Genomic DNA, 288,358 nt, shown 5'->3' with positions numbered 1-288,358 from the left:
ACTCTGCAATGTATGAGGTAATACAAATCAAAAGGGATAAGCTTATCCCTGTATGATACTCTGCAATGTATGAGGTAATACAAATCAAAAGGGATAAGCTTATACTTGTAGGATACTCTGCAATGTATGAGGTAATACATATCAAAAGGGATAAGCTTATACTTGTAGGATACTCTGCAATGTATGAGGTAATACAAATCAAAAGGGATAAGCTTATACCAGTATGACACTCTGCAATGTATGAGGTAATACAAATCAAAAGGGATAAGCTTATACCTGTACGATACTCTGCAATGTATGATGCAATAGAAATCAAACATGATAAGCTTATACCTGTATGATACTCTGCAATGTATGAGGCAATACAAATCAAACGGGATAAGCTTATACCTGTAGGATACTCTAAAATGCATGAAGTAGTACAAATCAAACGGGATAAGCTTATACTTGCAGGATACTCTGCAATGTATGAAGTAGTACAAATCAAATGGGATAAGCTTATACCTGTATGATACTCAGCAATGTATGAGGTAATACAAATCAAACGGGATAAGCTTATACCTGTATGATACTCTGAAATGTATGAGGTAATACAAGTCAAACGGGATAAGCTTATACCTATATGATACTCAGCAATGTATGAGGTAATACAAATCAAACGGGATAAGCTTATACCTGTAGGATACTCTGTAATGTATGAGGCAATATAAATCAAACGGGATAAGCTTATACTTGTAGGATACTCTGCAATGCATGAAGTAGTACAAATCAAATGGGATAAGCTTATACCTGTATGATACTCAGCAATGTATGAGATAGTACAAATCAAATGGGATAAGCTTATCCCTGTATGATACTCTGCAATGTATGAGGTAATACATATCAAAAGGGATAAGCTTATACCTGTATGATACTCTGCAATGTATGAGGCAATACAAATAAAAAGGGATAAGCTTATACTTGTAGGATACTCTGCAATGTATGAGGTAATACAAATCAAACAGGATAAGCTTATACCTGAAGGATACTCTGCAATGTATGAGGTAATACAAATCAAACGGGATAAGCTTATACCTGTAGGATACTTTGCAATGTATGAGGCAATACAAATCAAAAGGGATAAGCTTATACCTGTATGATACTCTGCAATGTATGAGGCAATACATATCAAAAGGGATAAGCTTATCCCTGTGCGATACTCTGCAATGTATGAGGCAATACAAATCAAACGGGATAAGCTTATCCCTGTTTGATACTCTACAATGTATGAGATAGTACAAATCAAATGGGATAAGCTTATCCCTGTATGATACTCAGCAATGTATGAGGCAATAAAAATCAAACGGGATAAGCTTATACCTGTAGGATACTTTGCAATGTATGAGGTAATACATATCAAAAGGGATAAGCTTATACCTGTATGATACTCTGCAATGTATGAGGTAATACAAATCAAAAGGGATAAGCTTATACCTGTAGGATATTCTGCAATGTATGAGGTAATACAAATCAAAGGGATAAGCTTATACTTGTAGGATACTCTGCAATGTATGAGGCAATACAAATCATAAGGGATAAGCTTATACTTGTAGGATACTCTGCAATGCATGAAGTAGTACAAATCAAATGGGATAAGCTTATACCTGTATGATACTCAGCAATGTATGAGATAGTACAAATCAAATGGGATAAGCTTATCCCTGTATGATACTCTGCAATGTATGAGGTAATACATATCAAAAGGGATAAGCTTATACCTGTATGATACTCTGCAATGTATGAGGCAATACAAATAAAAAGGGATAAGCTTATACTTGTAGGATACTCTGCAATGTATGAGGTAATACAAATCAAACAGGATAAGCTTATACCTGAAGGATACTCTGCAATGTATGAGGTAATACAAATCAAACGGGATAAGCTTATACCTGTAGGATACTTTGCAATGTATGAGGCAATACAAATCAAAAGGGATAAGCTTATACCTGTATGATACTCTGCAATGTATGAGGCAATACATATCAAAAGGGATAAGCTTATCCCTGTGCGATACTCTGCAATGTATGAGGCAATACAAATCAAACGGGATAAGCTTATCCCTGTTTGATACTCTACAATGTATGAGATAGTACAAATCAAATGGGATAAGCTTATCCCTGTATGATACTCAGCAATGTATGAGGCAATAAAAATCAAACGGGATAAGCTTATACCTGTAGGATACTTTGCAATGTATGAGGTAATACATATCAAAAGGGATAAGCTTATACCTGTATGATACTCTGCAATGTATGAGGTAATACAAATCAAAAGGGATAAGCTTATACCTGTAGGATATTCTGCAATGTATGAGGTAATACAAATCAAAGGGATAAGCTTATACTTGTAGGATACTCTGCAATGTATGAGGCAATACAAATCATAAGGGATAAGCTTATACCTGTATGATACTCTGCAATGTATGAGGTACTAATACAAATCAAAAGGGATAAGCTTATACCTGTAGGATACTCTGCAATGTATGAGGCAATACAAATCAAAAGGGATAAGCTTATACCTGTATGATACTCTAAAATGTATGAGGTAATACAAATCAAAAGGGATAAGCTTATCCCTGTGGGATACTCTGCAATGTATGAGGTAACGCAAATCAAACGGGATAAGCTTATACCTGTAGGATACTCTGCAATGTATGAGGCAATATAAATCAAACTGGATAAGCTTATACTTGCAGGATACTCTGCAATGCATGAAGTAGTACAAATCAAATGGGATAAGCTTTTACCTGTAAGATACTCAGCAATGTATGAGGTAATACAAATCAAACGGGATAAGCTTATACCTGTATGATACTTTGCAATGTATGAGGTAATACATATCAAACGGGATAAGCTTATACCTGTATGATACTCTACAATGTATGAGATAATACAAATCAAACGGGATAAGCTTATACCTGTATGATACTCAGCAATGTATGAGGTAATACAAATCAAACGGGATAAGCTTATACCTGTAGGATACTCTGTAATGTATGAGGCAATATAAATCAAACGGGATAAGCTTATACTTGTAGGATAAGGTACTCTGCAATGCATGAAGTAGTACAAATCAAATGGGATAAGCTTATACCTGTATGATACTCAGCAATGTATGAGGTAATACAAATCAAAGGGATAAGCTTATACCTGTAGGATACTCTAAAATATATGAGGTAATACAAATCAAATGGGATAAGCTTATCCCTGTGCGATACTCTGCAATGTATGAGGCAATACAAATCAAACGGGATAAGCTTATCCCTGTTTGATACTCTACAATGTATGAGATAGTACAAATCAAATGGGATAAGCTTATCCCTGTATGATACTCAGCAATGTATGAGGCAATAAAAATCAAACGGGATAAGCTTAAACCTGTAGGATACTTTGCAATGTATGAGGTAATACATATCAAAAGGGATAAGCTTATACCTGTATGATACTCTGCATTGTATGAGGTAATACAAATCAAAAGGGATAAGCTTATACCTGTAGGATATTCTGCAATGTATGAGGTAATACAAATCAAAGGGATAAGCTTATACTTGTAGGATACTCTGCAATGTATGAGGCAATACAAATCATAAGGGATAAGCTTATACCTGTATGATACTCTGCAATGTATGAGGTACTAATACAAATCAAAAGGGATAAGCTTATACCTGTAGGATACTCTGCAATGTATGAGGCAATACAAATCAAAAGGGATAAGCTTATAACCTGTATGATACTCTAAAATGTATGAGGTAATACAAATCAAAAGGGATAAGCTTATCCCTGTAGGATACTCTGCAATGTATGAGGTAATGCAAATCAAACGGGATAAGCTTATACCTGTAGGATACTCTGCAATGTATGAGGCAATATAAATCAAACTGGATAAGCTTATACTTGCAGGATACTCTGCAATGCATGAAGTAGTACAAATCAAATGGGATAAGCTTATACCTGTAAGATACTCAGCAATGTATGAGGTAATACAAATCAAACGGGATAAGCTTATACCTGTATGATACTCAGCAATGTATGAGGTAATACAAATCAAATGGGATAAGCTTATACCTGTAAGATACTCAGCAATGTATGAGGTAATACAAATCAAACGGGATAAGCTTATAACCTGTATGATACTCTAAAATGTATGAGGTAATAAAAATCAAACGGGATAAGCTTAAACCTGTAGGATACTTTGCAATGTATGAGGTAATACATATCAAAAGGGATAAGCTTATACCTGTATGATACTCTGCATTGTATGAGGTAATACAAATCAAAAGGGATAAGCTTATACCTGTAGGATATTCTGCAATGTATGAGGTAATACAAATCAAAGGGATAAGCTTATACTTGTAGGATACTCTGCAATGTATGAGGCAATACAAATCATAAGGGATAAGCTTATACCTGTATGATACTCTGCAATGTATGAGGTACTAATACAAATCAAAAGGGATAAGCTTATACCTGTAGGATACTCTGCAATGTATGAGGCAATACAAATCAAAAGGGATAAGCTTATAACCTGTATGATACTCTAAAATGTATGAGGTAATACAAATCAAAAGGGATAAGCTTATCCCTGTAGGATACTCTGCAATGTATGAGGTAATGCAAATCAAACGGGATAAGCTTATACCTGTAGGATACTCTGCAATGTATGAGGCAATATAAATCAAACTGGATAAGCTTATACTTGCAGGATACTCTGCAATGCATGAAGTAGTACAAATCAAATGGGATAAGCTTATACCTGTAAGATACTCAGCAATGTATGAGGTAATACAAATCAAACGGGATAAGCTTATACCTGTATGATACTCAGCAATGTATGAGGTAATACAAATCAAATGGGATAAGCTTATACCTGTAAGATACTCAGCAATGTATGAGGTAATACAAATCAAACGGGATAAGCTTATACCTGTATGATACTTTGCAATGTATGAGGTAATACATATCAAACGGGATAAGCTTATACCTGTATGATACTCTACAATGTATGAGGTAATACAAATCAAACGGGATAAGCTTATACCTGTAGGATACTCTGTAATGTATGAGGCAATATAAATCAAACGGGATAAGCTTATACTTGTAGGATAAGGTACTCTGCAATGCATGAAGTAGTACAAATCAAATGGGATAAGCTTATACCTGTATGATACTCAGCAATGTATGAGGTAATACAAATCAAAGGGATAAGCTTATACCTGTAGGATACTCTAAAATATATGAGGTAATACAAATCAAATGGGATAAGCTTATCCCTGTGCGATACTCTGCAATGTATGAGGCAATACAAATCAAACGGGATAAGCTTATCCCTGTTTGATACTCTACAATGTATGAGATAGTACAAATCAAATGGGATAAGCTTATCCCTGTATGATACTCAGCAATGTATGAGGCAATAAAAATCAAACGGGATAAGCTTAAACCTGTAGGATACTTTGCAATGTATGAGGTAATACATATCAAAAGGGATAAGCTTATACCTGTATGATACTCTGCAATGTATGAGGTAATACAAATCAAAAGGGATAAGCTTATACCTGTAGGATATTCTGCAATGTATGAGGTAATACAAATCAAAGGGATAAGCTTATACTTGTAGGATACTCTGCAATGTATGAGGCAATACAAATCATAAGGGATAAGCTTATACCTGTATGATACTCTGCAATGTATGAGGTACTAATACAAATCAAAAGGGATAAGCTTATACCTGTAGGATACTCTGCAATGTATGAGGCAATACAAATCAAAAGGGATAAGCTTATACCTGTATGATACTCTAAAATGTATGAGGTAATACAAATCAAAAGGGATAAGCTTATCCCTGTAGGATACTCTGCAATGTATGAGGTAATGCAAATCAAACGGGATAAGCTTATACCTGTAGAATACTCTGCAATGTATGAGGCAATATAAATCAAACTGGATAAGCTTATACTTGCAGGATACTCTGCAATGCATGAAGTAGTACAAATCAAATGGGATAAGCTTATACCTGTAAGATACTCAGCAATGTATGAGGTAATACAAATCAAACGGGATAAGCTTATACCTGTATGATACTCAGCAATGTATGAGGTAATACAAATCAAAGGGATAAGCTTATACCTGTAGGATACTCTAAAATATATGAGGTAATACAAATCAAAAGGGATAAGCTTATACCTGTAGGATACTTTGCAATGTATGAGGCAATACAAATCAAAAGGGATAATCTTATACCTGTATGATACTCTGCAATGTATGAGGCAATACATATCAAAAGGGATAAGCTTATCCCTGTTTGATACTCTACAATGTATGAGGCAGTACAAATCAAACAGGATAAGCTTATACCTGTAAAATACTCTGCAATGTATGAGGCAATACAAATCAAACAGGATAAGCTTATACCTGTAGGATACTCTGCAATGTATGAGGTAATACATATCAAAAGGGATAAGCTTATCCCTGTAGGATACTCTACAATGTATGAGGTAATACAAATCAAACGGGATAAGCTTATACCTGTATGATACTCAGCAATGTATGAGGTAATACATATCAAAAGGGATAAGCTTATCCCTGTGCGATACTCTGCAATGTATGAGGCAGTACAAATCAAACAGGATAAGCTTATACCTGTAAAATACTCTGCAATGTATGAGGCAATACAAATCAAAAAGGATAAGCTTATCCCTGTAGGATACTCTACAATTTATTAGGCAATACAAATCAAAAGGGATATGTTTAACCCTAAAAAGACTGGGGGGATTCAGCCCCCCCCCCTCGACATTTTTCGCGATAAACCCGCCGCGCGAAATTTTTTGACCGCCTCGCTCGCTGACTTTTTACCTTCAAGTCTCGCGCAACTTTTGAGACCAAAATTGTGACCCCCGGGACCGCGGTTCCGAAATTACGCAACATTTCGTAAGTGCATGCAGACCCAAAATTACTCAAAAACGTGAATTTGTGTACAAATCCAATGCAAATAGTGTTTTTAACCAAAATTCATAAATGTATCATTATTTTTCCTTTTACTGCTTAAAATCAATTAATTTTATCTTTTTTATGGTCTAAATAAAGTCCCCGACAATTTGAAAAACAAAGAAATACATAAGAAATTTTGAAAACAATAGAATACATAAGAAAATAAATGTGATGTTGAAATTTTTTTTAAATAAATTTGATCAGATGCCTATCTAGAGTATGTGAAACAAAAATTAGCATTTCAGGGGCATTATTTTATTAATTAGAGCAAACTTATGATTTTTACGCATAAATTAGCATAATTAATGAGACATGAGATTTTTTGCAGAATTTGATGGTATAGTTTTGTAGATAATGCCATGGGTAACACGTGTGCCAATTTTTGTCGCGAGCGCGCGATCGACGGCCGAGATCATAGGGGGGGGGCTGAATCAGCCCCCCCCCCCCCCCAGTCTTCTTAGGCATCGAAATAGCCCAGTCTATTTAGGGTTAAACCTGTATGACATACTCTGGAATGTATGAGGTAATACAAATCAAATCAAATGCACAAGGTTATATCACTATGATAGCTTATATTATATGTCCGATACTAAGATTGTTATCTCTGATTGGTCAAAACTGCATCATGTGACGCGATGCTATTCCATCTATCATCATCTCGGGAGTTTGACTTACTGTACATTTCTTCTATCAACCCCTCTGATAGTACTTGTAACCCCTGAGAGTGTGGCCACAAGTTGTGTTTCTATGCACGCATCTAGCTGGCTCGAGCTAACTGGCTGCGCTGCTGCTTGGACATGTATGCACAGCCAACAGTGCGCTGGCTGACCAACTGGATTTATCGGTTGTCCTGCGGGGATGAAACGCATCTCGGGCATGATAATATACACAGTCATCCTCATGGGCAGTCAATATTTGTATATTGTGATGCACAGCATGAGGTAATTAATATAAATCAAATTGATAAGCTTTCACTTGAATGAAACTTATACCACTAGATAATAAGTTAAAACAATTACATATAGGTTTCCAGTCAAAGCCTATATAATCAGCACCAGTATTTCTGGTACTTTCTTTAAAGAAAGTGATTCACCAAAAAAAGTAAAAACATTTTCATTTAACTCATTAGCTGGATACGTGAATGGGGGAGGGGGTTAATCCTGGGACTCAGGATCGCTGTAATTTCTAGAAACCTGAAAAACATGTAAATTACAATCCTGAGTTGGGTTAATTTTTTTGTTATAGCACTGGCAAACCAGTCTTGTAGGACAGATAGATTATGTACGAGTAAAATAAGCTATGTGTACTATATGGTCTTATCTAAATGATCTGTGACTTTAATATCCATATAAACTTTTCATGATTTTAGAATCGTCACATAAATGAAGCACATTAGTCTGGATAAACCAACTTATTGGGGGATGTGAAGCCCAACTCATAGTGTACTATGCCTATGTCGACAAAAGTATGTCTTGATTATAGCATATGTCAAGGACTAGCAAGCAATATCCAAAATTGGTAAAAAAACCATCCAACTGAATTGACGGTCTGTCCTCAAGATTATTAGAGTGAAAAATGAATCATTCAAAGCACCCACCCATCATGGACTGTCTGAGATTCAATGATCACATGAGGCAATGTTCATGTCAGATCCTGGAATCTCTGACATATGACAAATCTAAACTTTCATTACCCCCCCCCCTCATAAAAATTAGTTGGAAGCTGAGATTTACAGACTACTTTTACCATAATTAATACTCATTCCAGATACAGTGTGGTTGTGCCATTCTAAAGTCTGACAATTCTATTTGATTATATACATGTAGATACAGGACTACTCTTAACCCAGTTTCGAATGGAACCCCAGTATTTCTAGCAGGTGGATGTTATTTCATAAAGCTTGACTTCTCAAAGTCATATCAGTAGATGACAATACTCAGATTCGGACTAGCAAGTATACCTGCTATTTTTCAGTTGTCAGGGAATAATTTCTAGGTGATGAAGTATGTATTCTAGACAAGTTCATTAATGGGAGATGAGGTCAGAACATCTTGCGTGGTTGAGGGCTGTACTTCAGCATCTTGAAATATCAGATTGTGACTAAAGTTGCCAAAATGTAGCTTATTCCTTCTGTTTTTGACGAGCTTACAGAGAAAGGAAGTTCAATTCAGTTCACATTTAAATGCTGATTCAACTGCCATTGGGAAAGGTCTTCTTTCTGCTAGGCAGGGAAGTTGTAACTGATATCCATTGTGTGTATGCTGGACTCATTCAAAATAATCTTCATGTTTCTCTCTTAGAGCATTTGCGATCATCTGAGGAAGTTTCTCTCCAGGAGTTAGCTTGAATGGTGGTAGAATGACAGAATTTGATGGAATGGTATCTATCCAGAGCTTTTTTCTGCCCCGCTGTCCTGGAATAGCAAGTTTGACTTCCTTCCACTTGGATGTCATTGTGCCTGTGTACCATTCAACTCCTATAGTTTCACATTGTACTTTGCATACTCTTCCAACTTGAGGCCAATGGGTAGAGTATTCTTGAAGATATGTTGCTACCATGTCTCCCTCTTGTACATCTACCCTTCGATCCATCTTGCCTTTGGGTCCAATGTGAACCTATTTGTTTGATAAAATACAAATAAAACTCTTAATGTTGAAATGGTATTTGAGCTTTAGATATATAAATATAAACCAAACTACTAAAAAATAAATTCTTAGTTTGAGAGTGAAATGGGATAGATCTGACAATCCTTCAACAAACTTCTTTGTGGATTATTGCAGAAAATAATTCATTAATAATTAAACCTAACTGCACTAAGGAAAGTGGGGAGGGCCTGTTACATAACAGTCAAAAATTTAACAGGGACACATGTCACACCAACGCATAATGTCACAGGGAAATGACATTATGCAATGATCACCCAATGCATAATGTCAAAGGGGACATATACTATGGTACATGTAGCTTGAACTTATGCATAACGTTGCAAGGTTGAACGCAAAATGCAAAAGCGGCATTTGTTTCAGCACTTGAGTTAAAAACAAAGATAAGACATCAAAAATATGTTTTCCCTCGTCATCTAAATGTTATAAGCATGTTTGGTGTGGCAGTATTACATTTGCTATCAGAAAGATGGGTTGGCCTTAAAAATTTTTAATGTGTGGAGTAGTGAAATGCAAGTATCCACATACCGACATCTGAGCATATTGCTCAACATGTAATTAACTTATTTTGCAAGTGGTGAATGTCATCTACTATTAGTTGAGAAACAGCACCTTCCCATGGTCTTTTAAAGACAATTTTAAATACAAATTTAATTGCATTTCATTGTTTTTTATGACATTTCAATAAAAAACAATTATTTTTTGTATTGTTACTAGGAATGTACTACCAATGCATCAAAAATTCAGCACGAGATTCACTCTTGCAATCTATTACATGTATATATGCCGCCAAAATGAATATTACCTTTTTTGGTCTTAATACATAAAATATGCAAAAACTAGAGCTCACACTTTGCGCTCATTTTATTTAGGCCATGTGAGATACCTAATTTTGTTTGTAAGAAGAAATTTAATCAAATTGACTTAAAACTTCAGTCTTTAGTTGGAAATGCTCCCTCTATAGGCTAAACCACCAACAAAAATTAGTTTTATCAGCTGATCGGGAAAACATGAAGAAAAAAATTCTGTAATTTTGCGAAGCATGCAAAAATAAATCGCTTTTAAATGTTTAATCTTCTGGTACATTCCAATTAACAATACAAAATAACATTTCTTTATTAAGATGTCATGAATATTGTATGAACATTTTTTAAAAGTGATAATGGATTTGATTCTGCCTGCCCCTCCCCTGCATTCTCACATACCCCACCAAACACTTTTTTTAAATGTTCAGATGACAGAGCTTGAAAAAAATTACTCGGTAAAAACATATGTTATCTGTATTGAGTCCTGAAGAAAATAACGCTGTGACTTTTCCGTTAGCAGTTCTATGATGATATGCGTTGACTGTGTTTTATGCTTTGGATGATCATCGCATGTTAATTCCTGCAACATTATGCACTGTTGTGTCATGTGTTGCTGCGACATTATCGGTTGTACTAGGGCCTCAGAGGACCCTCACAATAAATCTAGTTTGAGCCGATTTTTTTGTGGGTGACATTTTCCTTCAAGTCTCATTGCTGAAAAAAGATGAAAGTATAAATCGAATGCATATTGTCTAGCCAATATCATTAATGTATCATTTTCACTTTTAATTGTTGTCATCAATTAATTTCATGTTCCTATGGTTGTAATAGCATTACCAATTATTTCCTTTGAAAAAAAAACAAAAAGTGGAAACACAAAGAAAATTTGTAAACAAAACACAGCATACATGACTTACCTGTCTGAAGGGTTCATCTTGTCTTGTATTTGGAGAAACTTCTTCTCTGATGTATCCTGTATGCGATTTCTACGCCAACAACAGATCACAGATTGGCCATCTAAATGTCACATCATTTTCTGTAGCAAAAATGATAATTTGTAAAGTTGCGCAAATGATAATATTAATTCCTTTAACAAAAAAAGATAACATTCAAAATTCATTTGAAACCTAAATGGATTTTCCAGTTAGTTTTCATTGTAAATTCTGATAATAAGTACACCAATAATTTGAAAATTTGTCAAATAAAACTCATGTGACCTGCCAACGACCTTTAGCCATGACTCCTAAATTTTATCAGATCAAGGTCACTCCCAAAACATAAACTGTACACAAACCATAATTCAACGGGGGAGGGGCTTTTAAGTGCAATTTTCACAAAATGTAAAAAAAAAAAAAAAATGATAAATTGTTGTTTCTGGAATTTTTTTTCAGTTACTATTGTAGGAATACTATAAAGAATATTCAACAAAATTAGCTTTTTAGAGCCCTAATTAAATCAAATTGAGCAAAATGTATGAGTTTGCCTTCAACATTTTGCAGTGACTTGGCCCCAGAAAAGGAGAGGCGCTGTGGGTGCTGAAGCACCCACTAGATTTTTCCCTGGAGCAGCTTGTATTATTCTCCATAGGAAGCACCCCTTAGAATTCTGGTAGGTGTTAAAAAATTGAGAAATGGAACCGCAATGAAACCCTTTCATTTTTTCTTTTGCTTGTGAAATTTTTCGGGAACTATAAAGTATAAACCTTAATTTTGGAGTGAAACCCTTTTTTTTTTTTTTGTCAAATTTACATCAGCACCCCCAGTAAAAAAAAAAACATTCCCAGGGCTATACACCTAGCTTGCAGGTTCTAAGGCCAAGATCTTCAGGGGGTGGCTGTAATACCCCCCCCCCCTCCCCCCAACAGGAATGTAAGCTCACAAAATAGCCCAGGTAACTTAGGGTTAGGTGAAATTTGAAGATGACCCTCAAGCAGTTACATATTTTTAGTTAAAAGAGAACAAGATATTTGTGGTTGTTCTACAAATTCTAACAATTTATCTTTATCAGAAACATTTAACTCTCATATATCGAGTACCAAAGTGATAACGTCACAAAAGACTTTTTTCGCATTTCAGAATTTTTTATACCATATTTCAAAAGCGCATGATGAAATACCTCCAGAAATAATTTGACTTCAATGGGGCTAATTATGTATTCACGAGGTCATATCTTAAGCCCCAATGGACTGATACGGTCCACAAAATTTTGGTTGTAGAGGTCTTTCATCATGCTCAACTGAAATATGGTATCAAAAATGGTAAAACACAAAATATGAAAAATGATGACATCACACATTGATATCCTATAAACATACATAGCAAAGGGTGCTATTCACCCCCCCCCCATTCAATATTTTTCACGATAAATCTGTAATGCAAAAAATAGGTGCAGTGGCATTTCGTTATTTTTTTCTTTCAAGACAAAATTGCTCATAAATGTGAGTTTATGAATTTATAAATTAAATCTGTATGTAGCAAAAATTCATGAATTTATGGATCATTATTTTTGCTATTAGTGATTAAAAACAATTGATTGGTGTTAATTATTTAACAAGTGATACAAAAGAATTAAAATAAGATTAAAAATAAGAGATAAAAGTTCAGATTATTTTTTTTAACTTTACATGTAATTCCAATATATTTGATACATAGAATCTTAATAAGAATCCTTAAAAAAAAAGCAAAATGTAGTAATCTTGGATCCTTATTTTCAGATAAATAGCCAAATTCTGATCTAACAAATTAATAGCATGATTAAGATAGATTTGAAAAGTTATAATACATTTAAGAATCAAATCTAGAAGGTTACATGATATGCATCATGAACGTTTTTTTTATTGTTGCAACAGCATGGTCAGTGGTTGAGATCTGAGGGGGTTGGGTTACATCTGTATATGTAGGTTTAAGTGATGGTTTTGATTGATCCTGTACCAGCTCATTGAGTGCAACTTTTTCTTATCTAAGAATGATTCTATTCATTTGAGTTCAAAATATTTGTTTTCCTTAGCCCAGTTCTATCCTTTCATAGTTGCTTAAATAAATTGAAGCATAATCAAATAAAGGGAAAATAGTTATAATACATACCTCCACTGTCATCTTCTTCAAGTATGAGTAGCTCACACAAAGATTTCCATGCTTCAATATCTTCTGGTTCCAGATAGGGTTGTAGTTTGACAGAGAGATGGCTGATATAGATCTACAAATGATTTCTCAACAAGTATGGGTTGCGCATCTGGATGCAATTTCAGGATGTGAGGGCTGCCAGTGGTTTCTCTCAAGTATGGGTTGGTTGACCAGTCTTTGGTTTGCAGGGTGGCCTTATCTTCTTTGTCCATTGTAAACGTAAAAATGTTCGGTTTACTGTGATACTGGCATACTGCATGGTATGTTGATACTGAAGAAGCCATTGACGTACATCGAAGATATGACTGATGTGCTCTGATGTTGTGATGCAGTCTGCTCGTTGGAAAGAAGCTGGGATGGATTGGAAAAGTTTGGGGAGAGTAGTGATGTTCTTTTTCTTTAGATGACTTGATATGCGTGAGAAAAGTTGATCAATATCCTCGTGAGTGTGACCAACCATAAGGAATCCAACCTTGATCTATAAACAGAAAGACATGAATGACAAATATTATCTAAATAACCAAAGTAAATAGACCACAAGAAACCAGCAAAAATATCATCGGGATAAAATCAAACTTACATCCACAATCCAAATGCACACTTTGTCAAACTGGTCTCCTAGCAAATGGGCTCATTCTCAGATTGCTATACTCCACTATGGCCAAAGCCATTTGATACACTATCATTTTTGTGTAATCACTGTTTGTTTAGTCCAACCATAGCTAGTCATTTAGTCTGATGCCCATATGTTCAATTTTTTACTTTGTCTACTCATCACTTTGCACTTTTTCAAATGATACTTTGGTTCATAACTTCATAGACAGTTCATCTAATAAAGTCTTAGTTGTGATATCAGTTGCAGAAAGCCTTGCTGAAAATCACAAAAAATGGTAGATTGAATAGATGAAAATTTGACCAAATTGTTAGTAGCTAACTTCCTACAGATAAATAAGGATTAGACCATGCAGGAAGAGAGTGAGACCAAATGGGAAGCAAAGTATACTCCAAACTTCAATATTAATGTCAATTCATTCTACACTAAAAGGGCAATTTCAGAGTAGGCCTACTTGACAATTCTACAGTTACAGTTAATAAATGTCCATTAACATCACAGTGGCATTTCTTCAACCCTAAATAGACTAGGCTATTCCAACTTTTAGGAGGACTAGGTGGTTCAGCCCCCCCACCTCCCCTATGATCTTTGCCGTCAATTACATAATCGCGCACATATTATAAAATAAGGATTATGATATCATATTTATGTTGATTTATAGAATAAAGCTAAGAAGTGACTTATATGACTACCCCCTTCAAAGAAACAAACACAAAATCATCTTCGAGTGGCCGGTCGGGGAAAAATATTCCCCCCCAAAAAAATTCTGAGGTTGGTATACTAATACTAACTTCGCAATACGTGTGAGTGAGCTACAGTACGCATGCGTAGCCTTGGCTTCAGTTAGGCCCCCACCCCCATACCAGGAAAGGTTGTGCGATGTCTGTTGACATCTCAACTCATCAGTCCTTGGCTTAACCCAGGGAGCTCCCTGGGTTACTCCTTGGCTATACTATAGCCTAGTCTAGGCTAAGACTTCTAATGTTAAGTTAGATCTAGATCTAGTCGTGACTAGACTCTCTCTAGAATAGATCTAAAAGTTATACCTGTCCTGTACTAACTACAGTATACCCAGTAATTGTGTGTCCGGACAGGTTGTGTGTACGGACGATCACTTTTAGAAAGACATTTGGAAAAATTTACAAGCGAAGTTTCATCAATTTATAAGTACAAAATGTTAGGAAATATTATAGAGAACAAAATAGGAGATGATTACTACTAGTATTGAATTCACATTTTTAGTGTAGGGGAAGGTGGGGTAAGTTGAGCCACCACCCCCAGGCTAATAATGAATCAGTCAGACATTATGGTGGTGTCATGTATTGATGACCCAAGGCATTACATTACCCTTAACCCCACCACATTGTTTTGAAACATTTGGAACAAAAAGTCCTTTTAGAGGAAAAAATGCAAATTTCAGCCAAAAAAGTAAAAAAGGATTTGAAATAGATCATTGCTTTTTACACACACAAGTCTTCAAATATAATAAAGAAATAAGAATAATACCGTTAGTCAAGGTATAGATTCTCATTCTTGTCATGGTCATTACAAGATGGATGCATAAAAAATGTGTGAATGTGAAAATATTGCATGAAGTTCGGAATGGGGTAAGTTGAACCAACCAACATTGGGCCACAAAATGAGCCATGGTAATTCTTATGCTATTTGTGTATGAGAAAAACAACAAACCTTAAAAAGCCATTGATATGCAGGCAGAATGGAGCAAATTCACATGACAGTTCTTTTACTTATAGAGGATGTTAGTATTTACAGTGAATTAACAAGTGTAAAGACTTTGAATGAAAAAAAAAATGACATGCTGGTTCTTCTCGCATTGAGTTTGTATAGCATATAGTTTTCGTGGCTCAACTAACACCAGAAGGGGGCACAACTTACCCCACATATGGGGCAAGTTGAGCCATTTGACATCATATTTTTTCAAAGGTTACATTGACTTTAAGTGTTGGGGGTAAAAAGTTACATATAGCCTCATAGGCAAAAAATATTTCCCAAGAATCAAATTTAAAGGCAAGGTACTTATTTCTACAATACTATTGGTCGTTTCATTTAGTAACATGCAAAATGTAAAAATTGTAACAACTTACCCCGCCTTCCCCTACACCGGGGCTCGACATTAGCAGTGGCCCGGTGGCCCAGGGCAACCAAAAATGAGAGTCAGGCCACCAAAATTCTGTAAAAGCCAACACTTGGTGGCCCGGTTTGTCTACCAGAATTTGGATGAATTGTAATGTTTTCTATTACTTTTAGGGCCACTAAATTTGCTTTGCGGGCCATCAAAAATATGAAATTAATGATTTTGGTGTACCGATCGGGCCACCAAGAAAAAAAGTTGGTGTGGAGCCTTGCCTACACGTATTCCAAAGATAAAAAAGAATGCTTAGAATATAAAGTGTCTGGACACCCGACCACCCCCCCCCCCCCATCCTACTAACGTTAGTGTAGACTGTCTGTTGAACTCCGTTGGCTCCACTCCCCGAATACAGTCAGATTAAACGATGAGAAATAAAATTTTAAAAAAAATAAAATGTTAACATTTTAACTAACTTCTCGAAACAGACGGCTGCCACTTTGTGCCAGCTGTCCAGCTAAGGGCAGCTAAGTTAGACCAGAGGTTACTGCGGCAGCCCGAACACGTACTGTCTTAACTTAAGACGTGTCGAGGTCCCCGGGGCAAGACCAGAGGCAGAGCTTCGGTCTCTGGTCATTTCACTAACTATGTTTGCTCCACTCACCACACCAGAAATAAAAAAAATATAGGCCTATTTAAAAAAAATCGAAACAGACGGCTGCCAAAGTTTCTGTCTAAAGAGTACTAAGAAGTAAGATTAAGGCTAGGCATGCACCGCCACCGGGGACACGCAGGCACGGCAAAAGGCCAAAGGCAAAGGCAAAGGCGAGCCGAGCCCCGAGAGCCTGTAATACAGTATGTGCTCGTCTGACTCTGACTGAGCTGACGGCGACGCGTTCATCACTTCAGTACTCTTATTTTGATCAGACAGCGTAACTCAAAAGAGTTAAAGTTGTGACAAAGAACGACCATATAATATAGGCTTATCGTATACATTGGGAAATTATGTAATTCTAGATCTAATCATGATTGATATTGACAAACAAAACAATAATCGATAACTTACCATGTATATCCCTCAGTCTCAGAATTGTGCGTGTATGTGTGCGAACAGCTGATTTTCAAAATACCCGCCGGCGCGGCTCTAGTCTGTAAACACAGACCCAAGTAGTCTTTTTACACCTTATTTTCATAAAGAAATTACTCCAAAGTTCCGAACTTGTTTCAAACTATTTTTATTGTCAAAAATTTTAAAAGAGGTAGTGACAATATATGAATAAATCGATTTTAATTACTTTAGAGTCCTACATCTGTATTAAAATGCGTAAAAAGGTTTATGATTGTAGACTAACAAATCTTGCAATCGATACTGGTATTATAATCCGGCCGAAACAAAGGATCTATTGACCTATAGTATCACTGGGCTCCGTAACACAAAGATTTGCGATGGATTGCAAATATGAAAGAACCGCACTGATTAGTCCCTGGTCAGTATTTTAAACCTAATGCGCGTGTAACATTGATATTGATTGGTCAGTTCATTTAGCGATTGATCTAATCTTTGTGTTACGGAGCCCCGGTCTATTTTACGTTGTCATTGGCCTTGTTTGTTGTGTGTGTATTTGATTCAGAAGTGTATCACAGATGTTGTTGTTGTTGTTGTTTAGCTTAAATATCATTCAGCAGCGAATGTAGGCCTTCTTCTAGAAATTAATGCTGATTCCATATAAGCATATATCATTGCATTCCTTGTTCTTTACCATTTGGCAATTATAATTAAATTATGAGTGTCTCTTTTTGCCACGTACACACACTCTACATAAGATTTAAAAAATCTTCTTTTTATTTTTTAAATTCATTTTTTTTATGACGAAATACTATTCTAATCATGTTAGACCCCACCACCCCCCCCTCAAAAAAAAAAAAATCAACACCAGCACCAACAACAAGCTTACATCATTAGAGGTGGATAACATGCGAAACAAGCACACTGAAGAATATCAGCAAACTATATTCAGGAGCGCTGTAACCCTCATCAGTCTAGATATATCATTATTTTTCCGGGCCTGTAGCCAGCAGAAGGCTTTTATGTATAAGGGGTGCAGGGGCGGCGATCCTACGCGGGGGCTGGGGGCACAGTGTCCCCTCCACTTTTGAAGTACTGGTCGAAAAGTGCCCTTTTTATACACAAGAGAAATGCCCCCTCAGACTTTGAAATGTCCCCCTGTTCCTGAGAAGGCCCCGCTTTACGCCGTTAGCAAGTGCCCTATTTGGCTTCTAACAGGCGCCTTTCATGCCCCTGCTTATGCCCCTCACGAAGTGTTCTGTACCCCTTTTACCTGAGAAGGGCCTGTCTTATGTGTTACAAACGTGTTCCCCTTTATAACAAAAAAAAAAATGAAGGAAAAAATTGTAATAATTCTATGTGCGTAAAGTTTAATTAGTCATGTATCTGTTTCTGTTTCTGTTTGTGGTAACTCCCGTAGGAACTCGGCATGACAGCACTTTGCTGGTAAACGCCAAGCTGGTATATATACCAATTACCTATGTGAAACTTTTTTTCGTCTAGGTTAATCAGTCATAGTGGCTGACATTATAGACGATATATCACTCTCGGGCCTTTTTATCAAAGTGGAGACAATGGCAGAGTCGGGATTCGAACTCACAACCTTGCGATTATGAGTCCAATGCTCTAACCACTGGACCACACGACCCGTCATGTGATTGGGGTAGATAACCAGTAGCGTACACATGAGGGGGCTTGGGGGCTCTTCTCCTCCCCCCCCCCCCCAAAAAAAAAAAAAATAAATAAAATAAAAAATAAAAATTATGATCGATAAAAAAAAAATATAGGAAATGAAAAGAAAGAGGGATGGGTGAAATGTATATTTTTTCTGAATATTATGTCAAAATCTATCAGAAAAATTGGATTTCCTTTATAAAATTGTCAAAAATTTTGCTCGCTCACTCCCTTCACAACTTCTTGTGACGTGATAAGGCATGTCTATCCGCCTCAAATTTTAGCTCATTACACTGTAAATAAATCAATTGCTTTCTTTGTTTTAAGATAGTGCCCTTTCGAAAAAAATGTGCCCTTTTTTCCTGTGCCTCCCCCACTTTTAAGTTCGCTCCGCCGCCCCCGAAGGGGGCGGGGGTTCTGTGGGGTGCTGTACGTGTGTATTAAAATGCAGCACTCCCTGATCAGAAATTTTGGCCGGTACTGGGACAAAATGGAGAAAAAATGTTCTACACTCGGTATAAAATCCCTTTTTGTGTGCTTGTCAAATTTCTCGGGACCAAAATGATCTTAATTTTTTTTTTGGTAGTGATAGGCCCTGGCGGACCCGAGGGGGGTGGGGGGTTCAAATCATGTCCGCACCCACCCTTGCATATTATTTGACAATTAAAATTTGTAATGTAAAAATGTCGTTATACAGAAGTATGCCCCCCCCCCCTTTGAAAGTGAAGACTTTTTTTTCTTGTCAAACTTTTCATCGGAAAAATGTGCCCCCTTTTTTGGAAAATCCTGGATCTGCCCCTGGTGATAGGGGACTGGAGCGGGGCGAGTCCGCCCCATTTTTCACGCTCTTGAATCGTCATTTCTTTGAAGGCAGGAAGGTCGTGCTTTATGATGTACTCTAGGTAATATTTACCTAATATCTTAATTTTCAATTTTCTGCGAGGACATGCATGCGGTTTTGACAAAAAGTGGGCGTTAAGAAAAAATTTCGCTGCAGGGCGAACCTGATTTTTTTTTTCCAAAAGCGGCCTCGAAATAGACAATTGTCGTAGATTTCTGGAATTCCGAGCACATGACCTTGCTACCTTTGGGTAGGTTGACATTACATCATCAACAAAACACCAATCACAGCAAACTTGGGGGAAAATCATGTGCCGGGGTGGACTTGTCCCTGGGGTGCGGATTGACCCCGCTCTCCCCTACCTTTTTTGCTAATAAAATTTCTCGGAATCAAATGACCTTCATTTTTTTAGTTAATCTTTTTTTTTTGCATTTTCTTATGTTTGTCAAATTTCGAGGGAACAAAATAATCTTCTTTTTTTTGTCGTGAAACTGTTTTTTGTGCTTGTCAAATTTATTTTCCCTCCGTTCAGTTGATTTATCTTCAATTATGAATTGTCAGTGAACTTTTTGTATTATTTTGTACCGTTACTTCGATTATATATCATTTTTGAACGAAAATAAATTTAAATCTAAATCTACATCAGCACCCCCAGTTAAATATATAAAATCATTCCAGTGGCCCCGCGCATCGATTTGTTGAGATTGACAGCTCGGGCCTATGTTTAAAAATAATTTAAGCCTACATTTTTCAGATTGGAATATCAAATATTTGCAGCTCCATGCTCGCCTCTCTTAGTAATTTCAATTTTCGGCTTTTTAAAATTTTCTTGCATGCTGGTCGGGTCAGTCAAACCTTTGAACCCATACTTGACACTAACAGTGTTCTTTTAATTCTAGGCCCATTCGTTTTTTTTCCAGATCGTATCAAAAATTATATCTCCGCGCTCGCATTTATTCAGATACCCACCCTAAACTACTGAGAATCAGAATGTCCTGTTTTCAGTCAAAATCGCAAAAAAGGCTGCTCGCACTTCGCGTTGCATAGGTCTTTACTTTGTTCGATATTCAAATTAAACTATCTAGTTTTAGGTGGGAATTTGAAATCTTTTCAGGTCAGTATAGGGCCTATGAAAAAAAGCGAATTGTTAAATCATGCCAATTGTATTTATAGGCATACTTTTAACCGATCGGGCCGGGGAAATATGGATTGAAATATAGGGGGGCTACCCCCTCCTTATTGACGAGAGCAGGATCCGACACTGGAAGTATAAAGGAACCGAAAAAGGCTCTGATCATAAACTAGATTTTGTCAAATTTTTGTTATTAATTCAGAGCCCCCAACCGAAAAAATAATGGCTATACTTGCAAGCCTGTGAATGTAGTCAAAATAGCGCAAGGTAACATCAGCTTTGGATATATAGACTTTTAATTAATAAAGGGACGTTTAAGTGTGCGAACGCGAAGACTTGTGCGAGCTGAAAAAAATCTTATCCAATCTGAAAATAGGTGACCAGAGCCCCGTTACAAAAAACTTAGCAATGATCGTAGAACATTTTTCTACGACTGATTCCATAGACTACAATGTACAATCAATCGTATCAGCATATACGATCAATTGCTAACCTTTGTGTTACGGGACCCATGCAGGTTAATGCACTTTTCTCTTTTTTTTTATAGTTCATATCTTTTTGGAAGAGGGGTGGGGGAGCTACGAATAATTAGTATTAAATGTACTATGATGTACAATGATGAGTAAACTGCAGTCTTCTATGTTACACAGCGATCGTTTCGATGTATTAAGCGCTATATAAAAAGCGGATTATTATTATTATTGATATAGTCAGCGGAGTTTTTTTTGTCAAATTTGCATATGAATTGCTCTCTGAGTTGAGCGCCAGTACATATAATTTGCATGTGAATAAAAGGCAGTCCTAAGCCGCGTGTGTGTGTGTGTGTTGGGGGGGGGGGGGCTGTTCGGAGTCCCCTAGCCCACCCGCCCGCATTCCGCTGTGAACCGTGACTTGCATGACCTGTTTCTGCTTTTTAGCATTAGTCTTGTCAACATCAGTGAATGATTGTGAGATCATTAATTGCAACAAACTTTGCATGCATGATGACAGCAACATATCCTGTTTAATTTAGCCTTTGTTTATACCGCAGACATATTTATCAACATATATTAAACAGACTGAATACTAATTTTGAAGAATAATTTGGTTTATTGTGCTTTGGTTTGTGATTTGCTCTGCTCATTTCGATTATCAACTTTACATTTGTTGTTTTCCTTTAGTTTTTAACGAATCTTCATTTTATTGTTTCCCTCTGTAATAGAAATTGTAATATTAAGCTCCGAAAGCTGTCCCCCCCCCCCAATCTCGGTCACACGGCCCTCTCGTTTAGATTTGAAGAAAAAAAAACTGTTCACGCAGAGCAGGCGAGGCGCGCACAGTGTGTGAGTGAACTGTGAATGAAATTTGCATATAAATAGAAGCGATCAAGCTAATCTGGGCAGTGGATTAGAGGTGGATAATTTGCATAAGAATAGTCTAGACCGAGACAGGCGCAGGCACGAGTTAAGTATAGTATAAATAAATCAGAAATGTTTTCGGTCATTCGTTCTAATTCGTTTGCTTATACTACTACACTCGTGAAAATACATCGTTTGTTTGGTTTAGTTCACAGTTCCATTATTAAGTTTCAATATAATAGTGGAAATATCTACCTCATTAGTCTTATTTACTAGACTAAGCCAAATGTGTACGGCACGCGCTTTATCAGTCGATCTATCTTCAGTCAACATGCATGACGTATAGACGATCAGCTGTTTCTCGTTGTGAATGGGATGGATGGGAGGAGGGTTTTCAGCCGCGCCGGAAACCGGAGCTTCGAATTCTCTACAGTCAAGGCACAAACGGTCCACGCCAGTGGTAGCAGCAGTGACTGGGCAGCAACCAGATAGATGAAAAAGACAGTTTTGGTAACTATTGTTTTCGGTTTTCATTAAAATTTGTCTAGACTCTGGACCAAGTTGTACCTGGTTTCATACGGTATTAAGCCTAATTCTTGATGATGATTGTTAATTGATTGATATCTTGGCGACCCTGCCCGTGCCATGGCCTTCCTAAGTAACAGTCCCAGGGAGCTCCGGCCCGCGAACTCCCTGGGTTATGGTCTTTCTTGCCTTGCCCTTTTGGCTGCACCATACTTCATACTATGCCTTGGCCTGGGCTTTACAGTTTCAGGTTGTTATTTAGGCCATGGGGCTGGCTGATCGGCTGGCGGATTGGGGCTAGATCGGGGACAAGATCTAGGCCAACATGTAGATAGTTCTTGGTCAGTGTATTAAAAAAAAAAAAACTAGAGCTCAATAATGTCTGGGGTGTTGCAAGAAACTTGTTGTGATAAATTACTAGTCAATTTTTTGTCCCTAAATTAATCAGTCAATTAAACAATCAATCATGAATTAATTGATTGCTAATCTGATCCTAACTTCCTAAAGGTCAAGTACAGCTCTGAATGTTGATTTGAATCAATAGAGGAAAATCAAACAAGCATAATGCTGAAAATTTCATCAAAATCAGATGTGAATAAAAGTGTTAAGACATTTTAAAGTTTCGCTTTGATATTTTTTACAAAACAGTTTAGAACTTGCAGAATTATGTAATATGCAAATTAGAGGGTCGATGTCCCTAACTCACTATTTCTTATGTTGGTTATTGTTTGAATTATACAATATTTCAATTTTTACACATTTGACATTAAGGACCAAATTGACTGAAACAGTGTTTAAATGAAATGCTCAGGAAGGAAAAAAAACTTTGTTTCATAGCACGATGAGGAGGAAATAAGAATATTTCAGATTTCAGATTTAAAATACAATATAAATATTGAGTGAGCGATGTCATCAGTCCCCTCATTTGCATACCGACTAGGATGTGCATATAACAGTTTTGTGAAATTAAATGAAAATTTAAAATGTCATAACTTTCTTACTTTTCATCCTGTTTTGATGAAACTTTCAGTGTTATGTACGTTGTATTTTTCTCTTTTTATACAAATCAACTTTTCTTAGGATGGACTTGTCCTTTAAGAACATTCTTTGACTTAAGACTTAAGCCAAAGAGTGTTAGGCCTAACTTAGATCTAGTACTAATTTAATACTAGTACTAATTGCCACAGATAAGTATCAATTGCAAAATTGTAACCGAATAGATCTATTTGCATATGTATTGTAAACTGCAAATTTGCATGACAAAATAAAAAAAAGTATGAAGGCTTCAAATATTTGGAATGCCTTGCCGCATGATATTAAACAATGTACTGTACATCTCTCTATTCTTTCAAAGCTTTGTTGAAAAAATTCTTATTTCTCAGTATACCTAATTTCATTCACCTGCACTCACTCACATGCACACACTTGCACTTCTTTTTTTCATAAATGATTTTCCCAACCGATAGATTTTTTTAAATCTTATATTTCGTGATGATCATTTTGTCAAAATATGATTTATGATGTTTTTCATGTAGCCTCCTCCTCTGGCTGCTATTGCTTTAAGCACTTCTGTGCTTATAATAGCTGGCCCCTGTATTTTACCAAACTGACTTTATCACATGCTTAGGTATGATTTAATTATCGGTCTTTTCTGTATGATTTACAATCTATCCCTACCATTGTCACATTTAAATTGTATTCATTTATATGTTTGGAATTATGTGAACATGTTAATTTATCATTGATTTATGAATGAAATGCAGAAACACCTGCAAAAAAAAAAATCCTAACATTATTGAAAATTTCTGTTTATTCCCATGAAAAGTTTCTTCCGCAAATTTCCCGGAAATTTTGCAACCCTAGGCGAGTGCAAAGCGCAACCAAAAAAATTGTGATTTTCTATAAACCTGAAATGTATTATGTTATACTTCGAAAAGTAATTTTACTTCTGATAAAGGGCACATTTCATTTTGAAAAAAGGGAATATTTTCTACAGGAAAATTTAAAAATCATAACCAGCACAAGCTGTTAAAATGACACACCATCCCCTGAAAATATCCCTTTATCTTGAGGTTATTCATATGTGACAAACACACAGTCTCCAACATTCATACATGCTTTGACTGCAACATACACATGCATCATCCTCTGTTGAAACTATTACTGCATAATATCATGTAATTTTTTTTAATTACAACACCGTTTCTTGTTACAAAAATGAAACTTTGGAATAACAATCCTTATTTAATTTTCGGACTACCAAACCTTCGGATTAACAAACCTTATTTCGTTTTCAGACTAACAAATCTTCCGATAAGCGAACATTATCTTTAGTTTTCGGACTAATGAACCTCGGAATTATGAATCTTATTGCTAAATGGACTAACAAATCTTCAGACTCACAAACCTTTATTTCATTTTTGGATTAAGAAACGTTCGGAATATTCAAAACTTCAGAATTACGAATGTAACCTGATAAACCGATCATGCTCTACATTCAATATTCATATCTAATGGCTTATTTTCATTTTGTCTGTCTCCTAGATAACATTTAGTGATGGCAATCAAACAACTGGCAAGTTCCGTCAAATAGATTTGGAGAAAGTCGCAGATACTTTGGGGAAACCTGAAGAGGGGCTCCAGGACATTTTGTCCACTGTGAAGGCCGTCACAGAGGACCTCGTTTATAATTGTGAGGACAGTGAGGACTCTGAAACTTCTTCGGGTGCCGATAGTTCAACCAGTCTTGAGAGTGAAGCAAGGGAGCCGCGAAAAAAGAAGAGGAAGCTATTAGGGGTAATTGGCCGAATGGGGGAATAAACTATCATAACCTACTTGCTAAGTGGGATAAACTTATACTTCAAACTTTGATTTTAATAGGCGTTATATGTCATAATGGATACCTAATGATGTATAAAATAACTGGTTTCAATGTCCAGGTATAATGTTATACCACAAACTATCTAAGTTAACTTTATATTTCATACTTACAACCGTAAGAAGTACATTACAGAGTATCATACAGCCGTACTTTGGCAAAGGAAACAAGTTACAAAACATTAATTTGTTGAAAATGAGTAATGTGTGTTCATCATATAAATAGGTGTAATTGCAATTTTACAGCAGTTTTTCTTCAGTATCTTTCATTGAACAATCACTTCTTCACCAAATTCAGCCTGAATGTGCCACATACAAAGGGTGTTTCAGAAACAGCAATAACTCAAATTTAAGTGATGTGTCACTTGCTTCCTTTTGCCAAAGTTGGGCAGGTATAAGCTTATCCCTTTTGATTTGTATTACCTCATACATTGCAGAGAATCATTCAGGTATAAGCTTATCCCTTTTGATATGTATTGCCTCATACATTGTAGAGTATCGTACAGGTATAAGCTTATCCCATTTGATTTGTATTACCTCATACATTGCAGAGAATCATTCAGGTATAAGCTTATCCCTTTTGATATGTATTGCCTCATACATTGTAGAGTATCGTACAGGTATTAGCTTATCCCATTTGATTTGAATTACCTCATACACTGCAGAGTATCGTAGTGGTATAAGCTTATCCCTCTTGATTTGTACTACCTCATACATTGCAGAGTATCGTACTGGTATAAGCTTATCCCTTTTGATATGTATTGCCTCATACATTGTAGAGTATCGTACAGGTATAAGCTTATCCTATTTGATTTGTATAACTTGTACATTGCAGAGTATCGTAGTGGTATAAGCTTATCCCATTTGATTTGTATTACCTCATACATTGCAGAGAATCATTCAGGTATAAGCTTATCCCATTTGATTTGAATTACCTCATACATTGCAGAGTATCGTACAGGGATAAGCTTATCCCTTTTGATATGTATTGCCTCATACATTGTAGAGTATCCTACAGGTATAAGCTTATCCCATTTGATTTGTAAAACTCATACATTGCAGAGTATAGTACTGGTATAAGCTTATCCCTTTTGATTAGTATTGCCTTGTCCACTACAGAGTATCATGCAGGTATAAGCTTATCCCTTTTGATTTGTATTGCCTCATACATTGCAGAGTATCCTACAGGTATAAGCTTATCCCTTTTGATATGAATTACCTCATACATCGCAGAGTATTCTACAGGTACAAAATGTATAAGCTTATCCCGTTTGATTTGTATTGCCTCATACATTACAGAGTATCCTACTGGTATAAGCTTATCCCATTTGATTTGTATTACTCGTACATTGCAGAGAATCATTCAGGTATTAGCTTATCCCATTTGATTTGAATTACCGGTACGTCATACATCGCAGAGTTTCATACAGAGATAAGCTTATCCCATTTGATTTGAATTACCTCATACATTGCAGAGTATCGTAAAGGGATAAGCTTATCCCTTTTGGTATGTATTGCCTCATACATTGTAGAGTATCCTACAGGTTTAAGCTTATCCCATTTGATTTGTAAAACTCGTACATTGCAGAGTATAGTACTGGTATAAGCTTATCCCTTTTGATTTGTATTGCCTTGTCCACTACAGAGTATCATGCAGGTATAAGCTTATCCCTTTTGGTTTGTACTACCTCATACATTACAGAGAATCCTACAGGTATAAGCTTATCCCATTTGATTTGTATTACCTCATACATTGCAGAGAATCATTCAGGTATAAGCTTATCCCATTTGATTTGAATTACCTCATACATTGCAGAGTATCGTACAGGGATAAGCTTATCCCTTTTGATATGTATTGCCTCATACATTGTAGAGTATCCTACAGGTATAAGCTTATCCCATTTGATTTGTAAAACTCGTACATTGCAGAGTATAGTACTGGTATAAGCTTATCCCTTTTGATTTGTATTGCCTTGTCCACTACAGAGTATCATGCAGGTATAAGCTTATCCCTTTTGATTTGTATTGCCTCATACATTGCAGAGTATCCTGCAGGGATAAGCTTATCCCATTTGATATGTATAACTTGTACATTGCAGAGTATCGTAGTGGTATAAGCTTATCCCTTTTGATTTGTACTACCTCATACATTGCAGAGTATCGTACTGGTATAAGCTTATCCCATTTGATTTGTATTACTCGTACATTGCAGAGTATCCTACAGGTATAAGCTTATCCCTTTTGATATGAATTACCTCATACATTGCAGAGTATCCTACAGGTACAAAATGTATAAGCTTATCCCATTTGATTTGTATTGCCTCATACATTACAGAGTATCCTACTGGTATAAGCTTATCCCATTTGATTTGTATTACTCGTACATTGCAGAGAATCATTCAGGTATTAGCTTATCCCATTTGATTTGAATTACCGGTACGTCATACATCGCAGAGTTTCATACAGAGATAAGCTTATCCCATTTGATTTGAATTACCTCATACATTGCAGAGTATCGTAAAGGGATAAGCTTATCCCTTTTGGTATGTATTGCCTCATACATTGTAGAGTATCCTACAGGTATAAGCTTATCCCATTTGATTTGTAAAACTCGTACATTGCAGAGTATAGTACTGGTATAAGCTTATCCCTTTTGATTTGTATTGCCTTGTCCACTACAGAGTATCATGCAGGTATAAGCTTATCCCTTTTGGTTTGTACTACCTCATACATTGCAGAGTATCCTGCAGGGATAAGCTTATCCCATTTAATTTGAATTTCTGGTACCTCATACATTGCAAAGTTTCCTACAGGGATAAGCTTATCCCATTTTATTTGAATTACCTCATACATTGCAGAGTTTCGTACAGGGATAAGCTTATCCCTTTTGATTTGTATTGCCTCATACATTGTAGAGTATCGTACAGTTACTTGTACAATGGGGAATGTCATATAGGTATAAGCTTATCCCATTTGATTTGAATTACCGGTACCTCATACATCGCAGAGTGTCATACAGGGAATCTGGATAAGCTTATCCCATTTGATTTGTATTGCCTTGTAAATTGTAGAGTGTCATACAGGTATAAGCTTATCCCTTTTGATTTGTATTGCCTCATACATTGTAGAGTATCATACAGGTATAAGCTTATCCCTTTTGATTTGTATTGCCTCATACATTGTAGAGTATCATACAGGTATAAGCTTATCCCTTTTGATTTGTATAACTTGTACACTGCAGAGTATCGTAGTGGTATAAGCTTATCCCTTTTGATTTGTACTACCTCATACATTGCAGAGTATCGTACTGGTATAAGCTTATCCCATTTGATTTGTATTACTCGTACATTGCAGAGTATCCTACAGGTATAAGCTTATCCCTTTTGATTTGTATTGCCTCATACATTGCAGAGTATCGCACAGGGATAAGCTTATCCCTTTTGATATGTATTGCCTCATACATTCCAGAGTATCAGACAGGGAAAAGCTTATCCCTTTTGATTTGTATTGCCTCATACATTGCAGAGTATCATATAGGTATAAGCTTATCCCATTTGATTTGAATTACCGGTACCTCATACATCCCAGAGTGTCATACAGAGATAGGCTTATCCCATTTGATTTGAATTACCTCATACATTGCAAAGTATCCTACAGGGATAAGCTTATCCCTTTTGATTTGTATTGCCTCATACATTGTAGAGTATCGTGCAGGTATAAGCTTATCCCATTTAATTTGTATAACTCGTACATTGCAGAGTATTGTACTGGTATAAGCTTATCCCTTTTGATTTGAATTGCCTTGTCCACTACGGATTATCGTACTGGTATAAGCTTATCCCTTTTGATTTGTATTGCCTTGTCCACTACGGAGTATCATGCAGGTATAAGCTTATCCCTTTTGGTTTGTACTACCTCATACATCGCAGAGTATCATACAGGTATAAGCTTATCCCATTTGATTTGTATTACCTCATACATTGTAGAGTGTCCTACAGGTATAAGCTTATCCCATTTGATTTTAATTTCTGGTACCTCATACATTACAGAGTATTATACAGGCATTAGCTTGTCCCTTTGATTTGAATTACCTCATACATTGCAGAGTATCCTACAGTTACTTGTACAATGGGGAATGTCATATAGAGATAAGCTTATCCGTTTTTGATTTGTATTGCCTCATACATTGTAGAGTATCGTGCAGGTATAAGCTTATCCCATTTGATTTGTATAACTCGTACATTGCAGAGAATCATACAGGTATAAGCTTATCCCATTTGATTTGAATTACCGGTACCTCATACATCGCAGAGTGTCATACAGAGATAAGCTTATCCCATTTGATTTGAATTACCTCATACATTGCAGAGTTTTGTACAGGGATAAGCTTATCCCTTTTGATTTGTATTGCCTTGTCCACTACGGAGTATCATGCAGGTATAAGCTTATCCCTTTTGGTTTGTACTACCTCATACATCGCAGAGTATCATACAGGTATAAGCTTATCCCATTTGATTTGTATTACCTCATACATTGTAGAGTGTCCTACAGGTATAAGCTTATCCCATTTGATTTTAATTTCTGGTACCTCATACATTACATAGTATTATACAGGCATTAGCTTGTCCCTTTGATTTGTACTACCTCATACATTGTAGAGTGTCCTACAGGTATAAGCTTATCCCATTTGATTTTAATTTCTGGTGCCTCATATATTACAGAGTATTTTACAGGCATTAGCTTGTCCCTTTGATATGAATTACCTCATACATTGCAGAGTATCCTACAGTTACTTGTACAATGGGGAATGTCATATAGAGATAAGCTTATCCCTTTTTTATTTGTATTGCCTCATACATTGTAGAGTATCGTTTAGATATAAGCTTATCCCATTTGATTTGTATAACTCGTACATTGCAGAGTATTGTACTGGTATAAGCTTATCCCTTTTGATTTGAATTGCCTTGTCCACTACGGAGTATCGTACTGGTATAAGCTTATCCCTTTTGATTTGTATTGCCTTGTTCACTACGGAGTATCATGCAGGTATAAGCTTATCCCTTTTTGGTGATTCGTACTACCTCATACATCGCAGAGTATCATACAGGTATAAGCTTATCCCATTTGATTTGTATTACCTCATACATTGTAGAGTGTCCTACAGGTATAAGCTTATCCCCTTTGATTTGTACATTGTAGAGTATTGTACATGGATAAGCTTATCCCATTTGATTTTTATTACTTCATACATTGTAGAATGTCATACAGGTATAAGCTTATCCCATTTGATTTGCATTACCTCATACATGACAGAGTATTGTACAGGGATATGTTCATCCTTCTTGATTTGTATTACTTCATACATTGTAGAGTATCCTACTGGTATAAGCTTATCCCTTTTTGGTGATTCGTACTACCTCATACATCGCAGAGTATCATACAGGTATAAGCTTATCCCATTAGATTTGTATTACCTCATACATTGTAGAGTGTCCTACAGGTATAAGCTTATCCCCTTTGATTTGTACATTGTAGAGTATTGTACATGGATAAGCTTATCCCATTTGATTTGTATTACTTCATACATTGTAGAATGTCATACAGGTATAAGCTTATCCCATTTGATTTGCATTACCTCATACATGACAGAGTATTGTACAGGGATACGTTCATCCTTCTTGATTTGTATTACTTCATACATTGTAGAGTATCCTACTGGTATAAGCTTATCCCTTTTTGGTGATTCGTACTACCTCATGCAGTGCAGAGTATTATACAGATATAAGCTAATCCCTCAAACTGTCTGGCTTTCGTGTCGAGGTATAAGCTTATACCCTAATTATCCAGTTTCAATTATATGAGTTTATATGATATACTGGCTACATGACGAGGTATAAGCTTATCCCTAAAACTATTCTGGTTTTAAAGTCCATGTTTATAACTTATACAAATCCGACCACCTTCAAGATACAAGCTTATACATTTTTTCAAACAATGTTGTTTGCTCAATGATATTCAATTGTATTTATTGTTGAATAATTGTAAAGTTCTCTTTTGGATTTGTTTTGTGAAATAAATTGTATATCTTTAACCGATTTTGCTCTATTCTTTCCCAACTTATTTGATGTTTGAATTGCAAGTGTGAATTGTTAGAGTGATTCTTCATGAGTTGACTCAGTGTGAATGATTGAAATTTAAAATGTCACTTTTTTTTACATGAATGATGTGTTGTAAAATGTTTTTCATTCTTTTTGATATGTCTGAAAAGGAAAAGATATTATTATCCTCGTATTTGTTAAGTAAAATACAATTTGGCATAATATTTTGACAAAATGTGGATTTTTCCAGTCCAGATTGAAATAATTTATTGTTCTTTATGTAAATTCTGACTTTTGAATAATCTCGGCGATTGAATTTTTGTTAATTCCCAAGCTTGTTATCGTAATTTGGAAGGGTATAAAGTCACAATAATATGCGCTCCAAAACCATGGTATCTTCCCTACCTGAACAAAAAATGGACGATTCCGGGGTTCGAGTTTTTAATATCGACTTTTGCACAGTCATCCCGGCTTTGAACTCTTGAAGAGAATTATGGGATGTGAAAAGTTCGTTCGATTGTGCACGTCGTATACTATATACACAAAATATCACTGCTTTCGAAATCATGTTTGCCAATACTTGTGGCATTAGCCGTGGGAAAGAAAAAAAATCTAATTACTACCAATTATACAATTTTATTGAAATGGTAAATGATAAGAATGTCTGCTGTGGTGTTTTTCGGTTTATTAAGATGCAACATAATTATCTCAATAATAATAATCTAATTAAGCTAACATCAAAGGATGTGACATATTCAAAACATTTTCCCCCAACATGAAAATCTCTGTTTATTCCCCAACTCGGCAACTCTGGAAGTTGCGACAAAAGAGAAGAAAGGCAAATCGGAAGAGGCCTTTGGAATGCGAAGTTTGGAATTCGAAACACAAAAGAGAGATTTTGTTGACATAAAGGTTACCTGGTAAATAAAGGTGAGAGCAAGGACAGAACGGGTTATTTTAGGAGTTTGGAATGCCGCTATCACCTTGTGTCGGCCTAAGGGAAGAGTTTCCCACACCAATGCTGCCCTACAAAAAAAAAATACAAATCAGATTGATGATAAAGAAGAAAGAAAAATTGGATTTCGTCCATTTTTGTATCGGGTTCATGTATAAGGCCCCCTTCACAGTGGCAACACTTCGAAGAGGAAAGATGGGGGGGGGGGTAGCTTTGGGGGTATAGCTTGATGGCAAGGTTTCCAGTGGGGTGCAGTGTATAGGCCCATTTGCCCATATGTGCCAATTATTATGAAAATATAGCTTCATGGAACTGATCAAAATAAGGAGAAAATAAAAATCTGGGCGGATCCATAATTAAAGATTGAAAGACAGAAAGATAGCAATAAAATTATTCCATTTTGTATGGGTTTTTATATAATGAGCATCAACAAAAAGAGGGAACATAGCAAAGGGTCCTCACTCTGTACAACATCACAGTGAATGGGTTCAAACGGGGTCGGGCCGGGGCACTTCTTATCGCATATTGCAAGACATGCCCTCTATAAATGTACACCCTGAACAACTGGCGGGTCCAGGGGGGGGGGGGGGGGGCCTTTGAGAGGCACATTTACAAGTTGTAATGTGAAAATGTAAAAAAAATGCCCCCCCCCCCTTGGAAAATCCTGGACCCACCCCTGTTTAGAACGTACATTATAACAAGAGAAACAGACATGCACAGACTGATAGAACAGATATGGAAAAGGCAGTTTCTGTATTAAGGTGAATTTGGCCTTTTGGGCAATAATAGAAAGTGGGGTACAGTGCCCCATCCCTCCCCCACTGCATGTTGCCTCTATACCAGGGTTGAAAAGAAGTTCGCCTAAATTTTTTTTTTTTTTTTTGGGGGGGGGGAATCAGCCTGCGGTTTGGCTAAATTGTGTTAGGAGACACATTGACTTATATTATAGTCCTTTAAACTGGAAAGTGCTCTTATTATAAACAACAAAAAAGAAAAAGAAAATGCTGCCCTGTGACTGTACCTCGAAAAATATAATTATAGCAAATAAAAAGAGCACCAAAATTTACAATTTTGTAAAGAAAGTTAAGAAGTGGGGGCACGATGTCCCCTCACCGGAACGTCGCCAGTTCTGTGTAGAGTCGCACTATACAATACCGAAACAGACTTCAACAATAATGTATATGCGAAAGTATATAAAAATAGATAATCTAGTTCGATTTATTAATAGACTGAGATAAAGGCTTATTGTGACTCGGACTCGAGAGACCAAAAATGGGAAAGTCCCGAAGAACTCCCAACATTCAAAAGAAACTTGACTTTATCTACTTTCGATTAACTCCTTTTATGACCGATGTATTGTTGCTGCAAAACATAATTTTTCTCATTTTGAATTATTAATACCAAGGATTTGAGCCTATGTATTATCCGATAGGATGTCATATAGGGGCTACTTTGTTATTTGCTTTTAAGGGAATACTCTTCTTGGAGATCTTCAAAGGAATGGTTATACAAAAAACAACAAAAAAATAGATAAATAATTTAGTTCTTGGATATGCATGTGCCTTACCAAAATGATGGCAAAAATAATTATATTCTAAATTCCCACTTTCCTGTTGTAACCAATGATTCGATTGATTTCGACCCTTTTTATTTTTTTCTGGGGGTCGAACATCATTTCCACCGTCACATTGGTTAGGCCTATACGTATATACATTCGATTTATTATAATATCTGTTTTATTCCGAATTTCCATAATATAAGCCTACATAACTCCGAAAACAAACAACATTCCCAATGTTTGACAACATAGAAAATTATGATCTTTGTGTTGAAAGTTTTGGAAATGAAAAAATATGTTCTATTTTTGTACCTGGGAAAACCCAAACCCTAAACTGCTAAAGATGTATCGATAGAGCGTGCCGTGTGCAAAAAAATATTGGACCACAACCAGTGCAGCGTGAGAGGAGAAAAGAATGTCGGACGGGTTGAGTGCATGGCCTATGGGGCATAAGTTTTTTTATTTTGTATGTTTTATTAAATCATAAAATCATAATCAAGGTAAAAATACAATGAATGAGGAATTCAAACTAAAATAAAAGAAGAGGGGAAGGTTTCAGGGCCCATGTCAGACAAAAGAATTGTGCTTGTAACTCTTTGGTCAGACGACCAGTTCCATTGAGACCATTTTGTCGAATTTTAACGATAAGCAAACAAGAAGAACCACAATATTCATTGCGATCGGACTTGGCTATACAGTGCGTATCAAAAAAAAGTTTACACTTTGAAAAAGCCCTGGGAATTAAAAAGTATACAACATGTGGGTAATTTTTTCACTTATATTCTTGGGTTTTGGTCTCATCTATCTAATGAAAGTAAAAGTTTTGACAGAATGTTACACTTGAGTGAGCACTGTCCATTCTTGTAAAGCTCGCAGATATTTGTTTGCGCAGAAATGCTCGTTTTCACGCTGTGCCAAGGGGAAAGGGCAAAATCAAACTTACCCTGCGAAACATTTCTCATCTATTTCCCTTGCACTTTTAGTCGATTGAAATAAAACGGATACATTCAAGCATTTTGTAACAAGTTTGTCACCCAACAACACTTAGTAAGCACAACCTTTACCCTTTTTGTGCCAGCTAGCTGGATCTGAGGACAAAACTGAATCTGAAAAAAAGTGTAAATCAGACATCTCCAGCATATTTCACAAAGTTTTATCATTTAAAGTGGGTTAATTTGCATATCATTTTTTCATTTAATACTTGTTTCTCCACACTTTTCACAAGCTTGACAATGATTAACAAAATGGAAATCAAGCCTAAGCCATTTCATTTAAATTACAGCTCCGTGTAAAGCAGATATTGTCACGATAGCCTCGGTGTGTGGGGGAGTGTGGTGGGGTGCAATGTCACTCTTCGAAGTGTTTTGGGCAAGGAAACAAGTTAAAAAAGGTAAAAGATATATTCAAATAAATTTTACTAGCTAAATTCCACGTGTTTTTCATGATTAAGGTCTACTTTTATTTACATAACTAATTGAAAGTTCTGCGCAAATCATTTTTCACTAACTTTTCAAAAGTAAGTGGTGCTCACTTAAGCAGAAATATTTTTTCGACAGTTATATCGTCATTTGCTTAAATGGATCTGTATCAATTTTAAATTTGGAAAAATCTTCAAGATATTACAAATGTATAATTTTACAGGATTTTTTCTAGGTGTAAACTTTTTTTTTGATACGCACTGTATAGGCGTTAATAACCCCCATAATTTCAGGATAATTTTTGATCAATCACACAGTGACCTACTAGCCACTAAAACGAGTTTTCAAAATTATTCAAAGAAATTAATTGATTGGTGTATACAGTTTGCCAATCATAGATGCAATATTGCTCATAACACATACTAGTAGCCGGGTCCGGGGGGGTGCAGACATCGCCCCTCTACCCTAAGTTGGCTGCGTAAAAAATGGGAAAGAAGAGGAAATGAAGAAAAAAAAGTGGGAGAATTGGGAAATGAAACAATTTGACAAATAAACAATCCGCTCGCTCCGCACTTGCCTTGTCAGTTTAATTACATATCAAAATTTCAGCTCTAGTTTTGCGTTCGCACAATTTTGTTTGATTACAGTGGCGGATCTACGAGGGGGGTGTTATGGGGTTTAAACTTTAAACCCCCTCATGTTTGGGCTGCGAAGTAAAAAAAAAATAATGTGCATGATTACCAAAGGTCCAGTTTTCAGGTCGGAAAATCTTTTTTTTTGCTCGCACTTTGCGCTCGCACACCTACACTCTTCATGATTGCAAAACATGCTTTGAATGTCCATCAGTTTTCATGTCTGAAAAAAAATCAGCTCGCTCTTCGCGGTCGCGTCAATTATTTAGAAATATACTCATCCTGTTCATGGTTACATAGCTTTCCATTGTCCTGTTTTAGGATTAAATCTAAGTATAAAAAATCAGCTCACACTTCGCGCTCGAGTTTTTGATACCCATCCTATCTATGATTGCAAATGGTGGTTAACGTTTCCAGTTTTCAATCAGAATCTCAAAAAATTTCTGCACGCGCTTCGCGCTCGCATTATTTGATTGATGAAATAAACTGAGTCACTACAAGTAGAAATCTTTTCAGGTATGTTTGTTAATTATTATTTCAGCTCACCTTCGCGCCCACATAAATTTTTAGTAAGATATAGGCCTACGCATATTGTTCATGATAACAAAAAGTGCTTAGAATGTCCAGGATTCAGGGAGGAAAATCAAAATTAGTTAGGCCTAACCATTGCTTGGAATATCTAGTTTTCAGCTCGCGCTTCGCACTAGCATTATTATTGGTGAGACATGGATTCTATTCAAGTCTAGAGTCAACGGGTACTTTTGCAGGTCAGTACATTAACAATGTCAGCTACTATAGATCATTGGCGGCGGAAGCCAACAATTTTAGGGGGGACCACCAAAATTTTTTGACAAGCAAAAAAAAGTTATATATCATCCAAAGATTTTAGGGGGGACGCAGGAAACACGTTATCATGACTCCCTTTTATGGTCTCCATTGCGTTGGTAGATGCCAGGTCAGCATCACTATACAGGGTTCAAAATACCAAAATAAATAAATAAATCAGCTCGCCGGTGATGGTCCTTTTGGTCAACCCCCCCCCCCCCGAAAAAAAGCTAGATCCACCCCTGGCTTATATACGCATCTTGTTCTTTTGTTAAATACAAAATGTCCTATAAGAATATCATTTTTAAGTCAATTGATGAAAAGATACCGCTCGCGCTTCGCGCTCGAATTATTTATCCAGGCCCAATGAGATACCCAATGTAGAACTTAACTCCCCACCGAAAAAACCCCGAGCTCTTAGCATGTTTAGCTTATCGAACAGGGCAGATGTGAATGAAATCCCCCCCCCCCCCAGTTTGACAGTAATGGGTCTGTCCCTGATATAAAATGAAATATAACGAGCATATACAAAGTGGAAAAAAAAACATCCCTCCCTAAAATAAAGAAATAAAAATTGAAAATTATCTGTAACCTTATATAAAGTGCAAACGCTCACTTATGGCGTGGAGGAAAGAAATGAGAAATTAAACGGCAATACGTTATTTTGCAAAACAATAGTCCTTTTCATATAATCCGGGCATTTAATGTTCAACCAATTATGATGGGGGGAGACTACCACATTCTTATGAACACCTTTTCCACCGAATAGAGGTCAATATTAATGGCTAACAATGAAAAAGTGGGGAATAGAACGATTATTTCACATCGGACATGATGAACTCGTACCTACATTTCCGAGCGACAGCTTCACCAACACAGTTCTTCATTTGCACCCAACTCGTTGCTATGCGACCAGGCTCATTATGAGCAGACAGACTTAATCTATGCAAAACTTGACATTTCAGACATCCAATGTACTGCTGGTACTACGAATTGTATATTGACTGTACTTATAACTCGAAACGTGCGTAGATTATTTTCATGGACCTATTATACATGCACATGCATGCCAAGTGCCCGCGAACGCTCATGAATAATAAATTTGTTCGGAGAAGCGAGCGAGTGATCGTAAAATGGCGAGTTTGCTTCCGGAATTGAAATCACATAATTTTTAATCGGATTGTCTCCTATCGGATAGAGAAGATTATGTAATTTAATCATGACTTGAAGGGAGTCTGTCGAGTGATCATGACTGAAAAGACAAAGAAAGTAATTTGAGCGCGGGCGTAAATCCGGGGGGATGGGTAGGGGAAACATCCCCCACACTTTTCGGAGAGCACTTTTCGGAGAGGGGATGGGGTGGCACGTACAATCACCCCCCCCCCCCATTTTTCAAGACAGAAACGATATTTTTTATCATCAAATGATTAATAGTACTGTTAATGCGTGGATACATCTTTAAATGCGGTCAAAGTGCATAAATTTGCCCATTTGCATTTTAAAATTGTGAAATTTCTCGCGCGGTCGCTCGCTCCCGCGCTCAATCTAGTCTTGGAAGATTATGGGCATATCCCTATGTTTAGCTCATGAGAGTACGGTTATTGGCCTACCACGTCCATTTATAATAATAATAATAATAATATGCAACATTTATATAGCGCTTTATACAAATGTTTCTAAGCGCTGCATACTATTACCCCGGCTTTAGAACGGCTACCCTGATTGGGCGCATCGAGCATTCAAGGAATTTCTTCCTATATACCGGGTACCCATTTACTACACCTGGGTCGAGAGTGGCAAGTGTAGATAAACGCATTGCCAAAGGACCGGCTGGTGCATGCTGTGGTGGGATTTGAACCCCGGACCTTGTGGTTCACAGTCCGGAAACTTATCCACTGAGCCACAGCACCTCTACAAATGAATTCTATGATACCAATATCTTTTAAATATGACCATAAACCAATAAAACATCCTTTGAATACATTGGGGGTCATTATCCTATTATATTAGCATGTGGAAGCGGGAAATAATAAAATTTGTACAAAATATAATAGACATAGGCCTACCCTATATGTTATTGACCAAATCAATGCCGTTAATGAAACACAACAATAACTTTACAGTCAGTGGCGTGCCGTGGGCCGGCATGGGGGAGGACACTAGCAAAAACAAATTGAGTCACTAAAGTGGGTGCTCAATTGCCATGTATACTGACCTAATAGGGACATTTTAAAGACTGTGCCATTAAACGAATATGTATCTTACTGAGTGTAATAATGCGAGCGCGAAGCGCGAGCTGAAATTTTTGCTATATTCAGACCTAAAAAAGGACATTATAAGCAAATTTTTGTAATCATGCTACGTACTTGTCTCACTAAACTGCTAAACAAACAATGCGGGCGCGAAGCGCGAGCTGAAATTTTTGTATATATTGACCCCAAACAGGGACATTTTTAAAAGGAATTCATGAAGAGCATAATCTCAGCATAATTATGCCACTGTTTACTTATTTCATCCGTTTATATGAGACTTTAAGTCACATTAATTCCATTACAATCTAATGAATATTTCAAATATGAACTTTGTTCCATATTTTTAATGTTGCATCATCTCCCGATATAACCTTAAAGATCATTCAAAGTCTTTCCTCTGTGCAATATTTTCCTTTTAATTCGCATCTTTGCGCTATTTCCACGCGGCTACGGAAGTTTACATTATGATCTGTGATGGCCTATTAATCCAAATAAGCATTATCCCTTTTGTTTCATTCCTATATAGCCAGTGTGCGAATGAGTTTCATTGAACAAAATATGGACTGTTAAATACTTATTTACTCTTTATATAGATTTTTGTTTTCCTTCCAAAGTTTAATTATTTGATTAATCACCTTTTATCATCGTCTGAAATGTGTGCACATCATTTCAACGACTGAAGAAACTTTTCAATGCTCGCGCACTCTCTGCATTTCTCCAATAAGTATACACCCCTTAAAAGACGATTTTGGTCATCATTCCATCTTCTAACTACTGTATTAAACATTTGCTCGCTCGCATATTGATATTAACTGACATTCATTACTTTATATACCAATAAATCCATTGAAATATGGCCTTCGAAAAAAAAAATTGTGATAGACTTTGAACTGAAAGATGGTATAATCATTACATACGTAAATGTGGCCCACCATTTTGAAAGAGGTTTTTAGACACCATTTTGTCTTCCAACAATTGAAAATTTGCTCGCTCGCATATTGATTTTTTATTTATTTATATATGAAAATCGTGATAGGCCTTTACTTAAAGATGGTAGTATAAATTACACATTACAGTATACCTGCGTATACATTGCCCGTGATGAGATAATTACACAAAACTTTAAAACAGGTTTTAGGACACCATTTTGTCTTCCCAATTACTGAAAATTTGCTCGCTCGATTCGCTCGCTCGCATATTGTTACTGATTGCAATTAATTAATTTATATCACAACAAATCATTCCAATGTTGATGGCCATTGATGAAATCGTCATAGACCTTTAACAGAAAGATGTTAGTATTATGTACACAATTTTATTATATACCCCCGTATACATAGCCCTCGATGTGGGGTATCCCCCAAATTTTGAATTTCAGGTCAATAGTATTGCTATCATCCCCCCCCCACTGCTTGGATTTACGCCAAACAGTGAATTTGAGTAAAGATAGAACATGTAAAGGCATGATTTATCAATCACCAATCGACCTCATCGATATATCAATCAAACAAACAAATACAACAATGAAACAAATTTTTAGAACCTATTAATACAATCAAAATGGATAAGAGTTTGATCTTTTTAAAAAAAAAATTTTGGACAGCGTTTTGTTTTTCGGGATCTTCAGATGGAGAGGCGCAAAGAATCTGAAAAGATAAAAGGGAGAAATGATGGAAAAGGAAGAAGAGCAAGAACAGAAAAAGAGGAAAAGGGAAGTGGAGAGAGAAAAAAGAAAAGGAAAAAAATGAACAGAAAAATCAGGGAAATGGGCAGGGGAGGAATTGATAAAATAATAAAAACATCGGCTTTTGCTTGGCGTTCGTATTGTCTGTTTAATGAGATATACATTCTGTTCACGAAGATAGCGTTTAAAATATACGTATATATATTCAAGTCACATGCAGTACAACGCATGTTTTACCACGCGCTTCGCGCTTTTTAAAAACTTCATCATGCCCCATTTTCAAGTCTAAATGTGAATAAAAATTCAATGGCGCTTCGCGCTCGCATTATTTGTTAAGTCAGATACTAATTGGACAGTGCTGAATCTGCCCCTCTAATAGTCCAACATTTAAACAAAATTAGTCAAACAATTGATTAATTGTAAATTGATATGATATGGGAGAATAAAGACTGTCTTGACTTGAGCAATTTCCTTGAAAGCATAAAATCCGAGAAAACAATCATGAAAGAACTAATTATCTAATAAAAGGATAAACTAAAGCAAGGACCGCTCTTTTCAATTTTTATGTTCTCTTATTGTCATTTTTTTTTTGGGGGGGGGCGGGGCAAAAGTCATTCTCTCCCACATAGCACTCGCATATAGAGGGGGCTTTTAGGCATAGTGCCCCCCCCCCCCCAAATAAAAAAGTTCTACTACTAAAGGGGTTTAGAAAAGGAAAGGGAAAGGGGGGATTTTTTTCTTAATTTTTATTTTAGAATTTTACAAAAATAGATTTTATTTAGGTCAAAATTTTCGCTCGCTCACATATAATCGAAAATTTTCCCCATACGCCATGATCATTCGGCTTAAACAATTATTGAGGCCCAGCCCATTGCGTTACCTCTTATATCCATAAAACATTATTTCAAAATTGTAACGAAAAACAGCGCTGATTTACACATTGAATTAGAAGTCAACAGTGGGGATCAAAGGGTTTGGTTAGACTAGCGACCCGCCTCATCCTGAATATTTCTCCATAGCATTTACTTAACATCACATTCACAAGGACACAGGGTCGCTGCCCTTGGATCTGTGATTAGAGTAATTATTCCTTGTCATATTTTTCTTATCAAAGATTGGACCTCTAAGTATACCGCCTACCCCCCCCCCCCCCCGAGTTTGCTTGTGATTTTCTTTTGGACACAATTACGAAATATAACGTTTACCGATTTTATTATTATTATTATTATTCATGTATCCTATCAGTTCGTTAGATCTGCAAATGACTATAGATCTACCTGGAATTTAAAAAAATTCGTGAAGGGGCCGGGTATTAAAACGAGTTTAATCACATTGTTGTTGTTTTATGATTGATATTAGGCGTTCATTAAACTTGTTCACGCCGTTGTGTTGCTCATGTTATTGTTTTGTTTTGATAATTTTCTTGTTTGTTTTTGGTTTCTCGAGCGTTGTTCCTAAACATCATCTTATAATTGTCCTAATCTGTCTGTTTATTTGTTTCACACCCAATTTTACTGTGATGAAAACTTTTCGTTTACCATATATGAAATACGAGAGCATAGAAAAGGAAAATATTACCTGACTACGAAATAGTAGTAAATTTACGCACAACTCGAAGTGGCCAGGGATACCCGCCCTCCTCATTGACCAATCAAAATCTTTCAGGAAAGACCGTCAATGGTGCAAGAGCTAAATATATCAATGATTGACACGAGATCCCTGTCTCGAAAGACGATTGGCCATTGATGCATACCATTGACGAAAACTCCGCCCACTGAGGGTTAGGAGAATTGTAGATTTAACGATATAAATATTGCATCGTAACTCAGTTTTGGAAATATTTAAAGCTAAATAAGTACACTTTTACTATCAAACATTTTATCGCAATAGACTTTTGAAGTAACTTTTAATCTTACTGATTTAGCGAATTTTCATTATTATTTGTTTACTTCCGATTGTCTATGTTCTTGTCGTACTGCGGCAAAGAATTTCACGCAGCTGTTGACACATTTACAAAACGCTCGCGCCATGCCAACTGTCAGCTGATTACCGTACGGATAGCAGCAATACTATCAAATATTCGTGGGCTGATAATATAGAGCAATGTTTATTCTCTTAAAATTTCATTAATGTGTTGTATAAAGATATGAAATAAATATTTCATAATGAAAATTATTAGGAAAAATACTGATGACAAAGGCTTGCCATTAAATGCATTTTTATATATTTAAACGTATTTGTTATGGTAAGCGGATGAATTTTTACTATGAGATTGACATACTCGCAGCTGACTGTGACCAGCTGTTTCCCGCCACAATGCCACACATTCAGGTTGTACACATTTTGACCACGCAGCGTTTGTTGTGAAAATTCTGAAAGGAAAAACAGCATTTTGCAATCGACTTTCACTTCAAAACGTCACACTTCTATGAGATGGCATTTTTTACATTGAAACCAGAGAAAGATGCGATTGTTGGACCTTTGCGAATTCCCAACGACATGATCAGCCCAAGTGGAAGGTGAGTTGTATTTTTCATCAAACTTGCGTTTTTATTTTTTCGCCGGCAAACCGAGATGCTGAGTCAGGCCTCTGAATTATGAATGGATGGATTCATTTATGATTTCTGTGTTCTAATCATATTTTAAGCTGTTTGCTGCACAAACACATGAACAAACATGAATTTAGATAATTATCTTATTATCGGTTGAGAAAACAGTGTTTTTATTTTTATATTTTTGCGGTGTTCGATCGACTGATCAGCTGGTGTGAGATCCAGCTGAGCGAGTCGCGATTGTCTCGTCCGCCACGTGGTCTAACATTTTTGTAACAGGCTTTGTTGCTTTTATTAATCCATTCTTTTTTTAGAAATAATTGTTTTAAGAATGCTCGTGTGTTAGAATTCCATTAATTATTTTGAGAAATGCATATTGATGTAACTAGAGGCGCTTTATCATGTTTTCTTCATCCGCCGGCGCCGGTTCGAGTAGATGATCCCACCTCCGACTTCGTTTGGCCAGGGCAGCCACATCTGGCAATTTTCAAATTCATGGATACATTGTTGGCCAATATTTTGGATGTTTTTACAGTGCTTGCGGAACGAAAATTGAGTTATTTCCGTAGGTCAGTATATTGACTATGGTTGTACATCGGTGAAATGGTTTTTGTTTCATCGGCAGATTTTATGTGATTTTTTTAATTTTTAAATGCCGGGCACGTGTTTCTGTGTTGTGGTTCGTAATCGGGGGCCACCCAGCTCCGCGCGATATACACCGCATTTGCGTGGGTGGGTTTCATGCAAATGAGCCCCGCCGTGTTCTGTTGTGTAAGTGTATCGTGTGTGTATACAGAAACAGTACAATGCCTTGCATGCTGATCTCGCTTGTAATACGTCATCTAAATGGACAACAAGCGTCTGGGTGTGGAATGTGTTTTATTGTGCGTTTCGAACCACGTGGTTGTTCAACTCAGATATCTGCTCCATGAAAATTAAAGATTCTCAATATCAATAATTGCAGTAGACCTCTAGTCATATAATATTTACTTCCTCAAATATACGTCTCAAACTAGGTTGCCTTTTCTTGTAGTAAAAAGTGAAAAAATTACACCAATGGCTTAGACTTGGGACTTGAGTGCAGTCAGCAAATGAGAGAAAATTTATAGGTTACACATTTCCAGACAATCATTGTTTTACATTATGCGTACTCCTTATTTTTACTGTACTTTAATCTACATTTCTAATGACTAAGTCGAGTTATATCAATTAGTGACTAGAAGTAAACCCTGACTAAAACTTAAAAGAAACTGCTAATGTTATGAAGGTTTGAGGAGAGAGCGTTTTATTTGGAAGTGCATGGAGATTTTGATAGGTTTTGTCTGGGTTCTTATATATTTATAAATGTTCTAATTATAGCTCTCTCATACATGTAATTTTAGACCCTATTCTTTATTTTGCACTGTCCAATACTTGGCATAGAACTAGTCCCCAACTGTGCTTTCAGAAATGTATACTATTAACTATATGCTGTACCTTTTCACCTTCAGTTAAACTTCAAGCCCCCAAATGTTGTGAAAATATCTCTGTCATTTCCATAACAGTCCAATCCATATTTAATTTGCTTTCAAGGTTGTACTGTAAATTACATAAAATGTAGATCTAGGCTTGCAAGTTGCATAATAGTACATGTGTATGCATACAAAATTTAATTTGGAAAAATTACAAGAATTAGACATAGGAAAAGCAGCCAGATCAGCCCTGTGTGTTCATTTTTGTTTATTTTTTTTAGTCTATGAATTATATTTCTTCTTGAGAATTTAAATTATTCAGTTATTTGTGGTGGGGTAAATTCAAGTCTGTCTAAAGTGTGGTATTTATCCACAGGTCTTTGAAAGATTTAATTCATTGGGTCAATGCACATATTTGAGTTGAGCCCATAGACCTTGTACAAAATCATGGAGCTATTAGTATTATCAGCTCCATATGATAAAACCTACAAAAAAGTATTCTAGACTTGACTTTTAATGACACTTTGGTAGGCCTAAATGTCATATCAAATCGTAGATTGAGCTTAGACCCTACATGTATTTAATACACAACATGCTGAGCGAGGTTTCAATATTAAATTTCTCACCGTCAATATTTTCGTTTAATTTTTGGATGGGGAGGGGCGAGGGTTAAGAACTGTTGAGCCTGATCAATTAGCCTACATACTTAATACTGTTGTAGCTTTAGACTTGATTGACTTCATGATTTCATTATTGACTGAGGCGATTTCCAATTGCAGATGGTTGGGCTCTGTGAATGTCCTGAAATTTCAGGTTTGTTGTACTTGTAGCTGAATATCTGGGCTACATTTTAACCCCCCAAAATGTGAACTTGTCAACTCAAAATAATTAAATTTATTTTTGTTTTCGAAATTATGCTCAGTTTACTTAGTGTATTTGGACATGTTGACCTAGATTAAATAGAGTGGGGAAATGAGAGAGGTTTATTTAATATTTTCTTCCATATTTTTTACATGCCTTGTCATATTCATAACCTGCAGATAGATTGTTTTTCCTTATTCCATTGCTGGAATTGAAATTGAATCCATTGTCTTTTCTCAGAAATTAACAAGGCACTGTATGGTTGCACTTTCGTGAAGCCAGACATTTACTAACAAATTAAAATATGGATACAAGTACCGTTTTTAATTTACACCACTACTTCCACCCATAAGCGAAATCACATGATTTGTTAGTAGTACCGTACTAGTTCCTCATTCAACTACGGTACATGTACACAAGAAGAGGAGAACTGTCTGGAATGCTATGTACTTCCATGTCTGGTATTGTGTGTACATTCTACTATGTGTGTGTGTGTGTGTGTCAGTCACTATACTGCTGCAGAGCATGTTTTTTTTATGTGTGTGTGTGTGTGTGGGAGGAGAGTTTGTGGGCAGCTGCCCAAAGTTGGCAATGAGCCAAAAGGCCTGGGCAAGGGGTTCTACTATTGTATGTGTAGGGGTCGGATGTTGCTTACACAATGAGGGGGACTGGTTTCGTTTTGCTGTTGATGCAAGGCGCTAGCCTCCTTGATGATGCAAATGTGCTTTTTGTAGGCTATTGATTGAATTTGTAAATACATTCAAATATCAGTGTAACACCATATGTTATGTAAAATATGAATTTAATTTAATTTGTTGATAATTTTATTCATACATGTCGCTTGAATCAATTGTATGTCAAGGTGTAGGCCTGCTTTTATGAATGGAAATATGTGGTCACTATATAGATATGGAACATGAAGGCTATGATTTATGAAAACATGGTTATAAATAGCGCGAGGTAAATGAAATGATATAAAAAAAATGTTTTCTGTCTATTATTAGAGTGAAAACAGTAAAACTGAAAGTTGGCTTTGTTTACATAAAAGACCTACAGGGTATGTTTACATATTAGATGCTCAGTTGAGAGAGGGACATTTTCATGTTATTAATATTAATTATGGGCCTACATGAGGAAATTTGAATACACATGTATGCGTTTATACTTTATACCCCCCCACCTGGCCCCCCTCTCTATGACAGTTTTTCCCCTGCCTACTCATTCGGATGGCAAATCGATGACAAGTCGAAGGGATGTATTTAATTAGCCTGACCCAAGCGACTGTTGTAACGTCACCGTGAATCATGTCTGATGTGGTACCCACACGTTTTCCGGCGAGCCAGTTGCGCATCCTATATTTCTTTTATTTTGTGCGTCCTTAGCTTTCACCCAAAAGAAGCATGCAGGTCTACATTTGCTGTTTATTTTATTTTGTATAAATGTGTGTATGTGTGTATGTTGATGGCCTGTTATATTTTTACCAAAATATATATACATGTACAAAGACAAGAAGGTCAATGTTTGCTTACTACATCGTAAGTAGTCTGCAGGCTCAGACTCAAATATGCCATTTTAAATAAATTACATGTCTTGAAAATGAAGACTAGACTCTCTCTCAAATATGAGGCAGGCACTGTCTAGTCTCACCACTTCAGACTCTGCATTATGTGACTATGCAAATTACAAAAAAAAAACTTATAAGGTCTGTGCCTGCAGACTACATTGTAAGTTTCCTTTGCCAATTTTTAATAAACTTCCTTGGACTAGATCTGTCAGACATTTAATTTTCTAAATATTCTTATTCAATCCAAAATAATGAAACATAGGACTACATTACAAGGGATATCATAAAACTATTTGACTCCTTTAACTTAAGGTTTCTTGTTTTTCATGGAATTGAAATTTCAATGATAATTTGGGGGACCCTTTTTTTTCTGAGAGCATATCAGACCCACCTAATCCTCAAGACTCATTGTGTGCCTGCAGGTAATCCTTAGCCTTTGGAAATCTTTTCTTTTGATGATACAGTTGGTGTCAGAAGGACAAAAGGAAAAGAATGCTCAGAATTTGGACTAGAGTACATTTAGGGCCCATTTCTTTCATGAGCTATATTAGTTTCGTTTTCATGAAAAGATTTGCCATCCATGAAAGTTTGGAATATTAAGTTAAAAAAATATATAAAAAATTGCATACTGGTGCATCGTTCTTTTGAAAATGTACCTCCCAAACTTTTAACATCATAAATTTTTTATCATTTTGTTCTGTCTGAGCTCTGAAGGTGTTTATTTTTTGTATTATTAGTTTTGTAATGGTATGTTTATTTATTTGTTTGTTTCTTCTTTTTACAATAAGAATTAACACAATGAAATGCATTTATATCAAGGTACAAATTATGCATTGGCTGCTTGATGAACATTTTTAGACCTATGTTGAAATTTTACAATTTAAGTGATGAAATCTTATTTCTTCTCAAGCAAACCTGACATCTGTATGCCATGGAGGATCACTTGTCTGGAAAAGGATTGAAGGAATCATTTGTCGGTTTCTCTTAATTGAATATTGTAGATTGGAGCAGAGTAGCTGTCCACAAATACATTGTGACCCTTATTCTTATTTTAGTTGTGTAATTTTACAGAGAGATTTCACTTTATGTACAGGCAACCTCGCATGGTAGAGTAGGTCACCATCACAGTCAAAAATTTTGATAGGCTTAAGTACCGCTCTTCATTGCCTTTCAGATTTTTTTTCCCATTTGTGCTGGAATATAGAATGCTTCCTATAGCATTATACATCTAGGAAAAGCAGCCTTGCCCGAATAAATACTAAAATTAAAGGCCTGTTTGCATCAAAGTCAAAAGTATGCAAATCGTTCCTCTCTTTTGATCTTGCAATTTGATCAGGAATTGGTTTTGTTTTTCATCGGTCGCAAATGATTTGACCTCTTTTAATTGTGTGTTGTGAATATTTTTATCTTTTTTAACTAAACAAACTCACAAAGTACATTTGAATCAATTTCATTTAGATTTACCAGTATTTTCCCCTCTTTCTCTCTCTCTTTGCAGCCCTTCTCCATCTGGAGCACCCAAAGAAGCCGAGAAGCGTATAAGACGAGAGATCGCAAATAGCAACGAGAGACGGCGTATGCAGAGCATCAATGCCGGTTTTCAGTCACTCAAACTTCTTCTTCCACACAATGAAGGAGAGAAATTGAGCAAGGTAAACTTGCTGAACTCACTTTTAACTAAATTTGTAAAAAAAACAAATGTTGAAATACGACACATGAAATCTTCTTATTATTGTTTTGTATTCCAGTGTAAAGTTAGAATATTACATGATAATTCAAAATTTCTCTCCCCATCTATATCTTTTACTCTTCAACAATTTGCCAAACTATTAGAAGTATATTGTTTTACATCATACACCTTTATAGTTTCGACTGTGCAGCAACAAAGTTGTACAGAACAACTGTCTCATACTTTTTTTGTTGAAATCAAAGTTTAGCATGTGAATGTGAAACAAACCTTAAGTTTTCAGAATGAATTGTCCAGAATCTGTCAACAATTTCATTCATACTACTGTAGTTGATTTCATTCATATTTTGCATTTTACACCCATCTTACCTTACAGGCCGCCATCTTGCAGCAGACGGCGGACTACATCTGCCGCCTGGAGCAGGAGAAGACGCACCTCATGAGCCAGGTGCTGAACCTCAAGAGGGTCTTGGTCAAGTACGAGAGCAATGGAGGAAGCGGGGACAGCGACCCGGAGTCGCCCATACCTCCCAAGAAGCGGAAGCGCTACGACAGTATGATGGATGAAGGTATCGGTAGTCCGGAGTCGTTCGACGACACAAGGAGCACTGCCTCTGTGCCGCTGGACTCTAAGAAGGTACGTTTTAAAAAAGTAGATTGTTTAGGGTTGAGATCCCCCCCCCCCCCCATTCTATCTCATTCTCGGTTCCCTTCCTACTCTCTTTATCTTTTACTGTTTCCTTCTCTTTACGATTCTTCATGCTTCTTTAAACTTATGCCTATTCTAAACAAGTTATTCTTTCACCTCCATGTAGTCTGTCTCATACAAAGCCCTCTTTGCTTTTGGATTCTCACTTTTCCATAACCCTTGCCGTGATAAATACAACACAATAAGTGCCAAAATTTAAACTTTAGATTTTCATTCCTGGATCCTAACCTGCTAAGAATGAACATGCAGGTTCTGGTTCCACAAACTAGTGTGTGAAAGATAGGTCAGTGGTGACAAGACGAGGAACCCTGACTGATAAGAGCAAACAGGAAAGCCTGTCACAACAGAGACACCAAGAAAAGTAGTCATCTTTATGTTTTGAACTCTGCTTGACACCAATCGTACACCCCCTGGATCTCTCACTGCTTTCTCTGTCCTCCTTTTTCTTACTCTTTCCTTCTCTTTCTTTCTCTTTCCTTTTCTTTCTCTCTCTTTTTTGTTCTCTTTGATTCTCTTACCTTATATTTCTCTTTCTTTCCATCTCTTTCCTCTTTCTTTTTCTTACATTCTCTTTCTTTCTCTCACCTTCTCTGCATGTACATATAATGCAAATGTTATAATTGACCCATAGTGAATGTAATGTCATTTAGCATGTCCAGAATAGCAAGAATATTGAATTTAGCAACCCCCCCCCCCCCAAAAAAAAAAAAAAAAAAAAAAAAAATCAAATTATTTTGCATTTTTTTCCTAATTGAAAGCATTTTATAAGTTAGCACCAGATTTACTAATTTAAACCCAAGTCAGTTTTTTTCCCCCAGCCGTGCAAATTCAAGTTATCGAATCTGTACATTTTGGAATACCGGTACCCTATTGAATTGATAGTTTACCCTTTTTATTTTCAGATTATGGAAGACAACCATCGTGAGATCATGGACCTTCGGGCCAAGCTGGACCGTGAAAGGCACTACCGCATGGTCGTCGAAGAGAGAAATCGAACGCTAGAATCTCAACTTTACCCAGAGAAACTCAAGGAGATTTCAAAGAAGGTATGCTCAATTGAGTCTCTAATGGTTGCCAAAATTGAAGATTTTTTTATAAATTGCAAAGTGGGATTCATTTCTTTTTCTTTTTAACCAGAGGAGAGAATTAAAGGTGGTGTTAACAATGAAATTATCTGTAATACTTATTGATAATAAACAATCAACAGTGCCTTTAATTTTGATACTTTCTATCTTACATATTTATTGGATTATATTTCCAAATCTTGAAACTCTGAAGCCACATCTTTCAGTCTTTAGAGTTACAGCATAACATCTTATTTGAATTAGAATCCTCAGTATTAAACCCTGCATTTCACAGGAAAATAGATTTCAGTACAGAATCAGGGAATGGAATATATGTATCATACATGTGCAGGCATTTGCAAGTGCATCGCAGATTTGTAATTTCCTCCTGTGGTTTTGGATATCAATCCTGTTCTTGGAATTGACATGTCATGACAGGAAGTCTATGATAAATGTTAGCCAATAAGCTTTATAAAATCCACTTTTAAACTCTAGCATGCATGTCCTTGTGCAATTTGGAGTGTGCTCTTATTGAAAGGGTTTGGTTTTGTCATTTCCTTGTTTAAGGTGAAACCGGAAGAAGTGCCTGCCACTACGAGTCTCGCAGAGGACCTGAGGCGGCACGAGGAGGCCGAGTTGCAGCTCCACCAGCAGCAGCAGCAGCAACAGCTTCGCATTCAAGAGCATAGGGTGAGGATGATGTCATACCCGTATGTCACCATGACAACGCCCGCCCCTATCACAACACCCGCCCCAATCATGACGCCGACCACCTCGACGTCGCGGCAGAATCTGGAAACCATCTTCCAGGCCATCAGACACCTGGAGGGCGAGAGACCGACGCCCGGCAACACCCCTGTCCAGACACCGTCCCATACCCCGACCCCGGAGGACGAGGCGCGGAAGGGGCGTGACGAGTGCGACGACATCCTGCGAAGAGCGGATGAGCGATCTGTCATCCGCGAGACGGAGTCGCGGTTCAAATCGGAGAGCCTGGAGGAGAGGAAAGTGTCAGAGTACACAAAGGGTCGAGGTATCAAAATTGAACTTGTGCATCCGCTCGACAAGCTCACCGCAAGACCAAGTATTATCGTGTCATGAGGTCTGCTCTGTATCATATCTCTGTATAAAAAACATAAAATAAAGAAAAAAAAGAGCGAGGACTGTACAATACTAGGAATTACCTTGATTATTTTGTCACTGACATATATTTATTCTGTAGCTTATGGTGCACTCGATATCTACAAGTAGTACATGTATGTAGTTGACTGGAGAGTAGGTCTGAATTTTTTAATTTATTTGTTCAAGAGGTTTAGAAAGTCGCATTTGAAATCGGCCTCTGTCCTAACGGTTGATCCCGTTAGGAGCATGTGATAGTGCCACTTTATGACTGAAACTCGAGAAGAAGAAAAAACATCTCATTAATACTGTAAATGTGAGAGCTAAGCCCAGTAGCAGGCTTGGCTTGCCAGGGATAGAGTATCTTGCCAGAACAGGAAACTGGAGGAAGTCTGGCGTCCGGTAGGAAGTGGCCCTTGTTGGTTTCAGTTTCCTTGTCCTGAACTGAAAGACCACAGGGAAGAGGGGAAATTCCCAGATAACGGTTTGGCAGCTGGTGCCACCGCCTCTCTCCCTCCTCCTGCCGGAAACAAAGTCCTTATCAGATAAGGATGCCTTTGATATAATGGGGTATTAATTATTACTTGAGGTTCATCATACTGCCCTTAAACTAATCATGAACTTCACAAGATAAGTCTTGGCACAAAGTATCTCTCTTCTCCGTCGTATGATTTAAATGTAAATTTGAAGGATTTCTCATAACCTTATTTTGTGCCAAATTTTACCTTCAGTGCTATAAAGGTTGACTTTCTTTTGGGGTCTTTTGTTTTCATTTTGAAAGGAAAGTATGCAATTTGCTGATTCTTTTTTTTTTTTTAAGAGATATGCCAACCAGAGTATATTCTTAATTTTTTGTTCATGCAAGATTTGAATTAACTCCCATCATTGTACAGTTAAAACTGAGCAGACTGTAAAATGAATGTGGATACCTCTATTATTAAGCAGTATAAAGCTAACCTTCAATTAGTTGGATTAGAAGTGATAAGCAACACAAAGGCTTCGCAAGCCAATTTGCAAGGCACCTGGTAATCTCCTGTCGGAAACAGATGACAGAAGTATTTACTTGCGGCACAACGAGTTTGGGATATCCTGACTGAAAAAAGGTTTTAATAGGTTAAGGACAACTAATGACAGCAATGCTTGATGGCTGATTATGATAACCCTCTTTTTTACAGATTAGCACATCAGAATATTTTGATAACTTGCCAAGAGCGTTAGGAACGGGTTAACAGTTTCTATCAATTTGCCTTTGTACACAAAGAACCTGGAGCCAGATTGGGTCAGCGAAGACAAAGTCTTGCTACCTTTAGAATCGGGTTACATGATGTATGTTGATTTGGTCTTGCAACAGGCATCTTGTTTCTGTGCCTTCGTCAGCGAGGTTGCGGTTTCTCCCTGGCTTGTACCCCTGCTTGACGACTCACGTAGCTGAGAGGGGTACCGCTAATCGCTCATGGAAAGTTGTAAGGGGTGCATTAGTAACTATGATAACCTTTCTCTCTTCTCTATATCTTTGTCTTTCCCTACTCCCTGGACCGATGATACTGTCTGTGAACTTGGCCTGGGGACAAGTCTTGTTGACCTTCCCAGAGTTCACTGCTCACCCCCCTGACGGAAAGCGTTCCGTTTGGATTGGGGTGATTCAAACCGATGTTGCTGAACTTGGGGAGGCACATGCTCAAGTTTCTGTGACAGACGGGATTAATTCCTCTTGACAAGGCATCGAAGCTGGATGTGTCATTTCTTGTCCTCTCTTCATCTTTTGCATGAGAACTTGAAAACAAATGAGCTTTTTTAGAATCATATCGATTCATCCCATTAGTCGATTCTATCACATTAATATGCTGCTTTGATTAAGATGATCTTTGTAGAGATTGTTGCAATTACTTCATTAGTGGCCAGGTGGTCATTTGGAGAATGCCGCCACCTTAGAACCAATCTTGCAACTTTCACGAATTCTCTTGTTTAAGTGGTGTCAATTTAGTTCTACATCCCTGTTTACTTTTTCTCTCACTGTCAGAAAAAAGGAGCATTATCTTGCAGATTTCACACCCAATTTTTTTTTCTTCATTTTTTGAAAAGTCACGCTGCGAGAGCGATGACACACTGAATTTGGATTAGTGCCTTGGAACAACTGGCGCTCCCCCTAGTTTAGCTTGGTCTGGCTGACTGACAACTTGCCTGTAATTTTCCATGGTGTTGTTAGACAGCCATTCATGGCCGGCTTCCTTTCGGGCCATCACTGGCAGGAAGGTGCCACTTCCATATGGGGGGAAATGAGGCATAAGCCCCTCATTTCCCTCTCCCTCTCACTTACACATTCACTGTCACTTGGGTCCAGCTCTCTCTCTCTCTCTCTTGTACTCTGCAGTATTGGACTCTGTGGGAGGAGCCAGACTCTTAAAAAAGAAAGTAGTTCTGGTTGTAATGTTAGGTTAGCCATATTCCTCTGTTGATTTCACCAACTCTGTGCTACTATGTTACAACATATCCTGTGATATTACATTTTCTGCATGCTGTAAAGCATGCTAAATTCAATGCAAAGTGACCCACCAATAAGTATAGTCTCAAAATAGAAGGAAAAAAAGTTTGTTTAAAAAACAAATTAAATATCCAGAAATAGTTATAGAACTTGACTTAGTCCTTATTGTAGGTAGATAAAACACTGCCAGTAGAATATATAGACTTAGTGTATATTTGAATTATAAAAGGGAGTTTGTGATAAGGGAATGCATTTCTACTACCTATTAAAAGCAGGTAGTGCCATGTGCCTCAAACCAAACAAAAAAAATACAAAAGCAAAAAATTAATAAAAGTGAATAGATGAAGTGATGAAGGCAAATAGAAAAAATGACTTAAAAACTCATAGCAAGTCGGGTAGAATAGCTGAGAAATGAATAAGCTTGTATTGTAAATACTGTACAAAGGCTGTTTCGTGTTTCTCTGTTTTGTGATACCAGTTCTATGTGGAGTAAGATTGCAGTTTGTCTCTATTTTTACATCGTATCTGGGTTCGGGAGATGTTTATTGATGAAGACTTTAGATTTTGGATGTGATGAATAGTTTCACGGTCCATATTATTGCCTTTATCATGTCAATGTGGTCACTCGAAAATGGGAAAAAGACCATATTGCTGTCTCGATAGAATTTTATATCAAATATTTTGCTTTCTTTTCAAATGTTTAATTGTCATCTCAAAAACTCATTTATTTTCATCATGACATAAAAAAAAGAATATTTGTATTAAGAGCAAAAAAGGATAATGAATTTTGAATGAAAAATACCTCCCCCTCTATACTATTATCTTTATTTCCATGTGATTATTTATTACTTTTTCCTGTTTATGTATTCATCGGTGGTACTTGCAATACTTTCTTCGTTCGTACGTGTTTTTGGAAACTCAGTAAAGTTGACAGGGTTGAGGTACCTTATCCCCATGTATTTAATTTTCAAATGTCAAAAGTATCTAGTGTTTGCTCAAAAAAGCAGCTGATGTACTGGTAGACTTATAAGATAAGTGATATTATTTATTGCTTTTGTTGTACCACCCCACGTTTCCCTTTTCCAAGAAATTTATGTTTTATTCTTTACATATAGATCTATTTCTCCCACTCCCCTGTCCGTACAAACATATCAAAACCAAAGAATATATTTTAAGAGATTGACTTTTGTAGTGTTAGACTTTTGGGGAGTTTATCAGTAGATTATCAGATTGGACAATCATGTTAACATTGATTATGACTTGTTACGGTACACAATTTTTCTTTTAAAAGGTAGTTCTGAAATACACTTTGTAAAAGATGCTCATCTCTGGAAAATGTGTTCCAAGAGGCATTCTCGTCATTTGTATTCTATGTTAGACTTCCGATTAAATACTTCGCCTGGTAATACAGGCCTTACTAGTCCTGGAATATTTCTGGCCTTTTTCTCTCAAAAAATAATATTCTTAGAGGAAAAAAATGAAATTCATTAACTATATAAAGCCTCTGTCTTGTCACTAAATACACTGTTAGTAGCATAACATTTTTGAAGCCTTGTGTGTGGTGTAACACAATTTTGCTGTATATAAATGCATATTTCGAATGAAGCGGGTGCTACATAGCTAATGATCCCTTTTACTCTCGGACTGCCTCTTGTAAACTTGCTGCATTGAAAAACAACACATTTTCCTTGTACATACCAACACTCCAACAGGAAGTGTAAAATTGTCCATATTGATTTAATTGTTAATGCTTTAAATGAATACTGATAGTATTCTTTTTAGGGGGGGGGAGTTGGGGAGCTTGAAATGTCAATCTCAATTGAACTGTATCAGTTAATGGTATTTTGAAAAATATAACACTGTATTTTTCTACAATTTATGGGATATGTATCGAGCGCTAAACTTGCTGCTATTCCGGTTAATTGTAGTTGGGGTTCTATGTTATGTAGCACCTTGCAAATGGGGGGGGGGGGGGGGGGGTCCGAGATGGAAAAAATGACCGATATATTTCATGATAGTGTTACTGTTGTATTTTTATTGTACATGGCATATAATGTCGGTATATACGCTTTGTTCATTTGTGTATTGTACATGAAGAGAGTAATCTATTGTTGTTCATATATAACTTATGGAATGAAATTGTTTATTTTGAAGGTTGGAACATTTTTATGCATTTCATTTTTGAAAAAAAAAGAGATATAAATGACTCTTTGTTTCTACTCCAGGCACAGTGACTTTTATGAATCCCCAGTGATATAAGGGGTAAAAGGAAAACCAAAAAAAAAATGTATTTAATCAAGAAATGATAAATTCCATTACTGTAATCTTATTTATATACCCAAAACAGGGACTGCATTGTATTACTGTAAAGAGATTATATCATTCCATTGAAATTCATTCATTATCTGTCAAAATTATTATTTAACTTAAAAAGCATGTATAATACTGCACAAAATATATGTATGGTTCTGGATTTTTTTTTATCTTGCTAAAGTTATAGATTGGCATGCATAAATTAACAGTGACATAAATAAAGTGCATAATTGTATACTAGACAAGAGTATAAATTATGCTTTTTTTAATGTTATTGAACTGACCAGTCCGTCTTTATATAAATATTTGTAGGCGTTAAACTGCACTAGTTCAACACAGAAATCTCAACAGAAAAAAAATACTTTTAATGAAAACCAATTTTCCCACATTTGTCTTTTAAGTTTGAAATTGTTTGATATATAACTCCTTTTACCTAGTTGTAATTTTACATTCCAGAATTAATATATTTGATGCCAATTTTGATTCTGTATGGTATTAACCAAAATCCCTATGCCCTGCACGCAGTTATCCACATATATACCCTGTTACATAGTCCTATTGCAAAATATGCAAATGACCGTATAACTTTTGAAATGTTTTAGTACATTTATTTCTCCCAAAAGCCCTTACAGGTTCTCTGTGTGCTGGATGTAATATTGTGTCGACATTTTGTGTTACAACAACATCTGACAAAATAAAATGATAAAAAAAATCATAAATTGTACAAAACGATATCTGTTTTACCCTGTGTCCATGTATTTGTTAATTGTTTTGATGTGTTGGAAGCGAGCAGGATGTTGGGCAAGAAGGAAGGAGAAATAGGAATAATGTGGAAGAGAAAATGGGGGAAAGTGAGTAGGAAGAGGTAAAAGTGGAGAACAACGAACGAGAGAGAAGAATGGGAAAAACAGAGAAAAGATAAAAAATGAGAGGACGAAGGGAAAAATTAGAATGATGAAATAGAAGAATAAAACAAGAAGGGAGAGAGGGGAGAAGAAAAGATGAAATGAGAAGGAAATTAAAAGTGAGAAAAAGGGTGGGAATTGTACCGAGTAGAGAAATTGAAACATAAGATGCGAGAAACGGTGAAGAAAACGAAATGGGAAGAGGAAGAGTTAGAGAAGAAAAATGGGAAGAGAGACGAAAAGAAAATGGAGAAAAGAGGGGAGGAAGAAAGAGTGAAGAGAAGAAAATTAAGACGAGAATAGAGGGAAATAATAGCTGTCTTTGAGAAATTTTTTTTTTGTGGGGTTGTCTATTTTTTTTTTTTGGGGGGGGGGTTGTCTATTTTGTTTCATTCAGGCATACCTTTTCCACATACATGTATTTTCCGAAATTGACAACTTTGACATGTAACCAAAAAATGTACAATAAATTTTACGATCGTGCATAACATTAATACCGTAAAGGTCTCAGGCAAGCCATGTACAAATACAGTCATGGAAACAAAATGATCTTCAAAATATGTACATAAAATTTAATCAAACTGCATGTATGTACTTGTAAAGACATTGGACAATGGGTAATTAAAAGGGTCGGAACTTAGTGTAATAATTAATGAGTAAAATGTAGTTATCTACTTTTGTTTTCATTTCTGTCTTCCATAGATATGATAGAAATTTCGCTGAAGTCAGTGAGAAATTTATTACCGAAATTTCTGGCTGAGCAAGCTGTTGCACAATGAACAGAGATGGCGCTAAAGCAGAAATTCTTTCATCAGCCATTGAATTAAATTGTTTTTTTTTTTTCAATCAAATTAGATAAAGTTTATTTGGAAAGATATTGATGATGGCCATCACTTTCGCCTCTTTTAGGTTTCGGTAATCCCCAAAGTTTTGTTCAATATTTATTTCTGCAATTTGTTTGTCCTATAATTGTTATGGGGTGAATGATAATTATAAAAAGGGGCATTTTAGTGAATGAATTTGCGTTTTTATAATGATCATTTTATTTCGACGAGGAACCCAATAAAAGAACAAAGACCGAACTATTTTACATCCGATTTTGATGATTTTTTCAGCGTTATGCTTGATTTGATTCAAATCAACGTTTTTCTGTCACAGTGGTGGACGTAACCTTTATAATGCATGAGATTTTAGAATTTTCCCCCTAAATAGTTGTCGCTCAGCTCGAGTTCAACACTTTGGTGGTGCTCAATTCGTGAAATGATCCATTTATTTTTCTTATTGTAGCTTGTTTTTCTTTTGCTTTTCTGAGAACTTGACTTTGTATTATCGCAGCATAGCGAATCCATGGGACCAAAGTGGCCACATGGCGAGGCCTAATAAGTCACAGAAATAGGGAGATGGGTAAAAAGGGTGAACAAATGGAAAAGTAAAGAAATGGGTGGGGCCGGGGCTCAGGGAAGAATCGCTCTTCACACTCTCTTTGATTGTTAATTAGACCCTGTTCTTAAGTTGGTTCAGAAAATGGTTCTGCTCGCGCTTTAGTGAGGTATGCATCCTGTTCAGTTACAAAAAGTGCTCAAGACATGATTGTCCCGTTTACAGGTTTTCAGGTCAGCCGCGCTGGGCGCCAGTCCTTAAAGGTCAAGTCCATCCCAGAAAAATTTTGATTAGAATAAATAGAGAAAAATAAACCAGCATAACGCTGAAAATTTCATCAAAATCGGATGTAAAATAAGAAAGTTATGGCATTTTAATAAAGTTTCGCTTGTATTTCACAAAACAGTGATATGCACAACTCAGTGTCATGCGAATGAGTCAGTCGATGATGTCTATCACTCACTATTTCTTTTGTTTTTATTATTTGAATTATAAAATAATTATATACAATATTTCATTTTCACAGATTTGACAATAATGACCAAGTTTACTGAACCTTGCTAATTCCACATGTTCAGGGAGGAATTGTATAATCGTTGTTTCACTTGACAATGAGGAGAACATTAGAATATATCATTATAATAAAATACAAAAGAAATAGTGAGTGGATGACGTCATCAGTCTCCTCTTTTGCATACCGAACAGGTTGTGCATATAACTGTTTTGTGAAACTAAGTGAAACTTTAAAATGTCATAACTTTCTTATTTTACATCTGATTTTGATGAAATTTTCAGTGTTTTGCTTGTTGGATTTTTCTCTTTTTATTCAATTAAATCAACTTTTGGTTGGGGTGGACTTGTCCTTTAATTTGCACTAGATTCAAGCATGATACCTATTCTTTATAATAGGCCTACCCCCCCCCCCCCCTTGATCCAAAAGTTATTACTAGGCCTACCGATACATTTTTTTTTTTGGGGGGGGGGAGGAAAATGCGACGATTTCTTCTTATATTTTTTGGTGGTCGCTTCATGCAGACACAGGGGATCTCGGATAGGGACTTAAAAATTGGGTTTGTGGTACCAGGCCGTACATAATAATGTCAATTGCTTTATACCTAAATAATGATGACCGATGGGGTCCGATGACCACACCCATTGGCCGCGCCCTATAACGTTCGATACCGGTACTTGTACTAGTTCCTCGACGCGACATACACCGCGCGCTCGCTTAGCGCGGCGCGGCGCCGCTGCACTCTTAGCGTTGTTTTCGCCATGTTGGGATAGGCAGGGCGAAAAGCTTCCGGGGATTCGCTTTCCAGTTTCCAGCGATGGCTGTTCATACTTTCATGTGACAATATATTTGGTAAGCTTATCTATCCAAATATTTGGGTTGATGTTTTTCGTTCTGATTCACCAAAAATCTTTTTCCATACGTTATGAAAAGAAAACATTTATTTCCATCAAAATAATGAGAACAGTCCCAGACGTGCAATTTTGTGTGGTGTTCTGAATAAACTTGTGTTGCATTGCCATTGTTTTTCAGAAAGCATAAACTTGTTATTATTATACTCTTGCTCACTTGCTTAGTCTTCATAAGTTAGACTCAGAGTCTGCATTTTAAGTTTTGATATCCCAATTCACTATAGCTTTAATGAGGAGAAAAATTTATAATCAAGGATTCAAGAAGACAAGATGCTTAGTCTTCATAAGTTAGACAATGTAGTAAAGACAAAAGACGGAACATCTATATTACTAAACCAATCCTGAAACTTTCTAAGAAAAAAGCACGAAACTGGAAACGCTATACCAAAAGTGTTTATAGAAATGAAGACGAGAAACAAGCAGACTTAAATTCATATAAGAAGGCAAGAAATGAGCTAAGAAAGGCAACAAGAGCAGCCAGTCGTAACTTTGTCTTTGAAGATGACCTAGTGGAAAGTATCAACTTTAATCCTAAGGCTTTTTGGAGGTACGCAAATAGTAAGATTAAAGGTAGAAGTCAGATAGGAAGTCTTAGAAGAGATGATGGATCTCTAGTAGAAACTGATAAGGAAAAGGCAGATGTCCTTAACAAATACTTTTGTGAAGTATTTACTGTTGAAGACTTACAAAACTTTCCAGATTATGTGACCGGAGTAGACGCTGATATACCTTGTATGGAAAAGTTAGGATTTGAAACATCAGATGTGACAAAAATGATCAAAACCTTAAATGTGAATAAATCAGCTGGCCCAGACGGGATCCATCCTAAAGTGCTGAAGGAGTTGGGTGAAGTTATTGCAGAACCACTATCTATCATATTCAACAAGTCAATGCATGAAGGTAAAATTCCAGCTGACTGGAAAAAGGGAATTGTAATTCCTCTTCCCAAGAAAGGAACTAGAACACAGATTTCTAACTACAGACCGGTGAGTCTTACATCGATAGCAGGAAAACTAATGGAAAAGATTGTGAGGAATGCTGTAGTGGATCATTTGCAAAATAATCAATTGTTGTATTATAACCAACATGGATTCATCCCAGGACGGTCATGTTCCACACAACTTCTGTATGTGCTTGAAGAATGGACGCAGATGCTTGATGAAGGGAAGCCAATCGATGTTTTGTACTTAGATTTTCGCAAAGCATTTGACAGTGTTCCCCATGAAAGGCTACTACGTAAACTAGAGAGACACGGAATTACGGGCCAACTTCTTATCTGGATGCGAGAATTTTTGACAGGAAGAGTTCAGCGTGTACGAGTAAACAGGGAACTATCTCCATGGTCTCCAGTATCAAGCGGAATACCGCAAGGGAGTGTTCTCGGACCTATTCTCTTCCTAGTCTTTATCAATGACCTATCATCTGCTGTCAACAAGAGTAATGTTGCTTTATTTGCCGACGACACCAAACTTTACAATATAGTGAGTGACTTATCAAAGATCAAAGATCTTCAAGAAGACCTGGATAGACTACAATTATGGTCAGCGAAATGGCAGTTACCTTTCAATAGCAGTAAATGTAAAGTTCTACACATCGGAAGGAATAATCCAGAAGCAAAATTTTATATGCTGGAACAAGAAGTGAAGTCAGTAGCTACTGAAAAGGATCTTGGGGTAACAGTTGATAATCAATTGAAATTTCATCAGCATGTGTCTCTAGCTGTTAATAAGGCATACCAACTGCTTGGAATCGTAAAGAGAACTTTCACTCAACTAAACAAATCTACCTTGCCCATTCTCTTCAAGACATTAATTAGACCACATCTGGAATATGGGAGCGTCATCTGGAACGGTAGATTTACAGAACATGCCAAGAAGGTTGAGAGAGTACAGAGACGAGCAACAAAACTAGTGAAGGACTTGAGAAACGTACCGTATGAAAGGAGACTCAGGGAACTTAACATGTACTCACTCTATTATAGAAGGAGGAGAGGAGATATGATAATGGTCCACCAGATTATGCATGGATTGGTCAACATTTCTCCAGACCATTTCTTCTCCAAGTCTGGTAGTAACTCTACAAGAGGTCACTCCATGAAATTATTGAAATCCCATAGCAAACTGGATGTGAGAAATAAGTCTTTCAGTAGAAGAGTCATCAATGACTGGAATAGTCTTCCTGAAAACCTAATACAAATGCCAACAACAGACAAATTTAAAAGAAATATTGATATTTTTTGGCAAAAAAAACACTTTGAGCTTCCATGACTCCTCACGCAAGCTCATGAAGTAGTAGTTTTCAGTGACCAATCATACAAGAAACGACCGGGAATTACAGGCTTGCGCCTTCATCCCGTACCAGATGATGATGATGAAGATGAGGATGAGCCATGAGCATGATGAGGGTCACTCTAGGCGACACCCCAATACTTACCCGTGCTAATAAACTGGGACTCCACTCACGCGCATTTGGGCCGCCCTAGCTTAGAACTAAGCTTTGTTTTACTAAAAAATAAATCTTCTTATGATTCAATAAATGTTACTTAATAAATTAGTACTGTTAAATCGGTACTCACCGGTTCTTTTCTTGAATTTTCTGGCAATTTCCCACGCTTCTGGCTTCAATTCTGCGGCTGTTCCTGTCGCGGTAGACAGCTACATATGCAACTTTATTTATAAATGGAGCGCCCCTTACGAGAGTTGTTAATGCCGCGGAGAAATCGTTAGGCATTTTTGCCTGTGTTCAAGGCGTAGCTGTTCTATTTTTTTTTTTATAGGTATGAGATCGAAATCACAGCGAACTCGTATTTACACTCTTCCATAATGATTCCGAAAGAGAGGCGCATCACCCCCACCCACATGGGCGCAAATCCCAGGGGGACATGTCCCCCTCACCCAAAATAGTCGGGGGCCGGGGCACATTATGAAATGCCCCTCTACTATTTTTGGTCTTTTAATTCAAAATCGAAATAAAACATGTATTTTGGAAGAGACGAGCTTACTTTTGGGGTGCCCTTTTTTTTTTTTTTGGGGGGGGGGGCTTGTTTGCTTGTCAAATTTCTTTTGGTCAAGATGACCTTCTTTAAATTGGGGTGATAAACCTTTTTCTTTAGTTTGCTTGTCAAATTTTCCAGCCCCTAGTCCCCCTACCTTTCGGGAGAGATTTCCGCCCTTGCCTACCCGGACTACTCTTGATATTGTTTGCGAATCTGCACGGGCGTCGGGGGCTGGGGGATGAGGAAAAGTAGTGAGACGAGAAAAAAATAGAAGGGAAAAGAGGACAGAAATAAAGTAAACGAAAGATAAATTAATGGAAAATAAAAGGGAGGAGAAAATAGTGAGAAAAGTGAGTGGTAGGTCGAGATTTTATGTGCCCGTGCAAAAAGAAATGAGCAGAGGTTGAGATGTTGTCCGTTTGGGCAAATGTTTGTCTGTTTGTTGGACTGGCGCCTGTTGCAAAAATTATTAAGCTGATTGAATCAGGACTAAATGTTCCAACTGCTTCATGAGGATTTAGCGGTTGTAGGTATAAATCCGTATAAATCGCGCTCTAACGCTCTAAAACTGTGTTCCGGGCTGTGTTCTTAAAAGTTGTCCTTCATATTCATTTTCGCAAAGAATATAAAGTTTTCAATCAATTGTCTATAGTTATCCCGTTTATGATACAAAAATACTTAGAAATTGGGTTAGGTTAGGGTTAAAAATTATCAGGGCACAAAATATATTTTTTCAGCTCGAGCGTCGAGCTGGCATTATTTGATCTGTGAGATTATGTTTTTAATGACATTCATTCTATTCACAGCAATATATTATTAAACATTGCCGCACGCGCTGCGCGCCGCATGAATTATAGATAGGTCTATACTTATCAGGTGAATGTTTTACCGCTTCACACTGATCATGCTGATACTGTTTTGTAAATTAAAGGGGAATTTCACCTTGATAAAAATATTGTGATAATAAGAAAAATCATTTCAAAATATCGGTGAAGGTGTTATTATTTTTTTTTAAATTGGAGTTAATAGAATTTCGAATGCTTGATTTGTGACGCCATAAACAAGCAGTTGCTCTATATTCTATGTAATATAAAATGCCAAAATTTCCCATTTTTAATGGTCCGTAATGACCCACTTTTTTTCTTTTTGGAACGAGTAGGGGTATGAAGTTATCTATTGAAATACTGAATGTACAATAAAAGTCATTATCATGTATTTCTTGACATTTCATTTACTTTTTTTTACCATAATTATATCCTATAGCTGCTCGCATAGGCCTACGCCGTCACAAATAATTTTTTTTTTAATCTCACCATTAATTTTTTTTTGGGTGGGGGATGGATTTTCCTCGAACGCATACCAATTTTTCAAATTATTTTTTTCTGCTATTTTCATAATAAACTTTAAATGAATTCACCTTTGCACTACTTAATTTTTTCAAAGACAAATTACATCTAGTCATCATCATCATCACCAACTTCATTCTCATCTTCATCACCACTACCACCATCATCATCATCACCGCCACCATCACCACCACCATCATCTTCACCAAGATAATTTTCATCATCATAATCATTGCCATCATCGTCTTTCTTTTTTTCTTATTTTTTCCCCTACCAGTTCTTTTTTTCCCTTCATATTTTCCTCCTTTTTTAGAGGGGCACACCACCACGCCCCCTCACTGGATATCCGCCTCTAAATGTATTTGATGTTGTATATAAGTTGGAGGATGCCTCATGAATTGAAATAACAGAGAAAATAAGGAAATGGAAAAAAGTAAGAAGAAAAAGAAGGATGAGGAGAAGAAAAAAAGAAAGCCAAACAAACAAGAAAAAACAATATCAAAATTTCGTAATAAAGTCTTCTACGTCAGTTTAATAATTATGTTTTCAATGAAATGAGAACATAAAAGAATTGAAACAAGTAAAAAGGGCTACATCATAGTTAAAAGAAATAGAGGGAAGCTCCGAGACAATAAAAAAGGGTAAAAAAATAAGAAAATACTTTGAAACACTCACAACACGAGCATAATAAAAAAATTGGGAATAAGCGAGGACAAGTAGCTGAGGGACCCCCCCTCTCTCTCTAGTTATTTATCTATCAAACTCGCATTTACAAGAACTTCTTACTAATCAAAATGTTGCGAGCAAAAAGCACGAGCTGGCAATTTTTTTAAATATTCAAAACTGATAGAGAGACACCTTTTAAACAATTCATGAAACATAATAATCATTCATTAGCTCAATCGAATCATTCGATTGCGAAAGGATCTGAGAATTTAGTGTTTTTAGGAATTCATTAGAAGCATAAAATTGTATCTCAACATTAAAATAAGACGGGCGCAACGCATGAGCTAAAGCTTTATATACCAATACAAAATTTGGACATTTAAAATATTTTCGTAGTTATGAAAAAGATTGATGAAAGCTCGAATCCCGAGGAGGAATATTTTTTATTAATTGACTTTTAAAAAGGCTGTTCTAAGCCCCATTTAATATTTGATTATAAGTCGAATAAAACAGTAAAAGCTGAAAAAATAAATTATTTTTTATTCCATCATTATTCTCTTTCTCTTTAACCCTGGTTCCTTTTTTTCTGGGGAGTATTTTGGTTTAAAAAAAGAGAGAAAAAAAGATAATTGCTGGCTTGTGGACGGTAGTGGAAGGGACACCCCCCCCCCCGTAGTTATGCGTTACGCCAATATTGGACCAAATGATCCTACATGTCCGAGGCGAAACTTGTGCAATCAATTAAACGTTATTTAAAAAAAAAATTAAAGCTTGCGCTGTTTAACTTCTCTTTCTCTTTCACCCAAATTTACGATGAATGCTAGCGTTATGAAATATATAACTATCAACGTCTTGCGAAAAGAATAACCAACCGATCACCTGACGAGAACGCGTATCACGTGATCTGCATATCAGCTCCGATCGAGAGTCAGAAGTGAAGAGCAACTGCCAAGAAAATCAAGAAAAGGTCGTCAAAATGTAAGTTTCCCTTAATTTCTTTCATTTTTTGTTGTTGCTAACAATGCATTTACACACTAAAATTTTAATTTCAATAAAAGAAACGAATTATAGCTTCTACTTGTGATATAAATATAGAAATATCCTGTTCTCAAAGATTTCTAACACAAAATACTACTGATGTCGCCTATGAGGTCCATACATGTAATGTTTGGACCTCATTGGTACTAGGAGTGATGAGGGTGACCATAATCCATATTTTCAAAAATTTTCATGAAGTTGTCATTCAATTAAAATTTCTCACCGTTCATACAAATTGACACAACGGAAGGCAAGATCCAAGAGTAAAATTTGCATGAAAGAATTTTAAAGTAGGTCAAGGGTTTCGCTGGTATCACGATCTCAAAATTCAATTGCTGAATTGGCATGATGGGCATGTGAATGGCGATCAGTAGACGAGAATAACTGTTGTTTCTGGGGATTTATTTAACAATTTCTGACATTTTACCATCATCCCCATTCACCGACGGTAGTACGTTATTGCAAGCCTGCATGTGTTATCATGTCGCCCAATTCGGGCCTAGTATAGTGTTTGGTCTAGATTTTTTTTTTAGGTCTAGGTTCTAAATGACATATTATCTTGAACTAGTGACGCCAAACGAACGGCAAAATTTGTTGATTTGTGACGTCATTTGCAAGCAGCTTTCCCACATGTCGTATGGTAAAAAATCAATGGTAAAAAATCAATGATATGTCATTTTCTCAGAAAATTTAAAATATGGTCTTCAGTACATCAATAGACAAAAGAAAAAATAAGTCATCAGGTATGAGGCAGCTGCTTGTAAATGATGTCACAAATCAAAATTTCTAATAACTTTTTTTCATCCTTGATGGATTTTCCTCAAACTGTCCCCAATATTTTTGATTATTTTTTCTGCTATTTTTTACAACAAACTTTTCATCAGGATGAACTTTCTCTTTAAGTCTCTTTCATGTTGCCTGAGACTGCATCTAGCTCCACTGGCCAGATCCACATTTATCTAGGGGCTGAAGCCTGCAACAATGCAGGAAGGTACCGTAAGTAACGGTGTATTAACCGCACCCCCCATTTTCGGATGGAAAAAAAAAAAAAAAATTTAATCAAACTTACTTTTTATCTCTAATATGCGTATTTAAGAAAGAGTCAAGAACCAAAAAATATCGAAGAATTACTGGTAAAAAATGATGGGAAATCAGCGCTTCGTCACTTATCTGCAAGTTGCTTCCACACTCACCTCACACACACACATATGGTACCGGTGTTCATTGCAAGTACCGATACCAGCATCAACATGGGGGCTCACCCATACGAGAAGATCGTTCGTATCATATTTCCTGCATCACAGCCCCACTTTTGCTTTCAGAATTCTGTCTAGCATTCAATGTCTTGACATGAATTCTAGACAAGGGAATACGGGAAGGTTCAAGATACGAGAAATTTGCGATTTTGTTCAGGTGTTTTTCTTGTCTGCTTTGAACCACTACCGGTAGTTCTCAGTACGTGTGTGGCGGTATCTTACAGACAGCAAAATAGGAAAAAAAAATGCTAGTACCGGTATACCGTATTTTCAATGGGAGCTCTGGGCGGGAATAAAGTGAATAATAATTAAAAATAAAAAGTCGGAAGGAGTGAAGATGGGGATTGAAGATTGATTTTGAGATCATGGATGATAGAGAGAAATGAAGGAAAGGCAAATGAAAGAAATTAATTGTCAAATAATACCAATAATTTGTCAAACAAAATAACTTCCACGGAAAGGTAAAGCGCCAGCTTACGTTGACGTTGCGATAAACATTACACATGCATGTCTTATTCGGCTAGCTGCACCGCTGTGCGATCGATTGGCGTCTGAACTTTGCCGCGATGACTAAAAAATGACAACAAAGACAGAGTCACACCATTAAAAAAAGTCAGTTTCATGAAGGTATGTGCGTTTGTTACCGTGATATAACTTTGAGGGACATTTACGGCAGATACCGGTAGTCATAGTTGCTTCCCTTTTATACCCGCGGCTCATACCCCTCTAAACGGGATTGCCCCAAGCGGCTACGCTCGGCCACCCGACGCGAGTTGAAAACTGGTAGTGGTATCGGGCTGAGATTGGCTTGGCTCAGACCTGTCACCGTGTATAAACCGCACCCCCGACTTTTGATTCTGTCCCGCCGAGAAAAAGGTGCGGTTAATACACCGTTACTTACGGTACTCCAAGAGGGTGCTGTAATCAGGGGGGAGGTCCGTGAGGATTATCCTTGAAAAAGAGAACACCTTAAACAAGAGGATTCAACAGCAGGCAGATATGACAACATTCGTGTAAATGTAAACACAAATTTGCAGGGATTCCATGGAAAATTTGGGATAATCAATACCACAACCAGGATATATGTGACCTACCACCCCAAAACCAACAATAAGTCAACCAAAATGAATATTCAGATTTTTATTGAGCTTGAAAATTAATTTCCTAAGCTTTAAAATGATATATAATACATGTATGTTGAAATTGACCAACAATAACTATTACAAGTACTTGATTGAATGCAGAGGAAATTCAGCAAGAGTTTAAAAAATAAGGAGAAAACAACTTTTGAAGTTTGGAGTTCACTCAAGCATGAGATGTGCACACTGTGTAATCTCAGTGAAACTTCTATTAAAGCAGTCCGAAAAAGTAGTGTCCAAGAAACTCTTACTTGTATCTTTTCTTTTATTCAACTTCACGACTTCAAATTTTCACAGCATGAAGAAGAATTGCTCTTTCAGAGAAGCTTTTTTTATTTGGGTTTTTTTTTTTTTTGGGGGGGGGGGGTTTTGGAGACTAAATTACTATTTTGGCTATTTACAGAGAACCTTACCTGTTGACTTATTGGTGGTTTTTGGGTGGTAGGTCACATATATTCCCATTTTCATATTCATATTCAAAGTTCTGTAGTCTTTTAATTCACTTTCTCATTATGCACAAGGTGAGCACTCTCCTGCAATGAGGTTATGCAAGCTGCAATTGCAAGCATTATTTGCTGTGAATTGGGGGTTTGGGATTGAGGTGCGGATTAGGGATTACATTTCAAACTTTAAATCTTTGTAGGGCTTATAAAATGTTGTTTACAGGGCTTGTTATAGTCAGTCCCCACTCGCTAGTGCTCCGCAAATTACATGCATCTCTTGTATTTGAGATTCTTATGATTTAGGGCAAGTTTATTTTCTTCAACTTTTATCATCGTTGGCTCTATTTGCATCTCGTGTGTATCCCTGAAAAGACTTATCTACTCTTTTTTCTCATCAGTTTAGTTTTTTTGCGGATTCTGTCTACTCCTCAATAGAAGTACCCCCTAGATGTGTGTGTGTGTGTTGCGAATGCTTTGGTGGTATCGTGAATGCATGGCCTGATTAGGCCACCCAATCATTCTTTCATTGGTGACTCTTGTCTCTGTATGCTTTCTTTAGTCTTGACTATGGAAACTGTTTCTGAGCTGTGTTGTATGATACCAGAACCAGGCTGTAATGTTGGTTTTTCTTCTTTTATTCTGTAGGTTACTGCTACTTATTCTAAGTTGAGAGAGTTCCCTCGACACCCCCACCATGTCCTCCCATAATGTCACCGTGACGTTGGAGGACGCCCTCTCCAACGTCGACCTGCTCGAGGAGCTTCCTCTACCTGACCAACAACCTTGCATCGAAGCAACGGCCGTTTCCCTTACGTATCGCGCAAACTTCGATACCAACTTTGAGGACAGAACAGCTTACGTTACTGGGATAGCTAAGTACATAGAAGAAGCCACTGTTCATTCGGAATTGGTAAGTTATGTTTTCTTTGAATGTCAATCCTACACAATTTAGCTGTTTGGCAGTCACATGAAGTAAGCTTTTCAAAACTATTCTTTGTTAGTACGGGTTGTGTGGTCTAGTTGTTCGAGCATTGGACTCATGATCGTGAGGTTGTGAGTTTGAATCCTCGCTCTACCATTGTTTCCACTTTGATAAAAAGAACGCAGAGTACAGTGTGGTCTCTGTCTTTTATGAGGTCAACCTCTATGCCTGATTAACTTTGACGTAAAATGTCTCCTGTGTAATTGTTTACACCAGCTTGGTGTTATATCAACAACAACAAAAAGAAAGCTGTCCTTCCGAGTTCACACGGGAGTTACCATAACAGAAAATTGCTTCGTTTGAGCAGAACTAGCTTTAACAACTGCTCGTCCCATTTACATGAATTTTTAAACAAGGAATACTTTTTTTTTTAAAGTGGTGTTAATCATATATTACAAGCTGCAAATGTACAAGTCGTGTTCCAAATTCAAATTAAGTCAAAACATTTAATCACTTTCGCATTTTATTTTAGATTTGAGGATTTTTTTTAAAGGCACAAACGTATGGATTTAATTGGGAGTTAAAGTTCAATCTCGTCCGTTCATGTAAACACAGAGCCCATACTTCCTGTGTACCATTTTTAGACAGATGTTTTTGAGTATCACTTTCAAATTCCATTATCCCATTTCAATTGATATTCATGTGTAGATTGTTTGTGGGAATGCGTTTGAGTAGGGTACTTCCTTATTGTGACAACCACACAGGAAAATGTCTTGGTTCAATTTTCTTTCAATTGAAAATATCAGTCATAACCTGATCGGGGGGGGGGGGGGATGTTTCACAAAACATTTGCTATAACATTAAGGGGGACTCCTAGTATGGAAAAGATGAAAACAGTACTTGGTGAACTTTCAAGTTTTTTCATGTTTTTTAGAAAGAATATTATATTTAAAAATATTAAAAAGGTCCATTGCAAAACCAAATTCCGATTTTTGGGTTAATCAATATAGTGTTGAAATTATTGAAACGGCGTATGATGCGACTAACGCATGCACGGCTGTAAGATGCGACTAACGCATAAACGACTGGAGCGCAAGGCTACGCAAATGCGCTAGCTACACTATATACACAGAGAGCGACTTTCAACGGCGCACAAACACTGCTAAGTGCGCAGTTCCATTGCAAATGCATGTGAAAATAACGAGCGTACATAAGAAAATATGCCTTGGCCCAAAACCCAATTGAATTCTTGAAATTAATTTTTTTCTAATTAAAAAGAGAATATGTGGAGATGAAGATCTGCATCAATCTCACTTTCCACCAATAGAGGGCCTCACAAAAATATGCTCAAAATTGCAGTTATCGAGAGCTCTGGTGAACAAGAAAAATTATTCCTTATATAAATTTAAATGAAAACAAATCACAACTGAATGAAACTGGGTGGTTTTTTGTAACAGAAGTTATATTTTAAAGACCTTTTATAATTTTTAATTGATAAATGAAGGTAGACTACATGTAGGTCATCCTCTGGTGTGGTAATGAGGGTAAATTTGCTTTAAAAAGTGTAGGGAAATGCTACTTTTACATGCTGAAAATGCAGAGTCCCTACCGTTGGAGGGGGACACCCACTCGGCGCCCTCATAGCTTTGATACTGATTTTTTATTATCAAAGGTTGGCAGGTATGGAACAAATTTAGAAAAGGGGAAAAACAAATGTACATGTATGGGAATTATTTGAACAGGTAGGTTTTTAGTCTAAGTTTGAACGTTTCTACTGATGGACAGGAACATATTACATATGGCAAACCATTCCATAATTATGTGTAATGCATGAGACTGTTTAGCAAACCTGGTGGGTGTTTCATAAAGTTGCTCGTAAGTTAAGAGCGACTTTACAAATGACTAGTGAACCTGAACATGCTGAATAATCACCAATGAACATTTAATGGTGAATTATTTACAAGAAAGGATCACCAGTCATTCTTAAAGTCACTCTTACACCTCTTACCGAACAGCTTTGTGAAACGGCCTCCTGAGTCAATTTCAGTTTCTTAATCCAGTGATGATTCCTAAAGTTTAGTAATATTGGTGCATTTATTCATTCATCAATAATCTCCAATCAATCTTTATATCTTTAATTTCATCGCTAGAAATTGAAGTTTATCTTTTAACTCACTAGTGAAACAACTCATTGGATTGATATTAATAATATGGGGGGGGGGTGCATTTCATAAGGTTGTTTGTACATTGTAATTTGCATGTTTTTGTACTTGTCCGTACAGTTGTGCACAAAGTTGTGCGCAACTTTACAAACAGCTTTTTTATGAAACACCCTGGTACTACATATAGTTCATTCAATTGCTTTGATGCTTTATGATAAAGGATGTGATAACGGAACATACTTGAATTAAGTGAATCATTAACACTGCCATGCTAATATTAATTACAGTTTTATGATAGTGTGTCATAATTATCATCTCAAGTATGAAGTCTATAATAAATAAATAATAATCAATCTCCATTTGTAGACCTCGTGTGCATGAATTATGTGATGGTATTACAAGAACTTGTACAAGTAAACCATGTTATGTGCATGTCTCTTGTGCAGTTGGCATAACATGTAGCAAGAGCAAGAAAGTGAAACTATTTGTCCATTTAAATGCAATTTTGTCAAATCATACTTGTACCACTTGTTCTACATGATTATTTACATGTAATTTGTGATGTTTCTATATTTTGTAGTACAATGTATGCGCTTTATTGTAGCGCACAGTTTTGATCTGAAGGTCAGTAGTCATTGAAAGTGATGGTTATGAATGATGATGGTGGTGGTGGTGGTGGTGATGATGATGATGATGATGATGGTGATGATGATGATGATGATGATGATGGTGCTGATGATGATGATGATGATGATGATGATGACGATGATGATGACGATGACAATGATGATGATGATGGTGGTGGTGGTGGTGATGATTATGATGACCAGTGGTGTTGGTGGCTAGATTAGTGGTAATTAAGATGGTGGTGGTGGTGGTGATGATGATGATGATGATGATGGTCATCCACAATGCAAAGTGATCTGGCCTGCAAAATTATTTTATTAGAAACTTAACACATTTTGATTATTTTTACTTCCCTTGGATAATTTTACATATTTATGACTACAAAGTACAAGTACATATTCAATATATCAAACTGGAAAGTTTTAACATTTTTGTTTTTAGTATAATTTTCATACATTTTCCAAAAAAGGAACTTAATCTTCAATTATAAACATTAATGGTAAACAAATGTAGGAAATTTGGTGTATGCTTGCTTTCAAAGTCAAACATCTTTTTAGCTTTCAGCAATTGTCCAATATTTTCAAGATGCTGAAACCCACAATGATCTGGTATGTATTGACAAGCCGTTCTGCAACTCGTAATCAAAACAGAACGGCACTTCGGCCTGGTTTTGGATACTTATTTTTCACCACCTTTTTATCAAATTATTGGAATTTAGCCCACAGTGTCTAATGTAGAATAGCAATCAGCACATGTTGACATGTACCAGTCAACACATAGTAAGGTCTAGATTTTACAAATTTCCCTCCTTAGAGTGGCATTCACTACAGGAAAATATATTACCGTATACAGTGGCTCAGGGTGATTTTGCCCCCCCCCCCCCCCCCCGCGCAATGCTCAGAGCCATGGAATTTTTTTTAAAGAGCCCGGAAAATACAAATCCACTTTAATGTTAAAGGATGAGTCCACCTCAACAAAATCTAACAAGCATAACACTGAAAATTTCATCAAAATCGGATGTAAAAAAAGAAAGTTATGACATTTTAAAGTTAATTTAACATAAAAGTTATATGCACATCCTGGTCGGTACGCAATTGAGAAGACTGACGACGTCATCCACTCACTATTTCTTTTGTATTTTATTATGAAACATTCAAATTTTCTCCTCATTGTCAAGTATTAGCATTGTTTAATACTGCATGGTTCAGTCAACTTGGTCCCTATTGTCAAATCTGTAAAAAAAATGGAATATTGTATAATTTAAACAATAAAAAACAAAAGAAGTAGTGAGTGAGGGAGATCGACTGTCTCTTTTGCATGTCATTGAGTTGTGCATATCTCTGTTTTGTGAAAAATAAGCAAAACTTTAAACGTCAAAACTTTCTTATTTACGTCCGATTTGGATGAATTTTTTAGCGTTATGCTAGTTGTACAAGTGTACAAGTCCTCCAATGTTTATAGCCATAAGGTATTGAGCACACTAAAAGCAAAATTTATAACAATGTAAATGCATGTGACTTAATAATAAACTCAGAGGTTGGACATATACTGTACATGTAGCACTATCCAGTACATTTAGACTAGTACATGTAATACGTAATATCTCTTAAATGCACCACACTTTAATAAGTGATTAAAAACAACAATAAAAATGTGTATTATGATCTTCATCATTCAGTTTCAATGTGAATCCCTTCAACAATTAATTGTAAATTGAGTATTTTCATTGCCCTCGAATACGTACATGTACAGTACATTAAATACATGTAGTTCTAATTGTGACAGGAACCAATGAGCTGCTTCTATACAGTACATGTTCAGGTTTCACTGAATATGTTTTGCGTAGTTCAATACAAATGCAGTTCATTTATTTGTTTATTTATTCCTTTGTTTATTTATTTATTCATTAATTTATTTTTATTCATTCATTCAATGAATCAATCAGTCAGTCAATCAGTTAATCAATTAATCAAGCAATCATGTTCAGGTCTCAGAATATATATAATACAATTTGTTTTGCGTAGCTCAAGACAAATGCAGTTTATTTATTTGTTTGTCTATTTTTTCATTCATTTATTTAATGATTTATATTTTATCCATTCAATCAATCAATCAATCATTCATTTAATTGATTCCTTAATTGAAGGAAATAAACATCCAGGTCTAAAATGCATAAATTTGCACAAATTATCATATTTATTTATTACCGGTATTCATGTATTCATTCATTTATATATTTATCTATTCATTCATTCATTCATTCATTCACTCATTGTAGTTCGTTTTGTGAAGGAAATGAGCAATCCATGTTCAATATGCTGCAACTATAGTACTCTCCTGTAGGCCTTAAATAGACATTCAGGTATAAAATTCATAATTCGCACCAATGGTCATATATAGCAAGTTGCATTTACTTCTGGTACATGTAAATTGTATGGCCAATATGTAATTTACATTGTAAATAATGCACAGTACAGTGTATGTGGCTGTAAACAACAGCTACAAGTTGAATTGTGCCATGTTGGTTTAGATCTATTCATTCGGTATTGTCCAACTCTTGTTAATTGTGAAAAAGCACTATTAACTCTCTTAAGATGGAATTCCTTTCTTTTCACCCACATATTGGTTAGATACTCTCTCAACAATGTCAGAGAAGCACGTTTCCTGGTTTAGTCTTACTTCAAGGCAATCCTGCTCATTTTGAAATATCAGCTTGCTGTCCAGAGAAAAGAGAAAACCCCCAAAAGTTTATCGAAGTACAAAAATTACAATGAATCAGCATTAAAAACATTTTTTAAATTTATTTTTTGTTCATTGATCAAATAATTAGGTTTAAATTAATTGTATATTTAATTTAGTTCTCAATAGCTTTATGTACATGTAGGCCCAACAATGAAATTGACATCATGATATAGATAATAATTATAATGGATACTCATGTGGGTGAGTTTTTAAACAAATTCTTTGCAATTCTTCAAATAACCATTTATGAACCAAGTTTCCAGATCAAATAAACCTCACCAAATATGAAATTTACAATGAAATGATGAAGACTATTAAACATTTGTGGGGAAAAATGAGATCAAGCGAAAAGTGATAAAAGTACAATGTGTTCAGGGGCCCTTTGCTGAAAGAGTTGTGTTTGATCGCAACTTAAAGTCAAAACTAACATCAAGCGCAAGTCCCTAATACTTGCATTTCATTGGTTGAAAATCAAGTTGCGTTTCATCGCAAATCTTTCTGCAAAGGGCCCCTAAAGTTTCAAGGTGTCAAACTTTGAACAAACTTTTTCTTTGAAATGTTTTGATCTTTCAAAATAATTCTTTGTCTTCATGGCTCATACACATAATCCATATTCTGCATGACCATTTGTATTCAATTAGTGTACAATGCAAATATTCCTGGTATGAAGCATTTGCTTATTTTTTTATTATGAAATTTATGTACATTCAACCGATACTTATACTCTTCTACCAGAACTGTTGTTTGAGTTCTATTTGAGGTCAATCAACCAAATAGATACTATGGTCATTGTGTCATATAAGTATGCATTACCTTGGAAAAGGTGGTCAAAATTTATATACAAACAATTTAAAACAATACCCATGGAAAATCAAAGGAAATATATCTTTATTTTAATACATCCATGCTCACTTGTGAATATTTCTTATTTCTCTGCAGAGTATTAAATTTGTAAGTACACTTGAAAACTGAATTTTGATCTCTAACTTTTCTTTTCTTCCAAGGAAAATTAAATTTTGCATGATCTGCTGAGAAGCTTCTGACAAACATTACAAGTTGACCTTTTTGACAGTCCTTATTCAAATGCTATTGAAAGAACCACCCCCCCCCCCCGGCTTCGCCCCATGCCATCCCATGCTTAGTCAAGGGAACACACTGTAGATAGAGTTCAGAGGGTGCACCTATATGCTGCATGTTGTACATTGGGCTGAAATTCTTTAAGTTATTTTATCTGTTATTTTGTTTGTAATTTGATAGAAATTAGAAAAAAAAAAATCAGAAATCGGTCCTCCATGTTGCACAGTACCCCGAGACAGTACCTACTTTGCTTCTCCATGTCCATACCTGCAAAAACATTATTTGCATGTGAAAATAGATACAATAATTTTTCATGATACTGGTGGATGTTTCATAAGCTGTCTGTATGTAACAATTTCTTTACATAACGACTGGTGATCTTTTCTTAAGATCTAAGTCAACACCAATGAAATTCTGATTAGTATATTATTTAGCACAAGAAAGGATCACCAGTCATTCATAAAGTCATTACTATTAAAACTTATGAACAGCTTTATGAAACGCCCATCTGGCCCTGGTATTATGGTAGTAGTAGTATGGAAAGTGATGGTGGAGGTAATAATATTTCAATAAAACTACTATGATCTGGAAAGCAGTTCATGAAAAGAAGGGAATATCAGTATCACTTTTATATACAAAGTGTACATTAGGCCTATGTAAACTGTGTTTTATATGTTGGCCTACATGTACATTTTTGAATGATTCATCTTATATGCCCATTTTCCTTTTCATTTTCCTTTTTGCAAAGTGACAATGCAAGCAGTGTATTTTGTACACTGCTGGTTTATTCAGACCATAGGCATATTCACACTTGCTAGGAAATTTCATGTCCAATAATAAGTACATGTAACTGTCAAGAACTCAAAATACCAGATAATTGATTTTACACATACACTGCCTATAAATTTAAGCCTTTCGCCTCATTTTCTTCCAAAAAGTTCTTCTGATTTGTTTACTGCAAATTATATCCCAGCAATCTTGGAAATCAAAATCCTTTGTAATTCTGATAAAACTTACCAATTGCAGGTACATGTACACAAACTTGCATTTGGTAATATTTACAAGGGCATTACTTTGTTTTCATGCTGACTGAATACAATGTCCAGGTAATTTCAGGTATTTGCCTTATTAGAGGGGGGGGGGGGGGTTGAAAATGAAAACCAAGTCTGCAAGCACAGACTCATATTTGACACTTTAACCAATTATACCATGTCTACAGTGAAGACTAGGGCCCTATTCTGAAGTCAGGTTTAAGTTAAACTCGGGTTTAAAGTTGTGGTTTAAGTATGGACAGCCAAAAGTATCAATTTTTTTTTATTAAGTTGTACGTTTCTTATGTTTACTGTGCTCTTTCTTGATTCATCGATGGTGAAGACAATAATCTATATATACTTCCTAGACAATTATGAATGATTTGAGAGCCAAATGAGCTGAAATATGATATCCCTACTGTTAGTGATTTATGTAACAATTGGCTGTCCATACTTAAACCACAACTTTAAACCTGAGTTTAAGTTAAACCCGACTTCAGAATACGGGCCTAGATCTGCCAAACTTTCTGACTGTGTAGAGCCAGCTACATGTACAGTACATAGTGAACCTAGTCTCACTTCTTCAGACTGCATTGCATGGATATACCATCATGTGCGAATTGCGAGAACCAAGGGTCTGTGCCTGCATACTAATGAAAACCCATAGAAACATAATATAGAGTGTACACAACAAATTTTGATCGCTGTTGAACATTCTAGATAATGAGTAAACTTTTTATTTCATTTATTTACTTTGCTACAGTATTTACAGTGTTCTATATCAATATTAATACATGTATGAGGATCGTTTTTTGGAACTACAGCTACCTGTACAGGTGTATTGTTCTTGTTATTCAAAGCTTTGAGATAATACACATTGTTTGAAATAGTGGGAATAAGTGAGTCATGTTTGTTATATTACTAAACCTTTGTGAGTCATTCTAGCACCTTCTTCAAGCTCATCTCCCGGAAGATCAAAGTCTTTTTGGGGGGTTCTGTAGCCAATTTGAAGTTCTTGTTTCCTCATATTCGTACAAGTACTGATAGTAAAATAATGAAATTAAACTACATGTAGGATGTACATGTAATTCTAATTATTGCATGTACAAGCTCTCCAAAATAATACTGTATTAACAGTTGTGAAGTTGTAAATTTTCTAAAGAGGTTTACCTGTACATATTTAATAATGGTCTGCACTCTATAAAATAGGACATGGACTGAACCCATTTGGTCTGTTATCAATTTGGTCTGATTGCTGATTGGTCTAAACTGCTCTTGGTCTAATACCGCCATGTACATGTATAATGATCTAGTGCCAAGTTTTTCATAGTTTCACTGCATCAATACTTCATACAGGCCTAATCATTAATTAGACTAGTGGTGTTTTGACCAAGTGGATATTGGAAAATAACATACAAACTGGCGATAAGACCAACTTTCACTGGTCATCTATGAAATTGGATCAGACCTTGTGGGATGAGACTCAAAGGAAAGTAGACCAAGTGGGTGTAGACCACGTGGCAATTTACTAAATATTTGTAAGCCAATAATGATGGTAACCAGGAAACATACACCTGAGTTGGGAGGAAAAGATATGTTTTGGAAACAGGAAATGGCTTGACAGCATGCCAGCAGAGCTGTGGCTGAACTCTGCACAATAAACCTTGCTTCATGCAGATTTAACCAGACGATGCAAATGTCAATCTTTCCCCCTTATTGTTAATTTGAAGATCCACAATCTGGTGTTTGAGGAAATTACTTGGCTTTTAGAATTGTTTGCTTTGACACTCCCTATTATTGCCACACATATCCCCATCTCAATCTATATTCCTCTCCTTCAGCAGTTTCTCCTGCCCCTCTTTCCTTTCTGTGCTCCCCTCCTTCCCACTCTCATTCTTCTCCTTCTCTCTACCATTCCATGCTACTATCTCCTCCATCCCCTTTGACCCCACTCCTCTACCACCCCTACCCCTTCCTACTCATCCTTCTCCCATCTCCACCCCCCCCTTCATCCCCATCCCTCCCTTCCCCGACCCTTGACCCTCCCTGGCCATCCCGGCTTCTCCCATCTGAAGTCTCTCCTCTACTACATGCCTCTTCATATCTCCCTTCCCTGATCTCCCTCTCCCCTACCATTCCTCTGCCCCTCCTCCCCCTTCCCTGCCCCTCCTTTATCCCTCCCCAGTACCTAACCGCATTACACCATACCCCCTCACCTACCAATACCACCTTATTCCTACCTCCTACCTCTTTCCCCACCATTCTTCCACTTACCCACCTCCATGCCCCACCCCAACCTCCCTCCCTCCCATTGCCCACCCACCCTTCCTCCCATTCGTTCTTTCTTTAATATTTCTATATTTCCCATTCTTTGAAAATACTGAAATGGAATAACCTAGCATTGTTTTGTAACTTCCTAAATATTTTTCCCGAAGTGGTATTACTAAGGTAAAAGTGCTAAAGAGAAAACAATTTATGATCTTTATACATGTACATTGAAGTTAATCCTTTTGTAATTATAGATAAAGGGATTTTGAAAATAAATCACTGGCTTCAGCTTTATTTAGATGCATGTAATTGCATGGTCCAGTATTAACAGAGATTTATGAACCCTCATTTTGTTGGGCGGAAAGTAAAAGGGTAATATGGTAGTATTGATTGTCATAATCGATAGGTCAGTTTATATCTACAGCTTATGAATTTTTTAATACTATTTTCTGGGTGGAATAAGGGGGAGCTCGAACTTGGCATTTTGGGGCAATTTGACAGTTCTTTCTTTATAATCAAATTTGTACAAAAGTACAATGACTTTGGTAAATTTTGGTAAAGATTCATGAACTATCAGAAATTCAGTACTCTATCAGAAAATGTATAAAAACTAAAAATTATATATTTCAATAATATCAGCCATTTTGCCCTTTTACTTTCCCAATGACTATTTTTTCTGTAACATGGTCATATTTCAAAATGAAGAATATTTGTTTAAACTTTTGGTGAATCTACTTGGACATGTAAAATAACTTAATTTTGTATTTGCACCGGAAACAAACACAATTGATAAGTCGACTATAGTACTGTTGAATATTTAACCGTTGCATGTACAGCTGTAGTAGCTTAATGTATCCTATCATACATACATGTAGACTTTAAAAAAAAAACTCCATGACGATATGTGTAGTTCCTAATGACACTCTTTAAAGGTCAAGTCCACCCCAGAAAATTGTTGATTTGAATCGATAGAGAAAAATCAAACAAACATTACGCTGCAAATTTCATCGAAATCGGATGTAAAATAAGAAAGTTATGACATTTTAAAGTTTTGCTTATATTTCACAAAACAATTAAATGCACAACTCAGCGATATGCAAATGAGAGAGTCAATGATGTCCATCACTCACTATTTCTTTTGTTTTTTTTATTCTTTGAATAATACAATATTTCAATTTTTACAAATTTGACGATAAGGACCAACTTAACTTAACCATAAACTGTTGAAATAATGGTAATTCCACATGTTCAGGGAGAAATAAAACTTTATTTCACTTGACAAAGAGGAGAAAATTATAATTTTACATATAATAAAATACAAAAGAAATAGTGAGTGGGTGACGTCATCAGTCTGCCAATTTGCATACCGACCAGGATGTGCATACATGTATAACTGTTTTGTGAAATAAAGCGAAACTTGAGAATGTCATAACTTTCTTATTTTACATCCGATTTTGATTAAAGTTTCAGTGTTTTGCTGGTTGGAATTTTCTCAATTTTTTCAAATCAACTTTTTTTGTTGGGTTGGACTTGTCCTTTAAATACATAATACAGGATGTTGCTTTTAATGCTACGTACAAAACATACATGTAGTGTATGGGATGATTAGATTTTTTTACCCTAATTCACATCATACTGTTTGAAACAACTTCTCCAAATTGTTCTTGAATTAACTTGACAGATCTTTTGAATGTTCTTGTTTCTCTAGAATAAATTATTGGAAGAGGGAGAGAGCTATGCAGTCACACTGTACACATGGAGAAGCTGCTCAAGGGCAATGCCACAGGTAATATGACATCATAATCTCATAGCGCCCTCAGAGGATATAGGAATACATGTAAATGGAGTTGTCACAGATGCGCCAGCTGCAGTAGATGGGGGGGGGGGTTAAGGGCAATAAGCCATTTCGAAATAACAATGAGCAGATGAACAACATTGGCTTTAAACTAGAATTAGGGTTTTTAAATCACTGAGGTCAGCATGATTGTTTATTTTATTTTAAGATATGCTTGTTATCCCATTTTATTAAAGAAAATTATCAGTTCATTGAGTACCTATCCACTCAAACGAAAAAGAGATAAGGTCATTTTCAAAAAGTTCTCAGGAACTACATAATAACGAAATGATTAAGTGTTTGGTAAACAAATCGTGAAATAGCCTTAAAAATGGACATACTGAAGCTTTTCGACATGCACTCATCGGAGAAAAAATGGCATGAATGACTAGAACGCTAGAGCGAAACAATATACAATAGAACCAAAAGAGACAATGGACGCTAAATGGAGAGGTGTGATTAGCTATCAAGGTAAACAATTTAGGCTTTGTAGTACCAACTGTAAATTGAAGCAAAGCAACTAAACTAATGCAAGGGTTCTTATGAACTCCTTCTGGCCGCTCAGAATGGGGTCTCATTCTGTACCGTGCGGCCCAGAAGGAATATATGGTTGCTTTGAGTTGTGACTGGTTTATTTCATTCAAATTCTTGCACATGTTTTTCACCAGATCAAATCAAACAACCAACCCAACAGGAAACAGATTTATGAGACGTTTGTTGATGTTCTACGACCAGAGGTCACCAAGCTAGTGAATTTCATGTACTTTCAGGTAAGTCTTCAAGAAAGTTACCTTTCATAAATGTGCATTTGGTACCATTTTCCCATTAATTATCGAAAGGCATGATCTGCATTTTCTGCAGTTAGAACCCCAAAGAGCCCTCGCATTGACCTTTGCATCTTTTGGTAACTTTCCTCATGTACACATGTAGCTTGGATTATAGGCGCATGCTAAAAAAAGAGGTTCAATTAGAGGTTAGATGAGGAGGATGTAGTCAAGTTATTGAGTAACACTTGGGTTCATTAGAGGTGATTTTTAAAAAAATCATTCAATATTTTAAAATATTTACAGGTCTGGATTGATTGTGATTCTTACTAATGCTGCAAGCTCTTTGTTCATTCTGTTTTATCCTATCTTGCAGCAAAGAGCAATCGATGTTTTCTGCAGAGATGTGAAACGTCTTTCCCACGCGGAAAAGAGGAAGGACTTTGTGTCGGAGGCGTACCTCATGACGCTAGGACGTCTCATCAACATGTTTGCAGTTCTGGATGCCCTTAAGAATGTCAAAGCCAGCATCAAGAATGACTACGCTGCCTACAGGAGGTAAGTCTTACTGAACCAATTGACCGTATTCTGTGAGACACAGGGGGTTCCAGTGGTGGATCCATCCACGTTTGATACACCAGAATTAAGGCTGGAATTGTTTGTGGACTTGGATCCACCCCAGGGGTTCTGTGAGGTCTGCTCTGGTGATAATTGCCCCAGTGAAAAATTAGAACCAAACTTTAAAACGTAATCCGTATTGTTATCACTTCATTATTCTGAACTGAAAAGTCATTCGCAACTCTTAACTGTAACTTTGCGCCCCTGAATCATCGAGCCTGGAGCAGTTATTTTAAGAGCAGATATGCCACTGGGCGCTGGGGGCCTATTGCAACTCAGAGAACCAAGCATGGGTGCAAAATATGCGTTTTGGATTTGTTGAAAATTAAGTTGCCTTTGATTTTTTGAGTAATGTTTGATTATAACCCTTTCTGTAACTGGCCTCAGATGATGAATTTTTCAGTTTTGTTTGCCATCATACCTGTCAACAGGGTACTAAATGCTTTTAGTTTTGGCATACAAATTTTAGTTCAGGGAAAAGGGGGTGCTACTGGGGAGTGTTTCATGAAAGGACTCGTCAGACGTTTTATCTGTTAAGTTCTGTCTTATCCGACATTACCATAGTAACAGTGCCTCTCAGGCAATCAAAATCAAGGAAACTTGTCAGATCTGTTAACTTGTCGCACAGAAAATGTTGATGAATTACTCCCTAATTTTTGGCCAACAGTGGTAGGATTGCCAAAACTTTGAAGGGGAACCTAGAGAAGACCTGACGTTAGATTAATTTAAACCCTGGAAATATTAGAATACTCCTTTTTTCTCTCTCTTTGCTCTGTCCAAGGCAACCCAGTTCCTGAAGGTTAGAGCTGATCCCCAAGCAATCAGTCACAGGAGGTGGTCCTGTTCCTGGCCAACAATGACAAGATCACCAGAACTCAGGAGAAGATCTGGCCTTGGATTCATTTATTCCCTTGAAATACTTAGTCACTTGTTTTTCTTTTATTGATCTCTCCAGGGCAGCCCAGTTCCTGAAGGTGATGGCTGATCCTCAGGCCCTGAGGGAATCACAGGAGGTGGTCCTGTTCCTGGCCAACAACGATAAGATCACCAGAACTCTGAAGGAGAACCTGGAGAAGATCCAGGGCCATGAGGAACTCCTGATGGACATCGTCAATCTCTGCGTGGACCTCTTTGAACAACGCCAGTATGTCATGCCAGCTGAAAAACACATGCTTCTCAAGGTAAATTATTTAGATTAGAGGTGTTATAGCTCAGTGGAAAAGTCTCAGGACCTTGAACCATAATGTCTGGGATTCAAATCCCACCACATCATTCACATCCTTTGGCAAGGCAGTTATTTACATTTTCCACTCTCCACACAGGTGTAGTAAATGGGTACCCGGTAGGAAGAAATTCCTTCAATGCTCAATCACCGATAAAGAGTAGCTATGCAAAAGTTGGGGTAATAGTATATAGCGCCTAGCAAAACATTTTATTACGCGCTATATGAATGTTGCATATTATTATTTGTTAATATATAATTTTAGATTAGATAATCATATTAATGGTGATTTTGGTAAAAGATGTTGCAAGATGATCATTATACAAGCAGGTGGGTGTTTCATAAAGCTGTTCGTAAGTTAAGAGCGACTATAAGAACAACTGGTGATCCTTTCTTGCGGTAAATGGTATATTAATTGGCGATTTGGTTAAGCGCGTAAGAAAGGTTCACCAGTCGTTCTTAAAGTCGCTCTTAACTTACGAACAGCTTTATGAAACGGCCCCCAGGGCTGTAATGATCCACACTATAAATGTGGTAATACTTAATGTTCATCATATGCTCATGTGTTGTGAATCAGGGCAACAGGTACACAGAGCTCGGGCAATTCCCCCCCCCCTCCCGCCGAAATGCTTAAAAGAGCCCTGTAAAATCCCCATCCACTGCAATGTTAAAGCTTATCCAGTGTTGAAGATTTAAGTAGTAGGTTGAATAGCACCCCCCCACCCCCCCCCCCCCCCCCCGTAAAATAAACTGTCTGCTATGAATCTCTCAAAATGACTGTACACATCAAACTTCAATCTTGCCCTCTTATTTTACTTATGTGATGTTGTTCTCTCTCCAACAGGTAATAGGCTTTGGTCTATACCTCATTGATAGCAAAGAGAACAACATCTACAAGCTGGACCAGAAGAAGAGGATTAATCTTACCAAAGTAGACAAGATTTTCAAGGTATGTAATGTATTCTTAATGGAAAATTAGTCTCTTCAGCTCTGTTTATGTCCTTGTCTTAGCAAGTCATGTGTTTCATCATACAAGCTCTACCAACATTCTTAATTATGATAAGCCTATTTTCCTTGTGAGCATCCACTTACTTATTTACTAGTATATCTGTAGCACAAACACCATGAGCGAGAATTTAAGAAATAAGAAAATATATTTAAAGGTAAAAGAAAGTAGTTTGCAGCAAAAAAATATTTTATGAGAAAGTCTTTTAAATCAAGGTTAATTGCCACCATGTTATCATATATTTAGATCTGGTACATTAATGTAATGTTATTTTTGTGAAATCATGAAATCTTAGCTCAAAACCTGATTATTCTGATGTTCACTAACACAGAAAAGCATATGTGGGATAGTATATTAATATTGCTTGGAAAAATACCAACATTTGATGGAATTCCGTGCTTATTTTACTAATTTCTCATCAATTACACATTTTCTTCCAGAGCCATTTGCGACATATTTTTTATCTGTACATTTATACAAACACTTGAGTGATAATTTTATTGGATTCTGTTGAACTCATCATAAGATCATATAACCAAAACTGGTATTTATCTTTAAATTAATGATGGGAAGGGTTAGGTTAAGGAATAAACTCTGGTACTGTTAATAGAAAACAAAATATTCACAGAATTGAACAAAAAATACACAGAATTACAAAAAGATTTTTCAGGAAAATTTTTTATTGCAGAGTAATGAGCAAATGAATGTCAGAAAAATTACTGCAAAGTGCCTGTCCATTTACACAGTGGTCACACGTTTCCTGTGTTAGTTAGCTACACCAGGAAAAGCATGTGGTATTATATCATTTCAAGCAAGCCTGAATTATTTTGATTTAACTCTATTGTTCTAAATAAACATTCTGGCATATGGTATTAGGATTACTTTCAACCAATAATTGGTTGATGAAATAGATATGAGGTTTTAAGATTGAATTTTCTGAACTTCCCTTTTGACCCTTTAGCAGTTGGAAGTGCTGCCCCTTTACGGGACAACGTGATAAAAAATATATGAGATTTTAAGATTGAATTTTCTGAAATTCCCTTGTGACTTTTCAGCAATTGGAAGTGGTGCCCCTCTACGGTGACATCCAAATCCCTGTCTTCACATACATTAAGAAGAGCGCCAACTACGAGTCCCACAAGTCCTTTTGGAACCCCGACATGTCGTCAGCCGCACAATACAACCTCCTAGAGCACCTGCAACCGATCAGAGACAGCCATATGAGATATATCAGTGAGCTTGCCAGACATAGCAACAAGGTGGGTTCCAGCTTTCTTTCAATTTGGGAGTAATTGTGTTTGGTAATTTGATCTAGACCTGCCTGGTCTAATTTCCGTTTGGTTTCATCTCACATGTTCTAATCATAGTCCATCTTCAACCAGATCGTCTACTAACCATTTGGTCTATTCACCATTCAGTTCATTTACTTCTTTGACTAATTTCCAGTTAGACCTTAGTCTGACATCACTTTGCTGATATGATTAGATGAAGAATATAAATAAAAGTTTCATCTAACATAGTGCAAAATAATTAGTCAACAAAAACATTTAGACTAAGATTTTGACCAAGTTTACGAAACAGTAATGAGACCAAATGGATTTAGCTACAATAGGTGGTATTTGACTGTCTGAGAATTAGATCTACTGACTTTTGACCAAATGAATATAAACACTTGTGTTTGAGCCATTGTTAGCCTCAGATAAATGTAAACTGAGTTGGTCTCTTAAGCTTTAGTCACACAAACGAAAGCGACTCCAAACCAACCGATGGTATACCATTCAAATTACACAATAGTTTTGATCGGTCTGGAGTCGGTCTGGAGTCGGCTCCATTGGTGTGACTGTAGCATTATGCTAACATTATGGTAAGCTGAAAGTATCAAGCTTTGATGTCGTATGTTTTTTTTTTTCATTTTGACTGTGTTCTTTTTATTTTGACTGTGTCCATGTGTTCAGTAAGCAAAATATTTCAGGATAGATATGAATTAATTGGGCACTAAATATCCTGACGAATCGAACCTCTTCTGTTAGAGAATAGTGTCACAATGGTCTGTCCCAAAGTAAACAACAACTTTAGATCAGAGTTTGAATTAAACATATGTTCAGAATACGGGCCATTTTGTCTAAGATAGCTGAAGTATATATTGCTTAAGAGTGTAAGCTCATTGATTTATAACTCAGAATGGATGGATGCCTTGTTGCTTATTATAGGAGGTTACCACAGCACAGAAAGACACAGGTCGGACTGAGGATGAGAATCGTGTACTGTATGAGATAGCTCTGCGTGGACTGAGGTTATTGTCGCGGTGGACGTCCCTTGTCACAGAACTGGTAAGCCAAGGGTTTTTCAAAGACTTGTTATAAGCTACTGAAATCCTTGCATCTGATTGGCTCAGAGCAAATCTGTCCGTGAAAATCACTGTCAAGATGTTTCGTGAAACATTCCCCATACATTTTGAAAATAGGTTTATTGTCATGGTGGATGTCCGTCTTCACAGTTCTGGTGAGCATTTCATAAAAACGATTGTTATAAGCTACTAAATTCCTTGCATCTAATTGGCTTACAACAACTTTATAGTCAGTGAAACTCATTGAAAAGATTCTTTCAGAAACATTCCCCATTATGTTTTGTAAATATCCAGATTTCAACAGATTAGGTTTCATATTTCTTATTAGTCCATTTTGATATTTGTTTACCCTAACTATTCCTGTACCATGCAGGCAAAAGAGAGCATTTCTAATGATGATGATGATGATAAGAGTCATGGTATATGTCAAATAGTCAAATGATGATAATCATCACAGCCAGCCAGTTAAACTTCAAGTGATTTTACAAACTGCATTTCTGTTTTGTTTTTCAGTTTTCTTGGAAACTGTTTCATCCTGCTGAGACTAGGGACATCAAAGCTCAAGAAGCCGAGGAGTATGAGAGGGTAAGTTCTCTTGGGTTTATTTATTCAGTTGTTAAGTTACAGGGGTTTCAATTCATAATTTTCTTTTTTTTTCTCTCTCCTTAAATATAGAATTGACTCGCAAAATTTGTGTAAAAAGAACAAGGTAGGATTTTTTTTTAAATTTAGGTTTTTTCCACATTTAGGCGATTGCTGAACTTTTGTGAGTTATGTTTTCATGCAATACGCAATAGGGTCATTAAAGCAAAGCTTATTATCCTGCCATATATAGAATATTGATATTCTAAATTTTCTTAAATACTGTCTAAGCAGACTCTTGGGGTGACTCTAGAAAAGATGGTTGCCCCGAAGCATTCCATTTGGGAATTCTAGGAGTGATTTGGGCTGTCAGTAGGTCAAAATCACCTGTCACCCTTGTCTATTATCTACCCTGATCTGGAACCATCACAAAAAAATAATGTCATGTACAGAGTGTCCCTGGCTACAAAAGAATCAACAGTTTTCACAAAAATTGCGATAAAAGGTATTATTATATCTGAATGATATCCCCATTCCTCTTTTACAGGCTACGAGGTACAACTACACAAGCCAGGAGAAGTTTGCACTGATCGAGGTAATCGCAATGATCAAAGGCCTTCAGGTACTGATGAATAGGATGGAGAGTGTCTTCTGCGAGGCGATCCTCAGGACAGTGTATGCAGAGATGCAAGACTTTGTTCAACTCACTCTACGAGAGCCGCTGAGGGTGGCAACCAAGAAGAAGAAGACTCTTGTAGTCAGGTATGTGTCAAAGCGGGATTGGTTGCGTAAAATATTGAGACATTAGTATTGTGTTTTGGTGTATATTCTACGAGGGAATCTTCAGGAGGTTGTACGCAGAGATGCAAGACTTTGTTCAACTCACTCTATGACAGCCACTCAGGGTGGCCACCAAAGAGGAGAAGACTCTTGTAGTCAGGTATGTGTCCAAGCGGAATTGGTTGTGTGAAATATGGAGTCATTAGTATTGTGTTTTGGTGTATATTCTATGAGGGGATCTTCAAGACGTTGTTCGCAGAGATGCAAGACTTTGTTCAACTCACTCTTAAGAGCCGCTCAGGGTCTCCACCAAGAAGAAGAAGATGTTTGTGGTCTGGAAGATGTCCAAGTCCAAGATTGACTGGTTGTGTGAATTATTGAGACTTGAATTTTAAAGGGGAAGTCTGCCGAAGCACAAAGATTGAACTTCAACTTAGTTCATTTCAATCAAAGAAAGAAGTTGTAGGCTGCCAAATTAAGATTGATCATACATTTGTCATCTTTATATTCACAGTATTATCCGAGCCGTTAGAGAGACCTGTGCTGATTGGCTGAGAGGGGTAGAACCCAACGACCCCGCCCTGAAAGGAGAGAAGGATCCAAAGAACGGATTTTCATTCGACGTGCCCAGGAGAACAGTCGGTCCATCAAGTACACAGGTATGGAAGTGTTATAATATAATAATAATATAGGTATATTTACCCAGGGAAGCCACATCAGTTCTGAAAAGTTCTCCCTGCGGGCCATACTATTATAGTGTTAGTAGTATGGAAAGCCATATAGGGGCAGAAGCCAGAATTCAAGCCTTGAGTGGTGTTTGATAAAGCTGTTTGTAGGTTATGCAAATTGGGTGATTTCAAGTTCAGTGTTGACCTTTAGTGTTGGTGTTAGGCCAATTGTTACACGAATATAACACCAAACATCAAATGAAGATGGTCCCGAAACGTCACTCACAAGTTGTTGAGAATAATGTTGTCAATAATGTGATCTGGATCAGTTTTACAAACTCTGAATAAGTTTTGGAGCTAGGGGAAGCAATCCAAATTTAAACATTAACACCGAGGCCAACACCGGACTTGAAATCACCCATTTTATTCATGATTAATGACCTGTCCTTGGTGCTAGAATGAGAATCGTTTGCAATCCAATCTTCATAGGCTAAAATACTTATTGAAAGCAATTTGATATGTAATTTGTTTGATGTTACACAAGTGATTCATTCCATAAAGAACCAAAGCTAGAAAAATATTGCAAATGTACATGCTCATTAATACCATTTTTGCTGAAAAAAATCTGCATGCAACTGTATAAATCACCATTCCGTTGCCTGTGGAACCAGGTGAGTAATTCATAAAGCTGTTTGTAAGTTTCAAATGAATTAACACACCAATTGGTGACACTTTTTTAGAAGCTAAATCAACCCCAATGGAAATTATGTTGGGTATATCATTTACCACGAGAAAGGGTCACCAGTTGCTTTATGAAAAAGCCGCGGTGTTCCTTTTCAAATCATCATCAATCCAAAGTTTTCAATCCATTTTTTTCCCCCGTGAAGAGGGTTGGCCAGATTCACCCTTACCACCTCCCCCCCCCTTCCTCCACTAACTGCATCCTCCATCCTAACCTAACACTCCTTCTCTCTCCTTCCACTTGCCTCTTCCATGTCTTCTTTGACCGTATTCTCCTCAAACCACATCGAACTCAAAAGCCCATAGGCATAGGAATCCTAGAATTCTGTAGGCACTGTTTGTTCAAGATCATTTTACAACAGCATATGAAGTTATGACATTTCTGAACATATTAAATCACAGCTATACATGATGCGAACCATGCTGGAGTCACTGACTGCGGACAAGGGCGGCACTGGCAGGAAGACCTTACGCAAGGAGCTAGAGAGCATCTTCACGGTGGAGCCCCTGGAGAAGTTCCACAAGAAGACGTTCTTCTTCACCTGTATGCTCAATTTCTCAGGTCAGTTGAAAGTTATATTCCTGGTTTGGACCTTAGATTTTTGCAAAGTTCATAATGCAGAGTCTTAAGTTGTGAGACCAGATTCGCTCATGGTCTGTGGCTGCTTCCTCTTTGCCAAATACCCAGGCCCTTGTTCTGAACTCGGGCCAAATCAAAATTTAAAAAAATAATAGTGTCGAGACTAAATCTAGCAGTTTTGGGGCTCTATTTAAAGATTTACAGCCAAATTATGATTTTACGCATTAATTAGCATAGTTGATTAGAAATAAATTTGAATGATTTTGGTACAATTGACAATCAAATTGTTGGAGATTACGTGATGGGTGACGTGCGAGCCAATTTACGTTGCAATTGTGCAAGTAACGGCCAAGATCTGGGGGGGGGGGCAAAACATCTCCCCCATGCACTATACAATTTCAAAATAGCCCACGCTAGATTGGGTTAATTATGGATAGCTGAATTGTGACAAGTATCTCTAACAGAACAAGTTCAATTTGTCCGCACATTTGACTGACACTCGAGTCATTTAATGTATAACTGACTGGCAATAATTACTGAAATAATTCTCTTCATCAGTAAAACATGAGGAAAGAGACAAGTAGAGATAGGAAACTTATGCAATTTATAAATATTTTGCTTCCCATAATTTCAACACTATTAGACTGTGGCCTAAGATAAACCATACTTCAGAATCAGGGCTGTCGGGTTTAGAGTCTAGACTCCACCCTATACATGGTGTTATTTGCTAAATTGTCAAATTTGAGTCTGCTTGTAGACTAGCTTTAAGAGTCAGATCATACCAAGAGTTTGGATCAAGCAATCTAATGGGTGGAATTCTACTACCTCACTCGTATAAAATGCAAGGTTACATATAAAGATAATTTCGCAAAGACTTCATATAATTGTATTGTATGATCATGATATATTTTCCTTCTCTCTTCACTGTAACCTTTATTTTTCAAGCACATTTTGAGTGCGAATTACATGTAGTAATTACTAACCTATTGGACCTCCTATTTTGATAAGCGCACTAGAATTAGCACATGGGTGCACCTACAGCAAATTGAGAATTGAACCATATTCAGTGCACAAGTTAAAAAAAAAATTGAAATCAGAAATAGGGGAGGGTTTTCAAGTGGGAATTATTTTAAGCCTCTTTTGTGAATTTTAGCCCGTCTATTGTCTGATTCATGGATCGCTTTGCTGTGCAGGCGAGACAAAAATCTTTCATCATCCCTACATCATGCAAAGTTATGAAATTGAGTTGGAAACTTTTTTTTCAAAGGTCATTTTGGTCAATGCACATAGTATTTTATTATCATATGAGTGTTTTTTTCTTTTGTGAATAATTACACAATAGCTGTTTTCATGGTCGGCACTGCTGCTATATCGAATCCCGGAATGCAGGCCAGACTGCCAGAAGCGTTCCACTTGTTTATTACTTTCATCTAATCTTGATTTATTCTTTTTTTTGTTTAACAATAGAAACACTGCAAGCATGCTGTGATCTCTCCCAGCTGTGGTACAGAGAGTTTTTCCTTGAAATGACAATGGGAGAACGAATACAGGTAAAGCAACAAAACAATGCTCAATACAAACTCTTGATAGAAAGTTATAAAATCAAATGTGCATTTAGTTGTTTGTGAAATAGTTTTCAATACAGGATGTACTCGCTGGGCTGTTTAAACTTTTTAACATTTGCCCTTTTGTAGAGAAATCATACATATATTATCAATCTTGGTTTTGGAAGATAGTAGCCAATTGATAATGAAAAGAAAGTATTAATTGTCACAATATTATCATACATCTAGATCTGGTACATTAATGTAAACTTATCTCTGTAAAATCATGAAATTTTAGCTCAAACCTGATACTCTGATGATCACTAACAGAAAAAAGCATATGTGGGACAGTGCATTAATATTGCTTTGAAAAATACCTGACATTTGATGGAATTCCATGCTTATTTTGCTAATTTTTTTAGCAATTACGCATTTTCTTCCTGAGCTATTTGGCACATATTTTGAGGGTAATTTCATTGGATTCTGTTCGAACTCATTTTGAGATCGTTACCACAACTGGTATTTATCTGTAAAGACTTTCTCATGAAATAATTGTTTGCTGCAAATACTTTCTTTTACCTTTAGAGTGTTTGTGACCTCAGGGTTTTAAGTCCTTAAACTCACTTTCTTGGTTTTTTTTCTATAGTTTCCAATTGAAATGTCAATGCCATGGATCCTGACTGATCATATCTTAGAAACAAAGGAACCTTCAATGATGGAGTAAGTCAAATAATCATTTTAATTATTATCTACATGTACATGTATATAGGGTGTCTCTATAGTATAGGGTGTTTTCATGATGCATTAAAAACATTCATTTTAGTCTGCATAATTTGCCTGTGCAGTATAAGAGCGTATTGGAAAGCATCAAATCTGATGAATATCCCATATACAACGTGCGCAATAACCAATGCAATGCAATACTTACTTATACTATATGACGTTATAAAAAGCTACATAGAGTCATAATGATTTTACAAATTGGGGCCATACACTGATTGTGATAAGTGCCATAATTTGGTCAATCACATTCCTATTCCTCTGTTATGATATAACTAGTAATCTTAGAATAATCACTGTGTGAGTCTTTTGTCTTTATTCTTGTTTACATATCCTATTTGTTACCTTGTAATTGTCTAACAGACCTGCCAACCAGTACGTTTTAGCCGTATTTAGTACGTCTTTTTTTTTTTTTTTTAACTTAATCGTAATTTATTGAGAAAAATAATCTCCATATGTCTCTATTTCATAAAACATTCACAACTATGGTTATTAGATCAATGTAATTTCAGGTAACTATTTTTTTTTCAATCATTTTGTTAAAACCAGGGTGAAGTTATACACATGTTGTTTTTTTCATCTGCAAGAGCAGTGAGCATTTTAGCTTGCATGTAGCTTGAGCGCCGCGATGAGCGAGTGCGCCAAGCATTTTATTATGAAATACACTTTTTTGGGGAAAAATACAGTTTTTTTTATCACAGAATACAGTTTTTCATTCGCAGAGGTTGGCAGGTCTGCATATTTACATGTATCTCACACGGTAAAAATACTGATTTTTTTTGGTCAAAATACTGATTTTGGGGGATAAGAATACTGAAAATGCAAAATACAATTTGGCAGCTCTGGTCTAATTATATAATCAGTCTAAACAGTGTTGGTCTAATCCTGTATTTTTTTTTCTGAAAAACTATGAAATTGTCATTATACCATTCATGTATTTTTAGGGACATAATAAATACAAGCCCTGCTTTTAATTTAGGTTCCACCACTTTTGTTTTTCCTTAGAAATCTCTTTCCAACTTATTGTACTTAGTCATTGAATACTTTGTTAATTTTTCTAGCCATGTTAACCTTTTCAACTTTATTTTGTAATCCAATTATTATTTTTTTATCATGTATGGATTATTATGAATAATATTTATAATTATATGTTTTTGATGTATGTATTATTATGAATTTAAAATGAAAAATAAATTCCAATCAAATCCTTTGGGATGGCTTTATTCATGAATCTAGATCTAGTATGCTTATGCGAACCTTACTTTGTGAAATTGTGAATTTTAAGCTGAAAATCGACCAAACACAAGATTGCCAAAACAGATAAACACCTGTGGAACATTAGGCCTATAGTATTATTACTATGAAGACCCTTCACCCAGTAAGAATATCATGCTTATTTTGCTGATTTCTCAGCAATATTGTATTTTCTACCAGAATATTTGTCATACAAAGACTTGAGTGGTAATTCTTTTGGATTTTGTACAAACTCACTATAAGATCATTACCACATCTGGTATTTATATTTAATTGTTTTGTCCCAATTGTCATCCATTTCCTCCAGGTACATCTTATATCCTCTAGATCTGTACAGCGACAGTGCTCAGTATGCACTCACACAATTCAAAAAGCAGTTTCTCTACGATGAAATAGAAGCAGAGGTTAGTCAATCATCCCTTGTTCCTTATTGGAGCAAGAAGAGGCATTTATAAAACTAACTCACTAAATTGATGCTCATGTGATTTTGATTGTATTTTATGATACTTTTTTTATATATTCATTGTGATAAGTGCAGAACCATTTGAGGGGCATCTTCAAACTTGGCTCATGTAAGCATGTAGGAATGGCAATAATCAGGAGCCCGTTTCATAAAACATGCTTTAAACTTTCATTGCGAACAAAGCTACTGAAATCCTTCAATCTGATTGGCTAATAGTAAACTTGTTATTAAACTTATGCTCTTGTTATTATTACAAGTCTTTATGAAACAGGACAGATGTCTGTATTTGGCAGTTACGGCGAAGGCATAAATGCTCATCGCACGTTCTAAAGAATCCTCCTAGTTTTTTTTTAATTTGAAATTTAATGAGTGAATTGAATTGAAACATCTTTCGTCCTTGTCTGACCTTTATTTATTCATAGGTGAACCTGTGCTTTGATCAGCTGGTGTACAAACTCAGTGAGCAAATCTTTGCCTACTATAAGGCCCTTGCCGCAAGGTATGCTGTAGCTAATCATAGTTTATCAATCAAAGTGAAAGACCACTTAAGAGATCAAGGAAAGTCTTTATTTTAGAAGTTAGATGTATAATTTATAAATCTCTGATCTGGTAATGGCAAAGGCTTCAATGTTGACTGTGTTCACTTGGAAATCCATCTCGGTTCGGTTAAAATTTGACATGAAGTGAATGACCACCCAAGGGGTCATAAGTGGTCTCTATGACCTGGGGGCCCGTTTCATAAAGAGTTGCAACTGTTGTAACTTTGCCATTTATGGCAACTACCATGGCAAGATGGCTCAGCAGCCAATCAAAATCAAGGTTACCATGGTAGTTGCCATAATGGCAAAGTTACAACAGTTGTAACTCTTTATGAAACGGGCACTTGGTGGTCTTTATGAAGATGTTCCTGATGACTGGGGTAATTACAGTGAAACCTGTATATGACGACCAGTCAAGGGAGACCAGGGCCCCGTCTTACAGAGAGTTACGATTGATCCAATCAGTCGTAACTCTGTGGAAATCCATCAGTGTCATAATTTTTATACAGGAAATTTGCAAAATGTCATTTGCAAACAAAGGGGAACACACCAAATTGTCAAGAAATCAATGAATTTATGGATATACATTTATATCTAGATTTTTTTTTAACAAACATGCATTTTATACGTTGACTTTGCTGGCTGTCCATTGTCAACTCTTTGTAAGACGGGCCCCAGAAAAGCAATCTTTATGAGCAGGTGCTCTTTTCAGACAGGTTCCTTTGAAACAGTGCAACCTATATAGAAAGTCTACCTAAGGCAGACAAGAATAGTGGTCTATATGAACATGTTTTGGAATATCTGTGTCAATTGAGTAAACCATTCAAGGGAAAACTAAATTTTGGTCGTACAGATTGGTGAACCTTCTATACAAGTTGTCATATTAGCAGTTTTGACCTTTCTTTATTTGTAAATATGAAGAAAATCTCTGCATTGTAGTGCTCTGCATAAAATGTCAATATTTTTATGTTGAAATGTCATTTTCAATCCAAATAATAATCTACAAGATAATATCATTCTAACTTTCCCTTATTACGGGAAATTTTCCCTAGACATTAAAATCCTCTTTTTTCTAGGAGTCTGTACTTTGATTGTTCTATACAGATACAAGGTAATATACAACAATGTTATGAATCATTACAAATACTTGATTGGTGGAGGGGATTTTTTTACCTGATTGCTAAGAAAGCATGAATGCTTGTAAGCAAGCAACCAGAGGACCGACAGCTTAAAGTCCTATCCGAAGGACCTGGTAATGAGGATTAATGCCTTACCAAAGGGCACTACTTCATGTGCTACACGCAATAAATAGTTACAGAATGAACATGAGTGTTATTAATACTTTTTACTCTCCTTACTACAGTATATTGTTGGACAAGAGATTCAGGACAGAGTGTCAGAACTTTGGCATTCATATTCTCTATCCACCTCCAAACAAGTACGAGACAATACTCAGACAGAGGCATTTACAGGTATTGTACACATTTCTGATTAGGTGTGCTGTTTAAAAGATATACTTTTGACCAACTTTACCAAGCTGTAATCTGTGTAAATGTTAACAACGACAATGATCATATTTAAGCATGTCTATGACTCAATTCATTAAAAATTCCTAACAAATAAATGGATAGATGGATGGATGAATGAAGGAATGAATCGATAGATGGATGCCTTGTTGGACAAGAGATTCAGGACAGAGTGTCAGAACTTCATGAATATGATATTCTTGGTTTTCCTTTTCTGATAGCTCCTTGGCCGTTCTATAGACCTGAACCGACTGATCTCACAGCGAATCCGTACCTCACTCCAACGTAGTCTTGATCTTGCCATAGCCCGTTTTGAGAGTAGCGATTTCACATCCATTGTGGTAAGACATCCTTATTTTCTATCTTATCAATACATTCTATTCATGTCTTTAAACTCTAAAAACTCTAGGAAAACTCTTTTTTATTTTGTAGTTTTCAAGATCGCTTTGCCTCGTTAAACTGGTTTTTAGTGAAATTGAGGACACAACCATTCTTCGGGAAGCGATTTTCGCACATTCTTAGCGCCCTACTCCACACACTGTGTGTAGAATGTCTGTGGTGCATTTTCAAATTTCGTGCGAAACATGTCACCCCACTGAGAGGGTTCCCGTAGCAACAAGATCGCTTATGTGAAGTGGTTTTGGAAACCACTTTCGGATGATCAAATGAGAATGCTAGCGAAGCGATCTTCTAAACTGGTTTCCTGAACCGCTTTCAACTAAACTAGTTTGAGAAAGTATAATGAGAACGGTGTCATAGTCAGCCAAGGAAATACATAAGGGTGATTTCATCATCATCATCACATCCCAAATTGCCCGTAAAATTGCCAAATGAAATGCTTTTGTGGGGACCATCTTTTTTAGTATCGCCCCAAGATCTGCAACAAATAATATTTGAGATTATTTCAAAAAATCAGTTTTCTTCGTACAGCAGAATGATTGTTTGCAATTACCACATAATTGCTTGTTGCACAGATAAATAAATAGCCTTTGCACAAAATAAGAAAAACTGATATTATTTACCAATACCCCAATATAAAGAAAAAATAGCCTTAGAAGTAATACTAAAAATATTTCCTAACCTACTAATGATATAATATCATGAATTTGTGACCTGCAGGAGCTTGACCAACTTGTCGAGGTCAATCGCTTGACCCATTCACTCCTGTCCAAGTTTCTGACCCTTTCTGAGTTTGACTCCATGCTGCGTGAGGCCAACCACAACGTGATGGCACCCTACGGCCGTATCACGCTTCACGTCTTCTGGGAGCTCTATTATGACTTTATACCAAACTTCTGTTACAATGGATCGACAGAGAGGTGAGTTGATAAAAAGTCATATGTTTCTTATTTCCCTGGTGATTATTCTGTAGGTCTGATTATTTACGCATAAATTATTAATTTTATGTTACTGAATGCTAAATATGTCTGGTAAACTCAGCAAGAACTGTTTTGAAACTCTCTGTGAGTTACTAAAAACTTGTATGTGCCCTATTTCTCTGGTGATTATTCTGTAGGTCTGATTATTCACAAATGAATTAATACTTATATGTAACTGAATGCTAAATGTCTCTGGTAAACTCAGCAAGAACTGTTTTGAAACTCTCTGTGAGTTACTAAAAACTTGTATGTGCCCTATTTCTCTGGTGATTATTCTGTAGGTCTGATTATTCACAAATGAATTGATACTTATATGTAACTGAATGCTAAATGTCTCTGGTAAACTCAGAAAGAACTGTTTTGAAACTGTGAGTTACTAAATAAATCATATGTTTCTTATTTCCCTTTTGATTATTCTGTAGGTTTGATTATTCACAAGTAAATTATTACTTTTATGTAACTGAATGCTAAATGTGTCTGGTAAACTCAGCAAAAACTGCTTTGAAACTCTGAATCTCATGTCCGTTATGCTGGAAATTCCCATATGCAAACATGTCTTGTAGTCTGTATCAAGTAATATTCCACTAAATACAAAAATAAAAACTAATAGTAATCATTTATGCCCATGTTGTTTTTTAAATTAAGACATCTGTACTTTTACTCATCCAGTATACCTACTATGCTGTTCGACACTTCACTTATATCTCATCAATAATGATTTGAAATGCTTTTTGCGTCTTTTGTTTCACAGGTATGTCAGGACGAAGCTGTCGTTCATTGATCCTCCTAGCAGAGACAAGCCACCCACAGCTGCGGCATCCTACCTGTTTGGATCCAAGGTAAAATGATGATACTGCTGCTGCTGATGATGATGATGATGAAGAAGAAGATGGTAGTGATGATAGTGGTGGCGATGATGTTGATGAAGATGATAATGGTAGTGATGATAATGGTGGTGATGATGGTTTGAAGATGATGGTGATGATGGTGATGATGATAGTGATGATGGTGTTGATAATGGTGATGATGGTGGTGATGATGATCATGATGATGATGGTGATGATTATTATGATAATAATGCTGGTTCTACTGCTGCTTATGATGATGAAGATGGTAATAATGATGAAGATGATGTGGATGGCAGCGAGAATTACTGTTGTGATAGCGGTCACGATGATGATGGCAGCTGTGGAATGGTTGGGGTTTTTTTTATGGTGATGATGATGATGATAGTGATATCAATGATGATGATGACGAGGGATGATGGCGATGACGGTGGTGTTGATGTTGCTAGTAGTGATTATAATTATAAAGATACCGGTAATGATTTATTCATATGACTTTCCACAGGCTCTGAACAGTGCGTACAGCAGGGTGAACAGTCTCTATACCTCATTCGTTGGTATCCCTCATATACGGTGCATGGTGAAGCTTTTAGAGTATCAGGGTATTGCTGTCATCATGGAAGAACTCCTCAAGATTGTCAAGGGTCTGGTAAGTATGATGATGGTTATGGTGATGATGATGATGATTATGATGATGATTATGATGATGACGATGATTATGATGATGACGATGATGATGATGATGTTGATGATGGTGGTGATGATGGTGATGATGATGATGATGATGATTGAGAATTGAGAATTGAGAATTGATTTTATTCTGTCCATTTAGGAAAATATTCTTGTTGGCATTTACATATACACAGAAATATACAAAATCAAAGCGTAAAGATAAATTCTACAGAATATATATACAATCACACATATTTGAAGAAAAATACATAATACAAAATAATTTCAATCAAATCGGTAACATTTTACTCTTAATCATCGTTATTATTAATATAATTATCATTATTATTATTATCAATCTTATTATTATCATTATGATTATTATTATTAATTGTATTATTATTATTATTATTATTGTTATTGTCATTGTTATTATCATTATTATTATTATTATTATTATTCCTCTAAACAGGATCAAGTCCGTATTTTTTTCTTGAATAACTTTGCTCTAACAAAAAGCACCAAGTAATTTCAAGTGCAACTAGGAACTTTACACTACTAATGTCCGAGAGTCTTTCTTATCAATCTGGTTGTACCCAAGATAGCTGCCTTCTGAATGTCGTACATCCGAAGGTGAGGAGAGATCTTGGTTATGCAGGCTTCCATTCCCTTCTTCACCATTCCTGAGTGACCAATGATGACTGGTGTGACCTCTGCTTTCACGTTCCACATCCTCTCGATCTCAATCCTTAGGTCTTGATACTTGAGCCGTTTGTCTCTTTCCTTTACAGCAATGTTGATATCGTGGGGAACAGAGACCTCAATGATATTTACTACGTTGTTGTCTCTGACGATGATGTCCGGCTTGTTGCAGTTGATGGTTCTATCCGTTAGTATGCCACAGTTCCAATATATGGTGCTGTTATTGATCGTGGTGATCGTTTGTGGCTGATGTTCCCAAGCGTGATCACAAGTCATTTTACCGCGATCCTTCAGTAGTTGCCAATGGATAAGTTTGGCAATATTGTCATGTCTTGTGATGTACTCAGTTCCAGCAAGAGTCGAACATGCTGATACCAAATGCATGATTGTTTCGGCCTCTTTTCCACACATCCTGCAAGTGTCGTCTGTGTCTCTTCTGAGGATAGATTTTTCGTAGGCACGGGTCCTCACCACCTGGTCCTGAATAGCATAGACGAACCCTTCAGTTTCACCTCTTAGTCCCGCCGACTTAAGCCATTGATGGGTGTCTTTCTGGTCTACGAACTCCCGATGCGTCTGTTTTTCATGGTGGCCATGAAGTCGCTTGGATTTAAGTTGCTCTTGAAGTTTCTTGTGAAAGGAGCATTTAAGTCTTGCCTTCTCTTTTTCACCGTAGGGTAGTGTCAGTCGATGTTGTGCAAATAAGATAGATGCTTGCTTGTTAATGGAGTATATTGCTTGACAATTATCATAATCGAGGGATATACTCGTCAGTATATCAGGTGGATTGGATAGGTAGTTGGCGAGGTTCGTTGCTTCCATATTCCAGACCATCTCAATTTGTTGTAGACCTCTTCCTCCAAGATCACGGGGAAGGTACAACCTTTCGATTGCGGCCTTTGGGTGATGTAATCTGTGCATCGTTAATTGCTTTCTTGTCATAACATCTAGGCCACATATATCAGCTAGTCTCCAGTTAACAATACCAAAACTGTATCTAAGCACAGGAATGGCTAGAGTGTTGATCGCTTCAATCTTATTTTTGGCATTCAGTTCGGATTTGAGGATCAGCCTGAGTCTTCTTTTGTATTCTGATGTTGCCTTCTCCTTCATTGTGTTATGGCTAATGACATCATTCTCAGCTATGCCTAGATATTTATATGTCGAATCATTAGTCAGTTCCTTGATTGATGTTTCCTCATCTTGCACAAACATGTCGCCTGTATTTACCCTCCTTCCTCGTACAAGTGTAACTTTGGCACACTTGTCTATACCAAACGACATCTTGATGTCATCGCTGAAATGTTTAACTACTGCTATCATCTTGTGAAGTTCATCGTCATTTTTTGCAAAGAGTTTGATATCATCCATATATATCAGATGGTTTATTGTCGTAGATACATCTTGCCCTTTGTATCTGTAGCCATAACTCGTAGCGTGTAAGAGAGAGCATATTGGATTTAGAGCTAAGCAGAATAAAAGAGGAGATAAGGAATCTCCTTGAAATATTCCTCTCTTGATTCGGACCCCCTCCACTGTCATCGAACGGGTGCCTATCGTAAGCGAAAGAGTAGTGCTCCATTGTTTCATGCCTGCTGATATGCACTTGACTATTTGTGGATTGATGTGATACATCTCTAGAACTTTGATGATCCAACTATGTGGTACGCTGTCAAATGCCTTCCTGTAGTCTATCCAAGCCATGGATAGATTGGTCTGTCTTTGGCGAGCATTACCGATTATTGCTTTGTTTGTCATTAGGTGATCTTTACAACCCTTCTTTCCTTTCCGACAACCTTTCTGAGTGACCTCCATTATGTCATGATCATCGATGTGTCGTTCGATGTGCATGGCAAGCGTTGATGTCAGCAGCTTATACATAGTATTAAGGCAAGTGATTGGACGATAGTTCTTAGGTTGTTTTGGGTCTTTGCCTTTGTACAGTAGATAGGTCCTTCCAATTGGCAGCCATTTCTCAATAGTCCTGTTCCCTCTGATAATGTAATTGATGATTTTCAGTAGATTAGTATGGGTGCTACCAAACCTCTTTATCCAAAAATTTTGTACACCATCTGGTCCAGGGCTTTTCCAGTTATGAGTGTTCCTTATGATATTGTGTAGTTCAGGTAAGGTCAGGTCTACTAGCTGCTGCGCTGGCACATTGGACCATTTGTTTGCTTCCGACTGAATCCAGGGAGTTTCTTCGTGAGTGATATCATTATCCCAAAGTTCTTTCCAGTAGTTCTTCATATCATCTGCCGATGGAACATCTTTCGTCTCAGTCATCTTTGAATCCAGCTCACGAAAGAATTTCTTTCTGTTTCCATGGAAGAGTTTATTCTGCCGTTTGAAATTGTTACTCTTTGTGTATCTCTTAACACGGTGTTTGAGAGCATTTATCTTCATTTTGAGCGTTTCTATAACAGTTGTCCTAGTACGGGTCTTATCGTCAATGCGATATTTCTTCTGAAGTCTTTTGGCATTGCTCTTCATCCGATTGGATTGGATTTTCTTTTTTTTTATTATTATTATTATTATTATTATTATTATTACTATTATTATTATTATTAATATTGTTTCTATTATTACAATTATCAATAATCAATCATTACTATTATCATTATCATTATTACAGGATATACAGAAAAAAAACATACAAAGAAATACAACAAACTACATACAGTCATACAAATAAGGGGAAAATACATAATATAAAATAATTTCACTCAAAATCGGTACAACTTTGCTCTTAATTATTGTTATTGTTATTTATTTTCAATATCATTATTATCATTGTCATTATCATTATTATTAATATTATTATTACTATTATCATTAATATAATTTTCCTATCATTATTAATTATTATTATTATTATTATTATTATTATTATTATTATTATTATTAATTATCATTATCATCATTATCATTCATCATTATTATCATAATCATCATTATAAATAGACAATTGCTCATTCTATGCTTTCATTTCAGTCGATAGTATCAGGGTAATATTAGTAAATTGTATACATGTGTGAGAATATAGTAGGTGACTGACGAAGTGGCAAGATTACAGGCTTGATTGAAGTTGTTCGTTGTATTTTCGAATGGAGAGCGGCACAAAAGAATGAAGGAAACGCGATGTTCGAGCCCTCATTGATCTATACCGCCTTCCAGATCGCATTTGAATATAACATGAGTGGAGGGGGTGGTCCTTATTTTGTATGATCTGTGAGGCCTGTTTCAAGATTGCTTGAACGCATTCATTGGTCACATTTGCCACTTCTCCAGTAATCTTCCCAGCACAATTGGCTATTTTCTGCAATTTCTTCATGTCTTCTTGTCTGCACCCTCCGAACCAGACAACACAACTGAAAAGCATAACACTTTCTATCACTGATTTGTAGAAAAGCTTTAACAAAATTCTATCAACATGATGATGATGATGATGATGATGATGATGATGGTGGTGGTGGTGGTGGTAATGATGATACGGTGCATGGTGAAGCTATAAGGGTATTGCTGTCAATATTGAAGAATTCCTCAAGGTCATCAAGGGTCTAGTAAGACACATCAAACAAAATATTCCTTTGTCAGGACATTCATTTGCAACTCTTTCAAATCATTTGTCAATACTTTTGAATGCTAGGTCATTCAGAAGAGCATTTTTTGTCGACCTTTCCAAAGTAATGTGAAAAGAACCTGAATACACACACAGATTGTTTTTTCTCCTTGACTTTCCCTGTGGGCAAAAATTAACAGTAACTTTTTCTCTCTATTTTTCACAGCTCCAAAACACAATCCTCCAGTACACCAGGGTACTCATTGAAGTGATGCCCAGGAAATGCAAGCTACCCAAGTACGAATACGGAACCAAAGGTAAGTGATGTCGGTTGAATATGCTATCCAGGTGCAAAGCTAGCTGGATTAGACACAATAACAATAATATGATAAATTTGTATAGCGCTGCCACTTTATAGATGGCGCAGCCTCTATGTAGTCGCAGTAGAAAATGTTGTTACCATGGCAATCCTTGCACAGAAAGTTAACTATGAATTGTAGATATCAGTGATAGTATCTGTATTTGTTACACCCCCAAGGTGTGGTAGCATACTACTCAGCGCATCTCCAGGACATCGCCCAGTACCCGGATCTCAAGGTCAACCTCTTCCGGAACTTCCAGGAGGTCGGCAACACCATCATCTTCTTCCGTCTGATTGAGCAGAGTCTGGCCGTAGAAGAGGTCTGTGACCTTCTCCATGCCTCCCCCTTCCAGAACATCATCCCAAAGCCACATGTCAAAGGTAAGGACTGGAATTACATTACATCTATCAAAGTTCATGCAACCTTACCTTACCAATTGGTCTACTACCGCTTTGTTTTCTTTCTGTTTTGGTCTATTCCTACTTCATCTACCAGTTTGACTACTAACCATTTGGTCAAATTGCCATGAAGCCCATGCACCATTTTCTATAATTTCCAGTTTGTGCTAACTCATTTCGTCTGATATCCATTTGTATCGGGGAGAAGAGACACGCAGGTCACAATAATTCAAATCGCTTTTTGCCTCCCTGGCACAGGTGACACCAACAAAGTATTGAAATATTAAGTTAGTGGAAAAGCTCTTCAAAAATTTGTTTTAGTGGTTCCACTGTTTTATTTGTAAAACACCTGTGATAAACTCAAATTGTGTGTTTATTTTCAGCCGGTGAGAAGCTAGAGGTAAAACTTAAGAGACTGGAGGCTGGCTTTGCACCTCTCCACGTTGTTCCTGTTATAGAGAAACTTGGATCACAAGAGGTAGATATCGTCTCACACTTTTTTTACTTCACCCGTTGATTACCAAGTTTGGTAATTCCCATGGTCATTTTGGGAAACCACCTGTTTCCAGTAGGCAATAGGTTAAACCTGGTGATCACTGAATTTTGTAGTTTACATTGGTTTTGTACAGGTTTCATTCTGTTCCAATAGACAATGGGTTAACCCGTTGACTACTGAATTCTGTAATTCCCATAGGCTTCTTACAGAGACCACCCAGTTCCAGTAGGCAATGGATTAATCTGCTGACTGCTGAAGTCTGTAATTCCTATAGATATTGAGTGAAATTTGTGATTTGAACAGAACATCACTTGATGAATATTTAGTCAGCATAACAAAGTATTTTTCCCCAAATCTGAGATGCAATAACTTGTCACCTTATCAATGACTGTCCCTAGAAAAAGTTTTAAGAGTTTTTGAGGATCGCATGTCTGAAGGTGATGTTAGGGAAGAATTAGAAGTGTCATTGTAACCTTTCCTTTCAGCAACTTGCTGACACGCGAGAGGGAGACCTGCTGACGCGTGAGCGTCTCTGCTGTGGGTTGAGCATGTTCGAGGTGGTGCTGTCTCGGATCCGTAGCTTCCTTGACGATCCCGTCTGGTCCGGTGAGGAACCAATCAATGGAGTGATGAACATCGACGAGTGCACCGAGTTCCATCGGCTCTGGAGCGCCATTCAGTTCGTCTACTGTCTACCTCTCAAGGAGAACAACTTTACACCAGAGTAAGGATTATTTTTTGCTTTCTCACTCTATACCAGCATAAATATGCATGATCCTTATGGTAATTTTTATTATAACTCTATAATTATCCACTAAAGAGAATATTTGTTATGAATTGGCTAGGTAGTCAAGCAAACAATACAGCTGACATTTTAAGGTCCACCCTGGTAAAACGAAGTTCACAATTTTAGAGATGTTTTATTATGAATTATCATAAATGTGAGAAGAACCGGACCTGTGAATCAGGAATCCTTTAATTGCATTCAATCAATATATATTGGGTATGATATTTGAAAGCTTAAGAACCAGACTGTTTGTGGCATGTCTTTGAGGCAACTCCAATTTGAAACATTTTTGCTTGCACTGCTATCCTATTTTTTTGTTTTCAAAACAAACAAAAATATAAATCTTATACTCAATACCTACCTTATAATTATAGGAGGCCCGACGTGGGAATCATGAATTATTTAACTGCAATTAAATCAATATGTATTGGGGTATGTTACTTGAAAACTTCTGGGATTACAGTAGCTTTTAGTGTCATACTGCAAACTAATTTTATATATGATTTCTTATGTCATTTCTATCAATGATATATACAAGTAATGGGAAAGGTGTGGCCAGGGCACTATTAGTAAACTAATCTAATTTGATTTTCATTGTAGAAAATTATGAGATTTGTGTGTGTGTGAGGAAGGTATTTTGTGGGTATATCCAAGGAGAACTTAGGGGAAAGATGCGACCTGGGCCCCGTCTTACAAAGAGTTACGATTGATCCAATCAATCGTAACTCTATGGAAATCCATCAGTGTCACAATTTTTTCTACAGGAAATTTGCACAATGTCCTTTGTAAACAAAGGAGAACACACCAAATTGTCAAAAATTAATGAATTTATGGATATACATTAATATCTTAATTTTTTTTAAACAAACATGCATTTTAGATGTTGACTTTGCTGGCTTTCCATAGTTGCGATTGTTTGGATCAATCGCAAATCTTTGTAAGACGGGGCCCAGGAGAACATCTCATCAATGCCGTTGCCTGACAAGCTGTCAGATCTGACAACTTTCCATGATGTTGTTTGGCTGAAAAGCACAGGTGTCCTTCTGTTACAATGTTAACTGTTGGATTAAACATATTTTGTCCGCTAAAACGTGTGGAAGTCCTTCAATGAAATGCTCCTCGCGACACTATTAGTATAATTACGTCAATGTTCACCTTTGTTTTTCTTCAGGGAGAGTTACGGAGAAGGTCTTAACTGGGCAGGCTGTACCCTGATCACTTTGTTGAATCAGAAGAGACGGTTTGAAGCTCTTGATTTCAGCTACCATATCCTCAAGATCAATAAGGTGGACAATGTGAATGAAGACATCAATGGCATTGTAAGTTCACCACTTTATTTACCTAATTTTGTCTGTTTTCACATTGATGTATTGTCACGATTTTGAATTAAATAACTTGGAATTATAATCTTAATGCAGTGGTACATTTCTTTATATTTTGTAGTGCTTTGAGTTTGTTTAATGGAGAAGGATTTATAAATTTTAAAATGTATGGATTTTCCATGAACATGTATGTCACTGGCATTGATGGAAAGGCCAATTCAAAAGCATATTTCTGTTTGTATGAGTCGATGAACATTTCTTACTTATTTCTGGAATATCTGCTCCTAGCTGTGACTTCATCATTTTGTGCTTACAGGTGACATTTTATAAGTCGAATCTCTTTGGACCATTAAAGTCTGTTAGATTTAGAATATGTTATTAACACATATATTGTATATTCTTCTGGTCTGAAATAATGTTTTGAGTTAGACAATTTTTTGACTTATGGAAGGTTGACTTATGCAGAATCCACTGTACTTACAAAGTCCAAATGTGCATAAAAATTCACTCTATCCTTGCCAAGTTTGGAATTGATCTCTCTTCCCATTTCACAGCCCGTTGGCCGTCTTGTTGACCGTATACGGAAGTACCAGATCCTCAATGGACAGATCTTTGCAGTCCTTGGTAAATACCTGAAGGCTGGAGAAGGAGAGAATCCTCCGGTGGAGCAGATCCGATGCTACAAGCCACCCATCCACCAGTCTGTCATGGAAGGCATGTAAGGATATCCTCAAGAGACCTGAAGGCTACTCTAGGAAATTCCTGGATAGCATTGTATTATGTTTGGACAAGCTGAAAACTGTTAAAAACCACCCATCCATTAACCAGTCCGGCCTTGAAGGCATGTAAGGATATCCTCAGAGACCTATCGACTACTCTTGGAAATTCCTGGATAAATGCATGTTCATTGTACAGACAAACTAAAATCTATTGATAATGTCCCATCGACCAAGAAAGTCTGTCATGAAAGCTATGTAAGGATATCTTCAGAGAACTTTCAGCCTGAAGTCTACTCAAGGAGATTCCAAATATGTCTTTACATTTAAGAACAAGCTGAAAACTTTTGAAAACCACCTCCCATCCACCAGTCTGTCATGGAAAGCTTGTAAGATCATCAGAGACCCAAAGGCTACTCTAGGAATTTCCAGAATAGTTATCTTCAATGTATGGACAAGCTTTAAAAACCTCCCATCCATCAACCAGTAAGGTCTTGAAGGCATGTAAGGATATCCTTGAAGTCCAACAATCTGAATTCCCTCTAGGAATTTCCAGAGTAAATAACTTCAGTGTTTGTACATCTTCATTGATTGGACATCTGAAATCTTTGAGAAATGTACATGGAAACTTCCCTCCTATTAGCCAGGTATTAAAGTCATGTAAGGATATTCTTAAAGACCTATCAACGTGAATGCCACTAAAGGAATTTTTTTAGAAGGTATGTTCAAAGAATGGACAAGCTGAAAACTATTGAAAAGCTCCCATCCACCAAACCACTCAGTCATGGAAGGAATGTAAGGATATCATCAACGACCTATCACCATAAATGATAATGATATCTCCCAAGATTTTTAACCTGAAAGCTACTCCAGTAATTTTCTGAATGAGTATCAAGGATTTCTCAAAGTCCAATCAGTATGAACGTTCAGGAATGATGTCCCCAAAGGCCTATCAACATGAATACCAGTCCCGGAATTTCCTGAATGGGTACTGCACAACAATGGCTGCTCAACAAATTTAATTGACCATTTTCTGAAAAGGGATAAATGGCCAAGCTGAAATAATACATTGACAAATATGTAAATGGAGACCCTTAGTCCTACATACAGAAATATCTCTTGACCAAAAGACATGGAAGGAGTTTGGAAGTGACCTATCAACCTGATAAAGGAGATTGACTTAGGTTCTTCAGTCTTTTTTATTGAATGGGCAAGCTGTATAAGGCATCAAATCTAATAGTCAAATCACCAAAGGCAAGCAAGGATATCGTCTAAAAACCTGAGAATGCACAAGAAATGCCCGGCGGATATATTCTTAGGATACGGACCCAGAAATACTCAGAAGTTGCTATTTCTCTTTGAATGTCTTTGAGGGGAGATGTGATGATCTGTGAGTCATAGAAAGGCATTTCTTTCTAAACACCATCCACATGTGCACATTATTCACATCGTAGGATATTCACCATGTACAGATGTGACAATTAAATTGGTAAAATAAGTCTTTATGGTGCTCGAAGATGCTTATATCTATCAATTTGTCAGATTTATTACCATGGGAGCTGATAAAATCCCACAAAACAGCCAATATCCTAAGTAGATGATGGTAGTGAGGAATGATATGTATTTCTCTGATTTTTTTTTTTAGTTTTTCTTTTGTCCTATTGCATGATATTTCATTCAACCTTTATGGATTTAAGAGGTTGATAGTGATCCCCGAATCTTTAAAAGAGATCTATTCAAAATTAACTTTCCATTTTTAGTACTGGTACATGAATATTCTGTACAACTTCTGGTATTGTTCACCAAAAAGAATAGGATGTTATGCAAAGGGATCAATATGCATGCAGTTTATATTCGGGTATTGCACAGGGTATGTATTGTATGTACACACCCACATAGACACTTTGTATTTGATATACAATCCTTTTGTATTCTGTACCTATTTGAAGTTGTCTGTGATAGTGTTAACCTATATTCCTTAATACAATTACACCCTTAGTTCCTCCAAAGTTTTGTTGTGTTTATGTTCGATCTTTAACCCTTACAGATTTTAATTGATATATAATATATGTAAAAATATCACTACATATCAAACAAATGTAATATCTTTTTGCCACTTGCAATTTTTTGCCACTTATATGTACAGGCAGTGAATAGGAGAAAAAAGTGGTGTTTTTAGGGACTTTATTGTGGAATTCCATTGATGACAAGTATAGCCTTTTATATCATTTTGGTACGAGATGAACTCGCTTTTCAGTCTTGGAATGAAGGCCAGAAATCATATGTAAATTGTTGTTTGAAAACCAAATAATTGTATATACCTAAAACTTACATGTGTGCTGCCCGCAACAGATTTTAAAATTAATAGCAAGAAGGGAGAATAAACGCTTCCCTGTGGCACACACGTATCACACAAAATGTTAAATGTGATTTTAGTGTGGCTTAAGAAATTAAACAATTTATTTATTACAGAATTTTTGTCAGAAGTGAGTGGAATTTTTTGGTCATGTTCTTTGTGAAATTTTCAAAGAAAGGTCTGTATGTTGTTGCAATTGTATTACTATATAATGTACATATTTATTGTTTATGTTTAGTATGTATGGTGGTGTTGCAAAGTGGGAAGAGCTTTTCCTGCATCAGGATTGAGTAATGTTGAAAACTACATAGGCGAGGATGCATTTGATAAGGTATAACTTGTTTATATAAAGAAATACATTTTTAAACTACATGTAATATAAAATCTCATCGTTGTCATCATTGAACGGAAGAAGTAGGAATCCCTGTCGCACTTCTGGCCGTTCCATTGAAATAAAGCTTGTGCAAGTCCTTAAACGACTAACTCGCATGTGTGGAGGGTGGACTTTATAGGAAGAATTAATAATAAAAATAATAACAGCATATTTATCCAGGGTAGCCACTTCAGTTCCATAACTGTTCTCCCATTTTGCACTGTTATGATTATTACCCTGGCTTTCGCTGGGCTGCCTAGGATTTGGTGTAAGGAGGACCGGTGTTTTGTCCAGTCTATTTTTTAAAAAGCTAAGGTAGATGCCCGGACTACAAAAGAAGGAAGACTGTTCCAGGTGTCGATCTCTCCCCGATTGAATCCGTTTATAACTTCTGAGTTCCTTCTATATTTGAAGAGTTTCATACGATGACCTTGTCCTTGAGTGCTACTCTGAACTAGTCTGCAGGCTCAGACCCCGATTGAAACTTTGATCAACAAGTGGGTCTTTGCACAAGACTAGCACAGGCCATTGTAGGCTTCGCAGGGTTTGCACAGCAGACTAACTGAACTATAGGAGTGAAGTAGTACAGACCAGGATCAGAGTTCCTCTTATCATTTTGTGGATTTTCTTAAGCAACTTAACATTTTAATGTGAAATGAACATGCTGCAAAGTTTGGAACACAGGAGGGCAGTTTTTCTGTCACAAGTTGATGCTTCAAGGGGCGCCAAATTAAGGATTATTTTTGTCCCAGCATACTTCTGAGTACGCAGCACCCTATCTTGGCCAGTTTACCATAAATACCATGGTTGCTTGCTTACAAGCATTCATGCTTTCTTAGCAATCAGGTAAAAAAATCATCACCAATCAATCAATAAACAGCAAACTGGTTTGACTTTGCATGAGCTTCCTTATCCGAAGTCAGACTTACAAAACTGACTGGTGTCTACTATCGGAAGAAATTGAAGAGCATCATCATATGTACATGATATAATCAGGCATAATGTACGATGAACCTCAAACATTTTTCGCCATTTTAGATAGTTCATGACTTCTTTTTCGTCTAAAAAGTTCAGGTATTGTTGATCAAATACCAGGAAAAGATACAGTATAGAAGGTGATTATCTACAATAGCCACTCTCCACCCTGGTGTAGTAAGTGGGGATGAAGGAACTACATGAGTACTCAAGCACTCGATCAGGGGAGCCGTGCTAAAACCAGGGTAGTAGTATGCAGCACTATATAAATATTGCATATTATTATCTTTATTATTCCATCAGAAGCGCATTTTTCTACTTCCATCAAACTTAACTCATCCCATTAATTTGCATTCACCCCCCCCCCCCATCTTTTAATTGATGTGGATCAATATCACTGCAATATCCACGTGTATTGGAAACAAGTCTCGGCTTGATCCACCATCTTGCTCTGTGTAAATGTATTACTCTGTGTGAATTGTGTATCTAAATGAAATAGTATTTATGTGAGTTCAGTAATCTTTGAATGTGTATAAATAAACAGTAGCTAACATTTACTTTGTGAGGCTGTTCAAAAGAATGTTGGGTTTATCCCATGTCATGTTGTATCATTAGCCGATTATGGTGGCATGAGTTTTAATACATAAACAACCTAATATGTTTTTATTCATGTCTGCGAAGGATTGCTATTACATGTAAGATAATGAACTCTTTGTGGAAAATCGATCATTGGTCATTTGCCAACATTTCCCAGGCGATTAATGCAATGTAGACCAGCAAGTTTTTCATTTTCTTGTCCAATTCCCCTTTTTCTTTTCACCAGGGGTTACCTAATCAGATTGACAACCCACTCATTCCCACACGGGTCGTGTGGTCCAGTGGTTAGAGCATTGGGCTCATAATCGCAAGGTTGTGAGTTCGAAATCGCCACTCTGCCATTGTCTCCACTTTGATAAAAAAAAGGCCCGAGAGTAATATCTGTCATCTAAAAGGTCAGCCACTATGACCGATTAAACTAGAGGTAAAATGTTTCCTATAGGTAATTGGTTATATACCAGCTTGGCGTTTACCAGCAAAAAGCTATTCTGCCGAGTTCCTACGGGAGTTACCATAAACAGAAACAAAAAAGGGAATCAATTAAGGGTTTCATTTTTTTAAAGATTAATTGAAATTGCATGAAAAATGTAGGCACAACAAAAACTGCATAACTTGTAAATGCACTACACTTTGATAATAGATCACACATACAATTTTTACTTTGTATTGGTAATAATGTATTAAAATCATACATCAGAATAAAATCACAGATATGAAAATTCATACATCACATTATTCATCATACTGCCAAATTATACAGTTATAATAAATATTTCAATGCATATTCAAATCGCTCAAATTATCAAAGTCTGGCAATTTTCTGTTCTACAAATCAATCCTTTTGTATGTTCTTTATCTTTATGCAAAATTTCTACAAAAACTTGAAACTTGGGATATGCTTGGATAAGAAATGAGATCAGACTATTTGCCAACCAAACATTTTGATTTTCCATACATAAAAAGTCAAGCTATTATATGCTTCAATGGCCTTCACTTGCAAGCAAGCATGAATTTTTTGTAGTTTTTCACAGAGTACAATTATCACGTAAAAAATTTAATAAAACTCACTGTTTATAATCATGTACTCCGATGTAGAGTAAACATTTATCATGAAATGTACTTGTAAACAACACAGCAATTCATTTCCGTTTTTCATAATAAAAGTGGTGAATTTCACAAAAAATTACAACATATATTGTGTTGTACTGAGTATTTATATCTTTGTGGCGTAGATAGAGGGGTGTCGGAAAGTTGTGTGTTGAGTGATGCAACTTTACAAACCTGTGAATTTTATGTCTCATGTTTATCCCGTTTCCTCTTCAGTGTATGACAGTAGTTCCGAACTCCAATAATAGCAATGAAGGGGAAAAATAGTATTTTTGACAGAAAAGGGGATTGTTTTTCTTTCGAAGCACAATATGAGGTTATGCACAACATAATGAGTTACGCATGATTTTTACACAGAAAAATATCTTAGTCATGAATGTCAAATCAAAACACAGGAAAACAATCAACAAGAAGAAAGATCAGGATCCCGTTGCACAAAAGTTACAATAATTGCAACTTCAATGGAATCATCGATTTTGATTAGCCATAACCATGGAAGTTACCATTGGATGGCAAAGTTAACATGATGGTTTTTGCAATGTGATCAAGAACATGGAATTCTACACTTTAAAGTACTGTTACAGGCAATGGAAATTGCAGCTAAGAAAGCAAAAAGAGAAATCTGCCACCATATTGTCAACAGTGGTCACATGCAAGAAAATTGCAATCAATTGCAAGTCAATTCTAGGTCCCCAAATCAATCGTAAGTCTAGCAATTGATTGCCAATTTGCTATTCATCACTGGTCTGCTTCAACAAGAATAAATTGACTTTAATTAAAATCGATCTATCACTTATAAATTTGCTACTGAAATTTGCAATTGATTGCAAATATTTTCTTGCAACACCCCCTAAGATTTTCATAATATAGGAGTATGGCATTACTCCCTACAATATGATCCTTAGAAATAGAGAGACCTAATTAAAAACAAATCTGGCAGTCATAAAAAGGACCTCCACTCGCAGAAAGAGTAACACGTTGTACTGTTTTTCGTCAAATCACATTTGATAGTGTCCTTGCAAAGTAAAACTACTTTGCTTTTGTCATAAATCAGCAAAGAAATTGTCCTCCTTTCCCGATCCTGTAAGTCTCTTTGAGGCGTCGTTCTTTCCTGCCTTGCCTCTGGGATCGACGTTTGTTTTCTGTAAATGTTCCACGCCCCAGAATCTGATCTTGTCCTCGAGCGCACAGGACGCAAGGTACTTTGAGTCGAAGGAAACTGTCATGCTCTCCACTGGGAGTTCCTCGTGTTCTCCAACAATTCCTAAGAAACGATTCGGTAGCATGTGTACTGCCCTGGAGGGATGGAAGCAAAATTTTGCAGCATGAATTTTTACCTTTACTTTGGATTTTTGATTTATATATCATAAGTAGTCATCCTTTCATAGTAATACTCTCTTGACAAGCTACTGGGCTTGAATTTCTGGAGACATTGCCCCCCCCCCCCTCTAAATTTACAAAAGTCATATTTTCATGTGCCTCACTCAATGCATAATTCAGTTCTGGCCAGCACTTTCATTCAAGCCACATAATCCAATACGAGCCTGCCTACTCTACTAATGATTCAAAGTTTATTGGTTGAAATTTGAATCCAATAAGAAATAAACAATGTTTAATGAATATTGAAGTGGTGTAAACTTAAATTTTCACTAAATTAAAAAATAATACCAACTCAAATCTCAATACTAATGATTACAAAAGCCATTAATGCTGCACTAGCATTTTGAAAGGGGGGGGGGGGAATAAATTGCAAAATAAAATGCTGGGATGCAGGATCTGACAATATAAATTCTGCATGTACCACAAATTTCATAATTCAGGAGCTTGGGAGGAGTGGACCCAAACAAGGGGGGGGGGTAGTTTCTAACCCCGTGGTGCTGCCATTTGACAAAAAACAAACATGTTCTGTACCTGATGGTTCCATCTATACATCCTGTACAGATGATATTCTCTGTGACAGGTACGCAGCAATCTATGGAGGAGGAGTGACCGGGGAACCGATCACTGATGTTACCAAACTCGTTCCAGTTGAAGATATTCAAAGCGCCGTCGCTGGCACCGCAGACAACCTTCTGTCCTTTCTAAAAATACCAGAGATGACATTAAATGTAAATATAATAGCCCCTATTCAGAACTATAGTTAGCCAGTTGTGACATAAATCTCCAACAGTAGAGGTTAATTTTATCAGCTCGTTTGACACCAAAATCATTCATAACTGACTGAGAATAATGAACAAGACAGTTGTCTTCACAATATCCAAATAAAATTTTGACATTTTGGCTTCCCATAATTTTAGCTCACAGTTAGACCATGGCCTAAGTTAAACCAGACTTCAGCATACAAGCTAATGAATCAAAGTTAAAGCTTTGGGAATCCTATAATTAATTCAGGGTCACTTAACACAAAGCCATGATTGATTTTAATGTATGATTTCACATAATTACCAATGCAATCAATTAGAAAAAATCAGTCCTAAAATCAATCATAATGTGTGGTAATACAGGGCGCAGGTGGGGTTTTTATTGATGTACTTTTCTAGTCAACACCAACACAGGTCATAAATATTTTAATGTATGTAAATGATCTCCCAGATTTAGTGCAGACTTCAGCCAAGCTGTTTGCTGACGATACTAAGTTGTATGTTCGTTCTGATGTTCCAGGGGCCACTGGTAAATTGCAAGATGATTTGACTGAGCTTGAGGCCTGGGCTGAGAAGTGGCAGCTACGTTTTCACCCACATAAATGTACTGTTTTGAAGATTGGAAGAAGTAGGTCTGACTCTGAGTATCATATGACCAAAGGTTCGCAATCGGTTGTTCTACGTGAATGTGAGAGTGAGAGAGATTTAGGAGTTCAGGTAGACTCACGTCTTTCTTGCAAGGAGCACATTTCAAAAGTGGTGTCAAAGTCTAATAGACTGCTTGGTATTATAAGAAGAACTTTTGTACATTTGGATAAGACCTCAATTAAGCTTTTGTTTAAGGGTATTATTCGCCCAATCTTAGAGTATGGCCAGGCTGCGTGGTCACCGTATAAGCTGGGTGAGCAGAGGCGGATAGAGAGTGTCCAACGTAGAGCTACTAAGTTGATCCCAGGTATTAAGCACCTATCATACTCTGAACGTCTTCGCCTCCTGAAATTGCCATCACTCAGTCACAGATGTAAAAGAGGTGACATGATTGACGTGTACAAATATCTGCATGGTTACTATGATACAAGTTCTGAGCTTTTCTGTCTGAGATATGGTGGGAAAACACGTGGTCATTCCTTAAAGCTAGAGAAAAGATATTCACGTCTTGATGTGCGTAAGTTTTCTTTGCTAACCGAGTGATAGATGTGTGGAACAGTCTCCCAGAAGATGCAGTTCCTGCTTGTTCAGTGATTGCATTTAAGAATAGACTGGATAAGCATTGGGAGAAGATTGCCTATGATTTTGAGTGATTTTCGATTCTCGTGTGTTCTCATGGAATTTTTTTTTTGCTGTCTACGATACCCCTGCCACCCCTCCCTGCCAACATAAGTAGCACACCTAATTTTGTCTGAAGGAGAGCAGCAATAGACATTCTACTTTGATCGATGAACAGGCTTAGTCCTACAACATCGTTGGAGTAAACTAAACTAAACTAAACATAAAAAATATCAATCCTGACACTCAGTTATGTATGCATACAGGACAAAATTTAGACACATTTTACTAAGCCATATTTCACCAGTAAAGTACAAAAAATATTTGTCTTTTTTAATTACATATTAAGCAATCTTAGGGCTCAAAATAATCTGAAAACTGATCTTGCAAAGTTGTACTACTCTGTACCCCCTTCATCAAGGCAAGGGAAAATGATTGGTGTCTTGAGGACTGAGAAAATTTGTCATGACACAATATACAAGTCTGAACTATTTATTTGAATCAAGAGAATTCGTCTCAACAGGATATGAAGGGACACATATAATAGCACAAGTATGGATACTTATAATGTATTTAAATATGTTTGAACCTACCTTTACAATATTTGCACATAGAAGCTCACTGTTGACATGTTCAGACTGGAGATCAAAACGTCTTCTCCGAACGTTGAACGCACACAGTGTACCATCACCACTGTAATGGAAACAAAAATATTACGCAATATCTGGTAAGGTGTCACATGGCTAATTCTTGGTATTGAGAACAAAATGAAAACAACCATCACTTTCCTCAAAACATGAGTCGATACAGAGCAGTCTTCCTGCCATCAGGAGGAAAAATATCCAAATATTACACACATTAGTGAGGGCATTACTAGAATTATATGCACTGTCCTAACACACACCAAGGTTTTTTGGGACATTTCAAAGGGAACGAGTGCAGGCAATTATACAAATGACTGAGAAAATTATCTGTATTATCTGTCTTTTAAGGTAGTGATATGGATCCTTGTTGTTTGATACACCATCCTCATCTTAAGACCATGGATAGTCATTATACTTTACACTTGACCGATCATCACCGATCATACAAAAACTACGAGTTAGGCAAAATTAAAGCCTGGCCATGCACACACAACTAATCATTTGATTCGAATCCTTTTTACCATCTGTTAGGGATTCAACCTTCTTCCCCTATCCTATCCCCTATTGTTATGCACAATGCCTGGGACTGAATAAACCATTTTTAGGCTCCAGTGCACTCTCCCTGGCTTAACAGATGTGGAATTTCTTTTCGGTATCCAACGCAAGGTGTTCCTTTTGTGTTTCTTACGTAACTGCGTATTTCGAGTTTTCTCGTTGCGCTAACACGCATATCTTTTCCATTCTCGGCTCAGCATTATTAGCTCGCGCACGTTTGGAAACCAGCTCCAGATTTTCTCTACGAGTCCTGCTACCGTATTTTTCCCGTCAAGATAGCGGCATGGACGTGGACGAGACCACGCCCGGCCCAGCCACGTCTCACAACATTTTACAAGCCATCCAGGCTCTTCAACGAAAGGTGGACTCTGCCTCCCGGAAATCTGCCAAGCCCGAAAGCTCCCCCTCCTTCAAGAGTGAGGGAAACAAGCAGCAATACGACCACGCCCAAAAAAAAAAAAATTCAGTGCATTGACGACGCTCTACATTCGCTGGAGGATATCGATATCGAGGCCGCAAAGGAGCGTCTACTCGAGGCATCTGCCCTCCTTACTCAGAGGCAGAAACTGATTCGCCTGGCAGACCGCTCCCCTTTGGGCTGGGCCACAGTCAAAGAGTATATTGCAGACGACCTCGCGGAGAATTCCGATGACGAAAAACGTCTCAGAAAGGTAATATGTTTTTAATTCCAGAATATTTTATTTTTAACAAAATATATCAAATTTTTCATACGAATTTTAGCAATATTTGACTGCGTTTTATACCACTGTGCATTTCTTCATGCATTGTTAATTTTTTCATATGCGATTTATTTTCAGGCGGAGAAGGCTGCAGCCACCAAAAGGGCCGAAACAGCCAAAAAGTCAAAGATTCAGCCCCCCTTCCGGGCCCCCCGCTCTTCTGTACCTCCTCGCATTATGCCTGGGACTTTTCGTCGCTTCAACCCCTACCGTCCTGAAACCCGCATCTGCTTCCAGTGTGGCATCGCCGGTCACGTCCGCCCCAACTGCCCCGCTCTGCGAGCCGCTAGAAGTGCCGTCAACCAGCAACAGCCATCCAAGGCCCCCTTCTAGTGCCCCACCCGCCTCATCTCTCGACCCGCCTTCAGGCGTGCAAGGTAAATTGAGAGAATGTTTAGCATTCTGGAAAAGTGAATTAAAAGCTTCCAAGTTTGTTTGCGATATTATCGAGTACGGTTATAAAATCCCCTTTGATAAAGTACCTCCCCCATTTTATAGCAAGAATAACAAGTCCAGTTTGGATCACCCAGATTTTGTTGAAAGTGCCATCTCTGAATTGATACAAAACAGATGTGCAGTAGAAGTAAAGCAACGCCCTTATTGCTGTAACCCTCTAACCGTTGCCGAAGGCAAAAAATTACGCCTAGTTTTGGATTTACGTCACACAAATCAGTTCGTTGCTCAATCTAAATTTAAATATGAAGATCTCACTCATATTGCGCAAGTGCTTGGTTCCGAGCAATTTTATTTCTCATTTGATTTAAAGTCCGGCTATCACCATGTCGACATATTTCCCCCCCACCAGCAATTTTTAGGGTTTTCTTGGACCCATTCTGATTCCGTAGTACGTTATTATGTATTCACTGTACTGCCTTTTGGGCTCAACAGCGCATGTTATTTGTTCACTAAATTGACAAGGCCACTAGTGTACCACTGGCGTTCACATGGTATAATTGCTTACATGTATATTGATGACGGCCTCATCATTTCACCGTCTTATGAATCCGCTTTAGCAAATTTGGCAGTAGTAAGGCAAACTATCCGGCGCAGCGGTTTCGTTCCCAATGAAGCAAAGTGTGCTTGGAACCCATCTAGTAGAATTCTTTATTTAGGATTCCTCATCGATTCACCATCACGCTCGATTTTTGTACCTCAGTCGAAACTAATAAACTTAGTTCAGAGCACTGACGAGCTTGTCTCATTTTCTAAGGCTGCTGCTCCTGTCCCAGTGAGAAAATTGGCCTCATTCGCCGGACACGTCATTTCAATGAATCTCGCTCTCGGTCCGGTGGCGAGATTGATGACGCGCGCAACTTATCGCGCAATCGAATCTCGGTCTTCATGGTCCGATTTGATTTTTATTTCCGAATCTGTGCTCAATGAACTGGTTTTTTGGTCTGCCAACATTTTTTCGCTTAATGGATTTGCATTTTCATATCGCCTTGTACCGACCATGCAAATATTTTCTGACGCCAGCGATCTTGGTTTTGGTGCTCATGTCCAAGATCATTCACACCTGCGTGTCCACAGTTTGTGGTCACCTTCTGAGAAACTTCAGAGTTCCACTTGGCGCGAATTGACCGCTGTTTATCGCTCACTCAAAGCATTTTCCAGCCATTGCTTTAACCAAAAAATCAAGTGGTTCTCTGATAATTCCAACGTGCCTCGAATCATTAACTATGGTAGTGTTAAGTCCGATCTTCATCGTATTGTGCTTGATATTTTCTCCTCTTACTGTCAGTTGCACGATATTGTTATTTCACCGGAATGGTTACCCAGGAGAGAAAATATTTTAGCAGACAAGATCAGTAAATATCGCGATTATGACGACTGGTCTATCGACGATCATTCTTTCTCACAAGTAGACAACTTGTGGGGGCCACATACAGTCGATAGGTTTGCCTCCCCCCACAATGCCAAACTTCCCAATTTTAACGCAAGATTTTTTTGCTGGGGCGTTTCCGCCGTGGACGCATTTTGTCAAAATTGGGAATTTGAAAACAATTACCTCTGCCCGCCAGTATCGTTCATTATTCAAGTAATAAAGCGCATGGCTGCTTGTAGCGCTGTCGGCACGCTGATAGTTCCCCGTTGGCCTACCTCCCATTTCTGGCCTTTCATTTGCCCCGACGACATCCATTTTGATGCGCACATTCACGATTGGAGGATATTAAATGCTTCATTTACTCCCTCCTCCTTGCACAAAGACAAAGATGTGTTTTGCGAGCAACCGTCATTTTTGACCCTAGCATTACGATACGATTTTAAGCGCTCGCCTAGAACTTCAAACACCGGTTTTTGTTCTGCTGACTTGGGTTATTGTCCAAATTGTATTTGAAGCAAACGAGTCCTTATCATGATCAAGTACTCATATTACGATATTAGCTTTTTGCATTATACAGGCCGATTTGTGCGCCCTTCGTTCCTTCTTTTGTACGATACAGGCCGATTTGCGGGCCAATAATATTATTATTTTGTTCTATCGAGGCTGATTTGCGTACCTATCATTATCTCTATTTATTCTATCCAGGCCAATTTGCATGCCTAGTCACCCCCCCCCCGTTTTGTGATATACAGGCAGATTTGCATGCCTAGGTGATGTGCAGCCCTTGCTTGCATTGTAATCACACCTTGCTTAGGTCAATTTAAGTTCCTGGCAACTTTTTACCCTATCTGTTATGCCTTCTTTTGCGTTTCTCGATAGCTAATAATCATTGCCCAGCTCTGACCAAACATGTTCAATCTTTTGTCATTGTTGTTATTTTTCAGTATTTGTCACCTGAGGTAGATAAAGAAAAGAAATTAACTTTCCGACGTTGTAACACATAGGAGGAAAGTGGAATTTCTTTTCGGTATCCAACGCAAGGTGTTCCTTTTGTGTTTCTTACGTAACTGCGTATTTCGAGTTTTCTCGTTGCGCTAACACGCATATCTTTTCCATTCTCGGCTCAGCATTATTAGCTCGACTTCCCACCCCCCCCCTTTTTTGTTCTTACGGCTTTCCCCTCACCCCCCCCCCCTCCCCTGGTCAAACTTGCATTACTTAGTATTCAGGAGCAAGGAGCAAGGGAGTGCGCCCTCGCTCGGTACCCTGGGACGCAACCACGTTTCCTCCATGAACTAATATGGGGGTTTTTCGTGGCCTCCGAGTACTAGTGTCTCGTACACTAGTCAGGTACTGGGCGCCTTGCATTGTTATTCTTTTGATTAAATCTAGGTCTGTTGGATACCTACTTTTGAAAGAGTACGTATTAAGCAGCTTTTGGTTCTACTCATTACTTTGTTTCTTGAAATTTCTCACTCTGCTTACTGTTACAGTATGTATGTCAGTCTTTCGACTGATTTCTTTTTATTAATTTTGTCTAATTTTCTTGCTCTCATGAGCTAACTTTCAGGAACATGGTCCGCCAAGCAAGACTCCATCTCCGATCCGCATCTACGCAGCCTAGCCGCTGATGTTCTTCCATCCCTACTCATGTCTGCCAAAGCTTCATCTACCACATCAAAATACAAATCCCGTTGGGACAAATGGGTCCAGTGGGCGAGCTCCAAATCTCTACCCACATTTCCAGTCCAAGCGTACCACCTCTGTCTATACCTTTCCCACCTGTCTTCCGTTAGCGGAGCCAAGACTCTAGCAGATTCCCTCGTCGCGTCAGTGAAATGGGCGCACAGTCTCGCAGGCCTTCCTTCACCCACAGATGACCCTATGGTAAAAACAGCAGTGCAGGGGTATAACCGGACTCACTCTTCCCCTGTTTGTCGTAAGGAGCCTGTTACACCAGAAATCCTGTCCCATCTTCGCGCATCACACGGTCAGCTCAATGCATCTTTAGCTGATCTACGCATTTTGTTTATATGCTTCATTTCTTATGCTGGATTCCTACGCTTCGACGACCTTAGCAGGATAAGAAGGAAGGACTGCACTCTTCACCATGACAGGCTAGTCCTACACTTACCCTCTTCTAAAACCGATCAATTCCGCCAGGCAGAGATGTTACCATTGCTAGGACATCCAACCCGACCTGTCCCGTCATTATAGCCGAGCGATATTTCGCAGCTTTAGGCGATCCTCCTCATTCTCACCTACCAGTGATTCGCAGGCTTGCTCGTTCCAAACGCGGTCTAGTCGCCACTTCTCACGGCCTAAGTTACACCAGAACTCGCGAGATTGTCCTGGAGGCGTTGAAGCCCTTTGTTCCCGACGTCTCTAAGTTCGGTTTGCACAGTCTCCGGTCGGGTGGAGCTTCATCCGCTAGTAACAATCGAGTTTCTCCCTTTCTGATTTCACAACATGGCCGTTGGAAGTCAGACAAAGCCAGGGACACATACATAAAATCGGACGCAACGTCAAATCTTCTTCCTTCACAATCCCTCGGGATTTAAGCTTCAAATCCCAATCCTTTTTCATTGTTGTCGAGTTAATTTTCTTGGCTGTGTTTTTGCTTATGCATACTTTGCAATGTTCGTATCATTCTGAACAAATATGAGTCTATTGAATAAACAGCGAGCTAATAATCATTGCCCAGCTCTGACCAAACATGTTCAATCTTTTGTCATTGTTGTTATTTTTCAGTATTTGTCACCTGAGGTAGATAAAGAAAAGAAATTAACTTTCCGACGTTGTAACACATAGGAGGAAAGGAACATTTTTGCATGGGGTGGGTTGCAAGGGCCATTCCACAGAGAGCAAGACCGCTGAAAGACCTTTCAAAGACCATGAATTTTGGTTGATCTTTCAGAGGTCTCTCAATGAACCTACAATGGTCTTTGAGGTCTTACACGGGTCCTGACCAATCTTTCAGTGGTCTTTGTGGTCTTCATGGGCTCCAAAACTTTTTGAAACGGTTCAAAACAGTCTTACAACGGTCTTACAGGAAAATGGTCTTTCAGTGGTCTTTCAGCAGTCTTTCAGCGGTCTTTCGATGAACTTACAAAGGTCTTTATAGTCTTTCCATGATCTTTTGCCAGTCTCTCAAGATTTTCGCGGAGATCACTGTAAGACTCATGAGAGTTCATTGAAAGATCATTCTCAATATGATGTTCGCACTGATGTTTGTAACTCTGTAGACGAAAACGTAGAATATAATGCACCATTGATTACCCACGACTTTGTGGTAAAAACTATAAATAATCTCTCGTGCAAGAAAGCTACTGGACATGATAACTTGTCTGTAAAACTGTCAAAACTTTTAATTACCGTCCCTATCGTTTTGTCCACGCTTGTTTATATCTTGAACCTATCATTAAATGAAGGACTGTTTCCAACCGAATGGAAAACTGCTAGAATTCAACCAATTCCCAAATCAGGTGATAAAGCATTTGTTCAGAATTATAGACCGATAGCTATTTTACCTGTGCTCTCCAAGATCATTGAAAGAGCTGTAAGTTCAAGCCTTCTAAAACATCTTCTTCAACAAGAAATATTGTCTCCTAATCAGTTTGGCTTTAGGCCTAATCATTCATGCGAGACAGCACTTCTTTGTATGGTTGATGATTGGTCGAAGCAAGTGGATGGTGGGAGACTGAACGGTGTTGCATTCATTGACTTACGTCGTGCTTTCGACACAGTAGACCATTCGCTTCTCCTCAGAAAACTTAAATCATGTGGCTGCTCTCGATCGTGTTTAAAATGGTTTGAATCGTACTTAGAAAACCGCAGACAATTCGTTTCTTTTGGTAATGAAAAGTCTTCTACGAAAGAAATTAATGTAGGTGTTCCTCAGGGCTCAATTCTTGCCCCGGTTCTGTTCTCACTATTTATCAACGACTTATCGAATCATGTTACTAGTGCCTCAGTATATATGTACGCAGATGACACTACTATTTCAGTATCTGGTAAGACTAAAGCAGAGGTCGAAACCAATCTAACCCAGGCACTATACGAGACCTATTCATGGATAAGAAATAACAAACTGATCTTAAACTATAATAAAACAAAAGTAATGCTATTAGGGTCAAAACAAAAACTAAGTACTACCCATAATCAACAAATATCAATAAATATACATGGCTGTACTCTAGAATGTGTAAATGAAGTGAAGTGTTTGGGCGTAACAATTGATAATTGCCTTGACTTTAAGCAACATACCAATTCAATTTCAAACCTTATCAAACGTAAGCTTGGAATTATTCGCAGGAATAAACATTATTTTAATCAATCTCAACTTTCCAAACTTTATTGGGGATATGTCATTCCCCATATCCTTTATTGTTCTAATGTTTGGTTTGGGAGATCAGAAGGAAATTACGACACGCTTAACAGGTTACATAAAAGAGCAGCGTATCTGATATCAAATCGCACATGGATGACACGTTCTGAAATCGTGTTTAAAGAACTAGATTGGCCCTCTCTAAACAAAGTTCTCCATAGAGCCTCATGTGTTCTTATGTATAAGTGTGTCAACAAATTATCGCCCGCCATTTTATACGATAGACTTTCATTTGTCGATGATGTCTCTACGAGAACCACACGTAGTTCTGACAAATTGCTCTTGAGATTGCCAAAATGTCGTACGACCTTTTACCAAAAATCTTTTCTGTTCCTAGGCTCTTTAAATTGGAACCAGCTACCTGACCATACAAGATTTTCAAAATCCGTACATTCTTTCAAATACCAACTTAAACACAAATAGACAAATCATATCCTTCATTTTAATCAGTATACAATACACTTATCACCCACTATTCTCTTGTCCGTGCCGTTCCTAGTACTCTTAATCTTGATTGCTGCTCTTTTCTTGTCTTTCTGTGTTTCCCACTTATTATTTAGACATTAAAGCGTGTAGTGTTTTGTTTGTTTTGTTTTTCTTTCTTTTTATCTCGATGTATATTAGTGATGAAATTTCCAATGATGCGATATGTCTTCTGCTTGTTTTTTTTATTCCAAAATTAAATTTATTAGTACTGTGTGATACATTGCCTTATGTTTTAACGATCTTTCATTTTTATTTTTCATTCTATACATGTATATATATAATCACAGGGCCCTGAGGTAGACCAGCTTTTAATGTTAATATCTTGCGTATTTATAATCTTGCCATCTGTAACTCGTAATATATTTTCGTATTTTACTTTGTATTTGTTCCTTTTTTATGTATCTCATAATGACCTGTTACTATGTTTTTCGTATGTTTTTTAATGCTGATCAGGCCACTCTGTATAAATATTCGAGAATAAATAAATAAAATAAATAAATAAATAAAATTCAAAGATCATTGAAAGACCAGGCAAAGTCCATGGAAAGAATTCTGAAAGATCACTTGTCGCATGAAAGATCTCTGAAAGACCATTGAAAGATCTCTATAGGACTAGTCTAAGACCAGTAAGACAAGAAATATCCATCAGTCTTTCAGAGTTCTTTGAGGGGTCTTTCTGAGCCATTCCACAGAGATGACAAATTTAGTGATCTTGAAGACCACTGTAAGACCTCACCAATTTTAAGTCTTTCAGTGGTCTTTCAATTGTCTCCGTTCTGTGGAATGGGGGCCTAGCACTTAGAAGTGCTTCACTATCTGCTCAGAAGTCAAACAGGGAGGACCTATGGGTCAATTATTGGTTCAGAAATGCTGTTGGAAAATTGAAGTTTTAAGACTTGAATTTAGGGCAGTTAGCGCTGCATTTTCCATGTCAAAGCATCAAGAACATTAATGCCGACAATTGAGGCCTTCCTGACAATTTCCTGCCTTTAGTCACAGACGTCAAACTGTAAGTGAAAATGATTTTGATTTCTGTTCATTTTGTATTTTGATTGTGTCATTGATAAAGTCAAGGTCATGAAAGGACCATTGAATTTTATATAAAGAGAAGAGTGTTATAAACTATCTCAAATTTAATCAATGTCATGTTAATTAATGATTAATATGAAGATGATTTGTTCCAGATGAGGACACAGATTTATTAACTTTTGAATCTCAGAAATTGGAAAGAAATGTTTTTTAGAAAGAGGTCATTTATGATGATTTATGAAGTCATATATGATGTGTTTGATCCTCGTTCACCATCAAGTATGCAAGAAGTGTTAGAAAGAATTTCTTTATGTATTGCTAAGATAAACATGTGGATGACTTCAAACTTCCTCAAATTAAATGTTACTAAAACTGAATTCACTGTACTATGTCGGAAAAACCAATTAAATGAAAATCTATCCAACGTAAAACTCAATGTATGTGATAATGAAATTACACTATCCTCTAAAGTTAAAAATCTTGGCATATGTATCGACTCGTACACTCTCATCTCATGTCAGTAATACTGTACATACCTGTAATTTCCATCTTTAGAATCTGTGGCGCATTAGAAGATTTATCAATGAAAACACTTGCCATCATGCAGTTAGGGCACTTGTACTTTCTCGACTCGACTATTGTAATAGTCTCTTTTCAGTTCTTTGTGTTTAAGATCAGAAAAAACTTCAAAGTGTTCAGAATCGTGCCGCACGTTTAGTGTTTTCAGTTGGTCGCAATGTACATACGTCTCCTTTGATTAGGGAACTCGATCCATTGGCTCCCTTTTTCTCAACGTGTCATGTTCAAACTTTGTCTGTACATTTATAAATTGGTTAACAGTACTGGTCCTTCATATCTTGTAAACACAATTGCTCATTACACACCTGCTCGTAATCTACGTTCCCTGAATGATACCACGAAACTTGTTATTCCGAGAACAAACCTCTCCATAGCAGAAAAACGTTTTAGTATCTAGCTGGATCTAGACTTTGGAATACACTCCCCTCTTCCATCCGAACAACACCGACCATATCATCTTTCAAACGACAACTCAAGTCATACCTTTTTCCAAATACCTAGTTTTCTATTTTCATTTATTTAATATGTATTTGTTTTGATGATTTTTACTATCACTGTTTGGTTTGACTTGGCTAACCCATCTGGGGCCTGGTGGCCTCAAGTGCTATACTAGAGCTTCTGTGAATGATATGCTGACCGGGCTTGTCCCTTAAATTGTTGGTGAACGAAGCAGCAAGCAAGAGGCCACCAGGCCTCATCTGGCGCAGTTGAGAACACCAATAGTTGATGCAATTTAATGTATACAATTCTGTACTTTTTTGTTACTTAAGATTTATATTTATATTTTATTTCTGACAATTGTAAGCGCTGTGATACTTTTTGTGTGTAGCGCATATAAATAACCGTTATTATTATTATTTTTTTGTTATATGTAAAACATTTTGAGGACGGATCATGCTTATTAATCAGTTGTGAAATTACAAATATGAGTATTTTGAAGATTGGAAGATAGTATTCCTATGAATACTGGAATTAATCTAGGAAATTACATATATGAATATTGTGAAGATTTAAAGATATTATTCCTTAGATTATTTATAGTTTGGGTAATGTTTGTTTTTAGATGGGTTCCAAGTCTGGTTCCACTGGTTGTTCCAATGGCCATTCCTATTGCCGTTCCAGTAGTCGTTGCGGTCCCATTCCCGGCTTCACCATGATTATGACTGTCAAATCCCACTATGGACAATACTTCTAAAGAGAGTCCGAGAGGGAAGACAGGTTTCGTCGTCGAATGATGTAACTAGTTAACGATTCGTCAGTATCAATGAACATTGAACTGGAGTGATCATTTCATCGCATAAAGTGGGTTACTTTGTATGTTATTTCAAAGACTTATATTTTATTGTTACTCTGAAACAATAAAGCCATTGAATTATCTTTCTACAAGAACCTGAATACAGTTTTAATAAATTATTTGAACTGTATTTTTATTGTTCACGTAATTATTTCATTCTATGTCCTCTTGAGTTACTTGGGTGTGACGACTGGTTGCGAGAAATTATTGTATGTCCTCTTGAGTTTACTTAGGTGTGACACCATCTAATAAAACACTGATTAACAACATCCCATGAAAATTACCTTACAGGACGAATTCAGGTGAAAAAGATTTTTTGTTCCCTATCCATCCCATTTTCAGAATAGGAACGATATTGACTGACCTTGTTGCGAGGAGTATCTTTTTGTCCTTGCCAACGACCAGACTACTGATAAATTCTTCATTTTCTTTCATCTCCATGATGGCTTTTTGTGTCCGGAGATCCCAAACCTTCAGATCAAGAACAAATTTAAAAGAAAGATATCTTAGCATGGGTCTATAGTTCAAATAAAAGATCTCCAAATAAGAACTGTGGCCCCTGCCTTACTTACAGACAGGTACGATTGATTTAAATCTGTACCATGGAAATCCACAAATATCATAATTATTCATTCAGGAAATTGAATGCAAATGGGTAGAGTTGCTCACACCTGACTTCACAAATTCAAACTTAAAAAATCAATAATTTTCATTATGAAAATATTCTGATGCTTGATGATTTTATTGTAAAGAGAGATGGAAAATATTGATCATAAAACTTGTAGGGACAGTGATTTTCCGCGATCGCGGAAAACGGACGGAATTCACGGAATCAGCTTTTTGAAACGGAAAGTGGCTTTTCAAACGGAAAATCACGGAAAACTTGTTTTTTCTCAAAATGCACAAAATATCATCAGAAATTAATCCCAAATCCTCAACAAAATACGAATATCATCTGAAAAAAACACGATCTCACTTTGCAACAACAATCATGACAATCAACACATCGTAACCACACTCGAGCCCCTCCATCACTCGATATTATCTAAATTAGTTTACACTGACGTCCGCATATAAGGCAGAATACGGCCGTGTGTTGCTGCCCTCTGCGTTCGGTCATAATACGATGATCACGGTGATTCAACAAATCCAAAATGGCGGATAGGCGGAAGTCGTCGACTGCTCAAAACGATGTCAGAAAAGTCCCCAAATCAGCAATAAAATCCCATGTTACCATAAAATAATGCTAATAATATGAAAGGTGAGGATGTTTTAATGTTGATTATGTTTCTTTAAATAGTTTTTGAGCTAGAATCTCTTTGATTATAATGGATTTCAGAGCGATGTTAGTACATTGGTAGATGCAAATTTTGACCAGCGCTAGCATTTTGACATCGCGCTACTCATTGCGTATTGGTTTTCTATGTAAATGGAATTGTCACTTTTTCATGTACACAAAGTCTATGGGGAAACGGAATTTCCGTTTTCAGACATGCTGAAACGGAAATTGAGATTTTCTGAAACGGAAAACGCAATTTTTTGAAACGGAAAATCACTGTCCCTAAAATTGGTATGAGGTTAGTTTTGAATCCACTGCATACAAATGAAAGTACCCCCCCCCTTCCAAGATATCCCATAATTCTGAGTTCTTACCTTCAAATGTCCGTCATCATCGCCAGTAGCGACCAGGTTCTCATCTACCACAGCCAAGCAGTATATGGGAGCTTCATGGGCCATCTCCAAACTCAGCTCTACAGAAGCAGTGGCTACGTCAAGCTTGCTTACTGACTTGTCCTTGGAGACAGAAAAGATGGCTGCCATTTGAAAAGAAGAGATTTTGAAATATTGTATGGTTATCTTATTTACTATGAAGTTAACTTTGAATTCAGTGAGAGTTTAATTCAAAGTATATCATGGTACATTTATCTGTTGATATTCATCTAAGGTTAGAAATCTAACATGATGAGGACATTTCAATAAGAACAGTCAAATTAGTTACATCTCAACCAGTTTTTATTTTTCATTATTATTTATTTTATAGATGCCATCAGGTCCCAGACAGAGGAACTCTGAATGCTGGGACCTAGGAAGCATTTTATCATGTGTGTTGACAAGTTGTCAGATCCATCAGTTTTCCTTAATTTTGATTGGCTGAGAAGCAGTGTGACTAAGGTAACTGTCATATAAAACAGAGGGGGGGGGGGTGTTTCACAAAGATGTATGACTTAGAGTCACACTTAAATGCCTAGTTGCGTGCGATATAAAAGGCTTGACCACATTGGTCAGATCGTGCCATGAGGACGTGCACTACTGTGTATCAATCAATAAGATTGGGCGTTGCATATCATGTACGCATCAGCATTTAAGTGCGACAGTAAGTCATACTTAAATCTTTGTGAAACACCCCCCAGGACTTAATATCAGATAAAACGTCAGAATAGTCCTTTCATGAAACGCTCCCCAGGTTTACGCAAGCAACTCTAATGGCCCAGCATGAGCTCAAACACCTACAACCTGTATCCCACATCAACAGCAACTTGAACATCCTTTCAGTTCTCACTTACATTTCCCATCTTCTGAGAAGGCAATGGCCCGGCAAGCTTTCTTGTGGACTTCTTCAAACATCAGCTCCTCGTTGGGTTCTTCTGCTGAGTAAGAATACCTAGGAATGGTACCAAAATAAAGAGACAGAACTGACGGTTAAGGTAAATATCACTTTACAAAAAGTTGCTTTAATAAAAGCAGAAAGATTTGAGATCTATCAAAGAACAACAGAGTCATGAATTTTTAAAGTTTAACATTTTACTGAGAAAAAAATCTTTTTAGGCCCCATCATAAACTATACTTACAATGTGATCGAGCCATCCATAAGTCCAGCAGCTAACATGTTACCCTTGGGGTGAAATTTTAGGGACATCACACTCTCATCACACGTTATTGTCTTTGGCAATTTGACCTACGGCAAAAGGGAAAATAAAATACATGTACTTCGTATAAATAATAGAAAATAAAATTAGTATTCCACTCCTAAAGTAGCCTATTACACATACCGGTACCCAAAACTGTGTAGGAAGTACAATGTGAGCGGAAGAGCAGAAGAGCCAGAATAGCAAAGGTTATTTTATACAGTATCTATATTAAGGCAATAAAACATGTTGCCTATTGGATCAAGCACAGAAAAGCAAAATATTTTTTTTTTGGCTCACACTTCACACATATTTTTGATGATGTCCTTGCTTTAAAGTTTCATGAAATCTATTAAATTTTAATTATTATTTTGTGTCAGTTACCAAAGACTTGATTGAAGATTTTAGTCATGTCACTGATATCAATTCTTCACCACATGAAACTTATCATCCAAACTCATCCCAAGAAGATTTTCTTTTTAACTTACCGATAGTAAATTCCGATCAAGTCATAAAGGCTTTAAATACAAATTCGTCTTGTGGCCTTGATGGAATAAGTTGTAAAATAATTAAATTATGTGGTCACATTTTGATTCCTTCTTTAGTATTTTTGATTAACAATTCTTTTTCATCCTGCTCTTTTCCAAAGGAATGGAAGGAAGCTAAAATTTTTCCCCTTCATAAAAAGGTAGTACTGAAGAAATTAGTAATTATAGGCCGATTTCAGTGTTAAGTATTGTTTCCAAGATTGTAGAAAAGATTATCAATACAGAACTAGATTCATTTCTGAATGGTTCTGGATTATTATGTGAAAGCCAATTCGGGTTTAGAAAAAACCATTCAACTGAAACTGCATTAGTATATATGGTTAATGATTGGTATACAAGTATTAATAATGGGAAAATGGTCGGTGTTATTTTCATTGATTTGAAAAAGGCCTTTGATTTGGTAGATTTGGATTTGTTGTTATTAAAATTGAAAAAATATGGTTTCTCACCAGACTCAATCAAATGGTTTAATTCTTATCTATTTAATAGATCACAACGTGTTAATATAAATGGGGTACTTTCTGAAACTAAAGAGATGCGGAGAGGAGTACCGCAGGGATCCATATTGGGCCCAAAATTATTTTCCATATTTATAAATGATATGCCTAATGTATTGAAACACTCCAAAATAGTTATGTACGCAGACGATACATCTATTTATGCCGAAGGTGATAGTTTAGCTGAAATACAAAATAAATTACAATTGGATTTAGAAAATATAGCCTGCTGGTTAGAAGATAACCGTATGATGATGAATTATGAAAAAACAAAATGTATGATTATTGGTACACGTGTTCGACTTGCAAACTCTATTTATTCCAATGAATCTCAGATGAAATAATTTGTAATGGTCACCAGATCATACAAGTCCAATCCTTTGAATGTTTAGGTATACTTATTGATAATGAATTATCATGGAAAGAACATGTATCTAAAGTAGCCAATAACATTAGCAGGAAGTTGGGTATCCTACGAAGGTTAAAAGGTTGTGTCAATGAAAATACTTTACTCACTCTATATAATGCTATGGTTTTGCCAATTCTAGATTATTGTTGTATTGTCTGGGGGGATAAATTCAAAGAAGATACCAAAAGATTAAATAAATTACAGAAAAGAGCTGCAAGGATTATTTTAAATGCCCATTTCTTGACCCCTTCGGAAAATTTATTTGCCCTCTTAGATTGGAAAAGAGTTGAAGATAGAGTTCGTATTTTCAGATTGATTTTAATGTTCAAATGTATGGAAAGTATTGCTCCCACATGTCTGTCCAAACTATTTACTTTTAGAAAAGAAATTCACTCACACTGTACAAGAAGTTCCTCACAAAATAAGTTACACTTCCCCAAATGTCATATTGAATCATTCAAACACTCATTTCATTATCAAGCCGTCTCATTATGGAATAGTCTTCAACCTGAATCTCAAAACATAAATTCCCTCTCAATTTTTAAGAAATATTTAAAAGATAACCTTTAAATCCAGTTGCAGCTTTTTTTCCAATAGTAGATATCTCCGATGTCAATTTCGATTATTATGTTCTATGTACAGACCCTTCTTTCTAATGATGTGCGTAGTTAATAGTTATTTATAGTTTCGTTTATATTTGACTTCAACTATTATGTTCTATCATAATGTATGTACATTTTCTCATGTTAATTCTCCTGTGTATAACAAGATATATTGTGATTGTTTTTTTAATATGCAGGACCCCAAGGGAGAGCAATTTTTATGTTGATTTGGTATCCTGTTGAAATATTGTTGATAAATAAATAAATAAATAAAATAATCATCCAGGTATTCTCAAAATATTCCCACTTCGAAAGTCATTTCCAATTCATGGCTTTGTTGACATATAACCTCAAAGTTCTGACCACAGCCATGACCAAAACCTGATCCGCATGTAAGTCCCTGACAAGGGATCAGATCCTAGCTACTTTTCTCAAAAGTCAGACCATCAATTCTCGATGGCATTCCAAAAACTTTCCAGTCGTATTGACTTGTGACATTGACCTTTTGACCTCTTGACCCCAAAATTCAATTAGGTCAAGGGGCACTAATATTAGATCTTTCTAAGAAGTCCAATGAAAATTCATTGGTTCTTGAGAAAACATTCACAATTTGGATGGCCGAATAGACAGACAACATGAGAACAGTTGCTTCAAGATCCGCGAGTGCACTGCTGAAACAGTATAAAAATAAACATTTGAAAAATTCATCTTATCTACAATTGTGCAAGAGAGCTAGGGCCCCAAGATACAAAAGTTGGTGAGTGATTGCAGGACTTATTTTCACAACTAATTTTATTTAGCATTACGTGCAATCAATAATATAATATCGACTGTACGATCGATTGCTAAGCTTTGTACGATTGGACCCAGGTTATACAAACCTCAGGTAAAAATCTGTTTTCATCATCCCTTTCTTCATCTCCATCATCACTCTCATCACTGTCGTCACTGTCGTCACTGTCATCATCATCATCATCATCACCGCTGGCTTCACTAGATTCATCTCCTTTTGCAGATGCATCTGGATTTTTGAAATTCTATAATATATTTAAATGGGATGAAAATCAAGAATAGCAAATAAACTTTAACAAGCCTTCTATAGTTAGATTGTGATCCATCATTGATTGCTATAAATTCATAGAAGAGAATATTTCTGTTTATTTTCATATTCAGTGGCATAGTGAGCCAAAAAAATTTGAGGGAGCCAGACATTGCGTATGAGGCAAAATTAATCAAAAGCTGTGAGAAAGCGGAGCGAGCAAGCAAAAATCTTGACTTTTACATTTATTTTTTATTTATTTTTTTGAAAGAATTTGACATAAAATTCAGGATATAATATATCTAACCCTTAATCCCCCCCCCTTTTTTCGTAGTCATGAAAATTTTGGGGAGTCCATGGCCTCTCAGGTCCCCCACCCCCCCCCCCCCCCCCATATGTACGCCAGTGTTTCAATTCATACAATGCAATGTAAAAAAGTGCTTTTTGTTGTTCAAAGAATTAAGCCTGGCCCAAGGAGAAAAACAGCATTTCGTATAAAAAATATGGGTTTTTCGAGGGGGGGGGTAAAAATGCTTCGGAGAGAGCAGCACTACCGTACTTACTGTTCCATTGGAAGTTGACGGCTCAGCCTGGTTCTCCATCTCATCCTCACCCTCGTCCAAAGAAGACTTCTTTTCTGATTCCAAGTCGGAGTCTCCCGAGATGTCTTGATCTTCTGAAGACATGTCCTTTTTCAAGTTCTGTTTCAGAGATAATGAATACCCTATAATATAGTGAATATACCCACAGAACTGTGACAAAACCAAATTGGCAAGAATCCTACCTGGGATTTTAACACACATAGAGCGATGCAGCTAGACGAATAGATAGAAACATGGACAATTAAGGAGTGAAACAGGAGTGAAACGCTGGATTACAGGTACATATTAAAAATCATTGGTAAGGTCATGTTTTTGCATCAGTAGTATTAGTCGACAAAAAATTACACCTTTTGTGAATCAAAGTGTCAATTCCCTTGGATAAGTCCTGATGGTTCGTGTAGTAGTGAATTGTACTTGGAGCATACATGAACCATCACCTGAGGTAAATAAAAACAAGAAACCTGAATAAGTCTAGATCTAGCATTTAATGTGGGCTGGGCATATCTACTACTAACAAATTCACCCTTAATGAGTAGATTTTCATCACATCACATCAGGTGCGGAAATGAAGGACTTCTGTAGACTTTCCGGTCTTCACTTCTGGTAATCGATGATTATTTAGACAGTTTGAACAGTTTGCGAAACTTTGCATGCGTTGAAAAATGGAGGTTTTAAATCTTTCCCCCACCAAAACTTGTCCAACAGATCTTTAAAACTTTCCGCTGATTTAGCTTCCACTACTTCTGTAGGCAGTCTGTTCCAATCAGAAATTACTCTTCGACTAACAAATTTACTCATAAGTTGAATAAGTTCCAACCGAGATCGTCCTGTGTAAAGCTTGAACTTGTGACCTCTTGTTGCTGAATGGATTGCTGGTGTGAAGAATGTGTCACTAGAGATCCTGAATTTTCCATTTCGCAGTTTATATTGGCTACAGTAATCATATCTCCTCTTCTTCTATAAAACAGTGAGTGAAGGTCGAGTCTCTCTAGACGTTGCTTATAAGGTAAACTCTTTGTAAGACAGGCCCCAAGAATCATGCGAGTAGCTCTCCTTTGCACCTTCTCTATCATGTCTGCATCCATTTTGAATCTCACATGCCATAAAATGTTCCCATACAATGTATTCCAGACGAGGTCGAACCAAAGTTAAAAACAAGATTGGTAATATTTCAGAAGTAAATATTTGAGAAAAAGTCCCATGTATTATTCCAAGTATTTGGTTAGCTTTCAAAACAGCCGCTGAGACATGTTGGGTGAAAATAAGTCTCTTCATCCATAATGACACCGAGATCTTTCTCCTGTTTTCATGGTTCTAATTCATCTTTATTCATAGTATAAACACTTCTTGAATTGTTTTTTCCAATATGTAGGACCTTGCCATGGTTGCCAGGTTACTCTCCATTCAGCAGCACAAGTAAGATTGGCTTCAAGAGTCTTTTGCTTAACATCAGAACTGACATCACCAATGATTTTGGTATCGTCGGCAAAAATATACACAGAATTATCCAAAATATTAGGTAAATCATTTATAAAGATGACAATTAAGAGAATGGGACCTAACACGCTCCCTTGTGGAATTCCGCTGCTTACTTTACTCCAATCTGAACTTTCACTGTTGATAGTCACTCTCTGTTCCCTTCCTGTTAGTGTGTTACAAAGGCTCTTATCCGAGCAAGTAATTTTCCATATTATAGATCTAGATCTAACATTAATTTCTTAAGGCTGCATAAGGAGCCTCTCATGAGAAACAAAAGTCTATCCTTTACAAAGTCTAAATAAATGACATCAATAGGAATTCCAGCATCAAGTTTGTGTGCCATTTCTTCCATTGCACATAAGAGTTGTGTCATACAAGACCGATATGGAGTAAATCCATGTTGACAGTTGTCTTGTCTTTCCGTTAATGCCCACAATCATTTGTATTGATTATTATGGCATATGAATATATGGCAGTTGAAAGTATGGTCCATTAGATGTTGCATCACGACATCACAAATTAAACTTTCTATCAATTTTCTATAGCTTTGTGGGAGGATAAAACATGATAATGATGATTGGCTATTATTAGTTATTTGACTTTGAGCTTTCTCACAACATTTTCATTATTCATTGGTGATATTAGGCCCTACCCATTATTGTCAATAAAATGTCATGTCGCATGCTAACCCAGGGAGCTCCGGCCCGCGAGGCAGGTCGGAGCCCAGGACTCATCCGTGCAGCGCGTCCGGGTAATATTAGGCAGATCATTACTCTCCAAAATGGGGTAGAATCATTCTACCGTAGAATAGAATGGGGTCGCAATAGCACTCCAAATAAAAGGGGAAAAATAAATGAAGCACTTACCTCGATTATATGGATGAAGGTCTACCGTGACACAGAATCCTGACATCGAGGCACAAACTGGACCCTCTAAAAAGGGAAAAGTTAGACCTCTAAAAAAAAAAGGCTCTATGTCGCGTTCGTTCTCGGTAGCGATCGGCCATTTTGTTTTCAATTTTGAAAGGAGAACGAACGAGACAGAACTTTTTTTGAGGGTCCAGTTTGTGCCTCGATGTCAGGATTCTGTGTCACGATAGACCTTCATCCATATCATCGAGGTACATTGAAAGTCTAAGTTAGTGCTGTAGCCAAACTGCCAAACCGAACGGAAGTTCGCCGAACCGGACCGAACCGAACACAGAAGCCTGGTTCGGTGGTTCGGTAAAAAAAAATCGGCACATTTATTCACTACGTAATATGAACAATGGCGGGGACTACATATATTTAAATATAAAATGAAAAAAAAAATATTGGTTAGTGATTGTGCACAATAAGAATTCCACACAAAATATTTTTTAAATCCACCATTTAAGCTCACATCTTGTCTTTGATTGAATTGTTATCAACTTAAGAATATTTTATTAACATGAATATATTTTTTCTTCATTAAATGAGGGGACATTTGAAGCTATATATAACTCGGTATAAAAGTGTGGTTGAATTACGTATTGCCGTAATCGATCGTGATCGTAATCGGACCTAATTGTTTTCTATTTAATTAAGAAAAATGACAAGACATAAATTCATTCCTCGTAAATGACAAAGTATGACAGCTTCGGTCTCGTCTTTGATTGAATTTTTATCAGTCTCAATTTTTTTATTACCATGAATTTATTTTTTTTTCTCATAAAATGTAGGGACATTTTAAGCTAAACTCGGTTAAAAAGTGTAGTTGAATTACGTATAAGTGTAATCGATCATGATTGTGATCGGGCGTCCATGTAATTGTTTTGTATTTAATAATAGAAAAAAAATGTCATAAATTCATTCCTTGTGACTGACAAAGTACTAGTAATGGTAAAGTATGTATATTTCACCTTCTGAAATATACATATCAATATTAAAGATAAATAAATAAGAGATGAAGGAATGAGGTTAGAAAAAACAGAAAAGATAAAAATTCAAAGCAAGTCAACGCATGTTCCCTGATCGTGTACCGGAAATGGTTGATAAGGAAAGTTGAAACAGGAAGTCCAAACAACCTACTCTCAGTTGCTATTACGCTGGTAAAATTCATATTCCGAATTTGAAATGTTTTTCCATTGTCAAAATTCTCTAAAAAGTGGTTTAATCTGGTCATTTACTGAAAATGAAATGATAAATTTTCAGTTCCGTCTTGGTTCTGATGATCAACGCCGAGTGATTTCATAACACTAAAATACACAGTACAGTCCCATGTACTAATTTTCGTGTTGGAAATATGTTTGAAGTCACTCGAGTGTCGATCTTTCGGGACCAAGAATGGACTGATATTCTATCTTTTTCAAGTAATTGATTGACCAGATTTAACCACTTTTCAGAAAATAGGGACTTTCTAAAAGATTTCATATTCTTTGGAATGTGAATTTTACCAGTATAATAACAGTTGAGTGGAGGTTGTTTGTCTACTGTTCCGACATTCCCGATCAACACTTTCCAATCGGAGAAGCTGCGTTTGCAATGGCATTGTAATCGATCATGATCATATCTACATGGAATAATCAATAAACAAAAAATATTCTGTTCTTTGTAATTCTGTTTCTGTCCTCATTCTCTAGTTATAAATATTATTTTCTTTGTTTTTTTATTCAATTTAAAAATGAAAGTGGAAATGACTCTTATTTTTGGTTTCAAGATTGAAATAAATAAAAGAAAGTTATGGCATGCAGCAATTTTTATAACCATTCTTTTTAGAAACAAAATTTATTATAAATATACGACATAATTTTTTTATAATTACCCGGTAGTTCGAGGGTTGGCAATCCTTAGTTTTATATGTTGATAATTTAATTGCGCATTTATTGCCGAACCCCGAACCGAACCAAAGTTCGGAAAAAATTTGCCGAACCCTGCCGAACCGAACAGAACCCGAACTAGACAGCTGGCAGCCGTCTGTTTCGAGGAGTTTTTAAACATTTTTTTATTTTTTTAATTTCTCCTCGTACACAGACGGCTCGCTATCGTGCAGCCACCATTAGGGGACTTACAATGCAAGTAAGGGGCTCTTCAATTTTTGTCTTTAATGAATCAAACTTTTGAAAATTAACGCGACTGAAATGCAAATTAATATTCCCTCTGGCATTAATTGCCAAAAAACGGGGAAAATCAAGTTAAAAGGAACAAAAACAGTGACTTACCTCGGCTGTCGCGCAACTTCACTGCCCTGTTTTATCCGAACTTAATACACATAAACATATGGCCATTGAGTCCCCTGTACAGATCGCGCTAGAACTTCGGTCTCTGTATTTGGTGAGTGAAGCCAACGGAGTTCAGCTGAACAACCAACATAACAGAGACCGAAGCTTTTGGTCTAAACCCGAACATGCCGCCTGACTTGCAGCACTAGTACTAGTCTAACTCTATCTAAGTTCTAACTAAGTGCAAATTTATTTTTTCCCCTTTTATTTGGAGTGCTATTGCGACCCCATTCTACCCCATTACGGAGAGTATTGATCTGCCTAATATTGCTCGGACGAGTCCTGGGGAACGTTTTACGAAAGGACTTGTCGGACGAAAATGTTGATGAGACGCTCCCCTGCCTGGGCCGGGCCTGGGCTCCGGCCCGCCAAGCGGGCCGGAGCTCCCTGGCCGTCGCAGATCGCATGCATGTGTGAGTGCATTTCGAACACAAACATTATATTATAAACATCATGAACATGTCACACTTTCTTCTCATTTTTTTCACTTTCTTACAATCACATAAAAAAAACACTAAACAGACATTTTGATTGAGATGTTAGGGCAAGAATCAACTAAAAAAATCGATTGGTTAAACTTACTGAAAGCTGACACTTCAAAATGTTTTAGCAGCAACGAGAAGGATGATCCACAACTCAAGGCACAAGTCACATCATCACAATCATGTAGATGCACGTGTATTGCGCAATGCAATGTTTACTACTGAAATATTGTGGGTATCAGTAGACAGTTCGGCCATACAGATTTCGAGCGTAGATCGACTCGGAATTATCAGTCTTCCAACTCGGTATACAAACCATGGTACAAACATTCGAATGGCCTGGCCTGGCCTGGTGCCACTGTTCATTTTCCTCGGTCGCCTATTTTTTTCAGCAAACTTTGACTCGATCCGTTGAAGTAATTTCAGATAATGACATAATACCACCAGATTACATTCAAACAAAAGCGAAATCAGTGGGTGTCGACTGGGGCTGGCACATATATGAGTCAGGGGCCGCGGAACGGTTTTCAAAGTGGGGGGGGGGGGGGCTGAGCCAAAAGTGGGGGGGGGCTGACCCATGCAAAAAATCACAAACCTATGGTCATTTTTACGTTTTTGTACACGGTTTTGGAAAAAAGTGAACATCAACGTACAGAAAGAGACTGCTTTTCACATGGGCTAGTATAATCCACGCGAAAGACATTCAGGGATTCCCCCCGCAAGGAGCCAAACACGAGAACAATAAGACTGTTATATTATTATCGTTTATTTTTTTATATCAATAGTAATGAGCACTATTGAGCAGATTGATATGCAAAGTTATTGATAGCTTGGAAAATTATTTCTGTGCTATTTGAATATTGTGATCTTTCATGTTGTTTTGTTCAACCAAATGAGCGAAACATTGCTTATATTGCAGTATGCATTTTTGGCATGATAATACATATTTGATATATTATCTTCTTGATCGATATTTCAAGAATCAAATTGTATCAAAAGAAATGCATTAAAAAAGAAAAAAAAAAGCTTGATATATTTTCAGATATCGTTCAAAATATTGTATTATGCAATCTTTTATTTATCATTTTGTGATTTGATCGTATAGTTTTGACCTGAATTTGCTTTCGAACGCTTGAAACTTCGATAATATATTAAAAGTATTCACTTATCAAACTGTGATGAGAGCATGCAAGCATAATACTAAAGCATGACTACTTTATTGTTTATTGATATTTATAATAGTCGTTTATAGCATTATTATTTTTATGTAAGCGCTATAGATATTTCTAATTGAAGTTTATAAGTATATAAGTAACTGTTTTGGATAATCAGTTAAAGGAGCCATGTTACTGCGACGCATTGCGCGCATTAATAATTTTTTTTATTGTTACGTAATTAGTGTAATTTTAATCTTGATTGCTACGTCATGGTTGCCATGTATATTTGCGCATAATAATAATAATAATAATAATCATAATTATAGTTGCGAGCGTTTTATCAATAATTGTCATTGTTTAAGTATTACGAAGGAAAAAGGCTGTGTCCATTTCAGTAACCAACAGAAAGCCATATTTGGTAAGTTTGATTACTTTTATTGGATTATTGCACACTGTTATTTACCAAATATATATTACGAGAATAATGATGAATGGATGTTGTTTTAATGTGAATGATGATAACTAAATTATGTAAATATGAATCTAATGTGTGAACGAGAAGATAATATGTCTGTGTATTTATGATTCTGTTTATCTGATTTATAATTTTCAGAATGTTATCTGCAACGCTTAATCTACAAAATAATTCTACTGATCATTAATCGACAATCATCTATATTAAAGAGTTCTTTAAATCGTATGAAACTCGTCCTGTCATTCGTCGTATATTATTGGAAACTCCTCTTATATAGAGGCAGCCACAGTAATTAACTTACATCTGATCAGACTATTGAAATTTAATCAAATCCATTAATTTGGTGTGAATATTATTTCAAGTTCAATTTGATACTTTTCATCATGTTCATTATTTTGAACGCATCCTATATGTTTACAATTTTTGCTATATACAGTGCGTTGTTTCAAACTATATCTATATTTTGATGTTAATAGATGTTCTGAAATCTTATCTCTGAAATTCCATTTAAAGTATAATTTTTGTCCTGGATTCATAAATGCGCTATAATGGCAGAAATTAGAAATTTGGTGATAAGACTTCGTGCTAATCAGCAGACTTCCTCTTAACCTTTTCATCATCTTTGCCATGATTTTCGAATTATGCTGTCAAATTTAATTTACAAATTTATTTATTTGCTTGAATTATTTTGTTTTTTCATTAAAACTTCTTAAACCTTTGAATTTTCCTTCATAAGTAAGAAAGAAGATATTTTGTCAACCCAAGCAAGAAGGTTTGCATTATTATTTGGGAGAACTTATAATTATTCATATCGTATTTTATTGTGAAACAAATTATGGTATGGTACCTTTAAAAAACATTAATCCTATTTTCAAGGGGTTATTGATTCCTTGACCAGGTTTAATTATGTGCTTGACAGGACAAACAGGAAAGGATTCATGTCTGTCAATGGCAATGGTATATATTGAGTCAATTTCGAAGGAGCTAGATATGGCAGATCGGATAAAATGTATTAAAAAAGTTGTGAGCGACCGAACCAACATAATAGACATCATAATTTGAAACAAAAAAATTATAGACTTTTAAAATCTGTCCCGTTTTTTGTCTCACCTGCATAGCAGCTAGAGTGAGATTTTCCGACGGCGGCGGCGGCGTCAACACCAAACCGAAGGTTAAGTTTTTGAAATAACAGCATAACTTAGAAAGTACATAGACCTAGCTCATGAAACTTGGCCCAGTATAAGGTTAATCAAATATTATTGAACATTCTGCCTGAGTTTCAGGTCACATGACCAAAGTCAAAGGTCATTTAGGGTCAATGAACTTAGACCATGTTGGGGAATCAACATCAAAATCTTAACCTAAGGTTAAGTTTTTGAAATGTCATCATAACTTGAAAATATATAGATCTAGTTCATGAAACTTGGACATAAGGTTAATCAAGTATTACTGAACATCCTGCTTGAGTTTCACGTCACATGACCAAGGTCAAAGGTCATTTAGGGTCAATGAACTTTGGCCAAATTGGGGGTATCTGTTGAATTACCATTATAACTTTGAAAGTTTATGGATCTGATTCATGAGACTTGGACATAAGAGTAATCAAGTATCACCAAACATCCTGTGCGAATTTTAGGTCACATGACCAAGGTCAAAGGTCAATGAACTTTAGCCATAATGGGGGTATCTGTTGAATTACCATCATAACTTTGAAAGTTTATGGATCTGATTCATGAAACTTGGACATAAGAGTAATCAAGTATATCTTTGAACATCTCATGACATCACATAACCAAAGTCAAAGGTCATTTAAGGTCATTGAACTTTGGCCATTTTAGAGGTAATTATTAGATTGTTGTCATAAATAATTTTCAAAGTTTATGGATATAGTGTATAAAATGTGGATATAGGGGTATAATCAAGTATCACTGACAAGTTTTAGGTCACATGATCAAGGTCAAATGTCAATGAACGTAGTATTGTATCATTATCATGAATGGTGTTTTTGTGAATAATTATTCTATAGTAGTTTTCAAAGTCAGCACCGCTGTTATATATGAATCGCGTGATGCAGGTGAGACTGCCAGAGGCGTTCCACTTGTTTTTTATACGCACTGTATATACAATTATACTGAGGGCACTCGGTCTGAAACCATTTTCATTTTGTATGTGTTCTTTATATCTCAATATGGGTCTTTAGGGGTCTTTATATAAAAAAATTCTAAAAAAACCGTCCGTTTTAAGAGTATCAAAACAATAAATTCTTCAGCTATCGCTTCGCCACTCTCATCATGATAAGTGACACTCTTGATGAGCCTCGATCCTGCATGAAAAGGCAATGCATCGAAGATCACTATTTTGTAATGAGTTCATAAAAAAAAAACTAATATCCATGAATATGTTGCAATATACCATAATTGTTAAAAAATAAATGCGACCAGAAAGTTAAGCACTTTGGGTTTCAATTTAGCTTACTAAAACTATGTGAGCGGGAGCTACGGATACAGCTTTCGGCAATAGGGGGGTCCGGAAAAAATCTGTTTCCCAATCGGACATTCTAAGCACTATTTGTAGCCGTCAACATGATGGATATTTACGATATATCTAAACAATAATTGATGCGCGAGCGCGAAACGCGAGCTGAATATTTTTGATATCATGATTTTGACCAATTTTTTTTACTTTCTAAGCACTGTTGGTTTTCATGAACAGGATGGTTATCTAATAAATCATTTTATATGCGAGCGCGAAGTGCCTGCTGAAAACTTGAATTTCAGACCCGAAACTGGACATTCTAAGTACATTTTGTAACCACAAACAGGATGGGTATCTATCTAAAATTGATTCGAGCGCGGAACGAGAGCTGAAATTATTAATATTCTGACCTTAAATTTGGAAAGTCTATAAGCACTATTGGTAATCAAGAACAGGATGGGCATCTAACTATGCATTTGATGCAAGCGCGAGCGCCAAACTCATGTGCCGAAACATCAAATTGGCGCACCAAAGGTAGAATATGAATTTGGCGCCCCCTCCCTAGGTTGAAAATGAATTTTGCTCCTAAGGAAAAACATCAAATTGGTGCTTAATATGTCGAACATCTATTCAGCCCCCCCATCCCTTATATGTCGATCATCAATTCGGCGCCCCTAAGTAAAACACCAAATCGGCGCCCCCATAATTATGTCAAACATAAATTTGGCTTCCCCTATATCGAAAATCGATTGCAGCACCCCTAGGTCGACATCAGAAACGACGCCCCTAGCTTTTTTTAGAAAATCAATTCGGCGCCCCCTATAGGTTTAATAGGCCTATCAATTCGGCGCCCCCTATACGTCAGACATCAAATTGGCGCCCCAAAGGTCGAATACCGGAATTTGGCGCCCCCTCCCTAGGTTGAAAATGAATTTTGCTCCTAAGGACAAACATCAAATTGGTGCTCCCTATGTCGAACATCTATTCAGTCCCCCACCCCTATACGTCGAACATCAATTTGGCGCCCCTAACATTAATTCGGCGCCCTATAGTGTCGAACATTCGGCGCCCCCTAGGTCGAACATCAATTCGGCGCCCCGCCCCCCCTCTAGTTCGAACATCGTTTCGGCGCCCCCGGTCCTTCCCTTTTTTCTTCTTCTCTCTTTCTTTCCCTTATTTTTTTCTCGTTCTTTTCTTCTTTCCCTTATTTTTTCTTCCCTTTTCCTTTTCCTATCGTTTCTTTTTCGTTTTGGCGCCCCCATTTTCGCCTACCCGGGGCTCGGAAGCCCCCCCCCCCAAACAAAAATATGCGCATGCATAGTTTGGTTATGACTTGTTCATGGTAAACAAAAATGCAAATTTAAATAAAATATCCAGTTTCAGTTTGAGATTATCAGGCTATTTGCCTATTTTTGGTAACCTACCTTATAGTCATGCAGGCGATTCAAAATTCAATACCGAGCTGGCAGTGTCTGAATTTAATCCAGACGAGATGTCACGGTGCGTAACTTTCTGCGGCACTACGATCGACTCGAAAGCCCACGGTGTCCGCACCCGGAACTTTCCCGAACGCGAACTGCGAACAATATACTGCGGAGCTAGCTGAGTAGGATTACCGGTATGCCTGCGTTTTAATGGAGGGCAGGAGTTGGACGGACGTCAGGGTCAGGGATTTGCATCTCATCGCTGTTATGAATTTCTATCTCAATCCTTCTTTCTTCCAGATTAAAAGAAATCGTGAAATCTCATTGACATCAATATAGATTATAAATATAAGAAGAGGGAGAAGAGGTAAAGTCAAGACTTGGCCTTGGTCATGTTGGTGTGAATTTCAATTTGTCTGTGTCATGTGACTTGTGTGAGTGTTGAGTGTGACCGTCTGAAATCTTACTTAGCCCACTCATCCTTAGCCTGGAGGCTCCTGGAGAGTAAAAATCTCTCCAGGAGCCTCCAGGCTACTAATCCTATGAACGAGGTTATATGATGGTGGTCCCCAAGTCTGCGCACCTAACAATTTGAATTGAGATTTAACATGAATTTCTTTTTATTTCACAAAATCTTCAGTTTCAGATAATATTAATGTTCCCTAGAGTACTATAATTAGGAGTCACACGTATTGCGAGGTTACTATTAGTATATGGTAGGGGGTCCTAAAGCTACGCACCACTCATCGCGCATGCAGTTTTCAATGGCAAATGCGCACTCTGTGTGTGGAACTGTGACTGCAGAGTGACGAACAATTCCTATTCATTTTTTTCAACAGAGGCTGCAATAAATCTCTAAATGCCAGAAGCGGATCTAGAGGGGGGGTTGGGGGGGTTGCAACCCCCCCAAAAAAAAAAATCCGGGGACCATTTTTTTAAATCTTATCTTTTTTTTTATGCAAGAAAACGCCATTTTCACACACAGATTTTCAAAAATTTTCCCTACTGTGGGAGGGGGGACACCCCCTCCCACACCCTCCCCCCTCGCTCGCTTGGACTCGGTCGCTACGCTCCCTCGCATACCACCCCAACCCCCCCTTTATAAAAAGCTGGATCCGCCCCTGTCTGTGAAACCAACAACTGATTGGAATTTCAGAGTTATATTCACTTTAATTACATATATCCTATAATAATGTGAACATATTTTAGAAGTTGAGGCACAGGCAATACTATTTTTTTGCATGATAAATCGAGTGCGTAGCTTTAGGACCCCTTCTACATCGGGCGGCGAAATCAAGAGGGGTTCGGAAAACATGGCGGAATTTTCGTATTACGTGAGTTTTGCGTTATTTTCTTCATGGTTAATGATCTTTAGAATATTTGCCACAAATTGGTGAAATATAATTTGTTCAAATATTGAAATTGGCATAGTTTTTATCATTTGAAAACAAAGTGCGTAGCTTTAGGTCCCCCCATCATACTAACCTCGCACCATGAACCGCGTTTGGCAGTGGATTTCTAACTAGTGGGTCGTGCGTGCTGGTGTCCACAACACACGACTTCTAAATCTAAGTTCTATGGCTTGATTTTCTGTGCGCGGCGGCATGTAATGAACCCTTGGGTGATTAGGAGTACGTGTACCAAATATCTCATAAAAATTTGAAAGAAATGTAGGATTTTCTTGGAAAAAACCCCGGGCACTCGTTTTCAGATTGAAAAAAAATGGTAGGATGGGGGGTCGGGTGTCCGGACACTTTATATTTTTTAAGCCTTCTTTTTTGTCTAAGGATTACACTAAAAATATGACTTCAATAGTTGTAATCATCTTCTATTTTGTTCTCTATAATATTTCCTAACATTTTGTACTAAAAATTGATGAAACTTCGCTTGCAAATTTTTCCAAATGACTTTCTAAAATTGATCGTCCGGACACACAACAACTGGGTATACCCCATGTCTGCGCACTCATTCACTTTGCACACGATTCGGGGAGCTCCCTGGGTTATATAGCACATGCATGCGAATTAGAAATGTGCATTATCTGAATTCATACTGTTTGCAATTGCATTGTCTGATAGGAATATGGCATACATTATGCCCCCCCCCCCAAAAAAAAAAAAAATTATTTTGCTCCCACTTGCCCCCCTTGTGTGAAATTATCTCATTGTGATCTGCCAAATTTTGTATCCTTGTCATTGCCAAAAGTAGTCCTATATAGTACTCTCATCTCTACATGGCTTTGTTTAGGTGCAGTGTAATTTAGTTTAAGGTAGGCCTAATAGTTTAATTTATCTTTATAATTTCACCCCCTCCTTTTTTATTTTCCCAAGGTACTACTCGGTCTACTAAGCCTTTCAAGCCAATAAAGCAACTCAAATTCTACACTTTGGTGTGAAAGATGATGATGCTGAATGATGGACGGTTCTCTTTGAGTAAAGGGATCCACCTTACAATATCTCGTTTTATCACCATCTTGATGAGCATTATGGTGGGCGGATTCTTCACAAGTATTGCTCTAGCCCTCATCTACAGCTTCGACAAGACAACATCTACGCATTGCCATGTAATGGCTTTGTAATATTTTATTTTATCTTTGTTGTTTTAAAGAGGGAGCGAACTGACCAACACTGTTAACTTCCAAGATCCCGTTTCATAAAGACTTCTTATAATAACAAATTCACAATTTCTGTAACAAATTTACTGTCAGCCAATCAGATAGAACAGTATCACTAGCTTTTATATATATGTTATTGCAACAAGTTTTAAGAAACGGAGACCAGGGGGTGTTTCAAAAAGATTTAAGTATGATTTAAGTCGCACTTAAATGCCGACGCGTACAAGATATGCAACGCGCAATCTTATTGACCAATACGCAGTAGTGCGCATCCTCTTCGTATGATCTGACTAATGCGGTCATGCCATTTACACCGCACGCAACAAGGCATTTAAGTGTGACTCAAAGTCATACTTAAATTTTTGTGTAACACCCCCTGGTCTGTCATTGACTGTGGGTTATGAATTTCTAGTCTTCAAAAAATCCTTTGAGACATTTGCTTATGAAAGAAGAAATGAATTAGCCTATGATTTTATTTACATGTAGGCCTATATAGAAATATATATATATATTGAGAGAAAAGTACTTGTTTTACTTCTTGGTAACCCCCCTCCATAATAGACCAGTTCGTAGTTCATGGACAATTTTGATCAAATATGACCTTTCATTTCTTTCATTATGATAGGCAAATTTCAAAGCAAGATATTACGTAAGCATGTCTTACATAGCAGGATGAAGAAATTGAATAGACCAGTAAACTAGAATAGCACATCAATGAACACTATATGAAGGTATTTGTTGCATTTCTACTTTGAATGCATATTATAGCAAGTTGTACAATGTACTTGGCAAACTGAAATAGCAGTCGTTTGTGGACGCATTGTTGTTTTTTGTGGATGTAAATTAAAAACACTATTCAAAAGAATATATGAATAATCAGGACATCTAAGTTGGTGCTTATCTGATTCTCATTAAATTTTAAACCACTATGTAACTTTAGTACCAATGACCTTCCTCTGATCAAGCGCATAATCTTTTGATCATGGGCAGAGTGGAACTACAAACTGGCTTATTACTGCAGTATTATCATTCAAGTGGGTCTTTGATGCAAGACTACACTGCTCATCATGTTGTATTATGGTGGGGAACCTGTTGTGATTCGAGTAATTGAGTACTTCAGGTGGGTGTTTCATAAAGCTGTTCGTAAGTTAAGAGCGACTTTAAGAACGACTGGTGATCCTTTCTTGTGGTAAATGGTATTGAATTGGCGATTGTTTAGCGCCTATAAGGGTTCACCAGTCGTTCTTAAAGTCGCTCTTAACTTAAGAACAGCTTTATGAAACGGCCCCCATGTGGTGGTATTAAGGCTGCTAGGTCGTATCTGCTCTAACAAGGAATAGGCTAGTAATAATAATTATAGTCAGTTTTTATATAGCGCACTTAACACATCTCCTGTATTATTGCTCATTCATACAGATCCGGCTTTGAATATATAGCCCCAATTTCAGTTTATTTTCCTATATTTCTGAGAAACAGACAGTAGTACAAGGCTTACATGTACATGTATGTAATTGTAATCTATTGTATTCTCTGGTGATTCCTCCAACTATTATTGCGGATTGTGAATTTAATTATAGATCTAAATTTATTTTGTTAATAGTTTAAAGGTATAGTTAAAAGAAAGTAATTGCAGTGAACAATTATTTTATGAGAAAACTTATAAAATCAAGGTTAATTACCGTCATATCATAGATCTAGATCTGGTACATTTAAATCATGAAATCTTGGCTGAAAACCGACAAGTCTGATGATAACTGACACAAAAAGGCTTTTTTGGACAATGTATTAATATTGCTTGGAAAAATACAGGACATTTTATGAAATTCTGTGCTTATGTTGCTCATTTCTCAGCAATTACACATTTTTTCCAGAGCCAATTGGCACATATTTCTTTTATTTATGCGTACAAACACTTGGGAGGTCATTTTGTTGGATACTTTTTGAACTCATTTTGAGATCGTTACCACAACTGATATTTATCTTTAATACAAATTTCAAATTGTTTTTCACATCAGGTCAATAATTACCTTCCGTCGATAAGTGCAGCCATCTCTGAGCCCCCCTCAAGCTATGTCTGGAGGTTTGTGATCGTTTTATGCTCTGGACAGAGGCTCTTCTGTGTGGCATTCCACTACTGCTTGTATGCAAGCGTCAATTCCGACAATGTATTCTATCCGCTTCTATGTAAAGTGTGCTTTGGGTGCGAGCTGGTGGAAAACTTTGCCCTTATAGGGTTGACATGTGTGTCGTCTTCTGAAAACTTTCGTGAGTATACTTCATTGCAATTGAAATGTATATCCGATAGATCTCAGTACACCCCCTAAACTTCAACTGTACAGTAGCTTGTCATCAGAATTTCTTTAGTAAAAAATATGGAGAAGACACAACTGAATACCTTGCTTTATGACCATAGAAAGTTGATAGTTTTTAGAAAAAAAAGTGTATGTTAATTAATTCTTCTATTCATATACCAATATTTAAAAACCATGAACTTCACATATTATTCTGTTTGTATTGCAGCTATTCATGAAAACATGTTCATTCTTTTCCAAGTATGTTCAATGGTCTTCATGCTTCTGATGTGTACGGTACACAAACTAGCGATAAGCAGTGAGATTCCCCCATCAAGATCAGTAAGTGACATTTTACCCAACGGCAGGCAAAAATCTCTTCTTTTTTTTTAATCTTGGGGGCATTTTTTCACAACCTATTGAAATACATTGCTACATTGGGTAAGTTTTAACATGGCAGTGAATGGGAATTTTCTGGGGCTCTGTTTCTAATTTCCAGAGCTCTTTTCAGCAATTCGGAGTTGAAATTGCCCCCAAGCCGCCATATACTTATTTCTCCCTGCCCCTAGAAATATGTAACTTCATGATGTACAGTGGAAAACATTCAGTCCCTCGGATAGGACGTTAAATGGAGGCCCCGTGTAGAGGAGAGTCACCACCTTTGCACATTAAGAACCCACTACACTATTTGTATACGAGTGGGGGGGGGGAACCTAGGTGTAGTGGTCCACCTGCACTCCCCCCAATCAGTTATATCGGGAGAGGCCTCGGGGTCATATTAATTCAGTTCGCTTTTCGCCTCCCAGGAACAGGTGACGCCAAACAATTATAATAATAATGACAGGATTAATCTTCTTTGATGTTCAGTTTGGCAACAATTCTTAAATTCATTCATCTCCATGCTCTCTCAAAAAAAGTAAATTTGAATGTAACAAAAATAACAATGAATCATGGTATAAGGATTTTAATGAAAAGTTGCCAATTTGTATTTTCAAATAATATTTTTTTTTTAATTATGTTGCCAAACAATGAGGTGAAGAAAAGAATATACCTAGCAGTTACATATTAAGTTTATTGGTGATTGAATGTGCAAGATGTCATTAATGGCTATTACATGTATATGACACCTAGATAGATCCTTGTCATTTGATTGGTTGGTCGATATCGATCATTCGGCCCATTTTACAATGACGTCATCAACCGTGCAATTTTAGATCCATTCATCGTGCAATTTTGGATCCATACGATTTTGTCCATTGCACGCACGCACCGAGACAACAGGCACCAGAAAATATCGCGCATGTTATACGCGATAATCTACAGACCGAGACTGCATATGAGCATATTTTGCATTGAAATTCACAAATTTAATAAGAAAAAGAATCTTATTTTTAGGTGTCATATAAACCAAATAATGAATGTTCTTTTCATTCATGCAATGGGCAGTACCCTTTTTTCCCCTCAATTTATCATACAGATATAGCATGAATACTAGTAGCCCAAAATTGAAGCCCTAAATCACATTTTAATTTCATTTCTATCTTTGTATTGTATTACAGGAGAAAAAGACTTTAAATTGGTTGCATATATACTGTGCAACCAACATATCATCATTCTTTATTGCAATATACTTCTACTTTAGACACAGCAGTCATTGTGAGACCGGAGGTAAGTCTAACGCAAGCAACTAGGCGTTGTGCCGTGCGCCTGCAATCCGAGCTTTATGGGGAAGTTACAATTGATTCGAAGGTCACGTCCTTCGGATGGTGACATTATAGGTCGGTCCCAAACACATCCGTACAAACTCAATCATACACACACACACAAAGAAAAGTGGAATGGTGGATTTTAAAGTATTTTGCCTTCAAGAAGTTTTATTGTTTTGTTTTACTTTACCAAATCCAGTGAACTAGGTCTCATTTGATTTAATAATTGTGTTTTATTTTATATGTATTTGTTTGTTTTTATATTTATTCATTCATTCATCAATTTTACTATTTATATATTTAATATTTATTTATATTTTCTTTCAACAGACAGGGTTGTCTCGTTCAAGCCAATTATATTAGCTTGCTTTGCAATGGAGCCCTATTGAATATACATACCTATAAACTTGACTTATACAGACAGATGTAAAAATGGTCATTGATAAATAACTATTTTCATACAAGAAGTCATGAATAAGAATAAAACATGGGAAATAAAATGATATTAATACAAAGAAGAAATTCATAATGGATACTGACGAAAACATTTACAAGTAAAGAAAAACAAAACACAAAGAACACAACACAAAAGTCCTTTGGATGGTTACAAGGAAAATTGATTCAAGGGGTCTGGTATTCATTGTCTAAAGTTCTGTTAAAAATTTGAAGAGAGGGGGGTGTCTGAATATCAAGTGGTTTAAATATTAATGATATCAATAGTTTAAATGCAATATATGAGAAAGAGCAGGGTTTTTTTGGGGGGGGGTTTGGTTTCAGGTTAAGCCAGGTATAATTGGTTGGTAACAACATGTGGAGTAGGGTGAATGATATGACGATAAGATGATATTAATCTTCTGAGATACAGAGAAGATTATCCATTCAATAATTTATAAACTAAGGAATATTGAAAATTGAATTAAGCTTCTATAGATTGCCATTGTATCAAGCAACTGTAATGTTAATCTTGTTAGCGCTATCATCTCGTCTGCTGGCTGTGGGCTAGCTTTCAGAGGGCCAAGACAGTGTGAGCAGGCAATGTCACCATTGAGTTTCGTTTTTTTTTTTCCTTGTTCTCTGCCTCGTCAAAATTGATAGAAACTTTTAAGCGCTTGCCGATAGCTCCCTCCACTTCCGAAATCAATTTTGTTTTTTATAAAGATGACAGCTTCGTAGTAATCACCTCCTCAGATGGAATAGTACAGAGAGTGTCTCAAAGAGTGTCAGTAAGCTCCATCTTCTCGTTGACAGGCATTTCTTTGCCAGCTTTGGGTTGACTTATCGGACTAGCAGCTGGGGTATTGTTGGGCTTTATGTACTCAGTTGGCCATTGAGTCTTTAACGGTAGTCTTTTTGCAGGGAGGTTGAGCTTGAGAAGAGATTGGGTTTGTTACTTCTGCTCCTGTTGTTTGATGGCTGCTGAAAGTGTACATGTAGTATTTAGTCTCTGACGTCTTGGGCTGGTGTTTAGAACGTATATGATGTCTACCAGATGTTTCCCACAGATTACAGCACTAAAACATTCTTCAAAATGGCACAAGTTAGCAAGTTAGGAGTCATGTTGCAGGGACCTCCACATTTTAAAACTTAATATTTAGAGATTGCGCATACCATTCATGTCGAATTTTATTCTACATATGAATCTGTTATCAAAGTAAATACTGTTTAGGAAATGTCGCTTTTCACAGTAACGTCATTTTCCAAATAGTATATCATGGAGTGTCAATTCGGCCAACTTTCTTAAATAGTTGAAAATACCCATTATCACCTATTAAAAGCTCTTTCAACCAATCACAGGAGGATAAATGCTTGATCTCAAATATAATAACTTTTATGCAATGTTCAGGACCCTGATCCCATTCCCACTACTGAATAAGAACTCTAAACCTTGTATTGAATTTTCCTTTATTTTTTATACAGTGTACACCCTATTTGCATTTTTCGAGTACATCGTTGTACTTAGCAACATAGCATTCCACTACATCGTGACTTTCAACTTTCAAGAGAGAGAACTTATACTGGGTAGCAGGATTCACGGCAAATTAGATTTTTGATGAAGGTAATGTTTCTTCTCCTCTCCACATTATTTTGCTGAATTATTTTCTTGGTTTTGACCGATAACTTTGAGTTAAGACCTACATATAAAAAAATAACTGTACTGTACTATTTAATAGGAATAGTGATTGCTCTACACACTGTGCCGGTTTTCATTATATTTGAATGGAGGTGTTGAATAATCAATGAAGTTGTCTTTCCAAGCAGTCTTTTATGGAACATAACTGGGGTCCATTGCAGAAAGAGTTGTGTTTAAACGCAAGTCAAAAAATCAATCGCAAGTCCAAAATGCGCACTGTTGATTGGTAGAAAATCATTGATTTCAGTGGGGCTAATTATTATGTATTCATGAGGTCATATCTTTGGGCTCCATGGCCCGATTCCCACCGAATTTGGGTTGTGGGGGTTTATCATCATGCTCTTACAAAATATGGTATCAAAAACGCTGAAACTGAAATTTGTTTTGTGACGTCATCACTTCGGGACTCAATAGCATAGACATCCCTTTTCAGCAAATTTTACAATCAGTCTTTTTTTTTCTTAATTCTTGTTTTGTTTTTGTTTTTTTGCTTTCGCAGACAACTCGCTTCACCTCTACCTTCCAACTCTGATTCTTTCATCTCTGCAGAAAATGTCAACTCAATGTATTTGTTCTTGACAATAGAGGGAGACATTCAATTCTGTAAGCAATACTATATTTATTACTCTATGAACCCAGTTAACTAATGAAATACACGTGCCTCTTGTGTATGGCCTACTTTGCAAAGCTAGAAAAAACAATCATGATGTAAAATTTAAGACATTTACTTTTGAAAGAAAAAGTTTTATATTGAGTGAAACTCAATTCTATTTTTAGCTGGTCAGTAGCAAGACAAGAGCAAATATATGATGACATGAAGGTGGGGGTTTTTTTAAGGGAAATATAAAAAAAAGCAAAATAAGTTGATAATATTTGTTCCTTTGCCCAAAGGGTTAATAATTGGATGCAAGTTTATGCTGCCCTCACAACTGCCACTACTTTACACCATATAAAAGTGATGAGAATTTTAAACATCTCATTTTTTCTTCTATTCAGCTAATGGAATCATTATATGTTTGTTGACAATAGAGGAAGACAATCATCTCTAAGCATTGACAATTATTTGACTAGGTAATATTAATCCATTAACCTTTGAAATACTGTTCTGTGGCTTCATAAAATGAAACCAATGATAAGAAAATAAAAGGTAATAATATTGTAATTATTGTTGCTCTACATTGGACTTGATCATGCTGCGCTAGTCTTTCAATCATATTCTATTGTATGATATCGTAGAGCTTTGTAAAAAAAGAAAGGGCTTAACTTTGATGTTGAATTGAAATGATAACGTTGACATTAAGGCGAATCCTGTTAATGGAGACATATTTTAAGGAACAATACTTAAATCTTTTTCCAAGTCAGCTCAATGTATATTTATGAAATATGTATATTTGTTTGTTGATGGTTTCATGAAATAGTAATGTGTAATCTAGTCTCTATTCAACATTTTCTCTACTTATCTGCAAAAATGTGATAAAAATCACATTTCTTCTTCATCTTTTGCAACATTTTGTTATACATTGTAAATGTATAACAGTATGGGTAAATAGCAATGTGTGTGTTGTTTTAAGAAATCAAAGCTGGTTTAAAAAAAAAATAAAGTTAGCTTTTAAAATCTAGATATATGGCTCCCATTTCATAAAGACTTGTAATAATAACACATGCTCATTTTCTATAACAAATTTATTATCAATCTACAGTATAAGATTGGAGGATTTCAGTAGCTTGAAACTGTTATTGAAAATTTGTTATTATGACAAGTTTTATGAAATGGGACCTAGGTCTTGATAGGCAACATGCAATTAGATTTTATAGGGATTAGGGATGGGAGAAATGCTTATGAGGCTTCTTGGGTAGGGGATAGGAGGAATGGCATGAGGAGGAATTAGTGGTGAGGGGGTAAAAGAGGAGGGGGAGATGGAATAGGGGTGAGAGGGGTAAAATGGAAGAAAGGGAGGGGAGAAGGGTGAGGGAAGGGATAAGAGGGATGGAATGGGGAGGAATAGGGGTGAGGGGATAAAAAAGGGGAGGGTGGGAGAGGAAGGATGGGGGTGACAAAGAGGGATTATCAGTACATGTGGTAGGTACAAACAAGGAACAGTGAATCTTGCCTTTCAAAGAAAACTGTTTTAAAAAAATAGTATTTTTATATCAGAAAATTTTTATTTTCATATTTTAACAGAGTCCGAGAAATATGAAATCTTATGAAAACTAATTTTGTGGAAATTGTCCCTGTATGAATATTAAAACATAGAGATTTTTTCTTTAGTTTTATAAGCTTAGCTATTTCAAGGAAATATAATACTTAACGGGCATGAGTGCCTGTTCATTGATTGTAGTATCTCCGCTGGTGGTAGTACACTATTCATGAATTTACCCCAAAAAAATAGACTCAACTCGAGAAAGGACTGTCAGAAGTGTGTACGCAAAACTTAAAACAAAGATAATACTGCCAATACTGACTCACAGAACAAGTAATAATTCTTACTCTTAGACCAGTGTCTATCCAGGTGATTCTTGAATGAGTTGACAGATGATGCTTAAAAACACTATCTGAAGTCTTTTACACATATCAAGAGACTCTGTTACTGAAAAGTAATCCTAATATCAAGCTGAGAAAACGTGAGCACTTGCTCAAAAATCGGTTTCTTGCATATTTCACAAGAGATTTAGTGCATACATTGTGATGGGGTGCACCAGGGGTAATGAACTTCCATTGTACACCCGATATCATCTTGCGACGCGCGCATTCAGCTCCGTCAACTTTCATCTTGTTATCTAAGGATCTTAGCCGGTTGTCCTCCCACTGCAAAGAACTTCCTTACAACTTGAAGAAATTTGATTATTAAACAATCAGTTGAGATTTCAAGATGAACTGCATGGATATTTAGACACATATGTAATGAAATGATGAAAATCCATATTTTATTGTCCGAAATAGACATGAAATGAAATACTCTGAAAATTTGCTTTGCCCAATTGATTGTGGGCCCGGCAGCCGCTGTGCAGCGCCAGATCGACAAGGCTCTATCCCTTTTAATCGTTGAACGCCAAACAGGGTAGCAGCAACTCCCATCTTTTAACGTCTTTTGGTCTGACATGGCCGGGGTTTGAACCCCCGACCTCCCGGTTGTGAGATAGACGCTCTTCCAACTAAATGCAAGGGGAAGCATCCTCAACACTCTACGGCTCCTCCTCATCCTCCACTACCAGCTCATGATATACTTCCAACTCTACTTGTACTGCTCCGGGATCTAATTCAGTTGGAAATCTTCTGCATGAGACTTGCACATGATCTGCACTCAGCTCTTCTGGGATAGGTGGTTGAAGCAAGTGTACCGTAGGTGCAACCTTATTTAGTGTAGGTGCCTTCTTATCATCCAGCTGAGTTACAAGAGTATCAAGAACATTCTAACTCCTTCCTATAATACTGATGGAATGTCCATCAGACTTGACTTCCCGGATGGTCTTCAAGCCTGGCAGGAAGTTTACGTGGCCTGTGGTTCTTCCTATTAAACTCTTTTTCTAGATCAATGTCGTACTTCTTTGAAAACCTGCATGCTGCAACTATCTCTGCGTTAAACCCTTCGTCATTCGATTGTATTTTGCTCAACACTTGCATTGTGGCCTTGGAAGCTTCGAGTGCGTCCAGGATATTCAGATCATCTCTTTGAAGAAGCTGAACCAGGATCTTTGTCTTGGATATGATGTTTTTCATGAGCATGATAGCTACAGTGAAAGCTAGACATACAACCTTCTTCAGAAGCCAGGGCCCAACCCTTTGTGTCGGACATTGATGAGACTGTTTCCTTCAGTGCAGTAATGATACCATCATATGATGACCAAACAGCTTCTGCAGCCCAACAGGCTTTTGAGAGATTCCGTAGTTGTAATGCATTGGTGATCCCTTCCAAAATCTGCCTCAACATAGCATTCCTATTAGTGCTGCTTGTAAAGAAAACATAAGAGTTCCTCTATGATTGAGAACATTTCTGTGATGAGAGGACTACTTGCGCAAGCATGTTCTACCAACGTATTACATCGGTGTGCTTGGCAAGGAATGCAAGGGATTTCCCATCCAAGTTCCTCTGACAACACTGCCTGGGCACCAGATGTTGATCTAGACATATTCGAGGCATAATCATACGACTGGAAAACCAATGCTCTTGGATCTGTTTTGTCTGTCGTTTTTTTCACCTGAAGAATACGTTCCTTCGCTTTACCATCTTTGTCCACAAATCGTACTGCAATGGCCAGTCTATCCTTGAATGACGTATCAGGAGTTATCTGCCTTAACCGAATGGTTATGAAAACCACTTTTGGGAAATCAAATGGGTGTGCTAGCGAAGGCTATTTTGCAAACTGGTTTCCTGATCCAGTTTAAGGGGAACTAGTTACATGTATAGGAAAGTGAATGAGAACGGGATCTGAGATAAATACATAATGTTCTACAATGTAAATCTTTTTTTCCCTGTTGCCGCATGTGAATTGTTTAGTTGAGTCAGCACTAACTTTACAGCCTCACTGATTTTGAATAATATATTATCACCCACATCTACCTCCGTATCTCCTTCATCGTTTAGCGCTGTGAACTGGTTTGCTTGTTCCTTCTTCCATCTTCTCCAAATTGAATCTACTCTGAATACTGGTTCTTTGTCAAGGAATGTAGTGAGGGTTTTGAATTCTCCTTTCTCATGTCTGCTCTTCACACCTTTCTGAGCTTCCTTCTTCCAATGTAAATAATAATAATAATATGGTACTTACAGAGTGCATAATATTCGTGATCTGTATGCGCCTTACAGCTGAATTATGTATCACATAGGAAATCAAACAATTATTTGAGTTTTGTTACCTTACAATAGTATTCTACATTATACAAAATTTTAGGCTACATTATACTAACATATATACATGCAATGCTGTCTACTTAATATTATATGGAATTAGATAACATAGAGCTCAGTTTTCTTTTACTATGTAGGGGTGAATGTTACCAAGTCTCCTGGAATAGAATTTTTTCTTGAGGTTTGACTAGAAAATAATCGTAACTAATTATAATAATCTAAATAATAATAATAATAAATAATCTTAAAACTTCCGCAATCACTGTTACTATACTTTTGGCAACATGAGGAATGTTCACTCTTGATTGGGGTGACTGTCGTGTTGGCAACCTAGTCCGTCTGGTGAGTCTTTCGTCTTATGATTCCCAAGCGGTTGGTTAGTAGTACATGTAGCCTTGTCTTGCCATTCTGCTTCATTGAGGTGGAAGAATCTAGAACCATACTTCTAATTCACTTTGACTCCTTGACACTTTTGGCGGGTTACCTTCACCGGGTATTTCCAGCTGGCCCACTTTCTCTATACAGTTTGGGAATATCAAACTGCTTTATGAGATCTTTCATGCTACCAGCTTCTTCATCTGTGATTTAAGGCACTGGCATCTTTAATAACCTGGTACTTCTTTGTCACATTGTCTTCTTGAATAGGCACCCTAAAGTTGAATGTCTCTAGCTCCCCTTCCACTTCGCCAAGCTTTTTAATGGTGATTTTGGATCTTGTGCCCTTCGATTGGAGTTTCTCTGATAGTGGGATCTTGGTTAAACCATGGACCCTAGGGTCCATGATTAAACTAACTTGTTAGCAGGAGGAGGTTTACTTCAATTCACTACTGACGGTGTCAGTAGCGATGTTCCAACAGTAGTTGCCATGTTGACATTGTTTTAACTGCTCTCTCTGTCCAGTTGGTGATTCACCATTGATAGGACATACAGTATCGTTTAAACTGCATTAGTTGATGCCAATCAGAACTACATCATTGGATATTTCATTTAACATCAAATCAATGCCCTCAGCACTCAGTCAATACTACCTATTTATTCTCTTAGGAAGTCCAGGAACTATAAACTTTCTTTCATGTAATGCAAATTGACCAACCTTCCTCCTAGTTGGAATCTTGAAGGTGAAACTTCAAGCAATCGGTTAAATTTGTGGCTCTGCCTTTTCTAAAATGTTTCAAAGCTGAAATCATATGCCGAAACAGAACTTTACCCAAAATAATGGTATCTTTCAGCAATAAAGAAAATAGTTAACTTGACAAATCAGGAACAGATTTATAAGTTTTTATTATCAAAAGATCGGGGACTTTTCGATTTGCATGTCTACTAATGGATGTGATAACTGATAATATCCTTCTTTGTGATCATGGTATGCAGTCAATGGTCAAAGTCAGTGAAGCGCAAGGACAAACTGCTTGTCCATGACCCTGGAAAAAGGCATGATTAGGGGAAAATCCACATTGTCATGAATGGTTCATATGTTGTGCACTGATAGTCGAGCGCCTTATAAAAGAGACTGAACCTTAATAGATCAAGTATTTTAGTGCAGAAATTATTTTTACATTTATGTATGTATGTATGTGATAGCTAAACTTGTGGTATTTTGTTTGCAAAATAGTAGAGAATCTTAATATTAATGAGTATCTAGCAACCCTTATTTATATATTTACAAGAGGCTTTAAATGGCGTGTGCAACGTGTAATCAGTATTGTGATAAAAACTGGTCACTTATGACTCTGATATTAATCATTATTCAAAATATATAAACTGTCTATTCTGCTAAATGTAGGTCTATGTACCGTATGCTGCGCAGTTGTCGCTCAGTTTACCTATTTTCCTTTATGTTTCATTCAATTTGCTATGATATCCTTACTTCCATATGTCAGGATATTTATAATGTCTTAAGCACCACTGCGTAATTCGCCGTTTTTGGCACCCCTTGCGCCTGCCCAATTCGCCGCTCACTTAACAGATGCACTCATGCTCGGTTAAACTTACTCAGTATTTGATAAATTCCCTATCTCTCTGTTTAGCACCCCCTTAGTTTTTGTAATTAGCTCCTCCTGAGTTAATTGCCAATTTGGCTCTCATTTTCTTCCATACAGTTTAGTTTAGGGTAAATTTGACACCTTTTTATTTCTTTAATTCCCCCCTTTCTCGATGTTATTACATGCATCCCTTCTTTCCACTTCTTGTTTTCCCTTCTATTCCTATTCAAATCCCTTTCCTGATTCTCCTCCCCCTTTAATTCTCTATTCATGAAATGAGCATGAAACTCTTTTAAACACTGTCACCACTCATAAACAAAAAACATTTTCGTCAAGTTTCTCTAGTAGGCCTACATATAGCTCAAGATCAACTGGTTATCATCACTCTTGTTTCAATATTTATATTTGACTTAATTCTGTTAATGTATATTATAAGAGATGAAAATAATGCGCCCGAAAGAATTTCATCTTGTTCAAACGTTTGAATTTAATTTTATTGTATATTTAAACAAAAGTTACTGATTTTTGGGGGGGTCTATGATTGAACCGTGTCAACCAGGAAATACATGTATAATGGGTGGAGTTCAAATACTTTACAGTTCGTATCAATCCTATGCGCATTCTTCATATCAACCCTGTGCGCATTCTTCAATAAAAACTATCCCAAATTGAGACAAAAATACAACATATAAAGTCTCAAAATTTTACCCAAGAGAGCAGAACTGTCCATTTTTTGTAAGGTCATCACACATCTTATTGGTCCGTGCCCAATCTCTAGATATACATGTATCTGCAAAGTTCTAAATCATCACTTACATCATTGGAGGTAGATATGCGCCATCAGCTGATACTGCCGCCAACACTGTTACTTGAGTCTTGTCAGATTTTTTTAATTCAGCAATTTTCTTCTCCCCTCTTTCTGCCAAGACACGATCTCTTTGTCTGCCGCCAAGGGCAAAACCACTTTGGTCCGTGTTGAACATCCTACTCGGCTCTAACAGTATCGATTCCGCATTTTGATCCTTTATATATTTTTCAAATTCGTCGAACCATTTAGTGATGCGAGAATAGGACACGACGGTTCTTTCCTATCCAATGTCTTCTAAAGATGAGATCTTTGTGTCCCCTCCGGCACTTTTCCCCTGGCCTGTTTCCAATGAAAGGAGTTTCGCATCCGTTCTTGTCCAGAAATTTCTTCACAGCCTGCAAAGAACACAGTTAAGGTAGAATGGTGAAACGATATTTCAATTAAAATTTCGGAATAGCCCTACATTGGTGTTCATCAGAATGACAAGTTGTTCAGGGGCCACGGAACGGTTTTTGAATATGCTTTTCACACTGCATTTCCTTAACCCCATACTATCTTTTTTCGATTCACACTGTCTTTCTTAACCCCATACTATTTGCTTAGCCGGGGTTAACGCCTTAAAGGGGAATCCAGCCTTGGCTATAAAATGTTGCCTGGGAAGGAGAAAAATAAATTAAACAGAATGGTGAAAGTTTGAAAGAAATCGGACAAGCAATAAGAAAGTTATGGCTGCTTTCAAATTGAGATCACTAATACTATGTAGATTTCAAATTGGCAACTGAGTAAGTAAATTATGACAAGAGGCAAGGACAACTTTCCCATAGGCCATGTACTTTATTATCAGGGATTTGTGGTTTTCTCCTAAGTACCTATTCCCCTGGGGCAGTAATCTAAAAATAACCCAGGTAGTATATTGTTTTATGTCCTCATGAAAGAAAAATATAATTTGAAATAAAACTTTTGGGGAAAATGACATTTTAGCCATAATATGTATTGGAGTACATGGAAGAGTAGTCCTTGCCTTACATCACTATGACTTCCCATATGCGGCCAATTTGAAGTCTCCATGGGTATAGTGATTACCAATATTTATAACTTTTAAAAATTCATAACTTTCTTGTTGTTTGTCCAATATTGTTCAAACTTTCACCTATCAACTTGTCTGATTTTTCTTTTCCTTATAAAAACAAGTTTTTATTTGGGTTGGATTCCCCTTTAACCCCGGGCAATCACACAGCTCATGAATATTGATGATTTTACCATACAGAGCTTAGCCCCACTTTTGCTTAGCCCTGTTTTGTTTCACACTGCATCTCTTAGCACCGCAATTGTGGTGCTAGCACAAATATGCCGGCTAACCCTGCTTTTTTGGCAGGGCCAGATATTACCGTACTATTTACCATGCTAGCCCACTTTGCTAAAACGTAGTGTGAAAACGAAGTGGGCTAAGCTTAACCCCGGGAAATTGGTGGGGCTAAGACCCCCCTTAGCCCCACCAATTTCCTGGGGTTAAGGGAAAAAAGTGCAGTGTGAAAAGCATAAAAGAGGGGGGGGGGGCTGACCATGCTAAAAAATCACAATCGTATTATTGTCATTTTTACGCTTAAATTGTACATGGTTTTGGAAAAAAGTGGGGAGGGGGCTGACCCCCCTCCCGCTTCTGTGGCTTGTGGTTGATTTATTTAAATTCAAATTATAACTTCATGCAAAATGAGCGACGAATCAATACAGAAGAAAAACGTTAGCTTCCTCATCAATTTATAAGGATACAATATGTCTGGATATCAATTATTGTTTAGAAATAGTGGGCAGTATTAATGAGTTCGGCACAATAAGTATACATGTACCTCTATATACAGTACTAGAAATGTGATTTTTGTTTAAACTATTTCTTACATCTTGGATTCTATCTTTGTTTTGCCCAAATCCAATGCGAACCATTCCTTTAGCCCATTGTACGAGTTTATTTTCTTCCCCTCTGGCAAGGTAGGTCTTGGGACCAGGGCGGGCAGTATAAACTGAACTTCTCCCATGGTATTTGTCTCTCAGAGTGGAAAAATGGAACTCCATATTGATCAGCCCTGAATGAAATTTCTCCCATTTTTATTCTCCTCAGGGCTGCCTCTAAATTATGAAGTTCATTCAGGCTTCATCTGGTCTGGTATAGATATATATATATATATAAAGAAGAAAAACATTGATTGATTGATTAATTATAACAACAACAGATCCATTTAGTTCCAACGCATAATGTTAGGAACACGTCTCTAGCTCATGCACCGAGACTATCAACTAGGGGTGAGCAGAGTTAGGGCATAGCGCTATCTCACGAGTTTGTCTTATTATTCGACCACACAAACTTAATCAAAAGATCGTTTACTCGAATAAAGTTCCGTGACAACATGTACGGACCTCCTGCACCCGTAAGTCCTATATTTTCGCTCATCTTGTATTTCACTGTTTTTTCGGTAATATTATTTGTGTTGAAAAGAACTTACCATGGTGAAGTTCCAACAGTCGACTCGGGACTACCTAACATTTTAAATGAATATTTCATGATGTTTTAATAGCTGGTGTTTATTTTTTTACATGTTTGCTCATAGAACAGGCGCGTGTCGTGCACGCATTTATGTGCGTATACTACGCGGTAAAGGAATTAGGACGAATTTAGAAGATCATCTCAATATACGCAGCGCCTCAGCTGGGTGATCGACGATTGGTCAGCGTACGGTACATTTTGTTTTAATATACATGTACTTTATAAAGCTTGAACTAGATTTAAAAATTTGCTTTTTTTATTGGAATATATTCCACTGTGCAATGCCTTTTTAATCTATTGATATTTCTCTTTTTTTTATCCTGTTTCATTCTCCAAATCTGTTATAGCACAATCAGTTTTACAGAGTCAGACAATGTATGAAAGAATGCTTCTTATTATTCTATCTTTTTATGTTTGCAGGATGATAAGGTGTGCATTTTTTGTACTGCCTTTTATTCCAGATGCAACTATGAAAATACATATATTTAATAAGAAGGAAAGAAATGCACCACCCAATGAATGCATTATCACTGCTTTGAGTGACTATGTAAATATTTGTATAGATAGTGCATTGATTGAAGTATTGAAATTTCCAATTCCATTGAGAAAGAACTTAGCTTCTCAGAGCTTAAAGTTCAAAATTATTTATTTTTCCTAGGAATAGGTGATAAAGGGGCTGTCCAAGTAGCAACAACGACAAACAAACGAAGAGGATGTAGGATGTGAAGAAAACACAAAATATTAAAACCTGTTTAAGCCCGTCAAAATATTTGGTGTATATAGTCAATAATAATGACCTAGACCATTTATGTTTCATCTCCTGTTCCAATCTTGCAAAATTCTACCTAGAGTAATAAGAAACCAATACAATCCATTTTGAATCACTTTGTATTATTCGGTTTTAGCTTGCCATTTTATATTTAACTCTCTATTAAAGTTCAAATGATCAAAATGCAATGATATATTTTTGTGATGATCCAAGGCATTCAATCTGCTACGCATTAAAGGCTAGGCATTAGGGAACATGGCTGAGAAATTTATTGGTCCCTAGATAGCTTATATGTTAACAAAAAAGGCTTCTATAGGAATTGATTGTTATTGCCACAACTCACCAGAAAAAATAGATATTAGATAGATAGAAAGATAGACAGATAGATAGATAGAGATGTAAAGTGCTTAGAAATTAAATGTATTACTATATGATAATTATTTTATTATCTTATACTCTCTACTTAAAGGTTTAGATTTGCACCCTAAGTTCAACACTACGCAGCAGTACATGACATTTTAAGATGCAATATTGCACCCTGAGTGAAAAAATCATGTAAACTTGCACCTTTTTGTTCTTGTTTGCAATTAGAAATGGGCGATTCCATACGTGTTGTACGGGACATTTTGTCAACAATTTCTAGTCTCTTAGCTGATTGCTTGAGCAATGAAAAATTATTATTGGTCAAAGGTATAGTGGGTAGTCATGTGAAAAACTGATCACCAACAAAAAATATTTGATTATGGCTGAATTAAGGATGAACATGTTGTGTGTTGTACGGGACTCAGAAATGTCCCGTACGACTCGCAACATTTTCACCTCTAATTCACCCATGGACAGCATATTTTCGTTGGTTGTCATTTTTCCATATGTCTACCAAGTAGTACTCTATTATTACCACAAAACAAATTGAAGTTCTTTGTTTGTTTGGACATAAGGTTGAAAAATGTTGCGAAAATAGCTGATTTTTCTAGCATGGAATCGCCCAAAAGCTCATTTGTATCCTTATCTTTTAGGGTTCAACATTTTTTTGTACGTAAAAGAAGTGCAAATTTACACCTTCTTTTATTAAGGTACAACTCAACACCATTTAGAGTGCATAGTGTAGCGTATTGCACCCCAATTTGTAGTATCACAACATTCACATGTATTACACTAATCACTTAGTAAAGCGTATCCCAAATATTTTGCCAAAGATCAAAGAATGGCAGTATGATCACAAGCGTTACATTTTTGTCTATTTTTGATAGACAAAGATCAAATGACCCTCATGATGCATATATCAAAATTCACAATATATCATTATCAATACCAAATCAAAAGTATGAAAGACCTTATACTGCTGTCATGGAATTGGCGCCATCTTAAATGATTTGATACTTGGTTGTACTAAAGGCTGAAGTATGTTGTGTCTGAACTAGTGACCATGTTTTACAACCATTAAGGAATATTTTTGTACATGCAGTAAGATGTGATTATAATGTGCAATGTTTTTGTATTAATTGGTATTTGAAATGTTTTAATGAAATTGGTATGTTTAGAGATATTTTTCATGTGTGAACATAATGATATGAAAGGAGTTACAAAGATGCACCTGAGATTGTTTGATTCAAGATCAGATTGAGTCAAGTTGTTATCAGTTATGTAGTAGTTAGAGTAAGTAGTAGTAGGAGTAGTAGTAGTAGTAGTAGTAGTAGTAGTAGTAGTAGTAGTAGTAGTAGTAGTAGTAGTAGTAGTAGTAATAGTAATAAAAGTAGTGATTACTTCTGCTTCTACTACTAGCAGTATTAGTGCTTAGTAGTAGTTCTAGTAGTGGTAGTAGTAGTAGTAGTAGTAGTAGTAGTAGTAGTAGTAGTAGTAGTAGTAGTAGTAGTAGTAGTAGTAGTAGTAGTGGTTATATTAAGATAATAGTAGTATCATTATCATAACCAGCATCATCAATATCATCATCTTCTTATATTCTCTCTGTACAGTTAATTAAAACGTAACATTTAATACTGTACTTAATACAAGATTTGTTATAACCTTGTATTAAGGGTTTACTTTTCCATCAACTCTTTACCCTTTTAATTATATTTGATAATAATTTGCGATAAAAGTATTCATATTTGTATACTTTTGCGTCCTAATTCAGTGGTGTCTTACATTCCATTCTTGAACAGAATATCATTATGTACCATAATTTTTAAAGAGCAGTTTTATAGCAAAGTAAACTGGCTTGATGAAATTTCATTTGTTTAAAAAAATGTGCATAATATTTGCACCCAATTAAACTTCATCATACTGTTGTTGATAACCATTGAAAGCTAGAGGAAAATAGTATGCATTGAAGAAAGTGTAAATTTTCCCGGAGTTTGTGTAATACAATATTATGTTAGTTGACAACTAAATTTATAAATTGCCCATATCCTTGTCATGCTATGTACTTTTTAATGAGAAACTTTGATTTCTGCCGTTTGTGATGATAGAACTTTGAACTATACAAATAAATATGATAATGAAAGTCATTATGTCATCAAGCTTGGGGGGGGGGGTTGTCAGGGAACAGATCGATATATTTTATTTATGAAGAGAAGTCTTTGTCAATGGAATTGACTCAAGAATCATGGCAATTGATGTTTAGACAATTTTCGCAATAGCTTCCATGATCAGTGGTGATGTTCTTAATAATGAATATGTACATGTATGATTACGATGTTCTTTCAAAGTGTGAAGACCAACGGAGAGAAAAATAAAGATAACTTGTAAAGAAAACAAAATTATAACCACGTACACAATTTCATTCTAACAAGTGTTCATGTGGGAGTGAGAAAAATAGATGCATTTGAAAAGGGGATGAGAGTGGGTATAGAAGATGGATAGAATGTAAGAAAAGGAGATGAAGGGGATGGAGAAAATGAAAGAGAGAAGGTGAGAAAGGAGTAATGGAACAGAGACTTAAGATGAATTAAAGGAGGATGAATGCTTGGAACATGTAAGCTTGTATTAACTAGGTCTCTGCCGAACTTCGTTCAGGCGGGACAAAAATGAAAAACCAAAGAATAAATCAGTGGAAATTTCCTAACAATTGAACAAACAACATTGGAATATCGAGGTCACTAATGATATGAACATCCTCCCATTGGCAATGCGACCAAGATTCTGTAATGTCACACAAGTTCAATTTCCCCGTTACAGGTAATTGGAAATATACATGTACGCCATAACATCTCTTTTTGCTCATTCCAATGATAGTACAAACTCTTCGTCCATGATTATATTTAATGAAACCTCTGTTACATTCCATCCCATGTAAAGAACAGATTTGATAAAAGTGACAATTTATTTGAAATAAGTACATAATAAAGTGACAATTTATCTGAAATACAAGTACAAAAGTAACTGAGGATTTGTACAAGTACATGTATTTGTATGTATGTCTGAATCTTGTTTTGTCATCACTCACTGGTCTGACTGGCTTCCAATGGGGGCTGGTGCCATTGTTCGCTAGAGATCCTGTGAGTACTGAGCTGACGGTAAATTGCCAATTCGTCTACTGCCATTCCGTTGACTCACCATCCATCAACATTTCGTCCAGTCACCGTTTCGTCCAATAGCACTTCGTCTAATCATCAGCTCGTCTATAACCACTTCGTCTACAACCATTTCGTCTACCACCCATTTAGTCTAATTCCATTTTTTGGACAAAATGGTAATTGGACGAAATGGTAATTAGACGATGTGGATAGTGGACCATCTGATGGTAGACGAAATGACATTAGACCATGTGGTGAGTGGACAAAATTGCAGTAGACGAAATGGCAATAAACCGAGCTAACGGGGCTTGCCCCTTAAATTGTCGGTGAAAACGGAGCAGCAAGTACATAAAGTAGGAGGGCACCAGCCCCCACCAGGATTTAGCTATAGGAATTCCAGTGAGTGATGCAAAACTGTACTTTTAATGTACCTGGTTGTATTTGGTGGAATTTAAGGTATTTTTGTTGACTTCATTCACATATATATATATATTGATTGATTGATTTTATTCGTCAAGAATATCACAGGTGATTACAATGAATTTGAAGAATACCTTGACAGGATAGCCCATGAAAGCCGAAAGGCTTATTTCCAATGGGGTCCTATTGTTAGTATAAAACATTAAACATGCATTACCAGGGGCGGATCCAGCTTTTTATAAAGGGGGGGGTTGGGGTGGTATGCGAGGGAGCGTAGCGACCGAGTCCAAGCGAGCGGAGCGAGCGAGGGGGGAGGGTGTGGGAGGGGGGTGTTCCCCCTCCCACAGTAGGGAAAATTTTTGAAAATCTGTGTGTGAAAATGGCGTTTTCTTGCATCTAAAAGATAAGATTTTAAAAAATGGTCCCCCTCTAGATCCGCTTCTGATTACTACGACAAGTATTGGAATATGGTAAAAATACACATCCATCAGTCAAATAATTTGCAAATACCTGAAGCAAACAATAATCTACCTAATCTAATTAGGTAGATGTATATATATATATCTTAAGGAACTGTTGCTGGGCTAGCGCCATGAGCATCTCTGGACGGTGAGTGCGCTCAATAAGTTATCACAATTACCATGTGACAAAACTTGGATACGTTGCCCCAATGTGAGGGTGTCCATAATTAGTGATTCTAATGCGCATGACTTTGGTAATCATCTGTTATTATTTTTTCAAATTTTCAGTGATTTCTTGATTTTTCTGTTTTCACCCAAGCTAACTTGTTTCAAAGGTTTAAACTTTCAGGCCTTAAAATTTAATATTTACGGGCAAGATCACTCTTCTAAGGGGCACTTTTCTTATATTATTACAGCACAAAAGGGGGCATTAAAAGGGTACAAAATTATCCCGTGGATTTATTTTCATTATTATTTTTTTTATCAAGCGTATAAAAGGCTTTTGCTAATCTCAGCATACAATTCCTAATGTTCCACGCGTTCTTTAATCGTCATTGAATTCAGTATTTCTAATATACAATTTGAAGCTATTTTTTACACCCAGGTCAAGTTCATCATAATTATACGTTACTATCATTTAACGGTTAAAAATTGTTTGCTTTGAAAACGGTTTAAGTTACCCTCGAGCAGATTAGAAACTTCATTATGTTAATTCGCACGTGAATTAAACATTATTCATACCCCTTCCGTGTTTTTGTATTATTTTAATGTGAAACGACTAATTTCCGTTGTTGTGATATAATGAGTAGATGAGAGTGTGACATTCAGCTTTAATAATTATAAAGCAAGATTCTCGTTGAAGGTCAGCAGTGAGACTGCAGTAAAACAGACTAATCTATTTTATGAAAGAAGTCTGTCTAAACGGTGCTTTTGCACATTTGAGTTATTGTTGCACTACAAGTCGCAAAAGGAAGCTTGGTGTGTAGAAAAAATTGTTTTCTCTCGCAATAACCCGCAAATAGACAGAAGTGTTTTTATTAATGCACAATAATGAATGGCGACCTTTCCAAGTGTGACGAAGAAACGCAGATATAATCATAATACCAATATTATACGAATTTATTTTCTCTTTACTTTAAAAAAAAAACTTTCCTTTTTTACACTCCATTTTTAATGAAATTATATTGTTTGTTTGATTTCCCTCTATTTATTCAAATTCTGTTGATTTTCTTATGTTCATTTTTGTTTATACTTAAATATGTTACCATGTTTTATATTTGTGTTTGTTCACGAAGGGCCTCAACGAAAACCAGCTTGTTGCTGATTGAGCTACCCTTCTTTTAAATATTTGAAATAAATAAATATAAATGCAACTTGTTTGAGTGGGCTTGACATTTCAACACAAAACAACGTGGAGCGACAACACCGGCGTACCTAGGATTTTCCAGAAGGGGGGCAAATTTTTTGGAGGATATTTCGTCCGCGAAAAAATTTGACAAGCAAAAGAAAAAAGGTTTACGAAAAGAGTTCGAGGAGGATTTCGAAATAGATCAGAAAGGAGTGATTTTAGTGGGGTGCGTTCGATGAAATGCGTGTAAGGAAAAGGGGGGGAAATTAAGAAAAAATATGATCAAGGAATAAATTAGCTCTCACAGCGAAAAGAGGAAAACCGGCATGGCGCCAACGTGTAGATAAGTTGGTATTAAACACTCTTCACCTTGAGTTTAAAGGGCTTCATATGAAACATATATCAATTCAATACCTTGTTTACTACTTATATGAATCCATAGTACGAAAGGAATACCGATTGACGGCACTACTCGAGATTCAAGAATCCTGGTGAACAAACTTACGTTAAAGTTGGTGACGGTGTCAAGTTTAAGCGCAGTGAAGTTAAGCTATTCACTCTATCTGTTTGAACTTTGGTTCTCATTCTGTGTTTTATATTATTTTTCAGGCTTTTGACCCTAGTTTGGTTACGTTCATACAGAGGAATTAATTAGAAAACAAGGAATGGAACTTCTGCTGACTAAATTACACACCAACAAATTTAGATTTGAATAACAAAATATAGGACACCTATAGACAAAAGAAGGAGATGTGATGTACTTTTATGACCTAATTGACACTTTAATCATTCTTGTAGCACGGAGTCTAAAGTAAACTAAAATTGCAACATAAATTTTTGCGATTGGTTGCAAATGTGTCTTGCAACACCCCTTAGGCTGTGCATATATTTTTATTATTGGTCTGTGAATAAATAATATTGATATTGTTTTGTTTGCATTCTTATGTATATGCTTTTTTGTTCTGAGAGATAAATAAACACAAACTCGAGAACTATAATTTCGTTTAGCAATTAGATCTTTCGAAAATCCTTGTTTTTCTTCCAGATATAATATAACTTGGTAAAAGTAGCCCCCCCCCTTATGTCATTCTAAAAATAAAATAAAACGTCAACATATCGTATTACGTAAGGGAATAAAGGGGGGAACCGTTTCCAAACTTTTTTTTTCAAATCCAGAAACCACATCCGACAAGTGAAGGTGATTTTAATAGGACTGTATCCGGTTTGTATCGGTAGCAGCGAAATTTTAGTTAATCATGGGGCATGAAATAGTTGTTGGAAATTGTAAAAACCTTTAAAAACGTGCTTTTTTTCTTTTTTAAATGAAGCACGCTATTTTATTCATATATGCTCATTTCGGTATTGGGAAAATATCTCTTTCGTCTTCTTTCGAAAACATTCTTGTTTTTTTAATATCAAATCTATTATGATTTTTGGAACAAAACATAAATGAATGAAGGTTCACATGCAATATAGGCTGTGAATGGACATAGCATCCTTAATCCCCCCTTTTCTTCTTCCTTCCGTCTTTCCTGCTTTGGGAGCGAATTAAAAGAAATATTTTGAGAATTTAAAGGTCTGACACTTTATTTAGCACAATTACAACGCAAATCAAACGAACAAGCAAATAATGACAACGATAATTCAGAGTAGGCGTTCGTTCACACGAAGGGGAAAAGATACTTCTTATTCGAGGATCAATAAATCATCATACCGTAGTGACGGTTGTATATGTCATGATTATTTAAAATGAGAATCTTTATCCCACAACCTGGGCATTTGTTATTATATTTAGCATGTTTTAGCACGGAAAGAGTAAAAAACTCAGTAAAAATCCGCCTATTTATTTGTGTTTTTTTTTCCATCACTGGAATCAATTAACCTTCGTGCAAACTTTTTCTTGATTATCTTTGTATACATTAAAACTTTTCCCCCTACTTCTCAATCAAATGCCATGCATGTTTTTTTTGGTCATGGATATAACGTTACTTTAACTTCCCTCCAAAGTGACATACCAGCGAAACTTCACCCTAATGATTTCCCGCTCCAAACAGCGCATGACAGAGTCTCTTGGGGAACATTATGCTACTCCTTCCAAACAAAAACTATATTCGTTTTTACGAGCCCATGAAAGAAAATGAAATATATATGAATGTTGTGAGCGATATCTTCCGGATACATAATTCGTCAATTTGACTTTGAACTCGAATCTAACTGCTTACCATCAGTAAACATCCTGTTCTTAAATTTTCGGAACATATCGAATATGCCCTCAAAGAGTCGTTGCTTTTGGGATAACAATCAAAGCAAATATTGATATCCTATTGGTTGGTATTGCCCAACGTCATATGGTGACGTCATGCTTTCAAGGTAATAATCGTGGATCCAATTGAGTAAATGTTTCACATTTGCGCGAGAGACCGAGCACACCTGCCAGACAAAAATTTGGTAGTCCATCCGACATCATCGGCCTACGTACTTGAATAGTTTTTTAAAATAAAATCCGCGATGATTTTCTCTCGCCTTAGCTTTTTACTGGTGGCCATGGTGCTTTTGAATGCATCGTCCGCGGATGACGCCCGTGAGCGACCTCGTAGAAGTACCGGTAGGACAGCTCGAGTTTCAGCTCGTGCTCGACGATGCGCCGGCCGACGAACTCCACCAAGGGACCCTCTCGACAAGCCAAACTTCGTCATCTTCTTCGCCGACGACATGGGCTACGGCGATCTGGCGTCGTACGGCCACCCGGTCCAGGAGAGGGGTCCAATCGATGACGTCATGGTAGAGAATGGTATTAAATTCACCCAGGGTTATGTTCCCGATACCGTCTGCTCCCCAAGTCGTGCAGCGCTCTTAACAGGTGTGTATACAATGTATTTCTCAATTTACATTAATATAAGTTTTCCCGTCCAATTTCATCAGAGTTGCAGTTAAATTAATGAAAGGACGTTCAAATTCGAAATATTTCGTCCACCTTCTGCACACATGGTTCATTTTCATTTATTCAGCATTCAATTCCGTTCTATATCATTCCTTTGAATTTTGTAGAAATTCAATTTAGAGAGAAATTCGTTCAAATTAAAGGCCCAAAGGTGTCATTTAATTTCGCGACGACGAACTGATAGGTTAATTTCGCCTAAAATACCATTTTCAATTTCATTTATTGGCTCACATATTTGCACTTTAAACGTCCAAATTCAGATAACATCTTTCTGTGTTCATTTTTTTTACGTTATACAATATTTATTTTCAAACTTTACCCTATCTTTCTATCTTTCTTTTTTCTGATCCTTTCAGTTAGAATCATTTTATTCCATTATGTTTGATAAAGACGTAATTCATGTAACACTTATAGGATAAGGCTGTAAACGGTTGATGAGTTGGTGCAGGGGCGGATCCAGGATTCCCCAAAGGGAGGGGGGGGGGGCACATTTCCTGAGGAATTTGACGAGCAAAAAAAAAGGGCTTCAACCAAAGAATAAGGGTATTTCGTCCACGAAAAAAAATAATTGTGCCTCTCAAAAAGGGGGGGGGCACGAGCCGGCTGTGCCCCTCCCCCTGGATCCGCCAGTGAGTTGGTGGATGACTTATGCCAATGGTAGGTATTTTTTTATTTATCATCTTGTTCTTTTTTATTTTACATTGTAATTTATATCGTTTTGGGGAAGGGATAAGAAACATGGTATTGACCACAGTCTATAGTTATGAAAATGAAAAAAAAAAACGAGTTGTTCCGATGATGGTTTGTCAGATTAATGATACATTTCAGTAAAATTATAAACATCCAATTTAGAAGTAAAACCCATTTTCCATAATTATTCAAAAGAAGTAAAACAAAACGAAAAACACTGTCCATATCCTATAAGTGATTGCATATGAATGATTTTTAATTCCTAAACGTTCGCAAGGAGGGTACCGGTGCGAACTTGAAAACACTTCTTCAGCTATTTTAATTTGATCGTTCTTTATACATGTTTAAATGAGATAACCATGAAATCGCGTGCCAAGAGAATTAAAATGAACTAAGTATTTGGCTATTTAAATGCTGATCTCATAGGTCATTCAAATTAGTTTCAAATTGAATTATTACATCATTAAATCGGTTGAAATTTTGACGAAATTGGACGGGAAAACCTATAATAACAGTATATTTACCCAGGGTAGCCACTTCAGTTCCGAAAACTGTTCTCCCAGCGGGCCCTGCATGCTATTATTACCCCGGCTTTAGCTCGAATACCTAGGCGCTCAAGCATTGAAGGAATTTCTTCCTACCGGGTACCACCATTCACATCACCTGGGTTGAGTGCGGCACGATGTGGGTAAATTTTCTGCTGAAGGAAAACACGCCATGACTATAGGAATCGAAACCACGTCCCTCAGATTGAAAGACGATAGTCATAACGACTAGACCACGACGCCCTCACTACAGTCTACAAAATGCTCATAAGTAGATAAAATGAGCATCATCAGTGATATAAAAAATACTAAAAACAGTGAAAACAATTAATATATTATCATAAATATAGCAAAAACTCAGCAGAACACAATATCCTGCAGAATTTACGAGTAGGCCCTAGAAGTAATGACCTCTTTGCATAAGAAGTTAATTAGTGACATATTCGTTACAATTTTTACAAACCACAACGTGCCAGCAAATTATATGATTATCGAATGATAAAGATGATGATAAGAATAAATATTTAAAAATACAAAATTCTAAGCCATGACGTGTTTTCCTTCAGCAAGAAATGTACCTTGTTCTGCACTCAAACCAGGTGAGGTGAATGAGTGATTAATTCCTCATATATACTGAGCGCTGGAATGCTGCTTGAGATGAAGCTGCATGGGGTAATGATAATAATAATGCACCTCGGATTAGATTAGATGGCGAAATATAAATGCTTATTATTATTATTCTTGTTCTTGATATTATTATCATTATTATTATTATGAAAATTATTATTGTTATTATTAATGTTATTTTTAAAGAAGAGCACAGACACGCAGTCTTAATTTAAAGGAGTATGAAATTAATAAACTTGTTCTGAAATGTATCTCAATTCTGCCAATGATTTCACAAGCATGATGAATATTACAATTTGAATATACAGACGAACTTGTAGAAGGAATTTTAGTGTAGGAAATTGTCAACATCTGTCTTTTGGAGACAAAACTTCCAACTTTTATTCGCTTGAAATCGGTTATAAAGTCCTTATTTTCAATGAGTAAATAAGAGTGTGATATAATGAATTTCAATGAACAGGTATAATTGAAATGAACGTGTCTGAATCCTATATCGGGGCAATATACTCATGAAAGTTTTTCTTTATATAATTACAAAATTTTGTTCTATAATTTTGTGAGAGTAAAGTCATAAAGAGAAAGTGCGCAAATAATCGATATTGTATGCTATTTATTACAGCTCAGAAAATTATTTACACTTTTCTAGTATAATCAAGCGGTCTATATTGTTTACATCAACCTTGACGAATAGCTTTTGACTTACAATACTTGTAAGTTATAAATAGGACACACCAGACTAATTTTAAGTTTGTTTTTCAATCATCACACTTTATAATTTGATTTTTTTTTAAATACTGACTGAAATGTTATTAACATGGGATGAAAATGACAAAATTGTCATCAAATTATGAATATTTTTTTCGGTGCATTGCGCCATGAACAGGCCTACATCCAGCATTAAGACAGTACGCATATCGTGATCATGATTAAAATCATGAAGTCCCAGTTTTTTTTTGGAGGGCGGGGGTCTTATAAAATTTCGTTATGTGAAATGTCAATGAAATGTAATGCTTTCTTTCACACGCGTGTATCAAAACATGTTCATATTATGTTCATGATGATGATCTTACACATGTAATCAGTAGGCCTACCTGCCTACAGTCAATCCCATTTTACTCCACTGGACAAGAATATTTGATAATTGTAGTTTCATATCATAAAATTATATTTTTTTTAAAGTTATTGTAAATGAATGATGGCATGCATAGATCTGCTTCACCTATTTGTAATGCAAACATTGAGAGAATATGACCACGTAATTCTTCATGTTCCTTGTCCCATCTTGGTGAACTTTCGATAAAATATATATTTCTTTTCTATTTCTATCGAAATAATATGATATTCAGTCTGGTTCGCTGTTATTTTCCGGTTGAATTTAAATTTTCTGTTGTCAATTAAGACCGAATCCGCAATACATACGATAATATTGCTGATACGTTGTCCGGATTGAAAATGTTTTTTTTTTTTTTGGGGGGGGTTGGGTTTTCTCAACTTACAATTATTATACCTGCATCAAATGGCACAAATATTATTGTGAAGGTTTGTTGTCTTTCATCACTTGTAAACAATTATTTTTTTTAATCATTACTACCAAAGTTCTTGCCGTCTAATCTGGACATGATTTTTTTTTGTCATCACAACAACTGGGTATACTATCTACGATATTGATTTGATTTAGTTTTCTTCTGCATTCATATCATTCATATTGATGAAAGGCTTTTTGAAAATAATACAGTTACCAGAGTGAATGCTACTACTAGAAGTGGTTGGGTGGTTAAACAACCAGTGCGTTTTACAATGTAATTGTGCTGAACACAACAATATACACTCTAAAACAAATCAGTCAAAAATGACTAGTTAAATAGGGTCAGATGGGTGCAACTGTTATTCTAGTCATATTTGACTATTTTCTAGTCGTATTTTACTACAACAGAGTTATTCCTAACTAGAATATATGTCAGAAATGTGACTAGCATATCAGTTGCACCCAGCTGACTACTTGTGTAGTCAATTTGACTGGTATATTAGTTTATAGTGGGTTTTGTTGTTGTTGTATTAGCCTTTTGCAAAATGTACTTTTACAATGCAAACATTATTTTGTATTCATTATTGTAAATATGTTCATTTTTATACACATATTCTGTTCATGCTTATACACATATTCATTATTGTGTTCTTGTTGACACTCTCATACTCCCGATCAGGGGTCGATAAAACCTTATGTTTAATAAAATCTTATCTTATCATTTTTATAACGTAATAAACATAATATATTGCTGACTGTTTTTGGTATGAATCATACAGATTAGTGTGCTAAAAATTATATATCATTCCAAAGTCCAAACAATATTGAGGAGTAATCACTTCATTTTCACAAAACATACGGGTCAATTAAGGACGTTCCACAGTTAAAATGAAGTCCATGTCATTTTCACCAAATTTTGCAGAGAGTTACTTTGGTATCTATGCATTATGAAAATGATATAGGTTCATTTGCTTATTTTTTTCTACGGGTCTTCAAAGTCGCCGTATCATTATGATATGCAATCTTGCGCAATCAAGAGAATTATGCCTCTCTTAGACCTCACGAATTCACCGAATGAGTTTAACTCATCTTTACTGAGTGGATACCGCATCAAACTTCATCAATTTTTCAAGATATATAACAAAGTGTATACCAAAGTAAGAGAAAGTCTTTTAATTGGTAAAACTATATCTATTTGGAGTCAGCAGCGCCCTCATTTGGCAAGAATGGTGCAAAAACTCGGAAAAAGCAAATCTTCAAAGACGTGAATCTACTCAAAAATTAAAAAAGTATTTTGTAAGCTGCACTTTTTTCAAAATCCATGTCATTTTCATCAAATTCTGCTAAATTGTAGAGGAATGCATATCGAAGGTGTAGGGAAGTTAAAAATATGGGGTCCATGTGCTCGTTTTTAAACTATCAGTGTCCAAAGTGTTGCAAGTTGGCTTGAAAATTGCCTAAAATGCGCCGAAAACGTGCAAAAGTCTAATAATACCGTCCGAAATGTCTAAAATACGAATGATTCCTTAGTTCTGCTCCCAAACACTCACAATCCATGTCATTTTCATCATACTCTCTAGATTTGTAGAGGAATATATTCTGAAGAAGTTAAGATATTTAAACTATGGGGTCCATGTGCTCGTTTTCAAATTATCTGTGTCCAAAGTATTGCGGGTTGGCTTGAAACAGCCCAAAATGCGCCGAAAACAAGCAAAAGTCTTTTAATACTGTCTAAAATGCGAATGGTTCCGTAGTCTTGCTCCCAAACATTGAAAATCCATGTCATTTTCATCATACTTTGCACATAGATACTTTAGCACTTGAATATTCCAAATATACAAAAATTAACATGGGTCCATGTGCTTGATTTTTTGCTATAGAGCTTCAAAGTTACCCCCAAATGGATGATGTTCTTAAGAATTGCTTATCCAAAAGAATTTGGCATTTTTAGACCTCACGAGATCACAACAATGAGTTAAAAGCTCTATAACTCAGTCAAAATCCATGAAGATTTCATCAAATTCTGCAATGTGATTAATAATTGTAACCGTAAGATGGATAATTTATTTATATTGCTGTCAATTGTTTGCTCATTGAAGTCTAACAACACTCAGTTCTTAGAAATTGCGGGAACGATACTCAACCTCAAAAATTTCAAATTTCAATAACAAACAAGAGAAGTAAAAGAAATGCTGCACTTTAGTCAAAACCCATGTCATTTTCACCAAACTTTGCAAAGTTGTAGAGGAAGGTAAACCTAAGAGGTGCAAACATTAAAAAATATGGGTTCATGTGCTTGTTTTCAAACTATCAGCACTCTTATTAGAGCAAATTTGCTTCTTAAAACACTCGAAAACGCGCCAAAAGCTTTGTATCTATGTGAGGAAAAATTCCGAACCACTTTTCCATTTATTCAAACTCGGGGTCATTTTCATCATACTTTGCAGCACTACAGAGAAACTATTTTGAGATTGTAGAGGAATTAAAAAATGGTCCATGGAATAATTCCAGTTGATTAGCTTCATAAAATAACACATCGGATCTGCAGTTAGTGCAGATAGGAGAAAAATCAGCTCACATAACCTACAGCTGATCAATCACCAGTTCATCCATTGTGACGTCAGCGCGCGGAGTGTAAATATGCGCAGATCATGATGCGCACAAACATAACTGTGGAACGTCCTTAAAATCATAAACTTGTACTAATTTGCGATTCATGTAAATTCAAAATTACGTTGATAGTTCGTAATGATAACGTGTAGGAAGATATGGGGGTCCGTTGTCCGGATTGAAAATGTGTGTTTTTTTTTTTGGGGGGGGGGGGTGGGTTGGGTTTTCTCAACTTACAATTATTATACCTAATGATATATAATTATATATAATGAGTGTAAAATATGCGCAGATCATGATGCGCACAAACATAACTGTGGAACGTCCTGGGGAGCGTTTCATGAAAGGACTTGTCGGACGTTTTATCTGACAAGTCCCATTTTATCCGACAGTTACCATAGTAACATTACCTCTCAGCCAATCAACATCAGAGAAAGATGTCAGATCTGACAACTTGTCGGATGAAAATGTTGATGAAACACTCCCCTGACCTTAATCCATGTTTTCCTTGGCAAACTTGCAGGTCGCTATCCGGTTCGGTCGGGGGTGTACAGCCCTCCCGACGGATCCCGGGTTTTCCTACCATGGACCCGAACCGGTCTACCGGCATCTGAAGTTACGATTCCGGAAGTTCTGAAGGAGGAGGGCTACATATCTGGTATGGCGGGCAAGTGGCATTTAGGTAAGGCTCAGTCACCCTCAATCAGGTTTATAGGCGTATTCTCGTGGTGTCATCGGTACTTTGCCAATTTTTCATTTTATAGGATTTTTTTTACAAAGTGCACAATTTTTGTATAGGCTAGTCCTTGAGCTAGCGGGGGTCAACGTATATAGCTGAAAAGGTTACAAATTTTCATTTTCATAGCAATGAAGTATGTATGCCCCTTAATAATGGTCTGGCTTTTCGACGGTGGTGCACGGGTGTGGCCAGTAGAGCCATGGACACGACCCCCAAATTAGGCTAGCCTAGTATACAGTGCGTATCAAAAAAAGTTTACACTTTGAAAAAGCCCTGGGAATTAAAAAATATACAACATGTGGGTATTTTTTTCACTTATAATCTTGGGTTTGGGTCTCATCTATCCAATGAAAGTAAAAGTTTTGACTAAATGTTACACTTGAGTGAGTACTGTTCTTTTTTGTAAAGCTTTTTTGTAAAGCTTCTCATACGTTTCCCTTGCACTTTTAGTCAATTGAAATAAAACGGATACATTCAAGTATTTTGTAACAATTTTGCCACCCAAATTGAGATTTTTACATTTATTTAGTAAGCACAATCTTTACCCTTTTTGTGCCAGCTGGATCTGAGGACATAACTGAATCTGAACAAAAGTTTATATCAGACATCTCCAGCATTGTTTCACTATGTTTTTATCATTTAAAGTGGGTTTACATTTCATTTTTCATTTAATACTTGTTTCTCCACACTTTTCCCAAACTTGACAATGATTAACTAAATGAAAATCAAGCATAAGCCTTTTCATGTAAATCACAGCTCAGTGTAAAGCAAATAACGTCTCGATGGCCTCGTGTGGAGGAGTGGGGTGGGGCGCAATGCACTCTTCGAAGTCTTTTGGGCAAGGAAACAAGTTTTAAAATGTAAAAGATATCCTCAAATCAATTTTACTAGCTAAATTCCACATGTTCTTCATGATTAAGGTCTACTTTTATTTGCATAATTATTTCAAAGTTCTGCGGAAATCTTTTTTCACTAACTTTTCAAAAGTAAGTGGTGCTCACTCAAGCGGAAATATTTTTCGACAGATATATCGTCATTTGTGTATATGGATCTGTACCAATGTTAAAATGTGGAAAAATCTTCAGGATATTACAAATGTGCAATTTTACAGGATTTTTTCAAAGTGTAAACTTTTTTTTTGATACGCACTGTATAGTTTTTCATCAAGTTTTCTGAAGTGTATCGCTGATTTGACTTTATGTGGACACGTACTTGCTGACAAAATGATGAGGTATATTATTTTTTTCCAAAGAAAAAGGGGTATTTTGCAATTTTCATATGTTTAAGGTCCGTTTTATTGCCCTGCATGGGAAACACCATCTACCCGTCTTAGCCTCTTATGATCATCCATTTGCCCCTCTAACTTGGGTCCACTTACCCCTCTAACTTAACTGAAGTCCTGGGACTGGTTTCACGAAAGAACTTGTCGGACGTTTTATCTGAAAGATGGCATAATATAGTAACAGGGCTCCTCAGCCAATCAAAATTCAAAACCAAGGAAAGTTGTCACAGATCTGACAACTTGTGGGATGAAACATGTTTATGAAACCTCCCCCTGGTGCCGCCGAGCTGTTTAAAGGGATGGTCCGGGCTGAAAATATTTATATCTTAATACATAGAGTAGAATTCACTGAGCAAAATGCCGAAAATGTCATCAAAATCTGATAACAAATAATAAAGTTATTGAAGTTTAAAGTTTAGCAATATTTTGTGAAAACAGTCGTCATGAATATTCATTAGGTGGGCTGATGATGTCACATCTCCACTTTCCGTTTTCTTATGTTATTACATAAAATCATAATTTTTTCATTATTTCATACTTGTGTGAATAATATGTCTCCGTTATAATGAAATAAGTTGCAGCAATAAATATCTAATGCACTAAATCAGTTGTCATTCAAATTTTTCTACTTCTTGGAGGAAAACATTTGCATAAACCTCATTTCATATAATAAAATACAAAAGAACAAGTGGAGATGTGACATCATCAGCCCACCCAATGAATATTCATGACGACTGTTTTCCCCAAATATTGCTCAACTTTAAAATTCAATAACTTTGTTATTTGTTATCCGATTTTGATGAAATTGTTGGCATTTTGCTCAGTGAATTCTACTCTATTTATTAAGCTATAAATACTTTCAGCCCGGACCATCCCTTTAAAGAGCAACTTCTTAAAGTGAAGTTCAATCGATTGGTCACAATCTACCATGTTTTATTTTAAAGAACAATCAACTAAGCACACCTGTCGCATGAATTCTTGCGTCTTTTTCATTTTTCCGAAATATGACTCACATTTGATAAAGTCCAATTAAGTCTATTTCGATAAGAGCTCTATTATGTGTAAATGTGCAAATATTGATATGTTCAAGCAATATTTAACTTTGGCAGAGATTGGAGCTAGGTATAGAGCGGATCTTAAACAAAATCTTATGAAAACAAATAGAAAAGGGGATTTTCCAAGTAAGACCCATATATTGGGTAAATATCGCTTTTTACCCCAGCATGGTCTTTCATGTGTTAGATCCTTGTTTATTTTTGTACATTTAATTCATCATCGTTGTGTACCCTCATTTTGTATATACTTCACTGGTATTCTTCTTCTTCATGAATTTTATCATTTTAATCTTCTCCATATTCTCCTCTCCTTTCCATTAATTCTTCTTTTCTTATCCCCAGCTGTTCTTCTTCTACTTTCTCTTCCTCCCCTCTCCCTTTTACTCTTTCTTTCATTCCTTCTCTTCTTCATCACAAAGCTCCCCCTTCTCCTCCCCATCTTAATTCTTAATTCCCCCCCCCCTACTCCTATTTTCATCCTCCTCCTCATTCTTCCCCTCCTTTTCTTCTCATCTTCATTACTTTGTTCTTTTTGTTCCTCATCCTCTTCTTATTATTTCCTGGGGTATTATTTTTTGTTCCTTCTTCATCTTCTCCCTTTCATTCTTCTTTTCTTTTTCTTTTTTTTCTTCTTCTTCATTTTCTTCTGATTATCCTCTGTAGCCCCCTTCCTTCTCTCCTCCCCCTGTCACCATAACACTGAATTATTATCTTTTTCTGCTCCTCCTCCCTTTTCCTCTTTTCCTCCTCATCATCCTCCTTTGTTCTCTTCCCTTTTTCTTTGTTCCCCCGTTACTCTTCTCCCATCTTTTCGTCATAACAATGATTTTTTTTTAATGAATCAGGTCTTAACTCGGAGACAAACTGTGATGGTGCCCATTTGCCATTTCGCCATGGTTTCGAATTCGTTGGACATTTCCTCCCGTTCACCAACAGTATGGGCTGTGACGAAACAGGGGTAAGCTCACTTTCACAATTCCAGACAAAACATAACCACTTTCCAAAACCTCGTTCATTAGAATACCACAATATCACTGCAAAGCAGCAAAATTTGCAGCATGGCGTGTATGAACTTGGTATATACGAGTTTGTAAAAAATATATTTTCATAACTTTTCGACAACGTTTGATGATAACGTTTCTAAAATTTATAACATTATAAAGAAAGACGTTGATAAAACGTTTATTTGTTTCTCAAACAATCTTAAATAATATAATGAAAATGTCAGTATGTGATACTCTGTATAAAAGTTTTTAGAGAACATTGGAATTTAAAATATTTGTGAATATATGTTTTCATAATCTTTCGAGAACGTTTGATGTTATTGTCAAAATATTCTAACAATTTTTTAAATTTAATTTTTTACATTCAATATATAACAATATAAATATGTTGATAACGTTGTTTTTGTCTTACCTGCATAGCAGAGTGAGACTTTAGGCGCCGCTGAAATGACATCATAACTTAGAAATTATATGGACCTAGTTCATAAAACTTGTACATAAGGTCAATAAAGTATTACTTAACATCCCGCCTGAGTTTCAAGTCACATGATCAAGGTCAAAGGTCATTTTAGGTCAAGGAACTTTGGTCAAGTTGGGGTATTTGTTGAATTACCATCATAACTCTGTAAAAGTATTGGTCTAGTTCATAAAACTTGGACATAAGAGTAAAAAAGTATCACTGAACATCCTGTGCGAGTTTTAGGTCACATGACCATGGTCAAAGGTCTATAATATGGACTTTGGCCATGTTGGGGGTATTTGTTGAATAACCATCATAACTCTGAAAGTGTATGGATCTAGTTCATAAAACTTGGACATAAGAGTAATCAAGTATCACCAAACATCTCATGCGAGTTTTAGGTCACATGATCAAAGTCAAAGGTCATTTAAGGTCATTGAGCTTTATCCATTTTGGAGGTAATTATTAGATTGCTGTCATAACTTTCAAAGTTTACAGATATAGTTTATAAAATGTGGATATATAGGGGTAATCAAGTATCACTGACAAGTCTTATACCCCTTTCATAAACCCAATTATGCGGCTAATAGCAGCATAATTTGGTCGTAAAATCGGAGGAGGACCAGAGTTATCCGCATTATTTTGATGCTGCAATTATCCGCATAATAGCAGCATCGGGACAAGATTTTGAGTTTATGAACGTATTTCCAAATAATGCGGATAATTGCCATGGTGCGGTCACAAGGTCACCCTTTTCCAACACAACCGCATCGGAGGGGGCGTGTCCAGTTGTCATGACGATTATCCGCCTTTTTCAGGACGGGCGCTCGTAAAAATAATGCGGATAATTTTCGGAGTTTGTGAACGCAATTTTTATTGAATTATCCGCATTACTATTAGGCGGCTAATTGGAGGATATGTTTATGAAAGGGGTATACGGTCGCATGATCAAGGTCAAATGTCAATTATTGTCAATGAACGTAGTATTGTATCAGTCTTCTCTATTAAATCAACATCTTACAAACATCCGAAACAAAAAACGCCATTTCTCTACACTCCTACATTATACTTCCATCCCTCCCAACCAACCAAAACAAAATACACAATATACAATATATATTGAGGGATAGCTTGTGGGACGACTAGAGCCGACCATTTTACTTGCCAAGTTGTCATGAAACACAAACGAGAACATATACAAATAACATCAAATCATTGATACAAATGCTCATACATATTTATCCTAAAAAACAAATGGTTGGTCAATCACATTCGCTAATCTTATACGAATGAATGTGTACGCCCAGGATGAAAAAACAGAGATAAAACTCAATGAGCTAAAAAACTCTGAAAAACCCCAGGCCCAAATTAAAATGCATAAAGCAAATTTATATAACAATATGATAAATTTGTCTTGGTGCTGTCACAAGCTAGAATGATTTACACATACACTTTCCATTGCCACGCCCTATAGCGTGTTCATCTATGACACCTGTTATGCATACCATTGTGCCCATTCTTCCTTTCAATCAAGGCGCCGGACCACGGCGTAAGAGTGAATACATTAAAACGATAAAACAACATTTGCCTGCTATACAAACGTACCGCAGGCAAATAATATTATACGAATGGTGTTTTTGTAAATAATTATTTTATAGTAATTTTCAAAGTCAGCACTGCTTCTATATTGAATCGCGTGATGCAGGTGAGACTGCCAGAGGCGCTCCACTTTTTTTCTCAAAATTTGTTAAAATGATATCCTAAAAACATCATAATAAGGATGTCTCTAACATTTTGAAATATTAAAATTTATTTCTTCATATTAAATTTATCATTAGAACATCCAGGATTTTCCTGATACAAGTAAATGTTTCCTGTACAAGCGAGACCAGATCGTCGCACAGCCGTTCAACCATACATACCTCACAAAGACGTTCGTCAACGATGCTACTACGTTCATTGAATACAACGCACACCGCCCGTTCTTCTTCTACTTCCCCTTCTCTCATCCCCACGCCCCACTGTATGCCTCGCCTGAATTCGCTGGAAAATCCCGCCGAGGTAAGATATTTAGCATATTTATTGAAATTTCATCATTTGTATTAATCTTACTTTAAAAAGATGACCTTGTTTTTACTGGGAAACCGTGAAAATCATGGATAATTCCAGGCAAGATTTACGGGAGGTCAAATTTTACCTGGCGAAATTATATCATAAACAGGGGCCGTGGAACGTTTTCAAAGTGGGAGACTGTGCCAAAAGTGGGGGAGGGGGCTGACCATACTAAAATTCGTAATCAGATAGTCTTTGTGTAAAAATGGGGAGTTCCCTGTCCCCACCCTCACCCCCCCCCCCCCGGCTCTGATAAAACCCCCAAACAAAATGAATCGTTGAACGTTATATAGACAATAACGGTGGAAAGTCGGGCAGGATGTTGCCGGAAATTTTACTGTCATTTTTTCATGCATTAAAAAAAGGTCATGAATTTGTGGCCGTCCAACTCCGGCGGACAAAAATGACTAGAGAGAGGCAAACGGTAATTCATAACAGATATCTTCGTTCCTGATGGATATTTCAATCCCTTTTCTTCTCGCAGGTGACTATGGAGATAACATCAATGAGATGAGCGCCGCGGTGGGTGAGGTGATAGATACCCTTGACGCCCAGGGGATCTTGAACAACACCTTGGTGTTGTTCATTTCTGATCACGGGCCACAGCCAGAGTACTGCGCTCAGGGAGGAGATCCTAGCATCTTCAAAGGTATTGTTTAATCGGCCACTCGACATTTTCTCCTGCACTCGTATTAGTTGATTCAAATATGAACCCAAACTGTTGGTTAAAAATGCATGCAAATGTAAAGGAGATTTATGTTAACCAATAATTGGCATGATTAGTAGGTTCATGTTTAAAAACACACTTTGGGAAAAGTAAAAAAATATATTAGTGTGAGACAATTAAATTGCTCCTCTGTTTTTTTTTCTCTAAAGATATAGGGCTAATGTTAGGGTTGGGGTTGTGGTAGGGTCTTTGGTTGTGAATGATATGGTAATTAGGATTAAGGTAAGGGGTGGGTTTGAAGTTCATATTTATGTTTGGTTTAAGTTCGGCTTGCAAGAGCTTTTGTTCTTAAGCAAAAATTACTTTGGTATTTAACGTTTAGATTTTGATGAAATTGTCGATATTATGCTCTGCGCGCCAATAGGTCCCAGTCTTACATCACCTGAGTGGAGTGCATTACAATATTAGTAAGATTCTCTCTTAAGGCAATCAGCACTTGAGGTAGGAGTTGAACCCATGACTTTCTGTTTAAGAGACACGAGTTAGATCCACAACATGACACTTAAAAGAGTTTAGGTTATTATAGAATCACCTTAAAATATATAGTGTAGAACTCTGTAAAAGTAGAATTTTGAAAGAAAATAATGTCTCAATGTTCTGTTTCTGGAATATATGTAGACGATAAGCGGTAAAGCGAAATAATCTAGCATTAATTTCACGTAGCCCAACACAATCTTCTTTTTTTCATAATGTGTACGGACTGGTTTCTCATGTTTAATATGGCTTAATAGCATATCTAAGTTAGATGTAGAACTGGTATCATACATTATTCACGGGGTTATTCTGATAAAAGGAGAAGACGGCCTGAAATGTAAGCCATATCATGGCCCTGGGTAAGCTTGGGTGCTGAAGCACCCCCAAGATTTTTCTGCCGCACCGCTGGAAATTAGGTTGGTGTATCATTCATTTATTCATTTAATGCCCATCAATTTTTTGTAGATCAAAATCACCTTCACTCAGCACCGCTTCTTTTAAAAATCGTTTCCAGGGCCCCGAGTCACATATAATACGAGTAAACTTAAAGTACAGTTCAAACGACTTTGACCCCTTTTCCCGACTCACTATCTTACTTTCTTCTCATTTTTGTAACTTCTTCATAAATCAGTGGGACCGATCACCACAGTAATATACATTGAGATGATGGTGATCTATCAAATAATAAGGATCGATATCACTTTATTAATAGTACTTATTCTTGTTTCAGTTTCACTGTGATTTCCCACAACTGGCACTTTCATAATGGTCCAAACGCTATCGCCTCTCGCTTTGGGCGTACGATTACAAGTGAACTGAATTTGAAGAATGAACTTGATTACCTTTTCCACAGGTACTCCTTATTAATGTCATCACGGGTGTGTTTATTTATCGAATATTATGCCTCTTCGATTAATGTATTTCATAACGGCTTATACATTTTGTTTCCATCTTTCCTCAGGCTACAAGACCAACACATGGGAGGGAGGCGTACGCGTCCCTTTCGTCGCCTACTGGCCCGGGCAGATAACCCCTCGTGAATCGAACGAACTCGTCAGTACTCTCGACATCATGAAGACCCTCGTCGACCTCGCCGGCGGTTCGCTCCCATCCAATGTATCCTACGATGGAGAGGTGATCACAGACGTCCTTCTGAACAACGCCCCGTCGCCGCACGACGTCCTTTACTACTATTGCAAGGACCGGCTCATGGCGGTTCGATCCGGTCCGTACAAGGTCCATTACTTCACCCATAGGGTTCAACCACAGGATTACTTCACCGCGCAGTGTGGTGACGGCGGGCAGCCCACGAGGCACTACTTTGACTGCTACGACTGCTATGATTCGTGCGTCACCGAACAGAACCCGCCGATCGTCTACAACGTCGAGCACGATCCAATTGAAGCGTTCCCGCTGAACGTCACAGCTGATCCTGCACTCGGTGAATTCATGGCCGATCTGCAGGAGAAGGTAGCCGCTCACGTCGCGTCCGTGGTTGTCGCTGAGCCGTTATTGGACGATAAAGATCCCACGAAGTCTATTGTCCCTTGCTGCAATGAAGCCACTAACTGTATCTGTAATTATGGCCCCGTCACAGGACCTTACAACTAAATACCGGAAGAGGAGCCAGATAGAGAGAAGAAAGCCCACAAAAAAGTAGGGAGGGCGATTATTATGATCTGTTTTAATATTATTCTTATTTGAACCGTCGAATTCTTTCCATACAACTTGAAAGATAAAGGTTCGCAGAATTCCCACTTTAACAAAAGTATAGAATCCATTGAAATTGTTATGGCCTATGGTTTATCGTTAACCTTACTCTTGAACTTTAGGTACTATTGCTGCTTGACAGATCTCTGCTATAAATGCAATATCAATCTTATAGCACTTTCACGAATTGCACATGATGTCTTAACTTTCTATTCAAATAATATGTAAATTATGTATTATATAATTTGTATGAACGCATGTAGCAAATGCCTATTTTGGAAGGGGCTCCCCGTGGAATAACACCTCCTCATCCGAATGCAGATGATGCAGAAAAATATGTGGGCCTATATTACAAGAGCTTCCCTTCTGACTACCTCGAGCCGATCTCATTAAGTGATTCGGGTGAACACTTTACTGATAATTGCATTTTTAACAATACTTGCTTACATAGCGCTTAACACTTACTTTATCAGAAGTCTCTAAGCGCTCCACAATAGAGAGTTTTCGCACCGCGGCGTACGGAGGATTCAATAACACAGTAAATGTATTGAAAATGAAAATTGAGGAGGCGCGATAGCTCAGTCGGTAGAGCGGGGGACTCGTATTCCGGTGACCCGGGTTCGATTCACACTTGGTGCGCTAGTGCCCTTTGGTAAGGCATTAATCCTCAGTACCAGGTCCTTCGGAGGGGACCTTAAGCCGTCTGTCCTCTGGTTGCTTGCTTACAAGCATTCATGCTTTCTTAGCAATCAGGTAAAAAAATCACCACCAATGCCCTTCAAATGACAACAGCTGTACGGTCTTTGCCGAAAATTGGTGAACCGGAACAGCAGTCTCGGAGCCGATGAAACATTGCAAATAGGTTGTTTTTCCAGAGTCAAGGACTGAACTGCTATGCTGATTCACAAATTATCAACAAAGACTTTTTGGCTGTTCTTTAAGTAAGGACGGGCATTTGAACCCTCTGTATGTTGCTGTGCGAAAACTCCCAACAATGCAGCTATTAAGCGCACTGCGTTTCGAGGAATAAATTTCCACCGCTTACTCTTTACCTTACCTGACTGAGTTGAGTGCAGCACGATGAGGATCAATTTCTTGCTGAAAGAAATAACGCCCGACGGTGCTGGGAGTTTCGAACCCACGACCTCCTATTTCAAAGTCCGCACAGTAATCCACTGGGCCACAACCCTCCACAAACTAACTTCCATCGTCAACTTAGCCACACGAACTTATAATAATGATAAATTGAATATTGCACATGTCCAACTTATTTGGTGCTCAAGGCGCTCCTATATTACCCCGGCTATAAACTCGGCTACAGATTTTGAAGTGCTCACAGCTTTATGAGGAATTACTTCCCGTCACCATTTACCTCACCTGGGTTGAGGGCAACACATTGGGGTTCATTTTTAAAAATATTTTTGTGAAGGAAATTACGCTACGGCTGGGATTCGAATCCACGACCCCTTGTTTCAAAGTCTGGACACTAATCAGCTTAGCATCAACGCTCCACAAACTAACTTCCAACGTCAACTTAGATACACAAACCTATGACATTATGCAAACACCTTAAAACATTTCAATCCAGGAAAATAGATCTGTTCTGGATATTCGATGAATAATGTACATGTAGCAGTCTTCCTTGGAAGATATTCTAAATATTTTTCTATATCAGTGTACAAGGATGACTTTCATTAGAATACAACTTTCCTTTTGTAAAATGATAATGTTTATGAATGTTTTCAGATGTCCTGTAAAACACAATTTTGTTTTGTAGTCTTTTATCATTGGTTGTTTTATTTCTTTGATGCCTCAATGGATTTTAAATCATTTGTGTTTATTTTAGTAATTTCTAAAAACAAAATTCTAATTGCAGATGTTTGAATATCATAGCTTTTCTTCTCAGTATGCTTGAATTTCATAATAAATACTCACAATTTTTAGACTATTATAAATACTGAAATAAGCATTTATTTCATAGTTTTCTTTATTAAGGTACAAAATGGTAAACCTATCTAGGCCTATATATTAGTGGTACTTTTTGTGTATAGTCATTGTAGAAGTGCAATAATACATTTTATATTCCGGTATATTAGCTGTCATTTTGTAAATCTTTCTACGTTTTTTTTTTCTAAATGTGATTTGATCATGAAGCAAAAAAATATTTCGAGATCATTTTATTAATAAAATTTCTTCCATACATCGCAGAAGAATAGGATTCTTGTTTTCTATAAGAAAAGAGAAAAAATGGAAGAAAGAAAAGTGATTTTTACTGAGAAAGTAACGGTATTTTAGACATTTCGCAAGAAAAATTATATTGCCTGTCGATATAATCAACTACCATGCTCGAAATCCATCTTGTTAATACAGTATGTGTTGCTTTGTCTGGGAAATCTCTGCAATAGTTTAGGTTACCAAAGCAATCTTCATTGTATAACAATTGGAATTCCAACGGAAATGTGATATCTCGCAAAGTCTGTCCTACCAGTTGGTAGTAAATCAACTGCGATACTTCAGCTTGAATACAATCGTGTTGCTACGTCTGGAAAACTTCTGGCAAGATTTTAGGTTGCCAAAATCGTTATTTTAAAATCTATACATACAGAGAATAAAATGGTGCTTTCAGGTCTAAGCTAAACCGATGGCAATCCCACATTTTCAAATAGGAATCAAACCCTGTTTGAAATAATAATTGAGGACAAAATCAAGATATTTGAACGATAAAATAGACAGAGAATAGTGAGTGGATGACGTCAGCGGCTCTTTCATTTACATTCTGTTCAGGTTATGCATAATTAAACCTTATAACTTTTCTCCTGTTTTTACATGCGACTTTGATGAAACTTTCAACGTTATTGTATATCTTTCTTTTCTTTTAAATGAACTTTTGCTGGGGTGAACCATGTACCCTTAGAATACCGCTATGTTTGATAGCACCCTAATTATACGATAAGTAAAATCTATTTGCAGGTAGAGCAGCGTACCAGGCTACCGCCAATAAGAAAAAGAAAAACTACTTAGCTAGTGATATTTGTAATAATGATGATGAGATACAGGCGCATGCATATATGAACTGACAATGTTTCATGGTGGAGGCCTTGATCGTTTAGACCAGACTAGTCTCAAAGTATATTCAGGCTTCTGCAATCCATGTGGATATTTTTTATCGGTACTATTGTTTTCACGGCTAAACAGATGAAGGATTAATGGTCGTGGTTGTACATGGGTTCCATGACATATTTTGCTCCGGTGACAATTGCTCCGATGCTCCAAAACTAAATAAACCCTAATCCTTATCTTTATTAGATTTTGAATAAAAAACTCTAACTATCCTTACTTTAACCCTATGCCCTCTGATATATTAATGTGTCACCTGTGCAGTTGTGCGAGTGTGTATCACTTGGTGTATCAGTGTAAAGGGACACTACTAGTGTAGTGCTTTGGTATGGTGTCTGAGTGTGTGGGTGTGTGCGCGCGCGCGCGGTTGTGGGTGCGTTTTGGTGTTTGTGTGTGCGAGTAGGTGATAAGGTCTGCAATGGATGGTACGTGAATGTGTGAAACCATGGACCTACTAGGTCCATTGTTAAAGGACAAGTCCACCCCCAACAAAAAGTTGATTTGAATAAAAAGAGAAAAATCCAACGAGCATAACACTGAAAATTTCATCAAAATCGGATGTAAAATAAGAAAGTTAAGACATTTTAAAGTTTTGCTTAATTTCGCATAATAGTTATCTGCACATCTCGGTTGGTATGCAAATGAGGGAACTGATGACATCACTCACCTTTTATTTTGTATTTCATTATAAGAAATATTCTAATTTTCTCCTCATCGTCCTGCGAAACTTAGTTTTATTTCTCACTGAACATGTGGAATTACCATTGTTTAACATTATGTGGTTCAATCGAGTTTGTCGTTATTGTCAATTCTGTAAAAAAAGGAAATATTGTATAATTCAAACAATAAAAAACAAAAGAAATAGTGAGTGAGGGACATCATCGATTCTCTCATTTGCATGTGACTAAATTGTGCATTTAACCTTTTTTGTGAAAAATAAGCAAGAGTTTAAAATGTCATAACTGAACTCTCTTATTTTACATCCGATTTTGATGAAATTTTCAGCATTATGCTTGTCTGATTTTTCTCTTTTGATTCAAATCAACAATTTAATAAGGTGGACTTGACCTTTAAACCATGTGTGGATGTGGTTTGGTTTTTGGAGATGTGTGGGCGCGCGTGTGTGTGTGTTGGGAAAATAAGTGTGTGGGGGTGTTCGTGAGAGCTAGTGTCTGTGACGGAGGTGTAAGTGTGTGTGTTGCAAGTTGGTGTGTCATTTCAGCGGTTTATGACAAACTGGTCAACGCCTTAAAAATTGTGATAATTAAGAGACTTGCCGCCCAAATCATATTTCCATTAATGATAAATCCTTTTCATTGTCCACTAACAGAAACCGCGAATTAATTTGTTCAATAGTAAATATCAAACTTCCTACGGGGACGCGGATTATACAATATAGTAAATCTATTGGAAATGCCCGTCAAATCACAGTGACAGCTGAGAGGTCTTGTCAAAAATTGGTAAACCGGGACAGCTAATCGTCGTGAAATTCTGAGCTGACGAAAACTTGCAAATATTTTGTTTGTCCAGTGTCCAGGATGACACTGCTGTTTTTATTGACCGATTTTCGACAAAGACTGCTTTGTCATGAAGGGCTTTTGACAATAGATTCTCTCCGTACCAGATAGCGTCTGCGTAGTGGTTGCGAAAACTTTAAAATGATCAATCTGTCGTCCACATAATTTTTTTAGGTCGTGTGGCACGTTACATGAGGTCTACCTAACAAATGACAAATTAGCCACCAATATCCTTTTCCGAATGTTCTTTTTTTTTTAAACATTAACAATTTTCACTTCAATTTTGTGTTGAATATTATCCAATTCAAAACAGCCAAACACTAAAATAATTCGGACTGATGAAGAAATGGCAAAATATGAATACATGTTCGTCATCCGATCTTGTTAAAAATGGACGTTAAAGCAAGTTTTAAAGTTCTAACGATGAAATTGCAGTTGAAATTAAAATTGAATTTCAAGGGTGGGAACTTCACGGATGTCGACACCCCCGGGTCGACACACAGAGTCAAACAAAAATTATTCTTCAATTTTACATCCAAACGCACTTTGGAGTTGATTTGAATGTCATGTATAACGTACCAAGATAAAAATTTAAAAACTGACTCTGATCGATAATTTGTTTCCGTTGTTTTTAGTATCAACCCCGTCTTTTCGCATTTACTACGGAGACACTCTCTACAACGTTGCACCAATTCCTTGAAAATGTAAGTGAAGTCACAATGGAGAGCCAAGAGGCTTTTGTTTAAAGTTGTTGAACTGGTACAGCATTGAAATCTCTGGACTCTGTCCCAGTGTTACTAGTGTAACCAACTTAAAGCAAAAGCGTCTCAGCTCTTATCTCCATTGTGATTTTAATTGCATTTTCAAACTAGGAATCGATGCGTTGTAGAAAGTGTCTCCATATAAATGCAAATATTCCTTAATTGCTTCGCAAGTGGAGGTGCCGTGGCCTAGTGGTCTAATTAAGGTTCCTGACTAGACACATTTAAAAATCAATGAAATGTCATTTTCTTAGAAAAATTGAAAATGTTTTTTATTGTATCTTCAGTATATCAATACACAAATTATTTCACAACCGCTCCTAAAAAGAAAGTTTAAAAAATAACTCATCGCGAATCATTAAAAAATGAAATTTATGCTCTTATGCTCGTTTACGCTCGTTTATGATGTCACAAATCAAAAACTTGAAATTCTGATAACTTTCTTAATCTTTAATGGATGTTCCTCTAACGTTCACCAATATTTTTTATTACTTTTTTCTGCTATTTTTACAATCATTAAACTTCACAGAAACTCGACCAAGAGTTGTTGGGTGATTCCTTCTTCGGTTTTGGCGCTAATATTCGGAGTTCGGCTTTCGTCAGCTTTCGGATGTCACCTTGGATTTTCTCGAATTCTTGTTCGAGTATCGCGAAAGACGAGACGAGATGAACGTGAAACCATGTTTCTGAGTGTCTCTGAAACCGTCCAGGAACAAAGTGACAACTCCGAGACAGACAAATAGGTAGGCGAACAGAAAAAACTGGAACAGAAATGAATGAAGTCTGAATTAATAAAATGGAGATTATTTTCTTTCTTTAAAAAAATAGTAGCCTAACCCACACCATTGACAGCAGAGCTTTGGTCGATGTTCGCTGTGAGTTCCCATGGGCGTTCGTTTGTTTATTATATTTTTATTGCTTTTATTATTATTATTAAAATCATTATTACTCTTACTTTTATATTATCATCATTATCATTATGAGTATCGGCATCAGTATTGTTATTATCATCATATTGCTGCTTTATTTGTTTGGAAATAAAATGATATTAAAAAAACACAGGTACTAAAAGAGCTTGACACATGCCCCCTAGCCCCCCCCCCCCCCCCGGGTTCCCAGAGGTCGGTAATGTCGTAAAAGGGTAAACTCTACCTATATGACAGAACTCCCCTGAAAAACACTCTTGCCTGATGTGACGCCCAAATATTTCCAAGAGAAATTTCTCAAGGTGGAGGCTCCCAAAATTGTGTATAAACCTCCTTGGAGAACACCGAATTCCCCTAAAGACAAAGGGTACGATCGAGATGACAAAACGTTCCCCAAGTTGTGTTGCCCCCCCCCCCCCCTTGTCCCATCATCCTTATCCAAAGGAACGAAAATAATCATGTATATCTACTGTATATGTAGGCCGGGCCCGAGATACACTGACGTCGCGGGTTTGAAGGCGCCTCCGACACCGGCCTCGAGCCTGCACTTTGGTGCGTATCCACATACACCAGGAGCCCGTCTTACAAAGAGTTACGATTGATCCAATCAATAAATCCATCAATCTCATAATTTTTTCTTTAGAAAATTTGCCCAATTTATTTACTTTGTGAGCAAAGAGAAACACACTATTATCAAGAAAACTATGTCGTATGAATATAGATCATGTCTCAAAAATAATTTGAATAAACATGCATTTTAGATGTTGACGTTGCTGGTCTATCGGATCAATCGCAACTCTTTGTAAGACGGGGCCCAGAAGTAGGCTGAAACCGCTTTGAGATTCTTTATCCATGACGACTATTCAAACTGACACGTGCGCCTGTCTTTTCACGTCAACATTTGTTCAATAAATATTGTTCGCTGTTATACCTATTTCTAGTTCAACATTGTCAAGTGGCCTTCAGGGCCCCGTCTTACAAAGAGTTACGATTGATCCAATCAATCGTAACTGTATGGAAATTCATCAGTGTCGTAATTTTTCTTTAGGAAATTTGCACAATGTCCTTTGAAAACAAAAAGAAGCATACTGAATTGTCAAGAAAACAGTTAATGTATGAATATATACCTCGTAACTAGAAAATATTTTGAAGACATGTATTTTAGATGTTGACGTTGCTGGCTTTCCATAGTTGTGATTGATTTGATCAATCGTATTTCTTTGTAAGAGCCCTGGTGTACTCAGTCCGGTTCGGCAATCACAAATAGTGAGCACACATACGTCGAGCCGCCTTCGGGCCGGCCTCGATCAGTCCACCTGTCGACGTATGTGTATCTTTGGCCTAAGTCGGTCTGACCCGATACTCACCCTTATAACAGAAAGAGGAATGATATGGATTCCTACGAAGGCTGGTTCCAGGTCCCCGAATCCAATGGTGGTTGTGATTTGAACTACATAGTAGAAACTGTCGATGAAGCTCCATCCTGGCTGGGTGTAGAAATAGATAAAAGTGGACGGGAGGAGCATCAGAATGGCAAGTGGGAACACCAAGGACATGTGGACGAGGACCACTCCGGCTTTTGGACAGCACTTCAGGCACTTCTGCAGCCAGGTAGTCATCCTGGTGAAGCAGAGTTCCCTGAGGAGTTGGCCAACAGAGAGGACGATCCCGCCAGTCATGAAGATGCCTGCCACAGCGTAGAAGATGCAGAAGGCCTCGCCGGGAACTGTGCGTGGAGCAGTGTACCCAAATCCTGAACGAAATAAAGACAGAATGATGGGGCTGAATTTTCGGAGACGGAAAATCAATATGATTTCACTTCATTTAAGTTTTGGTCATCCCTTTTTCAACCCTCTGCCGACATAATCTAGCATTAAATTCTTATCATCAATAAAATCAGTGGTGATTTTCATAGCAGATAAAGACGTTGTTGATTTCCCAAGTATGTAGGCCTTCATGACTTTACATCCTTGCAAGAGGAGAGTAGTCCAGTTTGGATCTGAGAGGGATAGCTATATACTTTAATAAATTAAACCTCAACATACAGAGAGAGACCTATGATTGTTTCTTAGAGAAAACTATCTGATATTGCATCGTTATATACGTTAATCCCGGACGTTAATACAGAAATCTAAAGAAATGCTTGGTAGATGATGTCACCATTACGACCTACCCATTGTAGTCACTACTGAGGCTGCAAAGATAAAAGTGTAACCAACACCCCAAATATTGGCGTAGAAGGATTCATTGACAGTTCCCGTGGACAGTTGGGAGGCGTAAGGGTGACCACTAGAGTAGCCTCCTTCTCCGATAGCCGTCGTCACGATCCTCATCAACTCGGCAATATCCTCCTCCTCCACGCATTCGTTCTCGGATGATAGTCGTCTGAGGGCATCGTGAAAGTTCTGGGAGCTCTGCACGGCGGCGGGACGCTCGAGGGCGCGGAAAACCAACGCTCCGGCAAACAGGTAAACCAATACGATGAGAAGGAGAAAGATCGCCCATTTCGTCTTCACAGATACTGACATCTCCGCTTCTTCTTCATCTCCTTCTGTCAATCGTTCGTCAATCATGTCAATAATGTCTTCTTCCTCGTCTAATTCTCCTCCTCTTCCTTCTTCTCGGCTTTTTCTGGTATTCGCCATTATTTTATTTCCACAATTTCAAGTCATATCAATTAAAGTTCACAATACACACTAATGAAAATGCTATATACATATTAGACCTGGTTTTACCCCCTTTACCGCCAACTTTCCACACACAAAAATCACTCGAAATGAATTAATAACGGTTATTATCCATTTAGCTTCGTTGTGTTACATAATGACGTCAAGTTCCTTTGTTTCCAGAGACCAATGTGCTTCGAATGATAAAACTTGCTGGTATTTGTTACGACCTTTGTCAGTTATTATTAACATAGGTTAAAGTCTTACAAGACAGAAGACTTGTAAAATTTTATACACGCCTTGACCCCCCTATCACGTGTTCGAAAGTACAAGCATAATATAAGTAAAAGCGTGGTATATGTAGAGCAGGCGTAGTTTTATGGGGGCTTTGGGGACTGAAGCCTCCCCTTCAAAAAAAAATTGCTCAAGCCCCCCCCCCCCAAAAAAAAAAATAAAAATAAAAAATAAAACAAATAAAAATCTGACCACAAAAAAAGAAATAGATATTATATGTGGGCCCTATATGCGTATATTTTTGTTGACTAATGCAGTATTCCATTCATGTCGTCAAGTGCTGTAAAATCAATGGGTTTACTATAGTTAGTATTCATATTCGAAAATTTTCTCGCTCGGTCGCTAAACGCTCCCTCGAAAAATAACATCTAAATGAATACAAAAATGCTCTCTTAAAGTGCGAGTATAGGAAGTCAATGATCTCCTGCAATATAGTAGACTGCCTTCCAACTTTTTTTTTTCAAATTAACCTCCCTATACGCTTCACCAGGACTTCATATAACAATACTAATGCCAAAAAAATGAAGTTTTATCTCTAAGCCTGTCCGTGTTTTGTCAAAAACGCTCGGAATTTTTGTCATTCTGTAGGATGATTTTTTTAGTAAATAGCTCTGTCCCTATTTACTCCCTGATTGAGGCTAAACTTATTTAAAAACATATGTGGTATATGGTTTAGAGTCAAGAGTGTCGATCCATGTTTCGGATGGCGAGAGGGGGTAAAGACAATGTGCACAATTTTCGGCGCGCTCGCCAAATGATAATGCAGATTTTTGCTCGTGAATTTTCAATTTCATATGTTTGATAGGATTTTTTTGTCAAGTTGTAATGGTTTATAGCATTTCTAGATGTTTTTTCAAACAACTGGGGAGAGTAACAACACAAATCCATTTCCTGATAGCCAGTCCTACCCCCTCCCTTTATCGATAAATGCCCTAATCTATAACACCCATTAGGCCGTGATGCATGCTACAGATGAAATATTATCAAGCATTTTGAAAATGTGATTTTTTTTTTTCGCTCGGTCTTTACGCTCCCTCGCATGATATCAGAAATATTTTTATCGGGGGGGGGGGGCAAGCTGCTTGGCCAGTATAATGCTACCCACAATAGGTCATTTTCATTGTATTGAATAAACCAACGTCGAAAATTTTTCCAGCCCACAGAAGCCCCCCCCCCCCCCCCCCAAATTTTTTAGTCTAGAACCGCACCTGATGTAGAGGTGTTATGGCTCAGTGGATAAGTCTCCGGACTTTGAACAACAAGGTCCGTGGTTCGAATCCCACCGCATCATTCGCGTCCTTTGACGAGGCGTTTATCTACATTTGCCACTCTCCACCCAAGAGTATTAAATGGGTACCCGGTAGGAAGAAATTCCTTGAATGCTCGAGCGCCTGAAAAGATTAGCAGTGCTAAGTAAGCCGAGGTCTTACTTAGTATGCAGCGCTGACAAACGTTGTATTAAGCGCTATAAATGTTGCATATTATTATAACGATGCATGTATTATGTTATACGTTGAACGTTCGTTTGCACCCACCTCTGCTTCTTTGTGGAATGTACCTTTTGATTCCATTAGATGCATATTGAAGGTCAAGTCCACCCAGAAAAATGATTATTTGAATAAATAGTGAAAAATCAAACTGCAGAACACTGAAAATTTCATCAAAATCGGATGTAAAATAAGAAAGTTATGACATTTTAAAGTTTCCCTTATTTTTCACAAAACAGTGATATGTACACATCGGTGACATGCAAATGAGACAGTCGATGATGTCCCTCACTCACTTTTTCTTTTGCTCTTTTTATTGTTTGAATTATACAATATTTCATTTTTTACACATTTGACAACAAGGACCAACTTGACTAAACCATATAGTATCAAGCAATGCTAATCATTGTTTCACTTGCAAATGAGGAGAAAATGAGAATATTTCATATTTCATATTAGTGGATGACTTCATCAGTCATTTGCATACCGACCAGGATGTGCATATAACTGTCTTGTCAAATTAAGCAAAACTTTAAATTGTCATAACTTTCTTACTTCACATCCGATTTTGATGAAATTTTCGTTGTTATGCTTGTTGGATTTTTCTCTTTTTATTCAAATAAACTTTTTGTTGTGGTGGACTTGTCCTTTAAGTAACTCAGATAAGTCAGGGGCTGCGGAGCGAAGTTGAAAGTAGGGGGCACAGGGAAAAAGAGCACCTTTTCTTTCAAAAATTCAAAACTATCTTAAAACAAAGGGTGGACTTACTACCCCCTCACATGACTCATGAAACAAAATACAAATACGGAGGGCGGGGATGATCTGAGGAATCCTGAAGGACAAATTTACCCTACTATGTATTTTTTTCTTATGGCCTCTTTTCTGAATGTTGGTCTATCAAAATCGTACGAGTAAAGACACCATCAAGCCTGGAAACCATCATGGTAAATGTCATTGTATATAAAGGTGCAAGTAATGATGTCTTTACTGATTAGGATAATTCCCATTATTTCATGAAGTAGTACTTTTTGCATTTGTTCTGAAACATCTATTATGTTTCATGATAGAAAACAATGACTAGATTCCCAAATCGCCTAAAGAATTTGAACAAAATTGACTAAACATCAGTAGTATTGAACACACTCATGTTTTCCTCTGCGCATGCAGTGCTTTGTTTCTGAGAACAATTCGTATATCTCGAGATGATATAGTGAAATTCATCAATTTAAAGTGTGTTTTTCCAGAATCATAATAATAGGAACACCTTTTCCAAAGGAAAAGGGACGCCATCAGAACATTAACAGACTGGAATTTTTTAATAAACTACAGAAGAAAACGGGTATTTATCAAAAGTAAATAAGGTCATATTAAGATAGGTCATTTAATTAGAGGTTAAAATCGATGAATCTCATTATCAAAAGAAAAAAAAGAAGTAGCAAAAGGGTCAAATCATAATTATTTTGAAAGGGATTATGCGATTAAAGGATGCACTTGCAGAAGGAAGCAGCGCGCTAAATAAACCGCATACATTCGTAATTCCGAAGCTTCCTTATTCCGAAGGTTCGTTATTCCAAAGGTTCGTTAATCCGAAAACGAAATAAAGTTCGTAATTCCGAAGGTTCGTTAGTCCGAAAACGAAATGAGGTTCGTAATTCCGAAGGTTCGTTAGTCCGAAAACGAAATGAGGTTCGTAATTCCGAAGGTTCGTTAGTCCGAAAACGAAATGAGGTTCGTAATTCCGAAGGTTCGTTAGTCCGAAAACGAAATGAGGTTCGTAATTCCGAAGGTTCGTTAGTCCGAAAACGAAATGAGGTTCGTAATTCCGAAGGTTCGTTTGTCCGAAAACAAAATAAGGTTCGTTAATCCGAAAATTAAATAAGGTTCATATCTCCGAAAATAAAATTAATTCATTTTGGTAACAAGAACGGTGTTGTCCTTACAAGATAAATTGATATTATGCAATAATAGTAATAACGAACGATGATACATGTGTGTTGTGGCCAAAGCATGTCCGGATCAAGCATGGGCTTAATTTCGATTTTTTTTTCTGAGCAATTGCTGCCCTAAGCAAATGGTTTAAGGATGCAGGGGAGTGTCATTCGCATGCGAGTAACCTCCAGATAATAGGATTTGTATTGGAGGGGATCTCATTTTTAATAAGAGCTTCTGCTGGTAATAAAAATGAAAATAATACTAATGATGATCATAATAATCCAAACGATTGTTTGTTTATTTATTTTCCGATTATTAAAAAAACACAATACATAAATATATATAACATAAATAAATAACACAAATGGCATCAATAGAAATAAACAAAATGAATTGCAAATATGTTGAGATAAAATAAATAAAACAATCGAAAGGATTGCCCATTTTAGAGTTATTGACATAAATTACTCTGTTCTTCCATGGGGTCCATAAAAAGTATTAAAACAGTTTACATTGCAATACAAAGGAAATTTGATATTGAGAAAAAAAAAAAAAAGTGGAAAGAAAAAAATATATAACATATATGTATAACTGAATGTATCAATTAACATCCCCCATCCACAATACATTTTATCATACCAAAACCTACTTTATCATCCCCTTTCTGTGTGCAGCTAGAGAGAAGCTAACTACAGACATGGACTATACATCAACCAAGTATTCATTTATTTGTCTATTGAATTCTTTAAGTGTGCCAGATTGGCGAATTCTTATCGGTAATTCATTTGCACGATACATAAAAGTTCGTTTGCAATTGTTGGTTCGCAGTTTAGGAAGAGCCAATAGGCCTGATGTTCGAAAATTAGATTTGTTTTCCTTAGTAACAAAGTTCTCATTCATATACCCAGGAGCCAAATCATGCATTATTTTATACATAAATGATAACATGTGTCTCTTTCTTCCCTTACATAGTTGTTCCCAGTCCAGCAGATTATGAAGTTCGGAAATAGATTTGTGTTCATAGGGGTTTATGCCTAAAATTATTCTAGATGCTCTGTTTTGGAGTTTTTGAAATTGTTCTAGCAAAGTCATACTGGTGGATTGCCAGACTACATCAGCATAGTCAAAATGAGGTAAAACAACTGTTTTATATATTATATTCACGTTTGAATGATCGTAATCAAAATGGTAATAAAGAATATGAATGTTGATAAAATTTTATTGATCGGTACGTCTAGTGTTAACAATGTTAATCCTTTTTTCATGATTACAAAAAATGCTCGGAATGCTTATTTTTTATGTGGGGCGTTGAGGCCCAGTGGATTAGTCTTCTGACTATGAAACAGAGGGTCGTAGGTTCGAATCCCAGCCATGGCGTAATTTCCTTCAGCAAGAAATGTATCCACACTGTGCTGCACTCAACCCATGTGAGGTGAATGGGTACCCGGTAGGAAGAAGTTCATTACATGCCTTCCCTTGGGCGCCTAGGCAGCCAAGCCAAAGCCGGGGTATTTGATTTGATTTGATTTATTTCATTTCCACATTTCAAAACAAAAACAAAGAATATACAAGTATAATATTTTTTTCAATATTACATAATAGGCAAATATTTTTTTAAACATAATGAATAATGCACATAAATCATTATAAAATATCAACTGTACTGTGAAATTATATCTATATATACATTTTCTTTAATTACTGAACATATATATATAGAAATGTGGGAGACCTCCATCTTAAGCTTGGAGCTTGAAAGTGATGGAGGCCTCGAAAGGAAAGGGGATAGAAAACCAGACTGTATAGTGCAATAAAAGAGACTATCTTTTATTGCACAAAATAATAGGAATATATCAAAAGTGGATAGGGAAGAGAAATTTGATTGAGAGAAGATTAATAACGTTGATAAAAGTGAAAGTGCAAGTGCAGGTGTGCGAGTGTGCATGTGCAAGGGGGGGGGGGGTTATCAGTTGTTTGGGTACACAGAAAGATTTTAGAAATTATAGCTTGACAGCGTATTTTTTTTCAGAACAGCTTTGAATGAATAAAGTGATGTGCATAGCTTAATGTCATGTGATAAATCATTCCACAAATCCGCACCGTAATGTCTAATTGATTTGTGTGTTATTATTAGTTTTGGATTTGTTAAATGAAAGTTTGTGGAGTTTCGTGTTGGATAAGAATGGATGGTGTTGTTCAGGGTGAACATATTTTGAAAGGAAGGGGGAAGTAATCCCTTTTTGTATTTGAACATGAATATAGCAGCATGAAATGTATTTATATCTGAAATTTTTAATGTTTTTAATTTAAAAAATAGAGGATTAGATCTAGCAAGATATTGTGATCCTGTGCAAATACGGACTGCTCTTTTTTGTAATAAGAAAATCGGATTAAGTTTTTACTTAAACTGTGTCATAATTATTTTTACCTCTGCCATTATTACCTCTGCCATTTTTTCCTCTGCCATTTTTACCTATGCCATTTTTACCTCTGCCATTATTACCTCTGCCATTTTTTCCTCTGCCATTTTTACACCGAGCCAATTCAACATTGTCAAATTCAACAGTATTAATAACCTAATTACTACAAAACGCACAATTCTTTACACAGATGATAATCTCATGGTGAAAATATCCGTTTGCACCCAAATGCCCGTTTTGGCATATAAGTGCACCTTTTTTGGCTTTGCCCTCCCTCCCAAAAGGAAAATTCGTTCCGCCACCCCCCTGGTTGAAACATGTATCGTCTTCATGGCTAACTGCAAAAATTCCTTTACATGTCCCTTTTAGATCAGGTCAGAGCTTATATTTAAAATTTCTGCTCGCGCTTCTTGCTCGCATGTTGCATCTTGTTGTTAAGATCACAAACATAATTATTGCCCATCATATTTCAAAAAAGAAAATTATAGCTCGCGCTTCGCGCTCGCATTATTTAAAAAGGGCTTAATATGATATTATTACATATTTACTTTATTTTATAAGAATAAAGCTAATTATTGACTGTTAGGACTACCCTTTCAAAGAAACAAACAAAAATCAACTTTGAGCTGCCGATCGGGGAAATTATGGGTGAAAAAAGTTTTCGCCTCCCCCCCCCCCCCTATTGGCGAAAGTTGGATCCGCCGGGGGGGGGGGGGCAGGGGGCACTTGCACCCCAAAATAAATAACAGGAAAATGCTATTTTTCCAAAATGGGAAATTCCCTTTTTTCAAAATAAATAAAGTATACATTTTAGATTAATTTTCAGGCTGGAATAATGCACTCGCATTATTCGATTGGTGAAATATACATGTATATCCTAAAGAGGTCACTAAATGCAGTGCCTAACAGGTTCCTTTTCTGGTCAGTATATTTAAGCTCGCGCTTTGCGCTCGTGTTAATTCTTTAGTTAGATCATGGACCCTAGGGTCCATGGTTAGATGCACATCTTTTTAATGATAGCAGAAACCTGCACGGATTTTTTTTTATTTTCATTTCTTATTGAAATGCCCTAAAGTTTTTAAGCTTGTGATTCACGCTCGCAACACCTCGCAATAATGCCATTTTAACAGTAATTGACCGCAAAAACGGGTTTTACAACTTCAGCTTTGAATTTTTTCCCGAACCGCTCGCTCATTATACTCTTTCGCGAAAAATACAGCCTAAATATACATCTTTCCATAATCAGAAGTCACTTCAAAAAGGCTTTTCTCTACTTAATTACTTTAAAACACACAATGACTTCACGCAGATGATAATCTCATGGTGAAAATATCACCAAAGTGCCCATTTTGACGTATACGAGTGTCATATTTGGCTTTGCCCCCCAAACGAAAATTCGTTCGGCCACCCTTGCCTTCCCATCCTCATAACAATTGAACAGCAACGGTGTTTCTCCACCTCCCCCCCCCCCCCCCCCACCACCACACTTGCCCTTCATCTGCTTTCCCGGTTTTCATTTTTCGGATTAACGAACCTTCGGAATAAAGCTCCTTATTTCGTTTTCAGATTATCGAACCTTCGGAACAAAGAACCTTATTTCGTTTTCGGATTATCGAACCTTCGAAACAACGATCCTTATTTCGTTTTCGGAATTACGACCCTTCGGAATAACGCCACAAATGTTCGGATTAACGAACCCTTTTTCGTTTTCGGATTAACGAACATCGAGGTAGAGGCAATTTACGTGTTTCGGAATTACGAACCTTCGTAATTACGAAGTGTAACCAAATAAACAACCGGACGCTCATTGGTGTTTGTCTCACCTGCATAGCAGAGTGAGACTATATAGGCGCCGCTTTTCCGACGGCGGCGGCGGCATTCCACTTGTTAAGGACAACTTATCTGATATGAAGAACAGGCACCTATATGAGAAGGCCAAGGGGCAACGGATCATTCTCAGGTATATACAAGGGCACAGAACACGTTTGTGAGGAGCACTTTTCTTGGGTAAAAAGGGGCACTGATTCGAGAAAGGGCACTTACAAGAAGGCAAGGGGTCACTTGCTCACACTTGAAACGGGTCCTCAGTTGAAAGGGCACAGAACACGTTCGTGGGGGGCATTTTTTGTTTAAAAAATGGCACTGATACGAGAAATGGCACTTGCTTACATATAAAACGGGGCCTTCTCAGGTGAAAGGGGCACAGTACACGTCCGTTAGTTCGTGAGGGAGCATTTTTATTGCGTAAAAAGTGCACTTTTTTCAGTGCTTCAAAAAGTGGGCGGTACTGTGCCCGCCCCCAGGGTCGCCGCCCCTGAGATAAGTTCAAAGTTTCTCTTATCAGTCCAACACTTTCATTATTTGCTAGTGAACGCAGAGTCCAATATTGAATTGTATGTACCTTTTTGTTTCTAGGCTATATTGTCTTCTTATTTTATACTTTTCTATACCTTTAACGACTAGGGACATGCAATCTGCTATGTTTGAATTGAATTGAATTTATTTTCCACTTACATACATGTAAAACATACAAAGCCTAACTACATTATCCAAAAAATGCAGACACTTTTACAAAAGAAATTACAAAGGAAATTTGGTAGGATCATAAAAAGTTTTGGAGAAAAAAAACTTGTACACATGATTAATATAAACATAAGCTTTACATAATAAATACATTGAGAGAAATTCTTAAAATTTTAAAATAGGGAAAATGGAAATGAGGGAAGCTTAAAGTACTGTATATGTATCTATATTTCATTTAGCAATAGATACTCCTTCAACTTACGTTTAAAAGAGTTTAATGAGTTCGAAGTTTTTATATTAACTGGTATGTAATTCCAGAAGGGGACCTTCACATGCTACAATTGTTCTTGATAAGGTGGTATATTACCCAGGGTGACTAAATTTTGACTGTCGGGACACTTCGAGGTCAGATCAGTTTCGTAATGAGCAAAAAAAAATCAGAGAGCTTAACATGGAGTCCAGGTCGAGGGTACAATATTTATAAAAAAAACTTCGAGCAAGCGAACAAAAATTTTGTGATAGATTTTGACAAACTATTAAAAAAAACGATATCACATTTTACCCTTTTTCCATTAAAAAAATATAATTCTCGAACATTCTCACATAAATGTGTTCGAAATCGTAAAAAGAACATCATAAAATGAGTTTTATTTATATCCAATATCAGCTTTAAACCACTGATTAAATTTCAACAATTCAATATTCATAATATGGTTCAAATTCATAATGTCACTGTTTTTTTTTAAACAAAATATCCGCCTGGGAGATATGAATATGCGATTTAAAGGAACCAAGTTTTATTATCATTATTTTATTATTATTGTTATTATTATTACTATTATTAATTTATTATTATTATTACGGATTAGTATATATAACGGGTAAACATGTCGTGGGTTATTTGTTTTATAAAGCAGTGTTCTTTCTAATTGTGTAGAATCACTTTATCAAAGTAGAATAAGTGAACAAAATGTTTGATGTTAACGACAGAAAAATCAATTACATGTCTTGTTTTATGTCCCGTTGTTTCCAGTAGGGTAATGAAGAGAAATTCTGACCAGTTGCTCAAAACACAGCTTTTTTTATTTGTTTACACTTTTAATATAATGGTTTTGAGGAAAATAACACATCTTTCCACATATTTATAAACCTTTCTGTGAATACTAATTAATTGACTGAGTTGTGTAGTAGCCCAAGTCTTGATGCTTTAAAGTAAACGTTTCTTAATCATTTTTCCATAAAGCAAATTCTGTTTCATACAGCCCTCTCTTTCCAAAAAGTTCGTCCAAAACTGTGTCATAATTATGATTTATTGTTTGACGAGCATGATAATCATATGTGTTCTGCGAAAATGTATAAACCAAATTTGTGTTATCATTTTCTACAATCTCATAAAACCGATAACAGTTTATTATTCAAATTGTAATGGCAATTACTTCTTTATTATAATTGGTTTAATGTAATTCTTTCAGAACCTCCAGTAGAGGCTAAAAAGTCATTTTTATGCGGGCATTATTTTCGAAGACGAGACCGCTCATTGTGTTGCCTGTTGGGTATAATAGGGGGCAAGAGCATGAGTAATCATAATGTTGAACATGATAAAGACGAGGAAGCGAATAGACTCGAGCTGATATCAGTTTTTTTCCTGCAATATTTATGGTTGCTTCTTTCCTGGGAACCTGGTAACAATGCATTCCTTATAAACTGTAATAATGTAAAATTCTTAGGTCTATACTGCTTTCAGTTTTCAGGTTTTCAACAGCAAGCTTTGTTTTAAAAGTAAACATGAAATAGGAATTTGTCAGTAAAGAGATCTTTTGACAATCCATATTGGCTGTCCCTATATTGCCCCTCCCCTTCCCGCTACCAATTATGACCAATCTCACTGCAGTGTCCATGGATTCTGTCATTCTAGTTTCCTCTGCTATACTTTCTTATTATTTTACTTTGAAAAAGACCCCTAAACACAAAAAAACACCCTTAAACACTTATCATACCAAGGCGGCAATATAGGGTTTGCAGACACCGTGGCAGATAGGGTGCAGATACCGGTCCCTTTAAAAGAAAAATAATAAAGAGAGCCATTAAGGTTCGAGGGGAGGATAAAAGGAAGCAAAAATGTATACAAGAGGAAAGGAAAGAGTAATGGAGATGGGAAGGGGGCACAGTGAAACGCCCAGCAACCTCCCCCGCCCTCATAGAAAATCTAGGGGAGAAAACGAGTATTTAAACATGAAAATCCGGGCCGAAATATCTTCGTCCCGACGTTTTAGCTCCACTCCACCCCTATAGCAATTAAAAGAGATCGATAATAGAGAGCGTAAAGGAAAATAAAATAAAACAATGAAAATGAAGAAGGGAAGGGTATGATATACCGGCCTGTCAGTTGGGACATTTTTTTCACTAAATGTAAAATTATAGGCCTACAAGTTTTTGCCTCTTGTAAAAATATAGAGAAGAGAGTATGATTTGGGAAGAGGAGAGTGAAAGAAAAGGGAGAAAGGGAAGAATTAATGAAAAAGGAGAGAATGGGGTCCCGTTTTGGGCCGATAGGACCCTGCATATTACAGAAGCGTAATGGACCCCAACATTTTGGGGGTTCCTGACGTGGCGAATGGATAATTTTTTTTAAAAGCTGTGAGCGAGCGAAAATCATTTGACCTTGTTAATACAAAAAATCGAATTTTTGAGAAATTTTGACATAATAATAATATTCGGAAAATATTATCATATTTCATTGTTTTTCCTTTTCTTTTCTTCGTACTCTCTTATTTCTTATGATTTTTTTAAAGGGAGACCATGGCCCCAAGCCCCCCCCCCCCCTGCATTCTCATACACATTCCCCAAAATAAGGAAGAGTGAAAAAGAAGAAAAGAACAAATGAGAGAGAGAAAGAGCGAGCGAGCCTGATTTGGGACGAAAGGGTCTTGTATGTACACCCTATAAATTTGACTGAACTGAAACAGAGGAAAGTACTGGGAGAGAGAAGAAGAAAGGAGTAAAGAAGGATGAAAACTAATTAAAGATAAGACAAAGAGAGGAAATGAAAATATCAAATAAGAGAAATAAAAAAAATAATAAAAAGGCCGGAAAGGGCTTGACCTACAAGTTGTTAACCCTCCCAAGCAGTAAAAAAAAAAGGAAAAAAATGAATGAGTTCTCAGTGTGAATTTGTATCACGTTAACATTCCCGAGAATCGGTCTGTTTCCTTTAAATATGTTTACTTCCTGACTTTGTTTTTATTCCTCTAGATTTGTAGTCAAAAGTGGGTTTCTACACGCATTTGCCAAAATATTTGTATAAAAATATTGCTATGCAGCAGTGGTAGATCTAATAGTCCTCACGATTTCTGAAAAAAATAAAATGTGACAAGGAGAGAGAAAAGGGGGTCATTTCACCTACACCCGGCCTTGAATACAGGGATCACAGATCTTTTTTCAAAAATAACTGTTTTCAAATATTAAATTTTTTTCAAAAATGTTTCACTTTTATTTTTGGGATCACCCCCCCCCCCCCCCCCATCTCCATGATTCGCAGCCACTAATGTTGAGTCAGCAGATTTTCACTTTAATAATTATGTAGAGGCCATTTCTTTTGCCAAAATGTCAGTAATTAAGATAATATTTGCATTATCCACAAAGTAAACTCACCTAATCATTACAAGATACATGTAGATGCTAAACATTCGATTTCATTTTAAATGATTTGTTTTAAAGTTTAGGGAAAATAAATTCTTTATCATGTTTATATTGAGCTCCCCGAACCGTAAAAATGTTGAAAAATATTTTTCGGAGGTGAAAATCAGATTTTGTCCAAGTGCTCCCTTTTGACTTTTTGAAAAGTTTACCATACCAAAATAATGAGTTATTTTTTTATATAATATTTCATTTTCTTCCTCTTTAAAATCAATAAGTTTACAATCACAATTCATATAAATTAAGATTTTGTATATGTATACGAAACAAAGAAATATATCAATATCAATGAGATTACAAATTTTCAGAATTATTACAAATGAAATTAACTGCCCAATTTCTCTTATAAACACTGTGAAAGTAGAGAAAAAAAAACATATATCAATCGACAACTTAACAGGTTTTGTAAAAGATGACTTTTTTTCCCTGAACAGAATAGAAATAATCTCGTTTGCACATTCAATTCTTTTATTTTCATTTCCATTCAAAACATTATTGTACAAGAAAAAAAATGGATAAAAGATTATTTCAAAGGTTAATGAGAGGAAGGTTATTTTGCCTAAAACGTCCCTACACACTCGCCTTATTACCCCTATACCCCTTCCCCCTCATCTCTCTCCCCAGTCACTCACACATGCTCACTTCAAAACTCACCACCACCCACAACTCCCCCCCCCCCCCTTTCCCGTCACAAAACTCACACATCCATCTACACACGTATATACAATATACATCCTGGTGGGTGTTTGAAAGCTGTTCGTAAGTTAAGAGCGACTTTAAGAACGACTGGTGATCCTTTCTTGTGGTAAATGGTATATTCATTGGCGATGGTTTAGCGTGTAAGAAAGGTTTACCAGTCATTCTTAAAGTCGCTCTTGTCTTACGAACAGCTTTCTGAATCGGCCCCCTGCTCTGGTACAACTATCTGTATTGAACATAATCAAAACAAAAATGAAGCAACCAATACAATGTACGGTAGGCAATATTCCCTGTTTTCTTGAACTAAAAATATATATACTCTTAAAGTATTTTAAGATATCCCCATAAAAATTGTTTCCAACTGTCACTGCCAAGTTCATTCAGTTGAAATATTTTACCCATCTCTTCCCATAATCGCTTAACTTCAGGACAATCAAAAAAATGTTGGTAAGACTCAACTTCTTTTTTTATAAAAGGAACAAAAATGATCTGTCTCAAAACCAAATTAAAAAAGTTCCCTTTTCGTGTAGACAGCCCGTTGTATTTGTTTGCATTGAAATTCTCTGTGTTTATTGCATAGCATTGCACATTTCAGTCTCAGAAATACTTCTTTCAATTCCCCCATTCCCAGATCATATTCGGATTGCCCATCTGTAACATGAAATACATAATTATTTAGAAATTTTTCAATGAAGTGGTCGTATAGCCTATTCGTCTTGGTTTTTAATGTCACATACTGTAGTTTTATTATTATTTTACTCTGCAAAAAATAAAAATAGTCTAACGCCATCTCCTGTCAACATCCGTAGCAGGAACACGGGATATATATGATAATGAAGATTCTGTCAACAACATTAAACTCCGGGATTAAACTCAGCCAGATTTATTTTTATTATCCTACTTGTGAACGGGATTGCTTGGTTTTCTTCAAGTATACTACATTAAACACCAATTATCTGATTGGGATTACTCTGGGTATCCCAAATTCTATTAGAATGTGAGTATTTCCCGATAGTAGTCCTGCCCTCACTATCGGCTAAACTCGACTTTGCCTTTGGCACAATCGACCTGAGACAAGCTTTGTCCCCCGAGAGTGGCGGCGTAGGCATACCTCCAGTGCCCGTTGAAATCGTAAATAACCTCAGCCAGCCAGGAGGCTCCTAACTTCAGTCTTCACTTTGTCGGTCTTAGAGTTAGACTGTATGCTTTATTGCTTTTCACACTGCACTTTTTCCTGAACCCCTGGAAATTGGTGGGGCTAAGGGGGGGGGGGGTCTTAGCTTTTGTTTGTATCAGTGTATGAACATGCATTATGAGCATAAATTTTACTTCATAAATCATAATTTATGGAGTTTTTAAAAGGAAATACAAAACATTTTTATTGTCTAAGTCTTAGATTTATTCTTGGTTCTCCCCCCCCCCATTCTCATTCAGTTAAGGTTTAGTAAGATGTCTGTTTGTTATGTTTTTTTTTTTTTTTTTTTCTCATCGAATTTGTGATTAGGCCTATATGATGTTTTCAATATTTCTTTATCTTAAAAGTACAATTTTTGTTATGGGTTGGCCTCACACAAGGTTTCTTCCTTTTTGGTCATTACCTTCCTCACTTTCTTTAAATTTGATGTTCATTGTATTTACATTGTCTATTTTTTATGTATTTTTATCTTGATCTCTTGAGGAGAAATAAATGAAATAAATGAAACTTGAAATGAAACTTGAGTATGAAACAAAGCCAAAGGTAACCCAGGGAGCTCCCGCCCGCTGCACGGGCGGGAGCCCAGGGGCTTACCGTGTATTTTACCATACTCGCGATTATATGGATGAAGGTCTAACGAGTGGCAGTTTCCTGACATCTGGGCACAAACTGGAACCTCAAAAAAACGAAAAGTTCTCTCCTTCTACCCCAGTCTTGATTGGCTATTTTGTTACAATTCATAACAAAAATGGCCGATCGAGATGGGGGTAGAAGGAGAGAACTTTTCGTTTTTTGAGGTTCCAGTCTGTGCCCAGATGTCAGGAAACTGCCACTCGTTAGACCTTCATCCATATAATCGTGGTAAGTGCATAATTTATGTTTTCACAATTCATTTGGAGAAATATTTAGACCATAAATCACCCTAGTCCCATGAGTATGGTCAAATATACGGTAAGCTCCTGGGCTCCCGCCCGCTGCGCGGGCGGGAGTTCCCTGGGTTAAGCCAAAGGGAGATTTTTTTATTGGTGCCTAAAATTAAAAATGATTACTGGCTTGAGTCTTGAGAAGTTGAGTTGTATACTAAATTCTTAAATTCAATTCCATTTGAATTTTCTGTACATGATTGTTAAAAAAATGTGCAGTTGGGCTATTCCACGGTTACTCACGTTACATTTGGAGACACCTTGACTCATACTTGGAGCTGTAACTCCATTATTATTGATAGGAACTAAACATCTCCTTATCACAACAAAGTACACAGTCTGACTATCCTTTGTTTAAAAACAAAACTTGGGAAATTTTATTATGCTCCTGGCAAATCTTTGGAATGTGTCGGTTACTCACGTTACATGATTTGGACATGCATGAAATGAAAAGTCGACATAAGTGAAAAGTCTCCTCATACAAGGCTTTTATGAAAGTTGATTATATCCATTTCAAAGAAGTATATTGGGGAGACAAACTTTGTACATAATTAAAAAAATAAAGAACACATGGTTTTTACTTGGGGTGCAGATAATATGGTTAGTTGGTTACTCACGTTACGGTTACTCACGTTACATTTTGTCCATGTATAGTTAACAACACAAATGTCATTAAAAATTCAATGTCTGTAAAATTCATTGCTAAGAACATCAAAAAGATATTTTATACAACAAAATTGGAACAATTGGAGCTTTATTAGGAAGTAAGTGGGAAAAGTATGATTTTGCTTACTAATTATGCATAAATTAGCATAATTGCTTAATACCAATTTGCATGAAATAAATTACTGTATAGTATTGTAGATTATGTCCAAGACAACCTGCGTGCAAATTTTCGGCGTGATCGTGCAGCCAATGGCCGAGATCTCAAGGGGGGCCTGGGAGGCCCCCCCCCCCCCCCCCCCCCGGGTTATATTAACTCCCAAAATACCCCAGCCTAGATAGGGTTACAGGTAAGGACATTCAATGTGTTGTTCGAACACTCTTTAAAGTTTGGTTGAAACCAAGTCTTACTAATGCACTCTCGCATTGTGAATACTTCTACTAATATTTAATTTTTTGTGTGATTGTATGACCACTGATATTTTGATGAACAAAGAGTCACATCAAAGAGGTGTACCCTCATTTTGCTTTTAATTAATCAAAAATAACTTCACAACTCACCATGAGACTTAAAACTTGACATCCCACAGAAAATGTTACCTAACTGCATAATTTTTACTGGTTACTCACATTACATGATGGTTACTCACGTTACAAAGTTACTCACGTTACAGTTTTTCTTCATAATTTTAATAAAAAATTGTACTTTTTAATGATTTTGATAGTCATCACTGTGTCAAAGATTGTTTGAAGGAAGAGAATTTAAAATCCCACCAATTAACTGTGAAGAATTTTTCTCTCAGAAAACAAAGTCAGTTTTTTCGGTTACTCACGTTACATCACCTGACCAGGTTGCAATATTCATTTTTTAATAAGTACTACAAATTTACTTGAAAAGCTGTTGTGTATTTTCGGTAATTTGACTCTTCTAAACTTCAGAAATATATAAAGTGGTATGTTGTTGCAATAACAAAATGGTAATAAGGCATATTTCATTTTTCACTATTTTTCTTGTATTTTGGTACAGAATGGAAGACACAACTTTTGACCATTTTTTTCCAAAGTATAGATATGATAATAACTTTTTATTTTTTGTTCCTGAAACTATCATGTATGAAGGACTTAAAGTATTAAAAAATTCAAGAAAATATTGAATTTGAATTTTTAAGCTCATGTCCACCAACCTGTGGAATTGCCCAGTTCTGTCATGAATAAATTCAAAATAGAGTAGAGTATTATTATGTTTTGGTTATGGAATATTTTTGTTTTGTAGCCTTGTAGTTTTATGAAATATCCTGTATTTTTACAGCCTATAGAATCTATACGCACCAAGGAACATGGTGAACGGGAGTTATAACAGTACTACTACCGCCGCCCGGGAAGCAAATTCAAACAATGGAAACAACAGGATATATCGTGGCTGTGTCTCAAGGGCCTTTCAGGTAAGGAATATTTTGTTCAAAAGACATTCTTGATTACATGAACTTTCAATATGATAATGGTGATGATATCAAAACTGGTGTGTATATTTATTATTAGTTTTTTTACTGCATGAGCCTAAATTGAAACTACAAGTTTATGTACTGTAACTCTAGTAAAATTTCATCGGATTTACTCTTAAAGGTCAAGTCCACCCAGAAAAATATTGATTTGAATGAATAGAAAAAATTCACACTTTAGCATAACCCTGAAAATTTCATCGAAATCGGATGTAATATAAGAAAGTTATGACATTTTAAAGTGTTGCTTATTTTTCACAAAACAGTGATATGCACAACTCAGTGACATGCAAATGAGCCAGACGATGATGTCCCTCACTCACCATTTCTTTTGTTTTTTGTTTTTCGAATTATACAATATTCCGTTTTTTACAGATTCGACAATAAGGACCAACTTAACTGAACCATAGTATTAAACAATGTTAATTCCACATGTTCAGGGAGGAATAAATCGTTGTTTCACTTGACAATGAGGAGAAAATTAGAATATTTCATATTTCATATAATGAAATGCAAAAAGAAATAGTGAGTGGATGACGTCATCAGTCTCCTCATTTGCATACCAACCAGGTTGTGCATATAACTGTTTTTTTAAACTAAGCGAAGCTTTAAAATGTCATAACTTTCTTATTTTACATCCGATTTTGATGAAATTTTCAGTGTAAAGCATGTTGGATTTTTCTCTTTTTATTCAAGTCAACTTTTTTGTTGGGGTGGATTTATCCTTCAAATGTTTAAAAACGATACTATATATATTTTTTAAATTCCAGGTCTTTAAAGGGAAAAAAAAGTAGCTTGCCTATAAATCCTGCTGAATATAGTATCATATTACTCTGCATGCATGAAGATACGTGTGGTGAACAGGGAAATAATTACACAGGGGCTTTGGGTGATTTTGCCCCCCCCCTACGAAATGCACAAAAGAGCGCTGGAAATTCCCCATTCACTGCAGTGTTAAAGTTTTTTCAGTAGCAGATTTAGGCGGTAGTTTGTGAAATTAGCCCCCGAAAATTAAAAATTGATTTTTTTTTTTCTGCCTTGTGTGACATTCATTCCATAAAATTTCATTATAATTTTGCATATGCTAATTAAAATCTTATTGAAAAGCGAATGATCAATAGAAACATTGAAATCAAATTGTTTTTTATTTATACTCAGGTGACAGGCATATTACACATCGTTGCTGGAGCCCTGTCTATAGTATTTGGTATAGCTGCCATCGTTCTTAAAGCCTTTGCCTCGTATGTTGCCATTCCTATTTGGGGAGGCTTGCTGGTAAGTCTATATGATTGAGCCTTAGTCTAAAAAAAATAATATGATCATTGGTAAACAAGTGAGATGGCATCTCTCTGGTTGAACATTGCTATTATTTAAGACAATTGCCGGTATTCTGAAGTCGGGTTTAACTTAGACCACGGTCCACTCAAGAGTTCATTACATGCCGCCGCGCACAGAAAAATCAAGCCATATAAGTTGTGTGTTGTGGACGCCAGAAGTGGCGTCCCATCATGCGCGACCCACTAGTTAGAAATCCACTGCCAAACGCGGTTCCTTGTGCAAGGTTAGTATACATACTAACCTCGCACTAGTGTGAGTGACCACGGTCTATTAACTCTGTGCTGAAATTATGGGGAGCCAAAAATTCAAAACTTCTTTTTATATTGTGTATCTCTTATGTTTACTATTTTGTTTCCTGTTGCTTTCATAATGAAGAAAAATACTTCATAATACTTCAATAGACAATTATGAGCAATGTGTATGTCAAGTGAGTTAATTAATAGGATGTGTACTATTAGGGATAGTACCCCATTTGCTTTCCATATTTAAACCACAACTTTAAACTAGAGTTTGATTTAAACCTGACTTTGGAATATGGGCCTATATATCAGGATGTCAATTTTCAGACTCCAGTTGGAATTTTGAATTATTGTTTAGGTTTGTTTTTTTCCTACCATTGCAGTTGTTGCAGAATGCCTCAAATTTGACACTTTAGGGCAATTCCATAAAAATGTAATTCCAGCCCCATGTATGTGACACATTCATGAAAATATCTGTCTCTGATTTCTGGTTCTTTTGACTGTCTGTAATGCTCCCTAATGATCATGATGACTTGGTCAGTTTATGAAGTGAAGCAAAACTGGAGAAAAATGGGGGTCGGATGTACATAAAGGTTGATTATTTTATGGAATTGCCCTTTAGTTTAATTACATGTAAAGTGTTAATTTGGTAGCATTTTGGGGAGTTACTTCTAAATTGTTGGAAAGAGAACCACACCAGGGCTCAGCCCCTGGACTCCACAAGGGGCTTTGTCTCCAGACCCTAAAAAATTTCAGATTAAAAAAAAAAAGAGTTTCTGTTTATATGGTAACTCCTGTAAGAACTCGGCAGGACAGCCTTTTGCTGGTAGACGCCAAGCTGGTATATAACCAATTACCTAGGAAACAGTTTACGTCTAGTTCAATCAGTCACTTGGCTCACACAGAAGAAAGTATTGCTCTCTGACATTTTTATCAAAGTGGAGACAATGGCAGAGTGGGATTCGAACCCACAACCTTGCGATTATGAGTCCGATGCTCTAAAACCTAGTACATGTACCTACATCTGTAGATGTAATGGAATCCATGATCTATATAATTTAATCACCTTCATCATGAAGCATTTATTAAAGGTGGTGATCATAGAATAGCCAAATATGCAATACCATGCAACCTTTGGTCCCACTCATCTATTGTTTAGCTAATGCATGACCAGGAAAAAATATGTAAATGGTAGCTTTGGTTAGTGAAGGTGTGATGTACAAATACAGTTACAATAACTGGAAAGTTCACAAATAGAACTTATGCACATGACATCATAATCTCAAAGCGCCCTCCCTCAGAGGATATAGGAATACACATAATTGGAGTTGTCAGAGATGCGCCAGCTGCAGCTTCAGCCTCTAAGATGATGTCATTGCATTAGGTCTATACTCACTTGTTATGCCACATTTCCAAAAACATGTTTAATGCAATTTATAGTAATTCTTAGAACAGAAGGATATTCTTTAAGAAAAATAAGAAAAATCATTTTTTTTCTTCAAAAGTTTTCTTGTTCATGCTCTTATTATCTTTATTTCTCTTCCTTTGCAGATCTACATAACAACTGGCTGTCTTGGAGTTTCAAATTTCTGCAAGCCTAAAAGCAAGAAAATTGTAAGCAATCATTCATTATCTATATTCTTTATGTCAAATGCTTCTGGACAATTTGTTCAAAGTTGTTAGTAGGCCTGGGATGTAAAATTTGAATATTGGAATCGATTAATTAGCTAATCAACGATCGGTTATCAAATACCGCTTTCTATCTGTAGATCATGATTAATGAATCAATACATTCAAATATCAAACAGCATAGCCACAATCTTTGATAACAAATTCAAGACAAGATGGAAGTTAAAACTATATTGAGTGGATTGCAAATCAGTATTTTAATCCTGAAGCTACCACTAATCATAATCTTTAAGTACATATATTTTGCTTTATATTCTATCAATTCTTGTTTCCTCTTGAAGGTGATTGCTTATCTTGTGATGTCCACTATTTCTGCCATCTTCGCCTTCCTCATGATCATCACATTTGGGATCTTTCTTGCATCAGACGACATTAGCTGGGAGATATTTATTTGTCATCCGCTTAATGTATCTAACTGTGAGAGCCAGTCAGTAAGTTGAATCGTGGATGTAAAAACGGGAAGTGCGCAAATTTATTAAAAAGGGAACAACGATATCCAGAAACAAATTAAGGTTTGGCCAAATTCATCGAACAATAACAGACTTTATAGCATTAAATTTCTGAGTTTCCAATTTGTGATATCACATAGGGGGGGCCGTGGTGTAGTGGTTCTGACTCTCGCCTTGTAAACAGAGGGTCGTGTGTTCGAATCACACCACTGTCTGACATCCTTTGGCAAGGCGTTAATCCACACTTTGCCACTCTCGACCCAGCTGCTAAATGGGTACCCGGTAGGATGTGAAAGTCATTGTAGCTTGTCCAGTACTGTGTGCGCCCCAATGGCAACTGACTGGAATACTCCCCAGGGAGTGGAGGATGTGCATACATCGTTTGTGCGAATGACTAATTGAATCCGATGACCGGGTTAATAATACATGTATTAGACACATCACTGTGATAGACCGGGCTATTTTGATGCCTAGGAAGACGGGGGGGGGGGGGGGAGTCAGCGCCCCCCTGCTGTTGATCGCGCAATCGCGGCAAAAATTGGCACGTGCTTTACCCATGGTATAATCTACAAAACTATAAGATCAAATTCTGCGAAAAATCTCACTGCTAATTAATTATGCTAATTTATACATGAAATCAGAAGTTTCCTCTTATTAACAAAATAATGCCCCTAAAATGCTAATTTTTGTTCCACAGACTCTTTGTAGGAATCTGATCAAATGTACCTTTAAAAAAATTCAACATCACGTTTATTTTCTTATGTATTTCATTGTCTTCTAAATTTCTTATGTATTTTTTGTTTTTTGACTTTTTGTTTTTTATTATGTTTTCAATGGAAATTATCAAGGACTTTATTTTGACCATAGACAAGATGAAATTAATGGATTTTAATCATTAAAAGGAAAAATAATGATACATTCATGAATTTTGGCTAAAAACAGGGTTAACTCCTATAAATGTTTTGTTTTCCTCAGTGGTCCCGTATGCTCATCGATGGCTTGTTGATCTTCATATCCTTCCTAGAGGTGGCTTGCGGGGCAACGTCGGCCTCTATGGCATGCTACAAGGCATGCAAGTGCTGCCGACGTTGCTGCAGAGCTTGCAACGACGACCCTGGAAACACAAACATGGTGAGTTAGCATGATTGTGTGTTCATGCTACAGTCATACCAATGAAACCGACTCCAAACCGACCAATGGTATGCCATTGGTAAAGGCGCGATCACACTGCACTTACATGTATGGATGCAGAGAGGATGTAAAACGGAAAAGAATCTTGCCATCCATTGGAAACGTTATGTACTCTTTGCATACGTGTTTCATACGCTGTATATCCATTGAGCATCCGTCCACTGTGATTTCATTGTTTGCCCACTTTGTCTATTGTCTGGAGCGGATGAAAACGGATGGAGCCACCCCAAAATTTTGCTTGTTCGCTGTATCCGTTATGAATACGTTTCGTGTCCGTCGGCCAGTTGGACCAGGCCTTAATAACGTACTAGATTTGGTCGGTCTAGAGTCGGTTTTGTTGGTGTAACTGTCACATTAAGCAGATTGTTCTTTACCATGCCAGAACTAGTATTCATTTCAATCAAAATGAGTATTTCTGTCTCAATTATTCAATAATGTATTGTTGAAAAATATGTATTGTAGTGATTTCAATAAAGGAACCCTGTGGAAGGGTCAAAAAGAAAAAAAAAGTTTGAATAAAACAATATTTCATTTTTTACCAATTTGACCATAGGGGCCGACTTGACTGAACCAGTATTGAACAATGCTAATTCCACATGTTCAGGGAGGAATCAATCACTGTTTCACTTGTCATTGAAGATTGAGAAAATTAGAATATTTCATATAATAAAAACACAAAAGAAATAGTGAAATTTTTCTTCCGTATTTTACCAATATTTTGTTCAGATAGTTTATAGCTATTTTTCTCTTGTAAATTGACACCTTTTTATGTTGTTTTTTCAACATGTTTGTGTTTTTTTTTTTTTTTGGGGGGGGGGGTTGTTTATATATTGCATTTATTTCTTTATCTTATTGTTTTTTTATAACATGTCATGTTATCAATGTTCTGAGAACTGTGCTCATACAAGGCCTCTTGGCTTTATTTATGCAGTTCCCCATTTCATTTTTATTTTTACTCTTGCTTGTAAATAGTTTCTCATATCTTGCTTTATATTTGTTTTTTTAACCGAGAATGAAATAAATGCAAATTGAATTGAATATTCAATTCATTGGTTTGGCCAAGTATTTTACAATCAATTAAATACACCTCAAGAAGAGATATAAGACAAATATTTAAGAAATCTTGGGTAAGTTTTTCTTTGATATGGCGGTCCCGAGTTGCGCAGATTTATTGAGTACCACTTAGTGACACACGTTAATTGCATGTTATTTTGCAACAACAGTGTGACGTAACAATTCTCCATTATAAGATTTTTGGCTAGAATTTTGCTCACTCAAGTAAAATACTAAGTAATTAATTGAATACAATTTAAGAAGTATTTTCTTGGGCAAGTATTAAAGGTAAAGTAAAAGTGGAGAGATTAGATTTATATACTTCAGAATATAAAGTAGAGAATCTGTATTAATTGTAATTGATTTGTGATTGATTTTCATTGCAACTCAGAAGCATGATAGGTTGTTTATGGTCACCATTGCGTTGTTCAACTCCATCCCAGTATAGTTTTGTCAGAGCAAAGCAAGGGAATAATAATCATTAAAGGACAAGTCCACCCCAACAAAAAGTTGATTTGAATAAAAAGAGAAAAATCCAACAAGCACAACACTGAAAATTTCATCAAAATCGGATGTAAAATATGAAAGTTATGACATTTTAAAGTTTCGCTTAATTTCACAAAACAGTTATATGCACATCCTGGCTGGTATTCAAATGAGGAGACTATGACATCATCCACTCACTATTTCTTTTGTATTTTATTATGTGAAATATGAAATATTCTAATTTTCTCCTCATTGTCAAGTGATACAACAATTCCTCCCTGAACATGTGGAATTAGCATTGTTTAAAGGACAAGTCCACCCCAACAAAGAGTTGATTTGAATAAAAAGAGAAAAATCCAACAAGCACAACACTAAAAATTTCATCAAATCAGATGTAAAATAAGAAAGTTATGACATTTTAAAGTTTTGCTTAATTTCACAAAACAGTTATATGCACATCCTGATCCTGGTGGGTATGCAAATGAGGAGACGGATGACGTCATCCACTCACTATTTCTTTTGTATTTTATTATATAAAATAGGGAATATTCTATTTTTCTCCTCATCGTCAAGCGAAACAACAATTAATTCTTCTCTGACCAAGTGGAATGAGCATTGTTTAATACTATATGATTCAGTCAAGTTGGTCCTTATTGTCAAATCTGTAAAAAAAATGTAATATTGTATAATTCAAACAATAAAAAACAAAAGAAATAGTGAGTGAGGAACATTATCGACTGAGTCACCTACTTATGCATATCACTGTTTTGTGAAAAATAAGCAAGACTTTAAAATGTCATAACTTATTTTACATCCAATTTTGATGAAATTTTCAGTACTATGCTAGTTTGATTTTTCTCCATTTATTCAAGTCAGCATTGTTCTGGGGTGGACTTGACCTTTAATTGTTTTAAGTAAGGGACGTTGTTTGGCACTGTTTTTGGTTTCTATAATGCATCATTCTCCAGAGAATGTACCTGTTTGATCAACCTAGATCAGAGACTCCACTTTTAAAGGCATGGATGGTCTCAATAGAGATGCATTTCATGAAGAGATTTATGGGTGACTTGCAAGGACAACTGTTATAAGTTACTGAAATCCTTGCATCTGATTGGCTCAGAGGTAACTTTGCTAGTGAAATGCCAGTGAAAGTCTCCTACAAATCCTTTCATGAAACATTCCCCAGCCATCTGTAGATGTCTATTAGACTTGCAGAGATTGAAAAATGTATTTCTTATTGAAACTAAGAAAAGAGCATTGCATAACCATGGGTACTTACTGTTTCTATTCCTAGGTCTATTTTGCAGCCAATATGGGAGGCACACCAATGATGGCAATACCTAATACACAGTGTTCAAGACCTATCTATGTTCCAAGTAAGTCTATTTTGTCAGTCTGTATTTAATATACAAATAGTGAGCAGGCATGAGTGCGATGGTTCAAGATTTCGCATGAGGTGAAATTCAGTGAGACATAGGCTTGCGGAATAGAACTTTCACGAAATGCAAAATCTTTTACCCATGGCATGAATATGAATTATACATGTACCTTTTTGTTGTACAATGCCTTGGAAGATAACAAAAATGTGTTTTTCCTACATTATTCCGTGAAAATGAAGAAACAGTTGTTGCAAGCAAAAAGCAAAATCCATGAGCAGTGTATGTTTTTGTGTTGCTAACAGTGTTTCAACACCATATCGGCAGCAGCAAGTGAGCCTACCAAATGATATGCTTGATGGTTTACAGCCCCATTTCTAGCAATGACGTAGTCATAGAATAATGAAGGTATTTTAATATGCCACCAAGTCAACTTTCGAAATAATGCACCGTGTTCTTCTCAGAAAGGGAATTCCTAATGTGCCTTGAGGGAGGCTGATTGAAATATCTCTAGTTTCCCAGCTAAATAGCTGGTGATTATTAGAGTTGATCCTTCTGATCAGGGTTGTGTGTTTGATTATTTATTTAGAAGACTACATTCCCAGGGTTAGCATGTATAATAACTGTGGTAATTATGATTCTTCTTTCTTTATTATCCACAGGTGGTAACGCTAGCCAGCCTGGTCAGTTTGTGTATCTAGCGCCGAACCGTCAGGCTCAGTCTTATGTAGCAATGCCAGTAGGTGCCCAACAGAGCCAGAGTATCCCACAGCTCTCACCACCTCAATACCAACAAAGTCCACAACCGCAACAGCAGCAGGTGCAACAGGCTGTACAGAATCCGCAGCAGCAGCAGTCAAGTGGCCTTCCATCTGGACAGGTAGGCTTCAAACAGGTCCAAGCTGCAGGGCAGATGCAACCTCAAGGTCTAACTCAGTCTCAGTCAGTCCCGGAAAAGCAATCACTGGAACAGCCACAGGTTTCTGGAGTGGGCCATCAGATTAGTGGTCCTCAGCCAGGACAGGCTGGTCATGTCCAAGCCCAAGGTCAGATGCAGATGCAGCCACAATTTCTTGCTGCTTCAACGCAACAACTCCAGCAACCAACAGCAATGGCTCCAGCGATGAGTGGCCCTCCGCAAGTTGGTTTCGTCCAGGTGCAAGGACCCGGAGGACAGATTCAGATGATCCCTGCCCAAGCGCTTTACCCACAGGTCATGATGGTGCAAGCTCCTCAGCAACAGTCTGCACCCGCACCACAACCTACTACAACTCCTCAACCTGCGCAGTCACTTGGACTGACTCAACAGCCAGTTCAACAGGTACCAGCGCCCTCTACGCTGGCTGAAGATCAAGCAGAGGATGCAGCCAGTGAACCGGTGGATATCCTTTCCGGTGAGGTCTCTTCGGGTCAGTTTAGCGATGATGCCGCACTCATTTGAGCTCAGCTCTGAAAGGATACATTCTGAAGGAATGTATTTCTTTGCCTGAATCACAATCACTCTTTGTATAAATTATCAGTTCTCCCAGACGACAATTTCACTGTAGCCTTCAGTAGTGTTTGATCCATATGTCCATATAAATGTGGCTTTGTGGTGTACATTTTTCACATTTTCTAACAATTTTTATTAATTACTCATGAATGTAAAATTCACAGAAACTCTGCTATGTAAAAGGAAAGAAGGAATTAAGATCAGTTCCTTTTTAGAATTAGTGAAATGGTACTTGCCAAAATTGATGAATATTTGTAAATTGTATTTATTAACTTTAAGGACGTTCCACAATTGAAGTGAAATCCATGTCATTTTCACCAAACTTTGCACATAGATACTTTAGAACCTTAATTTTCGAAATATGCAAAAATTAACATAGGTCCATGTGCTTGATTTTTTGCTATAGAGCGTCAAAGTTCACCTAAATTGATGTTCTTAAGAATTGCGCATTCAAAAGAATTTGGCATTTTTAGACCGCCCAAGATTACTACAATGAATTTAAACCTCTATTACTCAGTCAAAATACATGAAAAAGTCATCAAACTTCGCAAGAGAGTTAATAATTGTATCGTTAGAATGGAGAATCTATTTATAGTGCTATTTGTTTGCAATTTTAAGTTTAACAGCACTGTCATTTCTTTAAAATGGCGTAAAAGATAACAAAATCCAAATCTAAAAAATGTAAAATTTCAGTAACAAACTACAAACGTACAATAAATGCTGCACTTTATTCAAAATCCATGTCATTTTCACCAAAATTTGCAGAGTTGTAGAGGAAGGTATACCTAAGAGGTATCAACATTAAAAAATAGGGGTTCATGTGCTTGTTTTTAAACTATCAGCATTTTTTTTTTAGCAAATGTGATTTTCAAACACCAAAAATGCACCGAATGCTTAATATCTATGTGAAGAAAAAATCAAAACCACTCTACCATTTATTCAAACTCGGGGTAATATTCGTGATTCTTGGCAGCACTGCAGAGTAAAGTATTTTGAAATTGTAGAGAATATTTTTTTGAATGGTCCTTGGAATAATTCCATTTTTTAGCTTCGTGAAATAACGCATCGGATTTGTAGTTAAAGTGCAGAAGATGAGAAAAATCAGCTCATACCAGCAGCTAATTAATCACCTGTTCATCCATTGTGACGTCAGCGCGCAGAGTGTAAACTATGCGCAGATCATAATGCGCACAAACATAACTGTGGAACGTCCTTAAATGATAATGGGTTTAATGGTTCATGGAAATATCTGTAACGGTACTTTGAATATTTCAAATATTTATATGTGATTTGGTCTATTTTATATATATTTATATTTGATAAACTTGAATGAAAATTTGTATCTTTTGTAAATATATTCTTCTATATGTATTTTGACTACTCAAACATGGTATAGAATACATACCCTGAAACTGTATTTTAGCCTGCTTTTAATTCTTTTGCTTATTCTCCTGAAGATAACAAGAACACACTTGTTTAAATGTTAGGTTTGGAAGGTCCTTTTTAGGACAAACACATGCCCACAAAAGAATAAATGGTGTACCACGAAGCTGCTACACTTTTTCTTCGTCATGGTAAACTTCAGGAGTTATTAATGTATTTTACGATACATCCTATATGATTTCATTGCATCAATGAAATATAGGTTGTCCTCTCTTTTTCATATTTTTTTATGAAAAATATGTTTAATCAGAACCAGAAATTAATTGACACAAAACGGAAGCTGCATTCACTAGTACTAGGAATAATAGAATGCATATGATTAAGAGTCAGAAATGTAGATTAATATTTATTGAATTCTTTTTCAATATTCATTGAATACTTTTTCAATATCTAAGGAGTAAGGTGTCTCAGAAAACTCTTAATTTCAATCTTGTAAATGCATTGTTACACTGTCAAGATCAACCTGAAACTAAATGAAGATTGATTTATTACTACTCAATACAATTGCGGACCGTGACCCGGAGGAGACAAAGCATTGGAGGGGCACAGCATTGTTCACAAACAATACGGTGCCCCTCCAATCATTGTCTCCTCAGGGTCACAGTCGGCCACTGACTCAATATCTACATGTATATAAAAACTTTGCAAAGTCTCACCTGATTGCTATACTGCATAAATGACATAGAAATTGCAGAATTTTTGAATACTTGATATTTATGTACATGCATCTGTGCAATACTGAATTATATATGTTGTAAAGTCATTTGATTTAAAAGTTCATTCAACTCAACATCGATGTGATGGATAGGAAGGACAGATTTGAAATGAAATTGTAATAGTTCGAGGGCTGAACAAAAAATGAATGTGAAAAATATTTATTTCACAATTTCTCCGAAATATGCCATATATTCCTAGCGCATGCCCCCTCCCCACCTCCACCCCCTTTATATGTGAAATGTTTCCATAAAAATCCCATCTCTTTCAATGTTTGTTTGGGTGGATTTTTGTGAGCCAATAGCTGAAATTTCTTAAAGGTGTGTGTAATCTAGCAGCTGTCATATGAAATCAGGGCCCCGTCTTACAAAGAGTTACGATTGATTGATTACGATTGATGAAAATGCATCAGTGTCATAATTCTTTACAGGAAATTTGCAAAATGTCCTTTGTAAACAAAGGAGAACGCACCAAATTTTCAAGAAATCAATGAATTTATGGATAAACATTCATATCTTGAATTTTTTAAACAAACATACGTGTATTTAATATGTTGACTTTGCTGGCTTTCCATAGTTGCGATTGATCGGATCAATAGCAACTCTTTGTAAGACGGGCCCTGTTTTGGTTTTTGAATAGTCATTGCCATATTTTTACTGACTTATTTACCTTATACTTTACTTTTACTTGTAAGTACCAGTAAAACTTTTGCAGCTCTATGTAGCTATTACATGAAATATGTATTGGTTGTAGTATTTTCCATTGCCTTATCTTGTGAATAGATGTAGTTTTATAACCTTTTTAAAAATAGATAATCATAAATGTGTGATATTTGTGTTTTGGTTATTGTTGTTTTTTCTACTGGCTGTCACACAGCAAAACAATTTTTACTGTACCTTATTTAAATAAGGTGGAGCGTGTGGCCCAGTGGATTAGTCTCCAGACTTTGAAACAGAGGGTCGTGGGTTCAAATCCCAGCCATGGCGTAGTTTCCTTCAGCAAGAAATTAATCCACATTGTGCTGCACTCAACCCAGGTGAGGTGAATGGGTACCTGGCAGGAATTTATTCCTTGAAATGCCGAGCGCGTGAAAGCTACTTTAGCTACAGCCAGGGTAATAATATCCAAGTCCTTTGGAAGCGCATAGAGACGTTATTCATAATGTGTTATGCGCTATACAAGAACTGACTATTATTATTATAACCCCTATTGTAATTGAAAAGGCACGGCTAAAGAGGCATACACAGTACTTGTCATCACCAAAGTGTCATGGTATGTTAAATATTTATTGTGAATGTCAAGTGAATGTTCATAAATCATAATGCAATATATTTATCACATAAACCTCAATACTCTAAAAATATACATACAATGTAATTAGTGTGTATTTGAATTTGCATTCTTTGCTTGGTAATCAAAACTTTAGAAATGTCAAGTAAAGCATCATTTTTAAATCATCATAATGCAATATTACATGTAGCATACTGTTACTCTGCAGTCACACACCTGATTTATGTATATATTTGAAATTTGAATTAGCATGCATTGATATGAAAATTGTTTATTGGCATTAGAGGTAATTGAGATAATCTTAAGAATAGATAATGCTGTTATCTACATATTTGAGACATTCCTGTGGAGCAAGGAAAACAAGGATACCCTATGCGTCTCAGTGAATTCTCCCTGAAAGGTGAATTATATATATATATATATATACATGTATCTGTTAAGCACTTGGGAGACGTTCCTATATGAAAAGTGGTGTATGAATGTGTAATATTGTCATTACGATTTACATTGTTTATGGGGATGTCATCGATGTCAGAGAAGTTGCAATGTTTGGACAGGAGGTGTGTTAACCCATTGACTACTGGAAGAGCGTTTGAATGTCGTTTGGAATGAAAGACCACTTAATAACAGTGAAACTGGTCTATATGGACCACCCAAGGGAAACATATTGTGGTCTATAATAGCAGGTGGCTGCTATAAACGGGCTTTTATATATACATAACATGCATCCATTAGAATTAACTTCAGTGGTCACGATAGTTTGCTGCTAAAACTTCAGGTCAATGCAACTTATGGCGGCCATATTAAACTGAGGGGCACTTTCAATGGATTTATGAAATGAGTGAGATGTGTCGCTATGTCAGTGCATAGATTATCTTTTAATAGGTAAATTTGATGCCCCCCACTCCCTGGTTAGAGATTAACATAAAACAACATCCAAATCAAAATAGTCTCTAGAGAGGTGGTCAAAGCAGGTTTGGCTGTGTTTTGGATTTTATGCACTCTTTTTCAATAAGTTTTTCTTGATGGCATAACAGCTCATTATTAAGAGCCTTGCCAGCCATTGCACACTAGTATGAAAAGTAGTATCCAAGAAGTATTCATTCATCAATTGCCAACATCTGTTTGGAATACCTGGTTCTCAGAAGCATCCATAGATTTAAATCATTCAGGCGTATTGTGTGAGCTTTGTCTGACCAAGCAACAACAATGGTGGCTATTTTATCATTGCATTGCATTGCATTTATTAGGGACTACATTCTGATTTCAAATAATCTGAAGTATTTCTAGATGAATGGTCGTTAGGTTCTAGTGGAAAGCTTTTTTTGATTGAGCCCGTTATTAGAGGGTCTTTAATGTGCGATATTATGCAAGTACGTTGTTGTTGCTCGGTCAGACAAAGCTCAGGCAGACTTGATATAAATAGTAACATTGATATAAGAATTACCAATATTGTCCTCTTCGTTTAAAAAAAAATAGTTTGGTTTGGATGAGTGCTATGGTAATATCTACCAGGGGGAGGGAGGGGGATGGGGGCTACAAGTCTGCCTATGATAATATGCACTGATACAGCAACCCACCTGGCTCATTGCATAACCCATTTAAAGTGCTTGTTGTATGGAAGACCCCAAGTAATGGCTGCCACATAAGTTACATGTACATTGCTCTGAAATTGGATTATGCCTGCCACTGGAAATGCACTTCTCCGACATTCTAGTTTGATCAAAATGGAAAATGGAAGGTCTTCAAGTGAATTACAAACAAGGCAAGTGCAGTCTTTATATGTTTATTATGCCTCGCGAAGTAACCAAATATTAATAATTTGAAAAGAGTATAACCATGGCATGCCGACTGATCCATGATTGTTGGTAATATAAGATGCCTTGTTGCAAGTTAGATGGGAATAGAGAGTGATATGGATGGTGTAATTCCAGGAGCCCAAAGCTTAGCAATCATCGTAGAACAATTCACAATTGATTGCATTCATTGACTACAATGTACAATCATGACATGAAAATCAAGGGTATGATTAATTGCTAACCATTGTATTACGGCGCTCTGATGTATATACATGTATATGCTTGAAATGGATCAGTCAGTCCGTAGAGGAATTCAGCAGAAAAGTGATACAAGCAGAGATCTTCATCTTTTCACAATCAATTTGTTTTCTGATGATTTTTTTGCAGGTTCTTAAAGGGGATGTTTACCCTTGATTGTAGGATGCAGAGTGACATAAAGTTTATTATAAAAATAACCAAAAAAATATTGATGAAGGTTTGAGGAAAATCCATCAAAGATCGAGAAAGTTATTCGAATTTTAAGTTTTTGATTTGTGACGTCGTATTTATAAGCAGCTGCCCCAATTGTTATGTAATATAAAATGCATAATCTGATTGTTATACTAATCAGTGTTTGAGATACATTTTTGTAGAATACATTGTTATATCTCTGTTTTTCTTCACTGCATTGATAATGTAACAAATTACACATCATACAAGAGTGTTAGAAAGTCGGGAAAGGTTGTTTCATGTGTGTACACATTTATTCTAGCCTTAAAGGTGAAATTGTATTAGTTCTTGTCCATTTTTATGACTCTTAGTCAATAAAACTACCAATCATGTGTCTTTCTCAAACTACATGAACTTTTGGTTTGATTCATTTCATTTTAGTAATCATAGTCTTTGCTGCATCAAGAAAGTTCAGTAATAATTGTTGTTCCTCCACATCTTGGCAGTTTCTAGCTCGTGTAGGTGTATGAGCAGTTTAGTACACAAAAATACAACCATCTTTACAGATAATGATTAGAATTTGGCGTTTTACTTTCTAAGAATATGAGTTGTGCTTCTATTGTAAACCTGCAAGTTTGAAGCAACATTGCCAAAATTGAGGACCATCATCGAAATTGTCGTGTAAACTTTTCAAACTTTCATAACTTTCTCATTTCATATCCAGTTTTGATGGACCTTTATTTTTTTTGCTTTTTCTATCCTCTTTTTTTTTTCACTGAAGAGAATAGATATTCCCCAGATTCATTCTTCTATAATGCAATGAGATGATCATGCACACTTTAATGTATTTAAAAGCATATGTAATGAAGATGATATACATTATCCTCATGCACTCTTATTTATATCTTTATCTGTGAATTCTATGTTTACATTTACCCTCAACATGTGGGGAAAGGGTTAGAGGGTTCCCAACTTGTTGACCCATATTCTCAAGAGGTTTCAATTGTACTATGGCAGAAAACCATGGACTATATGCAGATTTTTGTACATAATTATGCATATTTTCATTACGTACACTATGAAAAATGCACGCTTTTGGCAAAGGGCGCTTAAAAGGAAAGAGTGACAATTCAAAAAATCTGCATGAACAATGGTTTTGTACCGTGGGACAATTGAAACTTGAATATGTGCCATTGTCTCCCAAATGTCCCCCTAATTCACAGCAAAGATAATACAGGGCCCAGTCTTACAAAGATTTACGATTGATCCAATCAACCTCAAGTATATGGAAATTCATCAATGTCATAATTTTTTCTTCAGGAAATTTACACAATGTCCTTTGTAAACAAAGAGAAGCACACTGAATTTTTAAGAAAAATATGAATATACTGTATGAATATAATCATATTCAAAAAATATTTTGAACAAACATGTATTTTAGATGTTGGCATTGCTGGCTTTCCATAGTTGTGGTTGATTGGATCAATTGTAATTCTTTGTAAGACGGGGACCCAGATCTCTGGGTCCAGTTACATAAACCTTAGTGATTGATCAAACACTTTATTTTCACAATTGATTTTTTCATTGTGGTCAATGAGATCAATTGTAAGAAAAACAATTCTACAACCATTGCCTGGTTTTGTGTTACAGGGCTTGTGTGTCAATAGGACACAAGATTTTGTAATGGATTCTGCCAAGATTTAAGCATCCCATTCGCAGCTCTTTGATGTGTTTGGCTCCCTCTATAGTTGAAAACTTTACATCTCTCACAAACTGGTCTTGCTTACACTACTGTGTCAAATAATTTTGCATAACTCAAATTCTAGTAATAAAATATATCATTTATTTTACAAAATCTGCATTTGATAAAAAATGAATTTCTAAATTTATCTGATTGAAGACACTTGAAAAGATTTGAAAAGGCATTTCAAAGTATATTACTAAAATAATTCATGACCAGATTGATCATTAGAAAGACAAAATAAAAAGAAATAACAAAACATTGAAATGTATTAAATCTCATAACTCTGGCAACAATAAAATATCTGCATTTCTCCTCGAACTCTCATGTACCACTGTACATTTGATTCAAGAAAATTAAATAAAAGACAGCTGATAGTCGGTTCTTATGTAGGACATATACTGTTCCAGGACATTTGCTCTGCCAGGCGACAATTGCTCGGATGAAAAATCTGCACATTAAGCCAAACATAAGAACTCAACCTCCAAAACTAAATAAACCCTAATTCCTATCTTTACATTATTCTGAACCAAACTCTATTATAACCCTAACGCTAACCCTATACCCTCTGAGATATTAAGACTGGAGCAATTGTTGCAGGAGCACATGTCATGTCATCATTGAATATTGAGTTCACTTTGTTGAATGGAGGTACATTTTGACAAAGTAAGTTTTAAAAGCTATTTTAATTTGTCTACCGTATCATTTGTTTAAAGGGGATTTGGAAGTTTGTTCCATAAAACCTGTATAATGAGTTATGATTGATTTGGAATTAAACTTATATTGAGATTTATCCTAGATCCATTTTAATTCAAGTTTAAAATGAATCAGAATTCGTGGATTCACAATACGGTGCACCACCTAGATCGGTTGCAGCGGACAGGCAGTTATTCGCAATGTCTCATGGGAAAAAGTTGACATGATAATTTCTATGAGGGAGTGCAGTTATTTTGAGGGGGCGACTTATGATATATATTTTTTTTTTTTAGCAGCCCCTTTAGCGCTGTGGAAAAAAGGGGCGTATGCCCGCGCCCCCCCCCCCCCCCCACCATATCTGCCACTGGTCAGGGAGGTTGAAGTGGAGGACATTGGGGATGAACTCAGTGTTGCAATTGCTTGTTGAGGTGTAATTGTGAATTTCGGATCTAGTGTTGCTGAATCTGGTATAAAGTGTATTTTCTGTCTTATCCATGTATTGTTTGTGGCACTTTTTGTATGTCATGAGGTATATGATCCATTCAGATTTGCAATGAAGTTGGGAGTTGATGGGGTTTGCCTGGCCAGTAATTGTACTGTTGCATGTTTGACCCTCTTTGATGTAAGTGTCATATATTGTTTTGATTTGCAATTGCGGAAGCCACTGATGTTGTTTGTTGTCAGTATCTAATATGTGTCTGTTAATTGTCTTTGGGTGTAGGGTCGGCTGCTCTTGTAAGGAGGTCACAGAGTGTGCGTGCTCTCCTGAAGGCAACCATGGGGAGGGGGGTTCTTCATTGGAAGATGGTATGAAGTTGTTGGTTTTCTGATAATGTGCATATGTGTTTCTTGATGATTTGAGGGATTTTTAGTAATTGGTCGTATGTGCGCGGTCGATTTGTTCTTGGCTGCGTTTAGGGTCATGATTGCGTTGTGAGAAGTGCTATTGAAGTTCATCAAGATGGGAGTCGCAGCGGTTTGGTTGTAAGCAATTGCGGTTTATATATGGAGAGCGAGTCTGTATGGTATACTTTTTGAAGATGTGAGGGGTGGCAAGAGCATAGGAGGAGGTAGGCATGGGAGTCTGTGGGTTAAGAAGCATCACAGTCACAGCATCACAGCGCACCATACTGTGACTCCACCGAATTACTTTTTATTAAATGTAGGACTCACAAATGATTATGTATCCTCATAATGAATTGATATCCATGTTCAAAAGTAAATTAATGTTAATATCAATGGAATATTGCATTTAGTTTAAATGATGGGAACTGACTGTCCACAAAAAAAAATCTTCAAACTTCTAAAATTTACAAACTAAAAATAACAAATATATAGAAACTTGATATTATATTTCAAACTACATGTATACAAAAAGGACAAGGAGTTTACAATGCAGCCAGAAAATATGTCAGTGACATATTGAAACTGATGTCTAATTCAACCAGTTACATTAATTTTGGTCTCCGGAGAAAGAAAATAAGGATGCAGAACTCCTCATCAAAACAACAAAAATTTGAAATTCTTTCTAAAAAGTGTAACACATCCGCTTATCACATGTCATCATATTGCGACCCTGAGACAGCATCTCAGCAAAGCATATACTTGGTTTATTTACAAAAAGTCTCTCAGTTAAGTAGAGAGTACTTATAAATCACTTTTTTATAAAAAAAAAATCACTGTTATGAGTGCAGGCCTTCTATAAGTAAAGACCTCGAACCGTGGGTGAAGAAATTCTCTCTAAAACCTTCTAATCCAAAATACGAAAATATTTGCTAAACCAGGCATGACACAGATCCTCTTTTGGTTATTCCGAGGTCTCTCACTGTCACATGACTATATTTCTTCATGATTTGAGAACCGTGGCACAGCTGGGCACATACTTGTATATGTCCACCGCAGATGTCAAGTTCTACCGCATTCTTGGGGATGTTTGTGACACCTATCTCCCCCTGACTCAAACGTCTTTGTTTTAAAGGGAATAATCAAATAAGTATACTGTAATGTGTAGAGCTAATTAATGGATATAATGATTAAATAATTATCAACATCATTGTTTAAAATATTGTTTAAAGATACAAAATAAAAATAAGAGAGTAAAAAATAATTGATGTCATTAATGCAATTCACATATATTCAATCATATTATTTTTTTAGTATAGGCCTAAGTTATTTGAATGGAAATGGTTTTTCCAAAAGATAATTTTTCCATATTTTTTACACAGGACCCTACTTTCCTGTATAAGCCAAGGGGGCCTTTTCATGAATTTTGTAAGTTAAGAGCGACTTTAGGAATGACTGGTGAACCTTTCTCACGTGCTAAACCATCCCCAATTAACATTTTGTTGTATAACATTTACCACAAGAAAGGATCACCAGTCGTTCTTTAAGTCGCTCTTAACTTATGAACAGCTTTATGGAACACCCACCAGGCCAGCACCACATAACATAAACTTACGATCAATTATTGAGCTGATATTTACCATTGATCATACACAATAGTCAATGCAATCAATCATATTAACCAGCAATGCGATCAATCACTGTGCTTCATGTAACAGGGCCTGGGATTTCAAAACCTTGACCAGTAAATGCTCTTCCTCAACTTGAAGAATTAGAAAGAGCAACAGAAAAGCAAAATAAGGATGTTATCAATTAAAATCAGGATGTAAACAACTATCTAATTTTTCTAAGACCGCCTACAGCATTCTGTCTGCCAAAACAGTCTGATGACGAATGGCAGATCCAGGCGGGGGCGCACTCCTCTATAATTTGAATATTGCCCATTTTGTATAAATACAGTCAATTCTGAGAAAATTATCATCTGCACCCCTTCCATTTCTCTATTTGCTATTTGTACCCCCTCTATTTCACAATCCTTGATCCATCACTGATGACTGTGTTTTAATTTAGGTGAAAACTTTAAATTACAGCAAAAAGTTCCACAGATGGAAGTTTGAAAACTCATGGGAGATAATTATTTGAACTGCTATTTGATCATTTTCAATTTTCAATTTCATCTCCAAACATTTCCTTTAATTTAAGAATTTCTCCTTTCAAAATTTATATATTACAAATTAATAGATTGATAAATAAACATATGATTGTCTTAAGAATGCAAAAAATAGTCTCAAAGGAATATTTCATTTTTTGGGCAGTAGATCAGGGAAGTCAATTTATAGGTGAAGCGGAGAAAGTCGGGACATATTGGGACAAAAGACATCTATTTGACCTAGGCCAAATTAGACTTGTAAATAACACCTTCGCATATTCTGGTCTGAAAAAAAAAGCTTCTACGTTGTTATGGAAGGTTGACTCAAGCAGACTCTACTGTAACTCAAGTTACATGTTTAAAGTTATATAAATGTATTTGAAGCCTAAATAATTGTATTTGTGTAAAGCAGAAAACCCTCGCCTTGCAAGTGCAACTTTCATGAGTTTTATGAGCTCATCCATTGGATAGGATATTAATGAAGGCCCTGTGTGTTCATATACATACATGTACATGTTTTCATGACCTTAATTTGCATATTAAGAACCTGCTGCAATATTCATATGACACCAGGAGGAAACCCTGGTGGGTGTTTCATAAAGCTGTTCGTAAGTTAAGAACGACTTTAAGAACAACTGGTGAACCTTTCTTACGCGCAAAACAATCACCAATGAACAATGGTGAATACCATTTACCACAAGAAAGGATCAGTCGTTCTTAACGTCATTCTTAACTTACGAACAGCTTTATGAAACAGCCCCCAGTAAGATATATCATCAGGAGAGGGGTCATCAGAGGAGTGTTTCATTATAAGACTTGTCAAACATTCCATCAGACAAATCATGTTTTATCAGAAAGTTACCATATTAGCAGTGCTTCTAAGCCAATATGAATCAAGGAAAGTTATCAGATTCGACAATTTGTCAGATGAAAATTGTTGATGAAACGCTATATAAGCCTCACAGGCACAAGCGACACCATACAAATAATTATACCAACAAATGTTTCACATGTCAATATGGTCTCCTCATTGAAAACAAGTATCGAAAAAAGCTGAAATGGAAGACTAGTCTTCTCACTGGCAAGGAAAGAGAAATTTGAAGATGGCCCTTGTCACTTCCAAACAGATGTTGGCAGAGGTAGTCTCGATACGTCTACGATGCCATCCCATGATATCTCTGTAAAGTATTTTAGTCTGTGGCTGAAAGATAACAAAAAAATTAGTGATCTACATCTTAGATATGACATTTCAATATAATAGTTTTTTTTTTATCAGCATTAATTTTGTGCGGCTAGAATGTGCTTATTTATCATGAGAAATGAAATCATCAATCATTTTTTGCTATGTTTATACAGCGCGTCCCAAAAAAATGTCCCTCTGACATAGGGCAGAATTAATTCTAAAATGTGGTAGTATTCTCAAATAAATGTTCATGAGTAGAAAGCTCATTTCATGATCTAACTTCTATGAAAATTTCATTGGTCGCGCTACAGCGGTTTTGAATACACACTCTATTACATAACAGTGGTGCATTTTAGCCCATTCCAAGTTTGCAGCATTGATGCATTTCTGCATTGTCTATGGCATGTTAATCCCCATTTTTACATCCAGGATCTGAGCAGGGACATTTCCCTAATCATATCCTCAAATCATAAACTTGGGCATGTTCAGAAGGACAAGAAACATAAAGAATTAAGTTTGTTTAATGATTGACAAGGGGAATCAGTGTACCAACTTGACAGAAAATATGAATGATGGATGAGTAAAATAAGCTGAAAATAAAGGGGAATCCACAAGCTAATCACCCTTTGTGAAAAGGATCTTTACCAGAGAAAATTTTGACTTTTTTTCTTTTAAAAAGTTACATTGAATTAACCTGACCTCAGTAGCTTATTAATTGAAATAAAGTAATGAAAAACAAATGCAGTATTGTTGGTATTAGGCATGAAACAGACATGACCCGTTGTCTCAATTATTGTGCATCTCCGCTATCAAATATGAAATGAACTGTCAAAATACTGTTTTTGCCCTTCTGAACATGCTAAAGGTTGTGATTTGATGAGCCTGGTTAGATCATGGAGATTTCCCTGGTCAGATCAGGGAATTCCTTGGTCAGAATGTTCAAAGGGGATTGATATAAGCAGTGCTGCATGCATGCAAACTTGGAATGGGCTGAAAAGCACCACTTTTACATAATAGACTGTGTATTTAAAACCACTGAAGCGAGACCAAAGAAATTTTTATAAAGTTAGAACATGAGATGAGCTTCCTAGTTTTATACATTTCATTGAGAATAATTTTCATTTTTAGAATTCAGCCGCATATCAGAGGGCATTTTTGGGGGGACGCGCTGTATTTAAAATACAAGAATATTCATCAAAGTGAAATACATGATTAAACAGTATGATATATATATATTATATAAATATAGATCAGTAATGCAAGTAAGATTACAGGCAGTGTGGCTGATTACATGTAGGTGTAGGTCTATATTAGGGGATTAACTAATCTCTCTTCACCCCCATGACACCCAGTAAGACAATGTTTATACCCTCTTAATCCAAAAGGCCTTCAATCAGTCTTAAAATAATCAATCTCCTGTCTAGGTCTTCTCAATGATGTGTTAACCCCTTCATAGGGATTTTTTGCAACACTACGCAGACGCTTTCTGGAACAAAGGGAATCTTTTGTCAGAAGCACTTCATGACAAAGCAGTCATTGTCGAAAAGCTGTGAATCAAAACCGTAGTGTCGTCCGAACCTCTGGACAAACAAGATATTTGCAATTTTTGTCAGCTCAAATTCTTACAACGATCAGCTCTCCCGGTTCACCAACTTTCGACAGAGACCTCTCAGGTGTTTGTTGTTGTGATTTGATGGCATTTTCAATAGATTGACTATGTTGCAGAATCCGTCCCATTGCAATTGCAAAAAATCATTCATACGTATTAAAGCTCACAGGTAGACTTTGTACAATGACCAACCAGCTCCCATTGGCAATGGAATGATTGTCACCATGAACTTGCTCGTCCATGGTCTTAATACCAACCCCCAAAATGCAACATTGTTATAGTAACGAAAGGGGAAAAAATGCAACATTTTGGGCAGTATATGTTTTATTTTATTATAATCTTGCAAAAAAAAGTTGAGACCATTGTATCACTTTTAATAGATTGAATCTGTATGAAAATTAAAATTAGCTGGGGATTAGATGAACATTCAGATGTATACGATTCAAACATTCACACCTTGGATGTTATAATTTTCAGGTGCTTAGACATGTTCCTTGGTTGACCCCATTGCGGAACCCACGAGGGGGCCCTTGTGCTTGTGAATAGTTGAGAAGTGAGTGTTGCTTTTGAGGTCTTCAACAATACACCTTGTCAGAACAGAGGAAGTGGTTGACATTAACCATACACCTGCTTTAAAACCACACCATGCTGCTGGGGTCTGTTTCTCATAAAAATGATACCCTCTAAAACTTACTTAAGGTGGGTGGGGGATGAGGTGCAGAAGGGGAAAAGAGGGGCATGGGTAGGGGTCCACTGTCCCCCCCCCCCCCTATCACCTAAGTAAAGACCTGTTTCAAAACTGCACCATGCCTATGGGTCTGTTTCTCAACCAAAATGATATCCTCTAAAACTGATTTAAGGTGGGGGGGAGGGGGAAAAAGTGGGGGAAGGGGGGCAGGGGTAGGGTCAACTACACTATGCAGCTGGGGTCTGTTTGGGGAAAGGGGCAAGAAAAGGGAAGGGTTGGGAGAGTGGGTCCACTGTCTCCCCCTTATTATTTGCTTCAAAACTATACTATGCTGCTGGGGTCTGTTTCTTACCCAAAATGGAAATCCTCTTAAACTGACTTAAGGGGGGCGGGGCATAAAGTTTGGGGAAGGGGCAAGAAAAAGGAGGGGGAAGGGGAAAGGGGGTCCACTGCCTCCCCCTTATCTCATTAGTAATACCTGTTTCAAAACCACACCATGCTGCTGGGATCTGTTTCATACCTATATCTTCTGAAACTGACTTTGGGAGCGGGGGGATGGCAAGAAAAGTTAGGGGTTGGGAGAGGGGTCCACTGCCTCCCCTTATTAATAAAGACCTGATTCAAAACTACGCCATGATCTTGGGTCTGATTCTCATCAAAAATTATAATCCTCTCAAACTGACTTAATGTGGGGGCCTGGGGTCCAGTGCCCCCCCCCCTTATTTCTGTTTTACAATTAAACCCTTACTCCGGGTCTGTTTCTCATCCATAGTGATATTCCCTCAAACTGATTTAAGGGGAATGGGGCAAGAAAGAGGCAGGATGGTAAGGGGTCCGTCTGTCATTACCCCTCATCACCATTAGCACTCTCTGTCATTACCCCTCACCACCATTACCCATCTGGTCATTACCCCTCACCACCATTATACCCCTCTCTATCATTACCCATCACCACCATTACCCCTCACCACCATTACTCCTCACCACCATTACTCCTCTCTCTGCCATTACCTCTCTCCACAGTAACCCCTCTTCACCGTAACCCTTCTCTGCCATTACCCCTCTCTGCCGTGACCAGTTATCGCGACCCATCGTCTATAGATAGCATTTGAAGTACAGCTCATTTCCTTCCAGAAGTGACAGAGGATAGATGAAACCTTGCGGTAACTTTTACGGTTCCCCTCTTGGTTTCCTCCTTTCAGTTTACGGCAGAGCAAGTCATGGTATGGTTTTTGTAAAATGCTCAAAGTGGAATATACTTTGTGCAAGCAATGACAACCAATCTCTAGGCGGTGCTGCACCATCCCGAGTTTGCTCAATCTCGAGATTTTAGCCCGATCGGCCTACTTCGCGATTAATCTCGAGATTCAAGAAACCCCGTCTCCACCATCGCAAGAAGAGCGATTCCTGCTCGAGCGAGGCAACAAGCCTGATATTCCAAGCATGCGCACTTTCGGATCCTGGAGTTTCAACGGCCCGCGCTTTTGAATAACTTCCCGCGATATGCAAGCAATGTACTCCTTTCACTAGCACTTTCGCCGAATTCGACCGGTGTTATGCAACAATCCTCTCAGCTCAGCGAGTGAAGAAGTGATGTATTCTTCGTTAAATATGATGGCGGAGTAGGAGGCAACGACAGAGGGGGAAAGAGAGGGAGAGAAGGAGGAAAGAAATGCTATTAGCTCACATTTTGCGAAGGAATAAGACGACACTGTTGTCAGTGTTGTTATTGAATATGACCATCGTAGATGAGCGCCTCCCCCTTCGGTCTGGTCTCTCCCAAAATCCATACAGTGGTGGGACACCATCGTTGCTGATTAGGCAATTGATGAACGCTATTCGCGATAATATCTATTCGCATGTATAAAGTTGACTTTCGCACGTGTTTATGTTTTGACCAAGGCGGAAGTGGAACGCGAATTGCATTATGGACTGACGTCATGAATAAATTACCCCGAGTCCAATCTCGAGTGCGTCTGCACCTACGAATTAGCGGGATAATTCGTAAAATAGCGCGCTATTTTGCAAATAAACCCGAGTTGACTTGGGATTGCAATCTCAAGATTAATCCTACGAACTAGCGCGATAATTGCGTCTCCACTGCAAACTATCTCGAGATTTTTCAGATCGTGATAATTTGCCGGATCAGAAATAGCGCGCTAATTTGAAAACTCGGGATGGTGCAGACAGCCCTTCTGATACATGTATTTGTCTGCTGTACAGCCCCAATCCCTCGCTGGCCCTTATTTCTTTTAACAGGCCATTTTATTCAAGGATAAACTATCCTGAAGGACCTTGATCCCCCACCCCACATTCCCAATCTTGATTTTGATTATAGAAACTACTATTCCATCCTACTAGCTACATGTATGCCCCCCTTAATACTCGACCACCATCATTCCTGCAACAACAGCCCCCCCTTCTCCACAAATACAGCAACGTCCCAGATGCATGTTGCATTTATATAAAGGAGCATGGGTCCCCACTTTCATACAAACTCAGAGTGTGTTTGATGTTTCTTTACCATCCCCATTTGGCAGTATTTGCACATGTATGTGTATCATCATCAAAATATTTCATTGAAAAAGTGGGCACCCTCCTCCCATAATCCCCACGTCTCGTTAAGAGTCACAAGTCACACCCCATCCAATTCCTCACCTCCTAATGAGGTGATAAGTCATGGTGTTCATTCTTGCCCCTTCCAGCTAGGTAAAGCTAAAGCCTGGCACTCCATTAGTAGTAGATAAGTGGACTCACCCCTCCATTCCGGAACCTCTTAATGAAACTTACAAGTCAGGTTGTTCATACCTGCCCCTCTTAACTGGGTATGCATACTTTCTTAGTTGATGAGTGGGTAAACACCCCTTCCCTTCCAGCCGAATTCTTAAACAAGTAAGGAGTGCTCATGCATGCTTGTCCCTCTCAACTGGGTATAAAGTCTGCATGACACGCCCATAGTTTCACAAGTGGGTACACCCCTCCCCTTCCATCTCTTAATGAAAGAGTGCTCATGCTAGCCCCTCTTAAATGGAATATAGAACATAGTAATTAGCCCTTTATTAGTTGACAAGTGGACACCCCTTCCCTACCCCTACCTATTAATGAAAGATTGCTCATGCTAGCCCCTCTTAACTGGAATATATAGAACATAGTAATTAGCCCTTTATTTAATAGTTGACAAGTGGACACCCCTTCCCTACCCCCACCTCGTAATGAAACTCACAAGTCAGACTGCTCATGCTTGCAGCTGTGTATAGATCCTGGCACTCCATCAGTTGATGAGTCGATACACCCCTCCACACCCCCACCGGTTAATAAAAACTCACAAGTCAGATCCTCCTCCCCTTTCCCACCTCTTGATGTAACTCACAAGTCAGGGTGCTCATGCTTGCCCCTCTCAGCGGGGTACAGCGCCTGGTATTCCCTCTGCTCCCCCGTCCCATGGATGGCGTATGCATTGAACCCCTTCAGGCCGGGAGGGAGGTACTCCAGGGGTACGGTAGCGCACCCCTTCCACAAAGACCGGTCCTCCTGGATGGTAGCCAAGAACTCCAGGGGAAGCCCTTCCTGTGGGGAATAATCAAGAGTTTGGATGGGAGAGAGGATGGGATGGGATAGAGAATGAGAGGAAAAGAGAGAGAGGGAGAGAGTAGGAGTGAAAGAGGCGTGTATGCAGGGAAGTCAGATGAGGAGAGAGAGAGAAGAAAGAGAGATAGGATATGAGAAATCTGACCTCACGAACACCTGACTCATACAAAAATATTCCAGTCTCTTGTTTAATAAGACTTGTTATAATAACAAATGCACAATTTCTTTAACAAATTTACTATCAGCCAATCAGATTTAAGGATTTCTGTAGCTTTTAACAGTTTTTAATCAGTAAGGGGCCCCAGAAAAAGATGTATCATAATTTATAAGGAGTTATGTGTACGACCAAACAGGTTCATATAATGAAGTCTTATCATTTTCAATTGCATCTATATCTTCTATGACTTCTTCTTGCTTTGTCTGGATTATTAGTTCTTACAGGTCGCACGGGCCTAATCACAACTGGCAGGCCATAGATATTCTTTCGAGCCAACCCATTGCTCAATTTTTAAATTTGATATTGCTGATTGACAAAAATGAATGAATATGACTGACAATCTAACACTGATTCTCGGGAGGGTACCTACTGAACTTACTTTTTCCAAATTGGAAAGATATATCACCACTATGGAACTATATTTTTACTGGCGGAAGAATTAGGGTCATTTTACTCTCTCAAGTGATGAATTTGGTCCCGGCAGGTGTAGTCTTCATAAATGCTGATTTATTTTGAAAATGAGCCGGTCAAGGTACCCTTTTCTGGTCAGATATGGAATGTCAGACATTTATCCTATCCACTGGTAGTAAACATTCAACCCTCGAATTTCCTCCTTATATTTTATGAATTCTTTTTAAGTGCCACTTTAACACACAAGTCTATGGGAAATGAATTAGGCCTGTGAGCCCTAAAGTATCCTTTATTTTCGTGATGTCATCCATGTATTTTATGTATTTTGTTATAGTATGGGATTGAACTTGATGGATCAATATGGCATTTGTCAATCTCCTCCATATTTTGAATTTCTTCTGTATTTATGTAATAAATTGTAACTGCTTATATATATTGTGAATGTATTGATGTTTGTACTTTTTACTCAATTTGTGGAAATGAATTTGAATTGAAATTGAATTGCATTGAACATTTTAAGTGCAATTATAAATATTCATAATTATATGGCCTTGCATTTCAGGCATATATGTATAAAGCATAATTCAGCTTCTGCGCATACATGTATTCTGAACAAATATGATAATCTCCCAAACAAAAAATGGTCAAATCTTAACCATTTATGGTAGTCTGCTTTGCAACCCCTTTACTCAAGTTCAGGGTCTGAATGTGCAGCCTATAATGCCTTGTGTACTGAAGGCCCTCTCACTCAGGAATTGAAATACCCGGTAGCCAGTTTTAGTGCTAGTCTTTGTGTGGAGACCCACTTGTTGAGCAAAGTTCAATCAGGGTCTGTGTCTGCAGACTACCAGGATGACTGTTGAACTTACCCTATAAAACACAAAGAAACCTAGTTGTTTCCATGATAATAAAAGAATACATTCCTATACTTTGATCGAGATCAATATCGTATGGCATATTTCTTCCATTCACTTATTTTCTGTTCACTATGGTAAAAGATGAACATGTCTGAATTGGGATATGAGATTTAAGAAAGTTGCCTTTTTCTTTAACTACTCCTTCTTTGCTTTAATTTTCCAAACTTCACCTCCTAATAAGCCAGTGAAACTTATTGAAAGGAAGAAAAATGAAAACTTTCAATAATTCCAGTCACAATTAATTAAGGCTCACATTTACATACCAAGGGAGGGAAGGGAAAAACATGGATTTGGCCTCCGCTGAGAAACATGCATGCCAAATATCACATCTTCTTATGAGTACAATATTAACAGGAATTTTTTTTTTTCAATCAAGAAGCAAATTTTCCTACTCAATTATTTGTATGTTATCTAAGGATGGAAACTTCTACCGTCTATGTGTACATACATGTACAAATCTTCCTCACTCTGTGTCTTTTTTAAAGATGTACATAATCTTTTTTTTTATTCACGATATCTTCTGCTTTTCTCTACCCTGGGTAAATATGCCATTATCATTTTTGTCACCGTACTATTATCATTTCTCCTTAAAATATTATATACAAGATATGCCACTAAAAAAAAACCTGTTGAGTTAATCTCTCTCTTTCTCCCCCCCCCCCTTCTTCCTCCTCCCACTCTCTCAACCTCTGTCTATCACTCACCCCTTCATTGTATACTGTACCTCTCTTTCCTTAATTCCAGTTACTTCCTGTATTACATACGCATTGTATAACCAATGTTATCTCACACCCTGTAAATTATAACCTCAATTGAGTCTCTCATTCCCCCTGGTTCTCTGTATATCTTTCTTGAGGTACATCACACCTAGCAACAGTAAAGATTATCATTTTTTCAGTATCTCATTCTTGAGGTATATCTCATTTAGCAACAGGAAAGATGATAACGAGAAACAGTCTCGCACCCTATCAATGTAATTACATATCCTAACTTACTCTCTTCAGTTTCCTTTATTTCTCTGTATCTCTTTCTTGAGGTGCATCACACATAGCAACAGGAAGATGATGAAGACAAGTCTGCTTCCTTATGAAGGAAGGTCAAATTTATGAGCTCTAATGGAGTGGGCCCTTTATCACAAAATTTACAAAAATCAAGTTTCAAGGGACTAGACATAGACTTCTAGCCTTTGTTATCTACAACATGTTTATGAAACAGGGTCCATAATCAGTCCAAAAATACAATTGAATTTATGTTCCCAAAAAAAATTGGTACTTCCTACCAGCATGAATATTTCCTCTGAAGGCTGTCGCACACCTTACGAGCAGTCCACAATCCCATTTTGGAATAAATCACATAATATTGCTCATCTTCTGAACTTGTGAATTTAACATACATCTTTTATCTGAACATAAAACAGCTTTCTTTTGTATCAACCTGTTATTATTTTTTCCAATGTGTAGAGCGCCACTTTTAGTTTAAAATCTATTAAAGACAAATTGGATTCTATTTCCTAAATCACATATTTATTATGTCTCCCATGTCTACAATGACTACTTACATGTACATGTATAGTGCCAACCCTAAACCCGCAATACATCACAACTGGAGATCATTGAGAACATTTCTTCAATTGTAAATATTTGCAAAAAGAAATTCTAGGAAACGCAATAATTCAATCAATTAACTCTCGTCATTGCCATGGTTACTATATTTTCAGCTGGGAGAAGGAAGCTCACATTTTTCCCCCCACAAGAAACATATCTGCCGATCTGACTCATCAAGAAGTCAAGATGTTTAGAGACTGCTTCGAAGACATACTATTTCATGAGGCCTAAGGCCTAGTGAGTGAGTATGATCAGGAGATTAAAGAATTTAGAACTGCCATGGAAATTGCCAAGGAAACTGAAAATATGCAGAGTCAGGGTGAGGACTAAATGATGTCATCAGTCCGAAAAATGTAACAAATATTTTTGAAAAATGTTCTTACACGTATCTTATCTCTGTACAAAAGTTCTTTATGATGATAACATTCTGCTTTATAATGCTTAATACATCAGAATGGCGTTTCCAAGCATCTATATTATTACCCCGGTCATTGGATCAATGCCTTCACACAATGTATGCACTTTCTCCACAACTTACTTTTGCAGTTTCTGTATACTTGTTTTACATCTTAGTTAGATTGCCATAAAATGCAATAATAAATGCCTACGTAATTTAGAATGATCTGCCTCTACAACCACATGTGTAAATAATAAAAGTTAATACATTTCAAGCAAAATATCTATACTGGAAGTCTGGAAGACGAGACCTATAACATCATTACAATCTCATCATGGTGCTTTCAAGAGATACCAGAATGCCAGAAATGCGATTCTGACATAACCAACATCCAAAAATATCACTTTCTGTGTTTTCTTTGCATTCTCAAATCATGATAGCCAGATAATTTGGGTGCCCTACTGTTAGCAAAACATGTTTCAAAAACGCCTACACTGGAAGATAAAACTTATTGCCTCAATGCAACCTACATCAGGACAAAGAGTTGCGATTGAACCGATCAATCATAACTATGGACGGCCAGCAACGTCAACATCTCTTATGCATGTTTTTTCAAAATACTTTCTATGATGTATATTCATACATTCATTGTTTTCTTAAAAATTCACTGTGCTTCTCTTTGTTTAGAAAGGACATATTTCCTGTAGAATGAATTATGACACTGATGGATTTCCATAGAGTTACGATTGATTGTATCAATCGTAACTCTATGTAAGACGGGGCCCAGATACAATCTCTGGGGGTGTTTCACAAAGATTTATTAAAGTATGACTCAGAGTCGCACTTAAATGCCTAGTTTTGTGCATTATAATAGGCATGACCACATTGGTCAGATCATGCCAAGAGGATGTGCACTTCTGCGTATTAATCAATAAGATTGCGCGTTTCATATTATATACACGTCCTACTTAAGTCCTACTTAAATATTTGTGAAACACCCCCCCCCATCAATTTGTTGCTTTTTGAGGGATTATGGCAGAATCACCTTCTAGTTGTATTTTTTTTCAGTGTTTTCTTAGCTTTTTTCAATCAGTCATACCAAACTATTTGTCTGAACATAACCTTGCTTCAAGCAAAACATAATTCAAATTCAAAACGTCTATGCTGAGTGATAAAACTTTTTGCCTGAATGCAACCATCAAGTGATATAATCGGATCAATATGTTGCTTTTGAGGGATTATGACAATTGCACCTTATTCACTCAAATCGATCATGGCTACTGGACGATTTGCCCGAATGCAACCTTGCTTCCAGCCAAACATGTTTTAAAATGGCTAGAAAAGTCCAACTGTAAAACTGGAAAATTAAACATATCGTCTGAACGCAACCACTATGCAGACTGTCACTTGAACACAACAATATACTGTGTTGCTTTCAAGGGATTCCGACAATTGCAACCACATCTTTTTCAGTCTTTTCCTTGCATTCTCAAATCACGGCTATCAAACGATTTGCCTGGACACAACCTTGCTTTCAACAAAGTGTCAAACTGGAAAATTAGAAGTATCGTCTGAACACAACCATTATCAGATACAATGTGCTCTTCATGTTCAGGAAACTGAATGTTAGATCACCACTGACAGACTCGGAGGACCCCATCACATCAAGTCATATCAGTGATGCAGCGGGATTCTTGGTCCATCCAACAACCGCAGAAATGGAAACCAGATTGATTCGCAGGAAGGACAGAGGAACTTCTAAGTCTATTCCAAGGGGCTCGCAGCAGCGTAGGCAATTAGCCAGGGTGCCTTTGCCCCTATTGCAACCTAAATTGCCAATGAATAATATGATCAAAACCCTATTCTTTGAGCTACCTTTTTCCTTCAAAATTAGACAAAATATGACACAAGAATTTTCACGAGTTTTTGTTCCACATTCATTTCGATACCCAATGATTTTATGCAGTGACGGATCCAGGTATAACAAATTTTTGTTAGGGGAATATGTCATAAGTGAGGACCCTTTTTTTTGCTTTTTCAATTTTTCCTGATATAAATCACCATTAATTTGGAGTGAAGACCTCTTTTGGAGGGCTGGTTAATTTTTTTTCTGTACAAAAATGCCCCCCCCCCCTCCCTTTGGAAAATCCTGGATCCATCCCTGATTTTATGGTTTATGTTTGATTGGTCTGTAAGCATTTGTTCACTAACTTCTCAGATAGTATATCACCACATAGCTTAGTCGGTAGAGCGGGGGATTCGTATTCCGGTGACCCGGGTTCGATTCCCACTTGGTGCGCTAGTGCCCTTTGGTAAGGCATTAATCCTCATTACCAGGTCCTTCGGAGAGGACCTTAAGCCGATGGTCCTCTGGTTGCTTGCTTACAAGCATTCATGCTTTCTTAGCAATCAGGTAAAAAATCCCCACCAATCACATCAGCTAAACCCATTAGCCCCTATTCTGAAGTCCGGGTTAACTTAGACCATGGTCGAATACTGTATTGAAATTATGAGAAGCCAAAAATGTGCAAATTGGATTTACATTTATGTTTCCTATCTATACTTGGCTCTTTCCTCATGTTTTTATTGATGAAGAGAATTATTTCACTTATTATTCCCAGTCAGTTTTACATTAAATGACTTGAGTGTCAAATGTGCGGACAAATTGAGCTTGTACTCTTGGAGATCCATGTACATGTACCTGTCACAACTGGTTATCCACTAGTTAGAACCACAACTTTAGACCAGAGGGTTTTTTATATTATTATTCCCAGTTAGTTTTGAATGATTTGAGTGTGAAATAAGCTGACAAATTGAACCTGTATTGTTGGAGATACCTGCCTCAATTGGCTATCCATAGTTAAACCACAAATTAAGACCAAATTTTATGATCAAACCAGAGTTCAATATACAGACCATTTAGTCTACTACCAATTTGGTTTAGCCTAGACTACACTTGGTCTAATACTAAGTCTAATGCCTCGATGGTCTAGGCCATGTGTGAAAGAGATATGTGACATGTAGTTTGTCAAAAGTGCAGAAAATTAGAAAAAGGAATATGGCTTTTAAGAAAGGAGGTGCAAAATATATTTGAATGCTTCTAGACTATCATTCATATTTAGGTTACCTTTTTCCTCATACATGTATTGATCTCTAAAATCCTTGATTATGGACAAATTTTGGTACGGTTTGTCCTTATTTAGGACTTAGAAATCACATGGAAACACTTCAATAGGTAATTATTTTGTTGAATGAGAAAAAAGGCATATTTATGTTTTCTCTCATCATTAATGATTTGCTTCCCACTATCATTTTCCCTTTAATAACATCAATCTTCTCTCTTTTTTTTATCTCCTTTGATATCTCTGTTTGGTTTTTTCTGACTCGAATGCTGTCGCATGCCAAGAAAGATTTCTAATCAGGCCAGGTCCTCATTCCCTCTCTCTCTCGCTCTCTCTCAGGCTTTCCACACCACCACAAATAAGAAAATACAAAAAAAATACGGCAACTTGTAAAAAATCAGTGCTGTGTCTTCTGTCTTCCAGCAGGAAATAAAGGGATAATTCCTCTTATCAAAGTGATTTTCCTTCATGCTCCATTGTTTTGTTTATAATGAAATGAGGATAGTAATATAAAAAAAATGCTTGAGGAATCCTGCGCAAAGACAAAGTTTTGACTTATGACAAGGTGCCTAATACCTCAGTCACATTTGCTCTACGGCGGTCGTATAGCGAGTTGAAAACGGCCGTTTCATTCATTTTTGTCTCACCTGCATAGCAGAGTGAGACTATAGGCGCCGCTTTTCCGACGGCGACGGCGGCGGCGGCGGCGACGGCGACGGCGGCGTCAACACCAAATCTTAACCTGAGGTTAAGTTTTTGAAATGACAGCATAACTTAGAAAGTATATGGACCTAGTTCATGAAACTTGGCCATAAGGTTAATCAAGTATTACTGAACATACTGCCTGAGTTTCATGTCACATGACCAAGGTCAAAGGTCATTTAGGGTCAATGAACTTAGACCATGTTGGGGGAATCAACATCAAAATCTTAACCTAAGGTTAAGTTTTTGAAATGTCATCATAACTTAGAAAATATATGGACCTAGTTCATGAAACTTATACATAAGGTTAATCAAGTATCACTGAACATCCTGCATGAGTTTCACATCACATGACCAAGGTCAAAGGTCATTTAGGGTCAATGAACTTTGGCCGAATTGGGGGTATCTGTTGAATTACCATCATAACTTTGAAAGTTTATGGATCTGATTCATGAAACTTAGACATAATAGTAATCAAGTATTACTGAACATCCTGTGCAAGTTTCAGGTCACATGATCAAGGTCAAAGGTCATGTAAGGTCAAAGAACTTTGGCCACGTTGGGGGTATTTGTTGAATTGCCATCATATCTCTATAAGTGTATTGGTCTAGTTCATAAAACGTGGAAATAAGAGTAACCAAGTATCACTGAACATCTTGTGCGAGTTATAGTAGTTTTCAAAATCAGCACTGCTGCTATATTGAATCGCGTGATGCAGGTGAGACGGCCAGAGGCATTCCACTTGTTATTCAAACCACCTGTATGTAGGGGATACAAAAAATGTTAAAACGGCTGTTTTCGACTCACCGTATGGTAGCCATGGAGCAAATGTGACTGAGGTACGAAAGAACCTTTTTGGCCTCAATATGGCTGATTAAATAGCCCATTCACACCTCCCTGGACCAGATAAGTTCTCATGGAAATGAGTCATCATGAAGACTCTTGCATTCCACATAATCTTGTATTATCTAGAAGCAAGGGTGTGTGTGCCATGGGCGCCACTTTCAGGGAGACAAAAAAAAAGCGGGGGGGGGAGAAAAAAGACAGGGAAAGGGGGAATGAAAAGGGGAAAAAAGGGGAGAAAAAAGGAAGAAACCCCCTGTAAGGTTTCGCCTCATGAACGACCAAAGTAGCAACTGGCACAAAATGTAGAAGGGATGCCATTTCAATGCTGAAAGTGACCCCCCCCCCCCCGAGCACCAGATGCTGGATAGAGCGCTGTTTTAGCACTTGTCCCAGTGCCAGTTATCCTAGATATACCACCATGTAATAATAGTTCAAAAGATTTGCATTCATCCTATTTGACATCAAAACTTCTTGTAGCTCACCTTCACACTAAAAATATCCCAGCGGTCTTCTAGAAGTTTGTGCAAACGTTCTTGTTATTTGGAAAAGTAACAACTAATTTGAGGGCAATTTTGGGGGGATACTACAATTACTTCGCCTTCAAACTGGCAAAATATCAGTTATTTTTTGTAATTAGATGGGTGTGAAAACACCCTCTCTTTCTCTCTCTCTGATCAAGGGGAAGGCACCCTGCCTCATTCCTGGGCAAGCGATCTTCCTGTGTTTCATCGCTTAGTAAGAGAGACCAAGAATCAGTCGGCGGTGATTCACTCCGCCAACCAAACCGTTAGTCAAGATTGCATTCTATCCGCACCAAGTGCAAATGTAGATTTTCACGGTAATCCTCGGTAGGGATCTACACCCAAAGGAAGATCTATACAGGAATATAGAGAAGTACCTATTTCCAACTGACTACCTTTTGGAACTTAGCATAGGCTATTCTGTATTGAGAGATTCATTTTCAGGAAATACCCCCCAAACCGGTGAGTAATATTCCATTCTTTTAATTTTCATTTCTGAAGTAACTTTCTCGAAAGTATGCCACAAATCTCAAAATATATACTTTTAAACATCAATTTGTTTTCAAAATCAATGATAATAATTATTATTTACCCAGTGCGAGCGCTCTTATGAAATGTTCTCCCAGTGGGCGCTGCATTTCATAATTTTCAAAGATTGGAATTCCAATCTTCCCAGGAAAAATAGCAACAATGTTCTGATATATCTGTTTTAATGGACATTTTCACAGCATTGCTTCCAGTAAATGACTGAAAGTGAACATAAATACATGCAGGCAAAGCAAGGGGTCAAAATGGAAAGAAAACATTACATTGTGCAGGGGAGGGGGCGTCAAGGACTATATATGCATGTTTTATGCATGTTTGTGTTCCTCTTAAAATTTTACAAAAATAATTTAAGAGCACTCAACATGGGGGCTCTTTGCAATAATAAAATAAATAAATTTTAAAACAGTAATTTTTTATATTTTCATATGGGGGCAATTCACCCTAAGCACTCCGTTCCTGCTTTTGTGATGCTTTTCATCTTCTTATTTTGCATAAGTGTTATGTGTGTGATCTTAAAATATCCCCCTACCAAGTTCAACTATTACCATACAGTCTACACCTGTTGAAAAGTTCATAGGCCAAGACATGTACACTCCTTCCTTTAAAGGGGAAGTATCATAGTATGAGCATCATGGCCTAGTGGTTCTACATCTTATTTTTTCAATCAGAAGGTCATGAGTTCAAATCCCAGCCAAGGTGTTATTTCCTTCAGCAGGAAATTTATCCATCTTGTGCTGCTCTTGACCCAGGTGAGGTAAATACTGTTTTGGCAGGAATGTATTTCTTGAAATGCAGAAGCCTGTAACAGCTGATCTGCTAAAGGCAGGGTAGTTATGCTGTACTATCGTAGAATAGACACTTAGAGATAAAGATAAACTTAGAGATCCCAGCCATGGCATAATTTCCTTCAGCAAGAAATTTATCCACATTGTGCTGCACTCAACCCAGGTGAGGTGAATGAGTACCCGGCAGGATTAATTCCTTGAATGCATGAAAGGCAGCTCGAGCTAAAGCCGGGGTAATAATAATAACATCGCACCTTGGAATAGAATATTTCTAGATAGATGGCGCTATATAAATGCTGATCATTATTATTATTATAAAGTAAGTTTTAAGCACTTTAAAAACGAGTATACTTATAGTCATTAATTATTGTTTATTGCTATAGGAATGTAGTTGAAGCTTGTAGTTCCGGGTCACGAGGCTGCTGAAGAAATCTTTCTCCCCTAGACTTTGTACAGGTCACTCAGGCCGAGGTCAATGCCGGTAAAAGATGGCCTCGAGGCCGGCCTTGACTATATCCTTGATCATTTTACATGTAGTTCTACTGGGGGCTTTTTTTTATGTATGAATTGACAAAATTTTTCTTTTTAAGTTCTTTTAGTTGATTTCATGTTGGTCTATCCCGGCTCAACACAGGGGCCCGTATTCTGATAGCAGGTTTAACTTAAACTCAGGTTTAAAGTTGTGGTTTAAGTATGGGAAGCCAAAAGTATCAATATTTTTAGTAAGTTGTATGTTTCTTATGTTTACTGTGCTCTTTCCTGATTCATCGATGGTGAAGACAATCATCTATTTATACTTGCTAGACAATTATGAATGATTTGAGAGCCAAATGAGCTGAAGTATGCTACCTCTACTGTTAGCGATTTATGTAACAATTGGCTATCCACACTTTAACCACAACTTTAAACCTGAGTTTAAGTTAAACCTGCTATCAGAATACGGGCCAGGGAGTTGTCCACTCATGAATCCTTTGGCTTCTGGATAATTCTGGATCCCTGCAAGCACCAACGCATCTTTAAAAAGATTGCAAATAGAAGTAAATACCTTTTCATCGGATGGACACAACTGAAATCATAAATGAGTTCTACATGTATTATATTTCCCACATGTCCCAACAATAGTGTATGAAAATAATCATTCACTCACCTCAATAATATTTCTCACTCCGTGGAGACGTAATACAAGATGCTGACCATGCCTGAAGCCAAAAAGACAATAAATAAATAAAATCACATAAATACAAATCATAGAAAATCATAAACATGAAAGTCTATTAAAATGTGCAGAAGAAATACCATGAGAAAATCACTCAGGATATTGAATTGATTTTGACACAGCATATGAAAAGTATGAAGGGATGAAGGAAAAGTGTATCAGCAATTGTCAAAGGGGTACTAAGGGTAAACAACTTTGGTCACATTAAAGGTATCAAATAACAAGAGTGTCGCTGGGGCGAGCACATAATACGCCCGCCTGTAACGCAGAAAATGGAGTTATTGGTCAAGCAAAAGAAAAGTGAAAGGTGGCGACTTCACCTTTGACTTCTGACCTCAAAATCAATAGATTCCAGGGATCCATGCACTAGTATCATACACACCAAATTATATGAGCCTATTTTAAGTTAATCTGAAGTTATCGCGTTTACAAGGACAGCAGAAGGGCAAGATGAAAGCATGTCACTGTGACCTTAACCTTTGACCTTTTGACCTCAAAATCAAAAGGCTTCCTGGGATCCATGCTACTATCATACACACTAAAATTAGATAAGCCTAGGTTAAGTTAAACTAAAGTTATCGGATTTACAAGGACTTTAGACTGGTAAGATGAAAACATGTCACTGTGACCTCGACCTTTGACCTTTTTTACCTTAAAATCAATAGGCTTCCTGGGATCCATGCTAGTATTATACACACAAAATTATATGAGCCTCTAAAGGTTAATTCAAACTGAAGTTATCGCATTCACAAAGAAAAGTTAACAGACTGATGGACACCGAGTGTGATACCATAATTCGTCATGTAGGACGGGTGTATAAAAACATGAAATAAACCTAAAACAAACTACCGGTAAGTATAATTTACATTTTGCAATAAGTCTCATAATTAGACGGTCTGAACTCTTAAAAATTCCTAGAAATGGTTGGCAATAACACTTTAATTTAAGCATAAGCATGATTATTACAGATGCACTACAAGTAAACAAAGTTTTAAAAAAATGAAATTCTGACTTGCATCTGGATCAAAATAAATCTGACACTACTTAAAATATTTCTAGATAATATGAGGGAAAGGACATGAACCTGTTTAACTTCAAACTCTGTCTTGGAATAGTTACCTGAGAAATTCACCTATGCGTATGATGCATGGTGACAGAGAGAAGTCTAGCACAGGTAATCAAGTTATTTCCTTCCTATTCAAAACAATTATCCACACTGCAGCCCAATCTTAGCCCCATTCACATCAAGAATTTAAAGTTAAGTGACACTTAGATTCAAGCCCAAATCATAGCTTCATTCACATCAAGAACCCGGGGGGGGGGGGGGCACTTCCATGTGGCCCCCCTGGGTCAAAAACTTAAGCCACTGACTGCTGAATTATATGATTCAAGCCAAATCATTGCTCTGTTCAAACATGTATTTAAGCCGCTGACTATAAATTATTTGATTCAAACCAATCATAGCTCCATCCACACCCAAAACTTAAGCCACTAACTGCTGATTTTAGCCCAATCTTAGCTTCATGTACACCAAGAACATAAGCCACTGACAGCTGAATTCTTTTATTCAAGAGTTTACAGCACAATCATTCACGTCAAGAACTTAGCCCATGGACTGCAGAATTCTTTGATTCAAGTTCAATCAAGCTCCATTTACACCAAGAAACTAAGCCGCTGAATATATTATAGCTGGTGGCACGACATCTGCTCTGGCGACAATCGCTCTGGGCTTTATTTCGTCCAAGATATAGGGTTAGGGTTGGAAACTTGTAATAGGGTTTCATGTTTATAGGTTTAGGGTTGGGTTTAGGATAGGGCTTAGTTTTGAATCCAGGGTTAAAGCACTCATTCTATGAACAAGGTTATGATATAACCTTGTTCTCTGTTACTACTCCCTGTGTGGTGGAATAAGGTTGGCAATGTTTGGCTTATTTTCTCTTTTTCTTTGGGACAAATGCTCGATTTTTGTCACTGTCAGTTTCCATTACAGCTATTCATCATAAAACTTGGCTCTTAAGTAAATTTGATTCTTTAAATTATTTTTTCTTAATTAAAAATATAGATTGAAAAATGACAATTGTCTTGCCATATTACTTTCCACCAATAGAGGGCGTACACAAAAATATGCCAAAAATTCAAGTTTTCGAGCGTTCTGGTGAATACAAAAATTACTCCCAAGTTACTAATGAAAAATAAATTGCAACTGTATGGAAATTAGTATTTTTGGTCACAAAAGTGATATTTTAATGATTTTTTAAACTGTGTACAGCATTGGCGGCATAGTCCTACCTGTAGATTCCCCATAGGCAGGATGGTAATGAACCCTTGAGTGAAGTTTAAGTTGGTGTTTCCTTTAGTGTATGGAATTGACATTGGAGCAGTTGTCGGCAGAGCAAATGTCATGGAACCATATAATAATAAGAATAATAATAGGCACTTATAAAGTGCCATCTATCTAGAAATATTCTAATATGAGGCGCATTGTTTATTGTCATTATTACCCCGGCTTTAGCTCGAGCTGCCTTTCAGCGCTCAGTGCATTCAAGGAATTAATCCTGCCGGGTACATATTCACCTTGCCTGGGTTGAGTGCAGCACAATGTGGATTAATTTCTTGCTGAAGGAAATTACGCCATGGCTGGGATATAGCTACAGATCATCAGATTCTGGCAGATGGGTTTGGAGGATCTTATTGAATGTGAATTTCATTGCTTTACAAGGCAAACAAAAATCAAACTCAATACTGTATGCTATATCTTGCAAATAATGTAATGAGGTAGTGTTTACACATTTTTACTTGATCAAACAATTTCAATTAATACTTCATGCTAAATATTCATGTAATACTGCACATGCATATTTGCAACAATTTCAAATAAAGAATTATTCAAATATTTTCTTGTAAAACAAGTCAAAGAATTGGAATGGAAATATGCAACATAATCATACCACCCTGAAGCAAAACTGAGAAGTATCCACAATATCAGTAATCAGGATACATGTATCGGTTAAAGGTCAAGTCCATCCCCACAAAATCTTGATTTGAATAAATAGAGACAAAACAAACTAGCATAACGCTGAAAAATTCATCAAAATTGGAGGTAAAATAAGTTATGACATTTTGTAATTTCGCTTTTTAACAAAATAGTTAAATGCACAATTTAGTCACTGTATGCAAACGAGAGAATCGATGATGTCCCTCACTCACTATTTCGTTTGTTTTTTATTGTTCGAATTATACATTATTTCAATTTTTGCAGATTTGACAATGAGGACCAACTTGAATGAACCATAAAATGTTAAGCAATGGTAATTCAACATGTTCAGGGAGAAATAAAACTTTGTTTCACAGGACAATGAGGATAAAATTAAAATATTTCATATTTCATATAATAAAATACAAAAGAAATAGTGAGTGAGTGATGTCATCAGTTCCCCCATTTGCATACTGACCAGGATGTGCATATAACTGTTTTGTGAAATTAAGCGAAACTTTAAAATGTCATCCAACTTTCTTATTTTACATCCAATTTTAATGAAATTTTCAGAGTTATGCTTGTTGGATTTTTCTCTTTTTATTCAAATCCACTTTTTGTTGGGGTGTTGATCTCCTTTCACACAAATATCTGAAAAGATATATAATTTATTCCTTGATGAGCACATTCTACCACTGTGATACTCTTTTATTCATGACCAAATATTTATTTTTCTTGTTGACTCCTAAGAAGTAAAATGTCACTGAAAAGTGTATATCTATATTATGTTCACGCTTATTACTATATACCCTATACATTGACCAAAATCAAGTTTTTAAAAATTTAATCTATACCCAAAATTCCCTACTCCCAAATGTATTGATCTTGTTGACTCTGAGCCTGGAACTACTTGTAAGGGCATGAATTTATGAAAGTGGAGTAAGTATTTAAACCATGTGTTAAATTGCATGATTTCACGCCATGGAGCTATTTGACCCCTGAGTTGACTTGGTTAATGGGTTATCTTTTGTGCAATGCTCTCTGGGTTAAATCACTGATTACCTAACTTGACCCATGGTTTAATTATCCAAAGTTAAACCAGCTTTGTGAATTCCGGCCAACAAGTCTATAATAATTGCAGTCAATTTGATTCAGATTAGCCTACTAGTATCTCTTCACATATAACAGAAATTTCTTTTTTTTGAGGGGATTTTGAGGGGGTTCCATCAAATCATGTCATTCTGACTGCCGCATAATTTAGATCTATTCATCACGTAGTTTCATGACTCTAGGACTAGACACAATTAAAACCAACAAGGGTGTTCACACTTTATAATTAGCTGATTAAGTCTCTTTGTTTGGAAATAAAATCTAATTAAGCCCATCAATTACACCACAAGAGCAAGGTAGCATATTATTCATGAAGGTGGTTTGTTATTCCTTCTTAGTTTGTTTTTCTTTCAAAATCCTTTTAATTCTAATCAAGATGAGAGTAATGTAAGATGTTCCTGTGAGCTAGGGCCAAGTTAAGCATGGCTGTATGCTCATATGTTCAGCGAGCCTGAGGAGAAATGTTATCTCAATGCTGTTGTTTTTTCTCCTTATTCATTTGAAAATGTTTTTTTAATCCAAACAAATATGCTTAAAAAGGAAAAATTTTCTGCTCGGTCACTTCACTTCCTCGCTCGGCAGTGGCGGACCGTTTGCTTAAATTTCAGTATAAAATGGAGAGGTTGTCCTTAATTACCCTGTATCACAGCGACATCACTTATGTGGCCAATTTGAAATGATAAAATAATTAACCTTATTCCAATTTCATAAATCATAACTTTCTTACTTTTTGTCCACATTTGTTCACACATTTAGCAATCTACTTCTCTTTATATTTTGTTTCCTTTTATAACAGCTTTTTATTTGGGTTCCCAGTTATATCATAAAAGCAACTAATTAGATGATTATTTCAATATTATAGGATTCATTTAAATGTGGCAAGGTGCCATTTTGAACATTTAATAGTGAGGCTATATTCATAGTTTGATATAACATTTCCCAAAGAATGTGATTCAAATTGATGAGTAATTGATTATCAATGGTCATAAATAATCGTGAAAGAATTACACAGTTGTATGTATATATCTATACATGTATGTGGATTTAAAATGCCCTAACGATAATGGAGGCCATTCTTAAGCCATTGACTACTAAATGTTCCCATTCTAAATGATAAAGAGTATTAAAGGAGAGGTTGTTTTGATATACCAAGGGCCACATAAACTTGGAATATTACAATTACTATCATCATAATATTTCCAGAGGAAGTACATGTAGGTTAAGTAAAACAACTATTGTAATGACCAATCAACCAACATCTTTAAGGTGCATTCTCACTTTAGCCAAGTGCAACAAAAAAGACAATTCCTCTCTTTTTCAAAATACCATGAAATTAGTTAAGGCAAAATAATTTTGCAGAAGTGTTTTGAAATCCACTAGCTGACCAATGTCTGTGTGGAATTATTTTCCTTATTAGTACTAGTAGTAGTATTAGTATTATTATTATCGTTATAATAATAATAATAATTATTATTATTATCATTATCATTATCATTATTATTATTATTATTATCATTATTATAATTATTATTATTATTATTATCATCATTATCATTATCATTATCATTATCATTATCATTATCATTATTATTATTATTATTATTATTATTATTATTATTATTATCATTATCATTATCATCATTATCATTATTATTATTATTATTATTATTATCATTATCATTATTATTATTATTATTACTATGATTATTATTATAATTATATCATAATCATCATCATTATTCCTTTTCATAATAACAATAATAAGGAATGATGATAATGATACTATTATTACACAAATGAAACTTTCTCAGTGGTGAGGCATAATACCCACAAGGATGAGGGCTATGAAAACTTGTTATTATAATAGCTAAAACTCATATCCAACATATATTAATAGTCTACTCATCTTTAATATATAGCCTATACACTTCACTTCATTGAAAATTACTTTGATCTTCTTTGGATCGGTCTTAATCCTAAGGATTAATTAGTTCGAACATCAGATCGACTCAACGGCATATGGCTGTATTTTGAAAACCTTTGCTTATGAAAGCAGCCCTAAAGTGGTGTATTTTAAGGCTTCTTTCGAGCAAGGGGCCAGGCAAGATCAAGAGATTGAGAATAATTGAGAAGGTGGGGCTCTTTGAGTGCGAATGGGACTTGAGTGGGAGGTAATGTAATGAAGATTTTCCTCCCTGATTTAAATGAGACAAATTTAGTCTCCTGCTTAAATGTCTCAGTGTGAATGGGACTAAAATAAGGAGACAATTAATACTATTTTTCACGTTGAGGGCTTGAAAAATGTGCAGTAAATGGCTCACTTAATCTCACATCCAACATACATTGATGTATAAGGCATCAAAGTAATACTCCACTTCATTAGAAATCTGTGAGACAAACTTTAATCTCCTGCTAAACTATCAATTTACTCTTGGTGTGAATGGGCTAGAGTAAGGGACAAGGAGATCCTCCTTCTCTGATCGATACAAGATGTGGTTAATCTCCAGCTAAAAATACAAAATTAATTGAGGAGTGATAGTCTTGAGTAGGAAGACAATAATAACATTTATGTAATCAACGAAAGAACAGTTAATCTCCTGTTTTAATACATGTTTAATTTAGATGTGAATGGGACTTGAGTAGGACATACATGTAGTCTTGAGACGTTTCTCTCTTCTTGACACTAGATAAGTTTTAATAATCCCCTGTTAAGTTTTAATTTTCTTGGTTGTGGATGAGACTTGAAATGATAATGAATACTTTTTAAAGGACAAGTCCACCCCAACAAAAAGTTGATTTGAATAAAAAGAGAAAAATCCAACGAGCATAACACTGAAAATTTCATCAAAATCGGATGTAAAATAAGAAAGTTATGACATTTTTAAGTTTTGCTTAATTACACATAATAGTTATATGCACATCCCGGTCGGTATGTAAATGAGGGAACTGATGACATCACTCACTCACTTTTTCTTTTGTATTTTATTATATGAAATATTCAAATTTTCTACTCATTGTCCTGCGAAACAAAGTTTTATTTCTCCCTAAACATGTGGAATTACCATTGTTAAACATTATGTGGTTTAGTCAAGTTTGTCCTTATTTTCAAATCTGTAAAAATTGAAATATTGTATAATTCACACAATAAAAAACAAAAGACTTAGTGAGTGAGGGACATCTTTGATTCTCTCATTTGTATGTGACTAAATTGTGCATAATACTATATTGTGAAAAATAAGCAAAACTTAAAAACTTCATAACTTTCTTATTTTACATCCAATTTTGATGACATTTTCAGCATTATGCTGGTCTGATTTTTCTCTGTTGATTCAAATCAACATTTTTCAGAGGTGGCCTTGACCTTTAAGTATTTTTTTATTAAATAAGACATGATTAGGCCTAATGTGGGAAAATATTAACAGGGATGGACGGCAGTGGTCGGCCCAACCGGCAGAAAAGATTTCCTCCCACCACTCATCATGAAACACACTGTTTCCATCCACCACTAATTTCAAATTAAAAGTGTTTCAAAACTAACTCCTTGCAAAGAGGAAACTAAGTTCATTTCCATCTTTCCATCTTGTTTCATTAGCATAATTCACATTAAACATTCTTAATTATTTTCAAAGAATGTTAGATTGTTATTACATTGATGTTTCTCCACTTTAGACTTTAAGACCACCAACTTGGCCTGAAAATTACTTTGTAATGCTGTGAAATAGCGACCACCACTAAGATGGGTATAGCTAGAATACTGATGGTTATAATTCTTAATATGATTATAAAAAATTTAAACGTTTTCACATGATCAATTAACTACATTCAAAAAGTTATTCAGTTGTGGGACAGTTGGTGTTTTATCACCGAGAATGAAAGTCATCACAAGAAATGGAACACATATCAGAATCATTTGAAAACTTTTACTTACGGGCAAAGTTCTACCTCTAGATATGTTTCATCTGATCCAAGAAAGAAGGCTTCCACCACTAGGATAAATGGATATGAGTATGACATAAAAAGTAGTATCTAGTAATTAAACAGTAGTTGAATTATCAGTAGTACTTGGTATTATTACTATTATTATTAGTAGTAGTAGTAGTAGTAGTAGTAGTAGTAGTAGTAGTATATAGTGTAGTGGAGGTACTCGGAGGTAGTAGTGTTAGCAATAATATATAGTGTAGTGGTGGTGGTGGTGGTGGTGGTGGTGGTGGTAGTAGTAGTTAGTAGTAGTAGTAGTAGTAGTAGTAGTAGTAGTAGTAGTAGTAGTAGTAGTAGTAGTAGTAGTAGTAGAAGTAGGCAAAATAATAAAGTATATGAATAAACAAGTAGGAGTATATATATATATATATATAAAAAAGTAGGTTTGGTGGGCTCATTTAGTATTTAGTAGGTAGTTGGAAAAAAAAAAGATTTATGTCCTTGATTATCAGTCAAACTAAATATGTGCTTTCTTTAAAATCATCTTGTCTGTCTAAACATACAGATAAATCCAAATGGCAGAGTCAGAATCTCTACATTGATTATCATTTCAAATTCTCTAGAAACTACTACATTTCATTTATTGTGTCCATTTTAATGGATAATTGTATATATTTGACAATTCTTGCTACAAAATGAATTAAAAGAATATAAGAACAGTAAAAATCAAGTGAACATTACACAACATGATCATGAACATAATTATACAGAATTATAAAATACAATCAATGGTTTTGCTGGCATAATTAATATAAGAAATAAATATGTTGATTCATAGCATATTGATGTGAAATATATTTTCTTCACTTTAAATTTATTCTGTCACATCTCATTCATTATTTCAAACATTAAACTACAGTAGTAAATTGCAGAGTTGTCTGCTCAAGTAATTTTCTATTGTTCTGCCTATATACATGATTATATTACATAGGTTATGTAAATTCGAATCAGTGATAGGTCAATACGCCATCACGTGACCAAAGCTGCGAGGATCGCATTTGTTATATTCTAGGTTTTGACGTCACCTCAGGGAATATACTGCGTTGTATTGTCAATTGCGGCGTTATATTCACTAAAATGACGTCACTCGCTGCATACAAGTTGCGTAACAAGGTAATTGTTTATTTGATGTACGCGCTAATGTTAACGCGTCGATTGCATAAAGAACGCGCTTGATGTATTTTCCAAAAAAAATCTATTATGACGTAGATGGATCAGAGCTGTAGCAAGAATTTCGGGTTTGAGCCAGATGATGAATGCAATTTCTGATGGCGAATCCACATAAACTATATAATATAACAGATATTGCCTGGTCTATCGTTTTAATAAATAGCATTTCAACTCCCCTCCGAAGCTATATTTTTCCCTCGGGATAATATTTTCCCTTAGCGCTGCGCGCTTCGGGCAAAATATAATCCCTTGGGAAAATATAACTCCGTCGGGGAGAGGAAATGTTATATTCAAACTCTAGGTAGGCAATATCTGTATAATATAAACTATAAATATAATGAAAAAAAATCCTACCTTCATAATCCCAGAGTCCAGACTGAGGTTTACCAGCAGGACCTGGAGGTGCAGGATCATTATAGAATGGTGCCACAACTTCTAGATTTATCCCACCATCTTCTTTGGACTTTGACATAGAGAGCCTGACTGGAGTGGGATGGTTTACCAGTCTTCCATCCCACTGTGTCTCAATGCTGAAGCTTACTCCAGGATCCACCATTTTTTCTGAAAATTAGAGTGTTGTAAAAAGTAGATAATCTTCTTTATGTCATATTTCATTAATGTCAGTTCCATACATGGAAGAAATAGAATCAGAACTTTCTAACCCTATTTTTAAAAGAGTTATTACCAAATATATTAAATCAAATTAATTCTCAAATAATATGTGAGCACTGAATAAATACATTTAACCCAATGTGGAAAGTTCCCTCAATGCATTTTAATTCTAAATTTTCCTTAAATAATACACTCTTTATGACATAAAAAACAAGTTTTTTTATATAATATTATTCAACGTTGCATATATACATGTATGTACCAGTATATCTTTTTCAATTTGAGAGACGGTAACTCTTCCCCTAAAGGTAATCTTCAATTTGAGATGATAAACTGGATGAACAATTCTGTGAGAAGGGGATTATTAAAAAGGGGAAATTCACCCTCATGTCAAGTTGGTTTAAGAAAATCAGAAATATGCACTGAAATAATAAAGATTTTGCGAAATTCCATCAAAGAATGAATGAATTATGGATGTTTAAATTTCAGGACATCACACTATCTTCTTGTCTTCCTGTTGATGCCCACAATCATAAAAGTTTATTATTATAGCAAGTTTAATAAGGAAGATCAGTTGAGAAGACACCTGTATTGCAACGTCTAAACTTACTAAAGCCAGAGATCCAGTTTAGTTATTCATTCCCCCTTATCTTACTCTCTTCTTTTCTTTTTTATCACAGGCGCAGCTCCCCATATAAAATATTGAATTCTATCAATTTCAATTTTCTTAAAATATATCAGGAGCATTATTTCATACTAACATAGATTCTTAGGATAAGAAAAGCATGTATTGCTCTCTTAATATTACTTATAATCATTATACAGAAATTAGTGTGAATGTGATTGATCAACAGTGATCGACTGTGCCGTGCAGTGCCTAATTAACATTATTTACCATACACGGGACTGTACGGTAGTATTATGTGATTCAATAAATACAATTTGAAACTCGAAATCATGGGAAAAGAACCAATTTAAAAATATCTTTCATCATTTATTCATTCTAACAACTTCGATCATATGGTTCTTACTTTAAAAATGTCTTTATAGTCATAAAAACAGATTAAAAGGTACGAATTTCAATGAAATCGCACTTACCACACGACACCGAAGCCGAAGGCAGCTGCTTTGGAGTACCGGTACGGTAAGGGGGCGCTGTCCATTCTCTGCTGATCATTACTAAAAATGAATAAAAAGACTATAGGCCTATAATGATTAGTAGTATAAGAAAAAGGTTAATACATCCAATATTATAAAAGTTATCATGTCATTATGGTTAAAAATAAAGTAGACGGGTTTTGGTTTGGATGCTTCTCCATTCACTTTTTGTTTCGTTGTTGTTTTGTGTTTTTGCGTGTTTTATATTAATCTTTATCCAGATTGCTGTATGCTCATTTTTTCTAAGAACAAACGTAGAAACTTCCTTTTTTCTGTATTCATACCGTCATACAAACATGACATATGAATATATACAAAAGGAAACGAACAAAGGATGGAAATTAATGGAAAAGATAATTTTTTAGTCTAAGTTTTTACTATAAGATGAACAAATTTGCTTAGAGCAAGCTTATTTATGAAAACGAGACGAAAGGGCAAGTCCATCCCCTTGACAATTTCATTGAAATCTGGTGTAAAATAAGAAAGTTAGGACATATTTAATTTCACAAACAAAATATTCACATCCTGGTTGGTATGCAAATGAGGAGACTGATGGCGTCATTCTTTTGTATTTCATTGCATAAGTTTTCTCTTTGCTATGGGAAACAAAGTTATATTCTTCCCCGAACATGTGTAATTATACCGTTGTTTTTACATTGTGTCGTTCAAACAAGGGGGTCCTAAATTATTGTCAAATCTGTAAAAAATTGAAATATTGTAGAATTCAAACGATAAAAAAAGAAAGTAGTGAGTATGAGGAACATCATCGACTCTCTCATTTGCATATCACTGACTTGTGCATAAATTATAATATTGTAAATAACTGAAAAATTTGAATTGTCATAACTTTCTTATTTTTCATCCGATTTGGGTGAAATTTTCAGCGATATGCTTTCTTTTTATTTTTCTGTATTGTTTATTTTTTTTGTGGGATAGACTTGATTTTAAACGTATATAGGTCTATATAACTTCTTTGAATTATTTCAGTTTCTTTTATAAATTTAACAGAACAAATTCGGTTGGATTCCCTTTTATATAGATTACATAATTAAACGTTTAGTGATTACTGTTAAAACTGATAGAAATCGGCACCTGAGGCAATCTCTCGTGAGTGACATCACAAACCTCAAAACTTCAAAGACCTGAACACTATTCTTTATGGGCCAAATGAATACAGTAGGGCCTGCATGTATGTTTAGGTCTATCTAATGTTCTTCACTTGAATAATATAGGGACTATTGACTTAAACAAGTAAAATTGTCTTTTTGCGCTCATCTTTCTTTCTTTTCCTCTTCTCTGTTTGTCTTTATTTCTTTTCATCCTCTTTTTCTTTATGTTTTCGCCAATGGTACTTAGAAATGATACGGAGCGGTTGTCCATTCCCTCCAACGTCGACACCCTCCTTCAGCCTCAGCCAACAGTAGATTAGATTTTCTAACAATGTTCAATCCTGTATAATGAAGTAAATCCGTGAGAATACTTTTCTACTTGAAGCACGACTGAGATTTTAAAAAAGATCGGCTGTGAGTCGATCAATTCAATTCAATAACTTCTAAACCTCAAAAGAATTGAATTCAAATGTGTTAGCTTTAAATTCAATCCAAATTTCGATGGACACGATTGACAGCCGACCTGGATTTATTTTAAATAATGATATCAAAATAAGAGCGTATACAAGCAGACAGCCCTTCCTTCTAAAGATATAAGGATTAAACCCCTCCCCACTTATATAGCCAGTCTACTTGAATTCTATAGGCGTACCGACACAGCCCCCTTCTTCCATATGCAGAATGAAAATATATTAATTGTCTTGTAATTTACTATTGATTTGTATAATTTATATGAAAAAATGAATGAAATGTCAATTGGAAGAAAATAAATGTTTACTTGAATTGAATGTATTGGATTTTTAATTACACCTTAATTCTGCTTGTTTATTATTCTGAAAATGAAATAAAGTTTGTTATTTCCAGAGGTTCTATAGAGTCCGAAGAATGAAGGAGGACATAAAAGGTTCGTTATGTCATGTGTTCATTATATATTTTCATACTAAAATTAATGGGGCAGTCGTTGTTCAAACACAATAATGGGAGTCCTTTTTTTGCAATGTGAACCCTGAGATGTTATTGAAAATTTCTGAAGATTTGTTTCATCATATTCATAATCATGATTATTGAAATGGATACTCTTTAGTATGAAATGTTTTATCAACATACAAACAAAAAAAGAAAGAAAGAAAGAATAAAAAAAATAAATTTCAACAAAAATCATTCTGTGACTCTCAGAATTACAAACCTAGCTTATTTTTTTGCGGATTAACGGAAATCATATTTTCTTTTCGGATTAACAAACCTTGAATTTTAAATATGTCTGGTTCAAGTTTAATGCCACAATTATTCTTCAAATTGCCTGAATATTCAAAATTTCTATATCTTTTTATACTTTTTTTTGTATCATAATAATGCGTGTGCTCCTTAATCAGTGTTAAAGCAGTAACTAAAAATGAAGATGAGAATAAAATAAAGTTATGAACTCATCTAAAATGTTTTAGAATATCTTATTGTAATTTTTCCGAGTTACAGATGAAATCATCATCGATTGATAGATACATAAACTAGACTTAATTTATGCCAGTAGTCAATCGCGCGCCTTCGGACTTCATCAAGAATTGACTTCCAATGATTGATTGCAGGTTTCTTTCGATTTGCGTGCAAATGCACCCCTATTTGCCACGCCCTCTTTTCTTTTCTTTTGGAAGTACGGAAATTCTATTCACATGCACACCTTTTTTTACGTTGCTCATTGAAGCGCGAAGCGTCCTCCAAAACACAGGAATACCACCTGTCAACAAAGCTACCACGCACTTCTAGCTGCCGTATACCAATACACTCTACAGCAGATCGAGAGCGAAATATATCGAGGTGATCAATACATGTAGCTCAGAAAGTCAGGAATGTGTTATTAAATATCTCCTGTTCTGTAATTTCAAAGCGTGGGTAAGTAAGTATTTCTTCTTATCTTGTGTGATAATTATATATTCCCCTTACGCCCTAGCTATATTTTGTATCTAATTAGCTTATATTTAAAGTTTTAGCTAGGTTTACATCTTAAAGCCTATTCCAATGTACTTTTTACCTCCATGCCGGAGATGGAGTGAGCCTGCCCCCACCTCTTCGGCGCCTGGAGCTGGAGCTCTGGGACCTTGGGCTTGGCTGAGCTGCTGGCGCGAGTGGCATGCACACGCCAATTCCAACTCGTTTCCATAACGCCTTTGACTTTAACGTGTACTTGATCATTGATGTGGTGAAAGGCAAGAAATGTTGAGAGTGATAATAAATGTAAACCAGTGTCCGAGAGTTGTGTGGATTTGTCAGATGATGCCTGATGGCATGATGAACTACAAACAACTTGTCTAATTAATTTGTTTTTCAAAATTCAAGTCGATTTGTAATTCTTTATATATGTCAACGATTCAGCATCTCTCTTATATTATAATCTGTGATTTGGAAATGTGTTTTCATCACAGAGCTAAATAAGATTTTTCTCCATATTAAACAGATCGAGCTCTGTAATTTTGAAATGATTGATATTTTCATCTCAGAGAGCTGAGAGGGGGGGGGGGGGCAGCCTCCCCCCCCCCCCCGGTTACCTGAGTTATACATGTATGCAGGAACGGAAGTTTCTCCTATTCCAGACTTTAAAACCTACAGCTTTGGTCAATCATATATTTGGCCATTTTTCTTTATTTCCTGCTTGTTTGGAGCAGTGTTGGATCTGTAATCACATTCACATTGTATCCAAAAATTTTGCTTGACCTTTCTACATGTATCTCAGCAAAATATAAGAGCGAAAGATATATATTATATCACACAATAAAAAGTGTCAGGAGCTGTAAGTTTAGTTTTCATCCTTAAAGCACTACACATGTTTAGTGTCTTTCTGTCTAAACTAAAAGAAAATGAATTTGAAGTCTGGAAAAAGATTAAAATAATGGACAATTTGAAGGTTGTATGAATGTTTAAACTCTTTAACTATAGTATTTATGTGTATTCTGTAATATGATGCAGCACTTGGCGTAGTGAGCCAAAAATTTTGAGGTGATAAGATATGGCATATCGCATAAAATTTATAAAAAGTTGCGAGTGAGCGAAGCAAGCAAGCAAAAATTTTGACATTTTTATTACAAAAATCAATTTTTGTGATAGATTTTACATAATATTCAGAAATAATATCGTATTTCACCATTCTCTCTTTCTTTTCTTTCATTTTTTTTTCTTGGTCATAAAAAATTGGGAGGAGCCCCCCCCCCAGCCCTCATCTGTATCCCAGTTGTTGTTGTTGTTGTTATTTTAAATAGGCAAACTAGTCAGTTTTGACTATTGTTGCCTTGTAAATTTGCTTTCCCTTTTTTTTCAAAAAGAATAATTTCTTTGTTCAATCTATATCAGTTAAAAAAAGTAAAGGAAAGATAGGAAAGAAAAGTTCCTAGGAAATCGTGCAAGACCACCTCTCCTGCCCTGTATATTAGTACGTTATCCTGACAAGCCCGCTCGAGGTACATTTCGAGGGCGTCTCAGGCGTACAAACAAATTGTACTCCCTATGTCTCTCAAACGTGAGCAGGTGGCGCTCTATCCGATACCTCGTAGAACTCCATTTAAAATTCCGCAGGTGAAAATTTATGTCAAATCGATCAGATCAATATCAACATTTAAAAAAAAAACTTTTTAACAAAAAAAAAAAAAAAAAAAAACATTTACAGTAGAGTAAATACTGACATTCAAGGGCCATATGATAAAGTGAAAGTGACAAGAAAGGTGCACACATAGACTATTTAGGTGAAAACATCATCGATTACATCATAAACAATTACCCCCAAGATCGATGAATAATATTATATATACACCTTGCTCAGAAAAAGTATTATGGTCACGAAGTCTTGACTACACCCTGTTGTAATGGTTGCCATCCTGGCAACCATATTGAAATCTATAAGTCCTTTTGAAATATCTGATAAGTGCACTTTGGGTCTTTACTGCGAGATTCTCCACTTTACGTTCCGCATCAGAGATATTGTTAACATTTAATTCAGCAATTAATAGGGCTCGTTGAATTATAAATCTAGCGCAAACATATAAGAAGTGGTAAATCGTTTCTCTTTCATTGCAGAAATCACACTTTCCAGTTGTGTGTCTTCCCGTCTTAAAAAGGAAGTCATTCAAACCCAAACCTCCCAAACGTAATCTGTGGATCATTTTTTCACCACTTTTGTCTGTGCAGAGATAATCAAAGGGTGTTTTTTCTGATACAACTTTCTGGTATTTTCTTAATTCTGAAGTTGACTTGTCCCATCTCTTCTGCCATTCATTTCTTGCAAGGACTCTTACAACCTTTTTTGTTTCTTGGGTATTCAAACCATTATTTATCTCTATTTCTTGTTTTAGGGCTGCCTTTGCATAGAAGTCAGCCGTTTCGTTTCCATTAACCCCACAGTGAGAAGGAATCCACTCTAAGCAAATCAATATACCTTTATATTTTAGACAAGTAGCGGTATTTATGATTTCTCTAACGAAATTATCATCGTTGTTTTCCTTCACTGCTTCAATAGCACTCAGAGAATCGGTAAAAATTACCACTTTATTATAAACATTCAAATTTTCCAACCACTGCAATGCCAGAACAATGGCGACCAATTCTGATCTATACGATGATGTAAAATTTTGCATTCTTTTACATTCAATTACCCGCATAGCAGGCACGTAAAAACAAGCAGAGGCATTGCCGTGCACCGGGTCTCTAGAACCATCAGTGTAAATATGGAGATTCTCTCTCCATTTTGTATTAATATACTCCACAGTTGTGTTATATTGATAAAAAACGTTATCACTTTTGGATACAAGCTCATGCAGCTTCAATGACACTTCTGGTGGAGAGAGATGCCAAGGAGGCATGGGTGTATAAGACTGAAAAGATTCAGTTGTGTAGTATATCTCATCTTCCAAAACTCTCAAACCAAAAGGTTTTCGTGCTTTCTTATTTTTTTCGTATTCAAATTGCCAACAGTTCTTCAATGAAGATTGGAGTGGGTGTTTGGCGTTTTGTCTTATTTTTGCTTTGTAAACCTTGCTAAGCATGTATCTTCTCAGATCGAGTGGTAATTCACCAGTATCTACCTGTAAGGATTCCAGGGAGGTACCCGGCAACGCCCCTGTGCACAATTTTAAAGCCTGGTATTGAATAGTCAACAAGAAGTTCTTCACATGATCATGAGCTGAATCATATGCTTCTGCTGCATAATCCAACAATGGCCTGATGACCACTTTATAAAAAGTCAAAAGGCTTTTATAACTACTTCCCCACTTAGTTCCCACTAGTCTTTTCATTATATTTATTTTCTTTTTTGCTCTTGTTACAATCATATTTATATGTGGTCTCCATGTTAACTTTCTATCCAGTACTACTCCTAAAAATAGATGTTCGTCCTTTTGTGGTAAGGGGACCTCATCTAATTCAATCTGTACACATTTGTTAGTGTTACTAAAAAGCAAAGTAACAGATTTTTCTTTAGAAAGGGTAAAACCCCATCTGTTGAACCACTCATTTAGGATATTCACATAGGTTTGTACTTTTCTTTTTAGAAAATCAATGTTTTTTCCACTTTTCCATATAACACAGTCGTCTGCGTATATAGAAATATTGACAGATTCGTCCATTGGTATGTCCGACAACATTAAATTGAAAAGGACGGGACTTAGGGAACTACCCTGCGGTAGCCCTTCATCTATGTCCTGTATAACTGAGAGGTACTTATTTGCCCTGACCTGGAAAGAGCGCCCGCTTAAATAGTTCCATAAGAACTTGACCATGTTGCCTTGGAAACCAAGTTTATTAAGTTTATAAATCAAGCCTTCCTTCCATAGTCTATCATAAGCCTTCTCCATGTCAAAGAAAACGGCCAGGGTATGTTCTTTATTCCCAATACTTTTTTGAATGTCATTTTCAAGTTGGGTTATATTGTCTTTTGTGCTTCTTGCCTTTCTAAAAGCACTGTGGCAAGATGGTAACAAACTATGTTTTTCCGTAAACCATACCATTCTTTCTTTGATGATTTTCTCAACTATTTTGATGAAACAGTCATTAAGAGCGATAGGCCTGTAGGAAGAAACGTCTGTAGCTTCCTTGTGTGGTTTCAATATTGGGACTATGACGCAATGCTTACATTGGAGGGGAACAATTCCTGTTTCCCATATGCTATTAATTATAGTTAACATTATCACTCTCCCTTTGTGTGAGAGATTTTTATATACTTCATACCCAACGCCATCTTTACCTGGAGAAGACTCTTTACATTTTTTTAAAGATATTCTCAATTCGTACATGGTAAAGGGTTCATTAAGGACACTACTACCCTTAGCATCACCAAATGATGATATGATGTCCTCATATTTTTTAACAATATCTATTTGTTCAGGGGTAAAAACTTTGCCCTTAAAACTATCGTTTATGTTTTTAAAGTGGTTGGTATGTTATTTATCTGTGCCCTATTTGCTCTGAATGTCTTGTGCTTTCATTTTCTATGAATGATTGTATTTGGTCCTTGGTTTTGAATGATTCTGACAGTGAATTTGTTGATTTCACTTGGAACTGTGGACAAGTTCTCTTTTTTTATATAGTATATGAATTATATACCCAAGTTTCCAAGGATTCCGTCCTAACAGAACTTGAAGTTGTTTCCTCTCATGTTCCACATTTGATTATAAAATCTGGAATTCAATTCATCACTTGACTTGATTATTTTTTTTTAAGACTAAAAAAGGTGTATGATATGATTCAATATCAAAATTATTGAATGGAAGGGAAAATAAATCAGGTAGAAATAAGCAGCATGCAACACTGGCACTGATCTGACGGTCTCAGACCAGTAAAAATTGCTGTTGGGCCAGTAACTTTCCAGAAATAGCCAGATTTACTGGTCCGACGACCGACATGACCAGTTAAAAATATATCAAACTAATACCATTGATATTTTCTCCTCTTTTGTGAATGATAAAAATGGCTCTCCAAAATTGAGAAATGTTGTTTACTGTTTATTTGTATGGGTTTTTTTTTTTTTTTTTTTTTGGGGGGGGGGGGGCAATAAAAGACAAAAAAATTATCTCAAAGTCTTTTTTAATGTTTTTCCTTATTTTAGGGAACCAGTAGATTTAAGATTCGGACCAGTAAAAAATGAAAAAACTGGGTATTTACTGGTCGGACATGAACAGGTTGGACCAGTAGTAAAAAGGGTTTAGTGTGGAGCCCTGCGTAAAAATCTATTGATAAGAAAACAAAACAAAACTCATTTTGATTATTTTCATATGATTCCAAGATATCCACATGTAGTATACTGGTAAAGCCACATGTTGATGTTGTACATATTAAATAAGGTTTATCATCTGTTGAGTCAATGTCTGATTACTTGGTGTTGCTACATCTGTCCAGCCTCTCACAAACTAAAAGTAAAGTGTGTTGTTACACATGAGCACATACCTAATCATCCAAAAACAATATAAAAACCTTTCTAGTCACTTGGCTTCCTGAAGTATGCGAGTTAGGCCTTCCTCTGTCATACATGTACGTCTGTATAGTGTAGAAACAGTCTGAAATGTCACTTCTGTGTATCTCTTCACATACGACGACGTCTGTACTACCCATTAGAGGCCTCTCAGCTTCGGAGTACATTCTATTGTATCTGGGGAAAAATTAACACAGGAATGTCCTTGGAGATATTGTATCACTGAAATGAAGAAAACAAATAGGCATGATGCTTTTATTTTCTATTCACTATGAAGATATGTAGGACTACATGACATGTATTTGAAGTACTTTTAGTGGTGTCTGATAATGGTTATCTCATACTTAAGTAATTTATTAAACTTTACACACATCATTTAATCTTTTTTGTTTTAGACAACTGCCTTCATTTGATATGTTTGTCATTGTGTATTTGCTTTTTATAGGTAAATTGACATTGTGAGGGCTTTCGGGCCATTTGGGAAAAGCGTGGTGTTATTGAGTATTATTATTTATGAAATGATGACAATTGTACAGTATGTATAAAGTTAAATAACTTTGTATAATGCAATAAGATGTTATTAAGAAAATGAATGATATTGAATAATGATATGGATTTTATGGCAATGTACATTGTACCATTTGCAGATCTATCTATTTCGCTATCCCCCCTCGGATGATCCACCAATTACCAATGCAATTCTTATTCAAGGGACAGCAATGGGCTCCACGTTCTGTACCCTCTAGAGATCATTGATGACTCCTATTTCCACTTGTCAATTTTTTATAGAGACAATGATGTAATTTCTTATCGACAGAAAACTTCCCCAAAAGAAATTTGCCAAACAAAATGAAATTTAAGTTTTGGGGTCCCTTCATCATTGGCTTGTTGACAATTATCAAATCTAGTCTGCTGCGCAAACCCTTCAGCTGAGTTAAGGGGTCTCAATGTACAGCCTACAATGACATGCATGCGGAATTCCCTCTCGCCCCGAAATTGAAACGGCAAGTTTGATATGTGCTAGTCTTGTGTGAAGACCCACTTATTTATCAAAGTTTTAATCAGGGTCTGTGCCTGCAGACTATACCTCTAGGCCCTATAAGTATAAGATATGAAATCCTGGGGAGTGTTTCTTCAACATTTTTGGTCCCACAAGGAAGTTGTCAGAGCTGACAGCTTTCCTTGATTTTGATTGGCTGAGTTCGAGTAATGTAGTAACTGTCAGATAGAATCACTGATCTCTCCACTATCTGGATGGGAACAATAACGCTGATTGGCCTATTCCGTGTTGAAGCACCGGAAGTTGGTACCTCCGCACGCCGAGTTCCCCCAAAAAGCCCAAATCGAAGTAGTCTGGTTCACGGCAATAGTGTAAATTCTTAATTATACTTACCAGATCAAATCTTATTACAGCACTTTTCAATGTGAATTTATACCTGATACAAAGTTAAAGATGCCGTCCTGTGCCGCGTATGATTGCACTAATCGGGACGACAGTGGAAACAGAGAAAAGGGGATTAATTTTCACAGATAAGACAAGCTGGTGAACTGCATAGTTGTAGACTTTATGTAGTCCCATGTGCTCAAATACATGTGTGGTAATTCTAAATTACCAGAGCAAGTTTCCAAAACTTTAAAACTCCAGGGGGGGGGGGGGGTTATCGATTGTTGTGATTTCTCTGGAAGCGTGATGAATTTAAACCATGATTCAAATACATATTCAGTTTATTAATATTCATTACTGTCACCAAGTTTTATGAGTTTATCAGTCATGTTTGGACAGAAGAATATCACGAGACACGAAAATACTGACCGTGTAGCCTGTATTCTGAAACTTGACTTAAGTTAAAGGGGAATCCAACCCAAATAAAAACTTCTTTTTATAAGGAAAAGAAAATTCAGACAAGTTGATAGGTGAAAGTTTGAACAATATTGGACAAACAACAAGAAAGTTATGAATTTTTAAAAGTTGTAAATATTGGTAATCACTATACCCATGGAGACTTCAAATTGGCCGCATATGGGATGTCATAGTGATGTAAGGCAAGGACTACTCTCCCATGTACTCCAATACATATTTTGGCTAAAATGTCATTTTTCCCAAAAGTTTTATTTCAAATTATATTTTTCTTTCATGAGGACATAAAACAATATACTACCTGGGTTATATTTAGATTACTGCCCCAGGGGAATGGGTACTTAGGAGAAAACCACAAATCTCTGATAATAAAGTACATGGCCTATGGGAAAGTTGTCCTTGCCCCTTGTCATAATTTACTTACTCAGTTGCCAATTTGAAATCTACATAGTATTAGTGATCTTAATTTTAAAGCAGCTATAACTTTCTTATTGCTTGTCCGATTTCTTTCAAACTTACTCCATTCTGTTTAATTTATTTTTCTCCTTCCCAACACAACATTTTATGGCCAAGGCTGGATTCCCCTTTAAGACTGAAAAATCTGCCGTTTCGGAGGAGTTGAAAAAAAGAAGATTTTTGCGAAGCACAGATCCTGATCGAAATAGACTGATTTTTCGGTCAAGGACTAGATCTACAAGGTATTCTGAAAATTATTTGATCTTTTATTTGTGTTAATTTCCTTGGAAAGGACATGTACGGTAGGACTAGGTATTTAGGAGGCTAATGTAACTTGTGGCATGTGAATTTGTGATATTTCTCTGTCAACAATAGATCTAATTATTTTTTCCAAGAACTTATTTAAAAAAAAAAAGTATATGTAAAAAAGACATTAGGCTACAGAGACGGATTTACAGACTTCAGAAATTTCACAGAACTAATTTTGAGATGATGAATGTCTTCAAAGAAAAAAATGTCTAGGTGGAGCAAAAAAAAGGGGGGTTATCAACCAAAAATTAAGGGGGGGTGACGCAAGAAAAATAATCTGACAAGCAAAAAAAAATGTTATCAACCCAAAATTTAGGGAGGGATGCAAAACAAAAGAAATAATCTGACAAGCAAAAAAACGGTTATCAACCAGAAAACCTCCAAAATACCCCTAGACAAGTCAAGGATTTCATCCATTCTTCCTCGGGTGAGAAAAACACCAACCCCTTCAAAATTATGTTTCCGAAATGTATAGTGGATAGAATGGGACTTGTTAGATAAAATGTCTGACAAGTGCTTTCATGAAAGGCCCCCCCCCCCCTGGATCAACCACTGAATTCTACACTACATACTTGTAATTATACCATTTTGATGTTTGAATGCAGACAAGGGGTGAAATTAATCAATTTATGTATAAACGATATTACATTCTGCGTGTTGGACATAGATGAGATAAAAGAGGCAAAGTGGTAATGCATTGTACTTAGTTCCAACAGAGTTTATTTTGAAGTCCAAATTTTCGACGTTAAACACACGTCTTCTTCAGGGATACAATAAAGCTAATAATGATATATATATATATAAATATATATTTATTTATTCATTCATTCATTTTATTATTATTATTTTTTTTTGGGGTGGTGCATGTACTGTTTGAGCTCAAAAATATAAATTATAAACTTAACATTGGACCCTCTGGGAAATTCAGGGGCGTTAATTTAGTTTTCCAGGAACCCTTTTTTTAAGGGCATTCAATGTTTAAAGAAAATCAAATCTTTGCGGAAGTGGTTTACGGTGTTCATAACACCATGCAAACCTTCCAACATCACCCAAATCAAATCTTCATGTATAATGATGGCAAATGTATTGAAAATGTAGGGAAAAAAAGATATTCGAGATAGTTTCACTCTGAAAAAAAATGGATACCTTCAACTTGGCCTCTAGATAGATGCACAGTTGCACACTGTCTAGATCTCGTGTTTGAAAACTTTACAGACTTTTTCCTGTAAATTAACCCCAAGTGTCTGACACTAGTTTGATATACTACAGGTCACTGATTTGATTTATATGCTCCTATTATTGTCCTTAACCTCTATTAGTCATACATGTACATGTATACTGTCCCCTATCTTACTAAGAGACGGCCCTGTCATCAATTGAAGGGTCAATTACATGGAGATCACAACTATTTTACGTCTTCCCTGTAATGCCACAAGACTACTGTAGTAGTGTATCAGCCTTATTTATATTATTCATGATGGAGTACTTTGGAATATATTTTGCATGTAAGTTCAAGGGCATTTTCCTCCTATTTTTTAATTGTGTGTGTCTGTTTGCAGTATAATGTACACTTTCCATGTTAATTAGATGCTCAAGGCTATTCAGAGCATATACCAGTCGCAGTTCTTTGACTACCTGTTTACCTGTTTCAACCAGAGAACAATAGAGTCAGTGGACCAAATCTATTTTCTCTTGTTGAAACAATTATAACAGGTAGTCAAAGAATTATGACTGGTAATTAACAATAATAAATACATTTACAGGTTAAAACTTAAATGAATGGATTAAATTTAATGAATGTCTGTCAAATTATTCAAATAGCACTCTTCTAAAAACAGCAGAGGCCATGGAATGGTCTTGAAGGGGGGGGGGGGCTGACCATGTAAAAATCCTAATCAAATGGTCTTTTTTTTAAATGTTTATTAAAAATGGTTTTTGGAAATAGTGGGGGGGGGGGGGGGGAGGTAGGGCTGACGCCCACCCAGCCCCCAGTTCTGCGGCCCCTGAACAGGTAGGCTCATGCCTTTTATAGGTGGTTGCCCCTGAGGGGTAGTTGCTGATACTGGTTTTCAAATTCTATGCTTGTATGAATTCCACACAATCGGTATTCTATTTGATAGTATATGAACAGGGTGGATACAATTTTAGCTCTTTTTTTTCACCTGTGCTTTGCAATTAGATGATTACAAACAAAATAAATGATAAAAAGCAGCACCTCCTTTAATAATATTTAGTTTGCCAGAGATCGACATACGTGTTAAGTTTGATCATATCTGATATTACAGGGCACTTTTACTTACATGTACATACTTTCATTACTTTGTTTAGTATTTCTTTCATTGTCATTTATTCATCAGTTGATGGTGGCAAATATATGAAGAAATGCCTGCAAAACAGCTAGATATTGGCTCTAATCGCGCCAATTTTATTACCTCAGTTCTTCATAATTTAGAACAAAAATCTGCATGAACTACAAAATATGAGCAGTTGTACATAATGGAACATCTCTAATTCATATTGTGATAACAACAGAGAATGATAATTCACACGCTTCAGTAGTAATGTCAACATTGCAAGATTGGACGTGACATATTTCAAAGTTCCAAATGATTTGAGAGCACTCAGACAGAGAAGAAAATATGGTGACACTTAGCTAAATTTTGATCCCCTGCATACTTGCATACAATACATAATTTAGAAATTGTCAGATTTTTTATGAGGATGAGCAAATACAGTTGGCAAATGTAAATAATTCTCAAAACGAGTATATTTTACACTGCAATGCAAGTGTGATCGATATTTTTTATAAAATATTCAGAAACTTGTCATGATTAACAATTTTGTGGTTGAAACAAAATACAGATTGTGATTGTTTGTACTATCACAATTCACAATCAATCAGTTTTGATGGGAAAAAAAGATGAATTGTATGAAATGAATTGATGAGTATATAGTCTCAAATATTATGACTCTAGGCATATTTGATGTATGATATGTTATCTTTTATATTTCATTTTTTAATGTTATCTTTTATATTTCATTTTTTTATGGCTTCTCTGTTTCAATGAAATGGATGCAATAAAAAATGATTGTTTTTTTTAAATCTTCTGCATTACCAGTAGGACTGATGAGAAATGTATTAATATGCATTGTCCGTGTATGTACTTTGTTCATGATGATTATCGGAATTCACAACTGATTGTATAGCTTTGCAGAGCTAAATCAAACAGTGTTTTTCTTAATTTATGTCATGTTCATTCTCTGAAAATACATTGTATGTCACTTTGCAATGGTGCTTTAATAGATGGCAGAAACCATACTGTTCAAACTGCTTATCAAACAGCCCCAATAAAAGTATGTGCACTGTACAGAACATGTTTCTACATGTATTCACATAAAGAGCGCATGTTCATATTGTCATCGACCAAAGTTTAATGAAACCTCCATTGATTATCTGTTTTTTCTTTCTCTTTAGAATTTTATCTGAAGGAAAGGTATGAGGATGACTAGAATACAGGGGAATGGCTTGCTAGGGTACTTGACCACCAGAACCACGCCCGGAACCACGCCCAGTAGGAGATGAGGAGGAGGAGACAAGGGGGTAGCAACTGTGCTCTCAATTCAGGTGTAATTTGGTGAAGAGAACTGAAAGGTAAGGTCAGGGATGAACCATGAATCATGGAGGGGGAGGGGAGTCATATTTTCTGTATAGGGCTATTTTTTATATTTTTATTTATTTCCAAATTTTATTGAGCCATTGAATGAAAATTAATGTCAATGGTAAAAAAAATAAATCTTGTTCAGGAGCCCTTTTACAACTTCCAAATGATATTTTCGATATTTTGGGAATGAATTGCCATTAGCCTTGCCCTTTTTACTCAGGAAAGGATATGGATATATTTTTGATACAATGAAGACTTATGAAGTCGTATGTTGTAGGAATATTTTTTCCCCTGAGTGGACTTCACTGCAAGCAAGGTGTCCATCATGATCACCCATGTGGCTCGCTTGTAGGTAAATTGCCAACTTGCCAACTTGTCCACTCATCACATGGTTTACCTTCATTTAGTCTAATGCCATTCCGTCCAACATTTCGTCTAACAACCATTTGGTCCAATCATCAATTCGTTTAATTACCAGTTCTTCTAGGACCATCTTCGTCTCATAACCAGTTGGTCTATTAAATATCCATTTCATTTTCATTAATTTCGCCCAATGAACACTGAGTCCGATTACACTAAATGGTACAGTATATGGACTAAATGGCTATTAGACCTATGGTTGTTTATAGACAAAATGGTGAGAAGATGAAATGGCAATTAGACCATGTGGATAGTGGACAAACTGATGGTACATGCAGACATAATTATAGTAGACGAGTTGGGAATTGAATGAATTGGCATTTAATAGACCAATTGATAATAAACCTGCATTACAAGAAAGGAAGATTGATCGATTTGTTAGAAGTGTACCATCTTTTCCCGATAGAGGGGGTTGTTTCTTGATACACTCTCCGCAAAGTAAATTCAAGGATTACAGCAAAAAGCGATGAAGCTGTGTCGGCAGGATGTGTGAGTCAATGGAGTATGGTTGTGTGAGGATATTAGCAACAGACAAGACTATGCACTCATCAATGATAGGTCTATACCAGCCAATGTGTGAATACACCAACCTTTTGCTAACTACACCCGATTCAGCTAGTTTACATTTTATTTGATCTCATATTGGTCTTCGTCTACTACCAGCTTACCTGTATTCTGGGCTTGTGTCATCACATCGGGATATCGCGTCGGGCTGGGCAATTTCGAAACCCGACGATTTGAAAAAAAGGCCACCTAAGTTCCTGACATGTCGGGTCCAGTTTACCAGACCATTTGAGAAAAGGGCGCCCTTAATTCCCGAAAGGTCGGGTCCAATTTACCCGATGTCTTGGGAAAATCATAGCAAAATTCTTGAATAGTCGGGTAAACTGGACCCAATGTTTTGGGAATTCAGTGGGCCCTTTTCTTGGATGGTCAGGTATACGCGATTCCCCGGCCCATCGCGATAACCTGATATGATGGCACAAGCGGCATCCTGCAAGCAAATTGACTCAAATTTAACACTTTTATCAACTATACCCATAATAATACTGTCATGTCGAGAGTGAAGACTAGACTACATACTCTCTGGAGTGGTATCCACGGTACATGAGTGACTCTTAGTCTCTCTAATTCAGACCCTGCATTATTAACTATGTGAATTTGCGAAAACCGAAGCAGACTAGTTCGTCTGCTAACCATTTGTTCTTTTTTTTATTTTGTCTAATTTCTGTACCCATTTCATCTTTACTTGGTCTACATGTATCAAAAGTCAAAACCGATAATAACCTGCAGTGTCAAATTGCACATCGAACCTCTTTTTTTGGTCTTTCTTTTCCCTCTCGGTATTCTACCTCTTTATAAATGTTTATGTCCTTCAAGTGACATGTAGGCCTACATGTATGTGTGTTAAATGTCAATGCTTAAAAAAAAACTTATCTTTAATATCGTCACTGAGGATTGCCAGGGCTCTTGAGTCACATTTTCTTTCATGAAAGCTATCTGGCGCCCTCTTCAGTGTTTTACAAGAAAGGGAGACCATCTCACATCTATAACGTCATCTGTAGTTTGCCTGTGGATCCAATCTATCATCTTGGCTTTCCTTATCCTTGGGGTTTATCAAGATGACATTTTGCTTCGGCAAATTAGACACTCTAATGCAAAGATCAGGTTGAATGAGAAGGTCTTCTGCTGGCTTCCGCCCAATGCTGGCCAGTTGACTTTAAACTACAAGGCCCATATTTTGTGCTCAAGTTTAATTTAAAATGTGGTCTGTAAGTTGTGGTTTAACTATGGGAAGTAATATCTCCATTGTGTAGATTTTTAATTATTTTTTATGAGATTTTAGGCACACTTACTAAAAAATAGAAATAACTCAGAAATATAAGGAGCGTGTATCAATGTTTGTGGAATTTTAAAGCAAATTCATGTTTAATCTTTCACAGTTCAAGTTTTACATGTACAGGTACACAGAGACATCAGGCACCCCTTCATACATGTGCATGTTTCTCAAGCCTACATGTATAGGGTAGTCGAGATCTACATGTATATTCGCAAAACCTCATTCACTCATTATAGTCATCCCACTTTTTACCATCTCCAACGTTGCAGAAGGTGAAAAATGGGAGGAAACACAAAATTGGTTTGTAGTTTCCACAAGTGGGAGGACTAGTGTAATGGTGAATATGTATGCAATAAGTGAATGTAGGAGTTTTTGAACAAATAACAACTAGAGTTGCGATCTAGACTAATAGTAGGGCCCATTAGGTCAATGGCTTCCTCAGAAAGTGATATATATAAAAAGTACAAAACAAAAAAAAAATAAAGTTCACAGCTTTCAACTGTTGATTTAAATAAAAATCTCACAAATCAATTTTTTTTTAGATATCAGTTTATGAACAATTATGGTTAATATTATTTGTTACTAATCTTGACTGAAATGAAAACAAGTTCTAATGGTAGTAAAAACAAAATTCATTCCAGAGGGAAATTTTTGTGTTTGTGTGTGTGTGTGGGGGGGGGGCCTACTTTTGAGCTTGTCAGCCCAAATTTGATGAAAGTTTACATTGGACCATATGGGACTTTCAGGAGCTCTTTTTAAAGTTGAATTATTAAAGAAAGGGGTGAGTTTCCATGAATATGGGTTCCACACTTGTTCAAACAGATAGCATGTCACAAAAATCCTCTGCCTTCTCCATATTTTGCTTTGAAAGTCTATGAAATTAGCTACCTGTCAGAGCCCGAGAGACGAGTGTACAGAAAATTACTCTGAGTGTGACGTCACGGCCGGGAATTTAGTATAAGAGGTGTAATACAGAATGCTATGCAGAGAGAGAGAGATGATTTTACAATTTTTTTTCAAAGCAACTCAAATCAAACAAATAGGAATCATATGTACAATCTTTTCTTTCCCTGTATAAAAAATAGTATGAATAACTATCATGAACTCTTTATCATGAAGTAAGATTGCAAACGGTGAGTTATTGAATGATATTTTCACTATTTCTTATTTATTTTATCACGATGTTCGATCAAGTGAGTAGCTGGAAAGTAGATCCGGCGGCTAGCTCAGCTCTGCGCTGCACGCCTATACAATACACACACAACACACACACAGCTAGCGCGCAGCTTTCAAGTTTGTCACTATTGCATGTTTACGTACATTTCGAATTGCGGTGGCTTTATATTTCACACCATGCAGCGATCTCCTGACGTCTTCTTTTTCTTCTTTCCTTTTGACTCCATTTTATCCTCTGGATCATTTCCACTCATTCCACAGAACAATCGTGAATCAATCCTACTATTCTTCTCGGCCTTTCGAGTTGTTTTTGTCTCACCTGCATAGCAGAGTGAGACTATAGGCGCCGCTTTTCCGACGGCGACGGCGGCGGCGGCGGCGTCAACACCAAATCTTAACCTGAGGTTAAGTTTTTGAAATGACAGCATAACTTAGAAAGTATATGGACCTAGTTCATGAAACTTGGCCATAAGGTTAATCAAGTATTACTGAACATCCTGCCTGAGTTTCATGTCACATGACCAAGGTCAAAGGTCATTTAGGGTCAATGAACTTAGACCATGTTGGGGGAATCAACATCAAAATCTTAACCTAAGGTTAAGTTTTTGAAATGTCATCATAACTTAGAAAATATATTAAGAAAGATATTAAGATCGTAACTCGTGTATTGTTGCGGCGGAGAATAAAGATCTGATTGAGGTGATTGACATTATTATTGAGGTGTCGGCCCGCTACTGTCTAGTTTTCATGATTTTAGAGAGAAGTAAAGAGTTTTGAAAACGAGAGATCAAGTGAAAGTGGGAAATAAAGTGAGTGACTGTTAGAGATGGAAAGGAGAGACGCAAAACAAATAATATAGAAATGAGATGAGGTGAAGTTATCTTTTTTATTATTAACAATCAGATGAAAATAAAAATCAAATACTCATGAATGATTACGGTATAGCATATAGCAAGATCCCCTTCCCCTCGTTGACAAGTTGAATGAAGATAAAGCCATGCGGAAACATTCATCTCTTGGGGGAAAATGACCCCCAATCTTTACTTTTGTTTTCCTTTCTTATCAACTTCTCAAATTAACCATAAACAATTCGATGATCACTCTACTCCCCCTGTCCCATTACAGTCATAAAACTTTGCATCCCACTTGGTCTGTATGTTCATGGTCGAATGAAATCTGACCAATGAAATCATAGAAATCTCGGGAATTGCTCTTCAATCAGTGAGCTGAGTTTCGCGAGCAGACAAAGCACGTGGCTGTATGTGCCGATGCGACAATCAGCGACATGCGATTGGCGTTTTAATTCACCCATCGAGCCAATTAGCGAAAGGCGCATTACATAAGCACGCTTTCTTCGACACGCCCCTGGCCCTACTATGCCTACAGTTCAGTGCACTGGCGCTGGCCGCCTCTTGCCAATCACGTTTGGCCGGACTGTATATATAAATATTCATGAGCTCAGAGTCCCGCTACAAGGGGACTGCATGCGCTGGCCTAGCTGGTACTGGTACGAGTGCGAGCGTAGTTAATTTGGCAAGTATCCAAAGTGTGGTCCAGGTATGGACGACTAGGAAGAGTCGCCATTTTAGAACTGTGAGTTACCCAATTAATCTGTCATCAGATAATCAAATTCGAGATAACAGTTGATTCGTTGAGCGCTATAACTTTCATAAGGTGGTTTCAGACCGCCTCGAAGTTCGCCAGGTATTCTCTGATCGGGAAATTTACCCCGATCAGAAAATACCGGGTATTTTGGCGGTGTGAAAGCAAACTACGCGTAATATCCCCGAAAGAAAATACCCGATAAATAGTAGGTACTTGGTGAAATTACGAGAACTTTCGCAGGGATTTTTCCAAGGTCGTGGGTATTATGGCGGTCTGAAAGCAAATTACGGGAACTTTTAGCCCAGCGTGTCGTTGGGTGCGGCGCCGTGCATGGGTTGCTGCTGGGCTAGTGATTTTGAATTTCGCGCCTTGCTGCTTATCAGACCATATTGCGCATGCTCGTAACTTCAGGAACTTATCCCAAAGGGTATGTTTCAGGGCGGTGTGAATGCAGGAATAATTAATGGGTATTTTTCAGCCAAAAAAATTTCTCGTAATTTAACAGGGATTCTTGTGATCGAGGCGGTTTGAAACCACCTATAGTTTCATGTCAACAAGATAGAGATAAAATGGTTTGATGTGACAGAGGTACATGCGAGCACATGCAGTCAATCAAGTACAAATTGTCTACCGGTACGCTACGTATACCTGAATGAACTATAGCTTTATCAGTCTATCATTACCGAACCCCGAACCGAACCAATGTTCGGCTAATTTCTGCCGAACCTTGCCGAACCGAACCCGAACATGGCGCCTGACTTGCAGCACTAGTTGCAGGAATCGGGTTTAAATTCTTTGTTTGCTACAGTTGCCAGGATAATACAATTACCACAATGTAGAATCTCTATCCTGTTGCAAACTCCTTTGAGAGACCTGTCTGTCGGGTTTGTCAAGTGAAACTTCTCAAAAGTTTGTTTCCTATACTGGAGTATGGCGCTTATGTACAGAAAATTTTAGCTTCTAGGTTCTTGAGGTACATGTAAACTCCGGGGTTGCATGTTCGTCACCATCATGGAAACCATCTTTTCATACAAAGAATTTGATTTCAAGGATTGGTGAATCTAATTTCTGTGTAGGCAATCACAACTTCTCTCATTTGCAGCTCTAGTTTTCTTCAATGGATTTTTCCCCCAATATGCCGATTGTTGTGTGTTTACTTGTTGGCTTGTCAAAGGGGTGTAAGAAATCTTCTACACTTTCAACCATTGGCTGCATTTACATTTACTGTACATGTATGCAGGGGCGGATCCAGGATTTTCCAAAGGGGGGGGGGGCACATTTTCCCAAGGAAAATTTGGAAAGAAAATTTAAAAAGAAAAAAAGGTCTTCATTTGTGTATGATGACATATGATATATTCACATTTTGTGACTCTTAAAGCGGAGGGGGCACACTTGTGTATGGATGTCATGTTTACATTAAAAATCTTGACTATGACTCTCAAAAGGGGGCATGGGCCGGAAATGCACCCACCCCTGGTTCCGCCACTGCATGTATGCTCAACTTTTGAGGCAAGAAATGCTAATAAAAGGTATCTTGAAATGCATTTATTTACAAATACAGCACTGTTCTATCTCCTCCTATGTCAAAGTTGACCAAGATATTCTGATAGTAAATGCGCAGAAAGTTGTGTTCAAGATTCAAGATTATTTTATTGTTCAATGTATGCATACAAAGAAATTTGGTTTCCAACGGCTTTATCAACAAAAACATTTAACTTTAATAAAGCTTGACTGACCAGTGTCTCTTTCTGGTGCTGAAATTCTGTTTTAACATAATGGTAGTACACTATTCAACTCTGAAAAAGTATTAAAGTGCCACTAAAATTTAGTAAAATTGGAATGTTGGATGATACTTTAGTATAATTTACATTT

At 36.6% G+C, this 288,358-nt stretch overlaps 9 protein-coding genes, 2 long non-coding RNA genes and 1 pseudogene across 14 annotated transcripts; 6 read left to right on the top strand and 6 right to left on the bottom strand.

Annotated features, from left to right (window-relative positions):
* Positions 1 to 6,980: 6,980 nt before the first annotated feature.
* On the bottom strand, positions 6,981 to 17,485 carry LOC129282521 (uncharacterized; annotated as a pseudogene).
* A 25,713-nt stretch (positions 17,486 to 43,198) lies between these two features.
* Positions 43,199 to 57,726, top strand: LOC129261150 (transcription factor AP-4-like). 3 transcript variants are annotated; one of them, XM_064099145.1, is made up of 6 exons: positions 43,707 to 44,016; positions 44,181 to 44,313; positions 49,119 to 49,272; positions 49,684 to 49,944; positions 50,919 to 51,062; positions 51,648 to 57,726. In XM_064099145.1, exons 2-6 carry the CDS (start codon positions 44,240 to 44,242, stop codon positions 52,179 to 52,181), a joined length of 1,167 nt encoding a protein of 388 aa, XP_063955215.1. In that variant the 5' UTR covers positions 43,707 to 44,016; positions 44,181 to 44,239; the 3' UTR covers positions 52,182 to 57,726. The 3 variants fall into 3 exon arrangements, with proteins under 3 accessions (XP_054755181.1, XP_063955215.1, XP_063955214.1); XM_054899206.2 differs by lacking the exon at positions 44,181 to 44,313 and having other exon boundaries at positions 43,199 to 43,711; XM_064099144.1 differs by having other exon boundaries at positions 43,708 to 44,313.
* Positions 57,727 to 60,494: 2,768 nt separating this feature from the next.
* LOC129261151 (cytoplasmic FMR1-interacting protein 1 homolog) lies at positions 60,495 to 114,396 on the top strand. The gene is made up of 29 exons (XM_054899207.2): positions 60,495 to 60,642; positions 70,230 to 70,494; positions 73,853 to 73,903; positions 82,122 to 82,199; positions 82,916 to 83,017; positions 83,388 to 83,569; positions 84,585 to 84,810; positions 85,696 to 85,800; positions 86,913 to 87,116; positions 88,068 to 88,187; positions 88,718 to 88,789; positions 89,334 to 89,548; positions 90,081 to 90,225; positions 91,378 to 91,537; positions 93,023 to 93,105; positions 93,746 to 93,819; positions 95,441 to 95,537; positions 96,019 to 96,095; positions 97,499 to 97,607; positions 97,883 to 98,002; positions 98,781 to 98,980; positions 99,792 to 99,879; positions 100,391 to 100,534; positions 105,048 to 105,138; positions 105,360 to 105,563; positions 105,965 to 106,059; positions 106,563 to 106,801; positions 108,036 to 108,183; positions 108,741 to 114,396. Exons 2-29 carry the CDS (start codon positions 70,279 to 70,281, stop codon positions 108,906 to 108,908), a joined length of 3,813 nt encoding a protein of 1,270 aa, XP_054755182.2. The 5' UTR covers positions 60,495 to 60,642; positions 70,230 to 70,278; the 3' UTR covers positions 108,909 to 114,396.
* LOC135154204 (WD repeat-containing protein 55-like) lies at positions 113,351 to 118,424 on the bottom strand (the record flags this gene model as incomplete). Its single annotated transcript, XM_064099537.1, has 3 exons — positions 113,351 to 115,606; positions 116,222 to 116,391; positions 118,311 to 118,424. Coding segments are annotated over 3 exons (537 nt in total), but the record flags the coding sequence as incomplete, so codon positions are not given.
* Positions 118,425 to 119,517: 1,093 nt separating this feature from the next.
* Positions 119,518 to 120,033, top strand: LOC135154149 (uncharacterized). The gene is made up of 2 exons (XR_010293565.1): positions 119,518 to 119,587; positions 119,735 to 120,033. It is a non-coding gene; the product is annotated as an uncharacterized LOC135154149 (long non-coding RNA).
* Positions 120,034 to 124,591: 4,558 nt separating this feature from the next.
* On the bottom strand, positions 124,592 to 141,248 carry LOC129260135 (WD repeat-containing protein 55-like). Its single transcript, XM_064099143.1, has 8 exons — positions 141,159 to 141,248; positions 135,821 to 135,958; positions 135,100 to 135,255; positions 132,106 to 132,212; positions 131,821 to 131,918; positions 130,910 to 131,070; positions 129,621 to 129,727; positions 124,592 to 124,720 (listed from the first exon to the last, which is right to left on the bottom strand). Exons 2-8 carry the CDS (start codon positions 135,941 to 135,943, stop codon positions 124,672 to 124,674), a joined length of 801 nt encoding a protein of 266 aa, XP_063955213.1. The 5' UTR covers positions 135,944 to 135,958; positions 141,159 to 141,248; the 3' UTR covers positions 124,592 to 124,671.
* Positions 141,249 to 146,632: 5,384 nt separating this feature from the next.
* LOC129261314 (post-GPI attachment to proteins factor 2-like) lies at positions 146,633 to 169,019 on the top strand. The gene is made up of 8 exons (XM_064099142.1): positions 146,633 to 146,956; positions 148,920 to 149,152; positions 151,219 to 151,468; positions 151,724 to 151,836; positions 153,054 to 153,162; positions 155,118 to 155,256; positions 155,831 to 155,934; positions 165,569 to 169,019. The coding sequence occupies exons 2-6, from the start codon at positions 148,988 to 148,990 to the stop codon at positions 155,249 to 155,251; spliced, it is 771 nt and encodes a 256-aa protein (XP_063955212.1). The 5' UTR covers positions 146,633 to 146,956; positions 148,920 to 148,987; the 3' UTR covers positions 155,252 to 155,256; positions 155,831 to 155,934; positions 165,569 to 169,019.
* Positions 169,020 to 173,185: 4,166 nt separating this feature from the next.
* On the top strand, positions 173,186 to 193,860 carry LOC129261152 (arylsulfatase-like). 2 transcript variants are annotated; one of them, XM_064099141.1, is made up of 7 exons: positions 173,186 to 173,215; positions 174,546 to 174,877; positions 181,479 to 181,637; positions 184,877 to 184,989; positions 187,334 to 187,556; positions 188,092 to 188,256; positions 189,770 to 193,860. In XM_064099141.1, the coding sequence occupies exons 2-7, from the start codon at positions 174,562 to 174,564 to the stop codon at positions 190,417 to 190,419; spliced, it is 1,626 nt and encodes a 541-aa protein (XP_063955211.1). In that variant the 5' UTR covers positions 173,186 to 173,215; positions 174,546 to 174,561; the 3' UTR covers positions 190,420 to 193,860. The 2 variants fall into 2 exon arrangements, with proteins under 2 accessions (XP_063955211.1, XP_054755183.2); XM_054899208.2 differs by lacking the exon at positions 173,186 to 173,215 and having other exon boundaries at positions 174,125 to 174,877.
* On the bottom strand, positions 192,653 to 199,618 carry LOC129260136 (potassium channel subfamily K member 4-like). The gene is made up of 3 exons (XM_054898178.2): positions 199,013 to 199,618; positions 198,207 to 198,592; positions 192,653 to 196,674 (listed from the first exon to the last, which is right to left on the bottom strand). The coding sequence occupies exons 1-3, from the start codon at positions 199,482 to 199,484 to the stop codon at positions 196,513 to 196,515; spliced, it is 1,020 nt and encodes a 339-aa protein (XP_054754153.2). The 5' UTR covers positions 199,485 to 199,618; the 3' UTR covers positions 192,653 to 196,512.
* A 13,733-nt stretch (positions 199,619 to 213,351) lies between these two features.
* LOC129260137 (uncharacterized) lies at positions 213,352 to 229,680 on the top strand. Its single transcript, XM_064099140.1, has 8 exons — positions 213,352 to 213,553; positions 216,647 to 216,779; positions 217,995 to 218,111; positions 219,965 to 220,027; positions 220,384 to 220,533; positions 221,527 to 221,682; positions 224,576 to 224,657; positions 225,320 to 229,680. The coding sequence occupies exons 2-8, from the start codon at positions 216,675 to 216,677 to the stop codon at positions 226,096 to 226,098; spliced, it is 1,452 nt and encodes a 483-aa protein (XP_063955210.1). The 5' UTR covers positions 213,352 to 213,553; positions 216,647 to 216,674; the 3' UTR covers positions 226,099 to 229,680.
* A 5,058-nt stretch (positions 229,681 to 234,738) lies between these two features.
* Positions 234,739 to 244,302, bottom strand: LOC135154059 (uncharacterized). Its single transcript, XR_010293503.1, has 2 exons — positions 244,104 to 244,302; positions 234,739 to 238,454 (listed from the first exon to the last, which is right to left on the bottom strand). It is a non-coding gene; the product is annotated as an uncharacterized LOC135154059 (long non-coding RNA).
* An 11,222-nt stretch (positions 244,303 to 255,524) lies between these two features.
* On the bottom strand, positions 255,525 to 266,600 carry LOC135154203 (UPF0462 protein C4orf33 homolog). Its single transcript, XM_064099536.1, has 4 exons — positions 266,548 to 266,600; positions 265,192 to 265,398; positions 263,618 to 263,675; positions 255,525 to 255,588 (listed from the first exon to the last, which is right to left on the bottom strand). Exons 2-4 carry the CDS (start codon positions 265,391 to 265,393, stop codon positions 255,525 to 255,527), a joined length of 324 nt encoding a protein of 107 aa, XP_063955606.1. The 5' UTR covers positions 265,394 to 265,398; positions 266,548 to 266,600.
* Between the last annotated feature and the right edge of the window lie 21,758 nt (positions 266,601 to 288,358).

The sequence above is a fragment of the Lytechinus pictus genome, chromosome 5 (genome assembly GCF_037042905.1).
Source record: "Lytechinus pictus isolate F3 Inbred chromosome 5, Lp3.0, whole genome shotgun sequence".
NCBI classification, from domain to species: Eukaryota; Metazoa; Echinodermata; class Echinoidea; order Temnopleuroida; family Toxopneustidae; genus Lytechinus; species Lytechinus pictus.
This window is presented reverse-complemented; position numbering and strand designations above follow the sequence as displayed.

Coding starts and splice junctions, on each gene's coding strand:
- LOC129260136 (XM_054898178.2), bottom strand. CDS start 199,484: ATGGCGAATACCAGAAAAAGCCGAGAAGAAGGAAGAGGAGGAGAATTA. Junction 198,593..199,012: donor CTCAGTAGTGACTACAATGG/GTAGGTCGTAAT, acceptor TATTTCGTTCAG/GATTTGGGTACACTGCTCCA. Junction 196,675..198,206: donor TTCCTCTTTCTGTTATAAGG/GTGAGTATCGGG, acceptor TTTCTGTTCCAG/TTTTTTCTGTTCGCCTACCT.
- LOC129261314 (XM_064099142.1), top strand. CDS start 148,988: ATGATGATGCTGAATGATGGACGGTTCTCTTTGAGTAAAGGGATCCAC. Junction 149,153..151,218: donor CAACATCTACGCATTGCCAT/GTAATGGCTTTG, acceptor TTTTCACATCAG/GTCAATAATTACCTTCCGTC. Junction 153,163..155,117: donor CAGTCATTGTGAGACCGGAG/GTAAGTCTAACG, acceptor TTTTTTATACAG/TGTACACCCTATTTGCATTT.
- LOC129260135 (XM_064099143.1), bottom strand. CDS start 135,943: ATGTCTTCAGAAGATCAAGACATCTCGGGAGACTCCGACTTGGAATCA. Junction 132,213..135,099: donor AAAACAGATTTTTACCTGAG/GTTTGTATAACC, acceptor CTTTTGCCGTAG/GTCAAATTGCCAAAGACAAT. Junction 131,071..131,820: donor CTTCTCAGAAGATGGGAAAT/GTAAGTGAGAAC, acceptor TTCAAATGGCAG/CCATCTTTTCTGTCTCCAAG.
- LOC135154203 (XM_064099536.1), bottom strand. CDS start 265,393: ATGGTGGATCCTGGAGTAAGCTTCAGCATTGAGACACAGTGGGATGGA. Junction 263,676..265,191: donor TGGACTCTGGGATTATGAAG/GTAGGATTTTTT, acceptor CATTTATCCTAG/TGGTGGAAGCCTTCTTTCTT. Junction 255,589..263,617: donor CTAGAGGTAGAACTTTGCCC/GTAAGTAAAAGT, acceptor TTTTGGCTTCAG/GCATGGTCAGCATCTTGTAT.
- LOC129261152 (XM_054899208.2), top strand. CDS start 174,526: ATGATTTTCTCTCGCCTTAGCTTTTTACTGGTGGCCATGGTGCTTTTG. Junction 174,878..181,478: donor TCGTGCAGCGCTCTTAACAG/GTGTGTATACAA, acceptor GCAAACTTGCAG/GTCGCTATCCGGTTCGGTCG. Junction 184,990..187,333: donor TGGGCTGTGACGAAACAGGG/GTAAGCTCACTT, acceptor ATTTATCATTAG/AACATCCAGGATTTTCCTGA.
- LOC129261151 (XM_054899207.2), top strand. CDS start 70,279: ATGTCCTCCCATAATGTCACCGTGACGTTGGAGGACGCCCTCTCCAAC. Junction 83,570..84,584: donor GACTACGCTGCCTACAGGAG/GTAAGTCTTACT, acceptor TGATCTCTCCAG/GGCAGCCCAGTTCCTGAAGG. Junction 95,538..96,018: donor ACGATGAAATAGAAGCAGAG/GTTAGTCAATCA, acceptor ATTTATTCATAG/GTGAACCTGTGCTTTGATCA.
- LOC129260137 (XM_064099140.1), top strand. CDS start 216,675: ATGGTGAACGGGAGTTATAACAGTACTACTACCGCCGCCCGGGAAGCA. Junction 220,534..221,526: donor CTAACTGTGAGAGCCAGTCA/GTAAGTTGAATC, acceptor TGTTTTCCTCAG/TGGTCCCGTATGCTCATCGA. Junction 224,658..225,319: donor AAGACCTATCTATGTTCCAA/GTAAGTCTATTT, acceptor TATTATCCACAG/GTGGTAACGCTAGCCAGCCT.
- LOC129261150 (XM_064099144.1), top strand. CDS start 44,114: ATGCATATTGATGTAACTAGAGGCGCTTTATCATGTTTTCTTCATCCG. Junction 44,314..49,118: donor AAATTGAGTTATTTCCGTAG/GTCAGTATATTG, acceptor CTCTCTTTGCAG/CCCTTCTCCATCTGGAGCAC. Junction 51,063..51,647: donor TCAAGGAGATTTCAAAGAAG/GTATGCTCAATT, acceptor TCCTTGTTTAAG/GTGAAACCGGAAGAAGTGCC.